Below are 288,358 nucleotides of genomic sequence, written 5' to 3' on the forward strand. Positions count from 1 at the left end.
TTCTTTTTGTGTTGGGTCTTTGTGAGGTTAGGTACCAAGGTGACTGTGGCTTCATAGAATGAGTTTAGTAATGTTCCTTCTCTTTCTATTTTGTGGAGTAGTTTGAAGAGAATTGGAGTTAGCTCTTCTTTGAAGATCTAGTAGAATTCTGCGCCGAAGCCATCTGGTCCTGGGCTTTTTTTGGATGGGAGACTTTTGATGACTGCTTCTATTTCTTTGGGGGATATAGGACTATTTAATTGATTTACCTGGTCCTGATTCAGCTTTGGTAAGTCAAATCGATCAAGAAAATTGTCCATTTCATTTAGATTTTCAAATTTTGTGGCATATAGACTTTTGAAGTAAGTCTTAATGATTGTTTGGATTTCCTCAGTGTCTGTAGTTATGTCCCCCTTTTCATTTCTGATTTTGTTGATTTGGGTGGTGTCTCTCTGCCTTTTAGTTAGCTTGGCTAAGGGTTTGTCGATCTTGTTGATTTTCACAAAGAACCAGCTCTTGGTTTCATTGATTCTCTGAATTGTTTTATTTGTTTCTAATTGATTTCAGCCCTGAGTTTGATTATTTCCAGCCGTCTACTCCTTTTTGGTGTGTCTGCTTCTTCTTTTTCTAGGGTTTTTAAGTGGGCCATTAAGTTGCTTGAATGAGCTGTCTCGAATTTCTTCTTGAAGGCACTTAGTGCTATGAACTTTCCTCTTAGCACTGCTTTCATTGTGTCCCACAGGTTTGGGTATGTTGTGTCTTCATTTTCATTGAGTTCTAGGAAGACTTTAATTTCTTTCTTATTTCTTCCCTGACCCAGCTGTCATTTAGTCACAAGTTGTTCAGTTTCCTTTTCTGTGTAGGCTTTTTGCTATTTCTGTTGTTGTTGAGGTCCAGCTTTATTTCATGATATCTGTTGAGGCTCGCTTTGTGACCAACTATATGGTCTATTTTGGAAAAGGTTCCATGAGGTGCTGAGAAGAAGGTAAATTCTTTTGTGTTTGGGTGTAAAGGTCTATAAATGTCTGTGAGGTCCATTTGATTCATGATCTCTGTCAGAGATATTGTTTCTTTGTTTAATTTCTGTTTTGTGGACCTCTCCTTTGTTGAGAGTGGGGTTTTGAAGTCTCCCGCTATCAATGTGTGAGGATCTATATGTGGTTTAAATTTTATAAATGTTTCTTTTACAAATGTGGGTGCTCTTGTATTTGGGGCATAGATGTTCAGGATTGTGATGTCTTCCTGGTGGAATTTTCCCTTGATGAGTATGAAGTGTCCTTCCCCATCTCTTTTCATTAATTTTGGTTGAAAGTCTATTTTGTCAGATATTAGTATGGCTACTCCTGTTTGTTTCTTGGGTCCATTTGCTTGGAAAGTCGTCTCCCAGCCTTTTACCCTCAGGTAATGTCTATCTTTGTGCCTTAGGTGTATTTCTTGTATGCAACAGATTGCTGGGTTTTGTTTATGTATCCGTTCTGTTAATTCTGTTAATCTGTGTTTTTTTACTAGAGAGTTGAGTCCATTGATATTGAGAGAGATTAATAACCAGTGGCTGTTAGATCCTTTGATTTTGATGTTGGCTCTCGTCATAAGGTTGTGTGCTTGGTTGCTTTTTGTTTTACTGTAGTGGGGTTATTTATTTCCTGTGTTTTCTTGAATGTAATTAGCTTTCTTGGATTGTATTTTCCCTTCCAGTGTCTTCTGTAATGCTGGATTTGTTTGTAGGTATTGTTGAAATTTGTTTTTGTCATTGAATATCTTGTTTTCTCCGTCTATGAGGACTGAGAGTTTTGCAGGGTATAGCAGCCTGGGCTGACATCTGTGTTCTGTTAGGGTCTGCAAGATATCTGTCCAGGCCCTTCTGGCTTTTATAGTCTCTGTTGAAAAGTCAGGTGTGATTCTAATGGGTTTGCCATTATATGTTACTTTGCGTTTTTCTCTTGCAGCTTTTAGTATTTTTTCTTCGTTCTGTATCCTTACAGTTTTGATTATTATGTGGCGGGAGGATTTTTTCTGGTTAGATTTGTTAGGTCTTCTGTAGGCCTCATGTATTCTTATTGGCTTCTCCTTTAACTTGGGGAAATTTTATTCAGTGATTTTGTTGAAAATATTTTCTGGGCCTTGGAGAAGTGAGTCTTCTTTTTCCTCTATACCTATTTTTCTTAGGTTTTGTCTTTTCATATTGTCTTGGATTTCTTGGACCTGAGATTCTTTCTTCTATCTCTTGTAGTCTGTTGGTTATGCTTACCTCTGTAGTTCCTGTTTTCTTTCCTAAATTCTTCTTCTACATTATTTCCTCCATTTGTGTTTTCTTTAATTTTTCCAGTTCTATCTTCAGGTCTTGATTTGTTTTGTTTACTTCCTTCACTTGTCCGATTGTATTTTCCTCTTTTTCTTTTAGTTCCTTCAACTCTGTTTCTTTTATTTCTTTCAGTGATTTAATTATTTCTTCTCTGAAGGCTGCAACCTGTTTGGCTGCATCTTCCCGTATTTCTTCTCGGATGGCCATAATCTACTTGTCTTTAACTTCCTCCATTTCTTTACGGATAGCCAGGATCTGTTTGGTTTTATTTGTTTCCTATATTATCCTCCTCATCAGCATAGATGTAAGGTCATCTTCTTGATTTTCTATTACGCTGTGTTGTCCAGGGTCGTTCGCCCCTGGATGGCTGGGTTCTGGAGATGCCATATTGCTCTGTCATTTGTTGGTTGAGTTTTTACACTGACTTCTACCCATTGGGCTGTTAGTTTCTGTGCTTCCTGGAGTCCTGAGGTAGGGAGAATCCCTTTGGCCAGAAGATGATTTTTCCTGAAGGAGTCCTCTTCTGCTTTTTGGTTATGGTCACTGTATGGCCAGTGTTTCTCAGGAATTGCCACTGCTCACCTCAGGTGTATAGCCCTGAGTAGTAGCTGTGGTCTTTGTTAGGCATGGGGGGCTCTCCTCTTACCCATAGAAGTTCTCAAGACAGCTGCCCCACTGGTGGGTTTCTCGTTATAAATTTAGTGAGCTGCTGCTGTTGTTACAGTTTTCTAGGTACAGTCCTCTTGAAGAACCTGCTGATTCCCTAGCTGTGGGGTTTTCTCCCAACAGGGAAACTCAGTCTGTTATCCTGGGGCTCACAGTTCTGTCCGGGAAAGTGAGAGGAGCTCCCAGCAAGTCTCTGGGCCAGAGGCTGAGTACTCCGCTCTGGGCCTGGAAAATGTGCACCTAGGTTGAGTTGGCGCCTGGGGGTGCTGCTCTGGTCTGGAGGCTGGTAACTGAGGGCTCTACTCTGGTCTGAAGGCTGAGTGCCTCAGTCTGGACCCGTAGTTGTGTGTCCCTGTCTGAGATGTTGGCTGCAGGCACTGCTCTGGTCCGGATGCTGTGGTTGCAGCCCTCTTGAAGGATCAGGATTCCCTCAGTTTTAGTCTATCTAGGGATAACTGGTTGATCCTTGGCACAGTATCTGAGGGCTGCTGTAATGGCTCTCTGGCTTTTGTAGGTCTGAGGATGCAGCTGTGTGCCCCAGTATCCTAAGGGTACTCAATAATGGCGGCTGAGCACAGAGCTCCTGCCTGCAGTAGAAAGCTAGAGCTTAGAGTCTTCCTGAATCCAGAAAGTCTTTCGGTGCTGGGTAATCTGAGCATTAGACCTGATGATCCCCCCTGCTGTGGGGTTTCCTCCTGCCTGGGACACCCAGTCTTCGCTTTGGGGACTGCTGTTCTGTCTGGGGTGGCAGTGAGTAGAACCCACAGGCACAGACACCCAGCCGTGGCTCTGCCTTTCTGGCCTTTGGGAGCCTGGGCGTCTGCCTAAACTGGGTACTTTTCCCGAGACCTTTTCTGGGTGGTGGTATCAGCTGAGTGCTCCTTGATCAGACCAGCCGTTTCCCTCCCTGCGGGTTTGCACCCAACAGTGAAACTCAGTCTCTGGTGCCCTGGGGCACACAGTTCTATCTGAGGCAGCGAATCAGGTGTGCAGGCAGGGCTCTGAGCAGATGCCTGGGTCTGTGGCTCTGGCTCCGGCCTGGCTCCTGGGGCACCCACAGAACCCGAGTCTTTTCCAGGGGATGTCTGGATGACCTAAGGTCAGTCCCAATTGTTTACTGCTTCGTGGAGTTTATCTCTCAACTGGAAAATCCAGTCTGTGATGTTGTGGGCCCACAGTTCAGTCTGGGACAGTGACCAGATCATGCTGGCATGTAGCTCTGGGCTGGCGACCAAGTGCCTGGTGGAACCGGGATCTCTTCCGAGGTTTAGCAGGGTGAGTTAAACCTGATTGAATCCCCCACCGAGGGGTATCCTCTCACCTGGGAAACACAATCACTTGTGTTTTTATTGCTGGTCACTGTGCTGATCCTGCTGTGCTGCTGCATGTTACATAATGTGCACATTTATTGTGTTGTTTTGTTTTGTTTTGTTTTTTGGCCTGTTGTTAAATGGAATGAGCTATAAAGTCGGGTTTCTTAGTCTAAAAAATCAGTAGGCACATATGCAAAAAAAATATTCAATTTAACTTCTATGAAGGTCTCATTTTCTTCAGAGTAACAGCTCATTGTTTTGCAAGGAAAAAGTTACGGTATAGCTCAGCATTTTGTGACACTTGGAAGTAGAGAACAAACAAGTATTCCTGTACATAAGAACCAGTCACTGAAGCTGATCCAATATTTGTTAGCTTACAGAAATGTAGGTGAGAGATTAACTTGTAAAAGGAGAAATGAAGACACTCCATAACCCAAAACCCACCTCATCAGCATGTACAGCCTCTTGGTAGTTCAACCAGCTAGAGAGTTTCCTTATCTGAGGATATGTTTTAGTAGGCCTTACCCCTTAAATATTCCTAGAGAGGTGGGGCCTAGTAGATGTAATCGTTTTCATGGATTTTCTTGTGTTACATTTATTTACTGGGCTTAAGAAGCTTCCCTGTAGCATGGATTGTTTACCTCTCTTAGTGTTTATTTTTATTTTACGTCCTTATAAACAAAACATCCAGTACATTCAGGAAGAGTACTCACCTACCATACACAGAGACCTAGGTTTGATCCCATGTGCCACATATACAGGGGAATAACAATAAAAACAATTTGGAAAATTCTGATTGCCATATGGATTCAAAGCAGCACTTTCTGCGTTTATTGAACAGTCGGCAAGGAGAGACAAAGGACAAGGTACTTCCAAACTTCTTAGTAATTGTACTGCTAGTCCTTCCTCAAATGTTTGGAAAGTGTCTTAGTCATTGTTTTATTGTTTATGACCAAGGTGAGTCTTAGAAAACATGGAGTCCTGGTGTTATGAGACCCCCAAAACCATCCCTAAAACCCACCAGGAATCAAGTCCACTGTAAAATACATGAGGGTTTACTGGAAACAAGCTCAAGCCTGGGTCACAAGCTCTCTGGAAACATGTGGCCCCAAGGTCTGGGAGAACAGGGTGTTTTTAAAGGGCAAAACTTCAAGTGGGGAGTTTCCAAGCTTTAGTGTTTGAAATTGACTTTTGAAATGATTACTTTAGGTGTCAAGACCTGGCCTGCCCATCTGGGGAATACCTGATCATGAGCAATACCTGGAATGTCCTGGAGGGAGGGGGAATGAAAAACCACATCTTTATGGCAGGACTACATGACTTTGGTCACAAACTAGGGGCTATCTGGATGGTGAACTGGAGCCATCAGTTGGGTTGCCAAGCAACAATATCTCTCAAGCATAAGCCTAGTTACTTTTCTGCAGCAGCACAGATCTGACTCAGCTTGCCTGCTTCATTGTCTAAACTTGTACCCAGGACTACAGACATGTCGCCCTAGGAATTAAATTTCACAAATTTGGACCTCTCACTTGACCCATCTGGGTCCTTCTATGCCCTGTTCTTTACCCAATGTTTGGCTGTTAGTATCAGCATCTCTCAGGATGACAGCTATGCTGTTCTCCTCTCTGGAAGCATAGCAGAGTGTTGTTACTATCAGGGTGTAGCTCCTTCCCATGGTGTGGGTCTTAGTTTGGGCCAGAGATTGCTTAGACATTCCCTCAAATCTCTGCTTTGTCTTTATCCCTGCACATCTTAAAGGCAGAATAGATTTTGGGTTGAAATTTTTCTGGGTGGGTTTTTCCCCCCTCCCTTCACTAGGAGTACTTTCTAGTTAGAGGATGGCCTCTTCAATGTCTATCTAGTGGAATTCTGGGACACAGCTATTGGCTTCTACATAATGAGGAGAGCAACCCCGAGATCTGGGAGTCATGCTCAGGAATGGCTTGAGTGCTCTTAGGGTGAGGCCTGTAAGACTCCCAGGTCTCACCAGGACTAGGGGGTAGAAGTGAGGTTTCCATAGGTGCCAGAGTTAGCTCTTTTAAAATGAGACAGGCCCACCTGGCTGGAAGGTGGGTCCAGGCTTGGTGGTTGCGTACCTGGGCAGTCTGTGGGCTCCAACCAGCAGCTATGCCCCAAGAATTCAGAGGAGAATCTCCAAGGAGGAAAAGAGCCCTCCCTCCCCCAGAATAAATGGTAAATTTTAATATCCATAGTGGAAAACTGATGGCATGCAGCAGACAGTGGGTAGCAGGCACCACCTTCATTTTATATGAAATCTGGGATTTTTAAATCTTGGGCAGTGGGAGGGGATTCAAGGGTGAATGAGTCACAGAGACTAGAGGTACCTGGAATACTTTATTTACATGTAGTTGTACTGTAGCTCATTTATGTACAGTAGTACAAGAAGGAGAACATAGTACTTAATTATCCTATGGGTTGGGGGGAATCTCCAAGTACAATTAAAGGTCATTGGTGGAAGGCCAAGACATCTTCTTAGCATAAGGAGGGTATTTTTAGGAATCTCCAGTGCTTGCTGAACAGTTTTGGGGTTTTTTTTGTTGTTGTTGTTGTTGTTTTTTGTTTGTTTGGTTGGTTGGTTTTTTTTTTTTATCAGAAAATGATTGGGCCTATAATCTTTCCTGGGGGAATATGTGACATTTTAGGAGATCTATAGTTCCTAAATCAGGTGAAGAAGGAACCCCATTGACAAAATACAGTCTGTACGCATAGACAGCATGGAGACTATCCCTACACAAAGAACTTAGGAAAACTGAGAATGAGAGAGATGGACTCCTCAGGGGTGTGGAGCTCCTGTCCTCTCCAGATCTTACTATTTCATACTTCTTTCATAAGATTCCATGCACACTGCCCAACAGTTGGCCATAGTCTCAGCATCTGCTTTGATAGTCTGCAGGGCAGAGCCTTTCAGAGGCCCTCTGTGGCAGGCTCGGAACTTGTTTCCTGTTTTCTTCATCTTCTGATGTCCATCCTCTTTGCCGGAAATTCATTTTTTAAACATTATCTGTTCCTTAACAGAGTTCCTTTAGAGACTAAGTCCAACTGGTAAAGCTGTATTGAGGAGGCAGCTTTCTGTTTAAGGCTTTTACATTCATAAAGAACATTAAGAATAGTAGTAGTACGCAGCAACAAATAGCAACTTAAAGATTTCAAAACAAGCTAGGCGTGGTGGTTACAGGCCTTTTTTTTCAGGTGATAAAGGCAGGCTGATCTCTAGGAGGTCAAAGCCAGTCGGCTACACAGTGAGATTATATTTTAAAGAATGATTATTTCAGGGTCAAGACTGGTTATAGATAAAGTCATTTATAGTATTTTGGATACAGGATGTGCTGCTTTCAAAAGTTCCCTCAGCAGTCACACAAGTAACACCAGTCACCCCAACTTTTTGTATTTTGCTCTTGTTTTATTGCATTGAGAGAAACAGACCTAACACCCCCAAAATTCACCAGGAACTATTGACCCTCCCAAAGTCATCAAGGACTAGGCCATAGGTCACCAATTCCAAAAACAAGGCCATAAAATTCAAGGAACAGCCTGAGGAGAACCACAAGAATGGGAAGTTATCTTCTCTCAGGGTGGCACATCTGTGCTGAGCAGTCTACTGACCTTGAAGTAGAACATTCCATGGTACAGAAATACCTATCTTTCCGAGGTCTATAGATAGTTCACTCAATGTTAGTTATATTAGTTAGTTATCACTTTGTAACAAATTTGCCCTTGCTGAATGTCATCAAATGTAATTACTAAGCTGGGATTTCCATTTCCTGCACCTTCCCTCCCAGCCATGGGTGTTCTCACACACCTGGAAAAGCATCAAAGCAGCCTATTCTTCCTGGACTTGGTCAACACTTCAGCCTTTTGACCTCCCTACATCGCCCCCAGTGTCAGCAGGAAGTAGCCAGAAGAGAGTCTACACCCGTTATCCACTTGTTGTTAACAAAAGGCTGAAGTGGTGTGCTTCAGGACCAGGACAAGCAGCTCCAGGTTCTCCCAGTGTTCCCCAGTCCCTACCCGCTGCCTTGCATGGCTGGCAACTCTCTCTGTTGACAACCCTCTACCCTAAACCCTCTGCCCTAAATTTTCCAGGGCAGAGACTTCTCTTATTCTTAACCCTTACAACCTGACCATTTGTTGCTATAATTCCCCTCTCTCTCAACCTCTTGCATGACAACCAAGAGCTGCTTCCAATGAGCCTAAATTTATATACTTTAACTTACCTTATAAAAGGCAACCCAAGTTCCCCATTTTTAATTATAGAAAAAGGGGGGAATGTTGGCACTTCTATGGCCAGCTTCAAGGGACCTGATAGACCAGTTATCAGGCAGTTGTGAAGACACCTAATTCTCTTCCTTCCTCTCTGGCTCTGTCTCTATCTATCTCCCTCTCTGTAACCCTCTCCCCTAATAAACCTCCCACGTGGAACTGATCTCGTGGTGTGATTTGTGGACCTGCATGGAACCTCTACATTTTCTATATTTCCTAACACAAAACCCAATAAAAACCCTTGTGTGCAGCTGCTCTGGGCTTTCTCTAATCCACTGCATTAGTAATGGTGGGGAGACCAAGGTTAATTCTAAATAAAGCTTTTTGCTCTTGCATACATGATCTGGCTCTGGTGGTATTTAAAGACTGTTCTGCCCAGTTCACGAACCCCAAAAGACTAGGAATAAACAGAATCCGCTGTAAATACATGAACTTTTTATTGTAAATTACAAGCTGCAGCTTGGGCCGAGCACCCTGTGCCTAGATTAGTTGGGTGACTTAAAGATTCTGGTCCATCCCAGCATGCCCAAGGCAGGGGCAATTCCTCCCTGGCAAGCATCTATTGGTCAAAATGCTACATTTTGAATTGATTGGCTATAGGAAGGTCCCAGACGATTAATGACCTGGTGTCCCTCCCTAGGGGGGGTGGGCCAGTTTCCTAGCAACTGTATATCTAGGGGGTGGGGAAAGAATGCAGTAAGGCAGTCCTTCCCCTCAGGGCTTTACTGGACTTCTCCACCCACCTAGTTCAGGCCTTAATAATAGCTGCTAATTTTTAATCTTTTGGTCTCTCAAGATCAGGGGTAAAACAGCATGAAGAAAAATTATTACCTCAGCTCTTAAAGCTCCTCCTCCTTTCCCCATTAGAAAATCTGTGTTCCATTCAATCCAATTCAATAAAAGGAAGGGATAAATGTAGAGCTTTGGTGCCAATAAATGTTAAGTCTGTAGCTGGAAAAGCAAAAAGAAACAAAAATGGATGTGAGCATATATAGCAGACAGATCAGTTAAGAAAAGGTCAGACATTTCTTCAAATAAATTTTATATTTATCCCTAAAATGTCATAGTGTTAGCAACCTAATAATCTCCCTAATTCTTATGGGACCTCAAGTTTAGGCCAAACCAAGATTCTCTAATTCAACATTATGAAGCAGAGTTGTAGACTTATTAAAGATTACTTTTAAAAAATATTATATATATATATATCTATATATCTATAGATATATATATATATATCTGTGTATTGTCAGACACCATGCAGGAGGAGCTTCAGTGGGCAGGTAAGCTTCCTGGAGACAGCTGACCATTTTAAATGGCATCAATGGGTGTATCTTGGAGAGGTATGTCTTTGTTTCTATATTGCTTCCTGCAGGTAATGTGACTTCTCATATATATATATATGAGAAGATAATATAATAATATATTATTAGGCCCAGCAAGAGCCTAAATATAAGAAGGTATGAAGAGAACTCAGGAAACTAGTCATCCATCGATGCAAAAACGCAAGAGACTCTTCTTAACCATAGTAATGGGGTCACCCCTGCTGATCAGCTAGGAGTGGCACTGGGAGACAAAGAGCTTAGGTTTTTAAAAGACACAAGGCTGGAATCTCCTCGGGTTGACTTCTTGGCAATTTAGGATTGGAAGAAGTGTTTAACTTTTAAAATAATTGGTCAGTTCTGGTCACCCTTAGGTCCAGTCAGCCCTGTCGTAAATATCTGATCTTCAAGTCAGTTCGGAATTTCCTGCCATACACAGTTAAATGTGGGAGGGTGATTAACTCATCCCATGTCTGTTCTGAGGAGTGGGGGTTACAGGCTTTGGATCAAAGGTCAGGAGAAGGATTGGGGCCATTTGGCCCAGTTTCCAAACAAAGCCCATCTCACCGGTGCCAGCCGGTGATTTTTTTTCTCCATTTAGTAGAGATCTCTGCATGTTCTCTTTCTTATCTCTGCCCTCACAGATGGCTAATGTCAGGAACTTTTACATTCCTCGGTTCTCTGGAGAAGCACTAAGAGGCTTTAATTAACATGGGCCTAAAACTCGCAAATATAAGTTACTAGGCATTTAAAAGAAACATAGGTTACAAAGTTAGTCTGATTCTTTTAATATATATAATATATATAAAATATATATTATATATATATATTCCTCGCATATCTGGCATAGTGTGAGGAGACCCTCCATGTCTATAGTCTGGTGTGATTGTTTCCTGGATGACAGCCTGAAAGACTCCCTGGAGCCTATCTAGACGGGGAGACCCCGCTTCCCAAGGAACAGCGAGACCAGCCTTCGGATGCAAGCCGCAAGAGGTTTATTTTGATACACGGGTACCCGGGGCGACCAAGCCTATCGGAGGACTTGCGCGCCTCTCGGTTAGGGTGACGGGTTTTTATAGGGCTCGGGAGCAGGAGGCGCGGTTACAGAAGCGAGAAGCAGTTACAGGGTTCTGATTGGGTGGTTTGAACAAAGCCGTAGTTAAGTTACGTACCCAGAACAGGGAAGGCGGGAAGGCAGATTGTGAGCCAAGTCACGTACCCCCCGGAACCGGAAGGCGGGAAAGAATGCAGCGAGGTAGCTCTTGCTATACCACGCCTACTCTACATAGTGTTAACAATCGCTGCTATCTTTTGGTCTTTCACAGCCCACTCTTCTGGAAAACTTTCCTGCTGTTCTGCCTGGTTCACGAACCCCAAAAGACCAGGAATAGACTGCTGTAGATACTTGAGGTTTTTTAATTGTATACGCATTGCAATATGCGTATACACATACCTCCTCTGGAAGCAGAAGAGTAATGCAGCCCCGAGGTCTAGGGGTACAGAGTTTTTAAGGGAAAAAAATGTAAGCAGTGATGTACATGCTTTGGCATTACATAAATTGGGTAAAGGAAATTGACTTTTGAAATGATTGGTCCACTTTAGGCACCAAGACTACAAACAGTTCTGGCCTGGTCATATGGGCTGATTTCCTAGCAACAGTATAATTAGAGGGCAGGGAAAGAATGCAGTAAGCTGAGTTCTTCTCCTCAGGGCATTATTGGACAAGTCTGCACTCAGGTAGTCTTATATCAGGCCATAACCTTTAATAATAGCCACTGATTTTTAATCTTTTGGTCTCTCGCTGCAGATTAATATAAAGATGAATGTTCATGAAATATTGCTTAGATGAATTAATGATTTTACATAGTTCCTGATTTGATTTAAATAGCTTTAGAAAGTTAGGTTATGATGTTTTTGTCAGTGGTGAAGTACCCAGATCAAGAGTCGCCAGATGAGTCTGATGTAAAACACATAAGGGTCCTTTATTAGAAACTCAAGCTGGGTGGCTGCGGAGGAACATGGTTTTTAAGGGGACAAAATGCAAGCAGGGAAGTACAAGTCTTGGCCTTACAGGATTGGGTGAAAGGGTCTCTAGGGGAGCTGACCTTTAAAATGATTGCTTTGTTTTTAGGCACCAAAACTGCAAATGGTCAGGTCTGGCTACCTCCCCCTCCCATATTGCTCTGTTATGTGCAGGTTAGGCTGTAGCAAGGGGGAGGGGGAGCTAACACATTCCATGGGCTTTCTTAGGGGCCACATGACCATAGTCACACCCTAAGGTTAATCTGGGCAGGTTAATCTGCTGCTGGACCCCTGCTCTGAAGGGACTGTGATTTTGCCCCAGTCCCAGGAATTAACTCTAAGTTTTTGAACCTCTCAGTGGCTCTGACATAGAAAGTCTAGAGGAACAACTTGAAATTCAGAAAAATAAACTCTTGATAGTTGAGCTGAGGACTTTTTTGAGGTTATCAAGCAAGAACTATACCCCAATTAATACTACTTGATAGGACTCACTAAAACTGGGCTAGTGACTATTAATTTTTGTATCCAGTTTTTCTTCAGCTTCCTGACATGATTCAATAAAAATTACTGACTAGAAAATGGCTGACTGTTTTCATATAAAAGCTTAGACTTGTGATTCTTCTAAGATTTTCATGAGAATACTTTTCAGATAATTGATTCTTTCTTTGTAACTGCATATTGCAGCCAGCCAGTAAAGAAAAACCCGGCTGAAAAACAATTACCTTGCTTGCTTACATTTTGTTAATCTAAAACAAGTTGCTTAGTTACAAAAGTATGTGGGTTCTTAGGAATAATTTGTTTTTCAAGATAATATGCAAAAGATTTGATAATATGAAGGTATTGGAGAACATGCTTGGTTGTTTGTTTGTTTTTTACATGTACTCATTGTAATCATTCACCTAAAGAAAAAGATGTTTCTTTTCCCTACTTACACTCATTGTAATCATTTACTTAAACAAAAAGAATATAACCACATTGTGATTTTTGTACTGCTTAAAAGATTTTTCTGGGATATATAAGCAGTGGGAGAAAAAAATAAAGCTACAGCTCACTTGTTTGACTTTGCTCCATCTGTTTAACATATATGTATGTGTATGTATGTGAAATGCTTGGAACCACTGAAGCTTTGCTACATCTATTCAGTGTGTGAATGTGCCTGTGTCTGTCTGTCTGCATTCAAGTATGTATGTATGTATGTTGAGTGAAGTTCTTGAAGTTTGTTGGAACTTGCTCATTGGAGCTAGCTTGTACTGCTTCAATCATCTAGTGTGTGTGTGAGTGAGTGTGTGTGTGTGTGTTTTCTGTAGTTGCTGGTTGCTATCAGTATCAGAACAGGGCAGGAGCAATCAGCTCTATCTTTCCTCCCAGTTACAGTCAGTTCTGGCCTACTCTTGCCACCATCAATGGAAGCCTTCAATTTCAACCTAAAGGGAATCAACTTTTTTACCCTCAGAGAAGGTCTACTGGGTGATCAGTCAACAACTCTAGTTTAGTTTACCCTGTGGTTCAAAGCTGACCTGTAGTGTATATACTCACAAATACAAATGCCTTTATGGGTTGAGCCATCTGTGGACCCCTTTTCTCTATCTTGTGGACTTTTGTATTGGTTACAATGGCTAGTTTGGGTTTTTGTTTGTTTGCTGGGTTTTTTTTTTGGTTTGGTGGGTTATATTGTTTTGTTGTTGTTGTTGTTGTTGTTGTTTTTAGGCAGAGTTTCTATGCCACCCCGGCTGTCCTGAAACTTATTATTTTTTTGTGGAGTATCCACCAGAGAAGAGTTTCAGTACTGGATTTTAAACTAATAGAAAAATCGTTTTTAGCCAGCCAGCAACTGCACTGGGTGTTCAGGATGTCGTACCAAGCCTTTCTCAGGGCAGGCTTTAAAGCTCATCCCTACTGCCAACTGTTCATAGTACAAAAGTTACTCTTCCCAGAAGCTGAACACTAACCCAGCTTCAAACTGATCAACAATATTTACTTGCAAAAGTTGTGGAAAATAACCAAGCAATATCTATTGTGTTTAAGATCTGATGAGAGATGTACTAATGCAAGGTTTTCTTGGTGTTTCTATTAAAAGGACAAAGGAACCCAGTTTTGTGTCCTTTCTCAAGGATTGGTAAGTCCAGTCTGGAGCTTCTTTTGAGGCTGAGATCTTGAAGTAGCTAAGGCTTTGCTTCTTGAGAATATGGCTTTTCCAGCTGAAGGGACTGGAGTTCAACATTGGGTGGTCAGTTGGTAATGCTCATCAATGTTTTTCCTTTGTACAGCCTTGTTTGTACAACCCTGCGGACTTTGCCCCATTCTATTATAGTTTCTACTGGCTTTGTCCCATTTAAACACTGAAAACAGTATACTGTAATTTGTCAATAAGCTTGCTTGGCACTAGACATGGCTTCTGCAAGATCTCCTAAGCCACCTGTTATATCATTTTTATCTCTGATCTCCCGGACTTCTCAGGACCCTGTCCCTGATAAATGACCAGGTCAAACTTGTGTTGAACAGGAATCCTTGAGTGTTTATGGCCAAGGTATATATGAACTGAAGCAGTGAGGACTATGGAAAGAGTTGAAAAAGAGGGAGTAAAACACAGGACAGCTGCATTATAAAGACACTTCTCCCCTTTAAAAAATGCTTTGTTTGCTTCTGCATTCTAATTCTTTTCATGTATAATTAGAATATTTAGAAAAGTTCTTTATTTTCATTTAAAAAATATACCCTTGGGGCTGAAGAGATGGTTCAGAGGTTTAGAGTACTGGTTACTTTTCCAGAGGTTCCAAGTTCAATTCTTAGCAACTACATAGTGGCTCACAGCCATCTGTAATGAGATCTGATATCCTCTTCTGGAATGCAGGCAGAATGTATATAAACACATAATAAATAAATAAACAAATAAATCTTTAAATAAATAGCCTTCAAAAAATCTGCTAATGGTTCCCCCAAAAAAATGCTTCCATAAATATAAAGACATGGATTGTTCAGGTAAAAGTTTAAAGATAAAATCATATGAGATTGCTTAGAGGCACAGCATATGATGCAATGTATTTCAACACATTCATGAATCTAATCAGTCTATTCCAAAACAGACTTGGGGATGAAAAATAAAAAATAAAGTCCTCTGACTCTGTGATAGGGAAGAAAAAAGAAAACATCCTAAAGGAAAGCCACAAAAATAAAAACTAAACATGAACTGGGAACTTTCCTTAGAGAAATTGTTTCTCCTCCCCTTTTCTCTTTTTCATTTCTGAAAAACTACCCCTCACTAATCTTTTAATGTTTTTTTTTAATTTTGATACACTCTTTGCATTCTATGTTACACTAACATATTACAAAAAACTAACATATTAAGGATAAGTTTTGAAAAAATTAAAAAAATTACAGTTGTTTTCATTAAAGAACAGCTGAGTTTTAATGCCTGAAGACATAATTGCTACAAACAGACCACCTTAACCAATTTGTTATAAAAATAAATAAATATAAGATGGAGGTGCACACCTGTAATACTGTGGGAGGTAGAGGGAGGCAGATCTCTTGAGTTTGAGGCCAGAATGGTCTACACAGTGAGTCCTGAAGAGCCACAGCCACACAGAGAAACTAGAAAACAAACAAACAATAAGTAATAAAGCTAAAAAAATCTCATGGTATTAAATAACAAGAATGTTTTAAGGATATAAAATTAAACTTATTTTAATGAATAAACATTCAGGTGGGTTCAATATATTTGAATATAAATATTTATAAAATGTTTTTTAACATTTTTGTGAAGATTTAGTTATTATTTATACAGCTTTCTGCCTGCATGCCAGAAGAGGGCACCAGATCTCATTATAGATGGTTATGAATCACCATGTTGTTGCTGAGAATTGAACTCAGGACCTTTGGAAGAACTGTCAGTACTCTTAACCTCTGAGCCATCTCTCCAGACCCCTATAAAATGTTTTGAAACTAAAAAAAAAAAAAAAAGTATAGTGGGCCACATAAGTTATTTAAGATATATCAAGGATGATACAAGATATATAGATATATGAAAGATAAAACTTAAAAATAATAAATATGATAAAATTTCTAAGGCTTATAATCAACAATTACAAAAAACAGACTATATGTATGTCAAATTAAGATTTATTTTAAAATATCTGAATATGTTAAATTATCACATAATAGTTAAAAGTATAACTATTCTATATAGTTATATAGAATATATAACTAATATAACTAATCTTCCAAGTGTTTTCATGTGGTCCTCCACATTGCCAAATCACCACCATGGAGACCCAGAAAGGTCTGATAAACAATTTTCAAACATCATCAATTCATTCATCACTTGAATTTTTTAATCTTTAATTACACACAGGGTACCTTGTTGGATGGACACTTCCCAGTTTGCAAACTAAAAGTCCCCATTTTGTGGCATGTTCCACAGTGTTAAAACACTAACAAACAGTCAAGCAAACAAAAAACTCTGTGCCTCTGAATGGATCAGATGTAGACAACCTAAAGCTTTGATGATGGGGCCCAGCCCCCGGTGAGTTCAAGGCCTGAAGAAGGGTGGATGCAAGAGCACTGGTAGAGGAATGAGTCTGGCATGAGGATAGGAAGGAGTTTTACATCCTGACTGACTGGCAGTCTCGGTGCTTCTTTATTTATACAGTATTTAGTAGGCAGGGAAAGATGCATGTTCCAAAACACAGATCGTATCATTTTTGTCCCCAGAAATGGGTTTTAACTTCTTTTTGATCATAAGTTTAGTCATTATTAATAAACTATTACAGAACAAAGTTATTTTTTACAGTCAATTTTCCTCATCAATCCACAACCCAACTTTTAACAATATTGCAGTGTCAAGGCCATATTTTGCCAAAGCATGACATCCCATGCTCAGACTGGTAGTTCTTGTGGTTTCAAGAAATAGATAGAAATAAAATCTCCAGCCAGCCTGGGCAGACTGTCATGTTCCAAGCAGTGTATTATCAGCTTTTAATAGTCAGAGTGCTAATTGTCATTAGGCCCAAGAAAAGTCTTCAGGCCAAAGCTGCTCCAGTTACTATTTCATTTCTGCAACATATTTTATGTATTTGTAGAATTTATTTATATATCTACTCTTGCTATTCTTTTCTTCCTTGATCATATGACGCTCCAGTGGCCCTGTATGAGTTCATCTTTTCTAAAAAAGGGAAGTCTTAACACTTTGTTTTATCATTTATCCACAATGTTCTTTTTCCATCTATAGTAGGAAGAGACTTTTAATTTGATCTGCTGCCAACCCTTCTACCCCACTAAATCTTGTTTACCTTTTTATGTTTACTCTGTTCTAATTATCCTGTTTCTGAGTAAGTGCAGGGGCCGATATGCCAAGAGTATCTTTGAGTCAGAACCTCATAAGGAGATCTCTGGCATAATTATTTGAGTCACAACCACCAGGGCATAAGGAAGACCTTCAAGTAGGTCCAAATAAGGATTTTTCTCTAAAAGCAGAAGGGGCAGTATAGTGAGGATTTTCCTGGGAAGGCTTAGAAGCAGTACTCTTGGGAGGAGGAGTAAATGATTCATAAGAAAATTTCCATCAATCTGATATTCCTGAGTTGTATAAATAATAAAATCCCCCAAGCCTGTGAAACCTGGAGATCAAGGTCAAAAAGTGGGAGGCTACACCACAGTGATTGCATCACTAGGCTCAGCTGTGCTGGATTTTTGTTAAGCAGCTGTGCTGGCTCTATGATTTTCACTGTTCGTATTAGATATGTGCCACTTTGATAACCCCAGTAAGTCCATCAGGGACTGATTTCTTTCATATTGTCTCAGGTTTTGCAGTCTTTGCCTTAAGGAGGGATGGAGAATTATATCATTCAATTTTTCTGTCTCCACAGAAATCAGACTGATCCCATATGCTTCCATGTCCTATAGTATCACAAGACAGGTTGAATCAGGCTGTTTCGTTGTTTGTTAAAAAGTCTTCCCCACAAGGATCATCCTGAGTGAGTTGTCCCAGAAGCAAAAAGACACACATGGTATATACTCACTCATATAGACATACAACATAGGACAAACCCACTAAAACCTGTGCATCTAAAGAAACTAAGCAAGAGAGAGGACCCTAACTAAAATGTCCAATCCCCATCCAGAAAGGCAAAGAGGATGGACATCAGAAGAAGAAGAAAACAGGAAACAACCTAGGAACCTACCACAGAGGGCCTCTGAAAGCCTCTGCCCTACAGACTATCAAAGCAGATGCTGAGCCTGATGGGCAACTGTTGGGCAGAGTGAATGGAATTTTAGGTAAGAAGTAGGAAATAGTAAGAGCTGGAGAGGACAGGGTCTCCACAAGGAGAGCAACAGAACAAGAAAATTTGAACACAGGGAACTTCCCAGAGACTCATACTCCAACCAAGGACTATTCATAGAGATAACCCAGAACCCCTGCACAGATATAGCCCAGGGCAGTTCAGAGTCCAATTGGGTTACATAGTAATGTGAAGAGGGGCTGCCTCTGACATGAACTGACTGGCCTGCTCTTTAGTCACCTCCTCCTGAGGGGGAGCAGGCCATAGTAGAGGACAATGCAGCCACTTTTGATGTGAACTGATGGACTAAGATCAGAAAGGAGAGGAGAACCTCCCCTATCAGTGGACTTGGGGAGTGGCATGCATACAGAGGGAGGAGGGAGAGTGGGATTGGGAGGGGAGGGAGGGGCTTATGGGGGGATGCAGAATGAATGAAGTGTAATTGATGAAAAATTTAAAAAAAAAAGGGAAAAAATAATTTAAGAACCTTAAATGACTTTCAAAAGTGGAAGAAAACATGGAGTTAGTCAATTTTACATGGAGCACGTCTCACCCCTGGGGGCAAATGGTCTCCTGAACCTACTCAGACCTCGGACACCACCACTGCTAGTTCTAGAACTGATGCAGGATGTTCCAACGAGGGGGTTAAGGCTTCTCATAATATTTCCTATAAGCCCACACCTGTTTGTTTATATCCCCCATTTTTATTCATTATTAGCCAGATAGAGCCAAGTAATTGTGGTAATGATACTTGCTTTTTCGCCCAATGCTGTAATGCTAGTAAATTTACTAGCTGGTTACTCGCATGCTTCTCTGGGTGCCTGTGCCCGTTGATGCCCTCACACTATGACTCTCTTCAGACAGAAAAGGGATCTTGGAATTACAGCTGCCATTGTTACTGCCATCTCATCGGCGGCTGTTGGAGCTACCACCACGGCATTAGCCATGAGTCATACTGGGCAGACTTCTCAGACCCTGAATAACCTTTTAGCCAATGTAGCTCATGCCTTAGATGTACAAAAAGGAATTAATGCTCAACTAAAAGGAGGTTTGATGGTGTTCAATCAGAGGATTGACCTCGTGCAGGGGCAAATTGATACCCTATGGCAAATCGCTCAACTTGGCTGTCAATGAAAGTATGCTGGACTTTGTGTCACTAGCATACAACATGAGAATTTTCCCTGTGCTGCAAATCTGTCTAAACAATTGTCTAGCTATATTTTAGGTAATTGGACTGGAGAATTCGATACTACGATGGAGCAGCTGAGAGTGGCCATTGTCATGGTAAATTCTACCAGAGTGGACGCAGGACTAGCCACAGGATTATCATCATGGATTGCTGCAGCCATGAATCATCTGAAGGAATGGGCGGGCATGGGAGCGTTAGCAGGCCTTCTGGTGTTGATCTCCTTGGTTTGCCTGTGGTATATATGCAAGATTAGAGTCTCACAACAGCGTAATGCAGCCATGACCATTCAGGCCTTTACAGCCATTGAAGCAGGACTGTCTCCCCAAGCATGGTTGGCTACCATAAAAAGCCAAAATGTTATGCTCAGGATGCGAGGCTAAGCACTGCACTCAGGGTCAGCAGCTTTGGACCCAGAGAAGAGCATGTCTGATTGCATGCGGGTTGATGCCCCAGGTCCCGCCTCTGTGAAAAAGGTATTGGACGGGTCTGATGCTCTTTGGGTGGATGACACCTAAATGAACATCAGTACAAAGTCCCAATTTATTTCCAATATCAGAGATCAGACCTCTACTCTTGCCTGATGCGTCCAAAACAAAAAGGGGGAACTCCGCACCTGAAAGATGGAGCTGGTTTCCGCCTTCCACCTTCCCGATGGTGAGTGCTCTCTGTCACAAACAACTCCACATTTGGCTAAGGCTGAGGATCTGGCTTGCTTCCATGTATGTGGACCTATCTGCATTGCCCACGTGGCATGCTGAGGTTGGCTACCCAGAGGCTATTCAAAGTGGGCTGGCCTTCCCCAGGGTCAGATGATTGTTCAAGGTTCCTGAATAAACTGCATTGAAAAAAAAATAGAACCCAATTATACCATATACAATTAAAGGTAAATTTTGTCTTGTGTTTATTTTACCATGACAAAGTATTTTCCATTTCCCTCCTTAAAGAATAAAATGCTACTTTTTCTTTAGTTAAAAAAAAAAGTCTTCCCCACTTCTAGCAGCTCAGGCACTGAACATTCCCAGACTACTAAGGCTTCTCGTACTGGACCATTTTAAAGGCCTCTATCTGTGTGCTGAATCACAGATTTCCCCTCTTTTTTTTTTTTTTTTCTACCAAAGATCATACCTAAGGGGTGTCTTCTACTACTTTTACTACCTTTTTTCATCCTCTAGTCATTCATCTTATTTACTTGTCAATCAGGATGCTATCGCATGTTCCTCTATTATAATCTCTCCTTTATTCAAACCAGTTCTTACTTGTCATATCAGTCTCAGATGCATTTTCTGTTATATGCAAATAGTGCCCAGGCATCTCTGTCATTGCTTGCTGACAATCTTGACACTTGTGCATTAATCTCAAAAACCCTTAACTGTTTTCAGGACATCAGCATATTCACAAGTTAGAATCCATTCATGAAACAGGAACGTCATACATACTAAATAAAACACTGCCAACCTGGGGTTCCTGACACAGACACTTGTAATCTAATGGTTCAGCCTTAGTTGCATGTCATCACACAAATGCACACTAACACACACCACACATGAAAGGATAAATGTATCTGAATTTTCTCTGTAGATGCTTCCCTTTCATGTTTTGTAGCTTCACTTGTGTGGCTTGCTACCCATAGCCAGAACCATGGCCTTACTTTCCCCCAACCCATCTTTGGCTCTGTTGTATCCCTGTTTGGACTCCGATTATACTGTATGGCAAAGTTTTTCCTGGAGAGGCTCTGCACACACCACACCCAGATAGGGAGCAGACCAAGGCACCATCAAAACACACTTGAGTGAACCAATGAGTTGTTTTTGTTTGTTGTTTGGTGACAGGAGTATGGATGCAGGTTACTTACAAGATCAGAAATGACTGAAAGACAGCTGTCACCCACCCCCAGAATAGGTGACAGCTCACAAAAGCTGGGAACCTGCACAGCCTGCAGGCAGCTCAGTGGGTCAAGAATGTCCTTTCTATGTCTTTTCTGTTTGGCCATTCTCCTGTACAGGAGGCAGAAATGGCACCCACTTGGAATGGCATGATCCTGAAGCCCCACTTCCACAAAGATTGGCAGCAGCATGTAGACAAGTTGGTTCTACAAGTAAGCATACAAGATCTAAAGCTCTCCGCATTGATTCTCATCCTGTGTTTGGTCCCATAAGGCCCATACTAAGGTGTCCTACAGTTAAGATACCACACCAAGGACTGAGCTGGCAGGGGCTTCAGCCTGGAAGAACTCTGAGTGACTGGAACATAAGAAAATGGCTTACATCGTTGGCATTCTTGTGGACACAAGGGGGCAAAACAAATCCACAGAGTCACTACAGGCCAGTGTGCACTGCCTGAAGGAGTACCACTCCACACAGTATTCATTTTTACTGCAAATAGTTAATTGTCTTGAAGCATCTAACTTCAACATTAGGAGAGAAAAGGAGAATATTAGACAATCATTAGACCCGATGAAACATTTCTTGCTGTGACTTTAATATGGTCAGAAATAAAACTGGTTTATAGCTTAATATTAGCTATGTGTGGTTGTTTGAATATAAATGCACATGATAGGCTCACAGGGAATGGTACTCTTAGGAGGTTGGTCATTGTTGGAGTGTGTGTGGCCATGTTGCAGAAAGATATCATTGGTGGTGGGCTTTCAGGTTTCTGAAGCTCAAGCCAGTCAGTGTTTCTTTCTTCCTGCCGCCTAATGATCAGGATGTAGAACTCTCAGCTACCTCTCCAGCACCATGTACAACTAAATTTTGTCATGGTTCCTGCCATGAGAATAATTAACTAAACCTCTAAACCTCTAAGCCAGTTCCAATTAAATGTTTTTCATGATAAAGTTAACATGGTAATGGTGTCTCAAGTAAGCAATAAAATTCTAAATAAGACAATATAATGTCAAATTCAGTAATTGTTGGTCAAAGGATAAACTTAGGGAGATAATCTCAAGTACTCTTAAGAAAATTAATCATAAACACCATCTGAGCCAATGACATCTTAAAATAGAGTAAACAGCCTATCTATTGGCAGGCATGTTGTCCTCAATTCCTGCTGACTAAAGAAAGAAGTGTATTTAGGTTACATAGAGACATTAATAAGAAGCTGGAGTGATATCTCAGAGGGACAGAGCACATACTGCTCTTAAACAGGCCCAAGTTCTGTTTCCAGCATCCATATCGGATGACTCTGGAACTCTAGGATCAGAGAATGCAACAGCTCAGGCCTTTCATAGGCACATGTACTCATTTACACATAACCACACACATCATTTTTAAAAGTCAATCTCTCTTCAGTACAAATCTACATTTAGTCCTTTTTTTTTTTTTTAATACAGTCTCTGTGAAGCCTATGTAGACCAGTGGGCCTTGAACTCACAGAGATCCACCTGCTTCTGCCTTCTGAGTTTTGGGATTAAAGGTGTGCACCACTCCATCTACCCCTCAACCCTCAAACCCAGGCTTTGTTTCTCTCTCTCTCTCTCTCTCTCTCTCTCTCTCTCTCTCTCTCTCTCTCTCTTTTAACTTATAGCATTTAATCCTAAAGTAAAACTCATTACCTACCAGTCTTTTCTGGAGATCTGCTTTAAATGGTGCTATGTCCATGTCCTTAGTCTTCCATTGCTGTGAAGTGTTCTACAATAAGAGAGCTTAGCCATGAAAATCTGGTGAGGTTATAGTAATTCACTTTGGTACATGCTCCAATGGATGACAGCTTAGATTATGTATAAATAAAACCCAATTTAAAGCATTTTGCCAGGTGTGGTGATCTAAGCCTGTCATCCCAGCTACTTTGAGAGGCTGAGGCAAGAGAATCATACATTCAAGACTGGTCTCACTACATTTAAAAAAAATTAAAGCGGGCTGGAGATATACTTCAGGTATAGAGCACTTGCAAGGCATACATGAGACCCTAAGTTTAAATCTTCAGTATTATCACATGCATAAAATACAAGCATCAACACTAAGCAGCTAACATTTCCAACATGTTCCTTGGCCAAGGGCAGTATCAAAAGAACATAGCAGAGCCTGGGCTCTCAGGATGTGATAAAGGTGAGGTGCTGCTCAAATGACAGAGACATTGAGGAGTCCAACAAAAAGAGACATGTGGTCCTGTGAGGCTTCCAGCCTTGCCTGGGATCTTGTCACTGCAGCTAATCATCTAAGTTCTTCACTGTCAACAGGAGCTGAAAGGAAGCTTTGGGATGGGTTCTCTGTGCTTACATAATGGTAATGACAGCACTGCATGGTCCACACTGTGGTAGCTGAAGGAGAGTTAATGATTGTGGGTACCTCAATCAACACTAAGGCCACCACAAATCCTTAATGCATTTTCATTGGCTGGATGCTTTCTCACTCTCTAGTCATAGAACTTTTTCACATATTTTGATACAAATCCTGTATTTAAAGTGTTCTGTGAAGATCTTTTTCTCGGCTTGCTTTGAACATTAAACAAGGTCATTAGCACTTAGTAAGTGGGTACTCTAATCAATATTGCCACAATTAGCTCATTGTTTCATTATGACACAGTGGCTTCTGACGTAAGCCCTCAGCTCAGAGCTGCCAATAACATCTGTCCACCAATTCTTGTTGGTACCCTGAAACCTGTCACTCAGGTCCCTACATGTAGAACTTCTTGATGAAGCCAACAGCCTCTAAGTAGAGCCTAGAGTCATAGTTGTTTATGAAATTCATTAATCAGCTGGCCCAGGCAGATTGACAGAGCTGTTCATGGAAAGAAAGGGAGGCCTTAGAATATTGGTCTCCGTTCCTGCCTTGTCTGAGACAGGTAACCACAATTTCCCCAATTCCTAGCTCACTCCCACTGCCTGCTGTGTGCCTGCAGATGGATCTCATTGGAGCCCTGTTTTGTCCCATTTTTGATTCCTGTTTGCCACAAGAGATCACTGAGGCATACATATGTGGCTATACGAATTCCTATAGTCCAGAGGTATGAGACAAGAGCTGCTCCAGGCACTTGCTATAGTGGCATCATTATGGTTAACCCCCCACTCCAGACTGGTCATATGGAGACCTACTGTGGGTAAACACAACTGTTGAATACCTAGCATACTGTTCCAGAATGGTCACATATCAGGGAAGTTCTTGTGGATTTGTTGTGTCCTTGTGTGATTCTTCTGTTTGAAAAACTAAAAGTCTGAGGATTAGAAACCCAGAGCTTAACTACTGGGTCAGATTGGACTTTTAGGTGAAGGCCACAGTTTCAGGGGCCCTAGGCATGTTGAGGGCACATTTTTGCTAATCCATCACAACAGTCCCCAGAGACCCACTTTACCTAATTCTCCCTTTAATGGGGATGAATTCTCCCATTCATCCTGGTCCTTTATTTCTGCTCCCATAATTCCTTGGAGTGTTACATGCTATCTTCACCTCTTAAAACTGGCATCACTCCTATATAATCCAGATCTCCTGGGAGAAATAGGGTGCCCTGCTGGGTGCTTGTGTGGAAGGCAGTTTGCCCACATCTGTCTTTTTTCAGGTTCAAAGAACCTCCTTGAACAAACTTCAAGGTTTTGTCTTTGTCAGATTAATTCATATGTGTGAGCAGGGGTGTCTAACAAGGATACTACATGATCACTCTAAATCTGAAGCCTCCCAGATGTGATGTTGTGGCTAAGTGCACCACAACATCACAGAGAGCCATCCATTTAGAGTACTGATGGCAGGGATCCTGTGGGTTCTTTCTGCCTAGTTGATGGACACTCAGGTAATAGGACCTTTGAGTAAATTCAAGTGGGGTTTTGGACCTTGGGGAACAAAGTAGACCCACCCAGCTGTGTTTATTGGCTTGAACAGGGTCTCTCTATGCAGACAAGGCTGGCCTAAACTCAAACTCACAAAGGTCTGCCTGCCTCTGCCTCTTGAATTCCAGGGTTAAAAGTGTACAACCCAGATCTCCCTCAGTTGAGGAATGGATACAGAAATTTTGGTACTTTTACACAATGGAATGCTACTCAGCAATTAAAAATAAGGAAATCATGAAATTTGCAGGCAAATGATGGGACCTTGGAAACATCATCGTGAGTGAGGTATCCCAAAAGCAGAAAGACACACACAGTATATACTCACTTATATAGACCTATAAGATAGGATAAATACACTGAAGTCTATATACCTAAAGAAGATAAACAAGAAAGAGGACCCAGGTATGATGATCAATCCTCACTTAGAAAGACAAATGGGGTGGACATTGGAAATAAGAGAAAACAAGTAACAGGACAGGAGCCTACCACAGAGGGCCTCTGGAAGACTCTACCAAGCAGTGTATCAAAGCAGATGCTGAGACTCATAACCAAACCTTGGGCAGCGTTCAGGGAATCATAAGAAAGAAGGGGCAGTTTGTATGACCTGGAGAATACAGGAGCTCCACAAGGACCAAATACATCTGGGCACAGAGGTCTTTTCTGATACTGTTTCTCTAACCAAGGACTATACATGGCTATAACCTAGAACCTCTGCTCAGATGGAGCCCAAGTGGGTACCCTAGTAAGGGGAACAGGGACTATTTCTGACATGAACTCAATGGCTGACTCTTTGACCTGTCCCCACCCCTCCTCCGAGGGAAGAGCAGCCCTACTAGGCTACTGAGGAGGACTTTGCAGCCAGTCCTGAAGATACCTGATAAACCAGGGTCAGATGAAAGGGAAGGAGGTCCTCCCCTATCAGTCCTCCCTCCCTTGGAAAGAGGCAGGGAGGAGATTAGGAAGGGAGGATTGAGAGGGGTTGGGAAGGAATGAGGGAGCTGGATACAGATAGGATACAGTTTATTAACTTTGTATAATAAACTGTAACTAATATTTAAAAAAATGTGTATAAATATAAACATGCCTGGGTTCTACTAACTGTTTAATGTCACGGAATGTAAACTATTTTATACCAGGAAAGAGCATAAGCTGGGCAGTGACTTGGGAAATCCTCTCTTCTCATCATTATTCCTTAACCAACAGACAAACACCTGCTATAATCTGCCCGGGATTGAAGCTGTTGGGGCAGCACTAGTTTAGAACATGATTTGGGTCAAGCCCAAGCCTACAGTTCACCCTGCACAATAAAGTAAGGACAACACTAGAATCAGGACTGATTTTGCTTTGATCCCATGTCCTTTCTCCATACCTAGCAGATATCACTGGAGTCTACAATCTTGAGACGGAAGATGGTGTTGAGTCCCTTTGGGATTCATCCTGCCACTGAAGATTTTGGACTGGTGATCCAGGAAGACTGATGCTGACCTCTGACCGCCACATGTGCATGTACATGCATGTATGCACACATGTACACATATACACACAACTGTCTCAGCTGAACTGCAGCTCTTTTCTGTTTTATCAGGCAGCTCTACCTGCCACAGACTGTGAGAAATTCTCCTCCAGTTTCAGTGGAGACCCCTGCCACACTCTGCTGTGAGATCCTGCTCTTTCTGCTACCCTAGTGGGCAAGCTCAAGGTTGCCACTCTCTACAGGGAAGCACATGGAAGCTCATTCTTGGCAAGGTACAGTTATTTAGGAGTCCAGTCTTACTCAGGGAGCACTGTTTTTATTCTTTTTTTAAATTTTCAGTTAAGGATTTGTGGGAAGTTGCTCTTTCTAAAAAGTTGATAATTTTGTGTGCAGGTTGGACACCTGTGTGCCCCCACCGCCACCATAGGTCATGCCTTTCTTACTGTCAACTGTTATATCAGCCATAACACTACAGTTATGTAGGCCACAGTCCCGAGTTCTTTTGAAAGAAGGCCATCTAGAGTTGGCCGTGCTTTTCTGGTACCATCGGCGATACTGCTGCTTTGGCATTCCCGCACAGGAGCCAAAGAGTAGGAAGTCTTAAGCACAGCGGCTGGGCAGTGGTACTCCTTAACATGGCTGCTTAAACTTGTAGTTGAAGCGCACATGTTTAAATTCGGCTAAGAGAGTAATTTGTCTTCACCTGTCTGCCTTCTCCAAGGAAGATGCCTCACATGTGGGTGGTGAAGAGCAGACAGATGGCAGCACTGTTGGTCCCCTTATATGTATGGCTCTGCTTCTGTTCGTGCTGTAGAAAACAGGGCCCGAGCATGTTTCAGCTCTGCTGCATTTCGATGCCTATAAAAATGTATTAGGTTTTACTACAGTGCTTCTCAAAGCCATAACTCTTAAAAAATTTGTTTTTGCATATTGTTTGCTAATACTTTGTTTTAATAAACCTCAAGTCTTAAAAAAAAAAAATTCAGTTTATTTACTTTACATCCCAAGGGTGCCCTTCCCTCCTCTCCTCCCAGGCCCCTCCCTCTATTTCCTCTTTACCCTCTTCCCTTCCCCCCCAGAGAAGGGGAGCTGCCCTCCTCCGTATTAACCCTCCCCAGCACATCAAATCATATCAGGACTGAGCATATCCTCATCCGTTGAAGCCAGGCAAGGTAACCCTTCCTGGAGGAAGTGATCCAAAAGCATGTTAGAAACAGCGTCCCTCTCCTTTCACCAGGTACCCCACTTCAGCCACATATGTGCAGCAGGCCCAGGTCCAGAACATGCATCTTCCTTAGTTGATGTCTCAGTCTCTGAAAGCCCCCTTTGGACTGGCTTAGTTGTCTCTATTGGTCTTCTTGTGAAGTTCCTGTCCCCTTCAGGTCCTCCCATCTTTCCCCCAACACTCCCGAGGTCCGCTCCATGCTTGGCTGCAAGTCCTAGGATCCACCTCAATCCCCTGCTGTCTGAAACCATAGTAGAGAACCATTAATAGTGTCAGAGGCTGGATCTATACTGTCGGGTAGGTCTCAGTTTGGACGAATTAGTGGTTAGGGAGTATTTTTAATCCCACCGTCCGCATTCTGCTGGCATGGCCACCTAGATATCTTGGCATTTTCCATATTACAAGACACAGACACTGTGCCGTAGGGGAGCATAGCTAACAAGCAATCTTAAAAGTGTAAGTGCCTATCAAAGATAGATGTTTCTTTTTCACCTTGAATACCAAATTTCCAATAACGACTTGAATTTTATTTTTTTAGGTAAAAAATAAAGACCTACAGCATTGAAACATTTGATAAACAATTTATTGTAAGTTATGGTAACTTCAAGGTAAATTTTATTTTCAGAAACACCTTTAGACTCAAGACCAATTTTTCTGCATCCATGTCTAGTTTCCTGATAAGATGAAGATGTGCTCAACTTTGAGACAATAACTAGATGGTTGAAGTTGTGAGCTGTGTGACACTGATGGCTAGTAGCTTAGATCTATGGAAAAGAAATATCTTCCTGGTGCCTTAAAGCTATAGTTTTATGTTGTAATGGACTCCTGCCAAGTTGAAAGACTTGCAGTTGTAATTGTCTTAAGTGTCTTAAGTCAGTTTTCAACATTTTGGAGTAGACTGGTGTAAATATTTTAATGCAAGGATTGCTTTGCCATGTAAAAAAACAAAACAAAACAAAAAAAAACATCTAATGCATGTTAAAAGTGAAATTAATGAGTACTTAGATTTGTTTATTCCAATCCAAACTGAGCGGTATTTGTTGCTGTATTTTGCTTCTATTCAAGGCTCATATAAATTATTCGGACTTCTTATGAGAGCCTTGTGTGACTAGCTAAGAATATACAGAGATATTTAACTGTTAAATATTGATTTGTTTCTATTTTTGCTAACCCATACCACATGACTCTGAAGAATTAAGTCATTTTGAAAACAAGTAACCCTAAGTAAAAACAACAAAAGGTTTAGCAGTGAAATCAAGAAAACTAATTATCTACCCTCCCATCTCCAGAATGCATCTGTAGACTCATCAATAAAGATACTTAATAGAGAAAACTGTTCCAGACAGTAGAGATGATATGTTAATGGAGCAAAAGAATACTCATGGTATCAGCCCCATCAAAGAAGAAACAACAAAAACAGTTTATGGGAAATACAAATATTGAAAATTCCAGTACAAACTTTAATGTATGTATGACAGAAATAGTATCTTTTTTTGAGTACTGAGAATATTGTAAAAAATAAGTACATAGCCAAATATTTCAAATTTTTTGTAACTATGATACAAGAAATGAAATGAAAAAGTAGCAAAGTAACATCAATTACAAAATGGCAATATCCACAAAGAAGTAGTCCAATATTTCAAGCCTTTGGTGTGTCTAAATAATCTGTTAGAAAAACTCAAAATAAATTACATAGCAGTTTTATAACAAAAAGCCAATTTACTTAAATTTTAAACCTGACCTATTCATTTAAACAATAGCAAAAGGAAGATGAATAAATTTAAATGTGATGAAAACTACTAACTGTAAAAATAAGCCAATTAATATTTCAGCAAGGGTTAAAAGAATTAAAAAAATAAACTAGCCAAAAATAGATTACAGATGGTAGTTATTATTTACAAAATAAAACTATTTTGACAAATGCAGAGTAAGGACAGGAAAGGTGCTCAGATGGCTTAGCTCTCAACAGCATCATCAGGCAGTTTCCAGTTATCTGTAACTACTTCAAAGGGATCCTATACACAGTTCTGGACTCTGTGGATACCTATATTCACATATGTACACATACCCTTCTACGTACACACACACACACACACACACACACACACACACTCACAAAAAAAATCTTTAAAAATACAGAATAGATCAATAAATTCAAATTTGTAGACTTTGTAAGCAAAATGAAACTACACCCCTTTTATTGAGTATTATTTTGTTGAAGCATTTTATGATTATACATTACAATACAATAAAACAAAATTGGAATCATATAGGTGGCACAGAGAATCCAGCAACCCCTGATGGACAGGAAACTGACAGAGAGCTTAGAGACTGGTTGCTTCTACAAGGAGTGGGTACAAATACAATAGAAGAGATAAATTTGTTAATCAAAGTATTCCTAGGATATTGCTGAAAAGCTGCTTATGTGTACATTGATTCTTTGTTTCAGGTTGTTGAAGAGAATTACACATTTTTTTTAATATTCTCAATGATATCACTAAGGAAGACCTAAGGTGCCTCAGACTACAGTGAGAGCTTCCAAACAGTGTGAATAATAGAATGTTTTTTAATGTGAATACTAAAAAAGCTAGTAACTTTCCCCAACCTTTGTAATATCTTTTCTATGTCTTAGTAAACACAACTGATTTCCTCAGGTTCAAGGTGGGGAAGCATGAGGCACTAGGCCTTTCCTTACACTCTTGTTTAAGTGTCCACAACTATGCACAGAGCTAACAGCACTCCTATGGAACCATTTCCATACAAAGACAACATACTTTTTTCCTTTAAGTTAGAGATTGCATTTGAAGAGTAGATGGCTGGATTCAAGTTTGCTTTCCTTATAAAACCTTTTGCTTTGTATTTGTGGTGTCTTCTGTACGCTCTGGCAAGCACTCTCCAAGCAGAGAGAACAAATGCATGAGTCCTTAGAGTGAGTCAAGCTGGGGAGAATGAGCACATACTCTATCTTCTTAAAGAACATTCATCTCTACTCTCAGAAGGTGGAGGCAGGAGGATCTCAGAGAAGAGCAGCCTGGTGTACAGAATGAGTTCCAGGACAGCCAAGGCTCCATAAAGAAATATGGTCTTGAATTCCTCCTCTCCCCCCCCATACACACCTCTCCTCTCAAAAAAAGAAGAAGAAAAAAAAGAACCAGCTCTTAGATTCATTGATTCTTTGTTTTGTATTTTACTTGTTTTTATTTCATTAATCTCTAGGCAGGTGGACTTCCTTCTTCAGTTGTGTGTTTGATGTCAGATTGCAGCCTGCTTTTTTTTTTTTTTTTTTTTTTGTCGGATGTCAGATCATAGCCTGCTTTAGTAGAGCCAATACCACAGTTGTGGACTGAAGCTGGTACATGAGCTCCTTGACTGGGCCTTCACCAGACAAAGCCAATATGAGCTATGGTCTGGAGCTATGCCTATGGGTATGGATATGGCAGAGGGCTAAATTCAGAGACTGAGAGTCTAGAGTATATCTTTGTGTGTTGAGATGGCATATGTGAGAGGAGGATTGTGACTATTTTCACTTCCTTTTTTTTAAAATTATACTTTATTTACTTTGTATCCTCCCTCTAGTCCCCTCCCAATCCTTCCCTTCCTCCCCCTTCTCCACTCACTCTTCACCCAAGTCCACTTGGTAGAGGAGGGTTTCTTTTTCTTCCTTCTGATCCTAGTCTCATCAGGAGTGGCTGCATTGTCTTCCCCTCTATTTTCACTTCTTAATGATGGGCTATTAGTTTATGGGTAGTTAAGCATTTATATGGACATGTAACTATTAAAAGATTATTAGTATCTATTTTTTCTGTGGTAATATCTTGTGGCTACTAAAAGAAAAAGGGTCATTTGAAGGCATGTACCCCAAAACAAAAAAAAAACAGTATATAACCAAACAAATGCATATTCTAGCTTTTCCTATATGCAGAAAATAGCTGAAGACCAAGACAAAACTAAACATGACAGGGAATATACAACACTCCATTTCCATCCTCTATCTTGGGACTAGAAGAAAAATGGGTCCAGCTAGCTACAGCACAGTATTCATTTCTTAACCAGTACCTCTAGGAAAGATGAAAGTAAATGATGAAAAAGGCTACTGAAAATCTGAAACTGATGCATCTGGTGAAGAACCATTTCTCTATAGAAATCCATTTCATTTGTCCTTATTTCTCAATTTTTGGTCTCAATGCCTGATTTATAGAAAATACTTTCTATGATGTGTATTCCCACTCTTTTTCCTACCAAATTCAGAGTGTCAGATTTTGTATTAAGATCCTTGATTTATATAGATTTTCGTGTTGTTCAGGGTGACATAGTAAGAATCAAGTTACATTATTTTATGTGTTGTTTTCCTGCCTGACTAGCACCATTTATTGAAGATGCTGTCTTTACAAGGTGTGTTTTGGCCTTTTTGTCAAAAATCAGGTGTATGAGTGTAGGCTACAGGCTTATATGTAGGCCCTTATATTCTATTCTACTAATCAATATTCTTATGTCAGTAACATGTTCTTTTTATTAGCATAGTTCTATGTAAATATTTTTATCATATATACATATGTATAAAATTTATTGTTATCAGTTCAATGTATCTTATAAAAATATCTTCTGGAAACCATATGTATTTTACAATTCAGGCTATCAAACCTCATTGTAACAATTCAGTTATGACTTACAAGTACTCTGAGTACTCATACTTCATGGAACAATGTGAAGATATTGTCCTTTACTGTTCCCTGAAACTTGTCTGGCTAGTATCTGTTCTGTATAATTTTTTTCCATCTCAGTAAGTAGTAAAACTAGTAAAAATCAACAACAAAAAAAACCAAAACAAAACAAAAAAAAAAAACATTGAAACACTGAGTGTGGAAGTCATAAGCTCTTATCTAATGCAGTTCTTAATGATAGCCTAGTGATTTGTTGAAAGCTAAGCATAGATATGGATAGATTTAACCATTTCTTACCAACTATTTTCTCTATTTTCTGCTTTCTCTGTGTCCATAACCTTTGTCTTGTAAAATTACTCATTTTAAGTACCTAAATACAGAACACTGAGAACAAAACAAATCAAATTTCCCTCTGATCTTCTCATCAGCAGTAAATGTACCAAAGACAAAAGTCATAAATATGACAGACTACACATCTACACAATCAGAATATCTCTCTGATAAAAAAGATTGTAGTGGAGGAATGGACGCAGCACAACTTAAAAAACTTTTTGGGCAGAATTTAAAGGAGAAAATCTTGAAAGTTTATGAAAACTCTGAAAGTAACATCTATTCTAATGAAGCATCAATTCCTGATAAGCCTAAACAGATAACACAGTTCAAGGTAATTTTGTTCCCTCTAATCTAAAAAATTCTATATTTGAGTGTGAAGAAAAAGATGCTTCTGGACTGTCTCTGCAATATGATAGGTACGTTCCAAACAACAGCTGCTAGTATAATGTTCTTGTGGAATGTATACCATTTACTCTTGTTTCTTCAAATGCTGACTTCTCTACCCCACTATTTGGTTTCGATCCAGACATTGGATTATTCTAAGCATCACCTGTCTCAATTTTGTGTAAATAGGCCGCCATTTGTTCTCTGTATTGACAATGAAACAACCAGTCAATGTTGTACAAGGAAGGGAATAGAATGAAACATCCTGGTTTGGAGGGGAAAGTGGCGAGTAGGAGGAGGGTTTGGAGAAGAGCGATCAGAGAGGAGAGGATCTGGAAACACCACAAGAGATGAACAGGACCTAAGATATGACTTAAAAACAAGTATAATGTGGGAAATCTGAATGGGAGAAAGCTGTGCGGGCTTAGAGGTTTAGGATGGAATAATTATTACCCAGCATTATGCTATAGGTAAATTAAATATATTCAAGTCTCTGTGTGGTGATTTGGGTAGACACCTTGTTTAGGAATAACTACTGTTTAACTAAAAGATAAATCAATAATAAATATTAATAATCATTAACAAACAGCAAACACCAAATCATGAAAATAACTTTTTTTTCCTTCTGGCTCCCATTCCCAAAAATATACTGGCCAGTAATTATCTGAGTTTTAAATAAAAACAAACTAGACTCTGAAGATTACAAACTGAAAAGCAACCAGGCTTTTTAACACCATAAGGAAAATTCATAGAATAAAGCTGAAGGTAAAAATAAAGGCTAGGAATCATTGCAGTTGACATGAAAAGAACCAACATGATGAGTCTACAAGAACAAAGGATATAATAAGGAATTGGAGATTAGCTGGTAGACATGTGGCAAGTCTAGTAGACCAAAAGCATTCAGGTTTCCACGGTCATGTGACTGAAATGAAAATGGCATGATAATTTTTCCACTGCAGACTTACCTAATGCTCTTTATCTCAGCATCAGAAAGTAAACTGAGACAGACTTTGAGCTGTTATTCCAACTTCATCTTACAGCTCTTTTGAGATAACTGGATTATAAAACAACATATTTTACACTCATATATTTACATAGTACAAACTATTTTAATATCAAATCACTAAAACTAACTGCAGCCCAGAGATGACATACATAGTTGCTTATATAAATTGAATTAGCCATAAAAATTTCAGAAACTTCTTCAAAAATACAGATTTTTCAGTTACCCATAAGAAACTGAATCCGATGTTTTGAGCCATTTTAGATCAGTGTCTGTGCTGGTTTGTACACAGGTTTCCTGGATATAGAAGGCACACATGTGCATATCTTAATATGTGTTTTTTCTTCTAATTGATAATTTTTGAGTTATATCATTATTTCACTTCTCATCTCTACCTCCAACTCCTCCAATAGACCTCTTGCTCTCAAGTTCATGGCCTCTTTTTCTTTTGTTGCTGTTAACTTTATGTGTGTGCACACATGCCCACACTAACACAAACACACATTCCTAAATACATAAACAAAACATGTTCAATTAGCATAATTTTACATGTATGTATTTTTTTATATGATCTCACGGCTGACCACTGGCATTAGATAATTTATTTGAAGAGGCTGTTTTCTGAAAAGAAAATTTCTCCTCCTCTCAGAATTCCCTACTTTCCCATAGTTCTTTATTTAGAGTTGAGGCCCAGTGAGCTTTCCTCCTTCCACCATAGTTAATTGGTGTCATCTTTGTTTAGGTCATGTTTGGGCATTCATATTGATAAGACTCAATAGGAGTACCTACTCTGAAGTTTCTAAAAGACACAATCCATAGTAAATTTCATCTACCCTCCCTCTATAAGTATCTAAACATAATAGTCTGCTTTGACATATACTGTGATAAGGATTTTAGTATTTTCAAGATGCTTTATATTAATTTATATTAAGAAAGTTTGAATTAAACATTAATTTGTAAATATAGGCTTGCATACTAGGTGTTAGGAGCTGTTAATTTAGAAACTTTTGCTTACAGGATAGTTTATTATTACTCAATGTTGAAATACTTTCCTAGTACAAAACAGTGGGTCAAATTCAATGGTATTGTACTTCCTTTATACTATACTTGCCTGAAGCATATTATGGTTATATTTGGTAGGTCATGCATTATTGTCAAACATAAAATATTCTCTCTTAATTTTATGCCTGAAATGTTTTGGCAGATTTACCATTTTATATGCCATCTGGATCAATCATATCCGAATTTCCCTTCATAAATCATTGTACCTTTATCTCTGACTAATAATTTGCCTAAACCTTATACAGAAATATTTTATAAGGCATAAAATGTTTACACCTAAACTATAAAACATATTTTTATTTTTTAATTACATTTTTATTTTTCATATTAATTATAGTTTATTTACTTTGTATCCCAGCTGTAGCCTCCTTCCTCAATCCCTCTCAATCTTACCCTCCCCCCCTCATCTCCTCCCTGACCCTCTCTAAGTCCACCGATGGGGGAGGTCTTTCTCCCTTTCCATCTGATCCTAGTTTAGCAGGTCTCTTCAGGACTGGCTACAGTGTCCTCCTCTGTGGCCTAGCAAGGCTTCTCCTCCATTAGGGAGGGGAAAGGTCAAAGAGCCAGCTGTTGAGTTCATGTCTAAGATAGTCCCTTTTCCCCTAACTAGGATACCCTCTTGGATATTGTAGCTACCATGGGTTACATCCGAGCAGAGGTTCTAGGTTATATCCATACATGGTCCTTGGTTGGAGAAACAGTATCAGAAAAGACCCCTGTGCCCAGATATATTTGGAACTTGTGGAGCTCCTGTCCTCTCTAGGTCATACTAACTTCCCCTTCTTTCACATGAGTGCCTGCAGAGTTTTTCAGAGGCCCTATGTGGTAGACTTCTATCCTGTTACTTGTTTTCTTCTATTTCCAAAGCCCATCCCATTTGTCTTTCCCATTTTTAAAGGGATGGAGAGATAGCTCAAGATTTAAAACCTTTACTGTTCTTTCTAGAGGACCTCAGTTTACTTTCTAGTACTCACATGGTAACACACAAACAACTATAATTCCAATTCCAAGGGATATGATGCCTGGTTCAAGCTTCCAAGGGCTTCATCACACACATGGTGTTCATGAAGATAACTAGACATAAAAGCACATAAACTCTTAGAATCTAGTAATTTCCTGCTATACCTTACCATTAAATGATATACAATTGAGAGAAAATACTTCCTTATCTTTTTTTTTCCTTTTGCCAACAATGCTCCTTAAACTATTTTGTTCAATTGTCTTTGTGCGACATTATTTGGTGATGCTGGCTAAGTTTTAGAATGTGTGAGTTTTCTAATGGCAGGGTCTTCGACCCCCTCTCCCCCAAGGGAGGAGGAGCCTTGCTAGGCCACAGAAGAGGACATTGTAGCTACTCCTGAAGAGACCTGGTAAGCTAGGGTCAGATGAAGGGGAAGAGAACTTCCCCTATCAGTGGACTTGGAGAGGAGCATGGGAGGAGATGAGGGAGGCATGGGGAGGGAATGAGAGATGGGGCTATGGCTGGGAAACAAAGTAAATAACCTTTGATTAATATAAAAAAATAAAAATTATTATTAAAAATAATTTTAAAAAGTATAAAAAAAGTATAAAGCTAAAAGAAGTAAAAATAAAAAACAAAATAAAAGTAAAAAAAAAAAAGACTGTGTGAGTTTTCAATTAAATAACATACCATCAGCAAACTTGTCATTCTAGGCAAAAAATAGGCTATTAAGTTTCAAGTTTCACTGAGTGGTAAAGAATGACAAAGGCCTGCACACTTTATTTGTAATCAAGTAAATATAGATGAGTCTTTCTACCCACCAAACAGCATCAAATTGTTTTCAAAACGTCCACTTGCTTAATTTATCTGATTAATTCATGGGCTGTTCTGAGTGTCTTATGTCAGCCAGCATTACAGAATTGTTTATTTGTGTTATTTGTGACACTTGCTATTACCGTGAAGAGCTTTGAATGACTTTTTCAGGCTTTTTTCATGTCACTATTATTGAAAGTAGTCAATGGTTGTATTAGTAACACTCTATTGCTTCAATAACACCATGACCTAATAGAATGGTTAGTTTTGGGCAAGGATTATAGTTCCAAACAGATACATACAGTTCCATCACTTCACTTCAAGCAGACAGGTATGGTCCTGTTGCATCTGAGAGCTCACAATCTCAAGGAGGCAGGTAGCTCACTGGAAATGGCACTAGTCTTCTGAAACCTCAAAGCCCAGCCCCAGTGACACTTCTTCTCTAACAAGGCCACACCTCCTACTCATTCCAAAATAGGTCCCCCTAGTGGGGACCAAGCATTGAAATATATGAGTGTATGGGGGCTGATTTCATTCAAGCTGCCACAATGGTGCTGGAGTAGACCATCACTCACACTTGTAACAGTTATGGTTAAGAAGTGAGACGTCAGAAGGCACTTCCAGAATTCATACATGCAAGTCAGCCACTCCTGTTTACTATGAGTAGTGGCATACTTAATTTGCATATTTCAGAGTTCACCTTCATTATTTTTTCATCCTAGGTTTCTAATGGGCAATTTTAAAAGGTCTTGGGGAAAGAAGAGAGGTTCTTCTCATCATAAGGTTTCTCATTTTTATATCCTATTAATCTGGCTGAAATGTAATATCCAGGTCAGGAAGTTTGGAGACAACACATTTTGTTCTTTTCTTTTTATTTCTTCCCCTTATACAGAGCATGATGATGTAGCAAAGAACAGAAGACAGTGAGGCATAAATCTGAGCAAGTCCCCTTTTGAGGTTCTGAAAACTCTGGACCTTTTATGTAAGCAGAGATTAAAGGATATTGGTGGCTGTAAAGATTAAATTAGACTGAGCAACAAGTATTTTGGGTCTAAAATCAAGACTGATATTAACAGATAAGTACTAAAATTAATGATAACCATTAAATTTTTAATGAAAAGTAACATCTCAATATTTCTTTTAAACCTAAAGATGTCTGTATATCTGGATGTTCCCCATTTTAGCTCCTTTGAGCATAGAATTGCTGATTTGCAGGCTACTGCATACATTAGGCAAATTCCTACTTACTACACAAGTTATGTGGATGAAACAGGTGGCATGTTGTAGTACTTGTTTTGAAAACTCTACTTTATTTGGGGTATTTATACCTTTGCCTCCTTTCCACAATCTTCCCAAACTCTAGGTAAAGAAAGAAGGTTAGTGGGGAGAGGGACCACAGACCCCCTTTAGTTCTCATGGCTGTTTAGGGTCGATGGCTCTTTGGGGATAGACCAATCTCTGTCAACAGCAAACACAGCCACAGTCTCCTCCAAGCTGCTGCACCCTGAAGCATTTCTCTCTGTCTGCTATAAACCTCCATACCACCAGTCTCTGGTCTCTTCAGACTGCTACATACTAACACCACAGACCACTGTTTCTCTTTCTGGGCTCAATTTACATTCCCCAGAGTACTAGATTCTGCATCCTTCTCTGTGCTGCATGAGGCATGAGGTACACTGTTACCAGCTGGCAAAAGTCACGCCCCACATGAGACAATTAACAGCTATGGACAAACTAAATCTAAAACTCAAACTAAAATCCCACACTTGGGATTAAAACAAAAACATATTTACATAAACATAAATGAGTTTACAAAGAAACCAAAACTTCATGTACAAAGCTGGAAATGCTGAACTGGTTCTCCCACTTGCTTTACTTTTTTACACTGAGCATCCAAGGGCCAACCACACACTGATCCTGAGCCTACTCTTGGTCACTGCACTCATGATACCATGGACCCTGCTGATCTGGCTCTTGACTTTTGTCAAGCTCATTACTTATTCCAAATCTGCTCCTCCTTGTGGCCCCCATGACACTGTGAGCCCTGCTGATCTTGCTATTCATGCAGCATATTCAACTGACTCTCCAGCCAAAGCAAAACAACTGACACCAGGCCTGCTTCTGTTTGTGATGCCACTGATTATGATAATGACATAGGTTTGCTCTTCCTGTTGTCACTGACTGAGCACATGGATGATACACAGAATACATGGAATTCTGCAAGCGTGGTCTGGGGAATCTTACAAAGAAGCTTTTTACCAATTAAAAGAATGATGATCAGGCTAAGGAAGCCCACAACAATGGTTTAAAATACATGATGATTTTTGTCCGAGAAAACAAATTTTCTTTGGTGCTAATATTTATTATTAATAAATTTCATGCTTCTTATAGACCTGTTTAGGCTTTACATAGTACCAGAAAAGAAATGGTGCTTTTTTTTCTCAATTATATTCAAAATGCACCAAATAAAAATTTAAAAGTCAGTTTTGCCAACAAACAAACAAACAAATAAACAAACAAAAATACCCACAATAGACCAACTAATGTTAGTTGGTTCTAGAATGAGAGATTTATTTTTTAGTCCCAGTGATAAATAACCTTGTATTTTCTGAGTATTGAAGCATATACAAAATATCTGTTAAATAAATCAGTGTCTACTTTATCTATGTCTATACCATAAATTGTGGGGAAAACATCATCTTGAAGACAAATATTCTGAAACAACCAGCATCTGAGAAAACATCATCTACAAAACAAGCCTCTAATTCTCATACCTTATAATATACAATGACACTGATATTGCTTTATAAGATGCAATGATTCTGCCCATGATCATTCTCAGAATGCTACCAATGATGTTCCTGTTAGTATTACTAATAGTTCTTGCTTTTTTATCTAGTTGCTGCTACAGTTGATCCTCAATCCTTTGAAGCATCTATCAGGACAACCAACTTACTATTTTAGGAATAATTAAAAATCATAAAGAAATTTAAAAAAACAACATTTCTCTAATGGAAGACACTATATTTATTGAAGGCTTTACAGAATTTTTATAATAATAATAATACATTCATAAAATTTTAATTGTTTACAGATTTTAATTAAAATATAGTATGTCAAATTTTAAAAGTTTCTTGGCATTGGATAAATTGACACCATATGTTCACAGTATCATTAAGCAGATGGTTTTTACTGTAGGTATAGGATACCAAATAGCCAAAGTCCAGAAGAAATAGAGTTCAGAGAAGACTGAACTTGCCCAGCAGACTGAACCTATCCTTGAGAGAAGTAGGAGCAAAGTTGAAAGATAGAGGAAAAGAGAGAGATAGGAATGGACAAAAAGAGATGAAAATAGAACATAAGAGAGCGAAGGAGAGGAAGAGAAAGAGAGAGTGAGAGAGAGAATGGAAAATAGTGTGGTTATAACAAGAATCAGAAGCCCATGAGCTGGAGTGAGTTTAGGGGGTGGGCGCAAGTAAGAAGGGCTAAGACAGTAGCATAGACTCTGAAATGTTTGACAGTACCTGTGACACTGAGGGAGCTTAGAGAACAGCATAAGTAGTGATATGCTAACTACAGGTAGCCATTTGTTCTTCCAGCTGATTTTAAGGGATAATGTCTCCTTTTGGTAGAGGAGAACCAGCTACATAAGTTCCTGGATTTTATCTAACCTCCAGAAATACTCCAATACTCCAGGTTGATTTCAGTTCTGGACATCTGGACTGCCTTTTGGAGTTATGAGATCTAGGGTTTCCTTTGGACTCAAGAGGCATCAACAAATTTTACTGGATTTTGCAAAGTCAAGTCCAGGCTGTTTATGTTTACATAAGCAAATTGTCCAAACATATATAAAGCACCACCCAAATAGCCCCGTTGTTCTTAATGCATCAATAAAGTTAAAGTGTAGCTTACCTGCAATATTTTTCTTTTAATTTTATGATACCCCCTCCTCTAGCACCCAATATTTGCCCATTGTCCCACACTGGGGGATGGGGCCTTATGAAACCATCCTTATGCAAGATGAAATGGTGATGGTCTAATTTTATGGTGGTCTTGTTTGGGTAAGCATAGCTATAATGAGTTCATGAATGTGTTCCTTTGTCATGTATACTATTTCACAAAAGTTACCTAAAGCTTCTACCTCCCTTTCCCAAAGTAGTCCCTAAGCCTGGGAAGGTGAGATAAAGATGTCTGAGCACTTGACAAATATGCATTTTTTGCACTTGGCCTGCTGTGAGTTTGTGTCTTCAACAGAGTCCACTGCACAAAGAAGAACCTCTCATAAGGGCTGATAAATACTCTAATGTGTATTTATAAGCATATTTAGAAAGCAAATTGTAGGTCACAGGTTTTGTGGTAGGTTGGTGTCCCAGCCCCACCATTGGGAATCTTGCTTCATGCTAGCGTCATTCTGTTAGTTTTCACTGCACTGGGTTTCTATATTGTCCTCCAAATGCGCTCCTGATTCTAGTCATCTCAGTATTTTCTTCCTCCTCTTCCCAGTCCCTCCTGTTTTCATCATTACCTGTCCCCAATCCACTGCAAAATATATTCTACTTCCTACCAATCCTGGGAAAAGTGCTACTAATAAGCAGATGATCCCAATTAACAATAATAAAAAGATAACAAACATTTGTGTATCCAACTCAAAATTTTATAGATGGGTAACATTGGTTCAACTTGAATGTGAATTAGCTCCACCTCATAACCAAATTAAATCATTAGAGCTTCCTAAACAAATATAATTCTTTATTCAAGTAAACATGCTTGGAGAAATATATAAAAAAGCCATGCTTTCTAAACTGCTATGTATGAAAAGGTGACATGACTTTTAAAGAAAACATTGCTTTAATATGTTAGATTTAGTAAGTTATATTCCAATTGACTCAACAGTTTTGTTCACAGAGGTATTTTATTTTAATCAAGAAATAGACACTCTGTTAGAAAGATTTTCAATGATGTCCTTCACATCTTTAATGCACATCAGGACTGAAAACCTGTCTACATTTCTTAAATTATCATTATAAAAGCAAATTTTCCAAATATATTTCTCCTTAGAAACATCAAGACAAATAATTATCAAAGTCTTTTCCAATAGCTCATTTGCGTTATAACAAGTAATATATACATATTATATATGTACATCATATATATGTATATATATATTTGTTTGTATATATACAAATGATAAACCTTGAGCACAGGCCTTTCTTCCAATGTATGTACTGGTTGTTCAATTTGGGTAGTTATTCAGTGAGAAAAAAAAAAGCATTATATGGCCATCAGAACTCAAAGTAAAGTATCTACAAGTGTATGTTATAAATAACTTGATGCAATAAGAAGACTAGGCCACCCTATTATTTCAAATTTTGACTTACTAACTTAAGATTTTAGAAAAACCATAAGAAAATTGTAGCCTATTTATAAAACTCACAACTTTTTATATTCCAGTTTCTATGTAATAACTTTTAGCACCAAAGTCAAGTCTTTCTGTATAAGGAATAAAAAGAAGTTCTAGCACTCATACTAAGAAATCTTTAATGTTGACTTAATCCTGTGGAGTGACATTGTTGTTCTTTTGTTCAAAGAACAGAACATACTGTGTAGTTGTCTGTTTATAATATAAACATTAAGTTTATATTAAGTGAGAAGAGGAAAAATTGATTTTTTTTTTCACTGAGCAAAAGAAAAACAAACAAAAACAAATGCTAAGCCTTATTAAATGGCAATGTTAGGTCGAAGTGTATTTTCTGGTAATTAAGAGTGAACTATGTTAGCCAAGTTAATTACTCTTGAAACAAAAAGCATTAACTTTCAGTAGGTCATTCATTACTCAGGACTAGTTGGTATTGTCAATTAGCTATCAGTGAGTTTTCTAGGCAAACAAGGCAGAGAAATGTGTGTGAAATACTCACCTCCTAGACTCTTTGGGATTTGACCCTTAAAACATATGAGCACCAATTTAAAAGACTTTTGAAAATCTGTTTCTAATAGATTAGTTACCATAAAGGAAAAAACCATTTGTTTGAAACACAGACACGTATACTTATGTATGTACATTCATGTGAATGTGAACGTACATATACATGTGAATATATATCATCATTATCACATTACTTTCATACAAATTATCTCTCAAACACAGTTCCAAGTCAATGTTTGGCTTGATCTCTTTAGTGTACCCAAGTAGCTGGAATTCTGTACTGGCTTCATTTCTAGACATTGCAGCTTACTGATGACTAGGTTTCCAAATGAACCCTGTTTTGTTGATGGGCATACCTCTGTCTCCATTCTGCTGCTCTATTCAGCCATCTCTTAGTGTTTCAGAAGGAAGAAAAGAAGACAAGGATTAAATGGAAAACAAGTATCTCTTTTTTAAAATTATTTTTTATTTTTTAAAATTTATATTTTTATTTATTACAATTTATTCACTTTGTATCCCAACTGTAGTGCTTACCTTCATCCCCTCTCAATCCCACCTCCCCCTTTCCTTTTTTCTTTCCCACATTCCGCTGATATGGGAGGTCCTCCTTCCTTCCATCTGACCCTAGCCTATCAATTCTCATCAAGACTGGCTGTGTTGTCTTCTTCTATGGCCTGGGTAAGGCTGCTTCCCACCTCAGGAGGATGTGATCAAAGAGTCATCCACTGAGTTCATGTCAGAGACAGTTCCTACTCCCTTATTAGAGAAACCACTTGGAGACTGAGCTGCCATAGGCTACATCTGTCATCTCCATGGTGGCTCAACCATCTATATTGAGATCTGTTGCCCTCTTCTGGCATGCAGGTCTATAGGCAGATAGAAAATTCATATGTGTAAAATAAATAAATATTAAAAAAATAAAATATAACTAAATACCTAACAGCTCAATAATAAAGAACTCAGCAGGAAGTTGATCTAGCAAGGGTGCAAAAGCAGTACAGAGAATATTTCAAGTGAGACCCAAACTGAGTACACAGAGACCATGAGATCAACAACCACAGCCTCTTAGGATGGGAAGACCTGGGATCCCAGAATCCAAAGGTGCAGGCCACACAAGGGCCTGCCTCCAGGCCATTGGCCCTGCCAACCATGTACCTGGTTTAGACCAAGAACTAATCTGCCCCTCCATACATCTGTGCTTCAAAGAAAGCCCAAGGCAAGTCAAGCCCAAAAACAGAAAGCAAAGACAAAAACAAACAAACAAACAAAAAACCACAACCAAACAAAAAACAAAAACAGAGATATCTGTTGGTATAATGTTCTTTTGGAATGTATACACTTTACCCTTGTTCATTCAAATGCTGACTTTTCTCTCCTACTCTCTAGTTTTAATCTGGACATTATATTGTGATACTTATTCTAAGTATCACCTGTCTCAACTTTGTGTAAACATGCCAAAATAAAACAACCAGCCACAATGTTGAGCAATGGAGAGGAAGGAGTAGGAGGGAGAAAGGGGGAGCAGGAGGAGAGGAAGCAGTAAGAGGGGAAGTGGAGGAGAGAGGCTGGGAGAGCAGAAGCTGGAGGAGAGGTCTCAGAATGTGGGGTAATGAACCGGACTTAAGATATCACTAAAAACAAGTATAATGCGTGAATCTGAATGGTATGAAACTATACAGGCTTGGAAGTTTAGGATGGAGTTACTATTGCCCAGCATTGTGATCTAGGTTAATTAAATACATCTTACTCTATGTGTGGTGATTTGGTTAAACAGCTGTTTAGGATTAACTGCAGCTTCACTAAAAGATATATCAATAGTAAATATTAATGGGCTAATACAACAAATGGTGCCCAACTAATCTAAGTATCAGCACCCTTTAAGTCATACTTTCTCATAATTTGGTAGGGGAAATAAGCTCCCAGTGATACAACCCAAACTTATTATCTCAAATCTCCCAGGTCACTTACTGTCTAAAAGAGACTCTTTAACAGGCCCTGCAGTGAAAGACAGCCTACTGTGGGCAGACCTGAGACTTAACATAACAAAACTGGCTGCCACTACAGTCTAATAGAAGGAGAAACAAGCGTGGCTCCTTTATACAGTGGCTGGCTCAGCTCAGCAGCCATGGCAGCAAAGAAAGGAACTAAAGGCACACAGATCTCTAGACAGTGCTTGGCCTAAAACTGCATCTAAAATAAATAATGCCATGGCAGAGGGTGTTTTAATCCCTTTTGGCTTTGTTTTGATTGTCATAGTAATGGATCTGGTTACAATATGTTTAATGGTGATGGTTCTTCTCCATGCCTTCTCTGAGTGAAGGAATTAAGGATGGCAAGGATGGCTCCATTTTGTTTCTTAGATTCTATCTTAAGTTGACTGACTTTGGAGTGACTTGACCCCCGCCTTTGGGTTCTGAGAAAGGTCACATAACCTTCCACCCTGAAGGTTGTTGTGAATACCACAGACTGTGTTAATGGGTCCTCATTGTCAGGTGTCATAAATGCCACAGAATGTGTTAATGGGCCCTCCACTCCACCCAGCAGATTCTCTTAGATATTAGTTTGGCCAGGTGGCTTGAAAAATTAGCCTAGAGGTCATCACAATTGCTGTACCCCCCACCCAAAACTTTCCCTTCCCTGTAATGCCAAGGCTTGGAATTCCCTACTTGCTGTTTTTTCCTTTAAAAACTCTGCCTCCCTGAGACTTGGGGCCTCCCTTTCTAACTTGCTGCATCAGGGAAGATTGATGGCCTCAGTTTAAGCTTGAATAAAGATCCTTGTGTGATTTGCACCACTGCAAACTCCTAGTGGTGTTTTGGGGTCTCTTGAATCTGGCTCAACATGGTGGTGTATTGGCCAGGAACCCCAAAACCTCTAGGACCCCTGAGCCAGAGGATTGGAACCGTGGGTAAGCACTTTCATCTTGGCCAAATTCTGTGTTTCTGTTCTGTTATTCTGTGTATTTTTGAGATCTCAAGGAGGTACACAGTGGGTGGTCAGGGATCGGTCGTGTCATACATAGTACACCTGCTGACAAGCTGGTGGACTGAGGCCACAGGGATCTTGGGAGACGTCCCAGATTGGGCAGTGTTCCCCAATAGCACAATGAGGGACATGGGGTCCCATCTCTTTCATAGGCCTGTAGGTCACTCCCACATAGACAGGAAGTTTGCCAAAGTACTGGTTTTGGGTTCTTTACCCACTTGCGTGGCAGAATCTATTGCTTGGCTTTGTGAGTGTGTGTCTGTCTGTGGTGACTATTCTTGTTTCTTTGGACGAGACTTGGACAATGTACAATATGGGACAGACTCCTTCCGCTCCCTTGGACCTGCTCTTGGTCCACTTCAGAGACGTTAGAGCTAGGTGATGGAACCTTTCCTTTTCTCTTAACAAATTCAACCTCTTTTGCAGCTCCGAATGGCCTACCTTTGACATAGGATGGCCATGGGAAGGGTCTTTTAACCCAAAATTGATCCTAGCGGTCAAATCAGTAGTCCTTAGACCTGACACAGGTCATCCAGATCAGTTTCTGTACATCATGGTCTGGGAGGACCTGGTATTTAACCCCACCTCATGGCTCAAGTCTTTCAAACCCTTCCTCCATGCTAACCCAATTTATCTAGGTCTAGAAGCCAATACAGTGCTGACCATGGCAGAGGGATGTAGCCAGAGCAGGACTTCTCAGAAGAGCAAAACTTCTGGAAAGAGCCAACTGCCACATCCAACTGCCTCTGCACCTCCTCTGTATCCATTATTATAGGGAGGAACAGAGGAGGACTTAATCTTTCCCCCACCTCCTTCCCCTAATCCCCCACAGGCTGCACCACCACGGTGCAGAGCCCAGAGGGAAGCTGAGGCCACAGCTGTGGCAGAAGCCACACCTGCAGCACCTTTGGGAAGGCAAGCCCCAGCGGCTCAGGTCCAAGCAGAAGGACCTGCTCAAGGGAGCAGAAGCAGGCGGGCAGCCATGCCTGAGGTGGATTCCACAATGGTCCTGCCTCTCCGAGCAGTAGGGCCAGCTGATGAACATGGGAATCAGCTTCATCAATATTGACTTTTTGCTACAAGTGATCTTTACAACTGGAAGGAAAGGCATGCTAAGTTCTCAGAAGATCCAAAGAATCTTACTGAATTGCTTGATACTGTTCTTTTTACCCATCAGCCCACTTGGGATGATTGTCGGCAGCTATTGCAGATCTTATTCATCAAGGAAGAAAGGGAACGTATCCAGGTGGAGGCTAGGAAATTGATTCCTGGCACAAATGGGGAGCCAACCACCAACCAGGCTGATATAGATACCAGCTTCCCCTTGCAGAGACCTACCTGGAACTACAACACAGCAGTAGGTAAGGAGAAACTCCTTGTCTATGACCTGTTGGCAGTCTCAACAAGAGGCCCATTAATTTGACTAAGGTGGGATTTTAAGCAGGGACCACATGAAAACCCAGCAGCTTTCCTAGAAATGGAAGCTTTCTGGAGATACACGCCTTATGATCCAGAGGCATTAGAGCATAAGACCACAGTAGAAATGTCCTTTGTGGTCCAGGCGGTGCTAGATATTAGAAAAAAGCTCCAAGGTCTAGAAAATTTGCAGGAAAAAGAATCTCAGAGATTTAGTAACATTGGCAGCTAAGGTGTATAACAACAGAGAGAGTCCAGAGGAAAAGCAAATCAGGATCAATCTACAAAGTAACAAAGAAATAGCAAGCTCTGCTAGCAGCCACTGAGCCTACTGGTCATGGCAGGCGCACACTGAAGAAGATGGTTCAGGACATCGAAGGTAAGAGGTGGAACAAGAACAAGCCAAAATTAGGATGTAACCAGTACACTTCCTGGGCATTGGGCAAAGGAATGTCCCAAGAATTGGGGAGCTAAAAAATCACTCCCCCTGGTGGCAGATGATAGTGAGGACTGATGGGGATGGGTTCAGACCCTCTCCCCAAACACAGGGTAACTCTAAAAGTGGAGGGGAAGGCAATGGATTTCCTGGTTAATACCGGAGGCTAACATTCAGTCTTACTGAAACCAAAGGGTCCCCTGTCCAATAAAAAATCTTGGGTACAAGGGGCTATTGGAATGAAAAAATACCCATGGACTACTCGAAGAATGGTGGACCTAGGAAAAGGTCTAGTAACCCATTCATTCATAGTGGTACTATATTGATCCTATCTTCTGCGGGGGAGAGATCTCCTGACAAAACTGGGAGCCCAAATACATTCTTCACCAGATGGTGTGAAAAGCCTTGACCACCAGGGGACCCCAGCGTATGTCCTCACCACCACACTGGCCAATGAATATAGACTTTTTGATACAGGTAAAGCTGGATGTTGCCATAGAGGTCTGGCTAGAGAACTTCCCCCAAGAATGGGCAGAGACAGGAGGTATGGGATTGGCTAAGCATAGATCTCTTTTTGTTGAACTAAAGTCTGGTGTGGATCCAGCCAAGGTCTGGCAGTACCTGATGCCTCTAGAAGCCAAGCAGGGCATCACCCCTTACATCTGTCGGTTACTAGAGTTGGGGGTTCTCAGGCAATGACAATCAGCCTGGAACATGCCCTTGCTACCAGTTAAGAAGCCGCATTCCAATAACTATTGGCCAGTTCAGGACCTCAGAGAGGTCAATAAATGGAACATTCATCCTACTGTTCCTAACCCATATATTGTCCTATGTGCATTGCCCCCAAAACACCAATGATACACAGTAGATTTAAAGGATGCCTTTTTCAGTCTGCCTCTAGCCCCTAGAGATCTTTTAAATTAAGTTGTTTATTTTAATTTAAATTAATCTATTTTCCTAGGAATTGGAAATTTAAACACATTCTATCATTGAGCTGTGTCCTTAAGCCAAAAAGAGTATTTGATTTAAAAAATTTTAAAAAATGTGTGTGTGTATATATAAAACACAGTTTTTGTTTGTTTGTTGTAAGACAGGGTCTCTGTATTCAGAATAGTTTGGCATTGATCAGAGAAGTCTGTGTGCCTTTGCCTACTCTGTTCTTGGGTTGGATTTTGCAACTATGCCTGTCTTTATGGGGAACAGGGGTATACGGAATGAGTCAGCAGAGGAAAATGAATGAATAGACTACTTTGGCTTCAGAACTCTTAAATCTCAGAATTGCTAGGAAAAAGACAAGTTCCACAATTATCCAATTAAATCAAGCTCTATTTAATTTTGGCTAGGATAATGGACACTAGCCAGGTCCATTACTCAGGATTCCAACAGAAACAGTCCTGAATTTAAGTTAGCCAGGTGCTCATAAAAACAAAGCTTGACAAGGCTATGGTACTTTACACCTTAATTCAATCAGTGGTAAGCATCCTGGGGGTACTTCCAGTCTGTGTATCTTTCACCTATGTGTAAGCAAGTATGTGTAGTTGGGGCAACCAACCTTGTTTATTGAGGTTAAATATACTTGATGTTATCTCATAAAAAAATCACTGCCGGGCTAGAGAGATGGCTCAGTGGTTAATAGAGCACTGTCTGCTCTTCCAAAGGACCCGGGTTCAATTCCTAGCACCCACATGGCAGCTTACAACTGTTTATAACTCCAATTCTAAGGGATTTGAAATCCTCACAGCAATGCACATAAAAACAAACAAACAAAAAACAAAACAAAACAAACAAACATACTAACAAAAAAAAAAAAAAAAACACTGCCTAGAATAGGTAGGAATTGCTTTCTTTGGGCAAGCAGTCCTTACAGGTTTACTTTACATATTACCCAGAACTGATTTTTACTGGTCTGAGAGGTTGGCAACTTCAAACAATGCAGCTGGTGTTTTACAGGAGAGTAGTAGAATCAGTTTTTGTAGTGCAGAGTAGGAACGTTGACAGAGGGTCTGGTTTTAAAAGGCCCAGATTCTGTGTTACCAGTTAAATTGTGTTCTTGAAACTACAGAGAGTGCAGTTGAGGAAATAGGTCCAATTATTTTTGATATCTCCTGTTTTTAGGATTAAGAAATAAATCAGATAGCCTGTTTTTGCAACCTTGACACTTCCTTTGAAGGTCTGCAAAGATGTTTTGCTTCTTTCTGGAATTCCATGGTGGAAGGCTTCTGGAAGACATAGGCATGTTTTATGGGCCTAGTTTTGGAGTAGAGGTTTTATTTAAAGAAGGATTAGGAAGTGTCTGCCAGCCAGTCCTGGCAAGTTTGAGATTATTCTGAATTTATAAAAGATGCTATTTAAAAAATTAAATCTAGCAACAACAACAAAGAAGAACAACATAAACGAACAAAAGCCAAACCTAACTAACCAAACAATAGAACAAAACAAAATGAAACAATACAAAAACAAAAACAAGAAGCCAAATAACCCTGGGTGTGTTTAATCCTGGCTGCAGGGATGGGGAGCCAGGGTCATACTGCACTTCCAGGCATAGTTAGTATAAGATAATACAAACCAATTCCAAATTTCTAACAAAACAAAAGGAAAAAAAAAAACAAAAAACAAAAAGCAAAAAAACAAAAAAACAAAAACAAAAAAAAAAAAACAAAAAAAAAAAAGCAAAAAACCAAAAAGCCTTTTGGTTGTAAAGAACTCTTCATTCACTATGGTTTGTCGGCTACTACTAAAGTCACATAACCTTTGTAAAGTTTTTGCTTTGATGTAATTGGGCTGATGGATGATCAATGAGAACAAGTTTTTCTGTGGTAGTAACAGAACCGACCCACAGTTACTCGGTGAGGAAGAGCTTAACTCTGGCTGAATGAATTTTGTTTTCTCAAATGTGAATCATCTGCCTCAGGCTTTTGTTTTTATAGTTTGCTAAATCTAGGACAAAGGAGTAGGTACTTTGGGAACTTTACATGATGTTCTGTAGGGCAACAGGAAAGTATAAAAAGAAAAAAAAAGTCCATTTGTTCGCTCCCTGACATTTACATGCCCTGGGGACGCTACACTTTAAAAATTATTTTTATTTCTGTTTGCTCCTTGTGTGACCAAAGTAGCAATCAAATGAAAAGGCCAGTATACTTACTCTGGTTTAAGAACGAGTTACCTAGCACAGGTAAAACTAGTTTCAACGCATTCAGTGAAGCTTTTAGGCAGACTTTGTAAGCTAGCTAACTAGCAAGTTTAGCTGCACCGGTGATGACGTAAATCAACAAAAGTCACGTGAGATAAAACGGATACTTCCATTGGTGAGCCTGGCTAGCTTTTGGGAGAGGTTCAGCGGCTACGTGAGTTTCACACTGACACTATTACAACAACTTTATTCGCTAAGTTTGAGGTTCTAAGAATCTCGCGTAGGTTCTACAACAATGCCTGCTTCCGGCTTCTTGCAGTCACCATCCGCGTCTTGATGTGACGTGATAGTATCTAACGCTTTCTCTGCCTTGAAATTTATCGAGGCCACAGCTGCGTCCGTAAAGTTGACGTGGTAGTTTCAAGTAAAGATTGAGGCCATCATTTCAAGACCAGAGCTAGACTGTGGTGGGTGACCATAATCTTAGAACTTGGACACTTTTTTCCGTTTCTATGAAATGAAACTGATTGTCCCTCGCTACTGCTTTCTTTGGTGATGAGGAAAAGAAAATGGCGGCGGAAAAGTCTACTGGCGAGAGCGAAGTGGGACCCTTCAGTCTCACAGTTGAAGAGAAGAAGACACTCTGTGGATTGGATAGGTACGCGCTGCTGATACGGACAGGTTATCTCTCTGGGTTTATGACACTCACCAGGAGACTAAACTGCATCTTGTTTGCAGTGGAGACTTTTTTTTTTTTTTCGGCCTGTCAGGCAATGCTACCCGTGTTTTGAGATGTTTGTTACTCATGTGTTTCGGTGAGCATTAACAAAAATCATGTATTTCTTTCACAGCAGCTTCTTCGGGTTCTTAAACCGACGCGAAGATGGCGCCAGAACGAAGACGCTATTGAACAAGGTACAGCAACTACGTTTGGACTTAATTGCTTAATTTTTGCCTAAGCTTTGTGTTTTCCATGCCTAGAGCATATCCCTACCCTGAAAGTCCTCACTATAAACTTTAGGATCTAAGACACTGCGCTCTCTCTCCTCCCCACGCTGGCCATTTCCCCTTTCTTCCCTTACCTTCCTGGTAGTTTGAGGCCCTGCCTCAGCATACAGCCCACAGCATTATTTTAGAGCTTTTGGGTAAGATCTGTGTATCTCCAATTTCAGAACTCAGGTTACGAAAATCACTAGTTTGCGAGTGTACGTTTGGTTATCTTAATTGCTTGTGATGTGCACACGTTTTCGATATATCCGTTTTCTCATAACGTAAAATTTCACAAATACCTGGATTTGAAGAGTTTGTATACTTAAAAGGGACTTATTTAGGATGCAACGACCATAGAAATAATACTGTGAATGCCATTTTGCACAGTTAATTTTTTTCGTCCTTGGAGTTTTGTTTCCACAGTATGAAAGAGCAGAAGGCATTTCCACTTTGAAACTTGGCACTGTCATTTAGTTAATGGCTGCTGAGATCAGTCAAGATGGCGGGAAATAGTGCAAGAAGAAACGAAACGTAGTTTTAGAGGGGAAACGGCAATTTTACAAGAAAAATATTAAACCTGTCTAGTACAGCTTACTAAAAATTATTCCTTATTACTTAAAAGTACAATTATCAAGTCCTTTTAAAGCCTTAAAAGAGATTCTTATATGTATCTTGTATTTATCACATTTAGATACTTGTAAAATATAATTTTTGTTTGTTTTGATTCTGAGCTTAGCCATCTCTTTAGCCCAGGATTTAAACATTTGTAAAGTGCTTTGTGTAGAAACATAATATTTTCTGTTTATCTGTTTATCAATAAGTTACAAGTAATGTTTCATATATACATTGGGTAATTTTAATTTAAACATTTACCTCCTCACACTTTAAGACTTTTATGGTAAAAACTTAAAATATGGTTTGTCTAGCTTTTAAAGATATATATACTATGTACTATGTAACCGTCTTAAATTTTTTGAATTTATTGAGTAGTTCTTATACATTAAACATAGACATGGTGTTGAATATATTTTCAGAATGACTCCTATTATTTTGAGACCTTGTCTCACTATATGGTTCTGGAACTCACAGACAGAAATGGCTGTTTTCTCACTGCCGAGATTAAAGACATGTATCACTAAAACTGCCTGTTTTATAAAATTTAATACTTTTGTATTGAGGCTGCAGGTGAGGGACACTACTCTTTTATAGCTATTGAAATGTTTTCACTTAAAATGTATTATAATTTAAGATGACCAATTATATTAAAAACTGTGAAGTATATGAGGCCATATGATGGACGCAGGTGATGTACCTTTTAATTCCAGTACTTGTGATGCAGAGGCAGTTGAATCTTTGTGTATTGGAGGACAATCTGTTCTACATACTGAGTTCCTGGACAGTGTGGTCCCAAAAAGGAATTTTTTTTTTTTTTTTTTGTCTGCCAGTGGTGGTGCACACCTTTAATCCTGGCATTTGGGCAACAGAGGCAGGCAGATTTCTGTGACAGCCTGGTTTACAGGGTGAGTTCCAGGACTGCCAGGGCTACATCTAGAAATTTCAAAAAACAAATGGAAAGGTCATATGACAGTTTTTAAAATCTACAATTAATGAACTATTTTCATGTGGCATGGTGACACTTTCCTGTAATGGCTGCACTCAGCGGGCTGAAAACAAGTTTTTTGAGTGAGACCTGGCAAACTATGCCTTTACTCCCTGAACTATCCAAGTGGTCCTAAATAAATATTGTCAGTGGTCCAAAATAATAGTAATAATAACAATAATAACAGTTATTATTTTGAGGCAGAGACTCACTGTGTATAGGCTGGCCTGGAACTCAGAGGTTCTTCTACCTTTGAGTGTTGGGAAGAAAGGCATATTTCATCATTTCAACCCTAAATTTTATTTCACCATTATTTTATTTGTATGGCTGTTTTATCTGTATATATTTCTGTGTACCACATTGTGTCTGTAATGCTAACTCAGGCCAATAGATCCCATAGAAATGTAATTACAGATGGTTGTTAATGTCCCTGAAGTTTCTGGATCTTCTAGATGGTCAGCTACTAGAAGAGCGGTTAAATACTCTTAACTGCTGACCTATCTTTTCATCTCCTAAATTTTACTTTTAAAACATTGTTCCTCTGAGGCTGAGGCTGGGTTAGAAAATTATATGGACCAGGCTAGCCTTCAACTTGAAGAGGTCTTTTTCTTATAATGAGATAGGAACATTGTTAATTTAGCCTATATATTATTTTATTTTATTTTTAGCCTACATTTTAATAAAATATTGTGTTGAGGTTTGTGCATATTTCCTGAGGTTAGAGGACAGTGAAGTTCCTGGACCTATTTTTACTTTTAATAGTCATATTTTTGAAAAAAATTAATTTAAGAAAGGTATTTATATTTACAAGTACAGTGTTTCTCTCACTCTCTGATTTTTTGAGACAGGGTTTCTCTGTGTAGCCATGGCTGCCCTGGAACTACCTCTGGAGACCAAGCTGGCCACGCTTGGTCTCCAGAGGTAGTTCCAGATTCACCTGCCTATGCCTCCCAAGTGCTGGGATTAAAGGTGTGCACCATTGCTGCCTCATTAGTATTCTTAATTCTTTTGTTTCTATTCGTATTTACATTTTTTTTTCTTTTTCACCTTTTAATGTTGGCTTGAAGGACTTTTAACATCTTTCCTAAAGTATGTACTTGCTCCTAATTTATTAATTTCTTAGCGCCTGGATATATCTTTAACCTCTTAAAAGATATTTGTGTTCATGCATGTTGTGTACATGTGCATGAGGGTTGTCCAGCTTGGCAGAAAGTATTTACCTGCTGAGCTATTTTCCAGGCTCTATCCTCTTAAACAATTTAATCTGAATACTAAAATTCTTTAGTAAGTTTTTTTTAAGTTACCCTGCTCAATTAAGCTCTTCTCCAATGCTTTTAGTATTGAAGACCTTTCTAAGATAACTTTTTTCATTTAAAATTTTTTTTTAAAGATTTATTTATTTATAAAATATTCTGCCTGTATGTATGCCCTGCAGACCAGAAAAGGGCACCCAATTCCCTTATAGATGGTTGTGAGCCACCATGTGATTGCTGGGAATTGAACTCAAAACTTTTGGAAGAGCAGCCAGTGCTTCTAACCTCTGAGCCATCTCTCCTAGCTACCCCCGCAACCCCTTTTTTTTTTTTTTTTTTTCTGTGCCCTGGCTGTCTCAAGGAGAACAAAAGAACACACTGGCTTTCCTTGAGCTGGAGTAGGGAGTTAGAAGCTACTTAAATGTGTATGGTTTAGAGGAAGTGGTTTTGTTTCTTAATTAGTCTCACTTTCTTACCCTTACCGTTGCTGAAAAACTTTAAAAGGTTTTGAGAGTAATGAAAATAAAAGTCATATTATGGTATAATGGTCTTTTAAGTTTTTTTTTTTCAGAGTTTAAAGCGGGAAATCTTTCTTAATACAGATTTAAGAAACCAAGGGCTGATGAAATAATGTTATTATTTACCTAGCATTCACAAAGCAAAGCATTGGAACCCTATCATCATATCTGCTGGAATAGTGTTAAATTTTTGTAATTCTCACATTCCAGTGGAGAAGGCAAGAGGACCAGAAATTAGTAGCCATCCTCAACTACATAGTAAATTTCAGGCCAGTTTTGACAACATGAGGCTCTGTATCAGGAAATAAAAAATAAATCAAGTATTTGTATTTAATGCCTTTTTATGGTCTCATTAAAAATACAACATATAGAATATTTAGTTTGAAAACATTGAAAAACAGACAATTCTAAAGTTTCAAAAACGCTGGCTGCTTTACTGTTACTTTTTTTCCTGTTAAATAGTTAAAAAAAAAGTATGAGTGAATCCCAGTTCCATATCTTTATCAGATTAGAAAAGATTAAAAAAAGTTTTACTAAAGAAAATATACTACAAGAGGGACAAGAAACGAAATTTTTTTTTAATAGTTAAGAGAACTACTTGGTGTAACCTAGAATGTTATATGTGAAGTCTGTGTCTGAATAGATGAACTTATATTCTGCTATATTGTTAAGTAGTAAGTTTTACATACTAGTTGTCTTTTTTGAAATGAATCTTTGGCAAAAGGCATAATGAGTAGGTTCTAAAACGTTTGTAAAGACATTGCAAGCTAGTCTCATGCCTAATTAGTTAGGGTCTGATTGTTAATAAACATGATTTCTAGTTTTACTTTTCACCCTTTACCTCTTTTTTTTTCTTACCTGTGTATTTTTATATATTTAGATAGTGTTAAAAAGTGTTTAAAATATGTAAAATGACTCAGGAGGCAGACAGATCTATGAATTCTAGGCCAGCCTGATCTACAGAGTTCCAGGACAGAGAAACACAGAGAAACACTGTCTTGAAAAATAAAAACAAAACAGAAATATGTGAAGAGGAATAGCTATTAAAAAAAACTTGGAGTTTGTGGTACTTAAATGCTCAGATATAGTTTTTCTTAGAAAACTATATCTGAGTTTGCATAAATAGGCAAATAAAGAAGTAATAAATAATGATAATTAAGAAAGAGTTGAAGTAGCCTTTGAAACCTCAAAGACTGCCTGAAATGATATACCTTCTGTAAGATCACACCTCCAAAACAATTGCACTGACTGAGGACCAACCATTCAAACATAGGAGCCTAAGGGACCATTCTCATTTAAGCTACTGCAGTAGTTTTTTTTTTTTTATTTTTAATTTTTTTAAAATTAAAAAATTGTTTTTATTTAAAATTTTTAATATTTTTATTTATTTTTTACTATGTAGGTTAGTTGGCTCATACTGGCTGAGATCCTCCTCTTCTTACTCCTCCTTCTCCTCCTTTTTTTGTTTTTTCGAGACCGGGTTTCCCTATGTTGAAACCCTGTCTTGTAGCCCTTGCTGTCTTGGATTGATTTTGTAAACCAGGCTGCCCTCAAAATCATAGAGATGTGCACATCTCTGCCTCCCAGAGTGCTGGGATTAAAGTGCACCTTAACGCTTGGTTTGGCTGACCTCTTTTTATGTTCAGTAAATGCTAGGATTATAGGAATAAAGTAAGATATATAATGAACTCTGTAAAATCTGTTGTATGAAAACTGAAGTTACACCTTTATTTGGATTTACTATGTGATTATTAATTGTGATTATATAAATTTTGAATTTAATATATTTTTTTCTGTTCCTGTTTTAGTTTTTTTTTTGCTATGTGATAAAGAACAAGCAGCAATTTAGCCTTGTAACGCTTTTGTAAATTTAGTAATGTACTCCTTTGTTATTTTGTGTAGAACTTTTTTCTTTTTTAAAAATAGATTAAAAAATTATGTGTGTGTAGCATGTCTGTGTGTGTTTGTATATGTATCTTTATATGTATGTGTGTGTGTATGTGGGTATAGGTGCCTGCAGTAGGACCTGAACTATGGTTTTCTCTAAGAGCAGGAAGAACTCTTAACTACCAAGCCACCTCTACTTATTTATTTATTTATTTATTTATTTGGAAACAGGCCATTCCTGGACTCCTTTTCGTCAGAATCACAGAGATCTACTTGTCTCTGCCTCCAAGCGCTAAACTGTTTCCTTTCTGTTTATTTTAAGAATAACAATATGCAGATCATTACTGTTCACAATGGTAGAAAATCTTTTTTCTTTTTTCTTTTTCTTTTTTGAGATAGGATCTCACAATGTATCCCTGGCAGTTTTAGAAATTGCTATGTAGATTAGGTTGGCTTCAGACTCACACATATACACATGACTCTGCCTCCCCAAGACATGGGATTAAATGTGTCAACTTGTTATTGAGAAGTCTTTACTCATATTGTGTGAAATCCTTTGAATTTAATAGGGAATATTAAATGTTAATTATTAAATATTAATTAAATATTAAAACATTAAATATTAATGTGTGAGTTATGATTTCCATAGTCACAAATTGTATGCATTCTTTGAGGTAGAGTTTTATTAATTTTAATGTCGAGTTTATTTTATTTTTAAATGTTTGTATGTTTTATTTTTAGGCTATTCACTGCTATGAATCTTTAATAGTAAAAGCTGAAGGAAAAGTGGAATCTGATTTCTTTTGTCAGTTAGGTCACTTCAATCTCTTACTGGAAGATTATTCAAAAGGTAATTGTTTTCTTTTAAAATGTGTAACTTATGTTTGTTATATGGTTGTGTGGTTTTGGTTATTGGAGGTATTTGCTCCTTTACAGAATGGTGAAATTTTAAATCTAATTATATGCAAATATTTAGTACATTTGATGATTCTGTAAAACTCTTAATATCCTATATGTACACTGCTTGTATGCTTTTCTGGAAGTCTTTTTTAAAAATCTTAATTATGGTTCAAAGCAATTTTGATAGCTTGTCTATATATATAAATGGGTAGTTTTAGGAAAGTGTAGAAAATACATGTTTCTTAGTTTAATAGTTACCATTTTAGTTAGAATGTGTTTAAAAGCCTGTTCAAGTAGTCAGTTGTGAAGCTAGGGACACACACCTTTATTCTTAATACTCTACAGGCTGATTCAGTAGGATCTCTGAATTTGAGGCCAGTAGGGATTAGGCAGGCCAGGACTACAAGACACTGTCTCAAACAGACAATGAAGCAAATGTCTGTTGCCATAACACTGTAAAGAAATTCACATAATTTCTTTTGAGTTGGATTGTTTAAATAAAGCAAATTTTTTTTAAGGTTTATTTATTTATTATGTATACAGTGTTATGGCCGCATATACACCTGCATGCCAGAAGAGGGCACCAGATCTCACTAAAGATGGTTGTTAGACTGGTGGTTCTTCCAGAGGACTTACACACAGTTCCCAGCACCCATATGGCAGTTTGCAACCTTCTGTAACTCCAGTTTGAAGGAATGAGACACCCTAAATAGAGATACATGCATGCAAAATAACAATGCACATAAAATAAAAAAAATAAAAAACACTTAATTCTCCTCTATAGCTGTATCTCCTTAGTAAGGAAAAAAGGCTGTCTTAAAGGCATGACTTATAATTTTTCATGCAGATAACATTTTGAAAGATATGTTGTAACTCCTAGCAAATATAATTGATGAAGAACTGTGAACTACTTGTAATAAGGTTACATTTAGAAAATGAGGATGGAAGTGAGTGGTAGGAAGGCTTGCATCTTTGAGATCCTGAGCTCCATGCCTAATACCTATCTAAACTCCATATGCAATGTAAAATAATTATAAATATCATTACATTAAATATCATGTGGGGCACAGGGTATCCATAAAGAAGATTCTTTTTCAGAAAGTTTATTAATGTCATAATAAAACATGAATAATTTTTATGAATTATTAATGATGTTTTCCATGAGAGCTCAATAGCAATAAGTCAACGGTACATATGAAGTAAGACACTATGAAATAGAAGAACCCATAAAACAAGGTTAAATATTAGTCAGTGAACATATGATAAGACTCCAGGAGAATTTTTATTGTATATTTCTTTTTATGATGAGTAGTTTAAATATTGCTAGGTTAGAGGTTTGCAGTATTAGTGCAGACAAAGAATGTTAGGTTGTGGGTATGTTTTATAATGTTTTTAAGTGTTGGTTAATATTTCCAATCAAAAAATTTTTTTTCTAAGACTGATAGCTGAAATTTTTTTTTACAAAATACAAATTAGAATGTTAGGTTGTGGGTATGTTTTATAATGTTTTTAAGTGTTGGTTAATATTTCCAATCAAAAAATTTTTTTTCTAAGACTGATAGCTGAAATTTTTTTTACAAAATACAAATTTTTGTGCATATACTATATACTGTATAAACTTAATTAAGTATAACCTACCAATCTTCCTATAACATTATTTCAAATGGAGGATCTGTGTGTATAACAGGATGTTTATAGTAGTTGTGCAGTTTTCTATAGCCTTCATATGCAACAACAGACAAAATAATTAAGAGATCGTGTACACACTTGATGTACATATTCCTAGTTACAGAGCATCAAAGACAACATCTTTAATAAAAATAATCAAAGATGTGAAGGATGCTTACAGTAAAAATTTCTGAAGAGAGTGAATAAGAAACTAGAAAATTAAAAGATATATCATGTTCATAAATCCATACAATTAATATTATGATAATGGCCATCCTACTGTCAGAATCAGTGCAATCTCAAAAGTATCTATAACATTCTACATAGAAAAAGAAAAATAATTCCTAAAATCACATAGAACAAGAAAAATCAAATAGTCAATTCTGAGCAGAAACAGATTTAAAATGAGTGTAAATACACACACACATACACATACACACAAATACACACACACACACACACACACACACACACACACACACACACAAATCTCCAGTCAGCAGGGCATGCAGGCACATGCGTTTGATTCCCAGCCACTCAGGGAGGCTTAGGCAGACAGATTGCTGTGAGTTTGAGATTAGCCAGGTCCACAAAACAAGTTCAGGACAGCCATGGCTACACAAAGAATCCCTTTGTGTTAAAAAACAAAACAAACAAAACAAAACAAAAACAAATCCTTCTAGCTATCTGATGTTTGACAAAGAGGCCAAAAAACATACTTGGAGAAAAGACAGTATCTTTGACAAATGGTACTGGGAAAAAATGAAAACTGGATAGACAAGTAGGCATCCACATAACAATGAGGTGCAAGTAGATCAAAGATCTCAATTTAAAACCTAAAGGCTAAAACTGCCAGAAGGAAAAAAATAGGTACTATCAACAAGATGCAGGTGTTAAGAAAGTACTTTCTCCATCTGCAAGGAATTAAGATTCACTATAACATAGGATGTGATCAACCTCAGCCTCAGAATAGAAGGTCTTTACCATGTATATATCTGGATACATTAATATCCAGAACATATAAAGAATTTAAAAAAACAAAGATTCAAAACAACAAATGACCCCCATTTAAACTAACAAACAAACAAAATATTGGCCAGATTATAGCACAGGCCTATAATCCAGCACTAAGGAAGGCAGAGGCAGGAGGATCTCTTTGAGTTCAAGGCTAGCCTGGTCTACAAAAGGAGTCTAAGATAGCTAAGGCTACACTAGGAAACTCTGTCTTGGAAAACAAACAAACAAACAAAAAACTAGGAATCAAAACAAAAGGAACCTTCCAACAATCTGTGCCCAGGTCCCTGGCAAACTGCATGAAAGGAAGATTTCAGAAAACTGGTAGAGCAGGAACAGGCAATTTTATACAGTTTTTGCACCAATGGGGCACTGACTCTGGAGTAGCCAAACATCCCATTGTCACTATGGGGAGGTGCCAGATCTGCTGCACTTGAGATAACTTCCTCCCCCCTTGAAAAGATTATCAAATGATAATTTACCAAAAGCCTTACTGGTATGAAATGAAAATGTATTTTCTTAAGTCACGTCTTAATTCCATTTGAGAATGTTAGACTGTAGATTTCCTCATGACCCATGGACATCGGGTTTTGGGTGTTCTTCTTAAATAAAAGGAATATGTTTGTTGTTTGACATTAAAAAGACAGCTAAGAGATTTAAAATGTTTTAATTAAATTCATAGGATTACTACAGTTCAAACTTGTTTTCTAACTCTCTTAAGAGTTGGAGTGATTTGGAGTGATTTGATAAATATTTGAACAGGGAATTAATAGCCCATGCTTTTAATTCCAGCAGAGACAGGCAGATCTCTGTAAGTTAGTTGCTTTCCAAATTTTAGAGTTACAGTGAACAGAACAGAGGTGGTGCACGCCTTTAATCCCAGCACTTTGAGAGGCAGAGGCAGGCAGCTGTCTTGTGAGTTGGAGGCCAGCCTTGTCTACAGTGTGTGTCTAGGACAGCCAAGACTACCCAGAGAAACCCTGTCTGGAAAAACCAAAACCAAAACCAAAACATTGAAAACCCAAACAACAAAAAATAATTTTGCTGTGAATCTGCAGCACTACATTTCCTTAATAAAAAATTTAGTTTATTAGCCTTGTAGAATCTCTATGGATTTTCTTTTTTTGGAAAGTTACTTTTACAGAACTCATGGTATTGTTGGAGATTGAGAAATTGAACTTTACTATTTTATGTAAACTTGAGGCACAATTTGATTAATTGTTTTTCTTTTTCAGCGTTGTCTTCCTACCAGAAATATTACAGTTTACAGACTGACTACTGGAAGGTCAGTGCATATATCAGTACTAATTTTGCTCTGTGTTGTTTATATTGTGATTAATATCTTACTATTTTAATGAATGATTAATAATTCTGAGAATGGGATGTGGTAAGGGACATTTTCACTTTTTAGTTAGATATTATCACAAGACTATGTACAAAAGCCTGTATTGGGGGATTGTTACTATTCTTTTTTTTTTTAATTGTTTTGTTGGGATTTTCTTTTCTTTTAAATTTTTATCATTTATTACAAATTTTCAGTTTGTGTCCTGGCTGTGTCTCCTTTCCTTATTTCCTTCCACCCCAGCCTCCCTCCCTATTCTCCTTCAATGCCCTCCCCTTGTCCACTGATAGGGGAGGCCCTCCTCCCCTTCTATCTGACCCTAGCTTATCAAGTCTCTTTCATCAGGACTGGCTTCATTGTCTTCTTCTGTGGCCTGTTAAGGCTGCATCTCTATCCCCAACCTGCCACAGATGGTGATCAGAGAGCCAGCCACTGAGTTCATGCCAGGAAAGTTCCTGCTCCCCTAACTAGGGAACCCACTTGGAGACTGAGTCTATGGGCTACATCCGAGCTGTTTTTTTTTTTTTTAACATTTATTTTATTTTTAATTATTTTTATTTTTAATTTTGTGGTGGGAGAGTTGTGTACATGTCAACATAGGTGCTCAAGGCATCAGACTTCAGTGCTAGGACTGTTTGGATATGATTAGAAGAGTCCTTTGCAAGTGCAATAAATGCTAATGACAAAACCTTCTTTTTAGACCTATAGTTACTTGGCTTATTGTGATAGAATACTTTACAAGAACAGCTTACGTGGGATTTTGACTATAAAGATGTCTTTGGAGTTACTGTGAATAACCAGGTTTGAATAATCAAGGAGGGAGGGATTTCGATGTCTTCAGGTTTCAAAAACCAAGATCACAATTTGACAAAGATCATTGACACCTCATTTCCATCCCAGTTTCCCTCTATAATTTAAAGGTCATAATAACAGCTCCAGTTTTAAGGTGCAGTCCATCTTTGTGAGAAGTGGGAGATTAAGGTACTTGTTATATTATCTCTAGTCAGAAAACAGAGCCACTGATACTCAGTATTATCTATCTTTAAAATTAAGTATTCTAGCCATAGGACTAGCTTCCTGCACTTAAGAGTTTTCTTCTTACTTCAGTAAACTCAATGGATTTCTAATATCCTTCTGTATTTATTCTGATTAGTTTGATTTGAAGTCTATTTTGTTAAGTATTAAAATGGCTACACCAGCTTGTTTCATAGTTCTATTTGCTTGAAATACATTTTTTCATCCTTTTATCCTTAGGTGATGTCTGTCTTTGAGAGTGAGATGTGTTTCTTGGATGCAGCAGAGAGATGGAACCACTAATCTAGTTCATTAGTCTGTATATTTTGAGAGGAATTGAGACCATTAAGTTTGAGTTATGAATGTGCACTGTTATTGAATCCTGTTATTTTGTTATGGTGTGTCCCCTTCCTTCTAGTAATTGCTAATTTGGGGTTATTTATTCCTTATGTTTTGGGTGTGGTTATTCTAGTTTTCTTTCTAGTGTGTTCTGTACAACTGGATTTGTAGATATGTTTAAATTATGTTTTATTAGGGAATGCTTTTCTTTCTCCATTGAAAGTTTTATTGGGCATACTAAACCAGGCTGGCATCTGAACTTTTAAGTACATTTAGTACATTGGTACAGCCCCATTTGAATTTGAGAGTCTCCACTGACAAGTTATGTGTTAATCTAATGGGTCTGCCTTTTAAATTACTTTGTCTTTTTCTCTTAAAGCTCCGTCCCCCCCACTTCAAGTCAGGGTTTCTCTACTTGTAAAAGTACCTTTTATTTGATTGAGGTAATTGTCATCTTGGAGGCCTATTGCCTGTCTACTAACCTAGGCTAGTCTTGGAAGCCACTGTACATTCTAATCTAGGCAGCTCTTAACCTCTGAGCCATCTCTCCAGGCCTCTGGTTATACTTCTTTAATCCTGAGCAAAAGCTGTCTACATCATAGAAAGAATTATCTCATAGTCAAAAGGGTTTATCACTGGCAGTGACAAAACTACTTCAGTGGGAAGAATTTTAGTGATTACATATTTCAGTACTAAGCCAGGTATTTTTTAATATAAAATCTTACATTATAGAATACAAAGTAAGAATTCCAGTGTTTTATGCCATAAACTGACAAGATAGAGGGAATTACAATGAACTGTTTTTTTTTTTTTTAACATTTTTGGGAGTTCTATTATTTTCTGGGTTCATGGGACGTTCAAAACAACTTGTATATACTTAAGATATACCAGGATTTGTAGTGCCATAGTGAAAGCTTAACTGAAGACACAAATCTGTCTCAAGCCTGTCTACTATTGAGGGATTTGGAGATCCACAAAAGTATTTATTGTAGCTATAAACTTTTTATCAACTGTTTAACTTTTTAACTTCTAAAATTGTTTGAATCAAATCAGGAGTTCCATTATCAGGAATTAATTCATCTGAACAGCAGTGCATCTTCATAAAGATCCCATAAGAGGTCTGTTTACTTAGAGTGCATAAATACCCAGAAAATGAGGATTGAATCATGTCAAATTTTTGACTGATGCAGCAGCATAGAGGAGAAAGGGGTGTCAGAGGCTGGAAGCAGCTCTGAGGTTACAGAACTTGCAAAATACTGGATGACCGTTTACTACCATTTCCCAGAAAGCAAACGTGCCTAGTAAATTTCCCCAAGACATTGCCTCTTGGCATAGTAGCATATATTTTTTTAATTTTCTCATTATTGTTAGAGAAAATTAAGTCAGTGCGACTGGTTTTTTAAAAATTACTAACCAAATTATATCTGATTTGTGAATATTTGTGTGAGGGTTGAAATTAACTTCAAGTGTGGCATTAGATAATATGATGGTTAATTTCAAGTGATTGGATAAAAATATTTCACAGATTATTAGTAAACTGTATTTTAGGGTGTTTCTGAGTTTCCAGAAATAAGTGTCTTGTGATAAATTTGATGTAATGGAAGAAATAATACATTAAAGCATGAAGAGTTGAAAAGCTCTAGGCCTGGTACTATATGTTTATAATCCCAACACTCAGCAAGCAGAGACAGGCAGATCTCTGTGAGTTCAAGGACAGGCTGATCTACAGAATGAGTTCCAGGACAGTCAAGGCTACACTGAGAAACCCTGTCTCAAAACAACAAAAACAAAACAAAACAAAACAACCCCACAAAAAACAAGAGAGAGAGAGAGAGAGAGTTGAGTAGATGACTGTTAGATCATCTACTCAACAAAAAAAGGTCATAAAAAAAGTACAGCTGGTAATTGTGGTTTCATGTTCATGGAGGACATAATCTTAACATATATCCTTCTAGTTAGTGATCTACTTTGCTATTTAGGAATGATAAAGTTCTACAAAATTCCTTACGACAATGGATTAAAAAATTTGAAAATGTAATCTAAAATAAATCTATTGTCTTTTATGTTGTCTTAGGTGTTTCATTGTAGTAGTGGAAAATGAACACAGGAAAGGATGGAAATTATTCTAGGAGTGGATGATTTGGTACACATCTGATTGAAATTTATTTGAAATTGCTTACTGATTATTTAATTGTGAGCATATGTTTATGTTTACTGATTCAAACAATCATTTTTTAAAAGATAATAAGATTAACATTCTTTTATCATCAGTTTCAAGTTTTACCTTTTAAGTAGATATTAATTAAAATTAAATTTTAATAGACTTTGTAACCTTAAGATCCTTATAGTTTTTATGTCAAGAAGGGAAGTACCAGGTGCAGGTGCCATTCTTTTATATTCTATACAGATCAAAGATGATCACTGCAGGATCAGTAATCTTAACTCTTCTCCTTGTGTGGTATTCTATCTTGTCTCATGAATAGCTTCAGTATTAGAATAGAGCAGTTATGGCTTGTGTTGGTGTCTATCACTGGAATGTAACAAAAGTAGTTTTTCTGTCTGATAATGACATATAAATTATTTTTTGGCCAAGTATCGTTGGACTTTTGGAGACATATTTTATGTCTCAGTCAGTTTTTGAGTTTTTCCCATGTAAAGGGATCAGCAATATAAGTTACCATTATTATTGAACATAAAATCAGTATCGTTGAAATAAAAATAAGTTTGGATAGATTAAAATATTTTTTGGCCTTTTGTGTGCCTGTTTTATTAGGCTAAGCTGCTACCTATTTCCTATTAGAGAGACAAGCTGGTTGCCTAGAGCAATAGAAAACACATGTTTTAAGTAAACTTTATATAAATTCCTTTTTAATTTAGAATATAAGCATACCATAGATATCTTGTACCTGTTTTGAGGTTTAGCTCTAGATTTTTATATATGTTGTAGCTATTTGTCCTATCCCCTTTTTTATATAGAATGGGCAGTTATTCCTTTATTGCCAAACTTTATTTAAACTCCCTCTTACCGTTAGCTTTTAAGTATACCCTAGGCATCATTGATGGTGGCTATTTTTTGGTTTGCCTCTTTTTTATACAGGATGGGCAGTTATGCCTTTATAGCTGAACTTTGTATCAACTCTCTTACCTTTAGCACTTAAGTATATTCTAGGCATCTTGTACCTGGATTTTACATCGGTTTTTGCTATCTTTGGCTTCCCCCTTTTTTGATATGGGATGGACCGTTTTGTTTTTTAAACTTATGAATATAATTTTGAGTTTTTACGACTAAACTAAACTAGGTTGTCATGTACTTTGCCATCTGTAAGCCTCTTGTGTCTTTTTTACATAAGCATGACCAACATTTTTCCCGTGAAAATGTCTCACGTTCAAAAGGATAAGACAGTTTCCAGAGCAGTGTGACACTGTCTCTCTTTACATAACCTAAAATATATGAGAATCCAACCTTTAGAGCAGTAAGGACATAACATCTATTATTAAGAAAAAAGAATTTATATGGTAACCTTAAGGAAAATTTTGTCATTTTGAATCTTAGACTACCTCTACAGGTGGGTAAACAGCAAGAGTTGCCATCCTGGCTTTTATTATGTAAATTAGCTTAATCCTGAACTCAAAAGGAAACTCTGTTTCCTTTTACTTTGTGTTGGAAAGAAAGGCATGTGCCTTCACCAACTTGTTCAAATTTTTTTTAATCAATATCATTGTAACTCAAAGCCTTTAAATGAAAATAAAGCAAAGAGACAAGAAAATTTTAAGTTTTAGCTCAATTCTGCCAATTTACCCTGTAACAAAGTCCAGTTGGTTATTTTTAGTTGATGCTTCAGTGAATTGTCAGCTCTTACCAGAAAAAGCTGACAAGTATCTTGCAGCCAGAGAGCTTTGAATTTTAGCCGTTATTAATCTAATTATTAGGAAGAGTGCCATTTCTATTGTCTGTAACTTATTATTCCAATCCTTGTTTTTCCCCCCATTTTCTCCTTGAACTTTCTCTTTTTTAAATTTTTTTATTTAACTCTTATTTAAAATCACACTTTATTCATTTTGTATCCCTCCATAAGTCCCTCCGTCCTCCCCTGCCAATCCCTCTCTCCCTGCCCTTTCTGCATGCCTGCCCCTCCCCGAGTCCACTGATAGGAGAGGTACTCTTCTCCTTCTTTCTGATCTTAGTCTATCAGCTCTCATCAAAAGTGGCTGCATTGTCCTTTTCTGTGGCCTGGTAAGGCTGCTCCCCCCTCAGGGGGAGGTGATCAAAGAGCAGGCCAATCAGATTATGTCAGAGGCAGTCCCTCTTCCCATTACTATCTAACCCACTTGGACACTGAACTGCCATGGGCTATGTCTGTGCAGGGGTTCTAGGTTATCTCTATGAATAGTCCTTGGTTGGAGTATGAGTCTCTGGATAGTTCCCTGTATTCAAATTTTCTTGTTCTTTTGTTCTCCTTGTGGAGTTCCTGTCCTTTCCAGCTCTTACTATTTCCCAGTTCTTACCTAAAATTCCATTCACTCTGCCCATCAGTTGGCCATCAGGTTCAGCATCTGCTTTGATAGTCTGCAGGGCAGAGGCTTTCAGAGGCCCTCTGTGGCAGGTTCCTAGTTTGTTTCTTGTTTTCTTCTTCTGGCTTTCAGAGGCCCTCTGTAGCAGGTTCCTAGGTTGTTTCCTGTTTTCTTGTTCTGATGTCCATCCTCTTTGCCTTTCTGGGTGGGGATTGAGCATTTTAGTTAGGGTCCTCCCTCTTGCTTAGTTTCTTTAGATGCACAGATTTTAGTGGGTTTATCCTATGTTGTATGTTTATATGAATGAGTATATACCGTGTGTCTTTTTGCTTCTGGGACAACTCACTCAGGATGATCCTTTCCAGGTCCCACCATTTACCTGCAAATGTCATGATTTCCTTATTTTTCATTGCTGAGTAATACTCCATTGTATAGATGCACCACAATTTCTGCATCCATTCTTCAGTTGAGGGGCATCTGGGCTGTTTCCAGCTTCTGGCTATTACAAATAAAGCTGCTACAAACATGGTTGAGCAAATGTCTTTTTGTGTACTTGAGCCTCTTTAGGATATATGCCTAGGAGTGGTGTGGCTGGATCTTGAGGAAGTGCTATTCCTAGTTGTCTGAGAAAGTGTGAGATTGGTTTCCAGAGTGGTTGTACAAGTTTACATTCCCACCATCAGTGGAGAAGGGTTCCCCTTTCTCCACAACCTCTCCAGCATGTGTTGTCACTTGAGTTTTTGATCTTGGCCATTTTGATGGGTGTAAGGTGAAAAATCTCAGGGTTGTTTTGATTTGCATTTCCCTAATGGCTAATGAGGTTGAGCATTTCTTTAAGTGCTTCTCTGCCATTTGATATTCCTCTATTGAGAATTCTCTGTTTAGCTCTGTTTCCCATTTTTTACGTTGATTACTTGGTTTGCTGCTTTTCAGCTTCTTTAATTCTTTATATATACTGGATATGAATTCTCTGTCAGATAAAGGGTTGGTGAAGATTCCCAGTCTGTAGGCAGTCGCTTTGTTTTGATGACGGTGTCCTTTGCTTTACAGAAGCTTTTCAGTTTCATGAGGTCCCATTTATTGATTGTTGCTCTTAGAGCCTCTGCTGTTGGTGTTCTGTTCAGAAAGTTTTATCCTGTACTAATGAGTTCTAGGGTATTCCCCACTTTTTTTTCTAGCCGATTTAATGTGTCTGGTTTTATGTTGAGGTCTTTGATCCACTTGGATTTCAGTTTTGTGCAGGGTGATAAGTATGGATCTATTTTCATTTTTCTACAGGTAGACATCCAGTTGGACCAGCACCATTTGTTGAAGATGCTATCTTTTTTTCCATTGTATGGTTTTGGCATCTTTGTCAAAAATCAGGTGTCCATAAGTGTGTGGGTCCTCTGTTCGGTTCCATTGATCCACCATTCTGCTTCTATGCGAGTACCTCGCAGTTTTTAAAACTGTTGCTCTATAGTACAGCTTAAGATCAGGGATGGAGATACCTCCAGAAGATCTTTTATTGTAGAGGATTGTTTTAGCAATTCTGGGTTTCTTGTTGTTCCATATGAAGTTGAGAACTTTTCTTTCCAGGTCTGTAAAGAATTGTTGGTAATTTGATGGGAATTGCATTGAATCTGTAGATTGCTTTTGGTAAGATGGCCATTTTTACTATGTTAATCCTGCCAAGCCATGAGCATGGGAGATCTTTCCATCTTCTGATATCTTCTTCTATTTCTTTCTTCAGAGACTTGAAATTTTTTTCATACAAGTCTTTGACTTCCTTGGTTAGGGTTACACCAAGGTACCTTATGTAATTTGTGGCTATTGTGAAGGGTGTTGTTTCCCTAATTTCTTTCTTAGCCCTTTTGTCTTTTGTATACAGGAGTGCTACTGATTTTTTTGAGTTAATTTTTTATCCGGCCACTTTTCTGAAGGTTAAGTTTATCAGCTGTAGGAGTTCCCTGGTAGAGTTTTTGGGGTCACTCATGTATACTCTCATATCATCTGCAAATAGTGATAATTTGACTTCTTCCTTTCCAATCTGTATCCCCTTGATCTCCTTCAACTGTCTTATTGCTCTAGCAAGGATTTTGAGAACTATGTTGAAGAGATATGGAGAGATTGGGCAGCCTTGTCTTGTCGCTGATTAGTCAAGAGGGCTCTCCTCTCACTGGGAGAAGTCCTGGAGACAGCTGCCCTCCTTCTGGGTTTCTTGCTGTAAATTTAGTGATCAGCTGCTGTAACCTGTGTGTCCCGTGGTTTGGTTGGTTTTGTTAGGGATAACTGGTTTCCCTTGGAGCAGTATCTGGGGGTTGATCTCGGGGTTCCCGATCCTTTGTAGGTCTGAGGTTGGGGCTCTGTGCCCCAGAACCCAAGAGGTAATCTGTTGTGGGTGACTACTGTTCTCCTGGTAACAGCAGGCTATCTGGGGCACAGCATTTCCCTGGGTTGGGCCTGTCTGTGGGACCTTTTCCCGGAATATACTGGGTTGCCTAAGTCTGTCCCCTTTGCTTTGTTCCTTGTTCTTTGTGAGGGATTCTCCAGCCAGTGACTGCAAGACTCTGGTGTCTTGGGGCGCACAGTTCTGTCTGTAAGGAGTAGTTGGTACAAAGCAGGTCTCTGGCCTGGCGGCGCTTGCGCCTGCCTGCTAGTCTGCAGGAGCTGGGTTCCCAATAACTCTGTGCTCCCTGTGTGGGCCCGGATCCGTGATGGCTGGGCGTACTCGCTGGTCTGCGGTCTGCGAGACTTTCCCCAGGCAAAGCCTAGGTGACCCAAGCAGCATGGTTTCTTCCTTCCCTGTGGGGCCCTCTCTGGACAGGGATTCCCAGTCTCTGTTGCACTGGGCCTCGCAGCTTGTCTGTACCAGAGAGCTGGGAGCTCAGTTGTGATGGTGGCAGGTACCCTCGGTCTGCGAGACCTTCCAGGGAAAGACTGGGTGACCCATGATCAGACTCGCAACTTTCCTTCCCCGTGGGGTTTTCTTGGGACTGGGACTCTCAGTCTCTGGCACTGATCAGCCCGGGAAAGTTATCGGGACACGTAGGCTCCCGGCTTGGCCCAGAGACCCAATGACTGTGTTACCTGGGATCTCTTCCAGGTTCTGGCTGGGCAGCCCAAGAGTGGATCCAACCGATTCCCATGTGTGGGAGCCTCGTCTCACCTGGGAAACACGATCGATGTAGTTTTAGGGCCCAGAGTTCAGTCTCCTGGTCGCTGCATGGAGAGTGTGCTGTCCCACTTCTTAGACACTGTGCTCTCCCGGCGCCGCCATCTTGGCCCTCCTTGAACTTTCTTGAAGAAGCTATGGAGAAGAACCATCACCATATTAAACATATTGCAACCAGATCCATGACTATGACAGCCAAAATGAAGCCAAAAGGGATTAAAACACCCTCTGCCATGGCAATTTTTTTTATTTTAGATGCAGTTTAGGCCAAACTCTGTCTAGAGGTTTGTCTATCTCCAGTTCCTCCCTTTCCTGACATGTGCTGAGCTGAGCTGAGCTTGAGCTGAGTTGAGACAGCTGTAGTATGAAGAAGCCATGCTCCAGTACCCCTCCTGTGAGACTGTAGAAGTAGCCAGTTTTTTTAAGTCTCAGGTCTGCCCACAGGAGGCTGTCTTTTGCTCCTGGGCATGTTTAAGAGTCTCTCTTAAAGAGATAGTAATTGACTTGGGAGTTTTTAGGTTTTAAGTTTTGGGTGTATCACTGGGAGCTTATTCCCCCCACCAAATATGAGTAAGTATGACTCAAAGGGTGTGGATACTTAGATTAGTTGGGTGCCATTTGTTTTATTAGCCCGTTAATATTTACTATATCTTTTAGTTAAGTTGCAGTTAATCCTAAACAGCTGTATACCGAAATCACCTCACAGAGACTGGGAATTATTTAATTAACCTAGAACACAATGCTGGGCAATATACACTTCATCCTAAACTTCCAAGCCCTCATAGTTTCCTAACATTTATATTTCCCACATTATACTTGCTTTTAGTGATATATTAAGTCCAGTCCATCTTTCCATGTTGTTCCAAGATCTCTCTCTCTGCTCTGCTCTGCTCCAGCCTCAGTCCTCCAGCCTCTCCTGCTGTTCGCCTCCCACTCTTTCCTGTCCTCTGGCTCCTACCCTTTCCCACCTACTCTTTCCTCTGTATTGTTCAGCGTTATGGTTCGTTTTATTTTGTCATGTTTACACAAAGTTGAGACAGATGATGCTTAAAAAAAGTATCACAACGTAATGTCCAAATTGAAACCAGAGAGTGGGGGAGAGAAATCAGCATTTGCATGAATAAGGGTAAGGTGTATACATTCCAAAAAAACATTATACCAACAAAGTTGGTTAGATAAGTCAGTAGTCCTAGAAATTAAAGAAAAAGTAATGTTGAAAAGTTAAGATAGAGATCTTGGAAATTTATAGAAGAAACATCTCAGCCTGACATTGGTCTACTGACATGAGGTTTAGGCTCAAATACAGGAAAGTACAGAGTGAGAGAGATTTATAATTGAGCAATTTTGATGAGATTTTTGTTTGTTTGATTATTATTTTAAACTTTGTTAATCTATCATCAGTCCGTCTATCTATCTACAGTTTCTTTATATAGCACTGAATGTCCTCAAACTCTCCTTGAAGATTTCCCTCAAACTCAGAGATTTGCCTCTGTCTCCATGTGTTAGGATGTGTGCCACTATATGTATGGCCAGATTCATTACTTTTAAACCTATGTGGGTCTCAGGATGGGAATGTGCAAGTTGAGTGCAAATGGCAGAAGTGACAGAAAGAGGGCTTGAATCTCTTAGAGGTAGAGTGTTGGTGATTCTAAGCCACCTAATGAGGGTTCTGGAAATGGAATTAATTTGCTTTTCAAGAGCAGAAACTGTTGAGTCATCATAAGGTGACAGGATAAATCCTTATTACATGGTTTGTTTCATGGGAATTTTTAATTTAATTTTTTTTTTTTTTTTTTTTTTTTTTGAGACAGGATTTTTCTTTGTAGCCCTCGCTGTCCTAGAACCAGCTTTAAAGATCAGGCTAGCCTTGAACACAGAGAACCACTTGCCTCTGCCTCCTGACTGCTGGTATTAAAGGTGTGCCACCACAGCTGGGTAAGGATGAGTGTTCTTGTTGGCAGTAGTGACAGCTCCAGTCTTTGTCATATGGTAAGTATTACAGGACAATTACTGGAGACGAAGCTTTCCCAAGGCTTCTAACATTGGAAACATTGTACAAACTAACAACAAATTCCTTGCTTTTATTTTTGTGTCTTCAGTCTTGTATGTATGATTGGACTCTACCTGTCTCAGCAAACTGGGCTTGGCCACTAGTCCCAGATAAGCCAAACAAATGACTTGAACAAATAATAAAAAGTAGAGAATGAGTCATTGTGCCCAAACTGAGTTTTAGCAATACCACTTCCAAGTCCATCTCTGGGGGCCTTAATGTAAGGTTTAGGTTTAAATAGAAGGTAGGAAATAATGTCAAGGACTAGTCCCTGTTACTACTGACTTTTATTCCAACATGGTCAGTGTTTCTTTCAGTTTCTCCTATGCTTTGGGATTGTATTTCAACCCCCATAAGATGCTGCATCTATGTAACACACGTCTGTGTTACATTAAGAAATAGTAACTTTAATTGGTATTATTTAATGACAAGTGACTTCAAATTTGAATTCTCTTATTTGTTGTCTCTGTTTTCCTTTTTCTGTTGTGTGATTCTGAATCTTTGCTGGTCTATAAGCTTTTTAGTTACACTGTCTCTTTTCCTGTATCTTTGTCCTTTCTGTATGTGCCTAAGAACATTAAAAACATCACATGGGAAAGAATGAAATACTTGACAGAAATCTTTAACGAAGTTTTACAGTGAATTAAATCACTTGCTCCAACTGTTCCAGTTCACAAATATCACTCATTTTCAACCAGTTTCTAAATGTTGCATTCAGCATTTGTTTGCTTAGTTAGGGTTACTATTGCTGTTATAAAATACAAGCAAGTTGAGGGGGAAAGGGTTTATTTTGGCTAATGCTTCCACAACGCTGTTCATCTCTGAAGGAAGTTAGGAGAGGAACTCAAACAGGTCAGGAACTTGGAGGTAGAAATTTCTTTAGAGGACATAAGAGGAATACTGTTTATTGGCTTGCTCTTCCTGGCTTGTTTATTCTCCTTTCTTATAGCATCAAGAACCACTAGTGCAGGAATGGCACCACCCACAATCACCTGTGAGTGCTCACATCAATTACTAATAAAGAAAATGTTCTCTATAGGCTTGCCTTCAGCCTGATCTTATAGAGGCATTTTTCTTAATTGAGGCTTCCTCCTTTCTGTACAGTTTATATAAAACTAGCAGGATTTGTGGTGCATATTCATTTTATAAGACAGCTTTCAGTCAGTTTATTTTTAGCAAATGATTATTAGAACGTTCTTGTGTTAGTGGTTGTTTTAAAAATGTTATAGTTCCTCTTTTAACCCAGATAGCACCCAAATAATTGATACTGGAATATTATGTTTATGTGGCAAGCTTTATGGGACAAGAAGTGAGCAGTATTAATCTGTTTGAACCCTCTAAGCTAATGTGTCTTCTCTCCAGTGTAAATCTCTGAGATACTTGCATTATGGCTTTCTTTTCTCCAGTTTCTCCCTCCTGATGTCTCCTGGACTTCTCTTTGTGACTGAATCCCCACTTCCTTTCTCTTTTTTCTCCTCCACTGTCTGGTAGGAAGTCCAGCCTTACTCTCCTGAGTCAGTGGCTGTTAAGTGTTTTTTAAATTGACATCAGGAACAATGGGAAATAATGTCTACCAAGCATTGAGACAGGAGAGTCTCCGAACAAGGATTGCAACCATGAACATGAAGCACAGAAATCAGCATTTCAGTTGTTGCACAATGCACAGTAATATTATACCTACATATATAAATTATTCTGAGTCAAGGGTATTGAGGACTACATATCATATATATATATTTATATACATATATATATATCTTAGTTATATATCTTAGGCTATAAAAGTTCATTACATGGGAAAGCCAATGCAAATTGCTACATTGTGGCGTTAAAGGCACCTTAAACAATCAGAGTACACAATAGAATAGTAGTCTTAAATCTTAAGTGACTATAAGGAGTATTATAAAATCTAGCTGTGAGGGTAGTTGTTAAGTTGTTCACTTTACATCCCAATTTTAGACTCCATTATCCTCTCCTTCTGGTCCCATTCTTCCTCCCTTCTTCCCCTTCCCTATTCCTCAGGAAAGGGAGGCTCCCACAACCCACCCCAGCACTTCAAGTCCCATCAGGACTGAGCACATCCTCTTCCACAGTGACCTGGCAAGGCAGCCCCACGAAAGGGAAGTGATGTAAAAGCATGCAACATGTTAGAAACAGTCCTTGCTTCCCTTACTAGGGAAGCTCCTAGTAAACCACACAAGAAGGTTAAGTTACCCATCAGGTATATATGTGTAGGGGTTCTAGATCCAGTCTATTCATGGTCCTTATTTGGTGCTTCAGTCTCCAAAAGTCCCCTTGGGCCCAGGTTACTTGGCTCTGTTATTCTTCTTGTGAAGCTTCTGTCCCCTCTGGGTCCTTCCATCGAGGTCCATTGTTTTAATAGTCTTTTTTTTTTTTTTTTTTTAAGAAAATATTACTTTGTATTTCTGGCTCACCCTAGCCTGCATCTATAGTGTTAGTACTGTGCTTAAAGATGTATGCCATCAAAACCAGGTAAATAAATCTTAAAAAGAAAAAGTAAAAGACAGAAAATAAAATAATGACATTTGCAAGAAAATGCATGCAAGTGGGAATCATGAGTGAAATACGTTGTCTTAGGGTTTCTATTGCTGTGAAGAGATATCATGTCCATGATTATAAGGATTATAAAGTAAAGTGTTTAATTGGGCCTGGTTTAGGGTTGACAGGTTTTTTTTAGTCCATTGTCTTTATGGTGTGAAGCATGGCAGCATACAGACAGACAAGGTACTGGAAAAGAAGTGGAGAATTTTACTTCCTGCAGGCAGCAGGAAAAGACAATGAGGAAATGTGTTCTGGGCTTCTAAAACCTCAGAGTCCACCCTTAGTGACAAGGTTACAAATATTCCAACAAGGACACATTTCCTTATAATGCCACTGCCTTTGAGTCTTTAAGGCCATTTTCATTTAAACTACCACAGAAATCTAAAGTTAAACTCAGTGTATTAACAAGTGTGCTTGTCAATCATGAAACTACAAAGAAGATTCTATAACAGGGAAAAAAGATCTTAAAGGAGGTAGGAAATAAGAGATGATAATGGATTACCTGCAAAAGGAAAACAGAATGGGGGGTAACTGCAGCAAAGAAAGAGCCAATTGGAGTGAGAGAGAAGAAATAAAAAAGAGTAGTGTAGGAGAGGAATGGTTGAGAACAAAGTCTTACAGTACATCTGCATGAAGATGCTAAGATAAAATGTGATACTTTTCTAACCCACATTGTTACAGAAAGTCAGTCTAACTAATATTAAGAGATTATGAAGCCCAGAATTTTTTTCTCACATTATAATGATAGACTTATTTTTTATTGTTTGTTTTTGGTACAAGCTCTCATTATATAGCTCTCCATGGCCTGGATTTCTGTATGTAGACCAGGCTTGCTTCAACTCATACCTGGCGTGCCTCTGTACCAGGGTTATTGGGATTAAAGGCATGTGCTATTACCACATCTGTTAGGATCTGTGAATCGCTGAAGAAAGACCCCATACTCAGATGGTATGCAAAACAGAAAGTGTTTATTCTGTAGTGAATTTAAGCATGCTGGGGTCACCGCCTTCACAAAATGGCAGTGACCCCAAGAGGAGCTCAAAGGCTCCTTTTAAGTCCAGTGAGTGGAATTCCTACTGTGGATATGTGACCTTGGTTGGCTGGTGTCCAGAGAGGCTATGTGACTCTAGCTGGCTTTTTGAAAGTAAGTCCCCTAGTAGGATTCCATCTCAAATCCTTGAGAATACTCCAAGCGCTAGTATTGAGACTTTAACACCATGATTTGGACCAAGGAGACCTTATCTTTAACCTTTTTTTTTTTTTCCCCCTAATGCTAGGCATGATCATGTAAGAGGCAAAATGTATGACAGGAGAAACAGAACTAAGGTCCTATTTTCTGGCATGTCAATAGGTAGCCATTTTCCCCCTGTGCCAGAGTTTCTTTTGGCTTAGCATTTCAGTCTTGTGGGTGGGATAATGGATGACGTTTTGTCTTCTGTAACTTTTTCCAGCTGACTTTAAGACAATGATATTAGGACCCAGGAAGGTTGAAAGGCTAATTAAAGGCTAGGCAATAGGGCACTTACCAGAAACATTTGATTAATGATCCAGTTGAAGAGACAAGAAGCAGTCACATTGGCTGGACTGGATTACTTCAGCTTTTAGTAAGTCCAGATCTCAGCAGCTCACAATTCACAGGTGAGTCCTCAATGGAGTCTGTCAGCCTGGTGAAAATCTGCCGAGACAAATATAGATTAGAAACAGAAATTAAAATTGTTTATTAATTGTAGAACTGAGAAATCCCAAGACGGGGGGGGATCAAATTTTCAAAGAAAGGTGGGTCTACTTATCTGGAGACTGAGTTGTGGTAGATGGATCTAGGTCTTGTTACTTTTTGATTCCCTGAAACTTAAATGAATTTTAGTTTATAAAAGGAAGTACATTTTATCACCATTGTACTGAGGACCACAGAAATCTGAAACATTTTCATTTTTATATGCCTTAAATCAGTTTCTAAACAGCATTACAACTTGCATTTCCATACCTTGGAACACCTTTCTAGACTTAAACTTTATAGCTTGCATTTACCAACCTTAAAATACCTTTTTAGACCCATAAAAATTTTGTATTTTTTTGTAGACCTATAAAAACTTTGCAGTTATTCATTCTAGGTTTAACCAGGAAATTGTAAATAAGAGAGTAAGTTAAGCTCAATCTTGTAGCCAATTGCATCAGTTATTAGCATAACTTTAAATATATTTCTGAACTAATATCAAGACAAAACTTTCAGTCATAGATACAGTTCATAGAAGGACTGGTAAATCTTGCTCATCCTACCACATTGCATTATTAAGACTGAATAGCAAAAGTTTTAAAGGACTGTAGTTGTATTTTGTTAAATAGGGTACAGAACGTAGTTTAAATAGGGTACAGAACGTAGTTGGCAGCTCTCAACAAAGATAGTGGCAGACCATGACCCTTCCACAATTAAGATGGCTGCCAGTCATGTGACTACTCTCAGTTAATATGGCAGTGAAAACATGGCTTCACTCTCTATGTATCAACAGGGTGGCCAGCTACATGTTGTTACATACTGCAATGAGCAATTTATAAACAGCCATTAGGTGTCATTGCCGCTGCTATTGCCTTTTATGGTATAGCAGTATGGAACAGTCTCCATTTTCAAGAGTCAACAACACAGTTGTTTGTTAATCTGAATCAACTTTTATAACCTTAATATTTTACCATCAGATCTACACTATGTTGTAAGACTTTATATATAAAAAAAATTATACCCATTTAAAATGAGATTTGTTGTTTTCTTAGTTTAAAAGGAGATAGGATAATAAACAGAAAATTCATTACAGCTAAGAAGTTCTGTAACTGTTGAGCTAACTTTTTGTTACAGATATTACAGATTTAATTTGTGGTCAAGACACACAGATCATAGTAAACTTATACATTAAGACCTGTCAGAGATAAACATGTAGTAGTTACACGTACATTAAAACACATACAGACTTTCCTTAACTTCTTCCAGCTGTAATTTCAAGGGAAGAACACTTTGTTATTTATTAAATCAAGGAAGGAGTTGGGGCTTGCCAGCAGTGTTACTCTGTTGCGGTGGACACAGGGGATCATAGCAGTTACCCCTTGCCTCCACCCTCCCATGCCCAGTGCCAGAGTACCTATTGACCCTGGAAGAGAAGTGGGCACTAATCAGCCATAGTGGAAGTTTCCTGGCTTCCCTTCCTGGAAGGGAAGCTCACCTATCAAGGTGCACAAGAGGCTCACTAGTTGCAGCCTTGAGGTCTTCAGCTTCTTCCCCTCCCTGAAGCCAGGTGCTCCATCCTGAATCATCCTCTGCCCATTTGTGTACCTACCTTGGTATTGCCTCTCCCTCCCTATCCCCCAGGAAGTGGGTCATGATTTAAGTGGGTAGATGAAGTTTGACCATGATACGACAGTCTCACAGCCACAATGGTGAGACAGTTACAACAGTTAAGATAAACTATGGACAGAAACAACAAGACATTCCTAGTAAACTGAACCTGACACCAAACGGAATGAGAATTATCCAATATTCCTGGAACCTGACAAGGACCTCAAGGCCCTCTCCAGGAATTGGGAATGTCTTCCTCCACCCCTGGCCTTTAGACTACGTGCATGTCTGCTAACTCCCTTTTCAGTCTCTAGACTGCTCCCCATCAGCTCTCAGAACAAAGAGACAACAGACTACAGACTGGTTACCAGAACACAGAGACAAAAGCCGGACACAGGGCGCCCCAAACTCACTATCAAGCCTAGGACTCAGAAATCTGCCAGCCTCTGCCTTCTGAGTCCTTGGTTAAAGTGGTGTGCCACCATGTCTAATTTTCTCTCTGTTTCTTAAATTGTAAACAAATTCACGACTACATTTTAGGTGTTATAGGTAGCAACGAAAAGAAATGCAGATCTTAATGTTTTTAAGTTAAAAGTAAAATATTTTAACCTAAGTCACTTGGTAAATGCAATTATTTAATATCCAAATATTTACTGTTTTTAAATTACATGTGTTTAAATATCACCAATTCTTTTCAAAGCAAACAAAGTGTAATGTTACTAAATTACTGTAATTTTATTTTGCCTGAATTTCTATTTTTCTGAAAAGTTAAACTGCCTTCAAGACAAGGCTCATAACTACTTATACTACTCCTAGTGATCACTCTTCCCTAGAACTAGATAGAACCTATTTGTATTTCTGCAAACTTCCTCTATACCCTAAATAAACTGATAGGTTACGTGTAGGCACCTCACATTTACAGCAAGGTCTCCTAAGATTAATACTTATTGGTTAAAAACACCAATTCAACCCTCAAGAAATGCTGTGTATGTTTAAATATAGTAAATATCTTTTGCCCATAATACCATAAACTAACTTTCTTGCTCCTTGTACAGTATGTGTCCTGAGTGGTTGTTTTCTGTTAAGATTCAAAGACAGGCTGATCTCTTCCTTCTCAAAACCCTAAATAATATGTCTGTTTTCACATGCTGTTATATAGATATTTATTTACTTCAAATGAAAACCTTTCCTAAGAGACAGAAACTCATCAGCCACAGAAAGTAAAGCTCCTGAATGTTAATATTTATTAGATCAAAGTATAACAATCGTTGTGAAGGGTATTTCTTCATAGGCAATTTGTCAGCAAGTTGTACAAGAAAGCAATCTCCACAGAAGCACCTTTCTCAAATCATTACTACTAGTGCAGTGGACTTTTGGGTATGCAGCTGTCTTTGTGTCATCCTTGTTCCTGGAACTAAATTCACTAGCCTAGTGTTTGGTCTGTCATTGTTGCCTTATTAAGGACAAACGTTTGTTCACCCTCCCCAGAAGTCATAGAGAATGTACCTTGTTGTGTTGCTTCTTGTATCCCAACAAACTAAGGCTCTCCTGTACAATAACTTAACAATTATGAGAGTAAAAACTACAAACACAGGTCACCCAAAGTTTTTCATCACATCCCAATAAGATTAATTCTTGAATCTACTAGTGGTTTGATTTAAAAAATAAAAATAAAAAAAAAATTCTGGCAATATAAATACATTTACTCTGACAGGGACATCTAGTCATGAGTTAAACATACAGGCACTTAGGTTGCTTATCAGCATAAAGAACAATTACTCTAACATCCAAAATAATCTTTCCTGAGCCTTAATTAAAACAAAATGTACATCAAGTTCTTGTCTTTCCTAACCCTCTCTCCCTCCTCCTCTCCCAGAGCAAAATACAAAGAGAATTGTCTTATGGTTTTCCTGTTATTAACTACTTTTGGTCTCCTAAGAGGAGTTCTAGGATATCTTCCCATCCCATTTCTTAGGAAGGGCTGGTTTTTAACAAATTTTGTCTCTCTCTCTTTCACTGTCTTTCTCTTTATGTCTTTATTTTTAAATTTCCTTTATTATTAATTACAATTTATTCATTTAATATCCCAGCTGTAGCTCCCTCTCTTATGTCACTATTCCCTCTTCTCCCATGACCCTACCCCAGTCCACTGATAGTGGAGATCCTCTTCCCCTTCCATCTGACCACAGCCTATCAGGTCTCATCAGGACTGGTTGTATTGTCTTCCTCTGTGGCCTGGCAAGGATGCTCCCCCTTCAGGGGAAGGTGATCAAAGAGCCAGCCACTGAGTTCATGTCACAGTCAGTCCTTGTTCCCCTTACTAGGAAGCCCGCTTGGACACTGAGCTGGCATGGGCTACATCTGAGCAGGGTTTCTAGATTATATCCATGCTTGGTCCTTTGTTGGAGTATGAGTCTCAGAAAAGACCCCTGTGCTCAGATTTTTTGGTTCTGTAGCTTTCCTTGTGGAGCTCCAGTCTCCTCCAGGTCTTTTTATCTCCCCCTTCTTTGATAAGATTCCTGCATTCTCTGCTCAAAGTTAGGCTCTGAGTCTCAGCATCTGCTTTGATACCCTGCAGGTATCAGGGTATCAGAAGCCCTTTATGGTATAGGCTTCTGTCCTGTTCTTTGATATGCTTGGTTAGGGTCACACCAAGGTACTTTATGTCCTTTGTAGCTATTGTGAAAGGTGTTGTTTCCCTAATTTCTTTCTTAGCTGTTTTGTCTTTTGTATACAGGACCGTCTTTATTTGATGAAGATGCTGTCTTTTTTCCATTGAATGGTTTTGGCTTCTTTGTCAAAAATCAAATATCCATAGGTGTGTGGTTTATTTCTGGGTCTTCTGTTAGGTTCCATTGATCCACTATTCTGTCTCTATGCCAATACCGTTTGGTTTTTATTACTCTTGCTCTGTAGTACATCTTGAGATCAGGATGGAGATGCCTCCAGACAATCTGTCGTTCTACAGGATCTGTTGTTGTTGGAAATTCTAGGCTTTTTATTTCTCCATATGAAGTTGATAATTTTTCTTTCAAGGTCTATAAAGAATTATGTTTGTGTTTTTATTTTTTATTTGTATCTCCCCTGTGGTTCCCTCCCTCCTCCCATCCCAATCCCTTCCTTCCTCCACCCTCTGCATGCATGCCCTTCTTCAAGTCCACTCATAGGGGAGGTCTTTTCCTTCCTTCTGATCCTAGTCATCAGGATCTGATGAGTCATTAGGTCTCATCAGAAGTGCCTACATTGTCTTTTTCTGTGGCCTGGTAAGGCTGCTTCCCCCTCAGGGGGAGGTAATTAAAGAGCAGGCCAATCAGTTCATGTCAGAGACAATTCCTGTTCCTATTACAGTGGAACCCACTTGGATACTGAACTGCCATGGGCTACATCTGTGCAGGGGTCTTAGGTATCTCCATGCATAGGCCTTGGTTGGAGTATCAGTCTCAGGAAAGACCCCTGAGCTCAGATTTTTTTGGTTCTGTTGCTCTCCTTGTAGAGTTCTTGTCCTCTCCAGATCTTACTGTTTCCCACTTCTTTCCTAAGATTCCCTGCATTCTGCCCAAAGGTAGCCCAAGTTTCAGCATCTGCATTGGTAGTCTGCAGGGCAGAGCCTTTCAGAGGTCCTCTGTGTCAGGCTTCTGACTTGTTTCCTGTTTTCTCCTTCTCCTGATATCCATCCATTTTTCTTTCTGGAGAGGAATTGAGCATTTTAGCAAGAGTCCTCCCTCTTGATTAGTTTCTTTAGTTGTACAGATTTTAGTAGGTTTATCCTATATTATATGTCTATATGAGTGAGTATGTACCATGTGCGTCTTTCTCTTTCTGGGGTAGCTCACTCAGGATGATATTTTCGAGTTCCCACCATTAACCTGCAAATTTCATTATTTCCTTGTTTTTCATTGCTGAGTAATATTCCATTGTGTAGATGTACAATTTCTGTGTCCATTCTTCAGTTGAGGGGCAACTTGGTTGTTTTTATTTTTATTATTTATTAGTTACATTTTATTGACTCTGTATCCCAGCTGTATCCCACTCCCTCATTCCCTCCCAATCCTATCTTTCCTCCTTCTTCTCCCTGCCCCTCTCCAAGTCCACTGATTGGGGAGGACCTTCTCCCTTTTCATCTGACCCTGTTTTATCAGGTATCATCAGGACCGGCTGCAAAATCCTCCTCTGTGGCCTAGCAGGACTGCTTCTCCCTTGCTGGGTGGGGAGGTCAAAGAGCCTACCATTGAGTTCCTGTCAGAAATAGTCCCTGTTCACACCTTTACTATGGTAAAACAATTGGTTACTGAGCTACTATGGGTTATATCTGAGCAGAGGTTCTATAGGTTCTAGGTTATAGCCATACATGGCCCTTGGTGGAGTATCAGTCTCAGAAAAGACCCCTGTGCCAGATATATTTGGTCCTTGTGGAGTTCCTATCCTTTCCATGTCATACAAACTCCCCTTCTTTCATATGATTCCCTGCACTCCGCCTCCTCTCCTGTTACTTGTTTTCTCCTATGTCCAATGCACATCCCATTTGTCTTTCTAAGTGAGGAATGATCATCTTACCCTGTGTCTGCTTTCTTGTTTATCTTCTTTAGGTGTATAGATTTCATTATATTTGTTGTATCTTATAGGTCTATATAAGTGAGGATATACCATGTTTGTCTTTCTCCTTCTGGGATACTTCACTCAGAATGATCTTTTCTAGATGCCACCATTTGCCTGCAAATTTCATGATTTCCTCGTTTTTGGTTGCTGAGTAGTATTCTATTGTGTAAAAATACCACCGTTTCTATATCCATTCCACCGTTGATGGACATCTGGGTTGTTTCCAGGTTCTGGCTATTACAAATAAAGCTGGTACAAACATGGTTGATCACATGTCCTTGTTGTGTACTTGAGCAAATTTTGGGTATATGCTTAGCAGTGGTATAGCTGGGTCTTGAGGAAGCACTATTCCTAATTGTCTGAGAAAGTGCCAGATTGACTTCCAAATTGGTTGTACCAGTTTACGTTCCTACCAGCAATGGAGGAGGGTTGTCCTTTTTCCACACACTCTCCAGCATGTGTTGTCATTTGAGTTATTCATCTTAGCTGTTCTGTTGGGTGTGATGTGAAATCTCAGGGTTGTTTTGATTTGCATCTCCCTGATGGCTAAGGATGTTGAACATCTCTTTAAGTGTTTCTCTGCCATTCTGTATTCCTCTACAGAGAATTCTCCCTTTCGCTCCATATCCCATTTTTTAATAGGATTACTTGATTTATTGCTTTTTAATTTCTTTAGTTCTTTATATATTCTGGATATCAGCCCTCTGTCAAATATAGGGTTGGTGAAGATCCTTTCTCAGTCTGTAGGCTGTCGTTTTGTTCTGACCACAGTGTCTTTTGTTTTACAGAATCTTTTCATTTTCATGAGGTCCCATTTATTGATTGTTGACCTTAGAGCCTGTGCTGTTGGTGTTCTGTTCAGGAAGTTGTCTCCTATGCTAGTGAGTTCTAGGCTATTCCCTACCTTTTTCTTCTAACCGATTTAGAGTATCTGGTTTTATGTTGAGGTCTTTGATCCACTTGGACGTTAATTCTGTATAGGGTGATAAATATGGATCTATTTTCATTTTTCTGCATGTAGACATCCAGTAGGATCAGCACCATTTTTTGAAGATGCTGTCTTTTTTTCCATTGGATGGTTTTGACTTCTTTGTCAAAAACCAAGTATTCATAGGTGTGTAGGTTTATTTCTTGGTTTCCTATTCGGTTCCATTGATCCTCCTTTCTGTTTCTATGCCAATACCATGCAGTTTTTATTACTGTTGTTCTGTAGTACAGCCTGAGATCAGGGATGGAGATGCTGCCAGATGATCTGTTGTTGTACAGGATCGTTTTGGAGATTCTGGGTTTTTTTCTTTCTCCATATGAAACTGAGAATCTTTTTTTCAAGGTCTGTAAAAAATTGAGGTGGTATTTTGATGGGAATTGTGTTGAATCTGTAGATTGCTTTTGGCAGTATGGCCATTTTCACAATGTTAATCCTATCAATCCGTGAGCACGGGAGATCTTTCCATCTTCTGATATCTTCTTCAATTTCTTTCTTCAGAGACTTAATGTTTTTTTCAAACAGGTCTTTGACTTCCTTGGTTAGTGTCACCCCAATGTACTTTATGTTTATGGCTATTGTGAAGGGTGTTGTTTCCCTGATTTCTTTCGTGGCCCTAGCCTTTGGTATACAGAAGGCTTCTGATTTTTTTTTTTCAGTTGATTTTGTATCCTGCCACTTTGCTGAAAGTGTTTATCAGCTGAAGGAGTTCTGGTTGAACTTTTGGGGTTGCTCATAGATAGTATGATATCATCTGTTGTATTCTCTTGCTCACCTTTAGTTGTTTTATTGCTCTAGCTAGGACTTCAAGTACTAAATTGAAGAGATATGGAGAGAGTGGGTAGCCTTGCCTTGTGCCTGATTTCAGTGAGATTGCTTTAAAGTTTCTCTGCATTGAGTTTGGTGTTGGCTATAGGCTTGATGTATATTGCCATTATTATATTTAGGTACGTGGCTAATATCCCTTATCTCTTCAAGACTTTAAACATGAATGGGTGTTGATTTTGTCAAATGCTTTTTTGGCATCTTAGGAGACAATTATGTGTTGCTTCTCCTTCTGTTTGTTTATATGGTGGATTACAATGATGGATTTCTGTATATTGTACCACCCTTGCATACCTGGGATTAAGTCTACTTGGTCATGGTGTATGATTTCTTTGATGTGTTCTTGTATTTGGGTTGCGAGTATTTTGTTGAGTATTTTTGCATCAATGTTCATAAGAGAGATAGGTCTGAAGTTCTCTTTTTTTAAATATGATTTTCTTGAAAACATTTTCTTGACCTTATATGCTGGAATCTTTTTTTTTTTTTGTCTATTCCTATTATTCATAGATTTTTGTCTTTTCATGGCATCCTTGATTTCTTGGATATTTTACATTTGGAACTTTACCAATTTTTATTTTTCTTTTATAGATGTAAGAATTTCTGTAATTATATCTTCTGCACCTGAGATTCTGTCTTCCAATACAAGAATTCTCTTGTATTCTAATGGTGATTCTTACCTTTGTAAGAATCTTTTCTTACAAAATTCCTGATCTTTTCTCCAAGTTTGTTTGTGTCTTCATTATTGATCCTAATTCTGTTTTCATGTCTTGCACTATTTCCTTTTTTTTTTTTTTAATATGGATTTCTGTCTTTCCATGATGGCATTTTTTTTGTTTGTTTGTTTCCTCTATGCGACTGATTGATTGTGCTTCTATCTGTGCCTATGTTTGTTTGGCTCTCTTTGCCTTTATTTCTTTAGAGCTTTGTTCATTTATGTTTTTCTAATAACTGGATAAGAATATATTTGAGATCATTTTGTTGTATTCAATGAATTAATATGATCATTGATTTTATTTTATTTTTTGTGGGGTTGCTGGTGAAGCCATGATATTCTGATTTTTGTTGGATGTGTTCTTGTGCTGACTGCTAGTCATCTGCTTATCCTTAGCCTTCATTGTTTGTTCCTGGAGTTTGTGCTGCAGACTGGGTCTGTCTCTCTTTGTTGTCTGGAGTATTCTTCAGTATGATTAGAGAGGACTACCTGTTTGAGAGTGGGTGTTGTTGTTTTAATTGTAGCTATGGGAAGAAGGTAGCAGGCACATGTGTGTACGTTCAGGAGTGTGCAAGGAGTGTGCCTTGAAGGACAGGGTGCTAGAGCTTGTAGATGACTGGAAGGGTGGAGTGTAAGCCGAGGTGGAGATGCTGGCACTGTTCGCAGGTTCAGTGCCTATGTGCAGTTGCCCTGAATGCCTCAGTGACCTACAAGCCTGTAGCAATGTCCTCCTGGTATTCAGATCTGTCTGGCTCCAGGAATTGTTTGCCTGGATTCCACTGGTAGACCCGCGGTACAGGGACTTCAGTGTTCAGAATGCTGTCCTAAGAATCCCTCTGTTGCCCATAGTGGGTGAGTGCGTGGGAGGGATCACATGTCTGGCTGCTAGCATAGAAAGACCCTGGATCTGGGGCTCTGCAAGCTCTCACAGGGACACTAACTAGCTGCTGGCTTAAACTGAAAGCACAGTTCTCTACTCCCAGATTGGTCCTGCAGGGGCAAATGAGAGTGTAGGAGGTCCATCAGGTCAGTGATTGTCCACTGTTTGGCTGCCAGGCAGGGAGGCCTGTACTTGGGATAGCTGCCTGTGCTACCTCAGTCACTGAGCATGGAGGCTCCTGCTTAGAATAGCCACCACCCCGTAGCAGCGGCAGACCTGGAAGGCCTCCCTGTGCCATTTCAGTCACTGAGCATGGAGGCTTATGCTTGGGGCATCCATTGCTATCTCAGCCAAACAGGGAGGCTAGTGCTTGGGGTGGAGTCCCCTGCAGGCTACCTTCACGGAGGAGAGAGGCTGGTGTGTTGGGCAAGGGGAAGTGCAGGGGGGTTGAATAGTCACCACTCTGAGTCCCCAGAGATGTCCTCGGGTGGCCTGGATCCAAACTGTGCCAGCTCATGGTTTGTCCCCTCTTGCCCAGGAAGCCCCAGTGTGGATGTTCTGGCTTCAGCTGGGCCTCCACTCACCAATTTTAGAATTTCAAATTTTGTGCCCTTTAGATATGCTGTGCACTGTTCGCTGCCAGTTTCCACCTTTTTCTTTTTCGTTTCTTTTTGCCTTTTTTTGAGACAAGGTTTCTTTGTTGTAACCTTGGCCTGGAACACTCTCTGTAGGCCAGGCTGGCTTTGAACTCACAAGATAACAACCTGCCTCTACTTCCCAGAAGGCTGGGATTAAAGGCAAGTGCTATCACTGCCTGGCTAGAAATAATTATTTTACACATTTGTTATAGGACGTTATTAATATTTACTATTTATTGGTAAAGCTTGCTGTTAATCTTAAACAGCTGTATAACCAAATCACCATACAGAGACTGGGTTTTTAGTTAACCTAGAACACAATGCTGGGCAATATTTACTCCCTCCTAAACCCTCAATTTCCTAACATATTAGATTTCCCATATTATACTTGTGTTTTGTGAAATCTTAAGTCTGGTTCATGCTCCATGTCCTACAAGATCTCTCCTCCAGCTCTGCTCTTCTAGCTCCCTCTCTCCCCTTCTCCTCCCACTCATCTCCTGCCTTCTGGCTCCTCCCTCTTTCCTGTCCTCTGGCTCCTCCCTGCTCAACATTTTGTCTAGTTGCTTTATTTTGGCCTGTTTACACAAGAGTTGAGACAGGATGCTTAGAATGAGTATCACAATGCAATATCCGGATTGAAACCAGAGAGTTGGGGGTGGTGTGGGGGAGAAATCAGTATTTGAATGAACAAGGGTAAGGTGTATACATTAAAAAAAATATTATACCAACATTTCCCCCTTTAAGTCCAATAAAAGGCTTCTTTTCTTTCAATACAATAATAATTATGAAATTATGAAAACTGTTAGGTAAAATCTACATGTGCAATATCCAGTCCATGTGTATTTAGCACATGGAGAAGGTATCTGAGGAGAAAGTATCTGATTATCCTATCTATCTTGACAAGTTTAAAGTTCTGTATCTAAATTAACTTTTATCCTAATTGGTATTACCTATATGAAAAGATTTCTTAACTTCTAAACAACTTAAGCTTAAATGTGGTACTGTAACTATTTGGTCTTCAGTCCCATCAGAGACTTGAGAAGGAATAAAATTAGTTATGAGAGTAAATAGGAAGTGCATGTTAGCAGCTTCCAAAAAATAAAAATTGACAGGGACAGTTTGCTGTTGAACAGTCACCCATAACTCTCTATTCTGTAGGTCTCTGAAGTTTTTGATGACTACCTATCTTTATGTAATTGATTTGTATACAAAGCCATATCTATCTGTTAAACCTAGGTTGTATACTCCTGTGATAAATTAGACTAGTGTCTGACATGACTGTGAGTTGAATAACAATTAACTTGCATACCTAATATCCTAACCACCTTTTAATAGTAGTTTAAAAGTATTGGAAATAACCTTGACTTTCTATCATTATAGTAAAGCTTATGCCAATGATTAAAAATACTTATTTTTGCATCAATACCAGAGTTAAAATTAACCTTATTTGGGAATAACAAATAAAACCTTAAGTTGAGTGGATTTAATATTCTACCTTTTTTTTTCTATTTCTATAAAATATTCCTGTATATTCCTTGTTTTACTTTGAATAAGACCATTATTAATAAACATCTCCCAATAACAATAACATTTTGTAGCCATAGCAAACAACCAAAAACATACCCAATCCCCTTTAAAGGAAATTGGATGCTATTCTCATGAGTTTCTTCTAGCTGACATTTTGGACATGTAGAAATCCTGTAGGGGGCCCAAATAAAAATGGTTAATTAAGCAAGCAATAACATTTGCGGTTTAATAACATTTGAATGTTGAGAAATTTCAGGCTTAATAAAAGTCCTCTTTGGAACAGTCTAAAATGCTGCACCACTTAAAATTAGTAGCTTTCTTCAAAGTTTTGAAGAAACTGCTTTTGGGAGCAGGCTGAGCAAACAGCAATTGAAGCAGTTGAGGTGGGAACAGGCAGAATGCTGGAATATGCAAGATGCTGGAACAGATGTGTCAATGTCTCAGCATGCTGAAGAATAATTCTGATAGGTTTGATCCAGCATCTCTTGTGTCCAGTTCTTTTGTTCTACAAACATATAATTTTTCACAAGCATTATAGAGTTCTAAAATTATAAATGTATGAGATGTGCAAGATGAAACTAAACTGTAAGCCAATTTTATCTATGCAAATTAAAAGGTTAGCATAATACATTTTGAGGATATTATAGCCAAGGATTTATTGGCCAAGTATTGTTGAAGTTTTTGGCTAAAAACATATTTTTTTTATCTCTCAGTCAGCTTCAGAGTTGTTCCCATGTAAAGGGATCAGCAATATAAGTTACCATTATTATTGGACATGCAATCATTATCATCAAAACAAGGTTAGATAGATTAAAATATCTTTTGGGGCTCTTGCGTGCCTGTTTTATTAGGCCAAGCTGCTACCTGATTCCCTAGAGAAGCCTCCCAATAGAGAGACAAGACAAAATGCATGTTTTAAGGAAACTTTATAATTTTGAATATAAGCATACCGTAGGTATCTTGTACTTGTTTTGAGGTTTAGCCCGAGCTTTTTATATATGTCGTAGCTTTTGTCCTATCCCCTGTTTATATAGAATGGGCAGTTACACCTTTATAGCCAAACTATTTAAACTTTCTCTTACTCATTTAAGCATACCCTAGGCATCTTGTACCTGGGCTTTATACTTTCTCTTACCTTTAGCATTTAAGCATATCCTAGGCTCTTGTACCTGGGCTTTACATTGATAAGCATACCCTAGGAATCTTGTACCTGGGTTTTACATTGTTTGTGGCTATTTTTTGGCTTGTCCCTTATTTATACAGGATGGGCAGTTATACCTTTATAGCCCAACTTTATTTAAACTCTTACCTCTAGCATTTATATAAACTCTCTTAGTATTAGCATGTAAGCTCTCTTACCCTTAGCATTTAAGTATATCCTAGGCATCTTGTACCTGGACTTTACATAGATAGTGGGTATTTTTTGGCTTGCCCCTTTTTAATATGGGATGGACAGTTTTATTTTTTAAACATATGAATATAATTTTTGAGTTTTTAGGACTAAACTAGATTGGCATGTATTTTGCCATCTTTAAGCTTCTTTTGTTTTTTTTTACATAGGCACAACCAACATTATTCCCCTGTGAAAATAAATGTCTCATGTTTAAAAGGATAAGGCAGTTTCCAGAGCAGTGTGACATTATCTCTTTACATAAACCTAAAATATATGTGAATCCCACCTTTAGATCAGTAAGAATATAACATCTATTATTAAGAAAAAATACATGGTAACGTTAAGGAAAAATTTGTCATTTTGAATCTTAGACTATCTGTGTAAATGGCTAAACAGCAGGAGTTGCCATCCTGGCTTTTATTATGTAAATAAGCTTGATCCAGAGCTCAAGAGATCTGTTTCTTTTTACTTTGTGTTGGGAAAAAAAGGCATGTGCTTTGACCAACAGTATCATTGTAACTCAAAGCCTTTAAATGAAAATCCAGCAAAGAGAAAAGAAAATTTTAAGTTTGGGATCAATTGTGCCAGTTTACGCTGTAACAAACAAAGCCCAGTTGGTTATTTTTTGTTGATGTTTCAGTGAATTGTCGGACCCTTATCAGAAAGAGCTGACAAGTATCTTGCAGCCAGAGAGCTTTGGATTTTAACCGTTATTAATCTAATTATTAGGAAGAGTGCCCCTTTTCTTATCAGTAACTTAGTATTCCAATCCTTGGCTTTTTCCCCATTTTCTCTTTGAATTTTCTCGGCGAAGTCATGGAGAAGAACCAACACCATTAAACATATTGCAACTAGATCCATGAATATGACAGCCAAAATGAAGCCAAAGGGATTAAAACACCCTCTGCCATGGCAGTTTTTTTTATTTTAGATGCAGTTTAGGCCAAACTCTGTCTGGAGGTCTGTCTGCCTCCAGTTTCTTTCTTTCCCGCCATGGCTGTGGAGCTGAGCCAGCCGAAGTATAAAGGCGCCATGCTTGTTTACCCTGCTGTTAAACTGCAGCAGCAGCCAGTTTTGTTATGGAAGTCTCAAGTCTGCCCACAGGAGGCTGTCTTTTGCTCCTGGCGGGGTTTAAGAGTCTCTCTTAAAGTGACAGTAATTGACCTGGGAGTTTTTAGGTTTTAAGTTTGGGTTTTATCACTGGGAGCTTATTACCCCCACCAAATTATGTTTAAGTATGATTTAAAGGGTGTGGATTTTTAGATTAGTTGGGTGCCATTTGTTGTAAGAGGCGATTAATATTTACAACACACATTACTTGACTTCTCTTCTTTGACTTAGTTCAAGTGTTCTATTAAGCATGTTGTGACACTTGTTGGAATAGTAAAAACCTTACATAACTGATTTTAAAAGTTTTTTTTTAATTTTATTTTTTTATTTTTATTTATGTTTTTGGAAACAGGGCCTTTATTATATGTCGTGGTGTCTTGGAACTCTGTGTAGACCAGGATGGCCTTGTATTTTTAAAGATCTGTCTGTCTTTGCCTCTTGAAAACTGGGACTAAAAGTGAGTGCTACCATTTTTGGCTTTTTTTTTATGTTTATGTTTATTTTGCCTATATTTTTGTCTGTATACTATATGAGCCATATATACTATATACTATATATATAGTATATTATATATAGTATACTGTACTATACTACAGAGCCAGAAGAGGGTGTCAGGTTCCTTAGAACTAGAGTTACAGATGTGTTGATATGTTGCTGTTGGGAATCTAGCCAGGGTCTTGTAAGAGCATACAGGGTCTAAAAAAAGTGAGCTATCACTTTAGCCTCCATTGTTCTTTTTTTAATTATATGCAGCAACCAAAAATTTAATACAATTTATTTTGCTTTACAGAATGCTGCTTTTTTATATGGTCTTGGTTTGGTCTACTTCTATTACAATGCATTTCAGTGGTAAGTTCACTCACTCCTGGTTTTCCTAGTGAAGTATACTGTATATAATTAATACAGTATATTAATGTATATAACTTTGTATTTCTAGTAGTTTTGTTTTTACCTTTATAGGATTCTAGTGACTTTTGATTCTTTATTCCTTTTACATAAATATAGGAAAGTGTAATAAGTTTTCATCAGCAGACAAATAACCAAGAGCAGTAATTTAAGAGGTAAATTTTTATGTATTTAGTTTTCACAATTAGGTTTCAACATTTCAGTAAAATTGCTCTTTTGTTTTTGGATTGTGGTGTGGCAGATACAGCTACAGTGGAACCAGAAAACACTCAGAGGAGCCATGACAAGATACATGGAACATGTTCTTAGGAACTTAGTTTTTCACACAGGTCTGCCATCAAAGATTTCCGTTGCTTTTCAACAATAGTATATTTGTAACCTAAAAATCTACTTGTGTGTCAATCTATTGATTAGGTTAGAAGAATCTGTATCTACTTGCTTCTTAAAAGCATATCAGCTGACCAGTAAGTTTTTAAAATGCGGACAAATAATGTTCTAGTGGTTATTATTACAAAATGACATTTTGTAACTTCTTAAAAATATATGCATAGTATATGTGTATATTGTGTACATCTCATTGTGTGTTTGTGCATATGATGTACTATAATGTATGAAGAGACCAGGATAAGGCATGGACTTTTCTGGGACTGCAATTATAGTCAGTTGTGAGCCACTTGGAAATCAAATGGGGTTCCTCTGAAAGAGTAATAGGTATCCTTAAACTACTGAGCTCTTTCTCTAAAACTAGTTGTAAAAGCCGGAAAGCATTATGAAGTCTCTGGGACTAGAATTAAAGAGTTGTTCCATTTCTAAATATTAGTCCTTAATAAAAATGTGATATATGCTGAATGTGTTCACCTGTGCCTTTAATCTCAGAAGGCATGAAGATCTCTCTGAGTTGCCAGCCAGTGAGAACTAAATAGATCCTTTTTCACCCCTCCACCATTAAAGAAATGATGTTTCTTTTTGGTGTTGAGGTAAAAATACTTCCTATTTAATACAATAGAATATAGAAAACCCAAGAGGAAAAAAATTATTATTTCTTATAATAGCATTTAAGTGTATTGTTACCAGATACCAGAATGTAAAAGGGAAAATAAAGCTTCTACAATAGCATGTAAGTAACATTACAGTCCTCACAGTCCTCATATTCTTACCCTTTCAAGAATTTGCCATTACCTAAGAAATCAGTTATATAGGTCTGGGGACACATTCCTGTATTCTCAACAGTTGGGATGTAGAAGTAGAAGAATCTTTAAAGGTCATCTCCAGTTACAGAGCAAGGTCAAAAGTTTTTACCACTTACAATGGTTATTAGAATAAATCTTGTTGGGCAAGTTGAAAAACTGAAAAATTAAATTGAGCTTCATTTGTTTCTTTTTTCTTTACATTTTTATTTTATTTTTTTATTAATTACAGTTTATTTACTTCTCTTATTCTCTCCCAATCTCACCCTCCCTCATTTCCTTCATGCCGCTCTCCAAGTCCCTCACTGATAGCGGAGGTTCTCCTCCCTTCCATCTGACCTTAGCTTATCAGGTCTCATCAAGACTGGCTGCAATGTCCTCTTTTGTGGCCTGGCAAAGCTGCTCCCCGCTCAGGGGGAGGTGGTCAGAGAGGCAGCCACTGAGTTTATGTTAGAGACAGTCTCTTCCCCTTACTAGGGAACCCACTTGGATACTGATGTTTTAAAAAAAAACACTGGCATTTCAATGTTAGGAAACTAGAACATTTCCTGTATAATATAGAATACATGTATTGCATTTTAAAATATTTTTTATTTGTACCTTTTCTTTTCAGGGCAATTCGAGCATTTCAAGATGTTCTTTATGTTGACCCTAGTTTTTGCAGAGCCAAGGAAATTCATTTACGACTTGGTTTCATGTTCAAAGTGAATACAGACTATGAATCTAGTTTAAAGGTAATATCATTATAAATAATGATATTTATTTTCTGACTTTTTCTCAGTGTCTTTCCTGTTAAATGTTATTTTCAAGTGTTGAAATTAATGGCAGCATTATGAAAATATTCAGGATATGAACTAAAAAATAAAAATTGGGTATTGCATTTTAAGGAATAAAATGGTTTTGTTTTTTGTTCAGACTTAATGGTAGGGAAGTGGTAAAAGTATTGATTATAGTTAAGTATCAACATTGGTTGATATAGGATAATTAACCCTGAATACGCTTTAAGTTAAATGTAGAAAAAGAAGCTATTGCAGATGGATTGTCTTACATTCAAACTTCAGTAGATTTTTCTGAGGAACATGTACTTTGCATGAGGCAGATTTATAGTTTTTGATAGCCGCTATTAATGTTATACTTACTGTAAGACTGCTTATTGATGTTTATGTATCCTCATATATCCAATTTAAAAATGTGAAGCCTAATAATAAAATTATAAATGATTGGTATTCATGAACACTGAAATATGCTTACTGTTAACTCATGATTTCTTTTACCAAATGTGATTTTGAAACTCCCATTCTTGAACTGAGCGTGGTGGCACATGCCTTTAGTCCCAGTACTCTGGGAGGCGGAGGCAGAGGCAGGTAGATCTCTGTTAATTTAAGGCTAGCCTGGTCTACAATGTGAGTCCAGGACAGTCAGTGCTACCCAGAGAAATCCTGTCTTGAAAAAAAATAAAGCAAACTGAAACAAAAAACCTTCCATCCTTATGTAGGATCAAAAGAGACTATACTTCATTAATATAAAAATGCCTCAACAAAAACAGCTTTTGAGTTTGGTAATGCTATGAAAACCTTCCAAGTAATTTTATATCCCTATAACAAATAATTCAGTGCTTAGCAAAACTATATAATATGAATATAAAAATGAATTATATATGTGTATATAGTAACAAACATACATAGAGTCAGAAGGATATTGTTTATGGGCAGTAGGCTAGGTTTTGTGGAATGGATGGGTATATAGATTAGGTACTGATTAAGTCGAGTTCATCTTTAGAGACAGATTTGAGAAGGTTATTAGAAATAGTAAGTTGTTTAAAAACTATTTGAATAGCTAGTAGAGCATAGCTTTATTCACTTTGTGAAGATTCAAGAGGATCGTGGGAAGTCTAATCGTCATATCTTAAAAAGGTAAAAAGAATAAAACAAAAATATGTCTTGAGTGAATGTATAGGAGGGCCTGAACTATGAATTTGCTGGAGATTTATAATTACTTTAGAGTAATTGTTTAGACTTTAGAGCTAAGGGTTTAGAATTTCATTTAAGTATATGTGAATATTTCAGTCATCAGAAGCATGGTTAAATTGCTTTAGGACAATATTTAGCAAAGTAGAGATTATAGGTTGAGAATTTTATATTGGAAATGAAGGTATGAGTTATAGGATAACATTCATTATTTATTTGTATTCAGATCATTGATGGAAAATGTTTGACATATCATGTTTTGTGTTAGAAGTGTAAGGCAAATTTTTTTTTTCCTGAAGCGTGTTTGCTGTCTATTGTCTCATGTATCTTAATTTTAAACTTGCTGTAGAAGATAGAGTGATCACAGGCATGTGATACCATTCTCGTTTATGTAGTGCTAGTTATTTGAACAGGGTTTTGTACAGATAAGTCAAACACTGAACATTTTTATCCCAACATGATTTATTTTGTAAGATAGTGAATATTAATAGATAATGTTGGTTAAACAGTTCATATTGTATTCATCTTTTCTCTGACCTTTTAAGGAAGGAGAGGAGACAGTGTTCAAGAGAAAAGCTCTGACATGAACATTCTTCAGTGGAGGAGACATTTGTTAAAAATGTTCAGCAATTAGTATGTTATAGTATGATAGAAAAGCTAGAGGCAATTTATATTTACCAAAGTAAGATACCCACTTTTTTTTAAATAGCAAAAAATGTTTATTGGCTTATGCTTACAAAAGGACAATACTCTGTAATTGTAGAGCTAAGGTAGCAAGCAGTAGGTCGATGATACAACAGCTGAGTATTCACGGCTAGAATTGCTAATAGAAATAGAAAGTGTGTATAGAAATGGAACATAGTTTTTGTATCCTTAAATTCCTGCCTCCTGTGATATGCTTCCTCGAGCAAGCCCGTACCTCCTGAATCTATCAAAACAGTGTTATTAGCTAGAAACCAAGTATTTAGGTATATATATATATATATATTTAGGTATATATATATTTATAATTATATAAATATATCATAGGTATCCACTTCTTAAAGGCTTCTGAAGAAGACCCAACTAAAGGCAGGTTTGGTTAATATATCATTTACGTGTTCAGTCAGTCTACTGAGGTAATCCCCAGACCAGGGGAGAAGAACAGTTTATCTTTTCAAATAGCTGTGAGAAAAGAAGGACTTCAAGGTTTTTGAGACTCTATAGAGCAACTTGGTGTGGACTCTCAAACTAAGCAAGAAGGGCAAAGAGACTGCAGGGGAATGGAGAGTTCTGTACCAGCATCTGAAATGTCTTGATTATAAGTTAATGTTTTTTTCTAAAACTAGTTTGTAGAACTGCTAATTTTTAGTTGTTTTTTTTTTTTTTTTTCTCCCAGATTTGTTTTGATAATTTGTTATCAGGGAATTGGTTTTCTTTGAAGTTAAGGCTAGATGATAAAATAACTTAGAAAAAGAACTGGGAAAAGGTTTGAGGATTGTTTGATATGAAAAAGAAACAAGCAAACAAGCAAGCAAAAAGGCAAATTGGGGCCAGCAAGCTGTAAACCTTAGCAGCTGCTAGGAGGAGAGATAAGAATAAGAACAAAAGATTTATTTTCAGTGTAAGAAGGCAGGTAGTCTCAGCAATGGAGATTATCAGGCAGGTACATTGTTATGACTTTTGTCTGTATGCAAATATAAGGAATAGGGAAAAATAAACCTTTTGAATTTCTTTGTACTCAGAAGAACAGGCATGCTTAGCAGTAAGATCTGCTAGAAGCTGTATATAGAGAGGGGGCTTCTGAACTTGACTGCAGTGTCTCATTACAGGTATCCTTTTTGTTTTGTTTTATTTTTTCCAAGACAGGGTTTATCTGTGTAGCTCTGAAGATTATTTTTAAAAAAATAATTTTCTGAGAGTTCTATGTGAGTGGGGAATTTACACCATTATTCTCCCCCCATTCCTTTTGCCTTTATATCCTTTCATTCCTTAGAATCATGACCTCTTTATGCAGTTTTTATGTCTGTGCATGTATGTCTGTGCATTCTAGGTTTTAAATATAATCTGCTGAGATTGGGCATTGCAAATTTGTGTTTAGTGAGTCTTCTAAAAATAAAAATCAGGGTCACCCCTGAAGTGGAATGATCCTCTCTTTTCAGCTGCCATTAATTGCTTTTAGATTTTGTTGGCATGTCAGTTGTTGTTCAGGTCTTGGTTATGCAGTCATATTGTTGGCATTTCTTGTAGCTTCCCTATTATATATAGAAGACATTATTTTGTAGTAGACAATCCATGCTGGTCTTCTTTCTTATAATTGGTAATTTGTAAGAGAAAAAATAGTAAAATATGTTTTTGATGGCTCAATGTTATGTTTCTACTGAGGTCTTGAGGAGACTCTATTCTTTTTTGATAAGGAGGAGGTAGACTTCTGTAATAGGCCTCAACAAAGCCCTGGTACCTCTTTCACCTGGTGTCATTCTTTGGGACTTGGCTGTCAGCTTCCAGACAAAAAACAGAGGGACCTAAAGATCAAAAGTTCCATTTCTCTCAACGGAGCTAGAGAGCTTTAGCAAGAAAAGTCTGGATTTCTGGCATATAGAGCAGCCTGGCATAGAACTCACAGATCTGGCTGCTTCAGCTTCTGCTTGTGGGATTAAAGACATGGGTTCTTGTCAGGGTTAGTTTAGAGTTTCGAGAGATTATGTCAGAAAGAGGCATAGCTCTGTTGTATCACAGCAGTCTTAGTGACTTCCCTGATATATTACTTAGACCAATTAGAATTTCTTTCTTGGATATAGGTAGACCTGTATTTAAAGATTTAGCCATTCCATTTTTTATGATCAAATGTGAGAAAGTAAGGCTACTTGGGAGGGAGCAAGGTGTAATCACATTTCCAGGATAAGATGGATTTTGAGTTTTACGTCAGTTTGGGCTAATCAGCCACCATGGGCAAGACTTTTTATAAGAAATAAGAACAACAACAGAAACTAAAATCTGTAAAAAGGTTAGGTAATATATTTTCTGCATAGTTCTTCTTAGTCCTGTTAGAAATATGTTCAGGATGGCAAAGAACAAGATCACCACAATATTTGAAATATCTGGACAAGGCAAGAAAATACACTGCTTACCTAGTGGAGTAGAAAACACAGAGAAAGAAAGGGCACTTGGTTTTCTAATGCAGGTAGTGATTTTTTTTTTTAATTTTAGCTGAGATCTGATTTCACAGTCTAGTTTAAATTTTGTTTTTAAGAATTATTATTATCATTTTAGTTTTAATTTTATGGTATGAGTGCTTTGCCTGCATTTATATATGTATACCCTGTTCATGCCTGGTACCTGTAGAAGTCAGAATAGGACTTCAGATTCCTTAGAACTAGAAAAAAAGATGGCTGTATAAACTGACATGACCACTCTGGTATAGTTAAGGAGGTTTTTACTGTAGAATCTATGGGAAGTTTTTACTGTAGACATGGGAAACAGAACAACCAGAGGCATCTGGAAGAGTCCAGTTCAGAGAGAGATAGTAGTAGATTGAACATGGCCAGCAGACTGGACCTGTGCATGAGAGAAGCAGGAATAGAAAAAAGAGATAGGCATACAGAGGAAGAGAAGAAGAGAGTTAGCCTAAAGAGGAAGGTTTTAAGGAGACCGAGTAGCTGGGAAAGGGAAGTTTGTGAGCTAGGGAAGTTTAGTGGTGGAGAAGAAGAACTTGGAATATAACATGGATTATGAAATGTATCCAGGGGCAAGTAAGCACTTTTGTATGCTAATAGGCAGTACAGCTAACATTTTGTTTTCCTCTGCCACTGATAAAAGAAATGACACTTTTGGAACAGAGGAATTGGCTTCACAAGTTCCCGAGGAATGGTGGCCTTTTGTTTAATGCCCAGAAATGTAGGTTGGGAATGGACTTTGACTGGACCAGACAGTTATGAGGCACCATGTAGGTTGTGGTAATGGAACCCTGGTCCTAAGCAAGAGCAACAAGTGTTTTTACCATTGAGTCACCTCTGCCACCTATAGGCTATTTTTTCTTTCATTTAAAAAAAAAATAAATTTTCTCTCACATTACGTTACAATTGATGGTTTTCTTTCCCTCCTCTCCTTTCGTCTCCTGGTGTACTTGACTCTACTCTTCCTTTCCCTTCAGAAACAGGCAGGCCTCCCAGGGATATCTTCTACCTGATCTGTGCCTAAAATTTGAAGGCTTACTGATTTGGGGTGTCCTATATTTCCTGTGTTTGTTGGATATAGATTCCCCCCCCCCCCAGAGACAGGGTCTCTTTGTGTAGTCTTGGCTGCTCTTGACTTGCTCTAGAAATCATGCTGGGCTTGAACTCACAGAGATTTTTGCCTCTGCCTCCATGAGTCCTGGGATTACAGGCATGCACCACTATGCCTGCCAAAGATATGGTAATCTCAATTGTCAGCTATTCATTGACTGAATTATTAATTTTTTAATGTTTGGTAATTATCTGTCTGATCTATCTATCTATCTATCTATCTATCTATCTATCTATATCTATCTATCATCTTGGTTGTAGTTTCTCCTCTCTTTTCATCTTTCAATCTTCCAGCTCATCTACTCCTTTTCCTTGGATATCAATTAGCTCATGGCATATCAAGTTGCAGTAAGAATATGCACCTCCTCTCATATTATGCTAGACAAGGCAACACAGTAGGGGGAAGGGTTCCAAAAGCAGTCAACTGAGTCAGAGACAGCTCCTACTCCTGCTGTTAGGAGTTCCAAGCTATACAACTGTGCAGAGCCCCTATGCAGGCTCGCTGTCTCTGAAACCCTAGAGGCCAGGCTAGTTGATTCTGTGGGGTTTCTTGTGGTTTTGATTCCTGGTTCCTTTTATCCCTGCTTGGGTAGGATTTTCTAAGATCTGCCTGATGATGTGTTTGTCTATCGGTCTCTGTATCCATAAGCCTCAGTTGGTGTGAAGCCCCTTTGATCACAATTAATGTTAGGCTCCTGTCTGCAAGTATAGCAGAATATTATTAAAAATCATTTTATTGACTTTTTGTTTGTTTGTTTTTGTTTTTGCTGGTTTGGTCCTATCCTAGGTCTCTGGGCTACTGTGTCTGGTTTCTGACCTTCCAGGCAGAATTAGGGATGGGCTTCCTTTCTTAGTATGGGCCTGAAGCTGGGCTAGTCATTGGTTGGCCCCTCCCATAATTCCTGTGCCATCTTTACCCCAGCACATCTTGCAGGCAGAGCAGATGGTAGGTTGCAGATTTTGTGGCTGAGTTGGTGGCCCAATCCCTCCACTGGAAGTCTTTCCCGTATACTAATTTATATAAGCATTAGCTCAAAGGAAATAAAGGTGAGTGAGAGGGACTGGGGAGGAGTAAAAATATTTGCATTTTTCTGTCATAAACACAAATTTTATAGTATTTGATATAAAAACTCAATTGTTTCTTACAGCTGTGTTGTTACAGGTTTACTTTTGTGTGAATGTTTTGCTGTTGTATGTATTACATACATGACTTGCGCCTGTAGGTGTCTGAAAAAGGCATCAGATCCTATAGACCATCATAGTTCTGATAGTGCAGATTTTTTAACCTAGACCCTCTTCTCCAATCCCAGAGTTATATATATATATTTATGGTGTTGTAACTGTGTACCTCCTTAATTTTGTGTTTCATTGAGTCTTTTTCCCACTGTTACTCTTCTTGAGACAGGATCTCCATACTAGCCTGGGTTCTCCTGGAACTTGCTGTGTAGACAGTCTGGAAAACTCACAAAAATCCACCTTTCTTTGCCTCCCAACACTACTACTTCTGGCTTATCTCTTTTGCCAGTATTTATTTTCCTCTACTTATGAGGAGTAGCTATTGTAATTCTGGTAGATAATGTTAGGTCTCAAATACAATCAAGACGAATTGCTGAGGGTGCCTATTTACCATTTCAAACTTGGACCTGGGCATCCAGATTTATGCAGTCCCTATTCACAAGTAGCTTTACAGAGTCATCCTAGCTGAGCTACCTTGCTCTTCCTGTAAATATCTCCAATCCTGAGCTTTGTTTTTCTTCTCCTTACTTCTGTATTTTTATAAACCCAGCCATTTTGGTTATGTGTCCTCTTGTTCTCTTAGTTCCCAGGTGCTCATTTTGTTCCCTCTCTCTTCTCTTCCATTCTCATGCCCACCATATGACCTTGGTCTTCTAGCCCAGTTCAGTCTGGACTCTTCCTAATGTCTCTGTGCTCTCCTTTGTAATAGACCTTTTCCTCAACCATAGCTGGGTGCTGTCATGACCTAATTTTTTTTATTTAAATGAATATCAATTTTTGGCTTAAAATGCTTGTAACCAGTGATTAGTAATTGTTTTCACATATTCACATATTTGTTGACCTTTTCTAACTCCTCTTTTATGGAGTATCCATTTTAATGATTTGCAGTATGAATTGGTTTGTCTGTCTTTTTATTGTTTAATTTGTTAGAATTTCAGTTTATTTTAAACTGATAACAGTTGAAACAGAGAGAGACCTCAGAGGTAAAATCAGACTTTATTAGTCTGAATAAGGCATCTTAAGACCTAGTAGTAGTGTGATCATGGGTGTATTTATGTGTATGGATATATTGCCTGCAGGAGCAGGAAAATGAGCAGGATAATGAACAGGGAGTTGCACTGATTTAGTGTGGGCTGAGTTTCCCCATACTAATCAGTTATCAAGAGAATGTTTCCCATATACTGCTTATTGGCAGTCTGATGGCCATATTCCCTGTTCAAATTCTTCTGTGATTAAGAGTTGTGTCCAATTGGCAAGAAACTAGCTGGGACTGATTATTACACACTGAACAAAGGACTACCATGCTTGCTTTGCATAGAAGCATGTCATTAAAACAGCCTTTTGGGGTTGAGGAGATGGCTTAGTGGCTAAGAGTACTTGGGTGCTTTTCCAGAGGACCTGTATATAGTTCCCTGCACCCACAGTATGTTTGTAACTCCAGTCACTGGTGCTCTAACATTTGTGGACATTTGGCAGCCACATGGTACACAGGCAACAACACCCATACACATAAAACATGTTAAAAAATGTGAAAAAAAAAGCAAAAAACTTAAAATAAAAATCAGCTGTGTTGATATTTGAGCATGGAAAGTAGGAGTAGGAAGCTCAGATACTGCTTTAGGAGAATTTGTACATAGATATTTGTTCATTAATTGAAAAGCATATATGTTAGTGAAAAGTCATACCTCTGGTTGCATGTTTCTTTTTTTCTAGTTACCTTGTTTTCCACAGGTGGCACTGGGTTAATGTGTGTTGCAGACTTGAAATGTATTAAAATGTAGTGATTTTGAAAAACTAGTAAAATCAGATATATTTTCATCATGTTAATTCTTACAGTATTATGTGATTTGTCATAAAAATTTCAGATTAAATTTTAAGACATGTTGTTCAGAAATATTGCTTCTCAGTTACCAGTCCATGACCATTTAACAATTTTTGTCATTTTTTTCACTTCATGATTAAAATTTTAAGACTTCCATAGTGTTTTGTATACTAAAATATTTGTGTATTTCTTGATAGCATTATCATTATTTTTTTGGTTTTCATGACAGGGTTTCTTTGTGTAGCTTGGCTGTCCTGGAGCTCCCTCTATGGACCAGGCCGGCTTTGAACTCACAGAGATCCGCCTGCCTCTGCATCCAGCTGCTGGGATTACAGGTGTATACCACTAGTGTTTGGCTATCAGTACACTTTTAATAACTAATTTTATTTGAGTAAAATATTTTGCTTTTGTACTATAGTACTATTTTTTATTTTATAGACTTAAAAAGTTAAATGATGAAAAGTACTTATATATATAACATATTAGTATTTTCACTTTTCTTTTGTAGCATTTTCAGCTAGCTCTGATTGACTGTAATATCTGTACTTTATCCAGTGTTGAAAGTAAGTATTTGTTTTTTGTTTTTTATACAAAGGAATTTCAGATTATGAACATTGTTTTTGTTTCTGTGATTCAATTTATTTGTGTACCATTTTTAAAAAGTCTGGTTTCTTGAAGAGCAGTAGAAAAATGATTGATTCATTTGTATCAGGTAGTATTACAAGATTTATTTGCCTTCTACTGTCTTTAATATCTTTAATAGGAAAAAGAAACTTTTTTTTTTTTTTTAAAAAGATTTATTTATTATGTATACAGTGGTCTGCCTAAACTCCAGAAAAGGACACCAGATCCCATTACAGGTGGTTGAGAGACACCATGTGGTTGCTGGGAATTAATCTCAGCACTCTGGAAGATGACCAGTCCCCTGGCTTTTTGTTTTGTTTTGCTTTATTTTATTTTATTTATTTTAGTTATTTTTTATTTTATTTTATTTTGTTTATTTTTCAAACAGTGTTGCTTTGTGTATCTCTGGCTGTCCTGGAACTCACTTTGTAGACCAGAGTGGCCTTGAACTCAGAGATCTACCTGCCTCTGCCTCCTAAAAGCTGGGAGTAAAAGGTTAACATCACTCACCCTTCTCCTGGTTTAATCATATATATTTTTTCATATTCAGGAGCTATGACTGACTTTGTAATTCTGAATAATTATTTTATTTTTAAAAATTATACTTATAAAGCAAAGAATAGAGAATAATAAGTGAAAATTTATGAATGAGTAAATTTTAAAAATATACTGCTTTTGGGCCTAAATGATGACTCTGGTTTTATTTCATTTTTGAGACAGGGTTTCTCTGTGTAGCCTTGACTGTCCTGGAGTTACTTTGTAGACCAGGCTGGCCTTGAACTAAGAAGAGAGCTGCCTGCCTCTGCTTTCCTGATTCCCAGGATTATAGCTGTGTGCCATTACACCTAGCTGACGCTAATGTTTTTTTTTAAAAAGACTCAGATGTCACTGAAACTCAACTTTATATAATTTGTGTTTGGCTTAATATTTATGTAAAATTTGAAACAAGTATTTTAGAATAAAGTGTATTTACTTTGCTGTTCTTATTTATCAATTTTTTTAGTTATAAATGAAAATTGACTTTTAGAATATTTTCTATTTGAACAATTATGGTGCTTTAAATATGGGAAGAACGAAGTATGTGTTTCCTTTATGAAGGATGGCAATGTGTGCAATAACCTAGTAAGTCAGTATGTGACCTAAGAGTAAATTTGGTTTAAGGTCATGTTTTAGGTGCCAGATACCTCTGATACTTACTTTTTATTACCTTCATTAGACTATATACATACATAGAGAATTGGATTTTGCCTTTTTCTTCACTTCTAATTCTGTTATCTTACAGGAATGAAATGACTTGAGATTTTTATTAATTGCTCTTAATATAGTATATAGTAGGCAAAGAACTATGTTTAGAATATTAAGTATAGAAAAATTTCAGCCTTATTAGGCTATAAATAGGATTTTAGTTTATGTATGTGCTTATTTGTGAATTCTTTTGCTGTATAGAATATCATTTTATTTAATCTAAATGGTGCCTAGTTTAGTGTTTTTTTCTTTTCTTTTTTTTTAAAGCCTCAAAAATGAGTTGTTTGATTTTACAGATTAATTAGGGTTGTAGAATTTTTTTTTCCCCTAAGACAGGATTTCTTTGGGTAACTATGACTGTCCTGGACTTGTTTTGTAGACCAAACTGGCTTGAAATTCAGAGGTCTGCATGCCTCTGTCTCCTATGTACTGGGAATACAGATGTCCACCACTGTGCTGGCCTGTTTATTTATTTATCTATTTATTTATCTACCTATTCATTGATTGATTGATTGATTCATTCATTCATTCATTTATTTTTTTAAAACACAGTCTTACTATGTAAGCTTGGCTGTCCTAGAACTAACTATTCAATTTAGGTTAAATACAATGTCTCAGAGATCTTTTTTCCTTTGCCTCTCAAATATATTTGTAAATTAAAGCAACTTAAAATTATCTAGTAAAGTATTCCCAAATGTCTTTGTTGAAAACTTAACCAGAATGCAGGAGAATATTTTTAAGATGTAGCTTCACAGAACTTTAAGTAGGTTCAGTGGATGAGAATCTTTTAAGTTTTTATTTTAGAAATTGGAAATCTGATTTTCCAATTTCTAAACAGATTTTTAAAAAGGTTGTTTATTTGTATGAGTTTGTACCTGCATGTCTGTATGTGTGCCTGGTACCCATGGAGGTTAGAAGAGGCTATCAGATTTCATGGAACAGGAGTTAGAGATGGATGTAAACTGCCATGTGGTTTCTGATAATAGATCCTAGGTTTTCGGAAGAGTAGCCAGTCCTCTTAATTACTAAACTTTCTCCAGCTCTTTAGCAGAATCTTTATTAAGAAAGAACTTTAAAGACGTGAAGAGGAATAAAACAGGGTAGAGAGGGCAGATATATAAGGGATGCAACAAGAACTTTAAGATTTAAGATTTTTTTCTTTCAAATGAAATGGATATAAAAATATATTTTATAATTTTGAAAAATTCTTTAGCAGAAAAGTTCTCATAAGTAATTGATATTGGAACACATTCAAATTCAGATGTCTTTATGTCAGGTGTTTATAGTGGGTTGTTCTTATTGTTGAATCATTTAAGCTCTTAAAATAGGGACTACCTTGCAAAAGAAAGGCAAAATAGACTGATTTTGACTTTTGAGATAGCTTTGTTTTAAAGTTGTATCTTTTCAGTTAGTTGACCTTCATTTTATTTTTAAATGAATATTCTAATTCTTAAGAACTTAGAAATAATTCCTCATTATTAGTATCCTGATCTATATACTTGTTCCAGTGTATGTGCTGTGCATGTCCCTATATTTTTGTGTGTATGGCGTGTCTATATGGGCCATATTAGTATGCAGGGGTTGATGTCAGGTGTCTGTTCTCTACTAATTGATTGAAGAAGGAAAGGCTTTACATTAAATTTGTAGCCAGCTTGCTTCTACTGCTCTAAACCAACTTGCTTCTCATGCACTGGAATTATATAGGCTGTCACATACATCTTTCCTTTTTGGAATTCTTGTAGTCTCTCTTGGGAAGAGTGTTTAATGACTGAGTCATTTCCTCAGTCCGAATTTTTACTTTTTGAAGGAAATGTTCTTTGTAATGAATTTAATGTGAATGGAAAAAAAGGTATGAAAGAGTTATTCTCTTCAGTGAACTTAAGGCAAGAAATTTATTTGATTCCCACATGTCAAGATACAAGAATTTAGAAGTTTATCTCTTTACATATATTGGATTTGAAAATTTCTCCACATTTTTGTTTCTTTCCTTGTCCTTCTGTCTACCAGTTGTTTGGGTAGTTGTGTGCTTTGTGTGGCTAATGCACACAAAGTGTGGGTAGCTTTTTGAGAATGAGGGTTCTCACTAGACATGTCTAGCTTGTCATGTAGGCTGCCTGATCAAGGAGCTGTAGGGATCCATCTGTTTATCCTTCAGTGTTGGACATTTGAACTCAGGTTCTTATGTTTGTAAACACTTATCCTTTGCACAGTTTTTCAGACTTCTACATGAATTCTTTCCTATAGAGTTTTCATTTGTGTTACTACAAATAAGCAGATTAAATTGTCATTTCGTGATTCCTTTTGTTGCTATTTTTGTTTTTCAAGATAGTTTTTTGGTATAGTCCTGGCTGCCTGCAACTGAGTCTGAAGACCTAGCTGGCCTTGAACTTAGAGACACATGTACTCAAATGCTTGTTGTATTATCATTAACTTATAATATATATTGTATTATATTGTTATGTTTAAACATGAATGATTTGAAATTTGCTTTTTTCCCAATCCATTACAGTTCAGTTTCACATTGCTCACTTATATGAAACCCAGGTAAGTGTTTTTATTTATCTTTTTAAATAAGTTTTTTGTTTTGTCAGTGTGACACAGTAGGTGAGAAAACTCAATGGCTTTTCATACAGTTTCAGAGGTTTCATTCCACAGTCTTCTGGTTTTTCTTTGTGTATTTGTACCAAGGCAGAATGTCATGGCAAAGAACTCATGGTGGAACAAAGATGTTTGTTTCATGGTAATCAGGAAGCATAGAAACAGGGAGGAAGAAATCATGGAATAAAAACATACCTTTCACAGGTTTATTACATACTTCCTGCAGTTTCATCCATTTTTGTGTGTTTGTTCTGTTTGTTTGAGGTAGTTCACAGGCTGCATATCTGGGTATGAAACATACCTTTATACTTTTTCTATGACATGGTTGCATATTAATAATGTTTCGGGTTTTTTATGCCTAACAAAAGTATCTTGACTCTCTCTCTCTGAAGCTTCCACCCATAACAATAATCTATAATAAATAATAATTTTGATCAGATATCAGTGATTTTAGCATGTCATATAAATTATCAATAGTATATGTCTCTAAGCAGTCTGTTTTTTATATAAAGATAGTTCATAACTAAACTATTTAGAAGTATATTTTAAAAAACAGACTACCAACCATGTAGATTGGCAACAGGATGCATCAAATTAGACAAGTGATATAAATTATTGAAGACACTTTACCCAGTTGTTTAAAATAAGTTAAGAAAATAGTCAGAAAATAAGTTGAATAATCAGATCAAATTTAAACTATAATACTTTTAGTCAGTTTATTACTCTAGAAAGATAACACATTCAGAACAGTGTGAATATTTCTCATTTGCATATTGTGTATTAAACTAGATACTGTTAGGCCCATGCAAAAGAACTGTAATGTTTAACTATTAAAAAAAATTCTACAAAGCAAGTAAACACACATATCTGTTATAGATATATTTTTATTAAATGTTTAATATGGTAAATAAATATTCTGCTGCATATCCAAAGTAAGTTGCCTTGGCTATAGTGTCACTTCATAGCAGTAGAAGCAGTAAGACAGAGCTTTCTTTGCTGGGGGAATACTACTCTAGTTCTTAGTATTCCTTAGTAGGCTGTAGTTCATTATCTAAGATTGGAACCTCATGGAATTTTGTTGTTCCATGTTAGAATTTCTATATTTTGTCTATGTTGAGTTTTTGTTTATGCTGCTGTGTTGTTGAGACTTAGCGGGTGTAGCCTCTGACATGTGTAGGGATATCTAGAAACCCAAAACTAGAACCTGAAATAATGAATATTGTATATTGTGCATCGATTCTTGAAATTATATTAGTAGTTTCCCATCCTTTAATTTTGTTAAGCTGCCTTATATATTGTACTTAATGTTCATATGTACATGTCTATAATTTTATGTATTTATGAATTGATTATGTTAAAGCAATAAGTGTATTATCTTTTTTGTCTTCAGTTAAAAAAATAATCTTGACTGTGTGTGAAAAAGTGCTGGTTTCTGCATTAGTTCAGGTTCATAGTATTTGTTTTATGATCCAAATACATCAATGGTTTCCTGTCATCATATGGGGTCTGTGGATTGAACTCAGGTTGTCAGACCTGGGCACAGGTTCTTCCACCTACTGAGCAAACTTAGTTTATTTTTGACTTAATATATTCTATTTTTGTTTTTTCTCCCTTTTAACCTTTTTAAGTTTTAGTCTAGTTTGTCTTTTGTAGGCAGTATGAAATGAAAACTTGTTTTTATTACTTTTATTGACTACCTTATAAGTGGAGATTTAATCCATTTACATTTAAATACTAAGAAATAAAACCTTTATGTTTTTTCATTATTTAGTTTCTTGTCTGTGAATGGTTTTGTGTTCTTTCATTTATTTTTTATTTTTTATTTTTAAAAGAGTCATTTTAATTAATATCTCAAATTTTCTAGTAAATCAAGTACCAAAACATACAGGTTATATCAACTGGAGCACACAAATGCTCTCTTAAACAATAATGTTAAGTCCTAGTTAGGGTTACTAATGCTGTGATGAAACACCATGACCAAAGCAACTTGGGAAGGAAATGGTTTATTTGGCTATGTCACAGTTTATTGAAGGAAGGAAGGAAGGAAGGAAGGAAGGAAGGAAGGAAGGAAGGAAGGAAGGAAGGAAAGACAGGAACTCAGGCAGGGGAAGAGCCTGGAAGCAGGAGCTGACAGAGCTTTTGAAGTGGTGCAGTTTAATGGCTTTCTCCTTATGGCTTGCTCAGCTTGCTTTCTTAAAGAACCCCAGACCAGCAGCCCAGGGGGCGAAAAAACTCCTTTAGATTGAGTCAAATTAGCATTAAACTAGCCAGTACATGTAGAGAGTGACTGAGAAAGACACCTGACATCAACCTCTGTCTTTTACACACACACACATGCAAACACAAATACCAAAATTACAGACACATAATAATTGTTATAAACCATATTTTATCTATACAAGAATCACTGTCCAGTTCATCAAAGAGTCTTGACATTGACACCCATTCTGCAAATAATTTTGTTAACAATGAAGTGAAAAAGTACATCTGATGAAGCATCTTCCTGTTAATATGTTTTGTGCTAACAGCCAATATGCTTACTTTATAAGGATTGGAAATACATTGAAAAATACATCTCTCATTAAGTGACATCTTCCAAAGTGGAACTCATGTCCATCCCCAGATGGTTATTTGAGTCATTTCTGTATCCTTTATGCTGCAAAGCCTCTCTGCTGATGGATCTTTACACAGATGATACTACAATAATACAAAAGTTCAAAATAGCACAGTTTTTACCTACCAATATATCTTGTAAATTGTATAATTTTATATGTCCATATAATTTTATTTTAAATAATTTGATACTATTTTCATATATAAATGTACTATTTTTTTTTAGCTTATAAAATTTCCTATTGGTAGTTTCCTAGGTTTATTGATTTTTTTACAGTTTACTCACTTTGTGTCCCCCCCTTAAGCCCCCCCTCTCCCCTCCTAAGCCCACCCTCCCTTTATCCTTCCCATCCATACCCCACCCCTAGTCCATGGATAAGGGAGGTCCTCCTCCCCTTCCTTTGGATCCTAGTTTGTCAGGTCTCATTAAAAGTGGCTGTATTATCTACTTCTGTGGCCTGGTAAGGCTGTTCCCCGCTTAGTGGGTGTGATCTAAGAACAGGCCAATCAGTTCATGTCAGAGACAGTCCCTGTTCCCATTACTAGGGAACCCACTTGGGCTGCCATGGACTACAACTGTGCAAGGGTTCTAGTTTATCTCTATGAATGGTCCTTGGCTGGCATATTATTCTAAGAAAAGACTCCTGTGTCCAGATATTTTGGTTATGTTGCTTTCCTTGTGAAACTCCTGTCCTTTTCAGGTCTTAAAATTTCCCACTTCTTTCATAAGATTCCCTGTATTCTGCCCAAAGTTTGGCTATAAATTTCATCATCTGCTTTGATACCTTGCTGGGTAGAGCCTTTCAGAGGCCCTCTGTGGTAGGCTCCTGTTCTGTTCCCTGTTTTCTCCCTCTTCTGATGTCCATCCTCATTGCCTTTCTAAATAGGCATTGAGCATCTTAGCCAGAGTCCTCCTTCTTGATAAGCTAGCTTCCTTAGGTGTACAGATTTTGAGTATGTTTATGCAATATTATATGTCTAATATCCACCGGTGAGTGAGTATATACCCTGTGTGTCTTTCTGCTTTCTCACTCAGGATGATCTTTTCCAGTTCCCACCATTTGCCTGCAAATTTCCTGTTTTCCTTGTCTTTTATTGCTGAGTAATACTCCATTGTGTAGATGTACCACAATTTCTGTATCCATTCTTCAGTTGAGGGGCATCTGGGCTGTTTCCAGCTTCTGGCTATTACAAATAAAGCTGCTACAAACATGGTTGAGCAAATGTCCTTGTTGTGTACTTGAGCATCTTTTGGATATATGCCTAGGAGTGGTATAGCTGGATCATGGGGAAGCACTATTCCTAGTTGTCTGAGAAAGCGCCAGATTGATTTCCAGAGTGGCTGTACATGTTCACATTCCCACCAGCAGTGGAGAAGGGTGCCCCTTTCTCCACAACCTCTCCAGCATGTGTTGTCACTTGAGTTTTTCATCTTGGCCATTCTCATGGGTGTAAGGTGAAATCTCAGGGTGGTTTTGATTTGTATTTCCCTAATGGCTAGTGAGGTTGAGCATTTCTTTAAGGGTTTCTCAGCCATCTGATATTCCTCTATTGAGAATTCTCTGTTTAGCTCTGTATCCTATTTTTTAATTGTATTCTTGATTTGTTTAACTTTTTGAGTTCTTTATATATTCTGGATATTAGCCCTCTGTCAGAAATAGAGTTGTTGAAATCCTTTCCCAATCTGTAGGCAGTTTTGTTCTGATGACAGTGCCCTTTGTTTCACAGAAACTTTTCAGTTTCAAGAGGTCCTATTTATTGATTGTTGCTCTTAGAGCCTGTGCTTTTGTTGTTCTGTTCAGGAAGTTGTCTCCTGTGCCAATGAGTTCAAGGCTTTTCCCGCTTTTTCTTCTAACAGATTTTAATGTGTCTGATTTTATTTTGAGGTCTTTGATCCACTTGGACATTAATTTTGTGCAGGGTGATAAATATGGATCTCTTTGTATTTTTCTACATGTAGACTTCCAGTTAGACCAGCACCATTTGTTGAAGATGCTATCTTTTTTCCATTGTGTGGTTTTGGCACCACGTCAAAAATCCTGTGTCTATAAGTGTGTGGGTTTATTTCAGGGTCTTCTTTTCAATTCCGTTGATCTACCAGTTGGTTTCTATGACAGTACCATGCAGTTTTTAATGTAGTTCCTCTATAGTACAGATTGAGATCAGGGATAGAGATACCCCCAGAAGATATTTTATTGCAGAAGATTGTTTTAGCAATCCTGGGTTTCTTGTTAGTCCATATGAAGTTGAGAATTTTTCTTTCAAGGTCTGTAAAGAATTGTATTGATAAGTTGATGGGAATTGCATTGAATATGTAGATTGCTTTTGATAAGATGGCCATTTTTACTGTGTTAATCCTACCAAGCCATGAGCATGGGAGATCTTTCCATCTTCTCATATCTCCTTCTATTTCTTTCTTCAGAGACTGGAAGTTTTTTTCATACAAGTCTTTGACTTGTTTGGTTAGGGTCACACCAGGTACTTATGTCCTTTGTGTCTATTGTGAAGGGTGTTGTTTCCCTAATTTCTTTCTCAGCCCATTTGTCCTCTGTGTACAGGAGGTCTACTGATTTTTTTTTTTTTGAGTTAATTTTGTATCCAGCCACTTTGCTGAAGGTGTTTACCAGCTGTAGGTGTTCTTAGGTATAGTGTTTGTGTTCACTCAGTTATACTAACATATCATCTGCAAATCGTGATACTTTGACTTCTTCCTTTCCAATTTTTATCCTTTTGATTTTGTCTTATTGCTCTAGCAAGGACTTCAAGAAAAATGTTGAAGAGATATGGAGAGAGTGGGCAGCCTTGCCTTGTCCCTCATTTCAGTGGGATTGCTTTAATTTTTTCTACATTGAGTTTGATGTTGGCTATAGATTTGCTGTACATTGTTTTTACTATGTTTAGTTATGTGCCTTGTATCCCTTATTTCGCCAAGACTTTAAACATGAGTGATGTTGGATTTTATCAAATGCTTTTTCAGCATCTAAGGAGATTATCATGTGGTCTTTTCTTTCAGATTGTTTATATGGTGGATTACGTTGATGGATTTCCATATATTGAATCACCCTGCATACCTGGGATGAAGCCTATTTGGTAGTAGTGGATGTTATCTTTGATGTATTCTTGCATTCAGTTTGCAAGTATTTTATTGAGTATTTTTGCATCAATGTTCATATGGGAGATTGGCCTGAAATTCATTTTTGTTTTTAAGGCATGGCTTTTGGTACTGAGACAGTATCACATGTAATGGAGACTGGCTGCAAATAGGCAGCTAACTTAGCTAACTGTGACCTTCAATCTTGAAGTTCTTCCTAAAATTCTTTTTTATGATTATTTTTTAATTAATTAAAATTTATTCACTTTATATCCCAGGTGTATACTCCCCCCTCTAGCCCTCCCAGTCCCATCTTTCTCCCTATTCTCTCTTGCCCCTCCCTCAGTCCACTGAGAGGAGAGGTCCTTCTTCCCTTCCATCTGACCCTAGCTTATTCTGTCTCATCAGGACTGGTTGTATTGTAATGCTTTGTGTCCCAGTAAGGCTGCTCCCTCCTCAGGGGTAGGTGATCAGAGAACCATCCACTGAGTTCATGTCAAAGACAGTACCTGTTTCTCTCACTGGGGAAGCCACTTAGACACTGAGCTGCCATTGGCTACATCTGTGTAGGACTTCTAGGTATTCTCCATTCATGGTCGTTGATTGGAGTGTCAGTCTCACAAAAGGCCATTGTGCCCAGATTTTTTTGGTTCTGTTGCCCTTCCTGTGCAGATACTGTGCTGATACTCCAACCAAGGACCTTTTCTCTCCACCTTCTTTTTCATAATATTCCCTGAACACTGCTCAATATTGGCTGTTTGTCATAGCTTCTGCTTGGTAGAGTCTTTCAGACACTGTCTCTGGGCTCCTGTCCTGTTCCCTATTTTCTCTCTCTTCCAATGTCTATCTCGTTTGCCTTTATGTGATCATCTTACCCTGAGTCTTCCTTCTTCCTTAGCTTCTTTAGGTGTACAGATTTTACTATGTTTATCCTACATTATTCATCTAATATCCACTTAAAAGTGATTATATACCATGTGTGTCTTTCTATTTCCAGAATACCTCACTCAGGATGATCTTTTGTACATCCCACCATTTTCGTGCAAATTTCATGATTTCCTTGTTTTTACTAGTTGAGTAATATTCTATTGTATAAATGTACCAAAATTTCTGCATCAGTTTCTCCTTTCAAGGTCATCTGGGTTGTTTCTAGCTCTGGCTAGAACAAACAAAGCTGCTATGAACATGATTGAGCAAATGACCTTGTTGTATTCATGAGCATATTTTGGATATATTCCTAGGAATGATATAGCTGAATGTTGAGGTAGCACTGTTCCTAATTGTCTGAGAAACGGCCAGATTGATTTCCAAAGTGGTTGTACAAGTTTGAATTCCCACCAGCAATGGAGGAGGGTTCTTTCTTCACAACCTCTCTAGCATGTCTTGTCACTTGTATTTTTGATCTTAGCTATTCTGATAGGTGTAAGGTGAAATCTCAGAGTTGTTTTGATTTGCATTTGCTTGATAACTAAGGACAGTGAGCATTTTTTAAGTGTTTCTCTGCCATTCAGTATTCCTGTATCGAGAATTTTCTGATTAGCTGTCCACCCCATTTAAAAATTTTTTTTATATTAAATACAGTTCATTCACTTTGTTTCAAAGCTGTAGCCTTTTTTCATCTTTCCGTACTTATCTTCTCCTATTCCTCTTCCAAGGCCATGGATAGCGTAGGTCATCCTCCCCTTCTATCTGACCCTAGATTATCTGGTATCATCTGAAGTGGCTGCATTGTCCTCCCTGAACACTGCTCAATATTGGCTGTTTGTCATAGCTTCTGTGGCCTGGCATGACTCCTGTCCCATCCAGGGATGCAGTAAAAAAGCTAGCCACTGAGTTCATGTCAGAGACAGTCTCTGTTCCCCTTACTAGGGAACCCAGTTGGATACTGAGCTGCCATGTGCTACATTTGAGCAGGGGTTCTAGGTTATATCCATCAGTGGTCCTTGGTTGGAGTATCAGTCTCAGAAAAGATCCCTGTGTCCAGATATTTTGGTTCTGTTGCTATCCTTATGGAGCTCCTGTCCTCTCCAGGTCTTATTATCTCCCCCTTCCTTCCTAAGATTTCCTGCACTCTGCCCAAAGTTTTTGAGTCTCTTTTTTATTTTTATTTTTATTTTTTTTTAAAGTTCAGTTTTTATTTATTTTTATTTTTTTATCAGTTACATTTTATTAACTGTATCCCAGCCGTGTCCCGATCCCTCATTCCCTCCCAGTCCCTCCCTCCCTCCCTCATCTCCACCGTGCCCCTTTCCAAGTCCACTGATAGGGGGGACCTCCTCCCCATTCATCTGATCCTGTTTTATCAGGTATCTTCAGGACTGGCTGCAAAGCCCTCCTCTGTGGCCTAACAGGACTGCTCCTCCCTTCGGGGGTGGGGAGACCAAAGAGCCAGTCATTGAGTTCCTGTTAGAAATAGTCCTTGTTCCCCTCACTTTGGGAAACCAATTGGTTACTGAGCTACCACAGGCTACATCTGAGTGGAGGTTCTAGGTTCTATCCATACATGGTCCTTGGTTGAATGTCAGTCTCAGAAAAGACCCTGTGCCCAGATATATTTGGTCCTTGTGGAGCTCCTATCCTTTCCCCATCAGACTAACTCCCCTTCTTTCTTATGATTCCCTGTACTCTGCCAAAGGTTTGGTCATGAGTCTTTGCTTTGAAAACACTGCTAGTTAAGAGTCTTTCAGATGTGCTCAGTAGACTCCTGTCATACGTTCAATGCACATCCCATCTGTCTTTCTAAATGAGGATTGATCATCTTACCCCATGTCCGCTCAATTGATTATATTTTTTAGGTGTATAGATTTCATTATGTTTATCATATCTTATAGGTCTATATAAGTGAGTATATCCCATGTTTGTCTTTCTCCTTCTGGGATATTTCACTCAGAATGATCTTTTCTAGATCCCACCATTTGCCTGCAAATTTCATGATTTCCTCCTTTTTGATTGCTGAGTAGTATTCCATTGTATAAAAATACCACAATTTCTGTACCCATTCCACCGTTGATGGACATCTGGGTTGTTTCCAGGTTCTGGCTATTACAAATAAAGCTGCTATAAACATGGTTGAGCGAGTGTCCTTTTTGTGTACTTGAACAAACTTTGGGTATATACCTAGCAGTGGTATAGCTGGGTCTGGAGGAAGCACTATTCCTATTTGTCTTAGAAAGCGCCAGATAGCTTTCCAGAGTGGTTGAAAAGCAGCAATCCAAGTAATCCAATTAAAAAATGGGGAACAGAGCTAAACAGAGAATTCTCGACAGAGGAATATCGAATGGCAGAAAAACACTTAAAGAAATGCTCATCCTCATTAGCCATCAGGGAAATGCAAATCAAAACGACCCTGAGATATCACCTTACACACATCAGAATGGCCAAGATGAAAAACTCAAGCGACAACACATGCTGGAGAGGTTGTGGAGAAAGGGGAACCCTCCTCCACTGCTGGTGGGAATGTAAACTGGTACAACCACTCTGGAAAGTTTTTGAGTTTCTTTATGTGCTTTTATACAAAGCTGGATAGAGTCTTTTAGAGGCCCTCTGTGGTAGGCTTCTGTCCTGCTTCCTATTTTCTCCCATCTTCCTGTTTCTGTCTGGTTTGCCTTTCTGAGTGAGGATTGATTGTTTTACCCATGGTCCTCCTTCTAGCTCACCTTTAGGTGTTCAGATTTTAGGATGTTTATCCTATATTATATGTCTAATATCCAGTTGTGAGCATATACTTTGTGTGTTTTTCTGCTTTTCAGATACCAGACTCAGAATGATTTTTTCTAGATCCCACCATTTGCCTGCAAATTTCATGATTTCCTCGTTTTTAATTTCTGAGTAGTATTCCATTGTGTAAATGTATCACAATTTCTGTATCCATTCCTCAACTGAGGGGCACCTGAGTTGTTCTGCCTATTACAAAAATAGGTTCTGCCTATTACAAAAAAAGATGCTACAAATATGGCTGAGTAAATTTCTTTGCTGTATACTTGAGCATACTTGGTTTTGTATATATGCCTAGGAGTGGTATAGCTGGATCGTGAGGAAGGGCTATTCTTAATAGTGTGAGATAGCACCAAATTGATTTCCAAAGTGGTTTACATTCTACCAGCAATGGTTCCTCTTTCTACATCTTCTATTGTCACTTCATTTTTTAATATTATTTTTTATTTTTTTAACTTTATTCACTTTGTATCCCCCCATAAGCCCCTACCCCACCCCTGCCAATCCCACACTCCCTCCCTTTCTTCATGCATGCCCCTCCCCAAGTCCACTGATAGGGGAGGTCCTCCTCTCCTTCCTTCTGATCTTAGTCTATCAGATAACATCAGGAGTGGCTGCATTGTCATCTTCTGTGGCCTCCTAAGGCTGCTCCCCCCTCAGGGTAGGTGATCAAAGAGCAGACCAATCAGATTGTGTCGGAGACCGTCCCTCTTCCCATTACTATGTAACCCACTTAGACACTAAACTGCCATGGATTACATCTGTGCAGGGGTTCTAGGTTATCTCTATGAATTTAGTCCTTGGTTGGAGTATGAGTCTCTGGGAAGTTCCCTGTATTCAAATTTTCTTGTTCTGTTGCTCTCCTTGTGGAGTTCCTGTCCTTTCCAGCTCTTGCTATTTCCCACTTCTTATATAAAATTCCATTCACTCTGCAGGACAGTTGGCCATCAGGCTCAGCATCTGCTTTGATAGTCTGCAGGGCAGAGGTTTTCAGAGGCCCTCTGTGGCATGTTCCTAGGTTGTTTCCTGTTTTCTTCTTCTTCTTCTGATATCCATCCTCTTTGCCTTTCAGGATGGGGATTGAACATTTTAGTTAAGGTCCTCTCTTTTGCTTAGTCTGTTTAGATGTACAGATTTTAGTGGGTTTATCCTATGTTGTATGTTTATATGAGTGAATATATACCATGTGTGTCTTTTTGCTTCTGGGACAACTCACTCAGGATGATCCTTTCCAGGTCCCACCATTTACCTGCAAATATCATGATTTCCTTATTTTTCATTGTTGAGTAATACTCCATTGTATAGATGTACCACAATTTCTGCATCCATTCTTCAGTTGAGGGGCATCTGGGCTGTTTCCAGCTTCTGGCTATTACAAATAAAGCTGCTACAAACATGGTTGAGCAAATGTCCTTTTTGTGTACTTGAGCCTCTTTAGGATATATGCCTAGGAGCGGTATGGCTGGATCTTGAGGAAGCGCTATTCCTTGTTGTTTGAGAAGGCACTAGATTGATTTCCAGAGTGGTTGTACAAGTTTACATTCCCACCAGCAGTGGAGAAGGGTTCCCCTTCTGTCTAGCATGTGTTGTCACTTGAATTTTTGATCTTAGCCATTCTGATGGGTGTAAGGTGAAATCTCAGGGTTGTTTTGATTTGCATTTCCCTAATGGCTAATGATGTTGAGCATTTCTTTTTTTTTTTTTTTTTTTCAATGCAGTTTATTCAGGAACCTTGAACAATCCTCGGACCCTGGGGAAAGCCAGCCCACAGCTTAAATAGCCTCTGGGTAGCCAACCCAGGCATGCCACGTGGGCAATGCAGATAGGTCCACATACATGGAATCAAGCCAGATCCTCAGCCTTAGCCAAATGTGGAATTGTTCGTGACAGAGAGCACTCACCATCGGGAAGGTGGAAGGCGGAAACCAGCTCCATCTTTAAGGCATAGCATTCCGCAGCTCTCTACAGTTCCCCCTTTTTATGACTCTCTTCAGACAGAAAAGGGATCTTGGAACTACAGCCACCATTGTTACTACCATCTCATTGGTGGCTGTTGGAGCTACCACCAGGGCATTAGCCATGAGTCATACTGGGCAGACTGCTCAGACCCTGAATAATCATTTAGCCAATGTAGCTCATGCCTTAGTTGTACATTAAGGAATTAATGCTCAACTAAAAGGAAGCTTGATGGTGTTCAATCAGAGGATTGACCTCGTGCAGGAGCAAATTGATACCCTATGGCAAATCGCTCAACCTGGCTGTCAATGAAAGTATACTGGACTTTGTGTCACTAGCATACAACATGAGAATTTTTCCTGTGCTGCAAATCTGTCTAAACAATTGTCGAGCTATATTTTAGGTAATTGGACTGGAGAATTTGATACTACGATGGAGCAGCTGAGAGTGGCCATTGTCACAGTAAATTCTACCAGAGTAGACGCAGGACTAGCCACAGGATTATCAACATGGATTGATGTTGAGCATTTCTTTAAATGCTTCTCTGCCATTTGATATTCCTCTACAGAGAGTTCTCTGTTTAGCTCTGTTTCCAATTTTTTAAGTGGATTAATTGGTTTGCTGCTTTTCAGCTTCTTTAGTTCTTTATACATACTGGATATGAGTCCTCTGTCAGATAAAGGGTTGGTGAAGATTCTTTCTCAATCTGTAGGCAGTCGCTTTGTTTTGATGATGATGTCCTTTGCTTTACAGAAGCTTTTCAGTTTCATGAGGTCCCATTTATTGATTGTTGCTCTTAGAGCCTGTGCTGTTGGTGTTCTATTCAGGAAGTTTTATCCTGTACCAATGAGTTCTAGGGTATTCCCCACTTTTTTTTCTAGCCGATTTAATGTGTCTGGTTTTATGTTGAGGTGTTTGATCCACTTCAGTTTTGTGCAGGGTGGTAAGTATGGATCTATTTTCATTTTTCTACAGGTAGAAATCCAGTTGGACCAGCAGTTGGACCAGCACCATTTGTTGAAGATGCTATCTTTTTTCCATTTTATGGTTTTGGCATTTTTTCCATTGTATGCTTTTGGCATCTTTGTCAAAAATCAGGTGTCCATAAGTGTGTGGGTTTATTTCTGGGTCTTCTGTTCGGTTCCATTGATCCACCATTCTGTTTCTATGCCAGTACCTCGCAGTTTTTAAAACTGTTGCTCTATAGTACAACTTTTTTTTTTTTTTTAAAAAAAAGAAAATATGGTTTATTCGTTTATTCATACAACTAGTTCACCCTAGAGAAAAACAGAACAAGTGAGGGATCAAGGCCAGTCTAGGTTACTACAGTGGGACCTTGTCTCAACCCTGAGCCACCCCAGAGAAGGGGAAAGAAAAGTCTAGCAGTATGGACATGTTGGCACACACCAGTAGCCAGTTACTTGGGAGGCTGAGGCTGAAGGATCATTTGAACCCACTTTGGGGGCAGTCTTCTAAACTTCTAAACATATTAAGAGGCAATATGCTTGGAGAAATTAGGCCAGGCAGAGAACAACAGTGATTCCACTTCTGAGGCACATGTTCTAGAAAATGTTTTGTTGCGTAAGCTGCCCACTCTATGGTATTTTGTTATGGCAGCTGGAACAGAAAACTACATTCACTACCTCAGAACAAAACTCTATAGTACAACTTAAGATCAGGGATAGAGATTCCTCCAGAAGATCTTTTATTGTAGAGGATTGTTTTAGCAATTCTGGGTTTCTTGTTATTCCATATGAAGTTGAGAACTTTTCTTTCCAGGTCTGTAAAGAATTGTGTTGGCAATTTGATGGGAATTGCATTAAATCTGTAGATTGCTTTTGGTAAGATGGCCATTTTTACTATGTTAATCCTGCCAAGCCATGAACATGGGAGATCTTTCCATCTTCTGATATTTTCTTCTAATTCTTTCTTCCGAGTCTTGAAATTTTTTTCATACAAGTCTATGACTTGCTTGGTTAGGGTTACACCAAGGTACTTTAAGTCATTTGTGGCTATTGTGAAGGGTGTTGTTTCCCTAATTTCTTTCTCAGCCCTTTTGTCTTTTGTATACAGGCGGGCTACTGATTTTTTTGAGTTAATTTTGCATCCGGCCGCTTTGCTGAAGGTGTTTATCAGCTGTAGGAGTTCCCTGGTAGAGTTTTTGGGGTCACTCACGTATACTATCATATCATCTGCAAATAGTGATAATTTGACTTCTTCCTTTCCAATCTGTATCCCCTTGATCTCCTTCAACTGTCTTATTGCTCTAACAAGGACTTCCAGAACCATGTTGAGGAGATATGGAGAGAGTGGGCAGCCTTGTCTTATCCCTGATTTCAGTGGGATTGCTTTAAGTTTCTCTCCGTTCAGTTTGATGTTGGCTCTAGGCTTGCTGTATATCGCCTTTATTATGTTTATATATGTGCCTTGTATCTCTCCAATACTTTAAACATGAGTGGATGTTGGATGTTGTCAAATGCTTTTTCAGCATCTAGGGAGATTATCATGTGGTTTATTTCTTTCAGTTTGTTAATATGGTGAATCACATTGATGGATTTCCGTATATTGAACCACCCCTGTATACCTGGGATGAAGCCTACTTGGTCACAGTGGATAATATCTCTGATGTGTTCTTGTATTTGGTTTGTGAGTATTTTGTTAAGCATTTTTGCATCAATACTCATAAGGGAGATTGGCCTGAAATTCTTTCTTAGTTGAGTCTTTGTGAGGTTTAGGTACCAAGATGACTGTGGCTTCTTAGAATGAGTTTGGTAATGTTTCTTCTGTTTCTGTTTTGTGGAATAGTTTGAAGAGAATTGGAGTTAGCCCTTCTTTGAAGGTCTGGTAGAATTCTGCGCTGAAGCCATCTGGTACTGGGCTCTTTTTGGATGGGAGACTTTCGATGACTGCTTCTATTTCTTTGGGGGATATAGGACTGTTTAATTGATTTACCTGGTCCTGATTCAGCTTTGGTAAGTCAAATCTATCAAGAAAATTGTCCATTTCATTTAGATTTTCAAATTTTGTGGCATATAAACTTTTGAAGTAAGTCCTAATGATTGTTTGAATTTCGTCAGTGTCTGTAGTTATGTCTCCCTTTTCTTTTCTGATTTTGTTGATTTTGGTGGTGTCTCTTTGCCATTTAGTTAGCTTGGCTAAGGGTTTGTTGATATTGTTGATTTTCTCAAAGAACCAGCTCTTGGTTTCATTCATTCTTTGAATTGTTTTATTTGTTTCTAATTGAGTGATTTCACCCCGGAGTTTGATTATTTCCAGCCGTCTACTCCTCCTTTTTGGTGTGTCTGCTGCTTCTTTTTGTTTTGGTTTTTAAGTGGGCCATTAAGTTGCTTGAATGTACTCTCGAATTTCTTCTTGAAAGCACTTAGTGCTGTGAACTTTCCTCTGATCACTGCTTTCACTGTGTCCCACAAGTTTGGGTATGTTGTGTCTTTATTTTCATTGAGTTCTAGGAAGACTTTCTTTACGTATAGCCATGATCTGTTTGGTTTTATCTTCCTCTAATTCTTTACGTATTTCATTTGTTCCCTTTATTATCTTCTTCATCAGCATAGATGTAAGGTCATCTTCTTGATTTTCTATTACGCTGCGTTGTCCAGGCCGTTTGCCTCTGGATGGCTGGGTTCTGGAGATGCCATATTGCACTGTCTTTTGTTGGTTGAGGTTTACACTGACCTCTACCCATTGGGCTGTTTTAGGTGTTGGCTGTTAATTTCTGTGCTTCCTGGAGTCCTGAGGTAGGGAGAATCCCCTTGGCCAGAAGATGATTTTTCCTGAAGGAGTCCTCTTCTGCTTTTTGGTTATGGTCACTGTATGGCCAGTGTTTCTCAGGAATTGCCACTGCTCATTTCAGCTGTATAGACCTGAGTAGTAGCTATGGTCTTTGTTAGGCATGGGGAGCTCTCCTCTTACCCATAGAAGTTCTCAAGACAGCTGCCCCACTGGTGGGTTTCTCGTTATAAATTTAGTGAGCTGCTGCTGTTGTTACAGTTTTCTAGGTACAGTCCTCTTGAAGAACCTGCTGATTCCCTAGCTGTGGGGTTTTCTCCCAACAGGGAAACTCAATCTGTTATCCTGGCACACACAGTTCTGTCCGGGAAAGTGAGATGAGTGCCCAGCAAGTCTCTGGGCCAGAGGCTGAGTGCTCTGCTCTGGGCCTGGAGAATGCGCACCTAGGTTGAGTTGGCGCCTGGGGGGTAGCTCTGGTCTGGAGGCTGGGTGCCTCAGTCTGGACCAGTAGCTGTGTGTCCCTGTCTGGGATGTCAGCTGCAGATCCTGCTCTGGTCCGGATGCTGTGGGTGCAGCCATCTTGAAGGATCAGGGATTCCCACAGTTTTGTCAGTCTATTTAGGGATAACTGGTTGATCCTTGGCACAGTATCTGAGGGCTGCTGTAATGGCTCTCTGGCTTTTGTAGGTCTGAGGATGCAGCTGTGTGCCCCAGTGCTCAATAGTGGCAACTCAATAATGGCACTCAATAATGGTGGCTGAGCACAGTGCTCCTGCCAGCATTAGAAAGCTAGAGCCTAGAGTCTGCGTGAATCCAGAAAGTCTTTTGGTGCTAGGTGTCCTGAGGGTTAGACCTGATGATCCCCCCCGCTGGGGATTTCCGCCTGCCAGGGACACCTAGTCTTTGCTTTGGGGACCGCCATTCTGTCTGGGGTGGTGGCAAGTAGAACCCACAGGTACAGACGCCTGCCTGTGGCTCCACCTTTCTGGCCGTTGGGAGCCTGTGTGTTTGCCTAAACTGGGTAATTTTCCCGAGACCCTTTCGGGGTGGTGGTATCCAGTGTTCTGAGATCACACCAGCCGTTTCCCTCCCTGTGGGTTTGCACCCAATGGTGAAACTCAGTCTCTGGTGCCCTGGGGCCCACAGTTCTATCTGAGGCAGCGAATCAGGCGCGCAGGCAGGCATTGCTCTGTGCAGGTGCCTGGGTCCCCAACTCTGGCTCTCGGTTGACTCCTGGGGCGCCCGCGGAACCTGAGTCTTTTCTAGGGGATGTCTGGGTGACCTAAGGTCGGTCCAAATCGTTTCCTGCTCTGTGGAGTTATATCTCGACTGGAAAATCCAGTCTGTGATGTTGTGGGCCCACAGTTCAGTCTGGGACAATGACCAAATCATGCTGGCATGTAGCTCTGGGCTGGCGATCAAGCGCCTGGTGGAACCGGGTTTAGCCGGGTGAGTTAAAGCTGATTGAATCCTCCACCGTGGGGTATCCTCTCACCTGAGAAACACAATCACTTGTGTTTTATGGCTGCGAGTTCTGATTGCTGGTCACTGTGCTGATCCTGCTGTGCTGCTGTTCAGAATGAAAGTCCTCCCGGCGCTGCCATCTTGCCCTCAGTCCAATCCAGAATGTTGTTTTCTAGATCCCACCATTTGCCTGCAAATTTCATGATTTCCTCGTTTTTGATTGTTGAGTAATATTCCATTATGTAAAAGTGCCACAATTTCTGTATCCATTCCTCCATTGAGGGACATCTGGCTATTACAAATAAAGCTGCTACAAACATCGTTGAGCAAATGTCTTTATTGTGTACTTGAGGAAATTTGTGGTATATGCCTAGGAGTGGTATAGCTGGGTCTTGAAGAAGCATTATTCCTAATTGTCTGAGAAAGTGCCAGATTGATTGCCAAAGTGGTTGTACCAGTTTACATTCCCACCAGCAATGGAGAAAGGTTCCCCTTTCTCCACAAGGTTGCCAGCATGTGTTATCATTTGAATTTTTGATTTTAGTTGTTTTGATGGGTATAAGGTGAAATCTCAGGGTCATTTTAATTTGCATCTCCCTGATGGCTAAGGATGTTGAGCATCTCAAGTGTTTCTCTGCCATTCTATATTCCTCTACAGAGAACTCTGTTTAGCTGTGTACCCCCTTTTTAAATTGGTTTTCCTCATTTCTTTTCCCACCCTTTTCTCTTTCATATAGAGGACTGCTACTCATTTTTTTTTATTTGATTTTGTACCCTTCCACTTATCAGAAGGTATATATCAGCTGAAGGGTTCTGTTCACTCATGTATACTATATTGTCATCTGCAAATAATAATACTTTAACTTGTTCCTTTTTCATTTGTATCCCCTTGATCTCCTTTAGTTGTCTTATTTCTCTAGCTAGGAATTTAAGTTCTATGTTGAAGAGATATGGAGAGAGTGGGCAGCCTTGCCATGTCCCTAATATCAGTGGGATTGTTTTAAGTTTGTCTCGATTTTGTTTGATGTTGGCTATAGGGTTGTTGTATATTGGCTTTATTATGTTTAGGTATGTGCCTTGTGTCCCTGATCTCTCCAAGACTTTAAAAATAAATGGTTGTTGGATTTTTTTCAAATGCCTTTTTTTTTTTTTTTCCGTTTTTGAATCTAAGTAGATGATGGGGTGTTTTTTTTTTTTTTTTTTCCCTTTCAGTTTGTTATTATGGTGGATCAGCTTGTTGGATTTCCCTATATTTAACCACCCCTGCACGCCTGGGATGAAGCCTACTTGGTCATGGTGGATGATATCTTTTATGCCTTCTTGGATTTGGTTTGCAAGTATTTTATTGAGTATTTTTGCATCAATGTGCATAAGGGAGATAGGTCTGAAGTTCTCTTTTTTTCCTTGGGTCTTTGTGTGGTGTAGGTATCCAGGTGACTGTGACTTCATAGAATGAGTTTGGTAATGTTCCTTTTGTTTCCATCTTGTGGAATAGTTTAAAGAGAGTTAGTTCTTCATTGATGGTCTGGTAGGATTTTGTGCTGAAACCATCTGGCTCTGGGTTTTTTTTTTTTTTTTTGATAGGGAAACTTCATGAAAGCTTTTGTTTCCTTGGGGTATATAGGACTGTTTACTATATTTACTTGATTTTGATTTAATTTTGATTAATATATTTTATAAAGAAAATTGTCCCATTTCATTTAGATTTTTAAATTTTGTGGCATATAGCCTTTTTCATTAAATTCTAATGATTGTTTGGATTTACTGATTGTTTGAAGTTATGTCCCCCTTTTTGTTTCTGATTTTGCTGATTTGGATAGTTTCTTTCTGCCTTTTAGTTTGGCTAAGGGTTTGTCTCTGTTGATTTTTTTCTAAGAATGAGCTCTTAGTGTCATTGATTCTTTCTCATGGTCTCATTGTCTTCTTAGTTTTTAATTCATTAATGGATGTTAGGTCTGAGTTTGATTATTTCCAGTTGTCTACTCCTCTTTGCTGTGTCTGCTTCTTTTTTTTTTCCCCTGGGAATTTAGGTTATCATTAAGTTGCTTGTGTGAGATGTTTTAAACTTCTTTTTGAAGGTACTTGATGGACCTTTCCTCTTAGCCCTGCTTTCATTGTATTCCATAAGTTTGGGTAAGTTGTGCCTTTTTTTTAATTGAATTTCAGGAAATCTCTGATTTGTTTTTTTCATATTTACCCTTACCAAGCTCTCATTGAATAGAGAGTTTTTAACTTCCATGTCTATGTAGGCTTTTTATTACTTACGTTGTTTTTCTGGTCTAGTTTTATGCCATGCTGGTCTGATAGGATATAAGGGATCATTTCAATCTTCTTGTTTCTGTTGAGGCTTGCTTTGTGCCTGATTATATGGTCAATTTTGAGAAGGTTCTGTGAGGTGTTGAAACACCTTTTGAGTTTGGGGAAAAAGTTCTGTAGACATCTGTTAGGTCCATTTTATTTTGGACCTCTTTTAAGTGCCATTATTTCCCTAGTTAGCATCTGTCTAGATGATCTATCCCTTGGTGAGAGTGGAGATTGCTGGTGAAAGCATGATGTCTTGACTTTTGTTGGATGTGTTCTTATGCTAATTTCTAGCCATCTGCTTATCAGTAACCATCACTGTTTGTTCTTGGAGTCTGTCTCTGGTGTCTAGAGTATTCTTCAGGAATATGAGCGAGGTCCACTAGTTAGTGAGTAGTGTTGGTGTTTTAGCTGTAGCTAATGGAAGAAGGTCTCTGGCAAATGTGTGCAAGCATGGTCGTGTAAGCAGAAGTGTGCCTTGAAAGACAGGGTAGAGTGTGAAGATGTCTTGAAGGGTAGAGCTTAAGTGTTGGTGGGTGTGCTGGTGCTGTTTGTGGGCACAGTGTATGTACGCTGGTGCCCTGATTACCTCAGTGTCATACAGGCCTGTTGTACTGTCCTCTTATTATTTATATTTGTCTGGTCTCCAGGAATGTTTGCCTTTACTCCACTGGTAGACCCACCAAACTGGGAATGCTGTCCCAAAGATCCCTATATTTCCCACAGTGGGGGTGTGGGTTGGAGGGATCTGATGTGTGGCTGCTAGCTTAGAGGAATGCTGGGTTTAGGGCTCTGCAAGTACCCATTAGAAGGCAAACTCAGTTGCTAGCAGACCTAATTGGAAAGTACAGGCGTTCTTCATGTTCCCCTACTCTCAGATTTGGGTCTGTAGTTGCAAATTAGTGTAGGAGATCCATCAGCTCACTGGTGTCTACTGTTTGTCTGCAGGGCTGGGAGACACTTATTTGGTGCAGCTACCTCTGCTGGGTCAGTCTCTGAGCAAGGAGGCTCCTGCTTGGGGCTACCTCTGCCTTCTCATTCCTGATCATGAGATTAGGTTAGCTAAGGTTAGCTGCTGCCTGTGGCAGCTGCAGACCTGGGAGGCTGTCCAGCTGCCTGCTGCAGCAGATGACCTGGGAGTCCCGTACTGCTAGTGCCTCTGTAGTCCCAGTCAATTAGTGTGGAGGCACAATCTGCCTCCACCAAGTAGGGAGGTTTATGCTTGGGGCAAGGAGAAGTGAAGGGTGGTCTAATATTTTCCATTCTCTGTACCTGTGGATGTCTGCAAGGTATACTTGGATCTAAATGGTCTCAGCTCACAGAATGTGCCCTCTCACCCAGGAAGCCTCTGTGGATGTTCTGGCTTCAGTTGCCCCTCCACTCACCAATTTTGGAATTTCTGACTCTGCCCGTCAGATATATATAGATTTTGCATTTTGTGCGTACTCTTCTTCTTAAAAGGCTGAAGTACTTTATCTGTATGTAATCTAAAGGGAGTTTGGTGATGTAAATGTTTAAAATAATTATTTTTAATGTATTCTTTTTCTTTTTTCTTTTGTATAAGCATTATCACTACTTTTTTCTTTATTGTTTTGTTTTTTTCTTTCTTCTTTTTCTTTCCTCTCTTTCTTTCTCTCTCTCTCTTTTTTTTGTTTTTTTGTTTTTTGAGATAGTCTTATTTTAACCCTGGCTGGTCCTATATCCTTAAAGACTAGCTTGTCCTCAAACTTACAGAGATCTGCCTTCATTCACCACCTTGGTGTTCTGATTAAAGGCCTGCTCCTAAAGCCTAGCACTACTCAATTTTTATTTTTATTCATGTGTATGTATGTGCTTACCATTTATGTGTAGGTACCTAAAGAGGCCAGAAGAGAGTGTCAAATTCCATGCATGTGAAGTACAGCACTTGTGAGAACTTGATGTGGACACTGGAAACAATCTCAAGGCCTCAGGGAGAGCAATGAGTACTTTTAACTGATGAGATCTTTCTCCAGCCCTGTTACTCATATTTGCAATGAGAATTTGGACTAATACAAACTTATGCCATGCAAATATTTTTCTTAGGCTTGTTGTGTAATCACCTTCATCAGATTGTATATATACTTTAAAGTCTTTGAGTATTATTATTTCAGTGTCCTTTACTTTTAGTATGAAGGACATTCGTATCACTTGTGAGTTATATATTCTTTTACTTTGGAGTTTCTAAACTTTTCCATTCTTGAAGGATAGAAGGATAGTTTCATCATAAACAGCTCTCTCTTTTTTAAGATTTACTTTTGTCGTTTAAAAATGTATGCTTCTTTGTATATGTAAGTCTACATGTGAGTACCAGTGCTCAGGAAGTCTTCGTTTCCCCAGGAATTCAAGTTATTTTATTTTATTTTATTTTTTTATTAATTACACTTTATTCACTTTGTATCCCCCCATAAGCCCTTCCCTCCTCCCCTCCCGATCCCACCCTCCCACCCCTTTCTTCACACATGCCCCTCCTCAAGTCCACTGATAGGGGAGGAGGTCCTCCTCTCCTTCCTTCTGATCTTAGTCTATCAGATCTCATCAGGAGTGGCTGCATTGTCATCTTCTGTGGCCTGGTAAGGCTGCTCCCCCCTCAGGGGGAGGTGATCAAAGAGCAGACCAATCAGATTATGTCAGAGACAAGTCCCTCATCCCATTACTATGTAACCCACTTGGACACTGAACTGCCATGGGCTATGTCTGTGCAGGGGTTCTAGGTTATCTCCATGCATGGTACTTGGTTGGAGTATGAGTTTCTGGGAAGGTCCCTGTGTTCAAATTTCTGGTTCTGTTGCTCTTCTTGTGGAGTTCCTGTCCTCTCAGATCTTACCATTTCCCACTTCTTACATAAGATTCCATGCACATTGCCCGACAGTTGGCCATAAGTCTCAGTGTCTGCTTTGATAGTCTGCAGGGCAGAGCCTTTCAGAGGCCCTCTGTGGTGAGTTTCTAGCTTTTTTCCTGTTTTCTTATTGTTCTGATGTCCCTCCTCTTTGCTTTTGGGATGGGGATTGAGCATTTTAGTCAGGGTCCTCTCTGTTGATTAGTTTCTTTAGATGTACAGATTTTAGTAGGTGTATCCTGTATTACATGTCTATATGAGTGAGTATGTACCCTGTGTGTCTTTCTGCTGGAACTCAAGTTTTAAGCATTTGTTAGCACCAGACTTGTTTCCTGGGGTTTGAACTTTGCTCTTTTGCAAGAATATTCAGTGCTTTTAACCATGGGGTCATTTCCTAGCCTCCACATATACAACAGTTATTTTGCGCAGCGTTTCATAGTCAGTGTTCTAATGATTTGAAGAGAAACCAGGCGCACAGCAACTTTAATCATAAAAAGCATCTAATTGGGGCTTGCTTCAGAAGTGTAGTCTATTATAGTCATGGCAGGAAGTGTGGTGGCCCTCAGGCAGATATGGTGCTGGAGAAGTAGTTACATCCAGAGCCTCAGGCGACAGGAATATAGATTCTGGACTTGGAATGGTCTTTTTGAAACCTCAGACTCCAGTCCAACATTTTGTCCAACAAAAGCACGCCTCCTAATCCTCTCAATAATGCTACTCCCTGGTGACTTAAGTATTCAAATTTATGTACGTAGGGGTCCATTCTCATTTAACTAGCACAATATGTGTGTATGTCTATATGTGTTTCTTTAAAAATATTTTCCATGTTTAAATGTTTAATTTCTTTTAAAAATGTATTTATTTTTTAATTAATTACAGTTTATTCACTTTGTATCTCAACTGGAAGCCCTCTCTCTTCCCCTCCCAATCCTACCCTCCCTCCTTGTTCTCCACTCATGCTCCTTTCCAGTCCACTGATAGGGGAAGTCCTCTCCTTCCATTGGACCTTTGTCTATCAGGTCTCATCAGGACTGGCTGCATTGTCTTTGTGGCCCGGTAGGACTGCTCTCCACTCATGGGGAAGTGATTAAAGAGCCAGCCTCTGACTTCATTTCAGAGACAGTCCCTGTTCCCCTTACTAGGTAACCCACTTGGATACAGAGCTGCCAAGGGCTACATCTATGCAGGGTTAAGTTACCGCCATGCATGGTCTTTGGAATATTAGTCTCAAAAACGATTTCTGTGCCCCAATTTTTTTCCCCCCTTTCTCCATATGTAGCTTCTTTCTCTTCAGGTCTTTCTATCTCCCCCTTCTTTGGTTCACTGCACTCTGCCCAAAGTTTGGCTGAGTCTCAGCATCTGCTTTGATACCCTGCAGGGTCGAGTCTTTCAGAGGCCTTCTGTGGTAGGCTTCTGTCCTGTTCCCTGTTTTCTCCCTCTTCCAGTGTCCATCCTTTTTGTCTTTCTGAGTGAGAGTTAATCATCTTACCCATGTCCTCCTTCTTGATTAGCTTCTTTGGGTGTATAGATTTTAGTATGTTTACCCCACATTATATGTCTAATATCCACTTATAAGTGAATGTTTATCATGTGTGCCTTTCTGCTTCCAGTATACCTTACTCAGGATGATCTTTTGTAGATCTCACCATTTGCCTGCAAATTTCATGATTTCCTTGTTTTTAATTGCTGAGTAGTATTCCATTGTGTAGATGTACCACCATTCCTCCACTGAGGGACATCTGGGTTATTTCCAGGTTCTGGCTATTATGAATAAAGCTGCTATGAACATGGTTGAGTAAATGTCCATGTTGTATACCTGAACACATTTTGTATGTGTTTATATGCCTATGGTTGGTATAGCTGGATCTTTAGGTTGCACTGTGTGTTGTCAAAACGACCCTGAGATTTCATCTCACACCATCAGATAGCTAAGATTAAAAACTCAAGTGGCAATACATGCTGAAGAGGATGTGGAAAAAGGGGAACCCTTCTCCTTTCTCATGGAATTGTAAATTTGTACAACCACTTTGGAAGTAAATTTGGTATTTTCTCAGACAATTAGGACAGTTAGGTATCCCGGAAGCAGAAAGACCCACATGGTATATTTAGATTAATTTAATTGGCTTTTTTTTTTTTTTTTTTAGTGTTTTGATTTACCTTTTTGCTCATATAATAATAGAGTATTTCATTCATTACTGAGCTTTTAAGATATATATACATATATAGTTTTCTTTTTGGTACATTTATTTATTTGTTATTTTTGAGACAGGGTTTCTGTGTACAGCCTTGGCTATTCTGTATGTGCTGTATAGATCAGGCTTGCCTCAAACTCACAGAGCCTCTGTCTGCCAGCATGCTGGGACCACTTTTATTTCTTAATTGATTGTTTATTCACACATCAGATATTTCCAGTGTATTAGTTCTTTCATGCATATTTATAGTATCCATGTAAGCCACCAGTTTGGTGGTACACTTTTAAAACTGTTAAAAATTTATTTACATTTCCTAACACCCATAATTTACATTAGAATTTACTCTAGGTACTAGATATATATTTTTCTTCTTTTTAAATTAAGTTAAATTTATATATTTATTTTTTACAATTTATTCACTGTGTCCCTGCTGCAGTGCCCTCATTTCTTCCCAGTCCCAACCAACCTCCTTCTTCCCCTATGGCTTTTTCTTCTTTCCCTGATAAGGGAGGACTGCCTCCCTTTCTATCTATCCCTACCTTACCAGGTGTCATCAGGCTGCTGCATCATCTTCGTCTGTGCTACACCCCACAGTGGGTGGTGAGTTTATGTCAGAGACATAACTGTACCCCTTATTAGGAAGCCTATGGGCTTCTTTTACGTGCATGGTTCTTGGAGTATTGGTCTCTGCAGGGCCCCCTAGGCCTAGGCATTTTGGCCCTGTTGTTCTCCTTGTGGAGTTCGTGACCTCTCCAGGTCTTTCTATCTCCCTCTTCTTCTCTAAGAATTCCAGCACTCCGCCCAAAGTTTGGTTATGAGGCTGTGATTTTTGGCTATGAGGATATTACCCCTCTGTCAGATACAGGGTTGGTGAAGATCTTTTCCTAGTCTGCAGGCTGTCTTTTTGTTCTAATGACAGTGTCCTTTGCTTTACAGAAGATTTTCAGTTTATTGAGCCCCCATGTTTTGATTGTTGATGTTAGAGTCTGTGCTGTTGGTGTTCTGTTCAGGAAGTTGTCTTCTGTGCTAATGAGTTCAAGTCTTCCCTACTTTTTCTTCTAACTGATGTAGTGTGTCTGGTTTTATGTTGAGGTCTTTGATTCACTTGGACTTTAACTTTGTTCAGGGTGATAAATAATGGTCTGTTTGAATTTTTCTACATGGAGACAATCAGTTAGACCACACCGTTTGTTGAAGATGCTATCTTTTTTCCATTGTATGGTTTTGGCTTCTTTGCCAAAAATTAAGTTTTCATAGGTATATGGCTTTATTTCGGAGTCTTCAGTTCGATTCCATTGGCTTACCAGTCTGTTTCTATGCCAGTACCATGCAGTTTTTATTACTATTGCTCAATAGTATACCTTGAGATCTGAGATGGAGATAACCTAGAAAATCTTTTTTGTATGATTGTTTTAACTATTCTGGGTTTCTTGGTTTTCCATATGAAATTGAGAATTGTTCTTTCAATGTCTGTAAAAGATTGTGTTGGTATTTTTGATAGGAATTTCGTTGAATCTGTAGATTGCTTTTGTTAGGATGGCCATTTTAATTATGTTAATCCTACAGATTCATAATCATGGGAGATCTTTCCATCTTCTAATAGCTTCTTCAATTTCTTTTTTCAGAGACTTGAAGTTTTTTCATATAAGTCTTTCACTTATTTGGTTAGTTATACCAAGGTACTTTATGTTGCTGTTGTGAAGGCTGTTGTTTCCCTAGTTTCTTTCTCAGCCAGTTTGTTCATTGTATCCTGGAAGGTCTCAGATTTTTGAGTTAATTTTGTGTTGAGCCACTTTGCTTAGGGTGTTTATCAGCTGAAGGAGTTCTCTGGTAGAATCTTTGGGTCACTCATAAATACTATTGTATCAATCTGCAAATTATGATACTTTGAATACTCTGTTTCCGATTTGTATACTCTTGATCTCCTTTAGTTGTCTTATTGCTATAGCTAGGACTTCCAAGTTCTTTGTTGAGGAGATACTGAGAGAATGGACAGCTTTGCCTTGTCCCTGATTTCAGTGGGATTGATTTAAGTTTCTCTCCATTTAGTTTGATGTTGGCTATAGGGTTACTCTATATTGTCTTTATTATGTTAAGGTATGTGCCTTGTATCCCTGATCTCTCAAAAATTTCAACATGAACTGGTAGTGAATTTTGTCAAATGTTTTTTTTGGAATCCAAGTTGATGATTATGTGTTTTTTTTTTTTTTTTGTCCTTTCTGCTGTTTGTTTACATGGTGGGTTACATTGATGGATTTCCATATATGGAACCACCCTTGCATGGTTGCAATGAATACCTGGTTGTGGTGGCTGATATCTTTTATGTGTTCTTTTTTTTTCCTTTTTAAGTTTTTTTGTTAATTACACTTCATTCACTTTGTATCCCCCCTGTAATTTCCTCCCTCCCTCCTCCCTTCCTAACACCTCCCTTACTTTTCCTTCTCTAGGCATGCTACTTCCCAAGTCCACTGGTAGGGGAAGTCTTTTTTTCCTTCCTTCCTATCCTAATCTGTTAGGTCTCATCAGGAGTGGCTGCGGTGGCCTGGTAAGGCTGCTACCCCCCTCAGTGGGTGGTAATTAAAGAGCAGGCCAATCAGTTCATGTCAGAGACAGTCCCTGTTCTCAGTGGGTTACTGTGGAACCCACTAGGAGACTGAACTGTCATGGGCTACACTTTTATGTGTTCTTGTATTTTTAGGTTTGTGAGTGTTTTAATTGAGTGTTTTTGTACAATGTTCATAAGCAAGATTGGTCTGAAATTCTGTCCAGTTGGTTTTCTGTGCCGCTTAGGTATCATATGTAACTGTGGCTTCATAGAATGAGTTTGGTAATGTCCCTTCTTTTTCTATTTTGTGGAATAGTTTGAAGAGATCTGGAGTTAGCTTTACTTTGGAGGTCTGGTAGAAATCTGCGCTGAAACCATCTGGCCCTGAGCTGTGTTTTTTTTTTTTTTTTTTTTTTTTGATGGGAGACTTTTGATGAGTTTCTAGTTCCTTACGGGATATAGGACTATTCAGTCTACTTACCTTATCTTTATTTTGCTTTGGTAAATGGAATTGAGGATGAAAATTGCCCATTTCATTTATATTTTTAAATTTTGTTGCGTGTAGACTTTTGAAGTAGGTCCTAAAGATTCCTTGCATTTTCTCAGTGTCTGTTGCTAGGTCCCCTTTTCATTTCTGATTTTGTTGATTAGACAGTTTCCCTCTGCCTTTTAGTTACTTTGGGTGAGAGTTTGTCTATCATGTTGATTTTCTCAAATAACCAACTCTTGGTTTCGTTGATTCTTTAAATTGTTGTCTTTGTTTCTGTTGTGTTGTTTTCAGCCCTGAGTTTGATTATTTCATTGCCTGTGTCGGCTTCTTTTTTCTCTAGTGTTTTCAGGTGTGCAATTAAGTTGCTTGTATGAGATGTCTTGAATTTCTTTATGAATCCCCTTGGAGCCTGGAAGGTTCTTTTTCTGTCCATTTCTATTATTCTTAGGTTTCCTCTTTTCAGTGTCCTTGATTTTTTGGATGTTTTGTGTTTGGAACTTTTTCGATTTGACTTTTTCTTTAAAAGAATCAGTTTTCACAATTGTGTCTTTAGCACCTGGGATTCTTTCTTCTATCTTTTGTATTTTGTTTTTGATGCTTATCTTTGTGGTTCCTGATCTCTTCTCTAAGTTCTCCAATTCCAGGGTTTTCTCTGTTTAGTTTTTTAATTGATTCCATTTCTGAATTCATGTCTTGCACCATTTTCTTCATCTTTTTGAATGTTGATTTCTTTCTTTCCATGATGGCCTCATTTCATTTTTATGTACCTCTATGTGTGCCTCCATTTGTTTTGTTCATTTCCTCTTTATGTGCCTCGAATACCTCCATAATTATAGATTTAAGGTCATTTTTCTGTGTTTCAGCTGCAATAGAATATATGTTGATTTTCGAGATTTTGGTGAAGCCATATGTCCTGTTTTTTGTTGCCTGTATTTCACACCATCCTCTAACCATCTGGTTGTCTGCAGTCTTTACTGATTATTCTCAGAGCCTGTACTGCAGACTGGATCCACCTGTCTCTGCAGTCTCAAGTAGTCTCCCCTGGATTCTCAACTGGAGTCTCTGCTGTCTCAGTGTTTGTACCTGGTACCTGGGGCACAGGCGGAAAGATCTCTGGATCTAGATCTGCTCCAGTATCCACAGGATTCCTTTAGAAAATGGAGGATGGCATTTTAGTCCCAGGCCTTTCAGAACCCCCTGGGTTCTTTGGCTGTGCTGGCCAGGTTGTTTCTGACCCAGGTGGGCTAGGGTACTGAGGAGCAGGCAGAAAGATCTACAGCTGCTCCAATGCCCCACAGGCCTTCTTGGGGAGAAGGCATTGGAACTTGGATTAGGTGCCTACCCAACTCCACTGGGTTGTCTGCGATGTGCTCACTGATTCTGGCTTTTGTGAACCAGGCTGCTGGGGCACTGTCAGATAGATTTCTTTGCTGAGAGCTGCTCCAGTATCTCTCCTGCTTCCCTTAGAATGGTAGGGAATGGAACCTGGGTCTCAAGCCTAGCTCAGCTTTGCTGTGTTGATAGGTGGGGAGTGGGCAGGATGGAGCCATGACTCCCCGACAGTACCAGAATGTATCCTCTTCACAGAGACTAGGTGCCACTAGTCGCTGCAATTAGGAAGGTGTCCACAGGATGTTGAGTGTGGTCTCCTGGGTTTGGAAACAGGGGCCTCTAGTACCCAGAAGGTGTCTACAGGACTGTGAGAATGGGCACCCAGGTTTGGAGTCTCATCCACAGTACAGGAAGGTATTCACTCTACAGGTAGGGACAGTGTGCGCCCAAGATCAGAGCTGTCAGGCTTTGGTTCCACGAAGATATCCACACAGAGTGGTCTTGGGCAGTGGGTGGCCTAACACTGCTGGGTCAGAACTGTAAGTGCCCTGCCACTGCCTATCCTGGCAGGTACTCACAGATGGTGTTTTTGGGCGGATGGTTGGCCTAAGGCTGTAGGGTAGGAGCTCTGCAAGTATTACAGGTCCCAGGAAAGTATCCACTGATAGTGGGTTCTGATGAGTGGCCTAGGACTGCGGGGTCAGAGCAGAGTGTGCTACTGCCATATCAGGGCCTGGTGGGTTCAGGCAGATGGTCTAAGGCTGCAGAGTAGTAGCCCTCCTCTCTCATTTCCATGTGCACTGCTTTTGCTGCTAGTCCCAGGAACATGTCCCTGATGATGGTTTACGGCTGCTGGGTCAGAGTCCAGAGAGCTTCTGCTGGACCCCAGAAGGTAATCTACTGATGCTACTGATGTTGTCATTGGGCAAGGTAGCTTAGGCTTTGGTGTCCCAGGTGGGGTTGGAGTTGGGAAGGGATACGCCTGGAATTTTTTCCTGGCATTAGCTGGGTGGCCTGATGGTGGACATTCAAGTATCCCCTTGGGTTTCTCACCTTAGGAACATAGATATAGGGGTTTTGGGAGTCTGCAGTACAGCCTGTTCATCACATGCTCTCACTGCTGAGCTGCTGTCTGATGCCGTTTATTTTTATAATTTTAATGAAATGAATGTACCATTTAATGGTGCTATAGCAAGTGGTTTTATGCCTTCAATGTGTTTTTCTCTCTTTTTTTCTTCAACTTTTAACAGTTTTCACTTTTTACTAATATTGTCTTTTTGTGTAATCACAAAAGTGGAATTGGAATATGTAGACTTTTTCTAGTATTTCCTTTCTTCTTTATGATTCCCACTGTGCAGCACTGGTTGGCATAAAACTAAATATGCAATCTAGGGCTTTGAGTTCCGCCTGTCTCTCTTGTTGCTTATCTTTGAGCCATATTATCTTTGAGCCATAATGCTCAGTTTAGCTTGTTTACTAACTTTAAGCCTTAAACTTAATTTAAATCATATCAATTCATAATTCAGTGACAGTTTTTTTAGTTTGATTAATTGATTTTACAAAGTTGATATACTGTTTTGCCTCTTCATAGCTGTGAAAATGGTTCTGTTGTGCTTTTTTGACAGTTTTAAATGTCACTAAGATCTGTTTATTCTAGTAGATACTTTGTGGAATATGATTTTAATTTGCAGTTTCATAGTGCTATGAGGTTGTGTAAGGTTTGACTGAATTTTATGAACTGTTTTTCATTTTAGATAGCAGTTTTCCATTTCAGAAGCATTTTATGGGAGTCTGTGTCTTGTCTCTCTTAAATCTACTGACAATATAGTTTTTGCATAGGAAAAATTTTATGTGTTATTAAAGGTTATCTTCTCAAATCATTGAATGTATCTTTGGTTTTGCATTTAAAAGGCCAGCTCCAAGTTAATGTGTTATAACCATAGAAACTGTTTAAAAAATCTTCTAGTTATTATATATGTAGTGTTCTACACACATGTATGCTTCCACACGAGAGGACAGCACCAGATGGTTGTGAGCCACCAGGTGGTTGCTGGGAATTGAACTCAAGACCTTTGGAAGAACAGCCATTCTCAACTTCCATTTTATATATAAGTATTTAGTGCTGTTTGAGTTAATTTTTGTGAAGTGTGCTTTGTCTGTGTCTAGATTGCTTATCTTAAACATACACATCTTTGGGTAAAGATGTTTTTTTTTTAATATTGTTACTCTTCTGCTTGGTCAAATGTGTTTGAGTACTTTTACGAATTTGGTTCAGGTATTTTCTGAGTATTTGGGTTTGTTTTTGAATTCTTGTTTCATGCATTTACTTTTGAATTCTTTTCAGTAATTACATTAGTTATAATTTTGTAACTATATTTTGTGTGAATAGTCAGTCTTTGAATTATGTCTTTTTTAAATATAAACTTGACATTATAAAATAAATAATTTATAATTGAGTTAGATATGTGACACACACATGCACATTTTCACATTTTTATTTGTCAAGAATCATAACTATTCTTCTTGACTATCAGGAATATGTTTTTATTCTTTGATGATGTTTATCAGGTTATTGCAGTTTTCCTTTTATGGTTTTTGTTGCTTAGCTTTTTACTTGAACATTTCATTTTCAAAACTAAGCAATCTTACTTAAGAGCTCAAGCCGACTTAGTTAAAAGAACAACAACAAAACTAAACACCACAGCTCAAGATCCAGAGTCCTCTTTATATACAGAAATCAGGGAAAGAATAGGCTATTTTTTTTTTTTTTTAAAGAATAGGCTATCTTAACAGAGAAAAAACAACAACCAAACACACACACAATGAGGCTGGATAGTTTGTGTCAGGGATTTTGACTGGAAATGCTTTGAGTAGATTTCTTGAAGGTACTTATTAATATGCAGATTTTCCAGAGTTTGTGGTTTTCTCCTCCTCTTCTTTTTTTCCTCCTTCTCCTCCTCTTCTCTTTTTCTTCTTTCTCCTCCTTTCTCCTCTTCTTCCTCCTCCTTTTTTCTTCTCCTCCACCTCCTCTTCCATCTCTTCTTTCTCATACTCCTTTTCTTTCTCCTCTTCTTTCTCCTTTCTTTTCTTCCTACCCCTCCTCCTTCTTGTTCTCTGCTTCCTACCTCTCTCCTCTTCCTCCTTCTCTTTTCTCCTCTTCTTCCTCCTTCTTCTCTTTCATTCTCTTCCTTTTCCTCCTTCTTCTCCTCCTTTCACCTCCTACTTCTCCTTCCACCTCCTCCTCCTTTTCCACACTCTCTTCCTCTTCTTCTCTTTTTCCTTTTCCTCCTCTTCCTTTTCCTTTCCCTCCTCTTTTTCCTTCTCCTCTTTCTCCTCCTTTTCTTCCTCCTCCTCTTTTTCCTCCTCCTTTCCTTCTCCTTCTCATCTTCTGTCTTCTGCTTCTCCTGGTCCTCTTATTCCTCTCCTTTTCTCTCCTCTTCCTCCTTGACCTTTTTAATTTCAGCGTTTTAATCTCAGGGTTGCCTCAAACCAGCTATATACTTGGAATGACCTTGAACTTGTGATTCTACTATCACTATATTCCTTGTCCTGACATCACTAGCATATACTATCATACTAGGTCTATGTGTTGTTGGGATTAATCCCAGAGTGTTTTTTGTGCTAGGCAAGTATTTTGATAACTGAGATGTATCTGTACACATTTTATTATTTTTTTTTTATGGGCACGTAAGTTTTTTTTTTTTTTTTGCTTCCAAATCTTTTATTGTTGGTTTTATTATATATATGTATGTGTGTGTGTATCTATATATATTCATTCTTTGCATGGGTTTATTTTTGTGTATATGAAATTTGTTTAAATGTAATATTATTTGATCAGCTTGAAACAGCTTAAAAACATAGTTGTGATCCACTTTCTGCTTTTGTTTTTAGGTATGAGTAGTATGCTATATTTATGTAATACTGACTTAAAATATTGTATCACTCATTTAATACAACTTTTTATATTTTTTAAAATCACACTTTCTTCTAATAAAATTTATAAGCTGTGACCTGAGATTGTGAATAAAAATCATTGTAAACAATGGTTTTAGTAAGTTTATTTTATTTTTTCTTTCTTTTCATTTTTATTTTATTTTATTTTGTTCTTTTGAGACAGGGTTTTTCTGTGTATCCTTGGTTGTCCTGGACTCACTTTGTCAACCAGGCTGGCCTTGAACTCACAGAGATTGGTCTGCCTCTGCCTCCCAATTGCTGGGATTACAGGTGTGTCGCAAAGCTCCAACTTTTTAAAGTTTATTTTAAATATAATAGTTAATGTTCTGTTTGTATGGTTGATTTTATGGTTATGATTAGAACAGTGAGAGACAGTGGTTTCATTACTAATTTTTGAAGAAAATATCACACGTAAACTCACAAAGCTTTCAATAAAGATTATTGTGTTAAATCAGTGAGAAATTGTTATGGAAAGCATTCTAATTTCATTTTTCATAGGACTTTTCTTTGAGGGCATTTTAAAACATGTATTTCAAAAGGAATTAATATTTTTATTATATTGTTGTTTGCCCAGGCATTGTAACTAACAAGTAACAATTTTGTTGCTTGGTAGAGTTTTCTCTTGAAGTATTTATAGGCTAAAGTAATTGTTATATAGTATGATCTAAACACGAATTAATGTATTTGAGATGATCTGTACAGAGTATATGCAAATACTGCCTCATTTTATATGAGCACTTTAGAATCTATAGATTTTTATATCCTATGGGACTAGAAGAATTTTTGTCAATACTAAGGGATGACATTTGTTAATTGGATTATTTGTTTTGTTGGTGATTAATTTCTTGAGTTCTTTATATATACAGGATATTATCAGTCAGATGTAGGGATGGTGAAGGTTATTTTCCCTTCTGTAAGCTGTTGTTTTGTTCTGCTGACAGTATCCTTTGCTTTACAGAAGTTTTTTAGTTTCAAGAAGTCCCGTATTTTAATTGTAGATATTAGAGCTTGAGCTATTGGTGTTTTGTTTAGGAAGTTGTCTCCTTTGCCAGTGACTTTATCCTTTAGTAGATTTAGTGTATCTGGTTTTAAGTTGAGGTCTTTGTTCCATTTGGAACTAGAAAAGATCATCCTGAGTGAGGTAACAGAGACCCAGAAAAACACACATGTTATATACTGACTTATAAACAGATTGTAGTCATAGCACAGAATCCAGGAAGATAAGCTCAATGGGCATCTTAGGTTTCATATGAGCCCATGAGTTAGGGGTGTGGGCCATGTCTCTGACATGGACCTGTTGCCCTCTTTTGATCACTTCCCCCTGATGGGACTTCCCTACAAGGCTTCAAGTGAGGAAGACTAGGTCCTCATGTAAATAGATGAGCTGGGGTGTTTGGGTAGGGGTACTCTATTATTCTGAGGAATAGGGGAGAAGACATGCAGGAGACAGGATGAGACTGGGAAGAGAGGAGAGAGAGGCCTATGACTGAGATGTAACTTGAATTAATCAATTAAAGCATAGTTTAAGAATCCTAAGGCATGACTATATTGCTTTAATTCAAAGGGCTTTTTTTTTTTACTGATTAAAATTTTATAGCTATTTAATGTTAAATTAGGGATATTAATACTAAGTTATGTATGTAATCTGATTTTTTTCTAAATACCTGTTTCCTTTCTGTTTCTTAGAAGAAATACCATTCTGCAAAAGAAGCCTATGGACAGCTTTTACAAATTGAAAGCCTTCCATCACAATTAAAAGCAACTATATTGCAACAGTTAGGTACATAGAAACTTAATTTTCATTGTGTATTCTATTCAATTATGAAGTTTTAAAAAGTCTTACAAAATATTCCTTTGATGAAGTTTATTTTCTTTTAGGCATCTGTTGTTCTAGGGCGTTTTTACTTTTTCTTTTAAAATTTAATACTGTCACTCTTTTTATTTATAAGTAGTGTACTTTTATATATTGTTGAGCTCTTTGCATATCAACATGTTTATTAATACAAATTTTCAATGTAACTCTCTTTTAAATTTTCACTAGTATCGCCTTTTACTACACCAGGGGATGACAGGGCTTTCATACTTCCCTGTGCTTGCTTTCTCCTTTCTTTTTCTTTTTCTTTTTCTTTTTCTTTTTCTTTTTCTTTTTCTTTTTCTTTTTCTTTTTCTAAGGAAGAACAGGCAGTGCTCTTAACTGCTGAGCCATCTCTCCAGCCCCCGTTTTCTATAATTTAATTAAACCTTTTAATCTAATTTGTATTACAATTTTGTATTCTGCCTTAAGATTTTATATTTGGTTTGAGCATGTTTTTAAAAAGTTTTAGCCAACTCACTAGTAATATGAATTTTGTTTTTCATATCACTGTAGATCAGTTACTTTAGCACACATTAAAAAATCCTTTTGCTGATAGGCTAGGGTCAGGTAGAAGGGGAGGAAGACTTCCCCCTAATCAGGTTGCTAGGGGAGGAGCATGGGAGGAGATCAGGGAGGGAAGACAGGATTGGAAGGGGATAAGTGAGGGGCTACAGCTGGGTTACAATGTGAATAAATTGTAATAAATAAAAAATTGTTTTGTTGTCATGATGAAAGATATAATGCATGGAATTGAGTCAGAATTGAAACCCTTGTTTTTGTTGAATGCTTATTGTACCTTAATCCTTTTTTTTTTAAATGTAGTTTTTAGCTTTTATCATTAAGCAGTTATTTCTTGTATCCTATGTGTCACTTTTATGGATTTTGTACCTACTTTTTATGAACTCTTCTATGTAGCTGAAAGTTTGTTGTTTCTTTGTTGTTTTATCAAACACTTTCATTTAGTGTGTATATAAAAGTAGTCAGTGACAGAAACATATTAGGCTCTTGCAAGTTTTTTAAAGCTTAATTTAAACAAATTACCTTCATGGTACATGCTTTTTTAAAAAAGCATTTTATTTTTCTATATATAGGTGTATATATGTTCACATGATGGTTATAGTGCACATGTGTATGTCAGAGGAAAACTTTGTGGAGTGCTTTACTTCCACTTTTATATGGGTTCTGTAGATTAAACTCTGGTAATGTGTCTAGTGCATTTTTTCCTAATGCCATTGGCATTGCCCTAATATTGTACCTTTTCCGGGTGCTAGGAATATAATTTAGGGCCTCACATGTTATGCAAGTGGTCTTCCGCTGAATTACATATGACATAAACTTCTAGTTTAAAAGTTTTCATTTGTAAGTACTTATTACGTGCTTTTTTTTTTAAATAAGCTTTGTTAAATAATAGAGTTTTAAACTTTCTATAAGAATGTGCTAACCTTTAAAGGAACAATAATATATGATACAAATATTAGTTGGGTTTCCTTCAAAATTAAATACAGGAAAATAGAATTCATCTTTTTTGTTGTTGTTTTGGTTTTGGTTTGTTTTGAAAGAGAATTTGTACTGTAACTTACTTTGTAGACCAGGCTGGCCTTGAACTCAGAGATCCTGTCTCTCTTCAAAGTGCCAGAATTAAAGAGTATGCTGCCAGCACTCAGCTGTGGTTTATAAACTTTGTACCAGTCATAGTCTTTTTGCTTTGAAAGTCTCATTAATAACTTTACGTATCCTTTTTGGGTGAAATAGACTTCCAGCAGTCTTTTGCATGATTTTTAGTTTGGAGAAAGTAGGATCACAGGTAAAAACTAATATTATTTTGTTTTCTTCATTGTATATTTGAGGAGAAAAACCATTTCATGATGAGTAAATTACTTATTTTGAGTGTTTCTGGCTGTTTTGAGTATCACTGGCTGGCTTAGAACTCACTATATAGACTAGGATGGCCCTGTGCTCAGAAAGATCCATCTGCCTTTCCCTCTTGAATGCTGGAATTAATCTGGCAACACCTGTAATTTGTAAATTATAGGTTGGATGCACCATAATATGAATCTAATAGGAGACAAGGCCACGGAAGAAAGATATGCTATTCAGTATCTTCAAAAGTCATTGGAGGAAGATCCTAATTCTGGCCAATCTTGGTATTTCCTTGGAAGGTAAGGCCATATTCTTAGACTGTCTATAGTTGATGTATACTATAAAAATTGGTTTATGTAATATAACTCATGATACTTAAATTTCAATTATAATAACAACTAGGCGGTGGAATGGTTAGTAATGGATTTCTTTATTTTATTTTGTTCATTATATTTTATTTTCTTATTTCTGTATTCTGAGTTATTGATAGTATTTAATATCAGACTTTTTTTGAAGTTCTAGAAATTTGTTTATATTTTTGTAACAAAATTTATTTATGTCATTTCTGAGTAGTAGTTAATTTCCATGGAAAATTGATATTACCTTGTTTGTTATTCTTTTATACAAATTAGAAAACACATTTGTAGATCACAAATTAATGTACTACTTGAAATCTTTAATTATAAAAGTGTTACATTCAGTCTGACAAAATGGCTCAGAGTGTACAGCACTTTTTGTACAGCTTGAACATGTGAGTTTGATTCTTGGGACCCAAAGGTACTTGGGATGGAGAGAAATTGAACTGATGCATGAAAGTTATTCTCTGCCTTTTGCACATGAAGCAAGCAGGTGTGCAGTTTCACACACAAACATACTAAATAAATAGATGTTTTTAAAAAAAGGGACAAATAGAAATATTTTTGAAATTAGAAAGCAATGTAGAAAATAGTTATTTCTCATTTTTGTTCATTTGTTTACTTTTAACTTTGTGAAGAGTAAATGTTCCATATTAATTATTGATATAAATGAAAATTTCCAAAAAAGGTGTGTTTTTTTTTTTTTTTTTTTTTTTTCCAGACATAGTTGAAGTATGTAGTTCTGGCTAACCTGGAACTCATTCTGTATATCAGGCTGGCCTTAAACTCTCAGTGATCTGCCTGCTTTTGTTTTCAGAATGCTGCAATTAAGCATGTGAATGTCATGTCTAGTTCCCTTCTTATATGTTTATATGTGTATATTTTTCTTTAAAAACTTGAAGTTAAGGTTTTATAACTTAAGTATAATTATGTTATGTCTTTTCTTTTTTCTTCCTCTATAATCTTTCACATATCTTCTCTCCTGTCTCTCCAACTTGTACTGCCATCACTTACCAATTATATATGTATCTCTATCTATGTCTATATCATCTATATCTATATAATCTATATCTAATCTGTCTATTTCTTTCTGTAAACCTTCTGCATCCATTTTTATTGTATCTGATTTTATGGCTGGCTACTTCATATTGGACAATCAATTAGGGACTTGGTTTGAGGAAAGGATGTTTCTTCTTTCTTTAGTATCAATTTGTTGCCTGTAGTTTTTTTGTCTTGGGATAGGGTTTGGTGAGATTATTTTTTTTCTCCCTTTAATGTTAGCATCTCTAATAATATTAATAATAATATTAATAACAATAATAATACTGTTTCTGTCTTGTTTAGGCAAGCTTCATGGGTGAAGCTTCCTTCTTATTTCTAGGAGACAAGGCAGAAGTCAAGTTTTGTGCCTTATAATCCACCCATCCTCAATATTATTGAGCTTTATGTACATGAGTTGTGTTGAAGAATATATTCACTGGGGCTGGGCAGTTCACAATCTGTTGATCCCTATCTTGTGTGACTTTACTTTGTTGTCTCTTTTCTGTTTTCTGTAAAGATGGACAGGAAGAAGCTAAATTGTATGTAAGAACAGTGCTGAGTTTTAGAAGGTCATTAGTAATAATGCTTTTCTTTTTTTTTCTGTTTAGAGCGTTTTAATAATGCTTTTCTAGTGATTTGTGTTGTTAGGCTCTCTGTAAGAGTCATGATCTCAGTAGCCTTAATATGATTTCCCTCTTGCTGACTGGGACTTTATGTCCATTAAACACCAAGATAGGAGTTTCAGTATTTCATCTTAAGGGATGTCTTGCCATGCTGGATAGTATAGTGCTTCTGTTGCATTTAGTATGAAAAATTAAACTAAGAATTTAACATTTCTGGCTTTGCTATTGTCACTTTTAGAATTATTGCTAGCCTATTTGAATGCTTTGAGGTATTGAAGTTTTGTTTTTGTTTTTTGTAAGATGGGATTGATCTTTTACAAATTTTAAAAATATTACAACTTTAACATTCCTAGTGTGTTTGAATTGTACAATTTTCTGACATATTCTTAACCAGATAATCTATTTCTAGTAGATTGGGATATATAGTCATTTTTTAAAAATTTTAAATGACTTTTAGTAATTTCTTTCAGAGAAAAGCCAAAATTTAGGTTACTCTTCGCAGATTATATCATGTGAGACTTCCCTAGAGTTACCTAGACAGTTTCTGTTAGAGTGAAAATATTTAATTATTGAAATCATATATCTGTTTTTAAGCAGTAATAATAATTTGTTATTATAAAGACGACTTTTTGAAACCAGAACCAACTTGGAATACAATATGTACAGGCTGAAGTTTGTGAACATACAAAATCTAACTAGTGTTTGGCCATTTATATTAATACTACAGTAATGAAATCTACATTTCCTTACTAAATGGAATGAAATCTCTACAGATACATTCATCTTACATCTTATATTTGCCAGTGTGTGTAAAATTTAGCTGTCATTTAAGCTTATTTATAATGGTCATTTGTGTATTATCTGTTCATCAACTTAGTTGTTCCAAATTAAACTTAGAAATTTAATTTTAGTACTTCATTTAGTTTTTCACATCAAAATAATCATTTGAAAACCTTTATGATGTTTTAACGGCTTATTTCTCTGAACTGTGGTTGGTTAAAAATTACAACTGCCATCTAATCAAGTTTTCCAAATTCTTTTATTAGTCACTAGAACTGTTAATATTTTTTTGAGTTAAATATATATCTTGTTTTCTTAATTGAAATGGATATCTGAATATATCCTTTTCATCGAAAATTACATTCATTTTACACTTTTTGTTGTAAAAATTGTGAACATTTTACAGTATTTCTGAATGGTATATTTGTGTTAATTGTTCATGTTTGTGCTTGTGTACATGCAATGTGCATGTGCTTGTAAAGATTAGAGGTTGAAACTGAGTGTCCTCCAGCGCTCTCCATATTACGTTTTGAGATATTGTACTCTTTACCTCATGTAGCTAGAGCTCATCAGTTAGCTAGCGTTAGTCACATGAAGGACTCATTTTTGTCTCTGCATGCCTCTCTTCCCTATTATAATTCCCTGGAATTATAGGTGCAAATAGTTCCCCTTTTTTGTGGGGGTGGCTATTTTTTGAGACAGGGTTTCTCTGTGTAGCCTTGGCTGTCCTGGACTCACTGTGTAGACCAGGCTGGCCTCAAACTAACAGAGATCTGCTGTGCTGCCTCTGTCTCCTGAGTTGCTGGGATTACAGGCAGCACCACTGTGCTAGGCCATACCAATTTTTAATACAGAATTTTTGCCTTGGTGCTGAAGATCTGAAATTAGGGTCATATTTTTACTGATTAAGCCATTTCCCCACATTTCCTTTAACTTAAATCAGGCATCTTTGTCATGCCATTTGTTTCTTGTAAAATAAACATTGTATTATAGAAATGTTTGTGATAAAATTTTTATTTGGGAGCCTTACATTATGTTAGTAATCAGACCAAGATATTTTTGGTGTTTCTTGTCATTCAGCATTATAACTGCTTAGAATCTGCCTTTGTTTTCAGTCCCTTTCTGTTACAGGTAATTGTTAATACCATAAAGTTAAAAGTATAAAATGCTATAAATTGGTAATGATAGACTTCCTTTTTTTCCCTCAAGAAGTAACATGAAAAAATATTTGATTGCTTTTATTTAGTTTCAAAAAGTAATATTTAATTTATTACAGAAGTTCTCAACAGGTAATTTTCAGTTAGATTTAAACTTTTGTAATATTGGAAGAAACATTGTGAAGCTACTTAAATATAGATTTGTATGTTTAGCCCTTATAATAACAACATTGAGAAAAATCAGATTGTTTCAGTAGACTTAACTAATGCAGTGTGTTAGCAGATCATTTAACAACAAATTAAATTGTATAGCATATTAGAATTCTTTAAAAAAAAATTTTTTTTTTGAGTGAGGGCTTTTCTCTGTAGTTTTGGCTCTCCTGGACTTGCTTTGTAGAGCAGTCTGGATGTGAACTCACAGAGGTCTGTCTCCCTTTGCCTCCAGAGGTCTAGGATTAAAGGTGCATGCCACTGTGCCCAATATATAGGATTCTTATTTGTAAAACTGATCTATGTGTAATCTTCATTGGGATATGTCATTTTGCTATAAAAGTTAAGCATTGATGCAGTTAATTTATTTATGACTGTATTTCCCTTTCAGGTGTTACTCAAGTATTGGAAAAGTTCAGGATGCCTTTGTATCTTATAGGCATTCCATTGATAAATCAGAAGCAAGTGCAGACACATGGTGTTCAATAGGGTAAGCTTCTCTTTCTCTTTCAAAACAAACACATGCTACACATTTTTAACTGATGCACATGATTCTTGAGAATAATATAAAATTAGTCAACTTTTCCTTAGTTTTAATTATTCTAATTACTTTAGTGTATGTGTGTTTTGCCTGCATGTATGTTTATGAACTATATACATGCTTGGTGTTCACAGAAGCCAAAAGAAGATGTTAGTTCTCTATGAACTCAAGTAACAAATAGACAGTTTTTAGTTGCTGCAGGTGCTGGGAACCAAGTCCAGGCCTCTCCAAGAACAAGCAGTGCTTTAAACTAAAGAAAGCTTATCTGTCTATCTATCTGTCTGTCTATCTATCTATCTATCTATCTACCTACCCAGCTACGTTCCTACCTATCTGTCATCTACCTATGTATCTATCTCTAATCTATCAATCATCCATCCATGTATCTATCTGTCTGTCTATTTATTCCCTGTATGCGTAAATGTATATAAGTATTCCATGTGATTGCAAGTACCTGTGGAGGATAGAAGATGGTGTAGAATTCCCCAGAACTGGAATTCTGTCTGAGCTGTCATGTGTGTACTGGGAATCCACTTCTGCTTACTGCAAGAGTAGCAATTCCTCTTAACTTTTTAGTCATCTCTGCAGTCCCTAATTCATCTATTTCAAACAAAAAAGCAGGGGAAACCTGGGCTGGGTGTGGTGGCACATACCTTCAATCCCAGCATTCTAGAGACAGAGGCAGGGAGATCTCTACAGAGTGAGCTCCAGGACAACCAGTGTTGTTACCCTGAGAAAAAACAAAATAAACAAAACAAAACAGAAAATTTTATTATTTTTCTTTCCAGTGTTCTCTATCAACAGCAAAATCAGCCTATGGATGCCTTGCAGGCCTATATATGTGCTGTACAGTTGGATCATGGACATGCAGCAGCCTGGGTGGACTTAGGTATTCTTTATGAATCCTGCAACCAGCCTCAGGATGCCATTAAATGCTACTTAAATGCAACTAGAAGCAAAAGCTGTAATAATATCTCTGCACTTACATCAAGAATTAAGTTTTTACAGGTAATCTTTTAGAGTATTAATGAAGGACAAATTTCCTACAATAAGTGACAATAGAACGATGGTTGAAAAGTTGACATAAGATTTTTTCTTTTAAAGTTCTATTTGTTTTAATATGGGTGAGCTTGTGTGGGTCATGGGAGTAATTTAGAGGTCAGAGGACAATTTGCGGGAGCCAGTCACTTTTCCATCATGAGGATCTTTGGGATTAAATTTAGGTTCTTAGGTTTACCAATAAGGCATCATAACAGTTCCTTTATTTGTCTTGTGATGTTAACTTGTTTCCATGCTTTTTAGTATTTTGAAATGTTTTAATTGTAGTAAGATAGGTAGAATTCAAAACATGTTCTTTTGCACTTGCATATTGTGCTGCATATTAGTTTACATTCTGTTCTTTTTAATAGGAAATTTTCAATATGTTATCTTCATTTTAAAGTAATAATTTTAGGAATAGAGAACATGAACCATGATTTTTATGCTTCATTGAAAATTCATGGGAAGTATATGAGAATTCATTGGAATATCTGAAGATAGTCCAGTCTAATTCTTCTAAATATTTGTCACTTATACTCTTTATATCATATTTATTTAAACCCCCAACTTGGAAATATATTTCTGTTAGAATTAAATACCTATAACATTGAGGAAGATTTAGTGCACTTTTTCATACTTAAATAGGCTTGTGTTAAATTTGCTTTTTACATAATTTTTCCTAGGCTCAGTTGTGTAACCTTCCACAAAGTAGTCCTCAGAATAAAACTAAATTACTTCCTAGTATTGAGGAGGCATGGAGCCTACCAATCCCCGCAGAGCTTACCTCCAGGCAGGGTGCCATGAACACAGCACAGCAGGTGAGAAGTTATCTTCTATAGGTGCCCGGTTTTAAGTTTTGTTTTTTTGGTTTTTTTTCTAAATAATAATAAAAAACTTATTTTACTAAATAGTGGATTAGATTCTTTAAAATTTAAAATCATTTAAATTAAAATATTTAATTGTAAAGGAGTTTAGGTTGGAAGGAAGTTTCTTTGCCAATTTAAAACCTTTATTTAAGTTAATGATTTGGAACAGATTTTTATTGGAAATAGGTTTGTTGATCTTTTTAAACATTCTTTTCAAAGGTGGTATACATTTGTCCAGTGACAATTATAAATGAATAGAATTATATTCTTATCCTTTTAATTTAAAACCTTAACTTCCATGATTTGTTAGGTTTACAAACTCATGATCTAAATATTCAACCTGTATTAGACTCTAGTCAGATACCATTTTCACAGCAATCCTTATTGCTACACATGCTTACTATATCCAAAATAAAAAGGCTTTCCCATTTCTACCACGAGAAAAGAACTCTTCCCACAAAGGATGTAGCAGATACATGTAGGAACCTGCCTTGCTTGTTGATCTAAGAGACAAAAGAAATGTATTTTTCTCTGAAAAATTTTGTGTTGGTTTGTAAATAGAAGAGTGAAAAACACTTATTCATTAATATTTTCATGCATTTCAGTGTTTTTTTTTCTTCTTCAATTTTAAAGTAGTTTTACCACTGCTATTAATTGACATTAAAGTAAATTGAATGTTTTCTAGTGGGCAGACTTAACGATACTTTAAAAATGTAGATAAGACATTAGCCTCTTAAAAATTTATGTTTGGGAATATGTGTTTAGATAGTGTTTTAGTATCTCATATAATTGTAAATATTTCAATTAATAGTCATTGTTTCATTAGGCACAGTTGTGTATGTGTTCAAACAAATATTCCTAATTATTAAAATAAAAATTTCCCAGAATGTTTCTCATAGCTGGAATAGTGACCAGACTGCTTCACATCATCCAGTACAGCAGCAAGCTTATACACAGTGCTTCACAGCACAGAAATTACAGGTATGAAGAACTTTTTGTTTTGCCTCTTACTTGATTTATTAAAAGATTAAGTGTATGTTTATTTTCATGGATTAATTACTTTATTGTGCTAAAACACAATGAGTGCTTGTGTGTGTGGTGTGTGTGTGTATGTGTGTGTGTGTGTTTGTGTTTGGATAAGGGCTTGGCTTACAATTTCATGTGGGAAATAGTCTCCTAGCGAGGGAGGCATGGTGCCAGGTAGCAGCCTGGAGCCGATCGCTAACATTGTGAAAAGCAAGGTGGAAGCAGAAAAAGTGTACTGAGAATGACAAGAAGCTTCAAAATCTTGAAATCTGACCTCTGACCTATTTTCTACAACAATAGTGCTGTACACTCTAACCTTCCTAAACAGTGCCATTGTCTGCTTTGAATCCTTGAGCTATTTATCCATCCCTATAATTCTGATTAATAATTCACAATATTCAGTTGTGTTTCTTGACTGTAAAAATGAGTTTTCTGTTAACCTTTTCAAGTACATTTTAAGATACATACTTTTTGGTATATGTGATTGTGCATGAATGCCATGTATTTGTAGGTGGAATTAAAGTGCTTATGAACTGCCTGACCGCCATGTTGGGAACCAAACTCAAGTTGTCTAGAAGAGTAGCAAGACCACTTAATTCCTGAACTATCTCTCCAGTCATTGAAAATGTTTCTTGTTTTGTTTTTTGAGATTGAGTTTTAACTATAATTCTGGCTAGCCTAGAGTTTATATTTATACTATGGCCTATCTTTGAACCCAGAGGGATTCTTTTCCCTCTGCTTCCCAAGCATAAAGGTGTGAGTCATCACACCATACCTGATAAAAGTGAATTAACATAAATAGATGCGTGCAATGTATTAATAATTTTCTAAATCGTACAAGGGCGTTTTCTTTTTGTCTTTGAAGATGAGACAAAGAGTTGCCCAAGTACAAAGTTTCGGAATACTTAATGGACGACCAATACCTGACACATCACAGACTACAGATTCTGTCCAGCAACCATATGCAGCTCTGACCAGAGCAACTAGTATCAATCAGCCTGAAATTCACCCTGCTTGTTTTGAAAAGTCTTTGTCAAGTGGACCTTTCTTTGCAGGCTATGGTCCTTTTGGTACATCAAAATCTGTAAAGAATACAAATAGTACTGTGGCAGGCAATAGTTACTTTATAAGAAAGTTAAATAATGGAAATGTGTCATACCTGGCACAAAATATACTTATTCTATCTCATAACTGCACAAATGTCACTACAGGAGGGCCATGGAGAAAACCATCTTACTCATAAGCTCAGGTAAAAACAAAGACCGTTGGTTTTGTCATATTTTTTTTTTAGATTGATTTATTTACTTTTACATATGAGTGCTCTATGCAGAACAGGGCATCAGATTCCATTATGCCACCATGTGATGTGGTTGTTGGGAATTGACCTCAGGACCTCTGGAAGAACAGACAGTGCTCTTAACTACTGAGCCATCTCTACTTCCCGTTTTGTTAGCTCTTAACTTGGCTGAAAAGGTATAGTTTTAGAGCTGCCATTAAGTAATTCATAATAAGGTAAAAAAAAAAAATCTACAGGTTTCATTATCCATCATACCTACAATTGTGTCTCCTAGATTCAATGAAGCCATTTTGTTTTTCACTTTGTTTGCAAAATTAAAATAGCTTATAAAAGATCTTCAGTTTTTCATTGTAAAAAGGCTTTGTATTTCATATCTTTTTTTTCAGTTGTATGCATTTTTTTGGACATTATTTCAAAGTGTTTGTTAGAGGAAATGCTTATGCTTGTGGGTTTGAAAGGCTGGAATTCTGTTGTAAGTAAATAGCTGTAATTATGTTTCTGAGGTCAGTAGTGTGCCAGATTTCTTCTAATTGGGGGAAGAGCTAGTCAGTTTCAGTTGTGAATTCCAGTAAAATAATATGTGGATTTGCATATAGTAGGTAAAATATTTGATATCTTAATCTATAAAGAGAAAAGGCTTTTGAAGAAGGCCTTTTATTTGTGAGATTTTTCTTAATCTAAAGTAGTGTTAGTAAGATTTTTAATGAACAGACCTAATCTTTCTCATGTTATTATTAGGCTGTATTTTAGAGATACTTAACTTGTATAGAAAGAAAACTTAATAAAATGTACATGTGTGCTCTCTTCTTTTACATCTTCATTTCTTTTAACATTTGGCATCAGGGTGATGCATTCTTCAAAGGAATTTTCTAAATTTGATCAGTACTTGACACCTTAACTTGAGGCAATCACTGATGTTTTGTTTCTGAAGTGTTAGCTTTTCTAGAACTTCACCTTTGTTTTCATACTATACCATTTTCTTTCAAGATTGACAACTTTTACTTAGAAATCTATAGTTTATCCTGCCTTTCCCTTACAGTTTTAATGCTTAGAAGATGGTCTCTTGTGTGGATATGTAATTTTTTTATTCTGTCACTGATTGATGTATGTCTCATATATAGTCATGAGTTGACAGTTACCAATACTATATTCCATATGGAGGTTTTTACTTAGTGGAATGCATACTTATATATCTTGGCTAGGTGTAAGGAATTGTATAGTAAAGCCTTTATGTCTGGCTTTAAATAAAACGAATAGTAAAAGTCTTTGTGTCTGGCTTTTAGTGGAAAGCTTCTGTAAACCCTGTTATGTTTGGGTTAATCAGTAGAGACTGAGAAATTGTTTTGAGTCTGTGTGAACTTTGAAGAAATGTCTCTCTGGAGAATCTGTGCTTGATGCTACATGAGAGCTTGAAGCTGAACCAACCTTGTTCCTAAAATATTCGTGGCAAACTTGAAGTTCTTTTAATTATGGCTAACCATGGTCAATGGGACTGTCTAAGAGTTGTCTATTCTTATGGGCAGGAAGGACAAGATAACTTTTGTAATTGCTGTCTTTCCCAGCTCCAATGAACCATGTTTAAATAAAGTAACTGGAGTGAGTTAGCCGAGTGTTGAACCTTTCCAAGAAGCCTGAAACCCTTTGCTCCTTTGGAATATATAGGCTTAGCATCTTGTTGAGCTTTTCTTTCTACTGAGGTACCCAAGACCAGCATCATTCAATAGATAGGCCAGAGATTGTAAGTGTTTAATTTTGTAACAATTTGTCTAACTCTAGTTTAATTTGGTTATAATATTTTGTATCCCACTTTCCACCATTCCTAGAATTATTCATATTGTTTTGGAGCCCATTAATTCTTATTAGGGGTCAGAAACATTTGACTGCTATTTTTAAAAAATTATTTAATATTCATAATGCATTTTATGTGGTCTGATTAAATCTACCCTCCATAGCATCACTTTCAATTCTTTCCTTTTTTACCCCACCATTTCTCTCACCCAACGTCATGTGCTATATTTTGAAACCTATTGAAGGACAGTTGCCCCCACGTCCTGTTGGGACCATCTCCTGGAGCATAGGTAGCTGATTAGGACCTGTAGCTGCATCCCTGAAGAAAAGTTCCTCCTGATCCCAGCAATTAATTTTATGTATGGATGAGGTATGAACCTTTAAGTTAATTTGTACAGCCAAGATTTCAACTCCAGCAAATACATTTCCCTGAAGAGAACAATTTCCTCTGGTTCTTCACAGTTATTTTTCACACTTTTCATTATTTATGCTTGAATTTTTGTGGAGAAAGGATATGTGATATTGAAGTCCCATAAACAGTTGAGCTCTCTGCAATATCTTATTGTTTACATAGTCACTAGTTGTGGTCTTCATTATTTACCATCTACTGCCAAAAAAAGCATATCTGATGAGAGTTGGCATTCTACAATGGGTGTGAAGATAAATTGGGGGCAATTTATAACTATATCCAGTTAGTAGAATAATATAATCCAGTTAGTAGAATTCTCTATATCCATTTAGTAGAATAATATAATCCAGTTAGTAGAATTCTCCTTGCAGGGTATCAAAGCAGATGCTGAGACTTATGGCCAACCTTTGGGCAGAGTGCAGGAAATTTCATGAAAAAAGTGGGAAATAAGACCTGGAGAGGACAGGAGCTCCACAAGGAGAGCAACAGAACCAAAAAATCTAGGCAAAGGGATCTTTTCTGAGACAAATGCTCCAACCAAGCACCATGCATGGAGATAACCTAGAGCCCCTTCACAGATGTAGCACATGGCAGTTCAGTGTCCAAGGGGCTTTCATAGTAATGGGAACAGGGCCTGTCTCTGACATGAACTGATTGGGCTGCTCTTTGATCACCTCCCTCTGGTGAGGAGCAACCTTACCAGGCCACAGAAAATGACAATGCAGCCACTCCTGATGAGGCCTGATAGACTAGGATCAGAGGGACATCTAGGCTGTATGCTGGGCATTGTCAATATCGCAGCAATGTACATGGATGAGTTTATTGAATATATGCTAGATTATATTGTAGATTTGTCTTTAGCTTTTTGAAGAATCTCTACACTGATTTCTATAATGGCCTACACCAGTTTTTATACTCCCAACACCATTTCCCTTTGGTATTGCTACCAAGCATTTGTTCGTTGTGTCTTTAATTTTTTTTTGTTAAATGTTTATTTTTTATATTATTTATAGTTTGTTCACTTTGAATCCCAATTGTAGTCACCTCCCTTATTCCCTCCCAGTGACACCCTCTCTCCTTCATCTTTTCCAATGCCCCTCTCCAAATCTACTAATAGGGGAGGTCCTTCACCCCTTCCATCTGACCCTGGCTTATCTGGTCTCATCAGGACTGGCTACAGTGTCCTCCTCTGTGGCCTGGTGAGGCGCTTTCCTAATCGGGTGGGTGATGAAAGAGCGATCCACTGAGTTTATGTCAGAGAAAATTCCTGTTCTCTTTACTAGGGAACCCACTTGGATACTGAGCTGCCATGGGCTACATCTGAGCCCGGGTTCTAGGTTATATCATTGAATGGTCCTTGCTTGTAGTATCAGACCCAGAAAACACCTCTGTGCCAGAATTTTTGGTTCTGTTGCTCTCCTTGTGGAGCTCCTTTCCTCTCCAGGTTTTACCATCTCTGCCTTCTTTCATAAGATTCCCTGCACTCTATCCAAAGTCTGGTTATAAGTCTGAGCATCCACTTTGATGGGTAGATCTTTCAGAGAGGCCCTCTGAAGTAGGCTCCTGTCCCTATTCCTGTTTTTCTCCTTCTTCCAATGTTTATCCCATTTGTTATTCTCAGTGAGGATTGATCATCTTACCTAAAGTCCTCTTTTTTGCTTAGCTTCTTTAGGTGTACAGATTTTGGTATGTCTATACTAAATAAGTCTATATCAGCTTACACATGAGTGTCTTATACATGTATGTCTTTCTGCTTCTGTGTTACCTCACTGAGGATGATCTTTCCTAGATCCCACCATATGCCTGCAAATTTCATGATTTCCTTGTTTTTAATTGCTGAGTAGTAATCCATTGTGTAAATGTATCACAATGTCTGTATCCGTTGCTCCATTGAGGGATATCTATGTCCTTTCCAGGTTCTGGCTATTGTGAATAAAGTTACTATGAACATGGTGGAGCAAATGTCCTTGTTGAGTAGTTGAGCATCTTTTGTATATATGCCTAGGATGTTATAGCTAGATCTTGAGGAAGCACTATTCCTAATTGTCTGAGAAAGTGCCAGATTGATTTCCAAAGTAGTTGGTTCCCTTTTCTCCACATCCTCTCCAGCATATATTGTCACTTGAGTTTTTGATTTTAGCTGTTATAATGAGTGTAAGATGAAGTCTCAGGGTAGTTTTGATTTGCATTTCCTTTATGACTAAGGACTTGGAGCATTTCTTTAAATGTTTCTCTGCCATTCTGTATTGCTCTACAGTGAATTCTCTGATCTTAGAACTTGTGCTGTTGTTGTTCTGTTCAGGAAATTGTCTCCTGTATCAATGAGTCCTAGGCTCTTCCCCACTTTTTCTTCTAACTGATTTTGTGTGTCTGGTTTTATGTTGAGGTCTTTGATCCACTTGGACTTTAGTTTTGTGCAGGGTGATATATATGGATCTATTTGTATTTTTCTATGTGTAGACATCTGCTTAGACCATCACAGTTTCTTGACGATGCCAGCTTTTTTCCATTATATGGTTTTTCCTTCTTTGGTCAAAAATCAAGAATCTGTAGGTGTATGGGTTATTTCTGGGTTCTCCACTTGTTTCCATTGATTCACCATTTTGTTTCTATGCCAAAACTATGCAGTTTTTATTACATTGCTCTGTAGTACAGCTTGAAATCAGGGATGGAGATACCTCCAGAAGATCTTTTATTGCAGAGTTTTAGTAATTCTGGGTTTCTTGTTATTCCATAAGAAGTGTAGAATTTTTCCTTTAAGGTTTGTAAAGAATTGAGTTGGTATTTTGATGGGAATTGCATTGAATCTTAGTTTGCTTTTGACAGGTTGGCCATTTTCACTATGTCAATCCTACCCATCCATGAGCATGGGAGATCTTTCCATCTTCTGATATCTTCTTCAATTTCTTTTTTTATAGACTTGAAGATTTTTTCAAACAGGTCTTTCACTTACTTTCTTAGAGTCAGACCAAAGTACTTTGTGTTATTAGTGGCCATTGTGAAGGGTGTAGTTTCCCTAATTTCTTTCTCAACCCTTTTGTCTTTTGTATAGAGGAGGGCTTCTGATTTTCTTGAGTTAATTTTGTATCCAGTTACTTTGCTGAAGGTGTTTATCAGATGAAGGAGTTCCCTGGTAGAATTTTTGGGGTCGTTCATGTATACTGTCATATCATCTGCAAATAGTGATATTTTGATTACTTCCTTTCTGATTTTTATCCCCTTTATCTCCTTACTTGTCTTATTCCTCTAGCTATAACTTCAAGTACTATGTTGAAGAGATATGGAGAGAGTTCAGTGCAATTGATTTAAGTTTCTGTTTAGTTTGGTGTTGGCCATAGGCTTGCTGTATATTGTCTTATACTACATTTAGTATCCCTAATTAATGTCTCAAGACTTTAATCATGAATAGGTGTTGGATTTTTTCAAATCCTTTTTCGCCATCTAAGGAGATGATCATGTGGTTTTTCTCCCTCAGTTTGTTTATATGGTGGATCATATTAATGGATTTCCCTATTCTGAGCCATCCCTGATGTCTGGGATGAAGCCGACCTGGTCATGGTGGATGATATCTTTTATGTGTTGTTGGATTTGGTTTGCAAGTATTTTATTGAGTATTTTTCCATCAGTGTTCAGAAGGAGGTGGACTGAAGGTCTTTTTTCCCCCCTTTGGTGTTTTTTTTTTTTTTTTTTTTACTTTGGCTTCATAGAAAGAATTTGATAATGTTCCTTCTGTTTCTATTTTGTGGAATAGTTTGAAGAGAATTGGAGTTCTTTTTTCTTTGAACATCTGGCAGAATTCGGTGTTGAAACCATCTGGTCAAGGGCCTGTTTTGGAAGGGAGACTTTGGATGAGCTCTTCTATTTCCGTGGGATATAGGACTATTCATTCTATTTGCCTCATCTTGATTTAATTTTGGTAAATGGAATCTATCAAGATAGTTTCTCTCTCCCTATTAGTTTTGCTTAGGGTTTGTCTATCTTGTTGATTTTCGCAAAGAACCAGCCCCTGGTTTCATTGATTCTTTGAATTGTTTTATTTGTTTGTAATTATTGATTTCAGCCCTGAGTTTGATTATTTAAAGCCATCTACTCCTCTTGGGTGTGTCTGCCTTTATTTATTTATTTTTTTATTTAAGGCCTTTCGGGTGAGCCATTATGTTGCTTGAATGAGATGTTTCAAATTTCTTCTTGAAGGCACTTAGTGCTATGAATTTCCCTCTTAGCACTGCTTTCATTGTGTCCCATAAGTTTGGGTATGTTGTGGCTTTATTTTGGTTGAATTCTAGGAACATTTTAATTTTCTGCTCGTTGATCTGTTCATTAGTGAGAATGGGATGTTGAAGTCTAGTCTAGTGAGAATGGGATGTGAAGTTTAATGTGTGATTTTATCTTTAGTAATGTTTACAGCATAGATGTTCAGAATTGAGTTGTTTTCTTGGTATAGTTTTCCTTTGAGGATTTTAAAATGTTTTTTTTTTCCTGTATCTTGATTAATTTTGGTTGAAAATCTATTTTATTGGCTACTATAGCTTGCATCTTGGGTTTGTTTGCTTGGAAACTTTTTTCAAGCCCTGTACTCCAAGATAATGTCTATTTTTATTGTTTGATGGATCCTGTTTTTTGAGTACATTCGGTTAGTCTATATATTTTTATTGCATAATAGAGACATTGATGTTGAGAGATAATGACCAATAGTTGTTTTGATGTTTGTCGTGATAAAGCGTATGTGTGCACATGTGTGTGTTTGTGGTTGCGTGTGTGTTTGTGTGTGCTTCTTTTGGTTTTGTTGCTGTGGTGTTACTTATTTCCTATGTTTTCCTGGGTATTGTTACCATCCTGGGATTGGAGTTTTCTTTCTAGTATCTTCTGTAGGGCTGGATTTGTGGATAGGTACTGCTTAAATTTGTTTTTGTTGTGGAATATCCTTTTTTCTCTCTCTATGTTCAGACGTGTTACTGGGTATATTAGTCAGGGTTGACTCTGAAGTCACTTAGTGTCTGTAAGATAACTGTCCAGACCCTTCTCTCTTTTAGAGTCTTGTTGAGAAGTCAGCTGTAATTTTCATACATCTGCCTTTATATGTAACTTTGAGTTTTTCCCTTGTAGTTTTTTCTATTGTTTCCTTGTTCTATACATGTAATGTTTTGTTATTATGTGGTGGGAGGATTTTCTTTTCTGGTCCAATCTTTTTGGTGTTCTCCAGGGCTCTTACATGGTGTATAGGCATCTTTTTCTCTAGGCTGGGGAAGTTTCTTCTGTGATTTTTTTTGAAAATATTGTCAAGACCTTGGAGCACTGTCCTGCTCCTACTCTTTCTCCTCCTTTTTCTCCCTCTCTTTCTCCTCCTTTTATTACTGTTACTTGTTGGGTTGGTCATTTTGTAGTATTTCAGATTGCTTGGAGGTTTTGTATCAGCAACTTTTTAGATGGAACATTTTGTTTGACTGATGTTTGATTCAAACATATTTTGTACAATTTAGATTCTGTCTTCCATCTCTTGTGTATTGTTGGCAATACTTGTGTTTGTAGATCCTGTTCTCTTTCTGTCACCAGGATTGCATCAGGTTGTGTTTTCTTTATTTCTTTTAGCTTCATTTTAAGGTCTTGAACGGTGGTATTAATTTTCTTTTCCTGTTTTACCTGTTGAAAATTCTATTATTTTTCCAATGTGTATATAGAATGTTAAGGTTTTTAATCTTGCACATTTGTAGTTATTTCTGGGTTCAGAACAAACATCTTTTTTATGCTTCTCACTACATCAGTATTTTAAGGATACAGGAGGCTATAGCTGAGTCTCTGGCCTTTTAAACTCATCTAGAAGTTGGCCATACTAGATGGGTGTGGTAGGACACACCTTTAATTTCAGCAATGAAGGAGGCAGAGGTAGGTGGATATCTTACTATGAGGCCAGCCTGGTCTACAGAGTCAGTCCAGGAAAGCCAAGGTTACACAGACAAAACCCAGTTGGTGGTTAGATGGAGTAAGTTGCTCATATTTAGTAATTTGTTTCTGTGTTTTTTTTTTTTTTTCTAATAGTTAACTTCCAGTGTAAGAAAAGAAATATAAAGCTTTAATGTGTATGAATGTTTGGCTGCATGTAAGTTTATGCACCATATGTCACCAAACTTGTCACTATGCACCTTGGCACTCTCAGAGTTCAGAAGAGGGTAAGGACATTGGATCCCCTCGGATTACAGATGGTTTGAACCACCATTATTGGACTAGGAACCTTAGTCTTTTCTTCAAGAGAAAAAAATGCTCTTAACTGGCACATCCTTTGTGCAGCCACATGGTGCCAGTGTTTTGTCCCTAGTCTCATTAATTAAATGTGTCATGTTTTAGTTTGAGTGTATCTTTTTCTGCATTGGATTTTGTCTGTAGATTTTAGTACATGTGTGCAGAGGCAGGCATATCTGTGAGTTCCAGACCAGTCTGATCTACAAATCAAGTCCTGGATAACCAGGGCTACACAGAATAACCTTCTTGGAAAAACCAAAGACCAACCAACCAGCCAACCAACTAAACAAACAAGCAAGCGTACAAAGAAAGAAACAAACTAATTAAAAAATTTAAATAAATTTATTTTTATTTTACATAGAAAATGTAATCATACAGACAAGAGTTATAGGCTGCCATGTGCTACCATGTGGTTGCTGGGAATTGAATCCTAGACCTCTGGAAGAGCAGCCAGTGATCTCAATAACTAAGCCTTGATTTTTGTTTGTTTGTTTCTTTTTTCAGTCTACCGATGTACTGGAACTAATTTATAACAAAGGTGACCTTGGACTCAAAGGAAGTCATTCTTCTTCAGCCCTAACTAGAAATTTTGAGAGTTCATCCTAGAATTGTTCTTTTACTTTCTTTCTCATTTAACATCAAATTGAAGCATTGGCTTTCTCTTTATATAAACTTTAATGTAACAAGCTTTATTACTGTATATTTCTGATTAGGAGAATATTGCTAGTTTAGCTTAGAATCTTTAAAATGTTACAGTAGAGTGAGATTATTTCTTCACATCTTAGAGAAAGCAAACTCATTTTAGTATATGAGTAACATTAGGTTAATTTTTATTAAATTAAAGCCTGTTACTGACACTTTTTTACATACGTTGTTGCCACTGAATAAACATACATCCAGCAAAACAGTAATTCTAATGTGTACTGTTTCTGAGGTTTCTCTTAAGTATTTTATTTGAGCAGAAAAACTATCAAAATATAATTATGATCATTTAAAACCTTTAAAATTTTTTATATTCAAGGTAAATTTTTAAAAGTCGTTTTAGTGTTGATTTAATCAATATTTCTGAGTTCTACTTTTTCATTTTATCTGAGAAGTAAAATGAGAACCATCTACTTACATCAGTTTGTGATACCGAATATAAACTTTGAATATCATGTAATTCATTAAAAATTTATAGCATATCAACTTCCTTTGTATCTCAGACTTTTACTACCTGCAGTCAAATGTTTTCCTAATTTTTTTTTTTAACAGTATCACTTTATTGACCAATTCAGAAAAACTGCTGTCAGGGCTGTAGTGATGTCTCAGTAGTTCAGAGCACTTGCTGCTCTTGCAGAGGACATGGGAGATGTTCCCAGCATCCATATGATGGCTTAAAACAACCTTTAACTCTCTAGTTCCAGAAATCTGGTTCCCTCTTCTGGCTTCTTTTGGTACTACATGCATATGGTAGACTTAAAGGCAAAGGACTAAAAGATCTAAAAATATTAAGAAAAAAAAAAAAAAAAAAAACAGAGTATCTTGCATTTTTTTTGTATTTAAGGGGCCAGAGAGTTTATATACAAAATATACTGTTCCTAAATATAGTTTCATAAATTAAAAAAATGTTAATACACCTTTTAATTTATAAAGTTTAAACAATGTAAATTGTATATTAAATTTACTATAATCATAATTGGCTCTCAGTTTACTTTTGGTCATAACTCTAACAAGGCATATACATTGTAATTTATGTCTATTTACAAGTAAAATATTTTATTATAAGTATACATGTCAGTATTAAACATTAGGAAGTTCTCAGTTTTTATTTAGAAAAACTGGGAAGGGGATTAGAATCATATTTAGTATTCAAGTTAGACTATCTACTCTAATAACTTTAATGATTTTTATATAATTATTTAATTATAATTAATACATTAATTATTTTTGGTGGCTTTGCTTTATTTATCATTTTGTCATTGTATATTTTCATTTTATAGTATTTAAATCAAGTTTTCTATTTCCTTTTCTCAGGGTCTTAATAAAGATCAGAGTTTACATTTGGGAGCACTGAATGATGAACAACCTCCATTTCCTACTGGGTCTACACAGTATCTCCAAGAAGCTAGCACTGATACTCAGAATCAAAATGGAAAGCATATTCTGCTTCAAAATTCAAAGGGAGATACTCAAAACCACTTCTCCTTCCATATTCCTACCTCAGAAGAACAAAAGGATACCAAAGAAAACAAAGATTCAAGAAATACATCCTTGAGTTCTAAAACAAGTAGGCAAGATAGAGGCACATCTAATATCTGTGTTAATTTAAAGGGACATTCTAATAATATTCATCAGATCACATCAGTTGCTCTTTCCTGTCCTAATAATAAAGATTCTCTGTCACCAAATTTAATAATTGTAGACGATCCACAGCCTTCTGACTTGGTTGGAGAAACTGTTAGCAATTTGGATACTAGAAATTGTGACAGAATTAATAATGCTCATCCAGCTGTTCACAAAAAGCCTGATAATCTTATTGTTTCTTCACTCTCTTCAGCTAGTTCCACAGAAACGATTTCTCTAAAGCTTGCTGAACAGATGCACACACACATTGTTACCAGCTCTATCAGTCCTCACAGTGGATTATATACAATTAGTGGAGAAGGGCAAGAGAACTCAGAGAGTTCTATTAATGCTAATTTTGGCATCAGACCTAGACCTTCAGTGTCTGTATCCATATACTCCAGCTCAGCCGAAGTTCTGAAAGCATGCAGGTTAGTGTCATAAGGTTTTATCAGAAGGTCACATAAGAAGGCATAAAATATAACTCAAACAAAATCTCAATTTTGTTCTTGTGAAGTGTGCGAAAAGACTGTATATTCACATGTAAAAAAAACATTTTCATATGCAAGGTCTCTTGTTTTGTTTTTTTTAGGTTTGTATGATTTTTTAAAAGTGCTTTATCTAAGACATGTCTTTGTCTAGTATTACTGCCTTTTATTGCTTATTATGGATTCTCGCCATACTTCTGGGGTTAAATTGACAATGAGTTAAATCTTATTTGGTAAAAAGATTATACATACCTTTTCAAAGTTCTTGTGTTGTCCTTTGATAGCTTTTTTTTTTGGTGCTGTCAAATGTCTGTAATACTATAGAGTGGTAAAGCGGAGCTTTTCTTAAATTTGAGACTATGTTTTAAAGGGGCTGAATGAGTTAGGAAGCCACTAGTTTTGATAGACTAGTTAGTCATTTTAGAGAAGCAGTCATATTCTATCAGAAATGTGAGATTGAGACCATTAATTTGAATCATTTTCAAGAATCTTTATATTAATTTCCCTTTTCATTTTCTTTGGCTGTGTTGTTGGTTCTGTTTTGAGGCAGATCCTTGCTGTTTTACCCAGGCTGGTCCATGTGGTCTTCAGCCTCCTCTGCACATCTAGGAACAGAGATGTTTACCTTCATTCTATCCTCTATCCATAATTACTACCTGCCTATTATAAAGGTTTATCTTTTTTGCATTTATAGCATTATGGTTCTTTTGATATTTGTAATAATTTTAACATTCTATACTCATGGTATCTTTCCTCATGATGCTTTTCTTTCTGTTTTCAAATAAGTTCATTTTCATTTTCCCATTACTTTACATTTATATAAAAGTAATTTCATTGCATATTTCTTTGGTGGAAGTGTAAAAATTGAAATTACATATTTCTTCTTTTAGGTTTGCTGTCTCTTAGTTTCAGTTGAAGTTGTTTTAAAATCTAAGTTTTGGTACCATGCTAAATTATTATAAATAAATTTTATGACATAAGTATTTGACTGACAAATTTAGAAAAATTTAAAAATACTGTTTATTTATTACAGTCAATATTTGAGATATTTATTTGATGGTGTCATCATTGTGCTAAAATTATAAATTATACTTAAACTATGATGGCTATGATTTTTACATAACATGATATTTTATGAATTATCCTATCATCCACATATTTGCTTCTTAAAAACAGTTTTCTCTGAAAAATTTATTAATTTCATTTTTTTCAATCCCAAAAGTGTATCAGATATTACTCAAATGTGTCTTCATAGTTTGTTATACCTAAATATTAATGTTAAATTTAGAATTTATCTTTTAAATAATACACATGGGGCATGGTTTTACCTAACTCATAGTTTTAAATGGTACTGAACTTTCCTATTTCCAGTCATAGTAAAACATTTATGTATTAAAGGCAATCTAGTAAGAATTTCAAGATGGAATTGAATGAAAAAACAAACACATATTTCATCCTTTTTCTTTTTTTTTTTTTTTTGAGACAGGTCTTACTCCAACCTGTCTGAAAGCCTTTATTGTCCTAGAACTTTGAAGACAAATGTATTGCTTTGTAATCTAATCTAATCTAATTTTCATTAAGCCAGACAAACATGCCTTATGTTCATATAGTTTTTTGAGAAATAGAAAATAAAAACCTTTTAAACTTCAAATTAAAGTGAGAAACATGGTTTCTCTTAAGTGAATACAGACTTTTAGCTTTAAAAAATATATTTTTTTAAATGTATGTAATGTATGTGGATATTTAGCCTGCATGTATGTCTGTATACTACACACATGCTTGGTGCCTCAAGAAATCAGAAGGTATCAGATCTCATGAATCTGGAGTTACGGATGGTTGTGAACTGCCATATGGCTTCTTGTAACTAAAAGGAGGTCACTTTGGAAGTGTTGTTCTTAACTCCTGAGCTATTTCTCCAGTTTCAATTTTTTACTGCAATTTTATTATTTTGTGTTCTATTCTATTAATACTTATATTTAAAATTTTTGATAGGACAGCTTTAATGTTGAAATTTTTTGAAACGTTTAATAGTTTAAGAATTTATTGTTTCATGTTGAGACCTTACAATCTTATGCCAAAAATTTAGAGTTTGAGAGTAATCTTTATCCTGTTTTTATTGGTTTCTTTCTTTGTAATTATGATACTTGTCACTAGAGGACACCGAATTAATTCAAAGTTTCGAATTTGTTTAAGGCTTATGTACAATATATGAACTTGTTTGCTGGATTGATGGCTTTGTTCTTAAGATTGCTTTTGTTGCTTTTGCAGTGATGGTGGCTTATAATTAGTCTAGTTCCAGGGGATCTGATACATTTTCTAGCCTTTTAGGACCATAGACATACCATATACATTTATGCAGTCAAAATGCTCATGCACTGAAAATAATAAATTAAAACATTTATAAGTAATGAATTTGGAGTCTTACTGAATATTACACAAGTACTCCTAAAGATAAAATTTATTAAAATATTTATTTGCTTTCTGTTTTTCTGATACTTGCCTATATGAGTTTGCATATTGCAATATGTCTGGTGCTCATGGAGTTCAGAAGAAGACACTGGCTCCTCTGAGCTAGAATAAGAGCTAGTTATTCCATGTGGGTGTTGGAAATGAAAACAAGAGCAGCTAGTTTCCTAATTGCTTAGCAATCTTTCAGTCCTAAAGACAAATTTTGACAAGGCAGAAGACAGTAACTTTATAGATTTTGGATTTGTCAGAAAGCTATTTTGGAAATACTTATCGACACTATGTAGGAAAAAAAATGTAATGGCAATATTGGTTTATTTTTGTGTGTGAATATTTAAAATCTAATGAAAATTTGAGTGAATAATATATTTTGGTTGTAATTTTAGCTCTTATTTATGTTGGAACCTGGAAAAGAAATTAGAAAACTACAACCAATGTAAAGAATGTTTAATAATTCATTCCATAATTACGTATTAGTGCCTTATAACTAATAATTCTGATTTTTAAAATTAATATTTAGCCATTAAATACCTTGTCTTTTTCCTTTTAAAAAGGAATCTAGGTAAAAATGGTTTGTCTAATAGTCATATTTTGTTGGATATATGCCCACCTCCAAGACCACCAACTTCACCATACCCTCCCTTACCAAAGGAGAAGTTGAATCCACCTACTCCTAGCATTTATGTGAGTCTGAATAACTAACTGGAAATAAGTCAGTTGTCTGAACTAACTGGAATGATATAAGCTAGATGAAGAACAATACATTTTCAATCTTTATGATTTGAATATTTCAGTAATAGATACTTGTATTATGAAATTTACAAATAGTTGCTCATGTAAATATTAAAAATTTATTTTCTAGTGTTTTACAGAAAATTTTGTTTACAGGTGAATGGGTTATTAGATCAACAAAACAATTCTTTTCTGTTTTTAGCTCTTAGCAAATATTTTTCTGTAACCTATAGTCTTTTCTAAAAATATTTGTAAAGAGTATAAAAACTGATGAATGCTTATTTCTCAAAATTTTGTCTTACATAAGGAATGTAAAAGTTAACATGTTGACTGGATGTTGTGGTACACCTAGTGCTTGGAAAAAGAGGCACACAGATCTCGATGAATTAGAGAATAATTTGTTTTTTATAGTGAATTTCCACATTATCTAGAAATACATAGTGAAACTCTTCTGTACCAAACAAAATATAGTCCTTACCCCAAGATAATATATTTATCTCAAAGTATTTGTATTCCGTACCTTTCTTCATTTTTTTCTAATGCTCTACTATATATATGTAATACATATACATACATATTCATTAATGTGGATTGTATTGATTGTTTCATTTTGTCTATTTTTTAACATATTAATCTTATTTTATACAAAGGCTTAAAGAGAGACTTGGGAGATGGGGAGTCTCTAGAAATTGAGAATAAAAACAAAATTTACATTTGTTCTTTTTGGGGTCTCACTAGTTCTTTTTATAATTACATTTACATGTAAATAAAAAGAAACCAGTTTAAGAATGCATAGATACTAAGCTCATAAGTTAGCACTTTCTTATTAAATAGTGAAGAAAATAGAATTAAAACATGAAGGCAGAAAAAATTTGAGTTAACTAAAATATTTACATATAACTGTAAAAGTCCTAATGTGATGTCAAGAGAAGTAACATTTAAAGAAAATTAATTGTAAAACTGTCATTTCAAAGAAAAAATTATGTCTTTTCTCTAAATTTCTTGAGAAGATGATCATAAAAATACTATAATTCAAAACTGTATCTTAATAGTAGGGAATGTATTTTTGTTCTGTATCTTAAGTTGCCAAATTGATGAAAAAAGTGAAATATACCTGCACTATAATCAGTTCCTTGAGAGCTAATAAAATATTTTCATTTTACAGTTGGAAAATAAGCGTGAAGCCTTTTTACCTCCATTACATCAATTTTGCATCAATCCAAAAAACCCTGTTACAGTAATCCGTGGCCTTGCTGGGGCTCTTAAGTTAGGTAAGCTTTAAAATGTTTGAACATTTTAGTTATCCGTGAATTTAGAGTAGTAGCAGTTTATTGATTTGTTGTTTATCCTGTAGAATATTTATTTTCTGTTTATATGTTTTTGTATTTCTAATCTATCTCTGTTTCTCTCTCAGTTACTACCTGTTTTGTTTATTTGTCCCATTAAAATTCTTTCTTTTTTTTTTTTTAGACTGCCACTTTTTCCCCTTCTCCATCTCTCTACTTCTTTCTAACTTTGTCTTCACAGCATGTATGTCTCTCTCTTTTTTTTTTTTTCAGCGACAGGATTTCTTTGTTTTGCCTTGGTTGTCTTGGACTTTAAAGCGGCTGGCCTCAATCTCGCAGTCATCTCCCTGCCTCTGCCTCCCATAATGCTGGACTTTTTACAGACACACACCACCTTGTCTTGTTGTCTCTTTCAATTTATATAGTTTATTAAACCTTTAAAAATTTTAGAGTATGCCAGGCACAGTTGCTGGGGCATGCATGTAATCCTTGCACTCAGGAGGCAGAGCCAGGCAGTTCTCTGTGAATTCCTGGCCAACAGATCGAGTTCAAGACAGCCAAGTTTCCACAAAACAAAACAAATTATAAATGACTCTGAATTTAAATGTCATTTGAGCACACAAGACCTAAGTGATAGTTTGCTAATGGCTTAATTGAACAGTTGTTTTAAGTAATGGATGATTCATATTACATAATAGATTTTTTATTTTTAAATACAAAACATCTTGTACTTGTTTCGCCTCTTAGAATGGTTAGGTGAAGATTCTGATATGAAATTCTGCTACCAAATGGGTTGGAACTATTTTAACAAAAACTTAAAACATAAGAAAAATTTCAAGCCCTTTCAAATTTTCATTATAATGAGTATAATATCACTTAACAAATATTATTTATTTATGAAGATCTTGGACTTTTCTCTACCAAAACTTTGGTAGAAACTAACAATGAGCATATGGTAGAAGTGAGGACACAATTGTTGCAGCCCGCAGATGAAAACTGGGATCCCTCTGGAACAAAGAAAATCTGGCGGTATGAAAATAAAAGCTCTCATACTACAATTGCTAAATATGCACAGTACCAGGCTTCCTCCTTCCAGGAATCATTAAAAGTAAGTTGGTGTTTTTTTTTTTTTTTTTAATTGGGGAAAATTGCATTAGGGGGTTTTAGTAAAGTATTTACCTGTTCAATAATTGGTCTAGAATACACAAATGTATGTTTTTTAATATGTGTGTAGTTACACATGTGTGGGCCTCTGTGTGTAGGTGTGTGTAGGTGTGTGCAGACGTACATGTTGAGAACACAGGTCTAAATCGTATTCTTCAAATAATGTCAACTTTGCTTTTTAAGACAAGGCCCTTGAACTTTCAGAACAGAATGTGCTGGATAGCCACTAAGGGGCATCTGCCTGTCTCTGTCTCCCTACACTAGAATTACAAATTTATGACCCTAAGGAAATTGGCAGATTTTTTTTTTTTTTTTTTTTAAGACAGGGCCTCTGACTGTGTAGCTCTGGTAGGCATGGAACTTAAAAGAAATTGAACTTGCTTCTGCCTCACAACTTTTGCGATTAGAGATGTGTACCACTATGCCTATCTACGACATTGACAAAATATTAAAAACATACATGAAAGCCATGAAAAATGAAATCTACAAATATATAAGCTCAGATAAATTTTATTAAAAACTTTATAATAACACATAGCAGATATTTTCAACAGTTATAGCTGAATCTAAGAAAAAAGAGGCTCATCCACATTCAAGATGGATGTATATATAACACTGCTTGACAGAAGCAGAAAAGAAATGTCTCTCCTTAGTACCGTAGCTAATTTTGTCCTTTTCTTTTCCTGGAGATGAGGAACAAACCCATCACTTTGTACTTGCTAGGTAAGCGCTCTATCACTAAGCTAAACCCCCAAGCCTTCTTACTTAATAGAGTAGGTAGATAGAACAAAGAGATAGTTTTGAAACCTGCAAATAGGTTTTTGCAGGTAATCAGAATAATAGTTTCTCTTAAAAGCATGAATAGTTTGAAATGATGTTTTCAGGTTATAAAAAAAAATCGTATTTAAATACAACTACCAAATTAAGTAGTGTTTATCCAAATAGAAAAAAAAATACTTTTTGATAAAAAAAGACCAAAGGAATTTATGATCACTAAAACAGTTCCTTAAAGGATACTGTAATTAATTCTTCAGATTAAAGAGAAAGCTAAATTTACCTAAGGGGCTGTCAAAGCCAATTAAAAAGTCTCTGTATGCTTTCTTCTGTTGAGGAAGATCTAAATTGTTTCCAGATTCTTGCTATTACAAATAAAGCTTCTATTACTATAGTTGCTGTGAACAAATGTCCTTATTGAATGGTGGGTCATCTTTTGTGTATATGCCTAGTAGGAATGGTATAACTGGCTCTTGAGGTAGTGCTATTAGATTGTCTGAGAAAGCACCAGATTAATTTCCAAAGTGATTGTACAAAGTTACATTCCCACCAGCAGTGGAGGAGGGTTCCCCTTTCTCCACATCCTCTCCAGCATGTATTGTCATTTGAGTTTTTGATCTTAGCCATTCTGATGGGTGTAAGGTGAAGTCTCAGGGTCATTTTGATTTGCATTTCCCTGATAACTATGGACTTTGAGCATTTCTTTAAGTGTTTCTCTGCCATTCGATATTCTCTGGGGCCCTCACAGAGACAGATACTCCAAACAAGGACCATGCATGGAGAGGACCTAGACCTTCTCTTCAAAGGAAGCCCTATTTTGGCTGCTCAGTTTCCAAGTGGGTTCATTAGTAAGGGGCCAGGGACTGTCTCTGATATGAACTCAGTGGCTGGCTCTTTGATCATTTCCCCCTGGGGAGGGATGCAGCCTTACCAGACCACAGAGGACAGTGCAGCCAGACCTGATGAGACCTCATAGGCTAGGGTCGGAAAGAAGGGAGGAGGTCCTCCCTTATCAGGGATTTCAGGAAAGGGCAGACAGGGAGAAGAGGGAAGGTGGGTGGGACTAGGAGGTGACAAGGGGCCTACAGCTGGGATACAAACTGAACAGATTGCAATAAATAAATAAATAAATTAAATTAAAATTTAAAAATCTTCAAGAAAAGGAGAAATAGCCAGTAAGCATTTTTATTACTATTAAAGATTCATTGTTAAACAGATATATATCATTTCACCCTTTTTTGAATACCTCCAATCAAAAAAAAACCTCGCAAAATAAATAATATCGAATGCTTGTACAGGATCAGGAACATGGGATATCCTTATAATTTTTGCTAGGAATGAAAATTGTTCTCTAATATGGAAATCAAAGTAAGAGGCTCTGCTAAGGATGGGGGTAGGAGAAGCCAATAACAACTGAAAACTCTGAGCATCTATACCTTTTTTGGCATGTAAGACTAAATTTTACTAGAGAGATATTTGTAAACCTACATTTATCATTGCTTTGTTCACAGTGTCTTAATAAGTAGAGTCAGCTCAGATGTCTAGAAACTGATAAGTATATAATGAAAACATTGTGAATGTGTTAATTTTATTAGCTGTGAAGAAAAGTAAATTTAGGAAACCTATAGGGTTAAAAAAAAAAGGATAGAACTGGAAAACTGCAAAGATTGCAGTCACCAGATCCAGAAGACCAACACTATCTTCTCTCTTAGATGTAGATTCTAGTCTCAAGTTTTGAGATCTATTTTCCTTAGTTATAGAGGTAAAGTTGGAATGTGTTTGGGAAGATGTTGGCATTAGATAGAATACATTGCTTATTCTAATTTTAGTATACGTGCTGCCGAAGCGAGCACAATACATTGCTTATTGATAAAGTAGAAATAGGAATATAGAGTAAAGAAGTGTTTAAGTGTAAAGATAGTAGCTGCAGAATTGGGAAGGGAGCTAGGTAAGCATGTTAACTATAAAACCAAAGGTACATGAAAAGTCCATTAATAAATATACTCTTTAAAAATTGGCTAAAAGTACCCTTTGTATATTGATAATAGTGCTCACATTAGCCATAGGTTACAGAATGAAAAATTTCACTTCCAGGCAAGTGTTATGACCTGTTAATTAGATAGTGATGCCTAAAACCTCACATAAGTTACTTTTGATGTTACAAAGCACCATGACTAGTGTAACTTATAAAATAAATAAAATGTTTTACTTTTGTTGGAACAAACACATGGAGACAGGAATGACTGAAAATGCATGTCTTTAGCTGCAGCAGGAGGCTGACAGAGTTGGAAATGGTGATGGTGGGAGGCTTTTTCCCTCCCTTCCTCCCTCCTTCCCTCCTTTCTTCCCTCCCTCCCTCCCTCCCTCCCTCCCTCCCTCCCTCCCTTCCTTCCTTTCTCGATTACTCCCTTCCTTCCTATAAATTTATTCGGTTATTCACTTGACACCTTCCCTTCATCTTTCCCCCATCACCTCTCCTTTTCTCATCAGAATAGGGAGCCCCTTTTACAAGCCCTACCAGGCCCATCAACTCATACCATGACTAAGTACCAAACAAGGCAGCCCAGCTAGGGGAACATGATCTAAAAACAGGCAACAGAGTCTGTGTCAGATATGACCCATGCTACCCCTGTGGCTAGGGTACCCACATGAAAACCAAGCTTTCCATCATACATATGTGTCATGGACCTAGGTACAGTCCATTTAGACTATGCATGCTCTTTGGTTGATTCTTCAGTCTCAGTAAAACCCTATGAGCCTAGTTTGGTTGACTCTGTTGGTCTTCTTGTGGGGCTCTTGTTGACTCTGGGTCCTTCTATCCTTCCTTCTAGTCTTCCATAAGAGTCTGGTGGTTCCACATAATGTTTGGCTGTGGGTCTCATCATGTATTTCCATTCACTGCTGGCTGGGCCCTATCAGAGGACAGTTGTGCTAGGTTCCTGTCTGCAAACATAGCAGAGTATCATTAATAGTGTCACAGGTTAACTTTCTTTTTTGGGGTTGGTGTCAGGTTGGGCCAGTTATTGGTTGGCCATTCCCTCTTTCTCCACTCCATCTTTATTCCTGCATATCCTATATGTATAGTAAATTTGGGGTTGAAGGTTTTGTGGGTGAGTTGGTATCCCCATCTTGTCACTGGAAATCCCTTTTGGTTAGGAGGTGACCCCTTCAATCATCATGTCTTCTGCAGGTAGGAATTTCAGCTACAGTGACCCCAATTCCTCCCAGGAGCCTGTTCTTTTGCAGATCTCAAGCTTGTCTCAGAGATGTCCTCCTTCCTTGGTTTTTCTTCTCTCTTCAAACTCTTCACCCATCTCATCCACACCTTCATTCCCATGTCCACAAGCTCTCTTACCCAGTTCCCTCTCTCCATCTACTTTTAACATCCATTCGATTTACCCTTCTGAGAGAGATTGAAATATCCTCTCTTGGGCCCTCCTTATTTCTTCACTTCTTTGGGTTTGTGGATTGTGGTATGGTTATCATGTGCTGTATGGCTAATATTCACTTACACGTGAATACATACTATGTGTGTCTTTCTGGGTCTGGGTTATTTCACTCAGGATGATTTTTTTGGAGATCCATCCATTTGCTTGTAAACTTCATGATTTCTTTGTTATTAATAGCTGAGTATTATTCCATTACATAAATGTGCCACAATTTTTCTGTCAATTGTTTGGTTGAGAGACATCTGTGGTTTTTCATAGTTCCAGGCTATTAGAAATAAAGTTGCTATGAATATAGATGAGCAAATGTCCTTGCTTTATGGTGGATCATCTTTTGTGTTTATGTCCAGGAGTGGTATAGCAGGATCTTGAGATCGATTTTCTGAGACAGGGCTAGATTGATTTCCAAAGTTGTACAAATTTGCACTCTCACCAGCAATGGAGAAGGAGGGTTCTCCTTTCCCCACATCCTTGCCAGAATATACTATCACTTGAGTTTTTTATTTAGCCATCTTTTTAAGAAGGAATCTCAGAGTTCTTTTGATTTTCATTTCCCCAATGACTAAGGACATTGAATATTAAGTGCTTTTCAGCCATTAGAATATCCTCTGTTAAGTATTCTTTGTTTAGCTGTGTACCTTTTTTAAAAATTGAATTATTTATATTTATTTTCTGAGTTTTTTATATATTTTGGATATTAGCCCTCTGTCTGGTATAGGCATGGTGAAGATCTTTTTCCAGTCATTAGGCTGCCATTTTATTCTATTGTACTTTAACTTGCAGAAGCCTTTCAGTTTCATGAAGTTCCATTTATTAATTATTGAACCTGAGGTGTTTGTGCTCTGTTCAGAAAGTCCTCTCCTATGCCAATGAGTTCAAGGCTTTTCCCCACTTTCTCTTTTAATAGACTTAGTGTTTTATGTTGAGTTCTTTGATCCACTTGGAGTTGAATTTATTGATTAAATATGGCTCTATTTTGCATTCCAGCTTGAAGTCATCCAGTTAGACCAACACCATTTGTTGAAGTTGTTTTCTTTTTTCCATTATATGATTTTGGCTCCTAAGTAAAAAATTAGGTGTCCATCGGAATGTGGCTTTATTTCTGTGTCTTCAGTTCAATTCCATGGATCAACCTGTCTGGTTTTATGGCAATATTAGGCGGGTTTTATTACTCTTGCTCTGTAGTATAGCTTAAAATCAGGGATCAGAGGATTGCTCTTTTAGGGTTTGTAATTTTGACGGGAATTGCATGGAATCTGTAGATTGCTTTTGGTAAAGTGGCCATTTTTGTTAACTTTACCGATCCGTGATCATGGGAGATCTTTCTGTCTTCTAATATTTTCAGTTTTTTTCTTTAGAAATTTGAAGCTCTTGTCACTCAAGTCTTTCAGGTACTGGCTGCATCATCTTTCTCTGTGGCTGGATACTTTCTGTATTCATTCCTCTGTTAAGGGACATCTTGCTTGTTTCCACATTCTGGTTGTTGTGAGAGAGCTGCTAAAAACGTGGTTGAGCAAGTGTTCCTATTGAATGGAGGAGCATTTCAGTATTGATATATAGCTGGATTTTGAGGTAGCATTATTTCTAATTTTCTGAGCAATCACCAGATTGATTTGCAAAGTGGTTGTACGAGGTTACCTTCCATCCATTAATGGAGGAAGGTTTTCCTTTCTCCACACCCTTTCCAGCATGAATTGTTACTTGAGTTTTTGATCTTAGCCATTCTGATGGGTGTGAAGTGAAATCCCAGGGTTGTTTAATTTGCATTTCCCGAATAACTAAGTTTGTTCAGCATTTCTTTACGTGTTAAGCTGTTTCTTTAAGTGTTTCTCTGTCATTAGATATTCCGCTGTTGAGAATTATCTGTTTAACCCTGTACCACATTTTAAATTTGATTACTTGTTTTATTGCTGTTTAACTTATTTAGTTCTTAATATATTCTGGATATTAGCCCTCTTTTAAATATATAGGGTTGGTGAAGATTGTTTCTCAGTCTCTAAGACTGTCATTTTGTTCTGAGGAAAGTGTCCTTTACTTTACAGAAGCTCTTCATAGTCATGAGGGCCTATTTATTAATTATTGATCTTAGAGCCTGTGCTGTTGGTGTTCTGTTCAGGAAGTTGTCTCCTGTGCCAATGAGTTCAAGGCTCTTCCCCACTTTTTCTTGTAATAGATTTAGTTTGTCTGGTTTTATGTTGAGGGCTTGGAACCACTTGGACTTTAACTTTGTTCAGGGTGATAAATATAGATCTATTTGCATTTTTCTGAATGTAGACATCCAGTTAGACCAGCACCATTTGATGAAGATGCTGTCTTTTTTCCATTTTTTTTTTTTTTTGTTAAAATAAGTTTCCGTAGGTGTATGCGTTTATTTCTGGGTTGTTGATTCAATTCCATTGGTCCACCAGTCTGTTTCTATGCCCTACAGTTTTTATTTCTGTTGCTCTATAGTACAGGCTTGAGATCAGGGATGGAGATACCTCCAGAAGATCTTTTTTGTACAGGATTATCTTAGCTCTTTTGGGTTTTTTGTTTTTCTATATGAATTTGAGAATTGTTTTTCCCAGGTCTGTAAAGAATTGTGTTGACATTTTGATGAGAATTGAATTGAATCTGTATGTTGCTTTTTGCAGAATGGCCATTTTCACTATGTTAATCCAACTGATCTAGGCACATAGGAGAGCTTTCCAACCTCATATTTTGTTCAATTTTTTTTTCCAGAGACTTGAAGTTATACTAATAGACTAGAGTTATACCAAGGTACTTTATGTTATTGGCTATCGTGAAGGGTTTTGGTTCCCTAATTTCTTCCTCAGCCCATTTTTCGTGTAGACAGGTGGGCTTCAGAATTTTTTATATCCAGGCACTTTGCTGAAGGTCTTGATCAGTTGAAGGAGTTCTCTGGTTGAATTTTTGGGGTCATTCATGTATACTACCAAATCATCTGCAAATAGCATACTTTGACTTTTTCCTTTTCTATTTATATGCCTTTGATCTCCTTTAGTTGTCTCATTGCTCTAGCTAGGACTTCAAGAACTATGTTGAAGAGATATGGTTTAGGTTGGCGACCTTGGCCTGTCTCTGATTTTAATAGGATTAATTTAAGTTTCTCTCCTTTTAGTTTAATGTTGGCTATAGGCTTGCTGTATTTTGCTTTTACTGTGTATAGGTACATGCCTTGTATCACTGATCTTTCCAGGACTTTAAACATAAACAGGTGTTAAGTTTTGTCAAATGCCTTTTTGTCATCTGAGGAGATTATCATGTGTTTTTTTTTTCTTCTTTAAGTTTGTTTACATTGATGGATTTTAGCACCCCAGCATGCCTGTGATGAAGACTACTTGGTTGTGTCCTTTAATGTATTCTTGGACGGTTTACAAGTATTGTATTGAGTTTTTTTTTTGCATCTTCATAAGCAAAGATTGGCCTGAAATTCTCTTTCTTTGTTGGGTCTTTGTGAGGTTGAGGTATCAAGATGACTGTGGCTTCATAATTGAGTTTGGTAATGCTCCTTCTGTTTCCGCTTTGTGGAATAGTTTTAAGAATTTTGGTGTTAGCTCTTCTTTGAAGGTTTGATAGAATTCTGTACTGAAACCATCTGGCCCTGGACTTTTTTTGGATGGGAGACTTTTGATGACAGCTTCTATTTCCTTAAGTGATATAGGAATATTTAATTTATTTATCTCTGGTCTTTATTCAGCTTTGGTAAGTGGAATTGAGGTAGAAAATTGTCCATTTCATTTAGATTTAAAATTATTTATGTATAGGCTTTTGAAGTAGGTCCTAATGATTCCTCGGATTTCCTCAGTGTCTGTTGTTAGGTCCTTGTTTTCATTCCTAATTTGGACAGTTTCCCTCTGCCTTTTAGTTAGTTTGATTAAGGGTTTGTTTACTTTGTTGATTTTCTTAAAGAACCAGCTCTTGGTTTATTTGATTCTTTGAATTGTTTTATTTGTTTCTAGTGAATTGCTATCAGCCCAGAGTTTATTTTCAGCTGTCTACTCTTCTTGGGTATATGTGCTTCTTTTTTCTCTAGTGCTTTTATGTGGGCTCTTATGTTGTTTGTACGAGATGCCTCGAATTTTTTATGAAGGCACTTAGTGCTATAAAATTTCCTCTTGGCACTGCTTTCATTGTGTTGCATAAGTTAGGGTAAGTTGTTCCTTCAATTTCACTAAGTTCCAGTAAATCTTCAATTTCTTTCTTTCTTTCCTCCCTGACCCAGGTGTCATTGAGAGTTATTTAGTTTCCATATGTGTGTTGTAGGCTTTTTGTTAGTTTTGTAATTGTTCAGGTCCAGCTTTATTCCAGGGTGGTCAGATAGGATACAAGGGATTATTTCAATCTTCATGTATCTGTTGAGGGTTGCTTTCTGCCTAACTATATGGTCAATTTTGGAGAAGGTTCCATGAGGTGCTGATAAGGTATACTCTTGAGTTTGGGTGTCTTGTTTATCTTCTTTAGGTGTACAGATTTTAGAGTATTTATCCTATCTTATAGGTCTAGTATCCACTTATAAGTGAGTAGATACTGGTCTCGTATCCACTTTTAAGTTAGTAGATACTGGTCTCGTATCCACTTTTAAGTGAGTTAGATGTATAGGTTCTTTGGCTGGTTATGTATATATTGCATGAAAAAGGCTTGGTATTCTGTTGTTGAAGCTGTAAGTAAATAAAAGGAAAACATACCATTGTTTTCTGGTACAATTTCAATAACTCATATTTTAAAATCATTCATTTTACAATGTGATTCCAGCCCCCTAACCCCTTCTCCTTCCAGAACCACTCTCATGACCCCCTTTCTTTTCCCCCGTCTTTCTCTTCATGGAAGTTTGTGGGCCTAAGAGATTCCAACCCACCCTGGCTCCTCAAATCACAGCAGGACTAACCACTTCCTCTCTTTCTGAGGCCAGGCTGGGCAGTCTGCTAGGGGAAAGGGATCCAAAGGCAAGAAAAAGTCACAGAAAGCTCCTACACCCATTGTTAGGGGACCCACGTGATGACCAAGTTGTGCATATGCTACATATGTTTTGGGGCCCAAGATTAACCAAATGCATGTTCTTTGGGTGGTGGTTCTTTCCTCTCTGAGCCCCTTAGGCTCAGGTTAGTTTACTTCTTGTGGTGTCCTTCACCTCTCAAGCTCCCTCAGTCCTTTCCTCAACTATTCCACAAAACTTCCCAAGCACAGCCTTTAGCTGTGTGTCTTTACAGCAGTTTTTATGAGCTGCTGTTTCTTTACATTAGTGTCTCTCAGCTGCTAGATGAAGCCTCTCAAAAGACATTTATGTGCAGACATTAAATAGTGCTAGGTGTTGGCAGTCTCCCATCGGATGGATTACAAGTTGGCCAGTGATTGGTTGGCCATTCTCTCAATCTCTGATTCAACTTTGTCCCTATACTTCTTGTAGGCAGGACAAATATTGAATAGCAGGTTTTATGGGTGGGTTGGTATTCCCCTTCCTCCACCGGAAGTCTCACCTGGCTGTAGGAGGAGGCAATTTCAGGCTCCTTAACCTCTGCTGCTAGGAGTCTCAGCTATAGTCATCACCAGAGACTAGTAGAAGGATAGGCATTTTCTTAATAGCTCTTACTAAACATCATTTTTATTAACATATTGTGTATTATCTTTGATGAAGTGTATAGAAAATCTTTTGTTCATAATTTAATTGGCATATTTACTGTTGAGTTGTAGATATATCTGTCATTATTGACAGAAGTTATTTTTCAGTTCTTGATGTTGAACTTTTGTTCCTTCTTTCCTTTTTGAGTAACTGTTGGGGTATAAAATCTTTTAAAGCATTAAAATACTGATTTACAACAATGTATTTACATTTGTTAGTCCTCTCTGTCTCTGTCTTGCTGTTGTTCTCTTTATCTCTCTCCGTGTGTTGTGTGTGTTTGTATTGGTGGGCAAATGTATATGCAGGTCTGAAGACAACTGTGGGAATAATTCTGCAGTGATTGAATTCAGGCTTAGTGGCAGACTGCCTTAGTGGGTGAGCCATCTTGCAAGCCTTTTGGGTTGTTTGTTTATTTGTTTTGGTTTCTTTATTGTCATTGTTTATTCATTTATTTTAAAAACTGTCTCTTTAGCCTTGGGTGCCTGGCCTAGAGCAAGCTAGCCTTGCATTTACAGAAGTCATTTTTCTTCTGTCTCTTATGTGCTGGGATTAAGGCATTTACCTACTATCCCTTGCCTGTATTTTTTATACAAATTTTATAAGTTTTAATTCATACATTTTAGTATTTTTTTACATTAATTTTTGTGTATGATACATCTTTGTTGTGTTTATATGCATTTCTTTAATCAAGTTACATTTGATAATGTTATTATTTATATGAAAGAAATGACATGTTGCATGTCATTGTTCCAGATGTTTATTATTTATATGGCAATCATTGTGTCATACATTTAGTGTTTGACGAACTTGTAGTCTTAACTATGTTAGTGAGATTTACATACACCAAGAAGGGAAGGGTAACATGGTAATAATAGAAAGAGGTTCTTAACTTTGTGTGCTATCTACAGCTAAAAATATGTGATTGTCTGTGCATATAAAAATGTATGCTTAGAATGTTTGCTTAATTATTTGACATTTATAATAAACATCAATATATAGGCTCATTTTAAATTTGACCTTTGTATTTTCATATTGTATCATAGTGATACTTCTTGGGAAGTTTCAGAATTAATGAGTTTTCTTTATATGGAACTGAGACCACAGGGAAAAGTAGTACTTTTAAATATGGCTAGTAGCATTTTTTTTGTTGTTGTTGTTTTCATTATATCCTTCAGATTTCCCATAACAATTTGTCTTTTTTTTTTTTTCTTTCAAACTATAGTATTTTTTTTAAATGAAATACCTTCCCTGTTGAGAAACTGTGTTGGGTAAATAGAAGTGGTATGGCTTTGTGCTTTTCTAATAAATGACTCCAGAAGTCTTATTTTAAAACTATATAAGGCTGTATATAATGGTTAGAGTCTGATTTTCTTTGATTCATTATTTGACATGACATTGAAGGTAGTTTTAGTGAAGTGCTTGTTTTTAAAAATATCACTATACTTATGTAAAATTAGTATTGACTTATTTAATGTAATAAGAACTTGTAATACTGTAATTATGAATGTTTTATTTAATGAATAGGAAGAAAATGAGAGAAGAACACAAGTTAAAGACTATTCAGATGGTGCTTCAACATCTTCAGATAAGTAAGTAACTGGAGGCATTCATTCATTTTTGTCTCAAAGCTAAGATTTTTTTTTTCATTTAACTTTTTTTTTTCCAGCTCTGGAAGGAGACAGAAAGGACCCTTTAAAACCATAAAATGTGGGATCAACATTGATCTGTCTGATAGCAAAAAGTAAGTCTCCTAACCCAAAACTGTTTGTATGAATGGGAACAATGGGGATTTTTGTATTTGGAATTGTGTATTTTTCTGTTCTTTTTTCATGTCTATGTAGTATTTTAAAAATACTGTAAAAATCATACAATTTCCAAATTATTTTTCATAGGTTATTTGGTATACTTTTCCTCCTTTTTTTTAGTCTATTTACTTGATATCCCAAGGGCCGCCCAATCCCTCCTCTCCTTCCAGTCCTCTGTTTACCCATCCCACTCCCTTTTGCCTCAGAAAAGGAGCTCCCCTTTTTTCCTTGCAGTCCTCTCCAGCACATCAAGTCACATCAAGGCTGAGTATATCCTCATCCACTGAGGCCAGGCATGGCAGAGCTGTCAGAAGAAATCAATCCAAAAGCAGACAATAGGGTCCATGATAGAAACAGTGCCCTGCTTCCACTTGCCAAGTGGCCCACATAAAGACCAAGCTGCCAATCACCTACATGTGTGCAGGGGTCCAGGTCCAAACTGTGCATGCGGTTGATATCAGTCTCTGAAAGCCTCCATGGGTCTGCATTATGTCTGTTGGTCTTCTTTGTGAGATTCCTGTCCCCTCCTGGTCATTTCTTCTTTCCACTAACCTGTCCACAGGACCCAGGATCTGGCTGGAGTCTTCCAGAAGACAGTCAAGTTAGGCTCCTGTTTAAAATCATAGCAGAGGATCATTAATATTGTTAAGGGCTGGTCCTCTACTCTGGGGTGGTTCTCAGAGCGGGCAAAATATTGGTTGGACATTCCCTCAATCTCTGTTTCCTCTTCATTCCTGTAATTTGGGCAGAGTAATTGTTTTTGTTTTTGTTTTTTTTTTAGAGTAATTTTGGATCAAAGATTTTTGTCAGTGGGTTGTTGTTCCCCTCCTTCTACTCATCCTGCCTGGATAGAAAGTGGTCATTTCAGTCATTATGTCTGCCCATTTCTTCCCCATTAGGAATCTTACCTAGAGTCACACCCATGTCCTTCTAGGATCCTACCCTGTAACATACCTCCAGCTGGTCAAAGAGGTGACCCCCCTTTAGTTTTCCTTCTTGTTCTCAGCCCTCTCACCTCCCACACCCATTTTTTTGACATCTAATCCCCATTCTTGTTTCCCTCCCCATTCTATCTCCTGCCCAGTTTCCTCTCTTTATCCACTTCTGCTGTCTATTCTGTTTCCCCTTCTGAGTCACATTCTGGCACCCTCACTTGGACCCTCTTTGTTACTTATCTTGTTTGCGCCTATGGATTATAGAAAGTTTATACTAAAGTTTATACTGTATGATAGGGTCTTAGAAGCAAGTACATACCATGTGTATCTTTCTGGATCTTGGTTACCTCATTAAGGGTGATATTTTCTGGTTCCAAACATTTCATGAGTTCCTGGTTTTTAATTGCCGAGTAGTATTCCATCATGTACATGTACAACAATTTATCAATTCTTCAATCTTGTTTCTTTCCAGTTTCTGGCTATTACAAATAAAGCCATTGTGAATGTAATTGTCCTTGTTGTATGGTGGAGCATCTTTTGGGTTTATGCCCAGGAGTTGGATCTTGAGGTAGAACTATTCCCGTTTTTTTCTGAGAATGCATCAGCTTGATTTTCAGAGAAGGTGCACTTTCACCAGCATGTGCTGATACTTGAGTTTTTAAGTTTAGCCATTCTGATAAGTGGAGATGAATCTTAGAGTTGTTTTGATTTAAATTTCTCTGAAGAATACTGAGCGTTTCTTTAAGTGCTTCGCAGCCATTAGAGATTCCTGTGTTGTGAATTCTTGGTTTAACTCTGTACTCCATTTTTTTAATTGGATTGTTTGATTTGTTGATATTTAATTTAAGTTCTTTGTATATTTTGGATAATAGTGTTCTGTCTGGTGTAGGGTTGGTTAATTTCTTTTCCCAGTCTGAAGGCTGTCATTTTGTTCTGGTGAGAATGTCATTTGCTATACAAGAAGTGTTTCAGTTTCATGAAGTCCCATTTATTAACTGTTGATCTTAGAGCCTATGCTGTTGACATTCTGTCAGGAAGTAATCTCCTGTGCCATTGAGTTCCAGGATTTTCCTCACTTTGTCTTCTAATAGATTTAATGGTTTTATATCAAGGTCTTTGATCCACATGGACTTGAGTTTTGTGCATAGTAATAAATAAGGGTCTATTTGGATTTTTCTACCTGTACACATCCACTTATACCAGCTCTATTTGTAGAAGATGTTTTCTCTTTTCCATTATACAGTTCTGGTTTTGTTATAAAAAACCCATTGTCTAAAAGGGTGTGGTTTTATTTTTGGCTCTTCAAAACAGCTCCACTGATCAACTAGTCTGTTTCTAAGCCAGTGAAAAGGAGTTTTTAATACTATTGCTATGTAGTAAAACTTGAAATCAGGGATGTTTACCACCAGAAGTTCCTTAACTGTTCATATTTTTCTTTTGCCTATCCTGGTTCCTTTTTTTTTTTTTTTTTTTTTTTTAATGAATTTAAGGTTTGCTCTTTCCATGTCTGTAAAGAATTGTGTTGGTTTACAGCTTCTGGCTATTACAAATAAAGCTCTATGAACATGGTTGAACAAATGTCCTTGTTGTATTGTTTACTTGAGCATCTTTTGGATATATGCCTAGGAATGGTATAGCTGGGTCTTGAGGTATTACTATTCTTATTCATCTGAGAGAGTGCCAGATTGATTTCCAAAATGGTTAGACAAGTTTACATTCCCATATCCTCTCCAGCATGTATTGTCAGTTGAATTTTTCATCATAGCCATTCTCAGGGGTGTAGGATGAAATCTCAGGGTCATTTTGATTTGCATCTTCCTGATGGTTAAGGATGTGAGCATTTCTTTAAGTGTTTCTCTGTCATTTGATGGTCCTCTATTGAGAATTCTCTGTTTAGCTCTCTAACCCATTTTTTAATTGGGTTGCTTGATTTGTTGTTGTTTAAGTTCTTGAGTTCTTTATATATACTGTATATTGGTCCTCTGTCAGATATAGGATTGGCGAATATCCTTTCCCAATTTGTAGGCTGTTGTTTTGTTCTGACGACAGTGTCCTTTGCTTTACAGAAGCTTTTCAGTTTCATGAGGTCCCATGTCCTTCAGTTGAGGGATGGATACAGAAATTATGATAGATTTATGCAATGTAATACTACTCAACAATTAAAATCAAAGAAATCATGAAAGTTATAGGCAATTGGTGGGATCTATCATCTGGAGTGAGGTATCCCAGAAGCAGGAAAACACACATGGTATATAGTTACTTATAAGTAGATACTAGATATATAATATAGGATAATCATGCTAAAATCTGTACACCTGAGGAAGCTAATCAAGAAGGAGGACCCTCGGTAAGATGCTCAATCTTCATTCAGAAAGGCAAATGACACAGACATCAGAAGAAGGAGAAAACAGGGAACTGAATAGGAGTCTATCACAGAGGGCCTCTGAAATACTCCACCCAGCAGGGTATCAAAGCAGATGCTGAGATGTATAGCCAAACTCTGGGCAGAATGCAGAGAATCTTATGAAAGGAGAGATAGAAAGACCTGGAGGTAACAGGAGCTCCATAAGGGGAGCAACAGAACCAAAGAACCTAGGAACAGGGTTCTTTTCTGAGACTGATACTCCAAACAAGGACCATGTATGGAAATAACTTAGAACTCCTGCACAGAAGTAGCCCAAGGCAGCTCAGTATCCAAGACGGTTCCCCAATAATAGGACCGGGGACTATCTCAGACATGAACTCATGGGCTGCCTCTTTGATCACCTCCACCTGAGGGGGGAGCAGCCCTAACAGTCCACAGAGGAAGACAAAGATGCCAGTCCTGATAGACTATGGTCAGATGGAAGGGGAGGAGGACCTCCCCTGTCATTGGACTGGCGAGTGACATAGAAGAGGGAGGGAGGGAGGATGGGATTGGAAGGAGATAGGGGAGGGGTCTATAGCTGGGATACAAAGGGAATAAACTGTAACTAAAAAATTGTAATAATAGTAATAAAAAGAATTGTGTTGGAATTTTAATGGAATTGCATTGAATCTGTAGATGGCCTTTGGTAAGATGGCCATTTTTTCAATGTTAATTCTACTGTTCCATGAGAATGGGAAAATTTTCCATTTTCTAAAATCTTCAGTTTATTTCTTCAAAGACTTTGGAAGTTCTTGTCATACAGGTCATTCACTTACTGAAATCAACAAAAGGAGAGCAATACTTTTTTCTTCTTACTGAAGAAAACCAAAGAATTAAGTTGTCGACATTGAAAAATAGAAAATAAATTATTTTCTTATGCTAAGTTATATATTTTGTTCAGTCAGTGACCTTTTTGGATATTTTTGAGTTTGGAAAAACTCATTATTACATATGTTTATATATACACTTTTCTGCGTAACCTCAAGATACTTTAGAAACAAGTTAATTAATTTTCACTAACATTTCAGAAGTTTCATTTAATCCTGTTATTTGTTGCAGGTGGAAGTTGCAGTTACATGAGCTGACTAAGCTTCCTGCTTTTGTACGTGTTGTATCAGCAGGAAATATTCTCAGTCATGTTGGCTATAAGATCCTGGGGGTGAATACAGTTCAACTGTGTATGAAAGTTCCAGGGAGTAGAATACCAGGTGATTGATATAACCAAACATTATGCTTATTTGAAAAGAAGAAAACAATCACATTTTTAAGAGATAGAGCTCATTTTTAATTTTACAGTTAACAAAACAAAATATTTTAAGTTTTTTTTTAATGTTTGAAATGTCTATGAGTCTAAGAATGGTTCTCATAGTTTTGTTTTTCTAAAGTATTTTAAGTTCTTATTTCATGCTAAGATTGATATAATTAGAAAAGTTAAAAAAAACTAACAGGATAGGAGCACTAAGTAATTTATATATCTATCTATTTAAATTATACATTCAAAGCTTTTGTTTTGTTTTTTTTGTACTATGAGTGTTTTTCCTAGAAGTAAGTCTGTACACCACATGTATACAATAGTCCTCGGGTTGCCATCATAAATGCTGGACAAGGAATTACAGATGGTTGTGACTACCATGTGAATATATGAGGGATTGAAACCTGTATTTTCTGGAAGAGCAACCACACATTTAACTTCTGTGCTGTGTGTCAAGTCCATGTCATATTTTTTTAATGTTTTCATGTGGAATGATGCTACCAAATACAGCTACGAATTCATAAACATAGTTACATTGAGCACATACATCAGCTGCTTTTCACTTTTTCTATTTCATTTTTAGTGCTGCATTTATTCATTTATTTATTTATTTATTTATTTTGTTATTCAAGGTTATTTTTACCTCCATTTGGAAGGGGCTGTGGCTGCACAAATTGACTTTCAAATACAGAAAACTGTCTCTGTACTTGTAATACAATTTAGGAAGTACTGTAATTCAAACATGAGAGTTATACGGTGATAAAGTTAAAAAAATGGGATTTAGCTTCTTATTTTGAACCAGAGAGGAAATGGCATGAGATTGATAGTTCTCCATGGCCTGAAACTCAATAGTGGAAATAGTTCTTGAATTTCTGTTTTTAAAGTGCTGTGTTACAGGCAGGTATACTCCTACTGTTGATTGTCTGTGTTCACACATGCAAATGTATTTGCTCATTGATAGTTTTTGTCATTTGGATAGCTTTTAAAATGTAAGTAATGAGAATCAAGCTTGCAAGGCAAACACTTTACCAACTTATCTCCCTAGTCTTTGATATTACAGTCCAATTTTTTTTTTTTTTTAAGTTGGGATGAGTGCAGCAAAAAGTTCCATTTGATTGTAGTTTTATTTTATTTTATTTTTTAAATATTTTACTGGCCTTATGAGAAATATTTTTAAGGCCCTAAGAAGATTTCTGCAGCAAATCAGAGTTGAATAACTGGTGGTAATAGATTCATATTTCATCTGTACATTGAATTGTATTGAGGAGCAACATATCTTAACCATTGCTAAGTCAGTGATTTGCTTTTTGAGTAGACAGGTGATTATACACCAATAAAAAAAAAATCATGGAGTTCTGGCTATAAAGCCTTTCTACAAGTCTAAGGATCTGAGTTGAATGACCAGAACTCATGTAAAAAACTGGATGGGTGTAGCAGCTGTCTGTAATCCTAACACTAAAATTACAGTGTGGCTATATGATTTTAATTTCCCTTTTCTTTTTAGGTCACCAAGAAAATAACAACTTCTGTTCTGTTAACATAAATATTGGTCCAGGTGATTGTGAATGGTTTGTTGTGCCTGAAGATTATTGGGGTGTTCTGAATGACTTCTGTGAAAAGTAGGTTTCAGAAATAAACTCCTTTTAATGTAGGTCCAAACAGCTGTAAAGAATAAAGTAAAGAAAAAAAAAAGCTGAGTTTCTTAGTGAAAGTGCCAGATTTTACTTTTGTATATTTTGTGTAACAAACTTACTTAACTTCTAGGGAACCATATAAAACAACTTTGCACCCCATGTAGGGTACTAATAAAAGTCAAAGAAATGATTCTGTTGAAGTCTAGCTTGGTGTTGTGCCTCCCTGCTGGCTTCACAGTCAGCAGGAAAAAATATAACCAACTAAGAGATGAGAAGAAAACTTAGACTTGTTTATTGTAGTCAGTACTGGACCAAAACTTCTAGAGTCCAGGCCAGATCACTTAACTTTAGTTATATTTAAGCACACCACAATTTTGGGAAAAAAGCATTCAGATAACAGTTAACTCAATTCCAGGTGTACAACAACTCAGCACATGTTTACACTGAGATTATTTACATAGTTCATCTGGCATCTTTCACAAGAATGGGGGTACTTTTGATTCAGAAATAGTGTCTTATACTTAGGATCTAGGGAGTGGGACTAAAGTAAACATAACACTTGTGGGTGTCTGGATTGGCTTGGCTGTAAGGTAACATAGAAATCACTTAGTAGGTCATTGTAAAGCACAAGTAGTATTCATATATGTATATTATATTTCATAAAGTTAATACTTTTGATAGTTTCAGTCAATTTTATTCAAGTCAATAAATTTGCTAAACTCCATAGAAATAAACTTTCTATAACATTGTTTTTTTCTGATAATTTATAATAGCTCTAGGGGACATTTCCAATTCTGTGGAAATGTTATGGTTCTCATATCTGCCTTTGTGATTTTAGTCAAGAATTTAGATACTGTTTATTATACTAATCACGGGTCAATATATGTTTAAGTGTAATGTGAAACTTTTAGTCAGTTGAATAGGAACAAATTTATTTTAATGCATTTTTCTTGTTTTTCCCTTCTTCCTAACTACTCCATATCCTCCCACCTGTTCCCTTTTCAGGTTTACTACTACTTTTCTGATAAACAAAAATCATAAGAAGTCCTTGTGTTTAATTGCTGAGTACTATTCCATTGTGTAAAAGTACCACAATTTCTGTATCCACTCCTCAACTGAGGGACATCTGGGTTGTTTCCAGGTTCTGGCTATTACAAATAAAGCTGCTACAAACATGGTAGCTACCAAAATGTCCTTGTTGTGTACTTGAGCATCTTTTGGATATATGCCTAGAAGTGGAATAGCTGTATCTTGAGAGAGCACTATTCCTAATTTTCTGAGAAAGGTGCCAGATTGCTTTCCAGAGTGGTTTACATTCCCACCAGCAATGGAGAAAGGTTTCCCTTTCTCCATATCCACTCCAGCATGTGTTGTCCCTTGAGTTTTTGATCTTAGCCATTCTGATGGGTGTAAGGTGAAATCTCAGGGTTGTTTTGATTTGCATCTCTTTGATGGCTAAGGACATTTCTTTTAAGTGTTTTTCTGCCATTTGATATTTCTCTATTGAGAATTTCTGTTTAGCTCAGTACCCAGTTTTTAATTGGATTACTTCGTTTGTTGTTGTTTAACTTCTTGAATATTTTATATATTCTGGATATTAGTCCTCTGTTAGATAAATGGTTGATAAAGATTTCCCAGTCTGTAGGCTTTGTTTATTGTTGATCTTAGAGCATGTGCTGTTGGTGTTCTGTTCAAGAAGTTGTCTCCTATGCCGTAGTTTTTCTTCTAACAGGTTTAGTGTGTCTGATTTTATGTTGAGGTCTTTGATCCACTTGGATTTTAGCTTTGTTGAGGGTGACAATTATGGATCTATTTGCATTTCTTCATATGTGGACATCCAGTTAGACCAGCACCATTTGTTGAAGTTGCTGTCTTTTTTCCATTGTATGGTTGCCTTCTTTGTCAAAAAACAAGTATCCGTAGGTTTATGGGTTTATTTCTGGATCTTTGATTCTATTCCATTGGTCTACCATTCTGTTTCTGTGCCAGTATGATTCTATTTTGAAATTTTTAATTAGTGTTGCTCTATAGTACAGCTTGAGATCAGGAATGGAGATAACCTCAGAAGATTTGTTATATTAAGGGTTATTTTGGCTATTCTGGGTCCTTTTTTTCATATAAAATTGAGAACTGTTCTTTCAGTGTTTGTAAAAAATTGTGTTCATATTTTGATGGGAATTACAATGTATCTATAGATAACCTTTTGGTAGAAGAATGGCCATTTTCATTGTGTTGATCCTACTGATCCATGAGCAGTAGAATGATTTCTTCCTCAGTTTCTTTCTTCAGAGGCTTGTATGAAATTTTTTTCATAAAAGTCTTTTACTTCCGTGAGTAGAGTCACATCAAGGCACCTTATGTTATTTGTAGTTATTGTGAAGGGTGTTGTTTCCGTAGTTTTCTTTTTTTTTCTCAGCCCATTTGTCTTTTCTATTCAGGAGATTCTTTTGAATTAATTTTGTATCTAGCCACTTTGCCGAAGGTGTTTATTAGCTGAATGAGTTCTTTGACAGAATTTCTGGGGTTACTCATGTATACTGTCATATCATCTGAAGATAGTGACACTTTGACTTCTTTCTTTCCGATATGTATCCCCTTGATCTCCTTTAGTTGTCTTACTGCTCTAGTTAGGACTTCAAGTACTATGCTGAAGAGATAGGGAGAGAGTAGGCAGCTAGAAAAGATCATCCTGAGTGAGGTAATGCAGAAACAGAAAGTTACACATCATATATCCTTTCCCATTTGTGTATATTAGCCATATAATATAGGATAAACACACTAAAATATATAGTCCTAAGCAATCTAAACAAGGAAGACCTTAGGTAATATGCTTAATCCTCATTCAGAAGGCCAAACAGGATAGACTGTACAAGTAGTAGAAGACAGAGAACAGGACAGGAGCTTTCCACAGAGGGCCTCTGAAAGACTTTTCCCATTAGGTAATAGAAGCAGATGCTGAGACTTATAGTTAAACTTTGGGCAATGCGCAGGGAGTCATATATAGGAAGAGGGAGATAGAAAGACCTGGTGGAGACAGGAGCTTCACAAGGGAGACCAACAGAGTAAAAAAGGTGGTCCTGCAGATACTGATAATCAAAACAAAGACCATGCATTGAAAGGACCTAGACCTGTTGCTCAGATGTAGTCCATAGGCATCTCAGTCTCCATGTGGGTCCCTGAATAATGGGGCCTGGCTCTTTTATCCCTGGGAATTTGCCCTTACTTGGCCACAGAGAAAGAGGATCCCAACAGTCCTGATAATACCTGATAGGCTAGGGTCAAATAGTAGGGGAGGAGTGTTGATCTTCCTCTCTAGGGTCCAGCCAGTGGGTGAGTATAGGGGCAAGTTATTTATATATAGCTTTGGGTGACCAATCAGGTTTCTCCATACCGTCGAGCCTTCTGTTGGTTGTTGGTCTTCTGGCAGGATCCCCAGAGTCAGTCCATGCATCCTTAACTAGACTAGCTGTACTACTTGCACAGGCGTGTCAGGTCAGCAGATGTTGCCCCAATGGTCCCGTGCTTGCAGTGCCTACAGAGGAGGACTTCTTGTTTCAGTGGACTACCAGAGTTCATAGAGGGAGAGAAGAGGAGGAGGGTGGGACTGGGAGATGACATAGCAGCTACAGCTGGAATACAAAGTGAATAAATTGTAAATAATAATGAAAAATGTTGATTTAAAACAAAAGAAAAAAAAAAACCAAAAACACAAAAATAAAAATCAGAACAGGCAAAGAAACCAAAAACCCAGGGGAGTAGGAAAAAAGCCAAAACAAAGGAAAACATATAAAGAGCCCACCAACGTACCATTGAGTCATTGAGTTAGTTTTTTAAGTATGAATCATTTCTACTTACTGTCTCAGCCCTGGGATGTAGTCTGGCCCTGTACATAGTGCTGCAATATCTGTAAGTTCATGTGTATCACTCCTATTGTGTATGGAAGAGTTTGTTTCCTTGGATTCATCCATGCACTTTGTCTCTTACAGTCTTCATACTTCCTCTTCTGCCTAGCTCCCTGAGCTTTGAGGAGAATGTTTTGCTGAAGATATCCCACTAGTACACATTGTCTTCATGGTGATCTCAGTGTTAGTGTTGAACATGTTTAACAAATGTAACCAGGCTTTATATAAATCAGTAATTATTTGTAGCATGAATTATTGGACCTTTACAGGTTTGATGTCTTCACTTTGAAAAAAGAAATGGAGCTCTTCCATTGCTTTGCAGTTTAACATTTTAATGAAATAAATATAGCATTTTTAACTTCTTGAGATTACCTCTTTTATAAGTCCTTATATGCTCACTATTTGTATTTCTCCTTCCTTCCCTAGACATAATTTGAATTTCCTGATGAGTTCTTGGTGGCCAAATCTTGAAGATCTTTATGAAGCAAATGTTCCTGTTTATAGGTTTATTCAACGACCTGGAGATTTAGTCTGGATAAATGCAGGCACTGTTCATTGGGTTCAGGCTATTGGGTGGTGTAACAACATTGCCTGGAATGTTGGTCCACTCACAGGTATATAAAAGTAGCACACCAATAGAGATTTGTACTTTGTAGAAGATCATTTCTTACAGGCTTTGTTGTGTGTCAGAAAACAACTCAGTGAAAGGAGGAGAATGTTTATTATTATAGAGGTCAATTCAAATCCAACACATTCTAATACTAGATTTTTGGAATGTAGAGAATTTTTTTTTTCTGTGTATGTTAGAATGTGTGCCTTTTTGATCTGTAGAGTTCTGTACTTCATTTCTGTTAAGTTTTTTAGAGATTACTCAAACATTGGTTTTGCTTGCATTTATAGCTGATATGTTCTTTTTACTTCGAAATGTTGGAAGAGGGTGCAGTATTTTCTGGAACCAGGGATCCAGATGTTTGAAAATGGCCCTGTAGTGTTGAGAATTGAAACTTGGGTCTGCTGCAAGAAAAACAAATGTTCTTAACCACTGGCTGTGTCTCAGCTCTTATTCTTTAGAATAATTGTTTTATGTTAGTATGTCTTAATTTTGTAATGTACATAAAATAAAGGCTGGACTTCAGCACCAGAAGAACCTTAACTGGACATGCTGTATGATTTTTAAGTTTTGAATTTACACTAGTTTTTGTTTGCTTTTAACTCTCTAGGTCCTCAGTTTCATCTACAATATTGTGGACTAAAAATTATAATAGTGTCAAAGGATAAAATAGCAAAATGTAAAAATACTGTGGCATAATGCCTTAATAATTGGGATTGCTCATTACATGGTAACCTTTTTTAAACAATTGCTATTTTAAATATAATCTACCAGTGCTTTTAGCTTTTTCAGAATTGGTTTACTAACAAGGTGAGATATGGTAAGTGTTCTCATATTTTGTTTATTTTTGTTACCTTGCAACTTTTTCCTTTTTTTTTTTTTTTTTGCTTCCTAGCCTTCCAGTATAAATTGGCAGTTGAACGTTATGAATGGAACAAATTGCAAAGTGTCAAGTCAGTAGTACCCATGATTCACCTTTCATGGAATATGGCACGGAATATCAAAGTTTCAGATCCGAAGCTCTTTGAAAGGATTAAGTAAGTATTTAATTTTTTACCAGTTACATTTCTTAATTTATTAAGACAAAGTATACATATCAAATTACATGAACAAGTCAGAGGCTGGTTGCACTGGCCGGTTCTTTAATTCTACCACATGGATATTGTTGATTGATCCAGTGAGCATTGTGGACACTTTTAAGTATACTTTCTTCCCCCTCTTTTTTTTTTTTCTCTATTATTTTTGTTATTATACAGGCATTCTTAAAAAAAGTTTAATTACTGAGTAATATTTCATTGTGTAGATGTACCACAATTTCTGCATCCATTCTTCAGTTGAGGGGCAACTTGGTTGTTTCCAGCTTCTGGCTTTACAAATAAAGCTGCTACAAACATGGTTGAGCAAATGTCCTTTTTGTGTACTTGAGCCTCTTTTGGATATATGCCCAGGAATGGTATGGCTGGATCTTGGGGAAGCGCTATTCCTAGTTGTCTGAGAAAGCGCCAGATTGATTTCCAGAGTGGTTGTACAAGTTTACATTCCCACCAGCAGTGGAGGAGGGTTCCCCTTTCTCCACAACCTCTTCAGCAATGTGTTGTCCCTTTAGTTTTTCATCTTGGCCTTTCTGATGGGTGTAAGTTGAAATCTTAGGGTCGTTTTGATTTGCATTTCCCTGATAGCTAATGACGTTGAGCATTTCTTTAAGTGTTTCTCTGCCATTCGATATTCCTCTATCGAGACTTCTCTGTTTAGCTCTGTTCCCCAATTTTTTAATTGGATTACTTGTTTTGTTGCTTTTCAGCTTCTTTAGTTCTGGATATTAGCCCTCTGTCAGATAGAGGGTTGGTGAAGATTCTTTCCCAATCTGAAGGCATTTTCTTTTGATGATGGTGTCCTTTGCTTTACAGAACCTTTTCAGTTTCATGAGGTCCCATTTATTGGTTGTTGCTCTTAGAGCTTGTGCTATTGGTATTCTGTTCAGGAACTTGTCTCCTGTGCCAATGAGTTCAAGGCTCTTTCCACTTTTTCTTCTTCTTTTTTTTTAAATTAACATTTTGTTATTTTTAAATAATTTTACATTCACTTGTATCCCAGCTGTAGCCCACTACCTCTTTCCCTCCCAATTATTCCCTCCCTCCTTCATCTCCTCCCTGCCGCTTTGAACCATCCCTGCATACCTGGGATTGAAGCCCACTTGGTCACAGTGGATGATATCTTTGATGTATTCTTGTATTCAGTTTGCAGGTATTTTGTTGAGTATTTTTTTTTGCATCAATGTTCATAAGGGAGATTGGCCTGAAATTCTCTTTCTTTGTTGAGTCTTTGTGAAGTTTAGGTACCAAGGTGACTGTGGTTTCATTGAATGAGTTTGGTAATGTTCCTTCTGTTTCTGTTTTGTGAAATAGTTTGAAGAGAACTGGAGTTAGCTCCAGAATCTTACACCTTTACACCTTTGAAGGTGTGTTAGAATTCTGCACTGAAACCATCTGGTCCTGGGCTTTTTTTGGATGGGAGACTTTTGATGACTGCTACTATTTCCTTGGGGCATATAGGATTATTTAATTGATTTAGTTGGTCTTGATTCAGCTTTGTGGAATTGATCAAGAAAATGTCCATTTCATTTAGATTTTGTAATTTTGTAGCATATAGACTTTTGAAGTAACTCCTAATGATTGTTTGGATTTCTTCAGTGTCTATAGTTATATCCCCTTTTCATTTCTGAATTTCTTGATTTGGATGGAGTCTCCCTGCTTTTAGTTAGTTTGGCTAAGGGTTTGGCTATCTTGTAGATTTTCTCAAAGAACCAGCACTTGGTTTCATTAATTCTTTGAATTGTTTTATTTATTTCTAATTGATAATGATTTCAGCCCTGAGTTTGATTATTTCCAGCCATCTACTCCTTTTTGGTGTGTCTGCTTCTTTTATTCATAGGGTTTTTAGGTGAACCATTACGTTGCTTGAATAATATGTCTTGAATTTCTTTTTGAAGGCACTTAGTGTTATGAAGTCTCCTCTGAGCACCGTTTTTATTGTGTCCCACAAGTTTGGGTATGTTGTGCCTTCATTGTTATTGAGTTCTAGGAAGATTTTAAATTCTTTATTACTTCCCTGACCCAGCTCTCATTTAGTATCAAGTTGTTCAATTTCCATGTGTGTGTAGGCTTTTTGCTATTTCTGTTGTTGAGGTCTGTCTTTAGTTCATGGCGGTCAGAGAGGATATAAGGGATTATTTCAATCTTCTTGTATATTTTGAGGCTTGCTTTGTGACCAACTATATGGTCTATTTTGGAGAAGGTTCCATGAGGTGCTGAGAAGAAGGTAAATACTTTTGTGTTTGGGTGTAAGGTTCTGTAAATGTCTGTGAGGTCCATTTCATTCATGACCTCTGTTAAAGACAGTGTTTCTTTGTTTAATTTCTGTTTTGTTGACCTGTCCTTTGTTGAGAGAGGGGTGGTGAAGTCTCCCATTATAAATCTGTGGGGATCTATGTGTGGTTTAAGTTTTTCAATGTTTCTTTACAAATGTGGGTGCTCTTGTAATTGGGGCATAGATGTTCAGGATTGTGATGTCTTCCTGGTGGAATTTTCCCTTGATGAGTATGAAGTGTCCTTCCCCATCTCTTTTGATTAATTTTGGTTGAAAGTCTGTTTTGTCAGATATTTGAATGGCTACTCCTGCTTACTTCTTGGGTCCATTTGCATGGAAAGTCGTCTTCCAGCCCTTTACCCTTAGGTAGTGTCAATCTTTGTGCCTTAGGTGTGTTTCATGTATGCAACAGATTGCTGGGTTTTGTTTATGTATCCATTCTGTTAGTCTGTGTCTTTTTATTGTAGAATTGAGTCCATTGATGTTGATAGAGTTTAATGACCAGTGGCTGTTAGATCCTTTGAATTTGTTGTTGGCTGTGGTCATAAGTTTGTGTGCTTGGTTGCTTTTTGTTTTTCTGTAATGGGGTTAATTATTTCCTGTGTTTTCTTGACAGAAGCTAATTTTCTTGGGTTGTGTTTTCCTTTCCAGTGTCTTCTGTAATGCTAGATTTGTGTGTAGGCATTGTTGAAATTTGTTTCTGTCATTGAATATCTTGCTTTCTTTTTCTATAACGACTGAGACTTTTGCTGGGTATAGTAGCCTGGGCTGACATCTGTGTTCCCTTAGGGGCTGCATGATATCCGTCCAGGCCCTTCTGGCTTTTATAGTCTCTGTTGAGAAGTCAAGCGTGATTCTGATGGGTTTTCCATTATATGTTACTTAGCCTTTTTCCCTTGCAGCTTTTAGTATTTTTTCTTTGTTCTGTATACTTACTGTTTTGATCATTATGTGGTGGGAGGATTTTCTTTTCTGGTCTAATATATTGGGTGTTCTGTAAGCCTTTTGTATTCTTACTGGCTTCTCCTTTAAGTTGGGGAAATTTTCTTCAATGATTTTGTTGAAAATATGTTCTGGGCCTTGGAGGAAGGAATCTTCTTTTTCCTCTATTCCTATTATTCTTAGGTTTTTTTTTTTTTTTTTTTTTTTTATGTTGTCTTGAATTTCTTGGATGGTCTGTTGTCAGGAATTTTTTAGATTTAACATTTTCTTTGACAGATATATCATTTTCTTTTTTTCTTTTTTTTCCCCATTGTATCTTCTACACCTCTAATTCTTCCTGCCATCTCTTGTAGTCTGTTGGTTGTGCTTACCTCTGTAGTTACTGTTATTCCCTAGTTTCTTCTCTTCACAATTTCTTCCATTTGTTTTCTTTAATTTTTCCGATTCTATCTTCAGATCTTGAGCCGTTTTATAGATTTCCTTCATCTCTCTGCCTGCATTTTCCAGTTTTTCTCAATTCCTTCAGCTGTTTGTTTGAACAATCTTCTCTTTTTTTTTTTTAAATTTCTTTTAGTGATGTAAGTATTTCCTCTCTAAAGACCACTAACTGTTTGGCTGCAACCTCCTGTATTTCTTATGGATGGCCATAATCTGTTTGTCTTTACTTCTCCATTTCTTTACGGATGGCCATAATCTGTTTGAGTTTATCTTCCTCTAGGTCTTTACACATTTTATTTGTTTTCTCTGTTATCTTCTACTATCTTCTTAGGTAGTTGTTAGGTCATCTTCTTGGATTTCAGTTATGCTGGGGTGTCCAGGGCTGTTTGCCCTTCGATACTTGGGTTCTGGAGATGCCATATTTCTCTGTCATCTTTTTTGGTTGAGCTTTTATGCTGGCCTCTACCCCACTGGGCTATCATAGTTGTTGGGTGTTCCTTTCTGGTGTTTCCTGGAATTCTGTGGTGGAGAATTGCCTTGGCAGGAAGATGGTTTTTCCTGAAGGAAGCCTCCTCAGCCTTTTGGGTATGGTTATGGAATGGTTGGTGTTTTTCAGGAATTGCCACAGCTCACCTCAGGCAGACAGAACTGAGTGGTAATTGTGGTCCTTGTTAGTGGAGAGGGCTTTTCTCTCACCAGGAAAAGTCCTTGAGACAGCTGCCCTCCTTCAGGGTTTCTTGCTGTAAAGTTAGTGAGTTGTTGCTATAACCTGGGCTCCATGGTTTGTTCAGTTTTGTTTGGGATAACTGTTTGCCCCTTGGACCAATGTGTGTGGGTTGATCTCAGGGATTCCAGGCTTCTGTAGTTCTGAGGTTGGAGCTCTGTGCCCCAGTACTCAAGCAGTAATTAGCTGCAGGTGAGTACCACTCTCATGGGAGCAGCAGGCTAGTTGGTGCACAGCAGGTCCCTGGGTTGGCAGGAGCGACAGTTTGTGGGACCTTTTCCAGGGATATATTGGATGCATATGTCCAGTATTTTGCTTCCTTCCCTGTGTGGTTTTCTTCCGACAGGAACTCCTAGTCTCTGGTTTCCTGGGGCGCAGAGTTCTGTCTATGGTCGAAAGTTGGTGCACAGCAGGTCTCTGGGTTGGCAGTGTGCTTGCCCCCTGATCTGTGGGACCTTTTCTAGTGATAGACTGGATGACCTAATTCAGTCCCCTTTTGTTTCCCTCCCTGCTGTGTTTCTCAGGACAGGGACTCCCACTCTCTGATGCCCTTGGTCACACAGTTCTATCTGTGATGGGGAGTTGGGTGCACAGCAAGTCTCTGTGCTTGCAGCTGGAGCCCAGTTCAGTGTCGGAGGCACGCACCCACCATTCTGTGGGACTTTTTCTAGGGATGACCTGAGGTCAGTCCTGTTCCCTTCTTTCCCTGTGGGTTTTTCTCATTACTGCGGCTCCCAGTCTCTGGTGTTTTTGTGTCCACCGTTCAGCCTGGAAAGGTGATAAGGACACGTAGGCTTGTTGCTCTGGTCTGGCGACCTAGTGCCTGTGTTGCCTGGGATCTCTTTCAGGTTCTGGTTGGGTTACCTGATAGTGGACTGGACTGTTTCCCACACCATGGATTTCCTCTCACCTGGGAAACATTATCACTGTTGTTTTAGGGCCCAGAGTGCAGCCTCTTCATTGATGTATGGAAAATGTTGTCCTGCTCCTCAGATGCAGTGTTCTCTTGGCGCTGCCATTTTGTTTCCTTAAATCTTGATTTTAACATGGCATAATTTCAGCCTTAGAGCTTGAGTAGTAGTCTGTCAAAATATAAAACATTGTTTTTACATCAATCATTGTAAATATTTCCATTGATGGGCTTTAGTGAATAAATGAATTTTGATGTCTCTTTAATATATATATACATCCCATTTCCTTTGGAAAATGTCTGATAATGGAATTGTTGAATTAATTATGTGATACCTTTTTACTTTTTATGCAGAGTTTCTCTCTGTATAGTCCTGGCTGTCCTGGAGCTGCTGCATAGACCAGGCTGGTCTTGAACTCATTCCTCTGCCTCCCCAAGTGCTGGTTTTACAGGACATGTTATTTTTATGTGTTTTTATATCCTTTTGGCAATAGGTATTTAAAAATATGTGAAGTGATTTCTCCCTCCCATATACCTGTATTTTGTGTACATTGCCCATCTGTATATATTCTTTCAAAAAATGCCTTTTTGAGAGGGAGCCAAGATGGCGGTGCCACCAGAGCACTGTGTCTGAGAAGCAGGACAGCACTTTCCCTTCAGCAACCAGGAGACTGAACTCTGGGCTCTAAAACTACAGTGATCGTGTTTCCCAGGTGAGAGGAGGCTCCCACCACATGGGAATTGGTCGGGTCCACTCTCCAGATGCCCAGCCAGAACCTGGGAGAAATCCCGGTTAAGGAGAGGACTGGGTCTTTGGCCAAAGCTGCACTCCTGTGTGTTCCGATCAATTTCCCAGGCTGATTAGTGGGCACAAGGGTGCCAGAGACAGGGAGTCCCAGTCGAAAGAAAACCCCACAGGGAAGGAAAGTTGCGAGTCACCCAGTCTTTCCCTCCAAGGTCTCACAGACCGCAGGTACCCGCCGCCATCACAACTGAGTTCCCATCGGGCAGAGAGTGGCTGCATGCCTAGCTTACAGTACAGATGAGCTGCGCGCCCCAGTGCAACAGAGATTGGGAATCCCTGTCCGGAGAGGGCCCCACAGGTAAGGAAGAAACTGTGCTGCTTGGGTCACCTAGGCTTTGCCTGGGGAAAATCTTGCAGACCACAGATTGCAAACAGGCGAGTACAACCAGCCATCACGGATCCGGACTCAAGCAGAGAACACAGTTATAGGGAACTCAGCTCCCACAGACTAGCAGGCGGGCGCACGCTCCGCCAGCCCAGAGGCCTGCTTTGTACCAACTACTCCTTACAGACAGAACCGTGTGCCCCAAGACACCAGAGTCTTAGAGTCACCGTCTGGAGAAACCCTCACAAGGAACAAGGAATGAAGCAAAGGGGACGGACTTAGGCAACCCAGTATATCCCCAGAAAAGGTCCCACAGACTGGCCCAACCCATGGAAATGCTGTGCCCAGATAGCCTGCTGTTAACAGGAGAGCAGTACTCACCCACCACAGATTACCTCTTGGGTTCTGGGGCACAGAGCCCCAACCTCAGACCTACAAAAGACCGGGAACCCTGAGATCAACCCCCACAAATACTGCTCCAAGGGAAACCAGTTATCCCTAACAAAACCGACCAAACCAAGGGACACACAGGTTACAACAGCTGATCACTAAATTTACAGCAATAAACCCAGAAGCAGGACAGCTGTCTCCAGGACCTGAGAGAGGAGAGCCCTCTCGACTAATAAGGACCACAGTTACCACCCAGGTCTCTGTACCTGAGGTGAGCTGTAGCAACTCCTGAAAAGCACCGGACATTCAGTGACTATACCCAAAAAGCTGGAAAGGCTTCCTTCAGGAAAAACCATCTTCTTGCCATAGGGATTCTCTCCACTACAAGAGTCCAGGAAAAACCAGAAACTAAATTCAAAAAACTAAGATAGCCCAATGGGTAGAGGACAGTGTAAAAGTTCAACCAACAAAAGCCAGAGCAATATGGCATCTCCAGAACCCAGTTATGCAGGGGAAAATAGTCCAGCATAATTGAAATTCAAGAAGATGACCTAACATCTATGCTCATGAAGAAGATAACAGAGGAAACAAATAAAATATGAAAAGAAATAGAGGAAGCTGCAGCCAAACAGTTTGTGGCCTTTAGAGATGAAATGCTTAAATCACTGAATAAAATAAAAGACACAGAGGATTGTTGAAACAAACAGCTGAAGGAATTGTTGGAAAAACATGAAAATACAATCAGACAGGTGAAGGAAACCAACAAAATGGCTCAAGACCGGAAGATAGAATTGGAAAAATTAAAAAACACACAAATGGAAGAAATTGTGGAGAGAAAGAACTTAGGGAAGAAAGCAGGAACTACAGAAGTTAGCATAACCAATAGGCTACAAGAAATGGAAGAAAGAATCTCAGGTGTGGAAGATACAATGGAAGAAATAGATGTATCAGTCAAAGAAAATGTTAAATCTAAAAAATTGCTGACAGAGACCGTCCAAGAAATTCAAGACAGAGAATTCTCTGTTTAGCTCCGTTCCCCATTTTTTAAGTGGATTACTTGTTTTGCTGCTTTTCAGTTTCTTTAGTTCTTTATATATACTGGATATTAGCCCTCTGTCAGATAGAGGGTTGGTGAACATTCTTTCCCAATATGTAGGCAGTCGTTTTGTTTTGATGACGGTGTCCTTTGCTTTACAGAAGATTTTCAGTTTCATGAGGTCCCATTTATTTTGTTGCTCTTAAAGCCTGTGCTGTTGGAGTTCTGTTCAGGAAGTTGTCTCCTGTACCAATGAGTTCTAGGCTGTTCCCCACTTTTTCTTCTAACAGATTTAGCCTATCTGGTTTTATATTGAGGTCTTTGATCCACTTGGACTTTAGTTTTGTGCAGGGTGATATATGTGGATCTATTTTCATTTTTCTGCATGTAGACATCCAATTAGACCAGCACCATCTGTTGAAGATGCTATCTTTTTTCCATTGAATGGTTTTGGCTGCTTTGTCAAAAATTGAGTATTCATAGGTACGTGGGTTTATTTCTGGGTCTTCAATTCGGTTCCATTGATCCTCCTTTCTGTTTCTATGCCAATACCATGCAGTTTTTATTACTATTGCTCTGTAGTACAGCATGAGATCGTGAATGGAGATACCTCCAGATGATCTGTTGTTGTATAGGGTTGTTTTGGAGATTCTAGGTTTTTTGTTTTTTATGGAGAATATGAAGCGGAGAATCTTTTTTTCAAGGTCTGTAAAGAATTGAGTTGGTATTTTGATGGGAATTGCATTGAATCTGTAGATTGCTTTTGGCAGGATGGCCATTTTCACAATGTTAATCCTACCAATCCATGAGCACGGGAGATCTTTCCATCTTCTGAGATCTTCTTCAATTTCTTTCTTCAGAGACTTGAAGTTTTTCTCAAACAAGTCTTTCACTTGCTTGGTTAGTGTCACCCCAAGGTACTTTATGTTATTAGTGGCTATTGTGAAGGGTGTTGTTTCCCTAATTTCTTTCTTGGCCCTTTTGTCTTTGGTATACAGGAGGGCTTCTGATTTTTTTGAGTTGATTTTGTGTCCAGCCACTTTGCTGAAGGTGTTTATCAGCTGAAGGAGTTCTCTGGTTGAATTTTTGGGGTCACTCATGTATACTATCATATCATCTGCTAATAGTGACATATGAAATCATATGAAATAAGGGGAGTTTGATGTGGAAAGGATAGGAGCTCCACAAGGACCAAACGTATCTGGGTACAGGGTCTTTTCTGAGATGGACACTCAACCAAAGTCCATGAGAGGATAAAACCTAGAACCTCTGCTTGGATGTGCCTTGTGATAGCTCAGTAATCAATTGGTTTCCCATAGTAAGGGGAACAAGGATTATTTCTTTTTTTTTTTCTTTTTTATTTTATTTTTTTTATCAGTTACATTTTATTAACTCTGTATCCCAGCCGTGTCCCGATCCCTCATTCCCTCCCAGTCCCTCCCTCCCTCCCTCCCTCATCTCTACCGTGCCCCTTTCCAAGTCCACTGATGGGGGGGACCTCCTCCCCATTCATCTGATCCTGTTTTATCAGGTATCTTCAGGACTGGCTGCAAAGCCCTCCTCTGTGGCCTAACAGGACTGCTCCTCCCTTCGGGGGTGGGGAGACCAAAGAGCCAGTCATCGAGTTCCTGTTAGAAATAGTCCCTGTTCCCCTCACTTTGGGAAACCAATTGGTTACTGAGCTACCACAGGCTACATCTGAGTGGAGGTTCTAGGTTATGTCCATGCATGGTCCTTGGTTGAATGTCAGTCTCAGAAAAGACCCTGTGCCCAGATATATTTGGTCCTTGTGGAGCTCCTATCCTTTCCCCATCAGACTAACTCCCCTTCTTTCTTATGATTCCCTGTACTCTGCCAAAGGTTTGGTCATGAGTCTTTGCTTTGAAAACACTGCTAGTTAGAGTCTTTCAGATGCGCTCAGTAGACTCCTGTCATATGTTCAATGCACATCCCATCTGTCTTTCTAAATGAGGATTGATCATCTTACCCCATGTCCGCTCAATTGATTATCTTTTTTAGGTGTATAGATTTCATTATGTTTATCATATCTTATAGGTCTATATAAGTGAGTATATCCCATGTTTGTCTTTCTCCTTCTGGGATATTTCACTCAGAATGATCTTTTCTAGATCCCACCATTTGCCTGCAAATTTCATGATTTCCTCCTTTTTGATTGCTGAGTAGTATTCCATTGTATAAAAATACCACAATTTCTGTACCCATTCCACCGTTGATGGACATCTGGGTTGTTTCCAGGTTCTGGCTATTACAAATAGAGCTGCTATAAACATGGTTGAGCAAGTGTCCTTTTTGTGTACTTGAACAAACTTTGGGTATATACCTAGCAGTGGTATAGCTGGGTCTGTAGGAAGCACTATTCCTATTTGTCTTAGAAAGCGCCAGATAGCTTTCCAGAGTGGTTGTACCAGTTTACATTCCCACCAGCAGTGGAGCAGGGTTCCCCTTTCTCCACAACCTCTCCAGCATGTGTTATCACTTGAGTTTTTCATCTTGGCCATTCTGATGGGTGTAAGGTGATATCTCAGGGTCGTTTTGATTTGCATTTCCCTGATGGCTAATGAGGATGAGCATTTCTTTACATTCGCAGAGGCATATATCCAAAAGAGGCTCAAGTACACCAAAAGGACATTTGCTCAACCATGTTTGTAGCAGCTTTATTTGTAATAGCCAGAAGCTGGAAACAGCCCAGATGCCCCTCAACTGAAGAATGGATGCAGAAATTGTGGTACATCTATACAATGGAATATTACTCAGCAACGAAAAAGAAGGAAATCATGACATTTGCAGGTAAATGGTGGGACCTGGAAAGGATCATCCTGAGTGAGTTGTCCCAGAAGCAAAAAGATACACATGTTATATACTCACTCATATAGACATACAACATAGGACAAACCCACTAAAATCTGTGCATCTAAAGAAACTAAACAAGAGAGTGAACCTTAACTAAAATGTTCAATCCCCATCCCGAAAGGCAAAGAGGATGGATATTAGAAGAACAAGAAAACAAGAAACAACCTAGGAACCTGCTACAGAGGGACTCTGAAAGCCAGAAGAAGAAAACAGGAAACAAACTAAGAACCTACCACAGAGGGCCTCTGAAAGCCTCTGCCCTGCAGACTATCAAAGCAGATGCTGAGCCTGATGGCCAACTGTCGGGTAGAGTGAATAGAATTTTATGTAAGAAGTGGGAAATAGTAAGAGCTGGAGAGGACAGCGTCTCCACAAGGAGAGCAACAGAACAAGAAAATTTGAACACACGTAACTTCCCAGAGACTCATACTACAACCAAGGACTATTCAAGAAGATATCCTAGAACCCCTGCACAGATATAGCACATGGCAGTTGAGTGTCTAAGTGGGTTACCTAGTAATGGGAAGAGGGACTGCCTCTGACATAATCTGATTGGTCTGCTCTTTGATCACCTCCCCTTGAGGGGCGAGCAGCCTTACCAGGCCACAGTAGAGGACAATGCAGCCATTGTCCTCTCTTTTGATGAGAACTGATAGACTAAGATCAGAAAGGAGAGGAGAATCTCCCCTATCAGTGGACTTGGGGAGGGGCATGCATGCAGAAAGGGGAGGAATGGTGGGTTCGGGAGGGAAGCGTGAGGGGCTTATGGGGGATACAAAGTGAATAACGTGTGATTAACAAAATAAAAAAAATTTAAAAAAAAGCAGAGAACAGAACATCACTGAATCCTTCTAGGCCTAAAAAAAAAAAATGCCTTTTTAGTCCTTTTTGTATTGCTTTCTCGCCTTGTTGCTCTTCATAAATACAGTTGTCCTTTCTCCATGTCTCAAAAAGAAAAGCTAAGCAAAGAAAAAAAAAAAACAACAACAGGCTAATAACAAAACAAAAATCAAGTTCAATGAAGACAAAGGAAAACAACACAACAAAAACTGTACTAAAAGGAAAATGCAAAACATAGCCCAGTGGAGTTTGTCTTGTGTTGTCCAACTTCTGAGCAGGGAGTGCCAGGCCCCTATCCTATATTGTAGTTGATATACGCAGTGATGTTCCATTGGTAAAAATTCTAGTTTTACCATTCTTGGTAGATATCAGTAGGAAATATCTTCTTGATTACAGTGTGTACATTATAGCCACTTCTCATTCTCTTCTGGAAATTTGTCTTGTTTGAACATGTGCAACTCTTGTTTGTACTGTTGCAGTTCGCTGAATTAATGTGTGCATAAAGGCCTGTTATGTCTGTAGGGCACTATTTTCTCGGTATTGTGTACTATGTGTTTTTTACATTCTGTTTGCCTCATGTATTGCAAAATCCTTGATTCTTGATGGTTTGATAAAGCTACCTCACCTTAGAACAGTCCTGCGTAGTCTCACTGAGTGCTAATCATGAGTACTTTGGTTGAAACTTAAAATTTTGTGCTTACTAGACATTTGTTTGCTGTTGATTTTAAGATTATAATGCATAATATTTAGATAAGGTAGGATATACAGATTATTTTGCTCTTTCTGAATTTGCTTTCTTTTGTGTCCCAAGATATGTTCTGTTTTAGAGTAACTTCAGTGGGCTATTGAGTACAATCTATGTTCTTTGGTGTTAGTATAGAATATTGTCTTTGTGTGTGTTACGTTGATATGGTGTATTATATTTGTTAATTGTAAAGTTTCTCTGTTTATTTTTTGTTCTAATTTCCTTTTGTTTGACAAAAGTCATATATTACAAATTCCTGTTATTAAATGGTTGATATTAATTTATGTTATTCTCATTAGTTATTAAGCTTTTTATAAAATTAGTATGTATGATTTTCTTGAATATTTATATTTAAGATAGTAGTGTCTTCTGATAATTGTTCCCCTTATTAGAATGTAGTCTGTGAAGTCTGTTTTGTCAAATAATGGGATAGAATCATCTGGTAGTTAATTATCTATCATTAATAATTTAGTGGAAATTGACAGTTTTGAATTTGCCCATTCCACTGTCACTACATGAATGAGTAATGAGCAGAAAATACAACTTTAAATGATATAAATCTGGGAAAGATAGTGAAGAATGAGCCCCCACCTCAGTTTCTAGTTTTTTCTAAACCTCCAAAAAAACACCAAAGGGTTTTTCAAATAGTTTGAATTAAATGGTTCCCTTCCACAAAAATTTCCTGAAGACATCATTTGGATTTTAGAATACAAAATGAAATTCAAAAGAATTATTAAAAATGACTTACACCTCCTCCTGCTGCTTTGTGGTAACTGTCATAAATATCATGTCTCTAAACATTTTATAAAACACCTTGTTGTCCTCAGCTACTTGTTTGAATTTCCAGTTTGCTTTGTTAGTTTTAGAATTTTTTTTCCAGTGCCATTTAGATGTCTGTTCTAGTATACTTCATGGTTAAGCATTTTTCTGCATCTCTAGAATTTTATAGCACTCTCCATGTTTTAACAGATTGCTGGAACAATTTTGAAGATGCATTAGGGGAAAGCAGATGGCCTCTCACATTGAAGCTCAGGCACAGTTGTGTTGCTTGTGATGGCTCCTGGTCTTTTCTTACTTTTTTCTTTTCTGTGGGTTATTAGATTTATTCTCCTGATGATGTCCCATAGTTCTGGAAGATTTTGTTGATTTCTTTCTCTTTATTGCTGTGTGAATGTTTTAACTTTATCTTTAGACTCTGTTATTTCTTTGGTTTGATTTAATTGATTAGAGATACTTTCTACTTTAAACAACATTTCACTATGTAGTATTTCATATATGGAACTCAGTATACTGCCCAAACTAGTCTTCTTACCAACCTGCTCCAGCTCCTCAAGTGCTTGGATTAGAAGCTAATGCTGCTCCCATGCCTAGCTTCCATTGTTTTTTGCTTCTCCAACATTGCTGCTACTGGTGGTTTCTGTATATGTGTTCATGTGTGTTGCATTTCTCCTTTTCTTTGCTTTTTGCATGCTTATTGCTTGCTTTTATTTCTCAGTATCACAGTTTTCTTGTTAAATCGTACGCAGGTCATGTGACTTCTTCATTCATTGGTTACATTCTTTTGGCATTGGTTGCTCTTTAAAATAGAGTTTAATTTCTTTGTAAACCAATTCAAACTTTTCTAAATCTTTGAATTCAGTTATCCATGAATTGTTGCCTTTTGAAGGAATTATGTTGCCCTTTCTTTGTAGAAGAATTCTAATCCAACAACATGGTAGCTGTGGCAAGGGACCATATCCAAAGAGTATTTAGGTCTATATAATCTGGCTAAAATATAGACACACACTGCATTACATATAGTACGGTTCAGGTGAAATACAGGCACACTTTTAGTATACACTTTTAATTCCAAACAATGAAGATAAAATGTTTGAAAGTAATGTCTAATTGAGGAACAAAGTGATGAGTCAAAGATTTGACAGAATGAGTTAGAGATAGGATATGCCCAGCTCTGATGAAGATTCCTTAGGAGAAGCTACTTAAGAGCTTAATAGAGAGTAGAGAAGAAAATATTGTAGCGTAGAATCCAATAGAGAGTTCAGCAGAGAAGACAGTACCGTAGAGTTCAGTATAGTACAATACAGGAAGTTTGGTGCAATTCAGTTGAGTGCAGTTAAGTAGAATTGAAATCAGTCAGTAACTGGCAGTCAAGGGGAGAGTCATTTGAAAGACAGTGCAGTGGCAATTCAGTTTGTGACAGTTCAGATCAGTTTAGTCAATTAAGTTGAGTGGAGTTGAGTTTAGTACAGTATGGTGAGTGCTGTGCAGTGAAGGTGAATTTATTCGTGAGTTTGTGCAAGGGCAGTTGAAGCCAGAGAATAAGAAGGAAACAGAAGGTTCAGATTAGAACAAATTGTTAGTTGATTGAGCCCAAGCAGAACAATACAGTGAAAAGTAGAGAGAAGCCAGATTGAAACAGCCATCTTGAAGAGGAGGAGTTTGAGCTAGAACAGCTGAGTTGAACCAGCCACCAGAGTTCAGAAGGAATTAGAAAAGGTGAGATTATTCACCAGTAAGCTTCTGGGGAGACAATTACATCTGGTGGAGGGGGGAAAAAACTAAAACTTTCTCTTTTATATATTGTTGAAAATTATAATTTACCACATTTGGTCTTGTTAGTGAGCAAACTTGTGGGCCTTGTCAGTGAGCCGCCTTGTCTTGAGGGAAGAATCTTTAATAGAATGCATACAGGAGGAAAAAAAAAACTGTTGTAACAACTATTTCACCAGTGTAAAGCAGGTATGGAAATATAATTCAAGTTAAACATAGAGGCACACACATACACACACACACACACACACACACACACACACACAAAACGATAGCAACACAGATGAACCTCATGAACATCCTACGTGAAAGTAGCCTGGCAAAAAAAGACCATATGTTGTGACTGTACATGTTCACTACCCTTGGGAAGTTGGCTAGGTTGTTTTTTTTTTTTTTTTTTTTAATGAATCTTAAGAACAGTTAAAGAGCTTATTGGTTGCTGCCAAGCTATATTTGCTACTACTGCACCCTTAAAGTGTTCATGCCATGTGGTTGTGTATCATATAGAACTAATGGTACTTAGCTTCTTTTGAAGTTTTTACAGTATACATTTTCAAACATTCTTACAGTTATTCGTCCCTTCCTATTCCTGCTCTTTACATCTGTTGCCCTTCCTCTCATTTTTTTCATTTAAAACCCCTCCACAATTTTCTCAATGTATATCATCTTCTATTCTCTCTTTCCCCATCATCTTTCTTACTCTGTTTCCATTACTAGTTATATGACAGTTATTTATGTTATATGTTTACAAATGAAGATTTTGATCTACCATCAACAGGTTCTTATGACATAGATTATCCACAAAATGTAGTATATTCTAATTCTAGCCAGTTTCCCATTTTCAGAGATGTGTTTTAGGGCAGGAGAGATGGCTCAGAGGTTAAGAGTACTGGCTGCTCTTCCAAAGGTCATGAGTTCAATTCCCAGCAACCACATGGTAGCTCATAACCGTCTATAATGAGATCTGGTGCCCTTTTCTGGCCTGCTGGATATATACCTAGAAGTGTTATAGCTTAATCTTGATGATGCACTATTCCTAGTTGTCAGAGGAAGCTCCAGATGATTTCCAGAGTGGTTGTACAAGTTTACATTCCCACCAGCAGTGGAGAAGTGTTCCCCTTTCTCCACAACCTCTCCAGCATGTGTTGTCACTTGAGTTTTTGATCTTGGCCATTCTGATGGGTGTAAGGTGAATCTCAGGGTCGTTTTGATTTGCATTTTCCTGATGGCTAAAGACATTGATCATTTCTGTAACATTCTATATTCTTCTACAAAAAATTCTGTTTTGCTCTGTACCCCATTTTATAATTGGAACTTGATTTGTTGCTTTTTAACTTCTTGAGTTCTTTATATATTCTAGATATTAGCCCTCTGTCTTGGTGAAGATCCTTTCCCAGTCTGTAGACTGTTGTTTTATTCTGACAATAGTAACCTTTGCTTTACAGAAGCTTTTCAGTTTCATGAGGTCCTATTCATTGATCTTGGAGCCTGTGCTTCGGATGTTGTCTCCTGTGCCAATGAATTCTACGGTCTTCCTGACTTTTTCTTCTAACTGGTTTAGGGTGTCTGGTTTTATGTTTAGGTCTTTGATCCACTTGGAGTGTAGTTTTGTGCAGAGTGATAAATAGGGATCTATTTGCATTTTTTCCAGTTAGACCAGCACCATTTGTTGAAGATGCTATCTTTTTTCTCTGGTATGGTTTTGGCTTCTTTGTCATAAATCAAGTATCCATAGGTGTGTGGGTTTATTTCTGGGTCTTCTATTCGGTTCCATTGCTCCACCATTCTGTTTCTATGCCAATATCATGTAGTTTTTAATACTGTTGCGCTTAGTACATCTTGATATCAGGGATGGAGATACCTCCAGACTATCTTTTGTTATACAGAATTGTTTTGTCAATTGTGCTTTTTTTTTTTCCATGTGAAGTTGAGAATTTTTCTTTCCAGGTCTGTAAAGAATTGTGTTGGTATTTTGATGGGAATTACATTGAATCTGTAGATTACTTTTGGCAGGATGGCCATTTTCACTATGGTACTCATCTGATTTATGTTGATCTTTCCATTTTCTGTTATCTTCTTCAATTTCTCTCTCCCGAGACTTGAAGTTTTTTTCATACAGGTCTTTGACTTGCTTGGTTAGTGTCACACCAAGGTACTTTATGTTATTATTGGCTATTGTGAAGCGTGTTGTTTCCCTAATTTGTTTCTTAGCCCTTTTGTCTTTTGAGGGCTTCTGATTTTTTTGAGTTAATCTTGTATACCGCCACTTTGTTGAAGGTGTTTATCAGCTGAAGGAGTTCTGGTTGAAATTTTGGGGTCTCTCATGTATATGATCATGTCATATCATCTGCAAATAGTGAACTTTGATTTCTTCCTTCTGATATGTATCCCCTTGATCTCCTTTAGTTTTCTTATTGCTCTAGCTAGGACTGAAAGTACTATGTTGTAGAGAGGGTCGTGTTCCTGATTTCAGTGAAATTTATTTATTTTTCTCTCCAGTTAGTTTAATGTTTACTGTAAATATAATGTGCCTTGTATTCCTGATCTCTCCAAGACTTTAAACATCAATGGGTGTTGATTTTTGTCAAATGCTTTTTTGGCATCTAAGGAGATGGTCCTGTGGTTTTTCTCCTTCAGTTTGTTATATTGGTTTTCTGTATATTGAACCAGCCCTACATAGCTGGGATGAAGCCTACTTGGTCATCAAGGATGATATCTTTTATGTGTTCTTGGATTTGGTTTGTTAGCATTTTATTGAGTATTTTTTGGATCAATGTTCATATGTTCACAAGGGAGATGGGTCTGAAGTTTTCTCTCTCTTTTTTTTTTTGATCTTTGTATTAGGTATTAAGGTGATTGTGGTTTCATAGAATGAGTTTGGTAATATTCTTTCTATTTTATGGAAGTTTGAAGAGAATTGGGGTTAGTTCTTATTTGACTATCTGGTAGAATTCTATCTGAAACCATCTGGCCCTGGGCGTCTTTTGGAAGGCTTTTGATGCCTGCTTCTAATTTCTTGGGGGATATAGGGACTATTCAATCTATTTACCTGATCTTGATTTAATTTTGTTAAATGGAATCTATGTAGAAAATTGTCCATTTCATTTAGAATTTTAAATTTTGTGGCGTATAGGCTTTTGAAGTAAGTCCTAATGACTGTTTGGATTTCCTCAGTGTGTGTTGTTACGTTCCCCTTTTCATTTGTGATTTTGCTGATTTGGATAGTTTTTCTCTGCCTTTTAGTTAGTTTGGCTAAGGGTTTGTGTATCTTGTTGATACTCTCAAAGAAACACCTCTTGGTTTCATTGAGTCTATGAATTGTTTAATTTGTTTTTAATTTACTAATTTCAGCCCTGAGTTTGATTATTTCCATCCATCTACTCCTCTTGGGTGTCTCTGCTGCTTTTTTCCCCAGCGCTTTTAGGTGAGCTATCAAGTTGCTTGTATGAGATGTTTCAAATTTCTTCTTGAAGGCCCTTAGTGCTATGAATTTTCCTCTTAGCACTGCTTTCATTATGCCCCATAAGTATATTGCAGGTATATTGCGCCTTCATTTTCATTGAATTCTAGGAATTCTTTAATTTCATTATTTCTTTCTTCCTAACCCAGTTGTCATTGATTAGTGAGTTGGTCTGTTTCCCCTCATTGTTTTTGTTTATTTTTGTTTGAAAGTCTGTTTTATTAGATATTAAGATAGCTACCCCAGTGTGACGTCTGGGTCCATTTGCTTTAAAAACATTTTTTAGCGTTTATCTTTGTTGTAGAGGTGTGTTTCTTGGATGCAGCAGAATGTTGGATCCTTGTCAGCAATGATTCTGTTAGTCTGTGTCTCTTTATTGGAGAGTTCAGTTTGCTGATGTTGATAGATAATAGTGACCACTGAAAGTTTCTTGGAGATGGGAATCTTCTTTTTCTTCTATTACTTTTGTTCTTATGTTTTTCTCTTTTCATGTTGTCTTGGATTTCTTGGATGGTTTGTATCAAGAAATTTTTAGGTTTAACATTTTCTTTGTCAAATACATTGATGTCTTGCATTGAATCTTCCACACCTGAGATTCTTTCTTCCATCTCTTGCAGTATGTTGTTTATGCTTACCTTTGTAGTTCCTGTTTTCTGCCCTAAGTTCTTCCTCTCCATGATTTTCTCCTATTTTATTTTCTTTAATTTTTCCAATTCTATCTTCAGATCTTGAGCCGTTTTGTTGATTTCCTTCACCTGTATGACTGTATTTTCTTTTAATTCCTTCAGCTGTTTGAACGTTCCTGTTTCTTTTATTTCTTTCAGTGATTTAATTATTTACTATATGATAGCCACAAACTGTTTGACTGCATCTTCCTATATTTCTTTACAGATGGCCATAAGCTGTTTGACTTTATCTTCCTCTATTACTTTATGCATTTTATTTGTTTCCTTCATTGTCCTTTTCATAAGCATAGATATAATGTCATCTTCTTGAATTTCACTTATGTTAGGGTGTCCAAGGCCACTTGCTCCCAGTCAAGGATAACTGGGTTCTGGAGATGCTATCTTGCTTTTGTTTGTTGTGCTTTTATGCTGGCATCTACTAATCTGCCTATCAGCTTTTGGCTGTTAGTTTCTGGTGCCTGCTGGAATCCTGGGATTGAGAGAATCCCAGGATGGTTGTTTCTGAAGGAGGCCTCTTCAGCATTTTGGATATTGGCACCCAAAACTCGTTGTTCCTCAGGAATTGGACAGGTCACCTCAGGTGTATGGACTTATGTGGTAACTGTGGTTGTCGGTAGTCAAGGGGGCTATCTTCTCACCAGGAGAAGTCTTGGAGACATCTGCCCTACCACTGGGTTTCTTGCTCTACATTTAGTGAGCTGCTTCTGTAGGTCTGGGTTTGGAGGTCTTTTCCTGTACTCCAGTACTCAAGCGATAATCAGTGGGAGGTGAGTGTAACACTCATTTTTGGCAGGAGGCTAGAGCCTAGAACCTGAGTGACTTTTCTGGGCATTAACTGGGTGTATTGAGCTCAGATCTGATGTTACTCCCATCATGGGAGGTACAAGGAGCATACCTAAACATAGTAAAGACAATATACAGCAATATATAGCCAACATCAAACTAAATAGAGAGAAACTTTTTAAATAAATCCCACAAAAATTAGGGACAGGGCCAGGGCTGTCCACTTCACTATATCTCTTCAACATAATTCTTGAATCCTTGAGCAGTAAGACAGTTAAAGGAGATCAATGGGATTCAGTTCATAAAGGAAGAAGTCAGAGTATTACTATTTGCAGATGATATGATAGTATACACGAGTTACTCCAAAAATTCTATCTTGGAACTCTTATAGCTGACACCTGCAGCCAAGTGTCTGGATACAAAATTAACTAAACACAACAGAACACAACAAAACAAAACACCAACAAATAAACAGTAGCCCTCCTGTATACAAAAGAAAGAAATTAGGGAAAGAACACCCTTCACAGTAGCCACAAAGGACATAAAGTACCTTGGTATGACTTTAATCAAGTAAGTCAAAGACTTGTATGATAAAAACTTCAAGTCTCTGAAGAAAGAAATAGAAAAAGACATCAGAAGATGGAAAGATCTCCCATTCTCATGGATCAGTAGGATTAACATAATATAAATGGCCATCTTACCAAAAGCAATCTATGGATTCAATGCAATTCCCATCAAATTACCAATAAAATTCTTTCCAGACCTTGAAAGAAAACTCTCAAGTTCATGTGGAATGAGAAGAAACCAGAAGAGCTAAAACAGTCCTGTTCAATAAAAGATCTTCTGGAAAGGCAAAGAGGATGGACATCAGAAGAAGAAGAAAAGAAGAAAACAGGAAACAAGTTAGGAACCTGCCACAGAGGGCCTCTGAAAGGCTATGCCCTGCAGACTATCAAAGCAGATGCTGAGACTTATGGCCAACTGTTGGGCAGAGTGCATGGAATCTTATGAAAGAAGTGGGAAATAGTAAGATCTTGAGAGGACAGGAACTCCACAAAGAGGGCAACAGAACCAGAAAATTTGAACACGGGGCTTTCCAGAGACTCATACTCTAACCAAGAACCATGCATGGAGATAACCTAGAACCCCTGCAAAGATGTAACCCATGGTAGTTCAGTGTCCAAGTGGGTTCCATAGTAATGGGAACAGGGACTGCTTCTGACTTGAACTGATTGGCCTGCTCTTTGATCACCTCACCCTGAGGAGAGGGGCAGCCTTACCAGGCCACAGAAGATGACAATGCAGTTACTCCTGATGAGATTTGATAGACTTAATATTAGAAGGAAGGAGAAGAAGACCTCCTCTATCAGTGAACTTGGAGAGGGGAATGTTTAAAGAAAGGAGAGGGAAGGTAGGATTAGGAGGGGAGGAGAGAGAGGTTTATGGGGGATACAAAGTGAATAAAGTGTAACTAATGAAAAGTTACAAAAAAGTAAAAAAAAAATAAAATAAAATAAAAGATCTTCTGGAGGTATCTCCATCCCTGATCACTGGCATAGAAACAGAATGGTGGATCGTTGGAATTGAATAAAAGTCCCAGAAATTACCCATACACTTATGGACACATGATTTTTGACAAAGATGCCAAACCATGGAAAAAAGAGCTCAACATAAAAGTAGACACACTAAACCTCTTAGCAGAAAAAGTGGGGAAGAACCTTTAACTCATTGGCATAGGACACAACTTCCTGAACAGAACACCAACAGCACAGGCTCTAAAATAAAAAATCAATAAATGGGACATCATGAAACTGAAAATCTTCTGTAAAGCAAAGGACACTGTCATCAGAACAAAATGACAGCCTACAAACTTGAAAAGGATCTTCCCCAACCCTAAATCTGACAGTGCTAATATTCAGAATATATAAAGGCCTCAAGAAGTTAAACAGCAAGAAATCAAGTAATCCAATTAAAAAATGGGATACAGAGCTAAACAGAGAATTCCCCAATAGAGGAACATCAAATGGCGGAGGAACAGTTAAAGAAGTGCTCAGCATCCTTAGTCATCAGGGATATGCAAATCAAAATGACCCTAAGATTTTTCCTTACACTCATAAGAATGGCTAAGATCAAAAACTCAAGTGACAACACATGCTGGAGAGCATGTGGAGAAAGGGGAACCCTCCTCCACTGCTGGTTGAAGTATATCCTTGTACAGCCACTTGGGAAATCAATCTGGTGCTTTCTTAGACAGTTAGGAATACTGTTACCTCAAGAGCCAGTTATACCAATCAGAAGCATATATCCAAAATATGCTCAAGTATACAACAAGGCCACTTGCTTAACCATGCTCGTAGCAGTTTTATTTGTAATGCCCTGAATCTGGAAATAACCTAGATGTCCCTTAACTGAAGAATGGATACAGAAATTTGTGCATCTACACAAGGGGAGGGGAACTGAGGGGGGGAGCAGTAGATTGGGGCTACAGCTTGGATATGAAGAGAAGATATTGTAATAAATTAAAAAAAGTTTAAAAAATAGTTTTTACTGTTGTTGTTTTGTGTGTGTGTGTATGATATTCCTAAATAAATAATTCTTGTTTGGCTGTCTAATGTTAGTTATTTGTCTGTTTTCAGGGATGTTTACTTAGTATTATATAATCAATCCTTGTTTTTCTTCCCCCTTGAGGAAGTCTCTCTCTTACTCAGCATTTCTTAGTTTCTCGTAGTTCTTTGTGTAAAACTGAGGACTCAAGGGCTTTTCCCCATCCTTTTTAGCATATCTACTTTTCTTTTTTTTTTTAAAATATTTATTCATTTTATGTGTTTGTGTGTGTTGTCTGCATGTTCAGCTGCATGCCAGAAAAAGGGCATTAGATTCCAGGATGATTTTGAGCCTCCTGTGCTTGCTGGGAGTTGAACTCAGGACCTCTGGAAGAGCAGGATTAAGTTTGCTCATGCATCTCCATCCCAGTTTACTGTTCTAATCCTTGTTCATTTCATGTTTTGGTAGTTATATTGCTGAGATATTATGGGTGTAGTTTTGACATTACTAGAAAACACAATCTCAGCAAACTTTCTGTTTGGTTGCTCTTACACTCTTTCCAACCCTTGTTCTCCGAAAATCTGAGTCTTGGTTAGGGGTTTTTATTCTAGAAGTGTACTTTGTGACCTGGGCTCTGTAACAATAGATGTCCTTCTATTATTTTATTTGTATTTTACCAGCCTGGTGCCTGTTAAAGGAAAAGGTATAGGTTCCCTTTGTTACTGGAATTACAGATGTTTCGACCTGCTATGTTGGTGCTGAGAAGAGAACTGAGATGCTCCACAGTACTCTTGATAGGTGATTCATCTGCCTGGAATCCCACAGTTGTCATTTTATTTTATTTTGTGTAAATATGTTTATGTGTGTATGGTGTATGTATGACTATGTTAGTATGTGTGTATGGTGACTTGCCTGCTGTGTATGGTGACTTGCCTGCATGTATGTCTTTGTTCATGTGCTGTTGGTGTTCTATTCAGGACATTGTCTCCTGTGCCAGTGGCTCAAGTGTCTTCCCCACTTTTTCTTCTAACAGTTTTAGTGTTTCTGGTTTTATATTGAAGTCTTTGATCTACTTGCTCTTTATTTTTGTGTGGGGTAATAAGTATGGATCTATTTGCATTTTTCTGCATGTAGACATCCAGTTAGACCAGCACCATTTGTTGAAGATGCTGTCTTTTTTCCATTGAATGGTTTTTGGCTTCTTTGTCAAAAATAAAGGGTACAGAAATTGTGGTACTTTATGCAGTGGAACATTATTCAGCAGTTAAAATCAAGGAAATCATAAAATGTGCAGGCAAATGATGGGAACTAGAAAAGATCATCCAGAGTGAGGTATTCCATGAGCAGAGAGTACACATGGTATATACTCACTTAAAAGTGGTTAATAGACATATAATATAGGATAAACATACTAAAATTTGTACACCTAACAAAGCTAAGCAAGAAAGAGGATCATGGATAAAATAATCAACCCTCATTCAGAAAGGCAGAGGGGACAGACATCAGAAGAGGGAGAAAACAGGGAACAGGACAGGAGCCTTCCATAGTTGTCCTCTGAAAGACTCAACCCCAGCAGGGTATCAAAGCAGAAGCCGAGGCTCATTGCCAAATTTTGGGCATAGTTGAGGGAATCTTACAAAAGGAGGAGGAAATAGAAAGACTTGCAGGGGTCTGGAGCTCTATCAGTACAGTAACAGAACCAAGTAATCTGGGCACAGGGGTCTTTTCTGAGACTCCTGGTACTATAACCAAGGACCATGCCTGGCAATAACCTAGAACTCCTGCATAGATGTAGCCCATGGTGACTCAGTTTCCTAGTGGGTTTCCTAGTAAGGGGAACAGGGACTGTCTCTGACATGAACTCAGTGGCTGGCTCTTTAATCGTCTACCCCTGATAGGGGAGTTGCCTTACCAGACCACAAAGGAAGACAAATGCAGCCAGTCCTAATGAGATCTGATAGGCTAGGGTCAGGTGGAAGGGGAGGAAGACCTCCTCTATCAGTGGACCTGGAGAGGGGCATGGGAGGAGAAGGAGGAGGAATGATGGGATTTGGAAGGAATGAGAGAGGGGTCTACTGCTGGGATGCAAAGTGAATAAACTAATTCATATAAAAATATAAAAATATTCCTCTATTGTAGATATTGTCTCCTGAAAATTCTAACGCAATGTCAAACTTTGAGAGAATCTCTTGTTGCAGCAGGGAAAGAGGTTCTGTGGCATGGGAGGATAAATGATGAACCAGCTCCTTACTGTAACATCTGTGAGGTAAGTCACTCTCCTTTTTAATAGTTGTTATGGATCGTTTAGAGTTTTAAGTTCATTGATTTATTTAGATTTTGAAACATAGTCTCATGTAGCCTATAGTGGCTTTGAACCCTTGAACAAATTCTCTTCACCTTACGTATAGTGAGATAATAGGTTTATATCAGCATATCACGGTCAGTTTCTCACTTATAAATGCCCACACTTTTAATCATCTCTCTATCTATCTACCAACGTAACTATCTATCTATCTATCTATCTATCTATCTATCTATCTATCTATCTATCTATCTTATCTATCTATCTTTGTGTGTCTATTTATCTTTTTCCATTTATTTACTTAATCACTTAAAGCCTGATTGATGCCTCCTTCATCCACACCTCCCAGTTCTGCCTTTCCACCCCCCTCCTCCCATCCATTTCTTCTCAGAGAATGAGAGATCCCCATGAGTACAGCCCACCTGTTGAATCTAGTCACAGCAGGGCTAAGGACATCCTCCTCTACTGAGACAAGATAACGCAGCCCAGTCAGGGAAACGGGAGGCAACAGAGTCAGAGATAGCCCCCATTCCCATTGTTAGGGGAACCTTGTGATGACTGTGTTACCCATCTGTTACATTTGTGTAGCATCCATGCATGCTCTCTTGCTGTAAGCCCATGGACCCAGGTTATTTCACTCTATAGGTCTTCTTGTGTTATTGACCTTTAAGCTTTCCTCAATTTTTCCTCCCATTTTTCCACAATACTTCCTGAACTCAGCCTGTTATTTGTCTGTTTCAGGCTCTCTGAATCTTTTTCTATCAGTTGGAGGTGAAACCTCCCAGAAGACAGTAATGCTACACCCTTGTCTTCAAGCATAGCATAGTATCAGTAAGAGTATTAGGGATTGACTTTCTTTCATGAAGTGGCTCGAAAGTTGATCCAGGCATTGGTTTGCCATTCCATCAATATCTACTCCGCCTTTATCCCTACATTTCTTGTAGGCAGGAAAAATTTTGTACTTAAGGTTTTATGGGTGGGTTGGTGTCCCCCTCTTTCCACTGGGAGTTCCTCCTTGGTTACTGGAGGTGTCCACTTCAATCTCTATATCCTCCCACTGGTATAATTCTCAGCAAGGGTCACTACTATAGACTTACAGGAGCCGCCCCTAACCCAGAGATGGTCCCCTCTGATTTACATTATTTTTTGAGGTCTTCACTCTCAACATCCCCCACACTCTTTCCCATTTCTATCCCTAGCCAAATCTTGTTACTTATCTTCTTTGGGTCTGTGAATTGTAGGATGGCAATCCTGTACTTCATGCTTAATTATCCACTTAAAGCTGAGAACATACCATGGGTGCCATTCTGGGTATGGGTTACCTCACTGTAGATGATATTTTCTAGTTCCATCTATGATGGTGAGAGACTGAGATTTACAGAGTTGTCCCTTGTTTGCATGGATGTGTATCTACAGAAGCATATAAAATTTTTTAAATGAAATACATATGAACTAAAAATAATAAAATAATGTGTCAGATAAAGCAGGTCATACATGACCAAATTTTCATTAATTTTTTTATTGTATAGTCCAGGCTGGCCTCGAACTTATGATCCTCCTACCTCTGCCTCCTTTAGCAAATTCTATTGGCATATGCCAGATAACTAAAATTTTAAACTCAGGGTGCTAGAATATTGTCCTTAGCTTATTGGAAGTCACAGAAAACACTAATCTTGGGATTTTTGATAAAGCTGTCTAAGGTGAAATGGTTGGTTATCAATGGTGAAGGAAAACAAATATCTGCAGTTCTGCATGTAAGGCATTTTGAAATAAATTTAATTAGTTTGCTGTGTGAGTTTTGGTTTCTATTTAATTTGTGTTTTTTTTTTTGTTTTTTTTTTTATTTTAGAAAGGAAAGGAAGGTTAGCAAGCATACATGCATGGATTTTGATGGTTTCATTAAGTAGGAAAAACATGATCAAATATATTATGAAAAATAAATGAATAAGATTGCTCATTTTACCTTGCAATAGAGCAGTTTATTAAGAGATCAAAGAGATTGTGTATTTTTCTACACATCACAAAATTGGATTTATATTTTTCTTAGTGTTAATACATGTTTATAATACCACTTGTTAATATTTGAACTTTAGTAACTCTCCACTCTTATCATGTTAAAGCTCAGGAATGCACTTTAGTTTGTACTTGTTTTTATTAATATATGCAGATGGATGCTGAACACTTTCTCACATATCAGATTCCTAATTTTGGAAGACTACATTTAAGTAATCATTTAAGTATGCTGTTTAGTTGCTTTTTTTCAGTAAAATATTAAGCATTTCAGGTTAGGATAAAGACAAATAAACATTGGGATAATAAATTCTGAGGACTCCTCAGACAAAAATAAAGGAAAATATTAAGTTTTATCTGAATATACATAGATATTCAGGATAAAATAAAATAAACTAATACTTGTGAAGCTAATATAAGCTTTATTTATTGTTTAGACAAAGTATTATATTATCCTAAAATTAGCCTTTTATTGGAAAAGATTATTTCCATTTTCTAAGTCTATGTAAAGTATACGTATACTCATTGGGTTTAATGATTTTTTTTCTTAGTACCCTCATCTAGCCAAATGTTTAAATTCTAACAACTTACTTTGTTCCTTTCTTTTATGTAAAAATAGGTGGAAGTTTTTAATTTGCTTTTTGTCACTAATGAAAGCAATTCTCAGAAGACCTACATAGTTCATTGTCAGAACTGTGCACGAAAGACAAGTAGAAATTTGGAAAATTTTGTGGTGCTAGAACAGTATAAAATGGAGGACCTGATGCAAGTCTATGACCAGTTTATATTAGTAAGTGGTTTTAAATGTCACTGTCTACTTAATTGGATTATAAACGAGCATATTTAACCAATATGTTAAATCTCTGATCCAATAGATATGTTATATTTTATAAACTTGACATTGTTATATATTTTGTCTTTTTTTTTTAATGAGAATGTTGTCATAGTTACAATTTAAAAGTATAGAATATAATAGCGTATATGTTGTTGATCCCTACTGGTAGTTAATTAATTTTTCTCTAGAAATTATGCAAATGGAAGTTAGTGTTTTCAATCTAATTGTATGTATTTAAAATGTAGTATTTTCATAGGAATATTAATTAATTAATTGTATAGGAATTAATTTCATAGGAATACTTTAGAATTCAGAGTAAGTGTGACATTCTTGTAAGAATATTCAGTATTTGATAGCTTCCACATTTTCTCTTGTATTTGGTTTGGTTTAATTTTTGCTTTTGTTGTTTTATATTAGATATATTTATCTTTATATTCTCTGTGTGTTTTGCCTGCATGTATGTCTGTATACCTTGTGTAAAACTGCAGTGTTTAATTTCAATAAAATATTGTTTGAGATAATACTTCTAGTTCCTGTACATATAGCTTTGAAAATACAATTTAAGATGTAAATATTATTTTAGAAGCTTTATTTCTATAGTGGAAAATTATTTTTGGATTTTTGTTGTTGATAGTCATCTTGTTTAAGGAAGTTTAAGAACAATGTGGTGTTTAAAATAAATAACAAAACAGAAACATAATTGTGCCAGTATTAAAGTATTAAGTTAATATTTTAGTATACATTTTGAACTAAAAATATATTAACTAAATAATACTCCAGACATTTTTTTATAACTAATAAGGTACAGATAAGATGATGGACATTTTTCCAGTGGAATTTTGGGTTTTGGCTGACTGTTAAGATTCTTTTTTTTTTAAAAACACAAACATAAACAGGCTGTTAGTATTCATTTATATCTCTGTATAGATCATGTACAAGTTTACATGACAAAACCATAATGTAATTTTCTTTTATTTGTAGGCTTCTTCGTTATCTTCTGCATCTTAATATTGAGACGATTGTTCTTCAGGAACTAGATTCTATTTTGTTATTTTGTAAGATTGCTATCTCAAAGCTAAGTCTACGCAACCTTTCAAGAATAGAGAACCAGTACACTACAAAGAGAGCATTGCTTCTACACCAAGATCCACAGAGTTGACCCAGATCTATTTCATTTTTATTAAAAATGCATTTTAGTGATAGTCACATGATTTGTATATGTACGACAGAAATACCATTTTGACACAGACTAATGGCTTGAATACAACCCCTTTAATGTCTACACTTCTGAGCTAATGAACTTATGCTTGTATGTTACCCTTTTGACTTTTTTCTCCAGAATTAGATGGCATCCTTCTTTGCAACAGGGTTAACAGATGAAAAAAAAAACAAAAAACAAAAAAAACAAAAACTTACCTACCTTTTCTAAAGTCAAATAGCTTATACTGCTCTCTGTTTCTGTGGTTTTGAAGTCTTGATTTCATGCGATTACAAAATAAACATTAACAGCCAAGACAAAAAGATGATAGTTTGCCTAAAAATAATTTCTGAATGGTTGGATTTTTGTTTTGTTTTTTTATCTTGGTACAAACTTAAACTATTTATAAATATATATTTATTGCTTGAAAATACTTGTGAATTGAATGTTATTTTTTCTAGACTTAATTGCCATTAAATACTAAGGAGTTGTCTAATTTTAAATAACACCGTTAAATTTTATATGTATAAATAAAGTTGTTTAGCATTGTATATAAGGTTTTATTAAAATTGTTCAGTGTTTAAAGAATTTTTCCATGTTTGAGTTTCGAAGACTCCACTTTTTGTTCTTTTTCAAAGTTAATGGATTCATGTATTCATTTGTTTGTAAACACATTTATTATATGTAGAAATCTCAGTATAAGGAAATCAGAAGGTTTTAAATTTTTGTATCTGATAGTTTTTGAAAGTATTTGCTTATAAAATGTGTATGCTTATTTTTAAAGACTATAAGTGTCTTTAAGTCTGATTAGGGTGCAGTTTAAAGCAATGACAACTGGTAGGTAGTCACTGTAAGGAATAATTTTTATGGGCAGAAAGGAAAGCAAAATTAATATTTTTATAAGAAACATAAATTTGACAAATGGTTATCATTTAGAGTTTTGTCTTAATGGAAAGATAATTAGAATGATGACCTCTATTTTAGAGTATTAATATACTAAATGAGTTACAAATTTGATAATTTTGAGATTCTATATATTCCTGCTTGTTCAGCCTTGTGTGTGTAGGGAGATAAAAGTATTAAAATATATTATTAGTAAATCTTAATCAGGTCTATGAAGACTTTATTTGATATGAAACCGTTTTTTTTACACTTAACAGTTTAGTTTTACTGTATATTAAGAACACCCTGTTTTCTACTGTTGCTTTGAGGTATTTGCTTTACATTCTCATTCTAATAATTGTTATTTCTGAAATGCTTTTCTAAGAAATTCAGTGAAATCCTGTAAAGATAACTCTAAGTGAAGCCATTTAAATTACAAAACAAAATTTATACTTCTTGGTGACAAATTGGCTTGATAATTGCATTATGATATTTATTTATAAAGTTTGAAATATGTCAGCATAATACAGTATAGTCATGAAAAATAGGTATTATTAAATAATTTGCAAATATTCAGAGTATCAGTAGTAATTAATAGTGATTAATTGATAGTATTAATAATAATTAGTTTTCATTTGAAATATATTATGTTAAAAAGTACTTGAAGTATGGTGAGGTGATTTAGTGGATAAGCACTTGCTTTAAAAGACTGCTAATAAAGATTGGTCCCTTGATTCCAAGTTCAGGAAAAGAAATGATGTATTGACTTCATTCTTATATGATGGAATTAGCTAACTCATGTCTAAAATCAACACAAATTTAACTTAGTGGATTTATCTGGACTTCAAAAATGAGTTCGTTTTTACTAACTAGAGTTATGAAGTATAACACTTAGAAATTAAAGAAATATGGAGAGACTATAGCAGAAACCAAAGAAACTCAGAATATTATAGGATACACTTGAATTTTTTTTTTCTTAGTATAAAATTAAACTTTATTCTAAACAATATATAGAGAGGAGAGACAGTGGAGAGAGGAGTGTGGTATAACACCTCATCTTTGGCTGAGCACTGAGAACCTCTTATTTTAAATTTTATATTATTTTATTTAGTTTACATACTGAGGGTGCCTCCTCCTCCTCCTCCTCCCAGTTCTCCCCACTTTCCTTCCTTCCCACTTCCCCTCTCTTTCCTCCAGAAAAGGGATAAAGAACATATGTATTCAAAGGCCCAGAGTTGAGAACATTTTAGTTCCATAGGGGAAATGAAAGAAGGTGAATTTGTTTGGAATATAAATGGGAAGAAAGTAATAATAACAACAACAATAATAATAGTAATTGCTGGAGCCCACCAGCAGAGTCGAACTGTTCTTGGTTCAGGAGTGAGGATTGAAATTAATAAACCAAGAGACAACACATGGGACCTTTCCGAGAGGCTCTACTGGAAGCTAGATGCCTTGCTTTATTTCAGACTCCTTTTAAGCCAGGTAAAAGCACTTTAGTACAATGAGTTAAATTCACAAGTAGGTGAAACAAGAGGTGTGATTTTGACAAGGTAACCCACCTGATGTCTCAAATAAAAGAAGCTAGAGTTGGAAATTCTTCACTAACTCAGTGAAGGCCTGGAAAAAGCAGTCTTTCTGCTGAGACTTAAATATGAAAATAGCTGGTAAAACAGTGCTTCCCAAAAAGAAATAACAAAGATTAAAGAGGAAGCCAGAGGGGCTGAAGAGATGGCTTAGTAATGAAAAATACTTTCTGAATTTTTCTGTATTTTCTGTGGGGCTGGAGGGCTGGCTCATTCCTTAAGAGGGCTGGCTGCTTTTTGTCATGAGTTCAATTCCCAACAACCACATCGTGGCTCACAACCATCTATAATGAAATCTGTCGCCCTCTTCTGGCATGCAGGTGTATATGAAAACACAACATTGTATACATAATAAATCTTAGAACAAAGCAAAACATTCTCTACGTTTTTTTTTTTTTTTTTTTTTTTGCAGAGTTCCTAGCATGTCCATGGTGGTTCACAATCTTCTGTAACTCCTGTTACAGAAAATTTGATGCCATATGGCCTCCTGGGATATAAGGCACAAATGTGGTACACTTATATACATACAAGTAAAATAATCTTATCACTCATCTACACAAAAGATAAAAATATCCCCTCAAAAAAAAAAAAAAAGAGGTCAGCAGGCATGGTGGCACACACTGGATCTCAGTGATTTCGAGGCCATCCTGGTCAACAGAGCTAGTCCAGTCCAGGCAAAGCTACACAGGGAGATTCTGTCTTGAAAAGCAAAGCAAAACAACAACCAACCAACCAACCAACCAAACAAACAAACAAACAAAACAAAACAAAAACTATCATAAAGCAAGTGTGGTGACACATGCCTGTAAATGGAGCAACAGGGAGGTCAGGAATGAAGGTCAACCTGGACTATATGAAACTCGGTCTCAAAAACAAAACAGCTGCAGCAACAACAAAACAGCACAAGAATCTGAGTGCCTGAGATGCTTTGGGACATCAAATTACATCAGGACTGAGCATACCCTTGTTCATTGAGGCCAGGAAGGGCAGAGCTGCTAGAAGAAATTGATCTAAAAGCACATCAAATTACATCAGGACCAAGCATATCCTTGTCCATTGAGGCCAGGAAGGGCAGAGTTGCTAGAAGAAACTGATCTAAAAGCAGGTAATAATCTCTGTGTTAGAAATAGCCCCCTCCACTCAACAGGCATTCCATTTGAAGACCAAGCAGCCTGTCGGGTACATGGGTGTAGGGGCCCCAGTTCTAGATCATACATGCTTGATGTCTCAGCCTCTGAAAGCCCACATGGATTGCAAGTTGTCTCTGGTGGTCTTCTTTGTGAGGTTCCATCCAGGTCCTTCCATCTTTTCCCCAACACTTTTCTGCAGGACCCCCCCGAGTTCTGCTCCATTTTTGGCTGCAAGTCTCATCATCTGTCAATCCACTGCTGGCTGGAGCCTCTCAGACTATGTTCAAGTTAGGTTCCTGCCTGAAACCATAGCAGAGCATCATTAATGTTGTCAGGGGCTGGCTGTCTATCATGGGGTGGGTCTCGGGTTAGGCCAGTTATTTTTTGGACTTTTCCTCAACCATGTTAGCTCTGCAGGCAGGGTAATTTTTGGTTCACTGGTTTTGTAGGTGAGTTGTTATTCTCCTTCCACTAGTCCTGCCTGGCCAGGCAATGGACTAGGAATCTCAGCTGGAGTCACACCCATGTCCTCCCAGGATCCTACCCTGTAGCAGGCCTCCAGCTTGTCAAGGAGCTTTCCTCTCCAGTTTCCCTTGTTCCCCGCCCTCTCACTTCCCACTCTTGTTCTCTCAAAAGGTGACCTCCTCTTTAATTGCCTGCCTTTTCCATCTCCTACCTATTTCCCTCTCTTCATCCACTTCTGCTGTCTATTCTATTTCCCCTTCTGAGTGACTGTCAAACACCCTCCCTTGGGCCCTCCTTGTTACTTAGATTATTTGAGTCTGTGGATTGTAGCATGTGTCTAGTTATAAATGAGTACATAACGTGTGTCTTTCTGGGTCTGGGTTATCTCATTCAACATAATATTTTCTAGTTCCATCCATTTGTCTGCAAATTTCATGATTTTTTTATTTTGTTTTTAATGGCTGAGTAGTATTCCATTGTGTAAATGTACAATAATTTCTTGTCCATTCTTCCGTGGAGGAACATCTGGTTTGTTTACAGTTTCTGGCTGTTAGAATAAAGCTACTGTGAATGTAGTTGTCCTTGTTGTATGGTGGAGTTTCTTTTGAGTATATGCCCAGGAGTGGTATGGCTGGGTCTTGAGTTAGAATATTCCCAATTTTCCAAGAAAGCACCAGCTTGATTTGCAGATAGGTTGCACTCCCACCAGCAATGGAGGAATGTTGCCCTTTCTCCACATCCTTGCCAGCATGTGCTGTCACTTGAGGTTTTGAGTTTAGCCATTTTCATGGGTGTACAGTCATTTTGATTAGCATTTCTCTGATGACTGTGGAAACTGAGCATTTCTTTAAGTGCTTCTCAGCCATATAAGACTCCTCTGTTGTGAATTCTTAGTTTAGCTCTATACCCCAGTTTTAATTGAATTATTTGATTTGTTAGTGTTTAATTTCTTAAGTTCTTTGTATATTTTAGATATCAGCTCTCTGTCTGATATAGAATTGGGGAAGATCTACTACTACTGTTTTGTTCTATTGACAGTGTCCTTTGACTTAAGCTTCTCAGTTTCATGTGATGTCATTTATTAATTGTTGATCTCAGAGCTTGTGCTGTTGGTGTTCTGTTCTGGAAGTTACGTACTTTGCTAATGAGTTCTAGGAGTCTTCCCACTTTGTCTTCTAACAGTTTAAGAGTCTCTTGTGCAGGGTGATAAATATGTTTACATTTTTCTACATGCAGACATCCAGTTAGACCAGCACCATTTGTTGAAGATACTTTCTGTTTAGTATAGTGCTGGTTGAGTGTGGGTTTATTTCTGGATCTTCAGTTTGGTTCCCTTGATCAACCTGTCTGTTTCTAGGCCAATACCACACAGTTTCTTTAGTAATGTTTCTTTTATGAATGTGTGTGGCCTCGCACTTACGGTACAGATGTTCAGAATTGAGATGTCATCTTTGTGGATTTTTCCTTTGAGTACTAAGTGTCCTTCTCTTCTCTTTTGTTTAATTTTGGTTGAATGTCTATTTTGTACAGACAAAGACAAGCTGGCTACTCCGGCTTTCTTCTTGGGTGCATTTGCTTGGAAAACTCTTTTACCAGTCCTTTTCTCTGAGCTAATGCCTATCTTTGTTGCTGAGGTATGTGTCTTGTATATACAGAATGATTGGTCCTATATTTGTATCCATTTTGTTAACCTGTGTTTTTTATTGGGTCATTGAGGCCATTGATGTTGAGAGATATTAATGACAGTGTTGTTATTTTCTGTTATTTTGATGTTGGTCATGGTATAGTGTCTATGTTTGATTTTTCTTTTTGTTTCGTTTTGTTGATATGGGGTTATTTATTACCTGTGTTTTGGGGGGCTTAGTTGGCCTCCTTGGGTTGTTTCTTTTCTGTTATTTTCTGAGTTGGCTAGGTACTGTTTAACTTTGTTTTTGTCATGGAATATATGTTTTTCCCTTTATGGTGAGTAAAAGTTGTGCTGGTTATAGTATCAGATCTGGCATCTGGTCTCTTACTTCTGTAAGATATCTGCCCAGGCAGATATGTTTCAAGTTTCTTATGAGAAGTCAGTTTTAATTCTGGTAGGTCTGCCTTTCTTTGTGACTTGCCTGTTTTCCTTGGGGCTTTTAATATTCTCTTTTTGTTCTGTACATTTACTGTTTTGATTATTGTGTGGCAGGATGATATTCTTTTCTGGTCCAATGTAGTTGGTGTTCTATAAGCTTCTTGTATGTTTATAGGCATCTGTTTCTTTAAGTTTGGGAAGTTTTCTATGATGATTTTGTTGAACATATTTTCTGGGCCTGGAGCCTATTCTGAGCCTTTTCTGGGTCTTCTCCTATTCACTTGTAAGTTTTCTTTTCATAGTATCCCAGATTTTTTTGGGTATTTTATGTTGGGAACTTTTTAGATTTAACATTTTCTTTAACTGATGTATTGATTTCTTTAATTGTATCTTCCATACCTGAGATTCTCTTCCATGTCCTGTATATCAAGGATTGTCTCAGATTGTTTTTTTTTTTCTTTATTCCTTCTGTTTCCATTTTGAGGTCTTTAACAGTTATATATTCATTTCCTTCTCCCTTTTGTTGTACTATCCTGTATTTCAGAGATTTCTTTTTTCAGTTTCTTCACCTGTTTGTATTTTCTGTATTTCCTTGAGAGATTTGTTTTCCTTCTTTAAGGCCTCTATCATTTTCCTAACCTCAGATTAATATTGTTTTCTTGCACTTCTGGAGTGATAGTATCTCTGGGCTAGCTGTAATGTGAGAGCTGGTTTGCAATGATGTCTTAAGTCTCTGGGTTTGTTGCTTGTGTTCTTAGACTGACCTCTAGCCATCTGATTGTCTCTTTTTTGTAGGTCTGGTGGTCCTTGATGGTCAGGCAGATCAGGAGTAGGCGAAGAGGGTGGAATGCCGCTCAGGATCCCCATAAGCCTGTTGGTGATGGCTACAAGGTGGATGAAAGCCTGCTGGCTGTGTTCTACATAGGCCAGACAGAGCAGGATTCACAGCAGAGAGGGTTCTAAGTTTAGTGCTGCTCCAGCTCTCTACTGGCCTCCCAGGGATGGTGGTCAGTTTGGACTGGAGCTCTTGCATGGCTAGCTGTGTCCCAGGTGGTTCAGGTAGATCAGGAGTCTGCAGGAGAGACAGCTAATAGCTGAATGTTGCTCAGAGGCCCATAGACCTCCTGGGGATGGTGTATAGTGGGCTATGTTCTTTTTTGTTGTTGTTTGTTTTGTTTTTGGTAAATAATAATACAAATTTTTGTGGATTTTTTTCAGGCAGCAACTTTTTTCTTTTTATTAATTACAATTTATTCACTTTGTATCCTGTTTGTAACTCCCTTATTCCCTCCCAACCCCACCCTCCCTTTCCTCTTTTTCATCCATGCCCCTCCCCAAGTCCAATGATATAGGGGAAGTCTTCCTCCTGTAACTCCTTATCCTATCTATCAGATCTCATCAGGAGTGGCAGCCATTTTTTTTAAAAATTCCTCTCCTGTATTTATTTCTCTTTCTTTTCCCTTTGGAGTGCCTCACTAACTGCTTTTCCTTTTGTATCACTTGAATCCTGCTACTCCTCTCACTCTTTCTAACCTCTCTGCCCTGTCAGTTGTCCAGTTTTACTTTCCTGGTTTTTGTAGTTACTACTACAGACTGTGTTTCTCACATCTACAACTTCAGAGCTAGGAGACTCGAATGAGAGAACATTGTTATGTTTGTCTTTCTGAGTCTGGGTTTTGTAATAAAGTATTATCTTTCTTACATCTATTCATTTACTTGCAGTGTTTATGATATTGTTTTGTGCAGCTGAACAGTATCCTATAGTGTCTATGCCCTACATTTTCATTATTACTTGATAGATTTTTAAGTTGCTTCTGTTTCTTATTGATTGTGAATTGAGCAGTAATGAGCATGACAGAAAAAGTATCTGTGAAGTACAATAGTGAATGCTTCATTATAACTCTAATGCCAGTTTCATGGGACCCTCAGAGACTACCAGGAGACAACTCGATGCAATAGCAAGAGATTTTTATTCCAAGAGCTATTGAACTTAGGACCCAAGTCTCACTGATGCAGCAGTAGAAAAGTGGGATCCTGAGCCCCAAGTGAGCAGGGCTTTTAAGGGGAATATCTGTGATTAGGGGTTTCCATGACAGCAAGCGGCGGGGGGGGGGGAGACACACCTTGACGTTACAGGATTAAGTAACGTCAGGATTAAGTAAAAGTTAGAGGGGCGAGGTGACATTCTCTGAATCATAATGACCTAAGGCATATAATCACAATTGCTATTCTGAACTATATCTGAAACATTGGGGGAGAATTGTTCGCCCTGATTCTTTTTTTTTAAATTACACTTTATTCATTTTGTATCCCCCCCATAAGCTCCTCCCTCATCCCCTCCCGATCCCACCCTTCTCCCCTTTCTGTCTGCATGCCCCTCCCCAAGTCCACTGATAGGGGAGGTCCTCCTCTTCTTTCTGATCTTAGTCTATCAGTTCTCATCAGAAGTGGCTGCATTATCATCTGTAGCCTGGTAAGGCTGCTCCCCCCTCAGGGGGAGGTAATCAAAGAGCAGGCCAATCAGATTATGTCAGAGGCAGTCCCTCTTCACATTACTATGTAACACATTTGGACATTAAACTGTCATGGGCTATATCTGTGCAGGGTTTATAGGTTATCTCCATGAATAGTCCTTGGTTGGAGTAGGAGTCTCTGGGAAGTTCCCTGTGTTCAAATTTTCTTGTTCTGTTGCACTCCTTGTGGAATTCCTGTCCTCTCCACCTGGTACTATTTCCCACTTCTTACATAAAATTCCATTTACTCTGCCCGACAGTTGGCCATCAGGCTCAGCATCTGCTTTGATAGTCTACAGGGCAGAGGTTTTCAGAGGCCCTCTGTGGCAGGTTGCTAGGTTGTTTCCTGTTTTCTTCTGGCTTTCAGAGGCCCTCTGTAGCAGGTTCCTAGGTTGTTTCCTGTTTTCTTCTTCTTCTGATATCCATCCTCTTTGCCTTTCAGGATGGGGATTGAACATTTTAGTTAAGGTCCTCTCTTTTGCTTAGTCTGTTTAGATGTACAGATTTTAGTGGGTTTATCCTATGTTGTATGTCTATATGAGTGAGTATATACCCTGTGTGTCTTTTTGCTTCTGGGACAACTCACTCAGGATGATCCTTTCCAGGTCCCACCATTTACCTGCAAATGTCATGATTTCCTTATTTTTCATTGCTGAGGAATACTCCATTGTATAGATGTACCACAATTTCTGCATCCATTCTTCAGTTGAGGGGCATCTGGGCTGTTTCCAGCTTCTGGCTATTACAAATAAAGCTGCTACAAACATGGTTGAGCAAATGTCCTTTTTGTGTACTTGAGCCTCTTTTGGATATATGCCTCTGCGAATGTATCTTCAGCTCCAGAGATTCTCTCTTCCATCTCTTGTATTCTGTTGGTGATTCTTACTTTTGTGGTTCCTGATCTTTTCTCCAAGTTCTCCAGCTCAAGGGTTTTCTCATTTTGTGTTTTCTTTATTGATTCTAATTCTGTTTTCATGCCTTGCACCATTTCTTTCATGTGTTTGAATTTGGATTCCTGTCTCTCTATGATGGCCTCTATTTCTTTGTTCATTTCCTTTTTTTTTTGCCACTAATTTTTCCTCTACTTGTGTATCTATTTGTTTGGCTATGTTTGCCTGTGTTTCTGTAAGGATTTTATCTATTTCTTCTTTCTTTACCTCCAATTGACTGGACAACTCTTTGAAAGATTTGTTCATTTCCTCCTTATGAGCCTCAAATAATTGGGCAAGCATGGCTTTAAAATCATTTTCCTGTGCTTCTGCTGAATTGGAGTATCCATCGATTTTGGGGTTTGCTGGTGAAGTCATGATGTCCTGATTTATGTTGGAAGTGTTCTTTTGCCTACTCCTGGCCATTGGCTTATCTGAAACCTTCCCTGTTAGTTTTTGGATTCTGCAGATCAGACTGGTACTGTCTCTCTCTGGCATCTGGAGAGTTCTTCAGGAAGCTGAGAACTCTCAGCATGTGCTGAGGACTAGCTGTACCTGTGGGAGGAAAGTACGCAGGTGCAAATGTGGCAAATGCACGCGTGTGCGTGTGTGTGTGTGTGTGTGTGTGTGTGTGTGTAAGTGTACGTGGACGTGTGTCTCGAGGGACAGAGTGATGGCTAATGTTGAACCTTTGAGTGTGTGGGAGGGGCTCTGCATTGTATATGTCACAGGCGCTAGTGATGATCGCAGCGCAATTTCCAGCATTAACTGCCTTAATTCATCAATTAGACCCTCAGAGCAGGAGCTTCAATGTCCCTAGTGCCCCTCTGTTTCCCAAAGTGGGTATGTGGGTGGGAGGGAGTTCAATGCCTGGCTTCTGTTTTAGAAGGACCCAGGATCCGGGGATCTGCAGATTCTCAAGGGTGCACTCACAGGTAGGTCACTTGGCAGAGATCAGGGTATCCGGGCTCTCTGCTTTCTGGTTTGGCCCTGCTTCTTTGATGTGCTCCACCAGTTCTGTGCTGCTGTCATTGCAAGTTTCTGAGGTCTTGCTGCAGCTGGAGATTTCAGAGTGGTCACATCAGCAGGGATGGGGTAACCAGCCTCTCTGCTCTCTGGTTTGGCCCTGGTTAGTCTTAAACTGGAGGGCTGTTGTGCCCTGCCAGCTCAGTGCTGCTCCCCCGCCAAGTCCCGCCGTAACTGGAGACTGGGTCGCTAGTCCTGATGCTTTCTGGGAAGTCCTGGGGTCTCTTCACTGTGCTCTCCAAGCTTGGGAGGCCCAGCGCCTGGTGTGTCTAGGTTGTATGATGTTTCTGCCTGGTTTTGGTGAGTATATGACGTATTCTCTGTCACTGTGGTGTTGGGCGGGCCGTACCGTCAGTGATGGAGATCCTGCAGAGCTAGTATGGCGCCTAGCAGACTCATCCCTGGAGGATGGTGCAGCCCCCGCGCGAATCTGGGACTCTGGGACACGTACTGCTGGCCTTTGCCTGCCGCTAAAGGGCTTGGAGCTCCGCCTCAGCAGCTCTATACCCCAGGCAGTTAGGTCTGCGCTGAGAAGGACCAGCCTGCTGTGCTGAGAAGGAGGGAAGTCTGAGGGAGGGCAGTGCCACAAGTTCAAAGGATCGTTTCTCTCCTTCCCCAAACAAGTCCCCAGGTGACCTGAGACCAAAGTTTTCACCTCCTGTGATGTTCCCTGTTGTTTAGAAAGCCTCACTGTTGTTTTCCTGGGTTAGAGGTCCTTCTATTCACCAACTCAGAAGTTCAGGTATTCCACCACTCAGAAACTGTGTGTGCTAGTTGCCATCTTGGCTCCGCCCCCCCATTAGTTCTTTATATATACTGGATATGAGTCCTCTGTCAGATAAAGGGTTGGTGAAGATTCTTTCCCAATCTGTAGGCAGTCGCTTTGTTTTGATGACTCTGTTCTTTGCTTTACAGAAGCTTTTCAGTTTCACGAGAGGTCCCATTTATTGATTGTTGCTCTTAGAGCCTGTGCTGTTGGTGTTCTGTTCAGGAAGTTTTATCCTGTACCAATGAGTTCTAGGGTATTCCCCACTTGTTTTTCTAGCCGATTTAATGTGTCTGGTTTTATGTTGAGGTCTTTGATCCACATAGACTTCAGTTTTGTTCAGGGTGATGAGTATTGATCTATTTTCATTTTTCTACATGTAGACATCCAGTTGGACCAGTACCATTTGTTGAAGATGCTATCTTTTTTCCATTGTATGGTTTTGGCATCTTTGTCAAAGATCAGGTGTCCATAAGTGTGTGGGTTTATTTCTGGGTCTTCTGTTCAGTTCCATTGATCCACCATTCTGTTTCTATGCCACTACCATGCAGTTTTTAAAACTGTTGCTCTATAGTACAACTTAAGATCAGGGATGGAGATACCTCCAGAAGATCTTTTATTGTAGAGGACTGTTTTAGCAATTCTGGGGTTCTTGTTATTCCATACGAAGTTGAGATATTTTTCTTTCCAGGTCTGTAAAGAATTGTGTTGGCAATTTGATGGGAATTGCATTAAATCTGTAGATTGCTTTTGGTAAGATGGCCATTTTTACTATGTTAATCCTGCCAAGCCATGAGCATGGGAGATCTTTCCATCTTCTCATATCTTCTGCTAATTTTTTCTTCAGAGACTTGAAATTTTTTTCATACATGTCTTTGACTTGCTTGGTTAGGGTTACACCAAGGTTCTCTATGTCATTTGTGGCTATTTTGAAGGGTGCTGTTTTGGTGTTCTGTTCAGGAAGTTTTATCCTGTACCAATGAGTTCTAGGGTATTCCCCACTTGTTTTTCTAGCCGATTTAATGTGTCTGGTTTTATGTTGAGGTCTTTGATTTCTTTCTCAGCCCTTTTGTCTTTTGTATACAGGAGGGCTACTGATTTTTTTGAGTGAATTTTGTATCTGGCCACTTTGCTGAAGGTGTTTATCAGCTGTAGGAGTTCCCTGGTAGAGTTTTTAGGGTCACTCACATATACTATCACATCATCTGCAAATAGTGATAATTTGACTTCTTCCTTTCCAATCTGTATCCCCTTGATCTCCTTCAACTGTCTTATTGCTCTATCAAGGACTTCCAGCACTATGTTGAAGAGATATGGAGAGAGTGGGTAGCCTTGTCTTGTCCCTGATTTCAGTGGGATTGCTTTAAGTTTCTCTCCATTCAGTTTGATATTGGCTATAGGCTTGCTGTATATCGCCTTTACTATGTTTAGATATGTGCCTTGTATCCCTGATCTCTCCAATACTTTAAACATGAAAGGATGTTGGATTTTGTCAAATGCTTTTTCAGCATCTACGGAGATTATCATGTGGCTTTTTTCTTTCAGTTTGTTAATATGGTGAATCACATTGATGGATTTCCATATATTGAACCACCCTTGCATACCTGGGATGAAGCCTACTTGGTCATAGTGCATAATATCTTTGATGTGTTCTTGTGTTCGGTTTGTAAGTATTTTGTTAAGTATTTTTGCATCAATGTTCATAAGGGAGATTGGCCTGAAATTCTTTCTTAGTTGAGTCTTTGTGAGGTTTAGGTACCAAGGTGACTGTGGCTTCATAGAATGAGTTTGGTAGTGTTCCTTCTGTTTCTATTTTGTGAAATAGTGTGAAAAGAATTGGAGTTAGCTTTTCTTTGAAGGTCTGGTAGAATTCTGCAGGGAAGCCTTCTGGTCCTGGGCTTTTTTTGGATTCGAGACTTTTGATGACCGCTTCTATTTCTTTGGGGGATATAGGACTATTTAGTTGATTTACCTGGTCGTGATTCAGCTTTGGTATATCAAATCGATCAAGAAAATTGTGCATTTCATTTAGATTTTCAAATTTTGTGGCATATAAACTTTTGAAGTAAGTCCTAATGATTGTTTGGATTTCCTCAGTATCTGTAGTTATGTCCCCCTTTTCATTTCTGATTTTGTTGATTTGGGTGGTGTCTCTCTGCCTTTTAGTTAGCTTGGCTAAGGGTTTGTCGATCTTGTTGATTTTCTCAAAGAACCAGGTCTTGATTTCATTGATTCTTTGCATCTTTTATTTGTTTCTAATTGATTGATTTCAGCCCTTAGTTTGATTATTTCCAGCCGTCTGCTCCTTTTTGGTGTGTCTAGTTCTTCTTTTTCTAGGGTTTTTAAGTGAGCCATTAAGTTGCTTGAATGAGCTGTCTTGAATTTATTCTTGAAGGCACTTAGTGCTGTGAACCTTCCTCTTAGTACTGCTTTCCCTGTGTCCCACAAGTTTGGGTATGTTGTGTCTTCATTTTCATTGAGTTCTAGGAAGACTTTCATTTCTTTCTTTATTTCTTTCCTGACCCAGCTGTCATTTAGTAACAAGTTGTTCAGTTTCCATATGTGTGTAGGCTTTTTGCTATGTTCTGTTGTTGGGGAGGTCCAGCTTTATTCCATGATGATCAGACAAGATACAAGGGATTATTTCAATCTTCTTGTATCTGTTGAGGCTTGTATCTTGTATCTTGTATCTTGTGACCAACTATATGGTTTATTTTGGAGAAGGTTCCATGAGGTGCTGAGAAGAAAGTAAATTCTTTTGTGTTTGGGTGTAAAGTTCTATAAATGTCTGTTAGGTCCATTTGATTCATGACCTCTGTCAGAGACATTGTTTCTTTGTTTAATTTTTGTTTTGTTGACCTGTCCTTTCTTGAGAGTGGGGTGTTGATGTCTCCCACTATTAATGTGTGGGGATCTATATGTGGTTTAAATTTAATCAGTTTCTTTCACAAATGTGGGTGCTCTTGTATTTGGGGCATATATGTTCAGGATTGTGATGCTTTCCTGTTGGAATTTTCCCTTGATGAGTATGAAGTGTCCTTCCCCATCTCTTTTGATTAATTTTGGTTGAAAGTATATTTTGTCAGATATTAGAATGGCTACTCCTGCTTGCTTCTTGGGTCCATTTGCTTAGAAAGTCATCTTCCAACCCTTTACCCTCAGGTAATGTCTATATTTGTGCCTTAGGTGTGTTTCTTGTATGCAACAGATTCCTGGGTTTTGTTTATGTATCCATTCTGTTAATCTGTGTCTTTTTATTGTAGAATTGAGTTCATTGATGTTGAGAGAGATTAATCACCAGTGGCTGTTAGATCCTTTGATTTTGATGTTGGCAGTGGTCATAAGGATGTGTGCTTGGTTGCTTTTTGTTTTACTGTAGTAGGGTTAATTATTTCCTGTGCCCTCTTGAAAGAAGCTAATTTTTTTGGTTTGTATTTTCCCTTCCAGTCTCTTCTGTAATGCTGGATTTGTATGTAGGTATTGTTGAAATTTGTTTTTGTCATTGAATATCTTGTTTTCTCCGTCTATGAGGACTGAGAGTTTTGCAGGGTATAGCAGCCTGGGCTGACATCTGTGTTCTCTTAGGGTCTGCATGATATCAGTCCAGGCCCTCTGGCTTTCATAGTCTTTGTTGAAAAGTCCGGTGTGATTATAATGGTTTTGCCATTATATGTTACTTGGCCTTTTTTTCTTGCAGCTTTTAGTATTTTTTTCTTTGTTCTGTATACTTACTGTTTTGATTATTATGTTGCAGGAGGGTTTTCTTTTCTGGTCAAATTTGTTGGGTGTTCTGTAGGTTTCATGTATTCTAATTGGCCTCTCCTTTAACTTGGGGAAATTTTCTTCAATGATTTTGTTGAAAATATTTTCTGGACCTTGGAGTAGGGAATCTTCCTTTTCCTCTATTCCTATTATTCTTAGATTTAGTCTTTTTATGTTGTCTTGAATTTCTTGGGCAGTCTGTGTCAGGAATTTTTTAGATTTAACATTTTCTTTGACAGATACATCTACCTCGTCCATTGTATCTTCTATACCTGAGATTCTTTCTTCCATGTCTTGTAGTCTCGTTATGCTAACCTCTGTAGTTCCTGTTTTCTTCCCTAAGTTCTTTCTCTCTGTAATTTCCTCCATTTGTGTTTTCTTTAATTCTATCTTCAGATCTTGAATCATTTTGTTGATTTCCTTCACTTGTGTCACTGTATTTTCCTGTTTTTCCATCACTTCTTTCAGCTGTTTGTTTGAAACAGCTCTCTTTCTTTAATTTTTTTAGTACTTTAACCATTTCTTTTCTAAAGGCCACAAACTATTTGGCTGTAACCTTCTCTATTTCTTTACGGATGGTAGTATTCTGTTTGAGTTTATCTTCCTTTATGTCTTTACATATCTTGTTTCCTCTGTTATCATCTTCATGAGCATAGTTGTTAGGTCATCCTCTTGGATTTCAATTATGCTGGGGTGTCCAGGGCTACTTGCCCCTGGGTAACTGGGTTCTGGAGATGCCATATTGCTGTCTTTTGTTGCTTGAGCTTTTACGCTGGCCTCTACCCATTGGGCTATTTTAGGTTTTGGGGGTTATTTTCTGGTGGATCCTGTGGTGGATAGAATCCCCTTGGCAAAAAGGTGGTTTTTCTTGAAGGAAGTCTTCTCAGCTTTTTGGGTATAGTCTCTGGATGGCTGGCATTTTTTTGGGAGTTACTGCTGCTCAGCTCAGGGATAGAGACCTGAGTGGTAACTGTGGTCTTTGTTAGTCGAGAGGGTTCTCCTCTCACCCAGGGAAGTCCTGAAGATAGCTGCCCTGTTTCTGGGTTTCTTGCTGTAAATTAAATGATCAGCTGCTGTGACAGTTGGACATCTGGGATACAGCAATTGTTTGTGCCTGTGTCTGGCGCACAGCTCAGTGATGGCGGCTCCGCCCTGCAGGTCTGTGAGACTTTTTCCTCACAAGGACTGGGTGATTTAAGTCGGTAAAGTTTCCTTCCTTCTCTGTGGATTCTCTGGAGACAGGGACTCCTAGTCCCTTTTTTCCCTGGGGCCCACCTCTCAGTCTTTGCCAGCTAGTTGGCATGCAGAAACTGCCTATGTCTTTAGCACAGCTCAGTGATGGCGGCTTCTCCCTGCCTGTCTGTGAGACTTTTTCCAGGGAAGGATTGGGTGGTTTAAGTCAGTACAGTTTCCTTCCTTCCCTGTGGATTCTCTGGAGACAGCGACTCCCAGTCTCTTTTCTGCCCTGGGGCGCACAGAAACTACCTGTGTCTACCTTTTCAGTCTTTGGGAGCCTGGGCGTCTGCCTAAACTGAGTAATTTTTCCCGAGACCTTTTCAGGGTGGTGGTATCAGCTGAGTGTTCTGAGATCAGACCAGCCGTTTCCCTTCCTGTGGGTTTGCGCCTGACAGTGAAAATCAGTCTCTGGTGCCCTGGGGCCCACAGTTCTATCTGAGGCAGCAAATCAGGCACACAGGTAGGGCTCTGTGCTGGAGCCTGGGTCCCTGGCTCTGGCTCCGGGCTGGCTCCTGGGGCACCCGTGGAACCCCCGAGTCTTTTCCAGGGGATGTCTTGGTGACCTAAGGTCAGTCCCAATCATTTCCTGCACCATGAAGTTATCTCTCGACTGAAAATTCCAGTCTCTGATAGTGTGGTGCACACAGTTCAGTCTGGGACCATGACCAGAGACATTGGCGTGTGGCTGTGGGTTAGGGCTGGCGTCTAAGCATCTTGCGGAACAGGGATCTCTTTCTCGGTTTAGCTGGGTGAGTTAAAAGCTGATTGAATCCCCCACGGTGGGGTATCCTCTCACCTGAGAAACATAATTGCTTGTGTTTTATGGCCATGAGTTTTGATTGCTGGTCACTGTGCCGATCCTGCTGTGCTGCTGCTCAGAATGAGAGTCCTCCCGGTGCTGCCATCTTGCCCCGCCTCTCTCCAGCTGATTCTTAACCGATTCTTGTTGACTATTGCCAGGGAGATTGTCTCTTATTTTTTTTTATATATAAAATATTTAATCTGTGATATTTCCTGGAGGATGTTGCTAGGAAAGTTAACTTTGTTTTCTGCTAAGTGCACATTCTGTGTTATTTCCTGCTACCTGAATTCAGCTTCAGTCGGGAAGGCTCTTTATTTCAAAATGGAGTAACTTAAACTAGGCTAACTTAAACTCTTCATAACAAGAAGTAATATAACTTAAACTTAAACCAGGCTAACTTAAATTCTCCACAGCAAGAAGTAATATAATTAGGTGATAAGAGAGATCTATTTTTAGCTTTCTCAGAATTCTCAATACTAATTTTTATAGTGAATATATTAGTTTGCAGTTCCATCTACACTGAATAAGGGTTGTCTGTGCTCTGTGGGTTTTCATTCCTGCTTACCATTTTCACTGGGGTAATATGAAATATTAAAGTTGTTTTAATCTGCATTTTCCTCATTGATAGGGAGAATGATTGTTTTTGAAACATTGCTTTTTTTTGTTCTTGTTGCAAAACACATGAGGATCTTTATTCACAGCTCGAGCTGGTCTTTTGCAGACACCAAGGCATTGGCATCCAACAGAGAGCCCCGAGCTCCAGATTGTGGGTGAATTATAGGCCCCATTCCCTCTTAGCATTCCCAAAGCAAGGGAAGCTAGCCTCGCAAGCTTCTATTGATTAATATTGAAAAGGGCGGTGCTGCGTTTCAAAATTGTTTGCTATGGGAAAGCACTAGGACCATGAACAGTTCCAGCTTTCTTTGCTCTCTTTTGCCTAGGGTGAGGGGAAATGGCTAGCCTTGGGTTTCAGTCCTGTCCTGAACAGATAGACTGCTGCTAAGGGAGAGAGGGCAATTATCTCCAGGAGCAAGGCCATCCAGGCCAGTTTTCTGGCAACAGTACCTCTAAGGAGCAGCAAGGTCATCTCTTCCCTGAAGTTGGCTTGATCCGCCCAGGAGCAGCAAAGTCAGCTGGTCTGATATGTTTCAAACTTTTTAGCTCAGTACACCAATAACCTAGTTCTTAATTCTTTGGTCTCTTACCTTTACCCCATTTACACTTCTGGATCTTAAGAGGTGGAGAGTCTTTTTTTTTTAATTACACTTTATTCACTTTGTATCCCTCCTGTGGTTCCTTCCCTCCTCCCATCCTAATCCCTCCTTTCCTCTACCCTCTGCACGAATGCCCCTCCCCAAGTCCACTGATAGGGGAGGTCTTCTTTTCCTTCCTTCTGATCCTAGAGCAGGCCAATCAGTTCATGTCAGAGACAGTCCCTGTTCCCATTACTATGGAACCCAGTTGGATACTGAACTGCCATGGGCTACATCTGTGTCTTAGGTTATCTCATGCATAGTTTTTGGTTGGAGTATCAGTCTCAGGAAGACCCTTGTGTGCAGATTTTTTGGTTCTGTTGCTCTCCTTGTAGAGTTCCTATCCTCTCCAGATCTTACTGTTGAAACATTTCTTAACCATTTAGTTGTCTTTCAAGAGCTCTCCAGTAAGGTCCCAGGGTTATTTTTTGAATGTGTCAGTTTTGTTTTGAGTTCCATTTATATCTGGATATTAATCTTTTGTTTGATGTACTGGCAAAGTACATAGTACAAAGTAGCTGGCATAGATACTCTTCCATTCTGTAGATTTCCTGTTCACCTTGTTGATTGCTTCTCTGGCTGTGCAGAAGCTTTGTACTTTCTGAATTGTGGGCATTGTCCTGGAAAAGTGGAGTTTTATTTAGGAAGTCCTTTGCTATACCATATCATATAGAGAACTGCTTATAAATAAAACTGTATAAATAAAATTAAATAAAACTTCTAGAGTTTTATAATTTAAAATAATAGAACTCTAGAAATTTTATTATTTAAGGTTTAGATCACAGATCTATTTCTTAGTTTTTATGCATATAGTTTTATCTATGTGTTAGTTTTTAGTTATTTTGAATTAAAGGTTTATTTTCATTCTGAATGTGCCAGCCTGGCTAGATGTGGAACATTGTGGGGGTTGTTAGAGAGGAAGATCCAGTGAACTCACCCTGCTATATCCTGAAGAAAGATGTCAAATCTTTTCATTTTAATCACTTAATATTTTGAACTGTTGGAAATAAGTGAGCTCATGAATCAAGTGTGCTGAGTGAGGCATCTTGAAACTAGATTCTCACTATGGCTTTATGGCTTATTGTGTTGGGAAGAATCCCGATTCTGGTTTCCTGAGAACTATCCAAACACTGCCTCTTGTATGACAACAGTTTATGAGACAAAGTTGTGAGAACAGAGTCTGTAGAACTATAATAGAGCTGGAAAAGCCTCAACAACTGATATCCAGTTTTCTTGATGTGTGGCATGCTTCAGTATGAACTACTCTATAAGTTTTTAGGCGGCAGCAAGTGCAGGTGATCTCCAGTAGGCCAACTTTGGTGAAAACCAGGTTGAATATAAGAAGAACGGTTTTAAGCCTCCTAATTTAGGTGAATTTGAATACTTATTCTTCCCCATGATAATACCCTTTACAGTAGTACAAGTCCCTATCATCATGAATGGACTTGACAATTGTTGAATTCTCTTAAAATTTTGAATACAGCATTGCCAGAATATGTTGCGTACCTTTTCATGCCTGATTTTCTTATTCTTCTTTTCACTTCTTGCTTGCATCCTTGTTTATAAAACAGCATTATTAACCATACAACCCTGTCACCATAGAACTCATCAGAATACATTTATACCAAGTAGTTCTTATTATGCTCTGGAATCTGTGGATTAATTATACCTTTACCTTAAATGCCTCCAAAATGGTGGCCTAGACCTCTTAAAAAATAACACAGTGAAACTATACTACATTGTGGTGTATGATAAAAATAGGAATCTAAATTTTCCCAATGGGAAAATCCTAGATACATATTTATGAAAATTCTAATTATGGTAATAACATCTTAGTAACTATTCATTAGTATTTTTTGAAAAAAATCACTGAAATGTTGAGTAATGAACACTTATGATAGAAAAGTTAAAACTATAAACACAAGTTTCCCTGAAATACATAGAAAGAATAAGATTAATTATTATCAACGTAGTTGTTTTATTTATCAGAATATATTTTCAATTTCCAATTTAAAAAAATAAAGAAGGAAACTCATGATCCTTTTAAACCTCTAATATTTCTACTGGTTGAAAAGAAAAAGAGATAGGGATGGGAAAGATCATCTGTTGTAGCAATTGAAGGGTGTGCAGTAGCAGCAATTATTGGACTTGTACACCCAATTCAGGCAGTGTTACTTCCCACTCACCCCCAAGACACTCATCCACTAATTCCTGCATTATTTAAATTTTAGATACAAATAATTATCTGCTTGTTTCCTCAATACATAGCTTGTGATGTTGGGCTCACAGTCAATGTATCATTCAAGAGTTTATCTGCAGAAACAAAATGACTTAACCCAAATAACACTCAGTCCCAGAATTAGCCCATCAGTTCTATTTAGTAAGTATTACTGAATTTTCTGTAGCTCTGAGTAAGTCTTCCCTGCTTCCATTTTCTTAAAGTAATACACCATGCATGTCATTATAGTTGTAGTCTTCAAAGCCTACAACTCTAATGGGATCACTTTGCCAATAATTTTGTACTTAGGGATGATTTATTCTCAAGTTTGTAAGCTGAGTAATACCTTAGTCCCTATGAATTCTGCTTAGGAGTGGGATTTCATCTATCTTTGCTAAGCAGAAAGGTTTGAAAGGAACAGACCTAATGTTCAAATGTCTTCTCAGCAGCCACAACCTTTACAAGAACAGTCTTTCAGTAGAATACATATCTATCCATCTGACAAGTTAGTAAATGTACATCAGCAATTGTAAAGTACATAAGCATGCAAGTACCTTTGTCAAGTTGTGTGTTTTATGGAGAAATGACATGGGAGTCTGGGTTGAAGCAGTGATTACCAGGCAGAGTGGAGGTTAGTGAGATTATCTATGTACTTATTATAAGACAATTTAAGGCCTGTTTCTGGCTGACATCACAGTAGCCCACCCACAGCCAGTGGCAACAGAGTCTGGAAAAAGTTCAGAGGCCAGTTGGCCACTCAGAAGACCATCATGGTGTAGCATTGAAAGCTCCTGCGGCTTCTGTCTCAGGCATCCTTGTACAGGTCAGCACCCAATGGCAAGTCCCAGGATGGGTGTGAGGATATGGCTCCCTAGGAACTCCTCCTGGAAAACAGCTTTCTGTAAGGAGACTTTTAGACACTAGGAAAGAGCTCAGGTGCTCCTGCTGCGAAAAACCATATAAGGAAGCCTCTAGAAGTAGGTAGTCCTGTGGGGACCCCTTGCAGAGGCACTGCAGCAGCCTCATGTGGGAAGGAAGGGTTGAGGCTACTATGAGGGAGTTAAAAATCATGGAGGTAGTAGAGGTCAGGAATGGGGGTGAAGAAATAAAGGAAAAGCACAAAGCAGGAAGGTGCACAATATCAGCAGCCTGAGCTAAAACAGACATAGAGCAGGCCTCTGATTCCAAAGACCAGCATGGGATATAAAGGCTGCCATCCTCAGGTCACAGGTTTGCAAAGCACAGTTCTTAAATGGAGGAGCCAGCACTTCTTCAACTAGAGCTCAGCTTCATGAATGCCTGTGGTAGTGGAGCTGTTGCCCAGATTAAATCAAAGGTGGCCAAGATGCTCAGATCTCACTTTGAGCACAGAAAGACCATAATCCAGGGCATCCTGGGCTTCTGGGCTAAAGCTGTATCCTTAAATGTGGTCACTGGGCATTGGCAGCAGAGAGAAAAATTTGTTTGAAGGAGCTAACTGATTAAGATGAACTATGGGGATGTCTGGGGGAGAAAGAGCTCCAAAGTTTACACAATAAATTCCAATCTCATAGTGTTATGTTCAGAAACTGAGTGGCATCCTGGTATGGCAGACAGTATTTATCAGGAAGAAATACTTCAATCAGGGACACCAATCACTACTGGGAGTGCCCTGTCATGGGATATTTGCAGAAGCAGCATTCTGCAGAAAGTCTATGATTTGTCAGCCCTTTTGTAAGGGAAACAATATGGATCCCTTTAACAACTGTCCCTGCAAATGCTGCCTCATTTGAGATCTCAGCTCCCTAATAATTCAGGGAGGTTGTGCTTCTGGATGCATATTTACTAAAGAAATATTTGGGGAATTTTGAAGCAATATGATGCCATCAGTCTCCCAGGCACTGTCAATCCATGTCCTCCACTATCCCTTTCCTATTGACATAGAACCTGCCTGAATGGAAGAAGCATGCCAGACTATGCATGCACAGGCACACACTCCTTCCACAGGCCAGGAAAGAGAGACATAGCCCAGGTTCTTTATCATCCTTCCTACATATACTGAGGAATTGACAGCTACTTCATCAACCAACCAGCTTGTTTTCTTCAACTGTGCATATGAGTTTTTTTTTTAATTTTATTTTTCTCATTAGTTACATTTTGCTAATTCTGTATTCCAGCTGTATCCCTCATTCCCTCCCCAATCCCACCCTCCCTCCCTCATCTCCTCCCTGCCCCTTTCCAAGTCTACTGATAGGGCAGGACCTCCTCCCCTTTTATATGACTCCCTTTTGTCAGGTATTTTCAGGACTGGCTGCAAAGTCCTCCTCTGTGGCCTAACAGTACTGCTCCTCCCTTGGGAGGTAGGGAGGTCAAAGAGCCAGTCATTGAGTTCCTGTTAGAAATAGTCCTTGTTCCCCTTACTATGGGAAACCAATTGATACTGAGCTATCACGGGTCACATCCAAGCAGAGGTTCTAGGTTTTATCCCTTCATGGTCTTTGGTTGAGTGTCCATCTCAGAAAAGACCCTGTGCCCTTTTTAGGTTGCTTTTGGCAGGATGGCCATTTTCACAATGTTAATCCTACCAATCCATGTTTGGTCCTTGTGGAGCTCCTATCCTTTCCACATCAAACTCCTCTTCTTTCATATGATTCCCTGCACTCTGCCGAAGGTTTGGTTATGAGTCTTAGTATCTACTTTGGAACACTGCTAGGTAGAGTTTTTCAGATGCTTTCTGAAGTAGACTCCTGTCATATGTTCAATGCATATCCCATTTGTCTTTCTAAATGAGGATAGATCATCATACCCCGTGTCCACTTTCTTGATTATCTTCTTTAGGTATATAGATTTCATTATGTTTATCCTATCTTTTAGGTCTATATAAATGAGTGTATTCCATGTTTGTCTTTCTCCTTCTAGGATACTTCACTCAGAATGATCTTTTCTAGATGCCACCATTTGCTTGCAAATTTCATGATTTCCTCTTTTTTGATTGCTGAGTAGTATTCCATTGTGTAAAAATACCACAATTTCTGTACCCATTCCTCCGTTGATGGACATCTGTGTTGTTTCCAGGTTCTGGCTATTACAAATAAAGCTGCTACAAACATGGTTGTGCTTGAGCAAAATTTGGGTATATACCTAGCAGTGGTATAGCTGGGTCTTGAGGAAGCATTATTCCTGATTGTCTGAGAAAGAGTCAGATAGATTTCCAAAGTGGTTGTACCAGTTTACATTCCCACCAGCAGTGGAGGAGGGTTCCCCTTTCTCCACAACCTCTCCAGCATGTGTTGTCACTTGAGTTTTTCATCTTGGCCTTTCTGATGGGTGTGAGGAGAAATCTCATGGTCGTTTTGATTTGCATTTCCCTAATGGCTAATGAGGTTGAGCATTTCTTTAAGTGTTTCTCTGCCATTCTATATTCCTCTACAGAGAATTCTCTGTTTAGCTCTGTTCCCCATTTTTTAATTGGATTACTTGGTTTGTTGCTTTTCAGCTTCCTTAGTTCTTTATATATACTGGATATTAGCCCTCTGTCAGATAAAGGGTTGGTGAAGATTCTTTCCCAATCTTTAGGCAGTCGTTTTGTTTTGATGACAGTGTCCTATGCTTTACAGAAGCTTCTCAGTTTCATGAGGTCCCATTTATTGATTGTTGCTCTTAAAGCCTGTGCTGTTGGAGTTCTGTTCAGGAAGTTGTCTCCTGTGCCAATGAGTTCTAGGCTGTTCCCCACTTTTTCTTCTAACAGATTTAGTGTATCTGGTTTTATGTTGAGGTCTTTGATCCACTTAGACTTTAGTTTTGTGAAGGGTGATAAATGTGGATCTATTTTCATTTTTCTGCATGTAGACATCCAGTTGGACCAGCACCATTTGTTGAAGATGCTATCTTTTTTCCATTGAATGGTTTGGCTGCTTTGTCAAAAATCGCATATTCATAGGTACATGGGTTTATTTCTGGATCTTCTACTCGGTTCCATTCATCCTCCTTTCTGTTTTTATGCCAATACCATGCCATTTTTATTACTATTGCTCTGTAGTACAGCTTGAGATCGGGGATGGAGATATCTCCAGATGATCTGTTGTACAGGATTGTTTTGGAGATTCTGGGTTTTTTGTTTCTCCATATGAAGCTGAGAATCTTTTTTTCAAGGTCTGTAAAGAATTGAGTTGGTATTTTGATGGGAATTGCACTGAATCTGTAGATTGCTTTTGGCAGGATGGCCATTTTCACAATGTTAATCCTACCAATCCAGGAGCATGGGAGATCTTTCCATCTTCTGATATCTTCTTCGATTTCTTTCTTCAGAGACTTGAAGTTTTTCTCAAACAGGTCTTTCACTTGCTTGGTTAGAGTCACACCAAGGTACTTTATGTTATTAGTGGCTATTGTGAAGAGTGTTGTTTCCCTAATTTCTTTCTCAGCCTTTTTGTCTTTTGTGTACAGGAGGGCTTCTAATTTTTTGGAGTTGATTTTGTATCCTGCCACTTTGCTGAAGGTGTTTATCAGCGGAAGGAATTCTCTGGTTAAATTTTTGGGGTCACTCATGTATACTATCATATCATCTGCGAATAGTGACACTTTGACCTCTTCCTTTCCGATTTCTATCCCCTTGATCTCCTTTAGTTGTCTTATTGCTCTGGCTAGGACTTCAAGTACTATGTTGAAGAGATATGGGGACAATGGGCAGCCTTGTCTTGTCCCTGATTTCAGTGGGATTGATTTAAGTTTCTCTCCGTTCAGTTTGATGTTGGCTGTAGGCTTGCTGTATATTGCCTTCACTATGTTCAAGTATGTTCCTTGTATCCCTGACCTCTCTAATACTTTAAATATGAATGGGTGTTGGATTTTGTCAAATGCTCTTTCGGCATCCAAGGAGATGATCATGTGGTTTTTCTCCTTCAGTTTGTTTATGTGGTGGATTACATTGATGGATTTCCGTATGATGAACCACCCTTGCATGCCTGGGATGAAGCCTACTTGGTCATGGTGGATGATATCTTCGATGTGTTCTTGGATTCAGTTTGCAAGTATTTCATTGAGTATTTTTTGCATCAATATTCATAAGAGAGATAGGTCTGAAGATCTCTTTTTTTGTTGGGTCTTTGTGTGGTTTGGGTATCAGGGTGACTGTCACTTCATAGAATGAGTTTGGTTGTGTTCCTTCTGTTTCTATTTTGTGGAATAGTTTGAGGAGAATTGGAGTGAGCACTTCTTTGAAGGTCTGATAGAATTCTGCACTGAAACCATCGGGCCCAGGGCTTTTCTTGGAGGGGAGACTGTTAATGACTGTTTCAATTTTCTTGGGGAATATAGGTCTATTCAGTCTTTCTACCTGATCTTGACTTAATATTGGTAGATGGAATCTATCAAGAAAATTGTCCATTTCATTTAGATTTTCAAATTTTGTGGCATATAGGCTTTTGTAGTATGACCTATTGATTGTTTGGATTTCTTCAGTGTCTGTAGTTATGTCCCCCTTTTCATTTCTGATTTTGCTGATTTTGATAGATTCTTTAAGGGTTTGTCTATCTTGTTGATTTTCTCAAACAACCAGCTTTTTGTTTCATTGATTCTTTGAATAGTTTTATTTGTTTCTAATTGATTGATTTAAGCCCTGAATTTTATTATTTCCAGCCATCTGCTCCTCTTGGGTGTATCTGCTTCTTTTTTTTCTAGGTTTTTCAGTTGGGCCATTAAGTTACTTGTATGTGATGTTACAAATTTCTTCTTGAAGGCACTAAGTGCTATAAATTTTCCTCTGAGCACTGCTTTCAATTTGTCACATAAATTTGGTTATGTTGTCCCTTCATTTTCATTGAATTCTAATAAGTCTTTATTTTCTTTATTTCTTCCTTAATCCAGCCGTCATTGAGTAGTAAGTTGTTCAGTTTCCATGTGTGTGTTCAGCTTTTTGTTGTTTCCGTTGTTGATGTCAAGCTTTACTCCATGGTCGTCTGATAGAATACAAGGGATTATCTCAAACTTTTTATATCTGTTGAGGCTTGCTCTATGACCAACTATATGGTCTATTTTGGAGAAGGTTCCATGAGGTGCTGAAAAGAAGGTATACTCTTTCGAGTTTGGGTAGAAAGATCTGTAGATATCTATTAGGTCCATTTGATTTAGGGACTCTGTAAGTGTTTTTATTTCCCTTTTTGGTTTCTGTCTAGTTGATCTGTCCCTTGGTAAGAGTGGGGTGTTGAAGTCACCCACTAGTAGGGTATTGCAATCAATGTTTGGTTTAAGCTTTAATAATGCTTCATTTATGAATATGGGTGCTCTTGTATTTGGGGCATAGATGTTTAGAATTGTGATTTCTTCTTGGTGAATTTTTCCTTTGATTAAAATGTAGTGCCCCTTTATGTCTTTTTTGATTAGTTTTGGTTGAAAATCTATATTATTAGATATTAGGATAGCCACTCCTGCTTGTTTTTTGGGTCCATTTGCTTGAAAAACTGTTTTCCAGCCTTTTACTCTGAGGTAATGTTTATCTTTGTTGCTTAGGTGTGTTTCTTGGATGCAGCAGAATGTTGGTTCCTGTTTCCGCACCCATTCTGTTAGTCTGTGTCTTTTTATTGGAGAGTTGAGTCGATTGATATTGATAGAAAATAATGACCATTGAATGTTATTTCCTATTATTGTGGAGTTGGCGATGTTATTGTGAATCATTGCTTATTTGCTTTTGATTTTTGTTGGAAAATATCTTTAACCTATATTTTCTTGGGTGTATTTGTTTTCATTGGATTGGAATTTTCCTTCTAGTATCTTCTGTAGTGCTGGTTTGCTGTTCAAATATTAGTTAAATTTAGTTTTGTCATGGAATATTTTATTTTCTCCATCTATGTTGATTGAAAGCTTTCCTGGGTAAAGTAGTCTAGGTTGGCATCTGTGGTCCCTTAGGGCCTGCATGACCTCTGCCCAGGCCCTTCTGCTTTCATAGTTTCTGATGAGAAGTCTGGTGTGATTCTGATAGGTTTGCCTTTATATGTTACTTGGCCTTTTTCCCTTGCTGCTTTTAGTATCTTTTCTTTGTTGTGTAGATTAAGTGTTTTGACTATGATGTGGCATGAGAAGTTTATTCTCTGGTCTAGTCTATTTGGTGTTCTGTAGGCCTCTTGTATGTTTGTGGACATCTCTTTCTTTAGGTTGGAAAAATTTTCTTCTATGATTTTCTTGAAAATATTTTCTGGACCTTGTAGCCTGGACTCCTCTTCTTCTTCAATTCCTATTATTCTTATATTTTCCTTTTCATGGCATCCTTGATTTTTTGGATGATTTGTGTTTGGGATTTTTTAAAATTTATTTTTGCTTTGAGAGAAGTATCAATTTCTGTGAGTGTATCTTCAGCACCCGAGATTCTCTCTTCTATCTCTTGTATTCTATTAGTGATGCTTACCTTTGAGTTTCCTTCTCTTTTCTCTAAGTTCTTCAGTTCCAGGGTTTTCTCAGTTTGTGTTTTCTTTATTGATTCTAATTCTGTTTTCATGTCTTGCAACATTTCCTTCATCTGTTTGAGTGTGGATTCCTGTGTCTCCAAGATGGTCTCTATTTTTTTTTGTTTGTTTCCTCTCTTAGTGCCTCTGCTTTTGCCTCCAATTGTTTGGCTATGTTTGCATGTGTTTCTTTAAGAGCTTGTTCATTCACTTCATTTTTCTTTGTTTCTGTTTGGGAGGCCAAATCTTTTTTTTTTTATTTTATTTTTGTCAGTTACATTTTATTAACTCTGTATCCCAGCCGTGTCCCGATCCCTCATTCCCTCCCAGTCCCTCCCAGTCCCTCCCTCCCTCCCTCCCTCCCTCCCTCCCTCCCTCATCTCCACCGTGCCCCTTTCCAAGTCCACTGATGGGGGGGACCTCCTCCCCATTCATCTGATCCTGTTTTATCAGGTATCTTCAGGACGGGAGGCCAAATCTTTAAGGGATTTTTTTTTTGTATCCTCTTTAACTGTTTGAATTTCTATGACTTTTTCTCTGAGAGATTTGTTGGTTTCCTCTTTATGTGCCTCAAATAACTGGATAATCATAGCTTTAAAATCATTTTCTTGTGTTTCTGCTGGGTTGGAGTGTCCAATAATTTTGGAGGTTGCCGGTGAAGCCATGATATCTTGATTTGCGTTGGTTGTGTTCTTTCGCCGACCTCTGGCCAGTGTTCACCGTCTGTTCCTGGATTCTACAGGTCAGACTGTTTTTTCTCTGGTATCTGGAGAATTCTTCAGGAAAATGGGTGAGGTCTAGTGGTTTCAGTGTGTGTGTTGGTTATTCAGCTATACCTGTAGAACGAAAGTTCGCAGGCGCAGAAAGACAAATGTGGGCTAGTGTGTGTTTGAGTGTGTGCTTGTGGGTGTGTCCTAAGGGACAGGGTGTTGGTGAATGAAGAGGCCTTCAGTGTGTGAGAGGGGTGCCCTGCAGGCACTGAAATTGTTTTTGCAGGCACTAAGGGATGGCAAGTGCTGTGGAGAGTCAGAGTTTGGTCGCCATGGCGCTGGCTTCTGCTCTCAAAACTGGTAAACAAGTCCTAGAGCGCATGACCGTTTGGCAAATGCGCGCCAAGTCACGAGCCCAGCCCAGGGCGTCATATGGGGTGATGGGTGAGCAGCCAATCAGGGGATGATACGTCATCTCACACCATGGGTGAGCAGCCAATCAGGGAATGATATGTCATCTCACACCACTCTGGTGCGAGCAGTGCTTATATAAACAGCGCCATTCTGGGCTCGGGGTCTTCCTCCTTTCATCGCTTAACTGTAATAAAGCTTGCTGCAGAAGGATCCTGTTGTCCGCATGCGTTCTTGCTGGCGAGATGATTACGCGGGTCGTAACAAAGTGCTGTTGAAGAATGCACGCACATATTGATTTTACAAGTCTGCTGGTCTTTGGTGTCTGTTCAGCTGGTTTTCTACCACTGAGGGGTTGGATGCCCCATACAATCACTGGCTGGGCAGCCCTGTGTATTCCGTGCTGCCACTTGCAGACTTGGGGTCTGGGAAGTGTTGCACTGTGGATCTGAGTCTCTGTGGCTAGCACTGTATTGGACGTACACTCTGGCGGGTTGGAGTTTCGGTGGTGCGTGCACTCCTGCAGAGCTGGGTGGTGGTGGTAGTGGGGATGTGTTCCTTGGGTGAAGAGCTTGGCGAGAGGACCCTAGGTGGGGTGTGTTCTCCTCTGAGTGGTGGCATTCAGCAGGTCATTACTGCTCTCCCCTCCGGCTGTGGCGTCTGGAGCCCTGTCTCCCTGCCTCCGCCCGTCTTGGGTCCCAGACAAGACTTTATTAAAGCTTTGCGGCTTTGATATCCAGGAAGAATTGTATTGTGGATCTGAGTCTCTGTGTTTAGTGCTCAGTAGTTGGAGCTCTGTGATTAGGCCTGCGCTCCTCCTGTGAGGAGGTTTCTGGGGTTATTGCGCTCTGGGTCCGGAGTGCCCTGAGTGGGATGTGTGTCCAAGAAGGGGACAGGTGTTCAACGGGTGGTTACAGCAGACTGCAGCTGTAAGGGGCCTGGAGCACTGTCTCTCCTGCCTTGATCTCCCGGATGTGAGCTTTGCACTCAGCTGCCTGGTGCTGTGTGCGGGTTCCCCTGGCGGGAGGCCTGGACAAGGGAAGCGCCCTATTTCCTTCCCAGAGAAGTCCGCACCCGATCTAAATCTACAACACTCCATGCTTCTGTGGTGGCCCCTGTCCTTTAGAAAGCCCAAAAGTCCAAATTCTAGCTTCGTTGACTCTCCACTCACCAATTCCGGAGATTCATGTCTTCTGCCTCTCCAAAACGGTACACTCTGCTTGCCGCCATCTTGGAGTCATTGCATATGAGTTTTATGACTCCAACTGGACTGCTAGTATTGGTTTTCTCTTCCTCGCCCAAGGCCTCAAGAGATCCCACTCCAAAGGAGTGTAATTTCCACCTTCTACAGAGTCTCAGATTTTCATAGAACAGGAGACTGAGAACAGAAGTCATCTTAGGCTAGGAAAGAACATAGGACAATGAAAGAAAGACTCCAAGGACCACTCTCCCATCATGGCCCACTTGCATCTGGATCCTCTCTTCATAGAATAGCAAGGTCCTTTGACCAGAGGCAGATGGTGAACCATCCCAGAAGTTGTCATCAGCAACCAAGACACAGACTTACTGAACTACTTGTTGAGCTTGGAGGTCAGTTGAAATTGTGTCTGGGCATAGCATAAGGGGAGTTTCAGTAAAAACAAATGTGGAACACATCATTATAGTATGTGGGCTCTCATTGCACACATAGTGATTTCTCTTTTGTTTCTTCCATATCTTGACAGATGGAGGAGTACAACAATGAGCTGAGGATGTGCAGGATGATGTTTTTTCTTTACTTTTCCATACTTCCAAAACGACATTGTCACTAAGGACTTTCAACTCAGTATCACTGGTATGTGTGGTCATTTGGGCATGTCGCTTGAGCTAACTATACTGCTTTTTTGCAGGATACAAGTAGTCAGTTTCCAGTGTAATAGAGTGGATTGGACAGGCTGAACATCGTTCCAACAACTGCAAGCAAGACATCACCAGGCTCACTTTTATCAACGGGTTGTATGCACACAGGTTCCCTGCCTCTGACAAGATTGCTGAGATTGGCTTTCTCTGACCATCCATTATCCTGTAGGACCTAGTTGAACTGCTGTGACTCCTGGGAATGGCATTTCCATATTATGTCCTCCTTCCATTCACAGATTATTATGGATGACCTGTGGCCAAATCTTCTGTACTATTACCCTAAGGAAGACCACCCATGAATGGAGAATTAGGACCTTACTAGGTGAGCAAGCAGCTATACCTTGAAAGGGTATTTGTCTTGTTTTTTCCATGTAGAATGACACAATGCATGATATCAAAGGCTTTACTGAGCTAAGAAAAACATTCAAGTGTGAGGGAAAGTTGTGGGTGTGGGTAGGCTATACACACCTCTTGAGGTGATAATCCCAATCGCATTCTGAAATTCTGAGACAGATTAAGGAAAACTTCTTTGGGCTTAACATTCATTCCTACGAAGAATCCTGTATCAGAGTGGCTAGCCTGTTTTTTGCCTTCAACTACACACTTTTCCATCTCAAACCAACATGGCTGTCTTCTATGTGCTCCTCTGTGATGATCTCCCAAGTGTCATCCAGGAATTTTTACTAATCTGGGCCTAGCAAAAGAGGCTGTCCAAGTGAACACAGAATATCAGGTAGTCAGAGAAAGAAAAGACATCACAAAAGAATATCAGCCTTGTTAAAGGATCTGGGGCCACTTCTACATGTCTCTCTGTGCTTATATTCAGATGCTTATCTCTTGTTTGTGTGTTGCACATGTCAGAATCCAGTGTTGTTAGGGCAACATCTACCAAGCATTTAGGAAGCAAAGACGGTGAATATTCTCCATGATTCTTGTATTTTTCCACAGGATAAAAAGCAAAGCATTTCTGACAAGAACATTAATGAAGGTGCACCACGTATAAAATGGAATTGAATGAGATAAATTTTGGCCAAGTCTTGTAGCTTCCTTTTTATTTATTTGTGTAGTGTGGATGAGCACAAGAATTAACACCTGAGGTTAATGCATCTTCAGCCAGAGAATCCCTGTCCAGATTAAGAATTTAGAGGATAAAGATTGAACAGGAGATAGGTATATTATGTTGGCCACAATCCTGCCAAACATGCAGCCATGCAAAAAGTATTATGCATGCCCAACAGTAAGAAAGATATTCTTAAGGCCAGAGTGGCTACTGTTCAACCACTTCACATTGGTTATTTTCCCAGTGCTATAAGGATTACATTAAATGACTTCCATAACTTCCAGATATACAGTTTAGGACTTGCATCTCAGCCAGCACAGGGTAACAGTGCCCCAAACCTATAGTGTATGTAACCAGTAGTACAAATCCACTTTTGCCTGAGGGACATTGTCATGTAATGTCACCACCTTGCAAGATAGGAACTGCTTCAGTTTCTTGAACCCAGGTCCCTTCGCTGATTCCATCTGATACTGTCATGCTGAAGATGTGGGGAGAGGCAGTGGCCTGGAACAGACTCAACAGGATTCAAAGCCTATCTTTGCCTTGGGAAGGTATTGAAGGAGAGATCTTTCTGAGGAGAAGCTATTTCTGCAAACACCTTCCACCTGTGAGTGGGCTTGTTCTGGCCCTTGATTCAGTGGGTATTACATAGGGTACCCCACATGTGTCTCTGTATTTTTGTGTGAGATGGCCGTTCAGCCAACAGTTCCCTTGGAGGTGCTGTTTCCATTATTTAAAGTGACCTTCGGCAACTGCTATTTCAAACTTCAGCTCAAATTTGACTGGGACTTGGTATCACCACTACAATTAGGCACTATGGACTATGACAGTGGAATGGTAAGTAGTTTTTAGTCCCAGTTCTTGGGAGTATGAGGTATCAGGAAATGTTCACAGCATCTGATCTGGACAAAAAATGGCTCTCTGTAACTCTGAGGCAAAGAAGAGGTAGGATGGGGGTATCTTTTTTTTTATTAATTATTCATTTTATGTCTTGATCACAGCCCCCTTTATCCTCTCCTCCATGTTCCACTCTCAATCTCTCTTCCTCCAATCCCTCCCTTCTATTTCTCGGATACGGGGAGTTCACCACTTCCCACTCACCTTCATCAAGTGGCTTAAGGACTGACCCTATCTTCTTCCCCTGTGAACTTATTAGTCCTTATTAGGATTATATTGAAGAGATACAGAGAGAGTAGGCAGCCTTGTCTTGTGTCTGATTTCAGTGGAATTGTTTTAAGTTTCTTTTCATTAATGATGCAGGCAATAGACATGCTGTATAAATGCCTTTAGTATTTTTAGGTATGTGAGATATATCACTGATCTTTCCAAGACTTCACAATGAAGAAGTGTTGCATTTTTGTCAAATGTTTTTTAGGCAGCTAATATGTTTTTTCATGTTTTTTTTTTTTTTACAAAACTGATGCAGAAAGAAAATAAAATCTAAATTTTGCATCCTTTACTTAGTTTAGCATTTGAGTATGTGAAAGCATAAGAAAACATTTCAAGTCACTTCTTATATTAAAATTATATCTTGGAAAACTAAAAATTAGTCAAAGTTTACAATATTACAAATGCATATATATATATCTTCAGGTTTTATTAAATGCAGCTTATTTGGGGCACTGAGTAGAATAAAATACACACACGCACACATATACACACACACACACTGAATAAAAAAACTAGATGCTCCACGGTGCATCTGTGATCACAGTAATAGAGACGCTATGTCAGGTAGAGCTTTACATTTAATTGGACAGCAAACATCATTAAATTAGTAAACTACAGGTTCAGAGAGACATCCGTCTCTAAACAACTATGAAGAAGATACCAACTCTACCTCTGGTTTCCAAAGACATGCGTCTAGGCATGCACATACTCTAGAATTTGAGATTTCAATACAGAAGAATTTCCAAGTTTGGAATGAGCCTATAGTAGATAGAACTTTGTTGCAAAAGGAAAAAAAAAAAAAAACAAAACAAGAAAAAAAAACCCCATAAAACCAAAATGAAAAATAACTCAAAATATACCACACTAAAAATAAGCAATAAACCTATATAGACTTCTTTTTATTTAATTTTCATTCCCTTCCAATCCCACCCTCTCTCCCTCATCTTCACCCTGCCCATTTCCAAGTCCACTGATAGGGGGGGACCTCCTCCCCATTCATCTGATCCTGTTTTATCAGGTATCATCAGGACTGGCTGCAAAATCCTCCTCTGTGGCCTAACAGGACTGCTCCTCCCTTGGGGGATGGGGAGGTCAAAGAGCCAGTCATTGAGTTCCTGTTAGAAATAGTCCTTGTTCTCCTTACTATGGGAAACCAATTGCTTATTGAACTATCACGGGCTACATCCGAGCACAGGTTCTAGGTTATATCCACACATGGTCCTTGGTTGAATGTCAGTCTCAGAAAAGACCCTGTGCCCAGATAAATTTTGTCCTTGTGAAGCTCCTATCCTTTCCCATCATACTAACTCCCCTTCTTTCATATGATTCCCTGTACTCTGCCAAAGGTTTGGTTATGAGTCTTTGTGTCTGCTTTGAAAACACTGCTAGTTAGAATCTTTCAGATGCCTTCAGTAGACTCCTGTCATACATTTAATGCATATCCCATCTATCTTCCCAAACGAGGATTGATCATCTTACCCCATGTCCGCTGTCTTGATTATCATTTTTAGGTGTATAGATTTCATTATGTTTATCATATCTTATAGGTCTATATAAGTGATTATATACCATGTTTGTCTTTCTCCTTCTGGGATATTTCACTCAGAATGATCTTTTCTAGATCCCACCATTTGCCTGCAAATTTCATGATTTCCTCTTTTTTGATTGCTGAGTAGTATTCCATTGTGTAAAAATACCACAATTTCTGTACCCATTCCTCCGTTGATGGACATCTGTGTTGTTTCCAGGTTCTGGCTATTACAAATAAAGCTGCTACAAACATGGTTGTGCTTGAGCAAAATTTGGGTATATACCTAGCAGTGGTATAGCTGGGTCTTGAGGAAGCATTATTCCTGATTGTCTGAGAAAGAGTCAGATAGATTTCCAAAGTGGTTGTACCAGTTTACATTCCCACCAGCAGTGGAGGAGGGTTCCCCTTTCTCCACAACCTCTCCAGCATGTGTTGTCACTTGAGTTTTTCATCTTGGCCTTTCTAATGGGTGTGAGGAGAAATCTCATGGTCGTTTTGATTTGCATTTCCCTAATGGCTAATGAGGTTGAGCATTTCTTTAAGTGTTTCTCTGCCATTCTATATTCCTCTACAGAGAATTCTCTGTTTAGCTCTGTTCCCCATTTTTTAATTGGATTACTTGGTTTGCTGCTTTTCAGATTCTTTAGTTCTTTGTATATACTGGATATAAGTCCTCTGTCAGATAAAGGGTTAGTGAAGATTCTTTCCTAATCTATAGGCAGTCATTTTGTTTTGATGACGGTGTCCTTTGCTTTACAGAAGCTTTTCAGTTCATGAGGTCCCATTTATTGATTCTTGCTCTTAGAGGCCTGTGCTGTTGGTGTTCTGTTCAGGAAGTTGTCTCCTGTGCCAATGAGTTCTAGGCTGTTCCCCACTTTTTCTTCTAACAGATGTAGAGTATGTGGTTTTATGTTGAGGTCTTTGATCCACATGGACTTTAGTTTTGTGCAGGGTGATAAATATGGATCTGCTTTCATTTTTCTGCATGTAGACATCCAGTTGGACCAGCACCATTTGTTAAAGATGCTGTCTTTTTTCCATTGAATGGTTTTGGCTTTTTTGTCAAAAATCGAGTTTTCATAGGTGTGTGGGTTTATTTCTGGGTTTATTTCTGGGATTTTTTTTGTTGTGTAGTTTTCTATTTCCTCTCTTTCCTTAGATGTAGTTGTTTTCTTTGGTTTGGAGTTTCCCTTCTAGTAACTTCTGTAGAGCTGTGTTACTATGTAGATATTGTTTAAATTTGGTTTTGTCATGGAATATTTTGGATTCTCTGTCTATGTTGATTGAAAGTTTTGCTGGGTATAGTAGTCTGTGTTGGAATCTGTGGTCCCTTAAGGACTGTATGATTTCTGTCCAGGCCCTTCTGGCTTTCATAGTTTCTGTTGAGGAATCTGGTGTGATCCTCATAGGTCTACCTTCATATGTTACTTGGCCCTTTTCCCTTGCTGCTTTTAGAATTTTTTCTTTGTTCTGTGTTTTGAATATGATGTGACATGAAGAATTTCTTTTCTGGTCTAGTCTATTTCGTGTTCTGTAGGCCTCTTGTATGTTTATGGCCATCTCCTTCTTTAAGTTGGGAAAGTTTTCTTCTATAATTTTCTTGAAAATATTTTCCGGACCTTTGAGCCTGATGTCTTCTTTTTCTTCTACTCCTATTATTCTTAGCATTTGTCTTTTCATGGTGTCCTTGATTTCTTGGATGTTTTGTGTTTGGAACTTTTCTGATTTTATTTTTTCTTTGAGAGTTGTGTCGATTTTTGCAAGTGAATCTTCTGCTCCTGAGATTCTTTCTTCCATCTCTTGTATTCTGTTGTTGATGCTTATCTTTGTAGTTCCTGATCTTTTCTCTATGTTCTCCAGCTCCAAGTTTTTCTCTATTTGTGTTTTCTTTATTGATTCTAATTCTGTTTTCATGTCTTGCACCATTTCCTTCATCTGTTTGAATGTTGAGTCCTGCTTTTCAACGACAGCTTCTATTTTTTTGTCAGTTTCCTCTGTATGTATCACTAATTGTGCCTCTACTTCTTTGGCTATAATTGCCTGTTTTTCTATGAGAGCTTTGTTTATTTCTTCTTTATTTGCCTTCATTTGTGTGGACATTTCTTTGAGAGCTTTCTTCATTTCTTCTTTGTTTGCCTTAATTTTCATGGTCATTTCTCTGAGAGCTCCATTTGTTTCCTCTTTGTTTGTCTATATTTCTTTGGCTATTTAGGTGTCCGTAAATGTGTGGGTTTTTTCCAGGGTCTTCTATTTAATTCCATTTATCCACCATTCTGTTCTGTGCCAGTACTATGCAGTTTTTCTTAGTTTTGCTGTATAGCACAGCTTGAAACTGTACAGGGATGGACATACCTCCAGAAGAGCTTTTCTTGTAGAGGATTGTTTTAGCAAGTCTGGGTTTCTTGTTATTCCATATGAAATTGAGAATTTTTCTTTCAAAGTCTATAAAGAATTGTGTTGATAACTTGATGCGAATTGAATTGAATCTGTAGATTGCTTTTGGTAAGATGGCCATTTTTACTGTTATATTCCTTAAAAGCCATGAGCATGGGAGATCTTTCCATCTTTTGATATCTTCTTCTTTTTCCTTCTTCAGAGTCTGAAATTTTTTTCATACAAGTCTTTGACTTGCTTGGTTAGGGTCACACCAAGGTACTTTATGTCCTTTGTGACTATTGTGAAGGGTGTTGTTTCCCTAATTTCTTTCTTGGCTCTCTTATCTTTTGTATACAGGAGGGCTACTGATTTTTTTTTTTGAGTAATTTTTATATCCAGCCACTTTGCTGAAGGTGTTTATCAGCTGTAAGAGTTCCCTGGAAGGAGTTTTGGGGTCACTCATGTATACTATCAGATCATCTTCAAACAGTGATACTTTGGCTTCTTCTTTTCCAATTTGTATCCCGTTGATCTCCTTTAACTGTCTTATTGCTCTAGCAAGGACTTCAAGAACTATGTTCAAGAGATATGGAGAGAGTGGGCAGCCAGGTCTTGTCCCTCATTTTAGTGGGATTGCTTTAAGTTTCTCTCTGTTTAGTTTACTGTTGGCTATAGGTTTGCTGTATGTTGCCTTTACTCTGTTTAGGTAAGTGCCTTGTATCCCTTATCTCTCCAAGACTTTAAACGTGAATGGGTGTTGGATTTTATCAAATACTCTTTCAGCATCTAAGGAGATTATCATGTGTTTTTTTCTTTTATTTTGTTTATATGGTGGATTTACACTGATAGATTTCCATATATTGAACCACCCCTGCATACGTAGAAGAAACCTGCTTAGTCATGGTGTATGATATTTTTGATGTATTCTTTTTCCAGTTTTTTAGTATTTTTGCATCAATGTTCATAAGGAAGACTGGACAGAAATTCTCTTTTTTTGTTTGGTCTTTGTGAGGTTTAGTTATCAAGGTGTCTATGGCTTCATAGAAATAATTTGATAATGTTCCTTCTGTTTCTGTTTTGTGGAATACTTTGAAGAGTATTGATGTTAGCTTTTCTTTGAATGTCTGGTAGAAATCTGCACTGAAACCATATGGCCCTGGGCTTTTTTTGGATGGGAGACTTTTGATGACTATTTCTTATTCCTTAGGACTATTTAATTGATTTACCTAGTCTTGATTCAGCTTTGGCAAAAGAATTGTCCATTTCATTTAGATTTTCAAATTTTGTGGCATATAGGCTTTTGAAGTAAATCCTAATGATTGTTTGGATTTCCTCAATATCTGTTGTTATGTCTCCTTTTTTTTCTGATTTTGTTGATTTGGATAGTGTTTCTCTGCCTTTTAGTCAGTTTTGCTAAGGGTTTGTCTATTTGTTAATTTTCTCAAAGAACCAGCCTTTGGTTTCATTGATTCTTTGAATTGTTTTATTCATTTCTAATTTATTGGTTTCATCCCTGAGTTTGATTATTTCCAGCCGTCTACTTCTCTTTGATGTGTCTGCTTCCCCCCATCCCCTGGGCTTTCAGGTGTTGTTTGAATGAGATGTTTCAAATTTCTTCTTGAAGGCACTTAGTTCTATGAACTTTCCTCTTAGCACTGCTTTCATTGTGCCCCATAAGTTTGGGTATATTGTGTTTTCATTTTCATTGACTTCCAGGAAGTTTTGATTTCTTTCTTTATGTTTTTCCTGACCCAATGTCATTGTTGTTCAGTTTCCATGTGTGTGTAGACTTTTTGCTATTTCTGTTGTTGTTGAGGTCCAGCTTTAGTCCATGGTGGTCAGATAGCATACAAGGGATTATTTCAATCTTCTTGTATCTGCTGAGGACTGCTTTTTGACCAACTATATGGTCTGTTTTGGAGAAGGTTCCATGAGGTCCTGAGAAGAAGGTAAATTCTTTTGTGTTTGGGTGAAAGGTTCTGTAGATATCTGTTAGGTCCATTTGTTTCAGGACCTCTGTTAGAGACATTGTTTCTTTGTTTAATTTCTGTTTTGTTGACCTGTCCTTTGTTGAGAGTGGGGTGTTGAAGTTTCCCACTACCAATGTATGGAGATCTATGTATGGTTTACGTTTTATCATTAAGTTTTACAAATATTGGTGCCCTTGTATTTGGGGTACAGATATCCAGGATTGTGATGTCTTCCTGGTGGAATTTTCCTTTGATGAGTATGAAGTGTCCTTCCCCATCTGTTTTCATTAATTTTTGTTGAAAGTCTATTCTATTACATATTAGAATGGCTACTCCTGCTTGCTTCTTGGGTCCATTTCCTTGGAAAGCCATCTTCCAGCCCTTTACTCTCAGGAAATAGCTATCTTTGTGACTTGTATTTCTTTGTGGGGTGTGTTTCTTTTATCCAACAGATTGTTGGGTCACAATGCATCCATTGTGTTAGTCTGTATCTTTTTATTGAAGAATTGAGTCTATTAATGTTGAGAGAGATTAATGACCAGTGTCTGTTATTTCTTTCGATATTGATGTTGGTTGTGGTAATATGTTTGTGTGCTTCGCTACTTTTAGTTTTTCTCTAGTGAGGTTATTTCCTGAATTTTCATGAACATTGTTAGTTTTCTTGGGTTGTATGTTTTTCTTTCATTATCTTATGTAATGCTGGATTTATGGGTAGATATTGTTGAAATTTGTTTTTGTCTTTGAATATCTTGTTTTCTCCATCTATGAGGACAGAGTTTTGTCTTCTCTTAAGTTCTGCTTTAAGGTCTGACTTTCATAATCTCTGTTGAGAAATCAGGTGTGATTCTGATAGGCTTGTCATTGTATGTTACTTGGCCTTTTTCCTTTGCAGCTTTTAGTATGTTTTTCTTTGTTCTGTATACTTACTGTTTTGATTATTAGGTGGCAGGAGGATTTTCTTTTCTGGACTAATTTATTTAGTGTTTTGTAGACCTCTCTTGTATTCTTATTGGCCTCTCTTAAGTTTGGGAAATTTTCTTCTTTGATTTTGTTGAAAATATTTTCTGGGTTTTGGAGGAGGGAGTCTTCTTTTTCCTCTATTCCTATTATTCTTAGGTTTTGTCTTTTTATGTTGTCTTGAATTTCTTGGATGGTCTGTGTCAGGAATTTTTTAGATTTAACATTTTCTGTGATGATTACATCGATTTCTTCTATTGTGTATCTTTAACACCTGAGATTCTTCCATCTCTATTGGTAGTTTATTGGTTATGCTTACCTCTGTAGTTCTTGTTTTCTTTCATAAGTTCTTTTTCTCCATGATTTCCTCCATCTGTGTTTTCTTTAATTTTTCCAATTCTGTCTTCAGATCTTGCACCATTTTGTTGATTTCCTTCATCAGTCTGACTGAATTTTCATGTTTTTCCTTTAATTCCTAAACCTGTTTGTTTGAAAGTTCCTCTTTTTTTTTTTTGTTGTTGTTGTTTTTGTTGTTGTTCTGTTTTTCATTTCTTTCAGTGACTTAATTATTTCTTTTCTGAAGGCCACAAACTGTTTGGCTGCATCTTCCTGTATTTTTTTTTTATTGATGGCCATACTCTGACTTTATCTTCTTCTGTTTCTTTAGAAATGGCTATAATCTGTTTAACTTTATCTTCCTCTGATTCTTTACACATTTTATCTGTTTCCTTCATCATTCTCTTCATATGTTTAAATGTAAAGATATCATCTTCTTGAATTTTACTTACTTTAGGGTATCTAGGGTTACTTGACCCTGGATAACTCTGTTCTGGGCATGCCACAATGCTTTGGCTTTTATTGGTTGTGCTTTAATGCTGGGTTCTACCTATCTGGGTGTCTTAGGTATTGGATGTTAATTTCTGGTGCCTTCTGGAATCCTGGGGTAAGGAGAAATCCTTTGGCAGAGTTCTGAATAAGGCCTCCTCAGTTTTTTTTTTGGTATGGTCAATCAAATGGCAGTGCTTCTCAGGAATTGCCACAGTTTACCTTATGTGAACTATGTGCTAACTGTGGCCGTTGGTAATCAGGAAGGCTCTCCTCTCACCAGGAGAAGTCCTGGAAACAGCTGCCCTGATGCTCTGAATTTAGTGAGCTACTCCTGCTACTGCTCTTATGCTCTGTTTGCTGAGCACAGCCCTCTTGAAGAACCAGGGAGCCCCATAGTTTCATCAGTTTAGCTAGGGATAACTAGTCGCACCTTGGAGCTCTATCTGGGGGCCAATCCAGTTGCTCTCAGGCTTCTGTACATCTGAGGTTGGAGCTGTGTGCCCTTGGGCTAACCAGTAGCTTGTTATCACAGCTCTTGTGTGTGAGGGAGGTGGTTTAGAGTCTAGAGCCTTTGGGAATGCAGAAACTTTTCTGAAGCTGTGTATCCCGAGGTCAGACCCGATGTTTTTCCCACTGTGGAGTTTCCTCCCTACAGGAAGACTCAATCTATGGTGTTTTGAGGTCAACAGTTCCATCTGGGATGGTGAGTGGAACACATAGTTGCAATTGCATGGTTGCACCTAGCTGGCGACTGGGCACCTGGGCACCTGCAGGAACTGGGAAAATTTTCCCAAGAACTTTTCAGAGGTGAAGGGATCCTCTCAGTGCCCTGAGGTTAGAACTGCTGTTTCTCACTGTGGGATTTCCCCCTAATAGAGAAACCTAGTGTCTGGTGCCCTGTCTGGGATGGTGAGTTGGGCATGCAGGCAGGTCTCTGGGCTGTGAGCAGCTGACCCTGGGACTTTCTCCAGGGATTTTCTGGGTGATCTGAGGTTGGTCTCAATTGCTTCCTTCACCATGGGGTTTTCTTTTGACTGGAAATCCCAGTCTCTGACATTGTGGGCCCACAGTTCAGTTTGGGATGGTGATTAGAGCATGCAGGCCTGTGACTCTGGGCTGGCAGCCAATGTACCTGATGCACCTGTTGGGACCTGGAAACTCTTTTGTGGTTTAGCTGGGCGACCTGATCCCGATTGATTCATACAAATATGGGGTTTTCTCTCACCTGGGAAACACAATCGCTGGTGTTTTAGGGCCCAGAGTTCTGTCTCTTGGGTGCTGTGCAGTTCCTCCTGTGATGCTGGTCAGAAAAAGCATCCTCCCAGCCCAGAGTACAGGTTTTTGAAGTAAGACCTAATAATTTTTTTTTTTAGATTTCATCAGTGTATGTTTTTATGACCCCTCCCCTGATTTTCTTTTTTGATTTATATACTGTTCTCTAACTTTATTAGTTTGTCCATCTTGTAGATTTTTTAAACCAACTTTTAGTTTCAGTAATTCATTGTATTGTTCTGTTTTTAATTTATTGATTTACCCCTGAATTTCATTATTGCCTGCCATCTACTCCTCTTGAGTATGTTTGCTTTTTTTTTTTTTTTTCTAGAGCTTTTGGGTAAGCTGTTAAGTTGCTAGCATGGGATCTCTCCCATTGCTTTCTTTCACCAGGTGCCACCAGCTTTCCTCTTCTTAGTGTTTCCATTGTGTTCCATAATTTAGAAGCCTTTTTTTTTTCACTGAATTTTAGGTACTCCTTAATTTGTTTCTTTAATTCTTTCCATGACACTTTGTTCGTTGAGTAGGGAGTTGTTCACTTTCCATGAGTTTGTGGGCTTTTTGTTTTTTCTGTTGTTGAGGTCCAGTTTTAATTACAATGGGGTAATTCAATTATTTTGTATTGATTAAGGTTGGTTTTGTGATCAACTATATGTTCAATTTTGGAAAAGGTTCCATGCAGTGCTGAGAACAAAGTATATACTGTAGGTATCTATTAGGTTACTTTGATTCATGACATTCATTAACTTCATTATTTCTTTATTTAGTTTCTGTCTCAATGATCTGAACATTGGTGAGAGCTGTGCATTGAAGACTAACTATTAAGGTGTTGGGATCAATGTAAGATTTAAGATTTAATAATGTTTCTTATGTGTGTACCCTTGCATTTGGGGTATAGATGATTAGGACTGTGATGTCCTTTTTGGTGGATTTTTCCTTTCATGTGAATGAAGTATTTTTCTCCATCCTAGCTGATTAATTTTGGTTGAAAGTCTATTTTATTAGATACCAGAATGGCTATTCTAGCTTGCTTCTTGGGTTTGTTTGCTTGGAAAACAAACCATTTTTTTTCTCTATCCTTTTACTCTGAGGTTGTGTGCAGCAGAATATTGGGTCCTGTTTTTACATCTATTCTTTTAACCTGTGTCATTTTATTGGAGAGCTGAATCCATTGATGTTGAGAGATAATGACCAATGATTGATAGTTCCATTTTTAATGATATTGTTGATAGTTGATAGTTGCTTGTGTTCTTTTGGTTTGGCTGTTGTAAAGTTATTTATATCCTGTGTTTTCTTGGAGTAGTTGACCTCATTGTGTTGGAGTTTTTCTCCTAATATCTCTGTAGGACTGGTTTGAGCATTGATACTATTTAAGTTTTTTTTTTCCCTCTATGGTGATTGAAAGCTTTGCTGAGTTTCTTCTGTGTCTGAGATTCTCTCTTTCATTTTCTAGTACGCTTATCTCTGCGGTTCCTGTTCTATTCGCTAAATTTTCCAGTTCTAGGATATCCTCAGTTTTGTTTTACTAATTCTATCTCTATTTTCAGGTCTTAAACCATTTTATTTTGTATTTATTGAGGTTTGTTTTGTGATTGACTGTATGTTTGATTTTGGAAAAGGTACCATGCGGTGCTGAGAACAAAGTATATTCTGTAGATATCTATTAGGTTACTTTGACTCATGACTTTCTCTGTTTATATTTTTTCTTAATTTTTAAGTGGTTTATTTGTATCCTCCTTAAATGCCTTTATCTGTTTGATTTTATTTTCCTGTATTTCTCTAAGTGATTTATTTGTTTCCTCCTAGGGCCTTTTTTGATTATATTTTCCTGTACTTCTTTGAGGAATTTGTTTCCTTTTTAAATTCCTGTTAGACCCTCCTGAGCATAGATTATAAAGTCTTTTTCCTGTTTGTTATCATATCCAGAGCTTTCTGCCATATTGCCCTGTTTTTTGTTAATTGTGTTCTTACATTGGCGTTTAGCTATATGGTTGTCACTGTCATTGGCTGGTTGTTCTTGGAATCTCCTGGACTCCTTGGCCATGGGGCAGGAGTCCTAGTTTGTGTGCTGGGGGCTATAGCCTAAATCAGTTTTCTGTTAGATATGTCCCAGTTGGACAAATAGGCAGAGATTTGCGTGTGTCATCATGTGTCATCATGTGAGTTCTTGCCAGCCTCCTCAAAACAGCTACTAAAGCCATGAATCCTAGCCTGGGTCCACATGTCTCTGAAATCCAGAGTTGTCTTCAGGATGGTGGGATGGTGGGAGAGGTCTGAGGGTGGTAGCATGTGTCTGGCAGCAGCTCCTGGTTGGCATCTCAAAGTCACCAGCAGGGGGCTTTTTTTTTTTGTCCAGCAGACACTGTGTTCTTAGAGGTACTCCACTGGGTGTCACCATCTTGGAACAGGGGCCCTTATATGCTGTTATTGTTCAGCTAGCTGCAGCATCAGAACCAATAGGTTCATAGACTAGAAGGATCCTGTCACTTGTATCTAGGTGTTATGCTGGGAAGTTGGGAGGAGTCTGGAGTCCAGATGCTGGAGCCCTGTGTTTCTGGAGCTCAGGAATTGTGTTTGAGTGCACAGAAGGTGCTGGTTATTGGCATCCAGTACTCTATGTGTCTCTTGAATCCTAGAGTTATCCTTGCATGTCATGGAACTGTGCATTCTTAGGTCCAGGGATGCCTCTCATCCAGGTAACACAGATGTTGGTATTTTGGAGCCAGAAGCCAGCTTCCTCCCTTAGTTTGCAGCCTCTGATCTTCTGCTACTCATATACGGTACTCATTGGGCACCACCATATTAGAAAGTCCTAGTATCTTTTTAAAAAACACTGTCTTTAGATATTCTCACACAGGAGGGAAAGAGGTTTTATCCTAGCTCTTTGTTCTTCCAAAACAGGGTGTTGGTCTCTGCACTACCACCTGGAAGACTCAGTTACCATAGAGTTCCTTTACAATGAACCATATAGTTCATTGGCATTTCTTAAGTATAGCAGAAACACCAATGGAATGCTGGTTACCTGAGTCTTCATGTCCTGAGAACTACAACTTCTTAGACAGCATTTCCTAATATGCAAATCAAACTTTTGAATCCAAACTCCCACAGGTTTTTATTCTATTCCTTTCAACTTTGCTAACAGCAGTATTGCAATAAATTAATGGATTGAGCCCATAATAGTAGTATGAATGATTCTGTTACAAGTTGATAATAGTAGTATGTCAACACTTACTCTGATATTTTAGGCATGGACAATAGATTCTTTATTTTCTCTGGCTTATAAATTATTACTTCGTAAAGAAAAAAAATCAAGACTCAAAAGACCACAACAACCAAAAGCTGTGTTTAATGGAAACTAGATTTCTAGTCTTTATTGTGAACTTGATACCTATTCATAGGAAGTCATGGCATTACCCCAAGTGTATTTTACATTAGCTTATAGTAATACAGTCTGTACAGTTTGATAACACTTCATGAAACAATTTAAATTGTTTCTGTCACTTTTGCTTGTTTTGTGCTTCTCTACATACAGCATGTGAATGGATAGGAATTATTCTTCATGATACCTCAATAACATATTGTAGCTTATTGGTATATTGTCTGGATAGAAGTCTGTTTGCAACTAAGGGGGTGTATGTGCATAGATTACTACTCACACCAGAACAAATAAAACTTTCAATTTAAATTATATCTGTAAGGATACATTTAACTCTTTCCTGAAGAATCTCTGGTATGATTCCATACCATAATGATACTCCTTCTACCTGAACACCTACAGTAAAAGAAATGGACTATTATTTTTAGCAAAGTGGTCCTTCTAGACAACTGTAGTTGTAATAATTATTGCTTTCATGTAACATGTTTTGATTGCACCTACCTCCTTACAACTCCCGGATTCTCTCAAACTCCCTATCCCCCAGTTTCATTTTCGGTCTGTCTCTCCCAATCCATCATTTCTCAAAATACCTCAAATATATATTGCAGCTCTGAGAGGAAAGGTATTCTGGCAGTCAGGAACCAAGGAATACCCTGAAGTCACACTGCACAAAAACCTCACACAATGGATTTAAGGGGAAAGACATGAGGGTGGCTACCTCTGCTTAGAGGAGAATCAGAATAGAACTAAACAGGAATAAGGTTTATATCAGGTTTCTTGGGGGTGAGGAGCTTTCCAGAGTGGCCTTGGGTAGGTGGAATTGTGTGGCTTGATCTTGGGATAAACTAAGGGACTGCACTCAAAATCCAGAAGTGAGTTCAGACGTTTTACTGTACACCCCATACAACAAAACCAAAACAAACTTTAAAAAAAGGAAGACAAAAGAAGAGGAAATAACAACAACAAAAGTGCACACAAAAACAAATAACTAATAAAGTGTAATTAATTAAAAAATGGATGAATCAGAAAAAACAACAACAACAAATAATGATAGAGGCTGTTTTGTATTTTCTGTCTGCTCCTGAGCAATGGGCCTGCATTGAAGTGTGGTTGATAGACCAATGTAGTAGTGACTACATTGTAGAAAACTGATTTTTTTTCCTTTTTCAGTAAGGATCAATTACAAATAACTTTATGATTATGAGTGCTCAAGCTTGGCCAGTCCTGCCAAGTGTGGATGCAGCTGCAATTGAACGTGGGGGTGATTAGCTCATCCTTTGGCTGGAGTTCAGGAGCTACTCAGAAGGAGGATTGAGGCCATCTAGGTTTGTTGGTAAGAAACACTATCTTTAAGACAAGGGTCTGGTTATTCTTTTTGCTGAGTGAAGGTCATTGCTTGCTTGCTTTTTTTTATATATATGTCTGTCCTCACAGATAGGGTTACATTCCTCCATTCTCTGGAAAGGGGAACCCTCCTCCACTGCTGGTGGGAATGTAAATTTGTACAACCACTCTGGAAAGCAATTTGGTGCTCTCTTAAATGACTAGGAATAGCGCTTCCTCAAGATCCAGCCATACCACTCCTAGGCATATATCCAAAAGAGGCCCAAGTACTCAATAAGGATTTTTGCTCAACCATGTTTGTAGCAGCTTTATTTGTAATAGCCAGAAGCTGGAAACAATCCAGATGCCCCTCAACTGAAGAATGGATAGAGAAAGTGTGGTACATTTACACAATGGAATATTACTCAGAAATAAAAAAACAAGGAAATGATGAAATTTGCAGGTAAATGGTGGGAACTGGAAAAGATCATCCTGAGTGAGCTATTCCAGAAGCAGAAAGACACACATGGTATATACTCACTTATATTGACATATAATATCGGATAAACCTACTAAAATCTGTACACCTAAAGAAACTAATCAAGAGGAAGGACTCTGACTAAAATGCTCAATCCCCATCCCAAAAGGCAAAGAGGCTGGACATCAGAGGAAGAAGAAAACAGAAAACAAGTTAGGAGCCTGCCACAGAGGGCCTCTGAAAGGCTCTGCCCTGCAGACTATCAAAGCAGATGTTGAGACTTATGGCCAACTGTTGGGCACAGTGCATGCAATCTTATGAAAGAAGTGGGAAATAGTAAGATCTTGAGAGGACAGGGGCTCCACAAGGAGAGCAACAGAACCAAAAATTCTAAGCACAGGGGGCTTTCCAGAGACTCATACTCCAATGAAGTACCAGGCATGGAGATAACCTAGAACCCCTGCACAGATGTAGCCCATGTTAGTTCAATGTCCAAGTGGGTTCCATAGTAATTGGAATAGGGACTGCCTCTGACATGAACTGATTGGTCTGCTCTTTGATCATCTCCCCGTGAGAGGGGAGCAGCTTTACCATGCCACGGAGGAAGACAGTGCAGCCACTCCTGATGATATCTGATAGGCTATGATCAGTAGGTAGGAGAGGAAGACCTCCCCTATCAGTGGACTTGGGGAGGGGCATGGGTAGAGAAGGGGGAGAAAAGTTGGGATTGGGAGGGGAGGAGAAAGGGGTTTATGGGAGGATAGAAAGTGAATAAAGTATAATTAATAAAAAATTAATTCTTCCATGGAGAAAATAAGGAAGATTGCAGACCACCTGTGGCAGAACTCTCTACAGCCTTACAGTTAGATGGAAGATTTTCAACAGCCACTTGAGCAGATGTTAAACATTTAAAAGTCCCCTGATCCATTTGGAAATGTTTAAGAGCTCCTATACCAGAGAGAAAATATCCTAAAGCATCTTGGGTACATTCGAAATATTCCGTTTTTCTTTGGGAAGAACCAGGGTTTATCAGAGACACTTCAGCTGCTTCCATAGGTTTGGTGTCACTTTTGATCTCTTTTGTCAGACAGGGAAAGTCTCATAGTCTTTGGAGCAGGTCACAAATATCAGAGACTTTTGTACATGTAAGGAAATTTTCACAGGATCCTGGTCAGACAGCATAGGTTCATGCAACTCTAAGATACCTGTGAAATGTCTTGGGGTTCTCAGGGCATGTAAATATATCCTCATATCCACTCCTACAGAAGGCAGTTGTCCTGGGATTCCCTGGGAAGACAGGGAATGTGCCATGTTACCTGGACTAGACAAAAATGCCCTAGAATCTCTTGTAGGAGTTGACAGTTCTAGAGTGTACTGTGTAGATGAAGACTATCCCATATCTCCTTGAGGAGAGAGCAAATGTTACACTCTGTGCTGAGACTGAGGGACTTTAGTGTTGCCATTGGGTAGATGGCATCAAACTTAGAGCCCTGAGCAATATTGAGATACTCCTAGACCCCCATGAAAATGCAGCAAAAATAATGGAGTCTCGTGAAATGATGGAGAAATACCTGAAAGCTCTAGAGGCACTGGTAAGTGTCCAAGAGCCACTGGGACAGAAATTTGTAGAGCAGCATGTACTGATGGCAAAGGTTTTAGCATCTTTTATGCAGATTGGTAAGTCCCCACTTTGCTTGGGAATAACAACAAAGGTCCTAGAGCCTCCTGGGTAGGTGAAAAAGTATTTTTTCTGAGTAGCTGGGGAAACTTTCAAAGTCTTTTTCAAAGACACCAAAGATCCTTTAACACCAGTTGAGCATGAAGAAGTTTCCAGAGGTCCCTGAAAGGGAATGTCCTGAAATCCCTTGTGCTAATAAGGGATGTTTCAATTCTCCTGGGAGGTGGGGCAAATGTCCCAAATATCTTAGTGAAGGAAATGTTTCCTGAACCCCTTGGGTTCATAGACATTCAACATCTGCCCCAGGAATTTTGCGTTGCTTCCAATCTGCACAGGTGACAATGAAAACTTTGTTTGAAGCAGGGGACAATGCAAACTTTGTTTGAAGCAAAGTTTGCATTGTCCTCTGTGCAGATTGGAAGCAACACAGAATTCCTGGAGCAGATGTTGAATGTCTCAAAGACCTAGGGACAGATGGTGAAGTTCTAAGATACACCTTCTTAGATGCTGATCAAACTGGAGACTAAGGAAACTGATAACTGTTCTCCAGCAAGAAAATATTAGGCAGAAGAGTCTTTAGATGATCTGGAAGATATAGAAAATATCAGTTCCTCTTGTGGCACAAGTCCTAGAGGTTTTTGTGCAGATATGGACTTTCCCTCAGACCCATGTTCAGATAGAGAAGTTTCTTTAGCTCCTAAGTCAGATTTGGAAAGTGATGGAGTACTTTGAGAATGGAGGAAATATACTGGAGCACTTGACACAGGTGGAAAATTTCTCTGAAGCCCCAGGCAGATGATGAATGTAGTAGATCCTTTGGAGTAGACCCAGCAGGTCCTTGAGCCTCTTGGGATGATATGGAATGTCCAGGAGACCCTTGGGTAGATTGGCAACCTTTCACAATTGTTTGGCTAGATGTGGAACATTCGATGTCCTTTTGTAAAGATATAAAAGGTGTGAGATTCACCTGAGGAGTTGTGGCTATTGATGTTTCTTTTGAAGCAGGAGGAGATGCATTCAACCGTTTTTCAGAAGTGAGAATGTTGAAAGTGTCTTCCTTGGATGGAAAAGTTATGAAGTTCATGTGGTTTGAAGGATCATCTCTTACCCTCTTTTTGGTAAAAATGAGATGTTGGGAACTATTTGGGAAAAGGAATTGTTTGCCTAATATCTGCCCCCCCACCCCAAGAAGGGGTATTCACAAAACCCTTCTGTGTAGAGGGGAAGACTGTACTGCACCATGTTTGGACACTGTAGATCTAAGGGCCTCTCCCTCAGATGGCGAACATGTTAAGGCGTGTCGTGTATATATGCATGTCATGACTGTGGCTTCAGAATGAGGGGAAGTTCCTAGAGCTCCTTGTATGGGCCTGACCTTTCCTAGATCATCATGGGTACATGGGGGAGGTTTAAGAGCCTTGTGGGAATGGAGGAACTTTATTAGACCTCCTTGATTACTTGTGGAAGTTCCAAGAACACTTTCTTCAAATGAGGAAGGCAATGATGACTTTTGTCTAGAGATGTCAGGTTCCAGAGCTAGCAGGATAGGCAAAACAGGTTTCAATGAAATCTTTGGCTCATAAGGTAGAATTTGCAGACTTTGGGGTAAGTGACAGAAGTTCTGGTGATACTTGTGGGCATGTGGAAGGCCAAACATCTCTTTTGGCAGATGGGGAAGTGTCTATAGCATCTCCTGTATTTGTGACAAATTGCTGATACTACTGGAGACAAAGGGAATTTCCCACACCCTCCTGTGAACTTTGGGAAGGTCCTAAGTAGTTTTGTGCTCTGGTAGAATCCAAAGAATCTCCTTCTTTAGATGTGCAGGACGCTAAAGACTCTTGTGTACACATGACCCTTAACATAGCCTCTTTATCATACAAAACTGGGTGCAGATATTATATGTCATAGAACATCCTTTGTAGATGTGCCACATCCAAGAGCCATTCCTAAATGTGTGGACATAGCTAGATTCCCCTTTTGTAAATGTATGCTGTCCCTCGGTCCCTTTATGAGATAGGTTAGTACTAGGAGAGTCCTAGACATGTTCTGGCTGTCCTAGTATCTCTGGTATATAGAACTTTGCAGAAAGTTCTAGAGACCATGGGGAATTTGGGAAGGTTGTGTATTCTCTGAGCACCCTGGACAAATGTAGAACCTGTATGGCTTAATTTGAGTTTCTTGGCATATATTTGGCTGTTTTGGGACTGCTGACAAGTTGAGAGGGCCTAGTGGGCTAGTGGGTGATAGTTGAAGTCCTCATGGTCTGAGAGGGACACTGTGAGTTTCCATTGCTCATAGGGATCATCTCTCAATTTCCTGCTTGAATGGGGATGCCCGTGCTCTCTTTTCATAGCAGAGTTTTTGAATCTCCATTTAGAGGGGAGCATAGGTTTGTGAATACTTTTTTGTAATGTGAACAATCATAGACTTCCCCAGACAAAATGGGAAGGATTCAGGATTCCTGAGAAGACAGAGAAGGTTCTAGATCCCTTTGTGTGTTTACAGAAGGCACAAGAATCCTTTGGGCAGACTTGGAAGTTCCGACCACCTTCTGTGTATGTGTGGAACTCAAGAGACCGTTCTGAAGAGATTAAAGGTCCTTGATCCTCTGGTGTACATGTGGAAATTTTTATTTCTTCTTGTGCAGTTATGAGTGATGTGAGGCTCCTTTGGGAAGCTGTGCTTTGGTTTAGATCCCTTTGGTCTGTAAGAGATGCTCTTACAGTTCTTTAATGATGGAGGATTTTTAAAGCCCTCCTGGTTTAATGGGGAAGTTCTAAAACCCTCTTGTTTAATGGAGTCAGGACCCAAGCTCAGTTTAATAGAAGTGAATTGCATAGGGCCTTTATGGGAGAGGGGGAACATTTTTGGATGTCTTCCTGAGAGGAAGCAGCTCTCTGTTCCCCTTGAGATCTGTCAAAGGTCTTGGAGAGAGGTGGTAAGACTTAATCCATTTGGGGAAAATGATAAATGATGGGGCCCATTGGACACCTGCTTGATCAGAGAGGCCTTGTCTAATAACCTTTCAAGGAGAACTGGAAAGATTGGAGGCCTCTGGGTAGACGATGATCTTTTAAATCCCCTTCTGAAAGAGGAGGCAAGTATGGTTTTTCACTCCATCACAGTTGGGAGGTCTATGGAACTTCTGGGCAGATGTGAAATATCTTTGAACACATTTGTCCCAGAATCCCTTGGATGAGTAGGTCCAGACTGTGAGCATCGTGGGAAGAAATGCAAGATCCCTGAGCCCATTGGTTAGATACAAAAGGCTTTAGAGATCTTGAATATGTGGGGAGCATACCAGTCCACTTTGGTCAGTGGAAGAGTCAGCAGAAGATTGCACAGCCACTGTGTCCACATGTTCTTCTAACACAGAAGACAAAGTCAGTTTTCTTTTCACCTTCTCAGGCATGGCTAAAAAAGATGAGGCTCTAAGGTGATAGGCTCTAAGGCAAATGGACCAGTTTCCCTACTCAGTGGCTTACTCCTGTACTCTAGAACCTTGAAAGGAATTGGAACTTCCTTTTCCTTTCTCTTTCAGTTCCTTCATCAGGTCTGGGGTCTTTTTTTCTAGCTGAAGTCTTCATAAGAGCTTTGAGGTGCCATTGCTCTATGTGGTAAGAGAGTCAGGTCTTTTGAATCTCTGGTCTTCATAAGGCTTTGAGCATCTGAACTTGTGCCTAGTCAGGGGAAGGATCCCCAGAGGTGATCCTTAATGCACCAGCCTTTGCCTTCCAGAGTCCTGGGATTGCAGACTTGTGCCACAATGCAGGCTTCCCTCTGTATATTTTAGTGACTTTGGCTAAGGGTTTCTCTATGTTGTGGATTTTCTCAAAGAAACAACTCTTTTGTTTCATTGACTCTTTGCACTGTTCTATCTTTCTTTCTTTCTTTCTTTCTTTCTTTCTTTCTTTCTTTCTTTCTTTCTTTCTCTTTTATTGACTTCAGTCTTCAGTTTGATTCTTTCTTGCCATGTATTCCTTTTGGGTGTCCAACTTCTTTTTGTTCTAGAGCTTTCAGGTGTGCTGTTAAATTAATGATATGATGTGTAAGTACTTAATGTTATGGATTTTCCTTTTAGCATCACCTTCATTGTGTCTTTCAAGTTTGTTTATGTTGTGGATTCATTTTCATTGAATTCTAGAAAGTTCTGTATTCTGTAATCATTCAGTAGAGAGAGTTTCCATGACTTCATAGGCTTTCTGTTGTTTCTCTTGATGAAATCCAGTTTTAATCCATGGTGGACTTATAGGATATAGGGGGTTATTTCAATTTTCTCTTGTCTATTAAGACTAGACTTGACTAAGTATGTGGTCAGTTTTGGAAAATGTTCCATAAGGTGCTTAGGAGATATATTATTTTGTGTTTGAGTGAAACCATCTATAGTTATCTGTTAGGTCTATTTGGTTTATAAGCCAGTTAGCTCCAGTATTTATTTGTCTTTAATTTTTGTCTGGAAGAGCTGTTCTTTGGTGAGAGTGGGGTATTAAAGTCTCCCAATATAAATGTGTAAGGTTCAATGTGTGATCTAAGCTTTAATAATATATCATTAACAAAAGTGGACTCCCTTGCATTTGGGGTAGAGATGTTATTCATTGAAACATCTTTATGTATTTTTCCTTTTTGACTACGAACTGCCCTTATCTGTCTCTTGTGATTAATTTTTATTAAAGTCTATTTTGTTGGATATCAGAATGGTTACACCAGCTTCCTTCTTAGGTCTATTTGCTTGGAAAATCTTTTCCAACCCTTTACTCTGAGATTAGGTTCTTTGCTGTTGAGATTTGTTTCATCTATGCTGCAGAAGGATGGATCCTGTTTTCATATCTATTTTTTGGTCTGTGTTATTATTATTCTCTCATATATTACATTCTGAATTCAGTTTCTCCTCCCTTCACTGCTCCCAGTCCGTCCCTGCCTCCTCTCCTTTCCCCCAGATCCAATCCTCCAAAGTGTTCCTTCAGAAAGGGGCAGACCTCCTAGTGATTCGAACCAAATATGGTATAACAAGTTACAATGATATTAGTTCAAATAACCTCACACCAAGGCTGAACAAGCAACCCACTAGGTGGAAAGGGATCCCAAATGCAGGTAAAAGAGGCACAGATACCCCACCCGCACCCTTAGGCATCTCAAAGAACTCCAAGCTACACACTGATAAACATATATTTAGAGAAGCTAGCTCAAAACCTTATTGGCTACTTGATTTTTGCATCACTATCTGTGATCCTTGTTATTGTTATTTCTATTACTGTTTATTATTCCTTTGTTGTTCTTTATTAAATTATTCTATTATTATTGTTTCTTTTAAAGTTTTATTCATTTATTTACTTTACAACTTGATTGCAGCCTTCCCCTCCTCTCCTCCTAGTCACCCCCTCACAAACCTCTCCCCTCACCTTCTCCTCACCAAAGGAGGAGGGTCCCATAGGTACCAACATGCTCTGGCACATTAAATCACAGCAGAATTAGGCTTGTCCTCTCCCATTGAGGTCAGACAAGGCTGCCTGATTAAGGGAACAGGATCCAAATGCAAGCATCAGAGTCAGAGAGAGTCTCTGATCCAGTTTTTGGGAGACCACATAAAGAACAAGCTAAATTGTACATAGGGCCTTGAACCAATCCACACATGCTCTTTGGTTGATGGTTCAGTCTCTGTGAGCCCCCATCAGCCCAGGCCAATGGATTGTAGGTCTTTGTGTAGAATGATTGACTCCCTGGGTTTCTCCATCCATTTCCATCAGCTGTTGGGTAAAGCTCCTCAGAAGACATTTATGACAGTTTCCTATCTGAAAACAAAGCAGAGCATCATTAATAATGTTAGGACTAACTCTCTCCCATGGGGTAGGTCTCATGTTGGGCCAGTCTTTGGTTATCTGTTCACAGAATCTCTGCTCCATCTTTGTTCTTACATGTCCTATAGACTGGACAAATTTTGGGTTGAAGTTTTGTGGGTGGGTCATTGTCTCCCTCCCTCCATTTGAAGTCCCACTTGGTAGAGGAGGTAGCCACTTCAGGCTCCTTATCCCCTGCTGCTAGGTGTCTCAGCTTGGGTCACCCTTTTAGACCCCCAAGAGCCTTGCCTGTCCCAGAGTTGCACCCCCACAGATTTTCATCTCTTTCAGCCCCCTTCCCCTCCCAATACCTGATCCTTAATTCCCAACCACAGCCCCCTACCTTTCTCTTCTCCCATCCAGTTTCCTCCCTGTATCTACATCAGATGCCTATTATATTTTGGGATGAGTATCTTAAGCTGTCATCTGGGATCATCTTCCCAGGTGGACCTAGAATTAGAACAGCAACATCTGACCCCAGGAGAATGTTGATGACACTTAGAGCAATGTGGCTCAGAACAATTTGTTGGGAACACTGTAGACTAAGGAAAGTTGGTTGATTTTTGTGACCAGCTGGGTGATGATGATACTTTACAGCCAGAGAGTTCTGTGTTTTTCCACCTTTCTTGATGCTGTGGTTACTTCTTAATGGTGGCTACTGCTAGTATAATGAAAAAAAAAACACAAGGTATTTCAGAGTTAAGATGTTATACATATAACAATCCCATACTGTGTTTGAGTATGAGAAACAACAAATTGCTTACTGTCTAAAGAGTATATGACCCAGCACCAGGCTCTCCTCAAGACCAACTTCAGAAACCCACTGCCATCAATCCTGCTAGCTTCTTGATAGCCCACAGGTTCTCATCCATGACTGTCACTAGATGCCCACTAGGGGCCTATTAATATTGTTGTGATATACCCAAGCTTAAACTACCTAATACTCCATGGTAAAAATGAAATGGATAGCTTGAAACCACAGGTGGGTAGAGGACAGCAGATGGGAAGGATCATTCTTCCAGAAACAACTGGTAGGACAGTAGGTAATTAACCTTCACCAGGCATCTGGGTGCTGAAATCCATAGTCATTTTGACCTTTGCTCACTGATACACACTTTAAATGTCTTTGTGTGTGACCCGTGCAATCGTCTCGCCAGCAAGAACGCACATGGACACAAGGATCCTTCTGCAGTAAACATTTATTACGATGAATAGAGGAAGACGATAACCGCCAGAATGGTGCTGCTTAAATACACCCTATGGCAGCGTGTACTCCGCTGGTTGGCTGCTTGCCCATTGCCCCGTGTGACGCCCCGAACCAGGCAGTAATGCCCCCGGGCTGGACAGTGGCTTGGCGTGCTTTTGCAACTTGCACACGCGCTCTATTATTGTTCATTAGGGCCAGAGCCGGATGTCGGCACCATCTCGTAATGGCGATTGCATTCTCTCGGCTCTCCACATTTGTGTACTGGAAAATGGGTATATGAGGGAATTTATCTTTTGAAATAGGAATATAAACACAATTAAATGCATGCCCTTTGGCTGGACCTCCTCATTGCTAGAAACAGAATTTTCCATTGCAAAAGTGAAGTTGTAAACATACGCTTCCTAAAAGCAGACAGGTGAATATATAGAAAGAAAGTTTTCTCCCAAGAAATGAACTATAGAAATATAAAATCTGCTTGGAGTCCAAGATGGTGGTAAACATTTTGATGGGTGTTGATCATTGTGCCAGGCAATAGCCAATGGAAATAGCCTAAGGATACCAGTCCAGACAATTTTACACAGTAAAACTTTCAATCACCATTGATACAGAAAACTCTAATATTCCAAGACAGAAACACATTTATGCAATATCTATGCACAAACCGAGCACTACAGAACATATTAGGATATTTTTCACACAAGGATGTTAACTTCATTGCCCTTTATCTCCCCTCCCCAATAAAAACAGAATATAAATAACTTCACTGAAACAAAGCAAAAAATAAACATGCAAATAACCTACCACCACAACCAACATTAAAAATTAAATATCTGTCACTCCTCATTAATTTCTCTCTCCATATCAATGGAGTCAAGTATCCAATAAAAACACAGACTAAAAAATGGAAGTGTAAAGAGGATCTGTCTTTCTTCTGCGTTGAAGAAACACACCTCAACCTCAAGGATACAAATTTCCTGAGAATAAAATTATTTTTAAAAAGGTTTTTCAAGTAAAAGGACCCAAAAAGCAAGCTTTAGTTGCCATTCTAATATCTAATAAAATAGACTTTCAACCAAAATTAATCCAAAGACCTGAGAAAGGACACTTCAGAAACATCAAAGTAAAATCCCACCAAGATTAAATCTCAATTCTGAACATCTATGCTACAAATAAAAGCACACCCCCATTTGTAAAATAAATATTAATAAAACTTAAGCCACACATAGTCCTCTACTTAGTGAACTCTCACCAACTCTCACCAAAGGCAGTTCAATTTAACAAAAACTAAAGCAAGTAAAAAGGACACTAGCACATGTTATGAATCAAATGGAACCAACAGACATCTAGAGCTAGACCTCAACAACAACAGAAATTTTGAAACGCCTATAAACTCTTAGAAACTAAACAAGTTTCTACTCAACGAAAAACTGGGTCAGGGAAGAAATAAAGAAATTAAAGACTTCCCAGAATTCAGTGAAAATTAAAGCACATAATACTGAAACTTACAGGACACAGTGAAAACAGTACTAAGTGATTGCTATAACAGATTTAAGAGGTGTGATGAAATGGTCTGCTAGACCTTGATCGTTTAATGTTCATCTCATAACAAAATATACATTTATGAAGGCCAAACTTTGGAAAGCTACCACTTCTTTATGAGTGTTTAACTCCTGATGGGTACAAAACAAGCAAAGTACTATGGGTTGGACTTACCTCCATCATTTGGCCAAGTGCCTTTATGTAGCACACAGCTCACACAACTGTACATAATAAACAAGGAGGCATGATGTCAGTTGACAGAAGAGTTTATGAGGAAGAAGCACAATTCAGAGGCTAAGAAAAGAATAATTGTAAACTTAATCTAATTACTTATATTGGAGTGTTGTCTCATTTGTGATATGAAGATGATATAGCACTCAACATTTAGTGTTATAAAAAACACCAGGAATACCAAGTAGGAGTGTGATTCCTGGAACCTAATATAACTTTAGAAGTTCCAGTTATCAGACATAGGGCAAAGTGCTTGTTCTGATGAGGGACACAGAGAAATGTCATCACATGCCTCTAGGACAGAGTTATTGAAGGATCTCAGGAAACAGTCATCATATATAGGATAGTTATTGGTTAGGGCAAATAAATTCCATACAGCATATCCCAGGTTATTTCAAAGGAAGAAGGGAATCAAAGCAGCATTGTCTGAGGGCCCAACACTGGCAAGCCTTGAAATGGAGAGCTTTATTTAATTTTCAAAAATAAAGAAAAAGGAAGCTTAGGTGGGCTACATGACTTCCACAAAATTATACAGCTAGCTATGAGCTCAGATTCAGACTATTATTTTCACATATACTCTGTAGATATAGGCTGTGTGTGAAGGCCACAGAAAGTTTGGGACTTACTATTCCATGGTGATAAGCTTACAGTAGAAGTGAGTTCATGTGCCATCTTATTAAGGAAGGTTTGTCCATTCAAAATATGAAAGAAGGGAGGTGTGTGTGTGTATGTGTATTCACTGTGAATAGAGTTCAGTATATCATCTTGACCTTTGGACTGAAGATCGTTCTGTTTCTCTCCCTTTAATGGGGTTACAGATCCAGCTCTTTAACTAGACACTATGGATCTGAATTGAGCTCTTCAGTTCTGTGATCAGCTCTTTGCCCACTGAGTCAACTCCACAGTCCAAGTTTATGGTTTATTAAATTAATTTTTATAAAGTATTTTAGTACTCTGGAAAGCTAAGATTAGAGAGAAAAAGTGTTGGTAAGCAGTGTCACTTGACATTACAGGAGACATAGTCATGTAAATGCTGAATCTCTTGCTTAACAGTGTGATTAAAGCCTCTGGACAATGCAGGAGGATTGCAAGGGCTTTGAAAATCATAGATACTTATAAGCAGCCTCTCTGTCAAACACAAATAGTGCAGTTATGGCTTTTACAAATTGCATATGTAAATACTAAGAAAAATTTAAATTAAAATGCATTTCATTAATTCTCTACCTAGCCTTCCTCTTTCTGAAACTTTCCTGTGTGGTGAAAATTTCTGCTAACATGAAGATCTAAATATAGTATCTGGATATCATATGTTACCTTACAAACAGATTTTCCTTTTTTTTTCTGTTTTATGCCAATGAGTACTATTGAACTAAGGCTTAGATAAAATATAAATATCTTATAGTAGACGGTGGTTTTCTTGTGCTTTCCAAGTTTTTGTATTCTTAGGTTTCATGTATTCTTGTACTTTCCAAATTTTTATATTCTTAGGTTTCATGTACCCCTTCTCTTTTTTAGGCTACTTTAGTGTAGGGAGTAGAGTGAGTAATGATAACCAATTTCTTTCCTTCTTGTTTTTGGTTTTAGACTTGTGCCTCTTAACATGTGTTTATATACAAGAGACCTGTGACAGAGGCCCTGCTCTAAATAGAAGTGAAGTGAATTATAGCAGTGTCTGATTGAATGGAAAGAGCATCGTGAGCTTCTAGCAAAAATAATAAAGCACAGTTAGGCTCATTTGATGTTGAGGCTAAGTATTTTTTATTTGCCCAAAGACACTATACAAGAAAGACATCACAAAGGGGAAAGAAACTCTGCCAGGAGGGTAGGTGATCTTTACCTTGTTGATGATGTGCATCACTCCATTTGTGGCTGCATTGTCACCATCCACAATGGATGCCCCCTCAATTGTGATATTCTGCAAGGGTAAGCACAGTGGGAAAGTGAGTGCACTTGAGGGTTGTATTACCTCTGGGTTTCCTGCCTTTTGAGCTTCAGTATTCATTGTAGTTTGGGGCTTTGAAATACTTGAAATTGTGACCTATTAGACACCACAAACAGAGAGACATACATAATCTACATGAAAGGTATATTCTAATTGTCAGTCTATTCCACTCCTGCAGAGGAATTTCAGTTCAGAACATGGCTGCTCTGGCAAGAGATCACATCCCCAAAGACCTTCTAGGTCTGTGTGATCCAGTGGAGTAGAAATAACATTTTTAAGCCAATCTGAGTTCAAGTCCAGTCTTGAACAAGTATCAAGTAAAGAAAAGCTTAGGTTCAAGTGTGGTGATATATGCCACAAATCCCACACAATGAAAAGAAAGTTAGTTTATAAAAGGAAGCACCCATGTTTGAAAGTGGTATTTCAGTGGCAGAAAAATTGTTGATAAATCACAGGAAGATTTGACAGAATAGGATATGGCAATATCTCATGAGAAGAAAGAGGAAATGGAAACTTCGTAGGACCAATGCAGAGTGAGAGGGGTAAACAGTTTTACTGGGATAGTAAGAACAGTTGAAAGAGAGAGAGCGAGCAAGATATAGTCAGATGAAGAAGGAATGAGCCAGTGAATAATAAGAAGAAATATTAGAGTAAGTTGATGTTTGAGGCCACGCATAGGAATTCATGGGCCAGATTGAATAAGTCCTCTAGAAGAGTAGTTTGAGTCAGAACAGCTGAGTTGAACCATCCATCCCAAAATTCAATAAGAACAAGAAAGGGTGCTCTCTTTAAAGCAGAAGTTGAAAGCATTCCAGTCCTAGGTTAGCAGAAGCAGACAATAAGCCTTCCAGTAAAAAAACTGAAACAATTGAATGAATATGCATTTTGCACAGTCTCTTTTAGTTTATTAAAAAGGAAGTAGGAAAATTTCATACAAAGCACTGTAGAGAAAAGATTCCATTAGATCAGTAACATGGACATCAATACCAAAGAGGCAGCCTACAACACCTTGTTCCTTAACTCCTTCACAGGTGAGGTGGTCATGAACATGCAAGTCTTGATGACTTGCTATTCTTATTTTTTTCAGCAAATACCTTTTGTTTGGCTTGGTAGAACCTCCTGTTTGGCTTGGATAAGTTTTCTGTTTTGCTTGGATAAGTTTCTTTTGGATGTTGTCCTGGATATACAAGCAAAACTTTTGCACACTTTTGTATACAATTTTCTATAATACATAAAAATCGCATACCTTACAATCCTATGGATCAAGGTATGGTAGAGAGAACCCATTTGATGATCAAAAATCATCTGTCTAAAACAAAAGATGGAGGAGCTGTATCCACATAAGGCCCCCAGAGCTCACACTGACTATGTTCTTTTCATTTAAAATTTTTTTACAAGTGGATAAAGAAGGTAAATCTGCAGTGGAACGTTGTTGGCATCTCAAGTCTTCTTCCACTTATGCCATGATTAGACGGAAGGATCCTCTAACCAACCAATGGTATGGTTCTGACCCTGTACTTATTGGGGGAGAGGATCATTTCTCACAGGAAAATGATGCTGCCCTCTGGTTACTGGAAAGGTTGGTGTGTCAAGTGGATAACATCAAATCTTTGGAGACCTCGCCAGTTGCTGACACTGCTGTTGCTGATACCACTTGTCCAGTGACTTGTCCAGGGACCACTAAATAGGACCTTTGGGCTTTTGTCCTGATATTCCCCATTTTGATGCCTGTCTATGTGAATGTCAAAGAGGGAGTTATCGGCTCATTCATCATTGTCATGGTCATAACTTTAGAAGGGAGTGCCTTCTGTTCCTTGCCATGGTAGATTACCATTGCCTCTGGTGTCAAATGGATCCATCATGATGGGCTCAGAACCTTTTTATTTCCCATTGACAAAAAGAACAGCCCTGAATTTCTGATTCCTGCCAGGATGGATACATGAAGTGTCTGCAGGGCTCAATCTTCACACCTTTGGATATATCCTGGATTATCTCTGGACACAAAATAAGGAGAATGATTTGTATTGGCCAAACTTCTGCTTTGCATAGGATTTTGCCATCCCTAGTCAGGGGACTGTTGTCTCAGCTTGAGTGCAGCTTGACCTGAGAATGTGGCTTCTGGGCTTGGTGCTTTATTTATGTAGCTGTACTTTAACTTCATCATTCATGGGAAATGCCATGTATCCTGGATTTGTCACAACTAAGAAATTCCAATTCCATAAAATAGAGCCCCAGGGCTAAAATAGCCTGGTAAAAATATCAAATTCAAAAACAGATGTAATCATTTCAGCTCAGCCTTTTGCTACCAGCGTTGCCACATTGCTTGTTGTATCTTTGATTATTTGAGTCTTGTTTAGATCTAGATGCCAAAGGCAGGTGTTGTAGGTGACGATTAATATTTATTATTGATTTATCTTCTGGTAATGCTGCTGTTAATCCTCAGCAGCTGTATAACCAAATCACCACACAGAGACTGGGTTTTTAGTTAACCTAGAACACAATGCTGGGCAATATTTACTCCCTCCTAAACCTCCAAGCCCTCAATTTCCTAACATTTAGATTTCCCACATTATACTTGCTTTTCGTGAAATCTTAGGTCTGATTCATGCTCCATGTCCTCCAAGCTCTCTCTTCCAGCTCTGCTCTCTGAGCTCTTCCTCTCCCCCTTCTCCTCTCACTCATCTCCTGCCTTCTGGCTCCTCTCCTCTTTCCTGTCCTCTGGCTCCTCCCTGCTCAACATTGTGTCTAGTTGCTTTATTTTGGCCTGTTTACACAAGAGTTGAGACAAGATGCTTAGAATGAGTATCACAAGGCAATATCCGGATTGAAACCAGAGAGTTGGGGATGGTGTAGGGGAGAAATCAGTATTTGAATGAACAAGAGTAAGGTGTATACATTAAAAAAATTATACCAATAGACAGGAATTTACTGAGTCTGCTCTTAGGTGTTTTTGTATCCTTAAATGAACAACTTGCCCCTCAAGAAGGTCCACATCTTGGCGTATGGCTAGTACAAATGAAGATTCATCTTGTTTATCCCCTCTGGTTCCATTGACAGAGAGTCAGATAGCTAAGAGATGTTGGTTAGCCACTCTATCAACCTAAGACAGGGTTTCAGAACATCAGTCTGAAATTCTGATGATGGATAAGAAGAGATTGTCCTCTGACCTTAGACAGGCACAATCCATTATGAGTCTTTGGGCATAAACAAAAAAGGGGGAACTGAGACAGCCATTCCATTGGACCTGAGGTGATCATGTATGTGCAAGTCATGTCTTGCTATTCTTGTTATTTTCATCATACACCTCTTGTTTGGCTTGGTGGAGCCTCCTGTTTGGCTTGGTAAGTTTCCTGTTTTGCTTGGATATGTTTCTTTTGGATGTTGTCTAGGAATAACATTGTCTTTGATTTAAGGTTGCTATGGTTACTTGGAAAATCCCTTGTGGTTTCGCTATATAAGTGGCTTATTCTGTATTAAAGATGGCACCTTGATCAGAGCACTGTCTTGGTGTCACTCCTTTGTGTTCTTTGTCTCTTAATTCCCAGCCCCTTGTGCAGGCAGTTGCTGTTTGTAGTCACAGGCAACAACTCACAGGGAATGAACTCTTGCCAATACCAATCTTGGCCTTCCAGAAGCCTTCAGCACTATGAGAATACCAACTGTCATGTATGTGTGTATGAATGATATATGTATCTATGTACCCATCTATGTATCTATCTGTCTATGTATCTATCTATGTATCTATGTATCTATCTATCTATCTATCTATCTATCTATCTATCTGTATCTATCTATCTTCTATCTATCTATCTATCTATGAAGACAGGATACACAGGGTCTCACTGTGTATCCTTGGCTCACATGAAACTTGATATATTGACCAGGCTGCCCTGGAACTCACAGAGATCCAGCTGCTTCAGCTTTCTCCAGGGCTGAGGTTAAAGTCCACATTGCTGTACTGTAGTCTAAAAGTTTATATTTAAACAATTCAAAAAATAATGAGTGTCTCTTGAATTTCCAAAGAGTTACAAAAGGAGATTCATAAGATGTCCATGAAACACATGTTAGAGTTTTCTGCTTTCTACATCATTCAGTGAGCCAGCTGTGTAGGCTCAGCTCAATGGATTATTTTCCTAGTGCTCACAGGCTGACAGGGAAGCTGGGGGCTCTGAGTCATCTCTGCCTGATGAGTCCTAATGGCAGTAGTTATCACTACTTGCTAGAGCCCTCACATACTTTCACTTCGTCAACTCTGCCACACCCACTCCAGCATCGTCAGTGTAGCTTTTCAATAGATTGTGCTACAGGGCAGGAGACAAGCTTTCTAAGGAAATTCACTCCCTGCAGGCCACTGGTAGGTCTTCCCGACCACCCTAGTAAAAAAGACGGAGTCTAGGGTCTTTACACTTTTTCAGTTGCGGTTGTGGGGCTGGATTAATGAGTTTTTTGATATTTCTCTATGATTCCTGAAACAGAAAAATTAACTCTTAAAGGAAATATATTCTTGATAGATTACCAAAAGCTTTAAGAAGAATAGGGTGGAGAAAAATTAGTTTTAAAAAAAGTAATAAGGGGGAGCCAAGATGGCGGCGCCGGGAAGGCAGCGCGTCTGAGAAGCAGGACAGCACTTTCCATGCAGAGACCAGGAGACTGAACTCTGGGCCCTGAAACTACATCAATTGTGTTTCCCAGATGAGAGGAGGCTCCCACGGTGGAGGAATTGGTCCGGTCCACTCTCAGCTGCCCAGCCAAAACCCGGAAGAAATCCTGGGTAACACAGGCTTTGGGTCTCCAGGCTGGAGCCACAGGCGGGCATGTCTCAGCCACTTTCCCAGGCTGATCCGTGGGCACAAGGGTACCTGAGACTGGGAGTCCCAGTTGCGGGGGGACCCCACGGGGAGGCAGGTGTGCGGGTCTGATCGCAGGTCACCCAGTCTTTCCCCGGAGGGTCTCTGTGGCCATCATGGCCAAGCTCCTGCCGCGCGCAGAGAGCTTTGCACTCAGCTCAGTGGTGCAGACAGGCTGCACGCCCCAGTGCAATGGGGACTAGGAACTCCTGTCCAGAGAGGACCCCACAGAGAGGGAAGAAGCTGTGCTGCTGGGGTCACCTAGGGAAAGTCTAGCGGACTGCGGATTGCGAGCAGACAGAACTGAGTGCCCCAAGACACCAGAGCAGTGCTCACCCGCCACAGATTACCTCAGCTGATCACTAAATTTACAGTGAGAGGCCCAGAAGGAGGGCAGCTGTCTCCAGGACTTCTCCCGGTGAGAGGAGAGCCCTCTTGACTAATCAGGACCACAGTTACCACCAGATCTCTATGCCTGAGGTGAGCTGTAGCAACTCCTGAAAAACACCAGACATCCAGTGACTATACCCAAAAAGCTGGTAAGGCTTCCTTGAGGAAAAACCATCTTCCTGCCAAAGGGATTCTCTCCACTACAACAGTCCATGAACAACCAGAAACTAAATTTAAACAACTAAGACAGCCCAATGGGTAGAGGACAGCATAAAAGTTCAACCAACAAAAGCCAGAGCATTATGGCATCTCCAGAACTCAGTTATCCAGGGGCAAGTAGCCCTAGACACCCCGGCATAAATGAAATTCAAGGAGATGACCTAACATCTATGTTCAAGAAGATGATATCAGAGGAAACAAATAAAATACGAAAAGAAATAGAAGAAGCTGAAGCCAAATGGTATGTGGCCTTTAAAGAGGAAATGCTTAAATCACTGAATGAAATAAAAGAAACAGTGGATTGTTCAAACAAACAGCTGAAGGAATTGACAGAAAAACATGAAAATACAGTCAGACTGGGGAAGGAAACCAACAAAATAGCTCAAGACCTGAAGATAGAATTGGAAAAATTAAAAAGAGCAGTCCTGTTAGGCCACAGAGAAGGGCTTTGCAGCCAGTCCTGAAGATACCTGATAAAACAGGATCAGATGAATGGGGAGGAGGTCCCCCCTATCAGTGGACTTGGAAAGGGGCACGATGGAGATGAGGGAGGGAGGGAGGGACTGGGAGGGAATGAGGGATCGGGACATGGCTGGGATACAGAGTTAATAAAATGTAACTGATAAAAATAAATAAATAAATAAATAAATAAATAAATAAATAAATAAATAAAAAAGAACACAAATGGAAGAAATTGTAGAGAGAAAGAACTTAGGGAAGAAAGTAGGAACTACAGAGGTTAGCATAACCAATAGGCTACAAGAAATGGAAGAAAGAATCTCAGGTGTGGAAGATACAATGGAAGAAATAGATGTATCTGTCAAAGAAAATGTTAAATCTAAAAAATTCCTGACACAGACTGTCCAAGAATTTCAAGACAACATAAAAAGACAAAACCTAAGAATAATAGGAATAGAGGAAAAAGATAGTAAAGGCAATATACAGCAAGCCTATAGCTAACATAAAACTCAATGGAGAGAAACTTAAATCAATCCCACTGAAATCAGGGACAAGACAAGGCTGTCCATTGTCCCCATATCTCTTCAACATAGTACTTGAAGTCCTAGCCAGAGCAATAAGACAACTAAAGGAGATCAAGGGGATACAAATTGGAAAGGAAGAGGTCAAAGTGTCACTATTTGCAGATGATATGATAGTATACATGAGCGACACCAAAAATTCAACCAGAGAACTCCTTCAGCTGATAAACACCTTCAGCAAAGTGGCAGGATACAAAATCAACTAAAAAAAAAATCAGAAGCCCTCCTATATACCAAAGACAAAAAGGCTGAGAAAGAAATTAGGGAAACAACACCCTTCACAATAGCCACTAATAACATAAAGTACCTTGGTGTGACTCTAACCAAGCAAGTGAAAGACCTGTTTGAGAAAAACTTCAAGTCTCTGAAGAAAGAAATCAAAGAAGATATCAGAAGATGGAAAGATCTCCCATGCTCCTGGATTGGTAGGATTAACATTGTGAAAATGGCCATACTGCCAAAAGCAATCTACAGATTCAGTGCAATTCCCATCAAAATACCAACTCAATTCTTTACAGACCT

The 288,358-nt window shown here is 38.2% G+C and overlaps 1 protein-coding gene and 1 pseudogene across 2 annotated transcripts; both read left to right on the plus strand.

Moving 5' to 3' along the window:
* The first annotated feature begins 51,100 nt into the window (after nucleotides 1–51,100).
* Nucleotides 51,101–205,236, plus strand: LOC110541982 (histone demethylase UTY-like). 2 transcript variants are annotated; one of them, XM_060376858.1, is made up of 25 exons: nucleotides 51,101–51,568; nucleotides 51,762–51,825; nucleotides 57,900–58,008; nucleotides 61,976–62,025; nucleotides 92,492–92,550; nucleotides 94,408–94,528; nucleotides 103,593–103,647; nucleotides 107,463–107,497; nucleotides 141,494–141,587; nucleotides 143,695–143,821; nucleotides 148,081–148,179; nucleotides 149,019–149,238; nucleotides 149,952–150,086; nucleotides 151,020–151,115; nucleotides 162,908–163,647; nucleotides 166,725–166,854; nucleotides 168,068–168,173; nucleotides 169,091–169,296; nucleotides 180,717–180,781; nucleotides 180,859–180,933; nucleotides 185,399–185,547; nucleotides 187,096–187,210; nucleotides 191,554–191,741; nucleotides 192,633–192,774; nucleotides 203,666–205,236. In XM_060376858.1, exons 1-25 carry the CDS (start codon nucleotides 51,480–51,482, stop codon nucleotides 204,024–204,026), a joined length of 3,630 nt encoding a protein of 1,209 aa, XP_060232841.1. In that variant the 5' UTR covers nucleotides 51,101–51,479; the 3' UTR covers nucleotides 204,027–205,236. The 2 variants fall into 2 exon arrangements, with proteins under 2 accessions (XP_060232841.1, XP_060232842.1); XM_060376859.1 differs by lacking the exons at nucleotides 92,492–92,550; nucleotides 94,408–94,528.
* Nucleotides 205,237–243,154: 37,918 nt separating this feature from the next.
* On the plus strand, nucleotides 243,155–252,864 carry LOC132651894 (testis-specific Y-encoded protein 1-like; annotated as a pseudogene).
* The last annotated feature ends 35,494 nt before the right edge of the window (nucleotides 252,865–288,358 follow it).

Source organism: Meriones unguiculatus (genome assembly GCF_030254825.1).
Source record: "Meriones unguiculatus strain TT.TT164.6M chromosome Y unlocalized genomic scaffold, Bangor_MerUng_6.1 ChrY_unordered_Scaffold_35, whole genome shotgun sequence".
Taxonomy (NCBI): domain Eukaryota; kingdom Metazoa; phylum Chordata; class Mammalia; order Rodentia; family Muridae; genus Meriones; species Meriones unguiculatus.

Bases quoted from the DNA above. Each gene is read 5' to 3' on its own strand.
- LOC110541982 (XM_060376858.1), top strand. From the start codon at position 51,480: ATGGCGGCGGAAAAGTCTACTGGCGAGAGCGAAGTGGGACCCTTCAGT. The intron at 51,569-51,761 runs GTACGCGCTGCT...TTTCTTTCACAG, and splicing joins ACACTCTGTGGATTGGATAG to CAGCTTCTTCGGGTTCTTAA. The intron at 94,529-103,592 runs GTAATATCATTA...TTTCTTTTGTAG, and splicing joins ACTATGAATCTAGTTTAAAG to CATTTTCAGCTAGCTCTGAT.